A 285953-nucleotide genomic window follows, 5' to 3' on the forward strand; every position below is an offset into this window, starting at 1 on the left:
CTGAAGAGGGGAAAGGGGAGCGTGAGCAATAGGAGGGATGAGATACCAGGCCCTCGTGTATGCATGACAGCCTCCGTGAAGTGACCTTCAATCATGAGATGATGGAAATGACAAGTGGCCTGAACTTCCGTAAATGTTTCTGCTACTGAAGAAACTCTGGGACAGGCTTGGGTGTGGCCCAGGTGGATCTATCAGCCCTGCAAAACTTCCAGCCCCTGCAATTCAGTGTGAGAGTGAAACCGATTCTGTGGCCAGGATGTGGTTGGCACTGCAGTGTGACTCGGCAGCGCTGCTTAGACGGCTGCTTTTAGCTGCTCCCTCACGGCTTCCCTGCAGCTGCTTTTCCACCTTTCTCTTCAACTTTGGATTTTTCCACCTTGGAAAACTGTTCCAAAGCTTAGTCTCCTTTCCTCCCGGCTTCGTATCACTGTGAGTATTTTAAATCATTGGCTGCCAATTATTTGGCCCACTTTCTTTATTTTTTTAAAGACGGGGTTTCACCCTGTTGGTCAGGCTGGTCTTGAACTCCTGACCTCAGGTGATCCGCCCGACTTGACCTCCAAAGTGCTTGGATTACAGGCGTGAGCCACGACGCCCGGCCCATTTGGCCCACTTTCCCTGCCAAAAGTGGGCTCTGTTCTTTTTCTTGACCTTGGACAGGGGTGTGGCTGCTTCAACCTAAAGAGCATGGCAACGCTGACCTTCTGTGATTTCAGAGGCTGTCATAAAATGCTGTGTCACTCCGCCCTTGTTTTCTGGAGAGTCACTCTTCATCGAAGCCCTGAGCTGCCATTCAGTGGTTTCAAGAGTGAATCCAGGCTGCGCCCGGTGGCTCATGCCTGAAATCCCATCACTTTGGGAGGCCGAGACGGGCAAATCACCTGATGTCGGGAGTTTGAGACCAGCCTAGCCAGTATGTTGAAACCCCGTCTCCACTAAAAATACAAAAATTAGCTGGACGAGGTGGCAGGTGCCTGTAATGCCAGCTACTCGGGAGGCTGAGGCAGGAGAATCGCTTGAACCTGGGAGGCGGAAGTTGCTGTGAGTCGAGATCGCGTCACTGCACTCCAGCCTGGGTGACAGAGCAAAACCCTGTCTCAAAAAAAAAAAAAAAAAAAAAAGGTGACCACAACTTCCAGGAAAGCAGGCAGTCCAGGCAACAGCCCCAACCGAGCTGAGCCTTTGGGTGACTCCCGCCCAAGGGCCTAGGCTTGTGAGTGAAGAAGGCCCACGGGATTTCAGCTCGTAGCCCTCTCCTCCTTACGTGGAGGCCTCAGACATGGTGGAAGAGATTAAAGAAGTTCACGGACCTTCAGAACCTGGGCACGTAATAAAATGGCGATGGGTCAGTGCCACTGCATTTTGAGTGGTTTGTTACACAGCAACAGTAATGGAAACAACCACAAAATCCCGGACAATTGCTGCAGCGGGGCTAGGAAGGACAGAGAAACCAGGCAGCAAAGCCAGAATCCTCCTTAGCCGAGAACGACTGGGAATGCCTGTGTGCTGACAATCATACCCTTCACTGCTGCCGGGCCGGGGCAGGCAGACAGAGGAATGCCAGGCTGGCCGGGGCTTGCCTACAAACCAACTCAGCTAGTCACTGAAGACCAAGGGTGGGATCCATGGTGGGTCTAGGGGACATAGTGACCAAAAGGACCACTCTCTAGTGGGGAGGAGAGACAGGGAAACACATGAATAAAGCATGTCTAAGGTTCCACATTGCCCTGAAGGAGAGGGAGGAGGCTGGTTTTGCTAAGGTTAGGGATGGGAGCAGGAAAGAGGAGACTCAGGTTCTGATATTAGAAATTATCTCAGTGGGGCAGGTGTGGTAGCTTACGTCTGTAATTCCAGCACTTTGGGAGGCTGAAGTGAGAGGACTGTTTGAGCCCAGGAATTCAAGACCAGCCTGGGTAATATAATTAGCTGGGCATGGTGGCACACACCTGTAGTCCCAGCTACTCAGGAGGCTGAGGTGGGAGGATCATTTGAGCCCAGGAGGTCAAGTGAGCTGTGTTTGTGCCACTGCTCTCCAGCCTGGGCAACAGAGTGAGACGCTGTCCAAAAGGAAAGAAAAGATACGCAGTGGATTTGTGGGGGTGTGGGGTGCTTAGCTCTATGGTATTTATTTCCCTTCCTACTAGCATCCTGGGTTTCTTTCAAGGCACTACCCTTTCTCCATTGCGTACAGTCTGAAGGAGCTTTATTTCCCTTCAGTCTGAGGGATGAGCATGATCCAATCTAATCAAAAAAGCCAGCCCCTCCCTGGAGTACGCATCTGAGCAGAGGGATCAGGAGGAAGGCACTGGAGTCTCCTACAGCTGACCCCGTGGATGCCACTCCCAGGCTCTGTTCTCTGGGCCCCTGGGCACATATGTCCCTCAGATGCTACACGTTGGGGTCAGTGGTTTGCAGCTGGCCTTCCTCTGGACACCTGCCCTCAGCCAGTGGGAGCTACCTCACCATGAGAGACTTCCTGCCTACCGCCCCCTTGGTCAATGACTAATACACAAATATTAAAAATTTGACCCTCAGTTCAGGCACTGTAGCTCATGCCTGTTATCCCAGCACTTTGTGAGGCCAAGTGGGCAGGTCAGAAGTTTGAGACCAGCCTGGCCAACATGGTGAAACTCAGTCGCTACTAAAAATAAAAAAATTAACTGGGCGTGGTGTTGCACGCCTGTAATCCCAGCTACTCAGGAGGCTAAGGCAGGAGAATTACTTGAATTTGGGAGGCGGAGGTTGCAGTGAGTCGAGATTATGCCATTGTACTTCAGCCTGGCTGACAGAGCGACCTTGTCAAAAAAACAAAAAACAAAACAAAAAAAAAAAACACGAAGAAGAAGAAGGCATGACGGTCGTCTTCTGGTCTGGACCTTGGTGTCTGGTGGCAGGTGGGGATGCAGCCGCTGAGGTGTTGGAGCCATGTGCCCACCACTGATGGTGGGGTTCTGGCAGATTTTGCCCTGTTTCCATGGGATTTCAGGGTTTGAGGGTTTCAAGGACCAATAATACCTAAGACCCAGACAAGTGAGGCCCTGGCCCTGGCCCCATGTTTTGGGGAGCCTGCACTGGCTCTTCTTAGGGTGAGATCAGGGCACATCTGCACCTTGTGAGCTGTGGCCTGGAACGCCCTCCCCAACTTTCCCGTAACTGTTTCTAGTGCTGGAGAAATCCTCTTCCCTGGGTCTGCTCCCAAGGGTGAAGCACACCTCAGGTGTACCAACGACAGGACTGAGCAGTGGAAAGGGAGGTAGTTCGTGCGGTGTATGAGCAGAACTTGAACTTGCCGGCTGCTCACACCTGTGCATCTGAGGTCCCTTGGGCTGGAGGACAGAACAAGGCTGTGGGGAGAGCCAACTCTCCCAAGTCCTCCTGCAGAACTTCAAAGAGTCTGAGAATTCCAAGTCTGAACCTGGCCTTCCAGGTCTTCATGAACATATATTTGTCAATATATGTAGGAGGATAGAGCATGTTTCATTTTTCTCTTCTGGTTCTTTCAGAAAAGAAAAAAAAAAGAACATTTTTTTAAATTTAGCATTTTGTTAGCTTGATTTACAACTTTTTTGTTTATTTATTTATTTTGACATGGATTCTCTCTCAGTTGCCAAGGCTGGAGTGCAACTGCACAGTCTAGGCTCACTGTAACCTCCACCTCTCGGGTTCAGGTGATTCTCCTGCCTCAGCCTCCTGAGTAGATAGGACTATAGGTGTGAGAAACCATGCCAACCACATCCAGCTAATTTTTGTACTTTCAGTAGAGATGGGGTTTCACCATATTGACCAGGCTGGTCTCAAACTCTTGTCCTTGTGATCTGCCTGCCTCGGCCTCCCAAAGTGCTGGGATTACAGTTATGAGCCACTGTGCCTGGCTGAACAACTTTATTTTCTCTTACTTTATTTATTTTTTGCGACAGACTCTGGTTCTTCAGCCAGGCTGGAGTGCAGTGGTGTGATCTCAGCTCACTGCAACCTCTACCTCCCAGGTTCATGCGATTCTCATTCCTTAGACTCCTGAGTAGCTGGGACTAAAGGCACATGCTGCCACACGTGGCTAATTTTTTAATTTTTTCAGTAGAGACAGGGTTTCACCATGTTGGTCAGGTTGGTCTCAATTTCCTGGCCTCAAGTGATCCACCTGCCTTGGCCTCTCAAAGTGCTGGGATTACAGGTATGAGCCACTGTGCCAGCCATTTCCCCGCTCCCCCAAGACGGAGTCTTGCTCTGCTGCCCAGGCTGGAATGCAGTGGCACAATCTCGGCTCACTGCAACCTCCACCTCCTGGGTTCAAGTGATTCTCCTGCCTCAGCCTCCCAAGTAGCTGGGATTACAGGCATGTGCCACCACACCCAGCTAATTTTTGTATTTTTAGTGGCGACGGGGTTTCACTGTATTGGCCAGGCTGATTTCGAACTCCTGACCTCAGGTGATCCACCCACCTCATCCTCCCAAAGTGCCGAGATTACAGGTGTGAGCCACTGTGCCCAGCCATTTTTTTTTTTTTTTTTTTTTTAAGAGATAGGGTCTTGCTGTGTCACCCAGGTTGGAATGCAGAGACAAGATCATAGCTCACTATAACCTCAAACTCCTAGGCCCAAGGCATCCTCCTACCTCAGCCTCCCAAGTAGCTAGGGCCACAGATACACACCATCACGCCCAGCTAATTTAAAAATGATTTTAAAAAATTCTTTTGTAAAGATGGGAGTGTTATTGCGTTGCCCAGGTTGGTCTTGAACTCCTGGCCTCAAGAGGTCCTCCCACCTCAGCCTCACAAAGTGGTAGATTCTAGGTATGAGCCATTACACTCAGCCTCAAACTTTTTTAATGGACAATTTCACACAGATAAAAGATACAGATTAGTATAATAAATTCTCGTGTGCCCATCACTCAGTTTCAATAACTCTATGTTCATGGTCTTCTTTCTTCTATAGTACCCTTATTCAATTAGCCCCTCGCATATTTTGGAGCAAGTTAGGGTGGCACTAGATTAACACAGTTATTATTTTTTAAATTTCAATATTTATTTATTTTTTTGAGACAGAGCCTCACCATGTTGCCCAGGCTGGAGTGCAGTGGCACAATCTCAGCTCACTGCAACCTCCACATCCTGCGTTCAAGCAATTCTCCTGCCTCAGCCTCTGCAGTAGCTGGGAATACAGGCATGCGCCACCATACCTGGCTAATTCTTGTATTTTTAGTAGAGACGAGGTTTGACCGTATTGACCAGGCTGGTCTCGAACTCCTCACCTCAAGTGATCTGCCTGCCTCAGCCTCCCAAAGTGCTGGGATTACAGGTGTGAGCAATGGTGCCTGGCAAATTAACAAATTTAGACAGTGGAACTCCTGGTGTTTCCTCTTTCTATCAGAATGGCAAATCATGATCTGAGAGAACACATCAAAGACTCCGGTGACCCCCTCAGGGCTGCTCTGAAACCAGAACAGGTTTGAATCCTGATAATGCTCCTTGCTAGCTCTGGACCTTTAGGAAATTTGCTTAACCCCTTTGTGCCTTCTGAAAAACATGGCACAAACAAACTTCATGATAAACATATTTCATAGGCCAGGCTCAGTGGCTTAGCCTATAATCCCAGCATTTTGGGAGGCTGAGGCAGGTGGATTGCTTGAGCCCAGGAGTTCAAGACCAGCCTGGCAACATGGTGAGACTTTGTTATTACAAAAATTAAAAATTAGCTTCGTGTGGTGGCACACACCTGTGGTCCCAGCTACTTGGGAGGCTAAGATGGGAGGATCACTTGAGTTCAGGAGGTCGAGGCTGTGGTGAGCTCTGATTGTGCCACTGTGCTCAGGCTTGAGTGCAGTGGCACCATCTCAGCTCACTGCAATCTCTGCTTCCTGGGTTCAAGCAATTCTCCTGCCTCACCTCCCAAGTAGCTGGGACTATAGGCACATGCCGCCACGTCTGGCTAATTTTTTGTGTTTTAGTAGAGATGAGGTTTCGGCTGGGCACGGTGGCTCACGCCTGTAATCCAAGCACTTTGGAGGGAAAGGCGGGCGGATCACCTGAGGTCAGGAGTTCAAGACCAGCCTGACCAACATGGTGAAATCCCGTCTTAAAAAAAAAAAAAAAAAAAAAAAAAAAAAAGACGGGGTTTCACCTCGTTGACCAGGCTGGTCTCAAACTCCTTAGCTCAGGCAATCTACTCGCCTTGGCCTCCCAAAGTGCTAGATTACAAGAGTAAGCCACCATGCCCGCCTACAAAATTTTTTTTTTTTTTTTTTTTTTTGAGACGGAGTTTCATCCTTGTTACCCAGGCTGGAGTGCAATGGCGCGATCTCAGCTCACCGAAACCTCCGCCTCCTGGGTTCAGGCAATTCTCCTGCCTCAGCCTCCTGAGTAGCTGGGACTACAGGCACGTGCCACCATGCCCAGCTAGTTTTTTGTATTTTTAGTAGAGACGGGGTTTCACCATGTTGACCAGGATGGTCTTAATCTCTTGACCTCGTGATCCGCCCGCCTCGGCCTCCCAAAGTGCTGGAATTACAGGCGTGAGCCACCGCGCCTGGCGCCAAAAAGTGTTTTTAAAAATTAGTTGGCATGGTGGGTTGGGCCTGTAGTCCTAGCTACTTGGGAGGCTGAGGTAGGAGAATAGTTTGATAACTGTGCACCTCAATCCAGCCTGAGTGACAGAGCTAGACTCTGTCTCAACAACAGCAAAAAGAAAACAGAAGCTAAATGTTTGCAAATAAGTCCAAGTAGGTGGGTAACCACCGTCAGTGTTAACAGATTAAATTTACCTTGTTAAAACAGAAACTCTCAGACTAAATAGAAAATAAAATTCTTGCCGGGCGTGGTGGCTCACACCTGTAATTCTAGCACTTAGACCAATATGGGAGAATTCCTTGAGGCTAGGAGTCTGAGACCAGCCTAAGCAACATAATAAGATCTCATCTCTTCAAAAACATAAGACATAGAAACTAGCTGGTTGTGGTGGTGGTTACGTATAATCCCAGCTGCTTGGGAGGCTGAGGCATGAGGATCAGTTGAGCCCAGGAGTTTGAGGCTACAGACAGCTATGATTGCACCACTGCACTCTAGCATGAGCAACAGAGCAAGACCCTGTCTCTAAAAAACCACACTCACGACTGTAATCCAGGCACTTTAGGAGGCTGCCAAGGTGGATGGAGGTCAGGAGTTCCAGACCAGCCTGATCAACAGGGTGAAACACCTGTCTCTACTGAAAATACAAAAATTAGCTGGGTGAGCTGGCAGGCACCTGTAATCTCAGCTACTTGGGAGGCTAAGGCAAGAGAATTGCTTGAACCTGGAGGGCAGAAGTTGTAGTGAGCTGAAAACGCACCATTGTACTCCAGCCTGGGCAATAGAGCAAGACTTTAAAAAAAAAAAAGGTCTGGCACGGTGGCTCATGCCTGTAATCCCAGCTCTTTGGGAGGCTGAGGCAGGTGGATCATGAGGTCAGGAGTTCAAGACCAGCCTGGCCACAATGGTGAAACCCCGTCTTACTAAAATTACAAAAATCGGCCAGGCGTAGTGGCAGACACCTGTAATCCCAGCTAGTTGGGAGGCTGAGGCAGAGAGTTACTTGAGCCTGAAAGGTGGATGCTGCAGTGAGTGTGCTGAGATTATTCCATTGCACTCCAGCCTGGGAGACAGAGCAAGACTCTGTCTCAAAAAAAAAAAAGAAAAAAGAAAAGAAAGAAAGCAGGTACAATGTAATAAAGGTATAAATGAAACAAATACTATGGAGATTCAACACAACAAGAGGTCAGTTCTTTAAAAAGAAAAATCACACAAAAAGAGCCGGGCCCGGTGGCTCACGTCTATAATCCCAGCAATTTGAGAGGCCGAGACAGGTGGATCATTTGAGGTCAGGAGTTCAAGATCAGCCTGGCTAAAATAGTGAAACCCCCATCTCTACTAAAAATACAAAAATTAGCTGGGTGTGGTGGTGGTGTGTGTCTGTAATCCCAGCTACTCAGCAGACTGAGGCAGGAGAATGGCTTGAACCCAGGAAGTGGAGGTTGCAGTGAGCTGAGATCATGCCACTGCACTTCAGTTTGGGCAACAGAGTGAGACCCTGTCTCAAAAGAACAAAAAAGCACATAAAAGGCACCAACAAGAGAAGACCCAGCAGCCCTGTTTGGAGTTGGCATGCCCTTGGGGCCTGGGGACAAAAAAAAACGGTGTGGCATTCAGCGGGAGTGGACAAAGGTGAGAGTTAGCAGGGCCAGACCTGCAGGCCTGTTGAACACGTCTGGACATTGTCCAGAGGGCGGTGAGGAGCCAAGGGCAGTGAGCAACCAAGGACAGGTTTTGGGCAGGAAGTGACATGGTCAGTCAGGGAGGCTTACTGGGGTGGCTCTGAAGATAACCTGGGGCTCAGCCCAGGCATGTGAGGCAGGCCAAGACATTGGGAGGCCAGGGGCAGGCTGGGGCAGGGAACCTGGGAACTGGCTGATGGACTCCTTGCTCAATAGATTTGCCCAGCGTAGTTGTGTGGCCCTGGGCAAGCCATGGAGCCTTTCTGTGCCACAGGATCCTCACACATGAAGTGACCTGTACAAGTCTACAAATGCACTAGGCATGATGGCTCATGCCTGTAATCCCAGCACTTTGGGAGGCTGAGATAGGTGGATTACCTGAGGTCAGGAGTTCGAGACCAACCTGACCAACATGTAGAAACCCCGTCTCTACTTAGAAACAAAATTAGCAGGGTGTGGTGGTGCATCCCTGTAATCCCAGCTACTCAGGAGGCTGAGGCTGGAGAACCGCTTGAACCTGGGAGGCAGAGGTTGCAGTGAGCTGAGATTGCACCATTGCACTCTAGCCTAGGCAACAAGAGCAAAACTCTGTCTCAAAAAAAAAAAAAAAAAAAAAAGCCTACAAATGCCTTTCAGCCTCCAGCCTGGGGCCTGGGACAAATACCCCAGTTACTAACCCAGCAGCCAGTCCCTCCTCTTCCTCACCAACAGTAAGTACCCCATTTTGTCGGGGGCCTGGGAGCACACACACAAACAAGGCAGCGGGCAGGGGTGGGCTCCTGCAGTCAGGTGCTTGCACAGCTGGAGGAATTTGGGGGTGAGGGCGCTGGGCAGGTTTATCCTCCCTGAGAATGCAGAGCCTCAGAATAGGGAACTCATTTTGTGGCAGTCCGCTTGGTATGAGGAGGGACACTCAGACAGTGGAGGGTGCCCGACAGGAGCGAGAAAGCCCTGCATGCCATCCCTGAACCCCCAGCCAGGCCTGGGACCACCCACTTCCCAACTTGAATCATAGTAAATTACAAATGTCCTTGGGGTTTAGTCACTATTTTATTTTGTTATTTTATATTTTATTTCATTTTACAATACAGGGTCTCACTGTGTCGCCCAGGCTGAAGTGCAGTGGCACAATCATAGTTCATTGCAGCCTCCAGTTCTTGGGCTCAAGCGATCACCCTGCCTCTGCCTTGTGAGTAGCTGGGACCACAGGCATGCGCCCCCATGCCCAGTCTTTTTTTTTCCTCCTCAAAGATGGGTTCTAGCTATGTTGCCCAGCCTGGAGTGCAGTGGCTATTCACAGGTGGGGTCCCACTACGGATCAGTACAAAATTTTTCACCTGCTCCATTTCCGATCTGAGTTGGTTCACCCGTCCTTAGGCAACATGGTGGTCCCCTTGCACCCAGAGGTCACCATGCTGATGCTGAATTTGGTGTGGACACCAGCTAGGCATAGCCCAGGACAGCCCAGGCTGGAGTGCGGTGGCGTGATCACGGCTGGCTGCAGCCTCTACCTCCTAGGCCCAGACATTCTCCCGCCTCAGCCTCGGGAGTAACTGGGATTCCAGGCGTTCACTCAGCACCTGGCTCCAGGGTTTTGAGGCAGTAGCTGGTGAAGGGCACAGACCCTGGAGCCTGAGTTTGCATCCCAGGTCTGCTGTTTATTACCTGTGCATCCTAGGGCAAATTACTCAACCTCTCTGTCCTTCAGTTTCCCGTCTGAAAAGGAGATAAAAATACTTCCTCCTGGCCGGGCGCGGTGGCTCAAGCCTGTAATCCCAGCACTTTGGGAGGCCGAGGCGGGTGGATCACGAGGTCAAGAGATCGAGACCATCCTGGTCAACATGGTGAAACCCCCGTCTCTACTAAAAAAAAAAAAAAAAAAAATACAAAAAATTAGCTGGGCATAGTGGCGTGTGCCTGTAATCCCAGCTACTCAGGAGGCTGAGGCAGGAGAATTGCCTGAACCCAGGAGGCGGAGGTTGTGGTGAGCCGAGATCGCGCCATTGCACTCCAGCCTGGGTAACAAGAGTGAAACTCCGCCTCAAAAAAAAAAAAAAAAAAAAAAAAACAACAACAACCACAACAACAACAAAACTTCCTCCTTCATAGGGTTTTATGTGATTCAAGGAGGAAAATATATGTAAAAGGCTTCAAACAGGGCTGGCACACATTTCATTTTTTTTTCTTCTTCGAGATGGAGTTTTGCCCAGCCTGGCCAAGATGGTTAAACCCCCTCTCTACTAAGAATACAAAAATTAGCCAGGCGAGGTGGCGGGTGCCTGTAATCCCAGCTACTGGGGAGGCTGAGGCAAGGAATTGCTTGACCCAGGATTATGCCACTGCACTCCAGCCTGGGCGACAGAGCGAGACTCGGAGACTCCGTCTAAAAAACAAAAGAAAATAAAAGAAAGATGGAGTTTCGTTCTTGTTGCCCAGGCTGGAGTGCAGTGGTGCAATCTTGGCTCACTGCAACCTCCACCTCCTGTGCTCAAGCGAGTCTCCTACTTCAGCCGCCCGAGTTGCTGGGATTACAGGCGCGCACCACACGCTGGCAAATTTTTGTATTTTTAGTAGAGACGGGGTTTCACTATGTTGGCCAGACTGGTCTCGAACTCCTGACCTCAGGTGATCCACCCATCTCAGGCTCCCAAAGTGCTGAGATTAAAGGCGTGAGCCACCACGCCCGGCCCCACACTCCGTGTTTTATTGCCTGTGGTTTAGCGTGCTCATAGCCCGCGTCCTGTATGATGTCCCTACCACACAAACGCGCACACGCACATACAGTTGGGTTCTCTTCTTTCACATCTCTGCACAAGCTGTTTATCCCGCCCAGTGTGTCTTTCCCGTTTCCTCTTCTGGGGAATTTCAGCCCCCAGTCCACAGGCACTGAGTACACCTGGAGAAGCCTTCCCTGCGCGGCGGTCTGGCCTTCCCACTCGCCCCAGACCCCTCCCCTGGCCCGCGCGTCCCTGGTTGGAAGGGTGAGGCGGAAACTCTCCCCCTCCGCAGCCGCCTGGATCGGCCGCCTTCCCCGCCCGGGCGCCTGGCTGATGGCCCTAAGTGATTCCGGGCGCAACGCTCCCGGGTGGCACCGACCTGCGGGGCCCTGGGGGCCGCCCGAGCGGCACTCATGCCGCTCTTAGCAGTCTGCGCACAGCGCGCCTCATTAGGGGCCGCCGGGCCAAGCGGGGCGTGCGCCCAGCGCTGCGCCTCTCAATTTGTGCTCGACCTCGGCCCCCGAGCTTCCGCGCCCTCGGGTCCCCGAGGCCTGCGCTGTTTCCTGCCTCTCCTGGTGACTTCACTCATCTCAGCACCTGCGAATGTCTAGCTGCGTGGAGGCTGGGGATGTGGACAGGCCTGGCCCTTCCCTAAGTCCTGCAAACGGAACGTCTGTGGGACCCCAGGGCCGCAGTCTTTGTCCCTAGCAGGTGCGGAAGGCCGCATCACCTGGAACCGGGAGCTGGGTGGGCAGGGGGAGTTGAGCGTCTCTAGATGCGAATCCACACGTCTTGCTGCCGTACAGCTTTTCCGTATAGAAACGAGTTTGTCAAAAATATTTTTCCTCGCTTATTTTGCCTTTTATTTAGGTTATTTTTGCAAGTAAGAATTTTTTATTGCCTTTTCATTTCTGATTTCTTTTAAGAGCTTAATGTAACTCCCTCTAGAGATCTGATAAATACTCAGACTTGGCTTCCCGCTTCCCCTCCCTTCCCTCATCGGCTGATTTTATTCTGTTTGGCTCTTCAATCCAGCTGAGATGTGCCTGGGCGTTAGGTGCGGGTCTGCAAAGAACAGAAAGCTTCCCCGCCCTCCTTTTTCACTTCGTCCTGCGATGGATCCATTTTGGTTCCGTACCTGTCCACCTCAGACCCAGCATTTTTCTTTTTCTCTTCTTTTTTCTGGGGGGGGGGGGGAAGGAGTCTCGCTCTGTCACCCAGGCTGGAGTGCAGTGGCGCCATCTCGGCTCACTGCAACCTCCGTCTCCTGGGTTCAAGCGGCTCTTCTGCCCCAGCTTTCCGAGTAGCTGGGATTACTGGCATGCAGCGCCACACCCGGCTAATTTTTGTATTTTTAGTAGAGACAGGGTTTCACCGTTTTGGCCAGACTGGACTCGAACTCCTGACCTCGTGATCTGCCCTCCTCGGCCTCCCAAAGTGCTGGGATTACAGGTGTGAGCTACCAGGCCCAGCAGGCCCAGCCAGCATTTTTCTCAGCGGTTTCTCATCCCTGCTCAATGTAACTTCTCTGATTCAATTCAGTAAGCAGGTCTTGGACTCCTACAACTTCTTTTGTTCGCCTCTTCATTTTTTTTTTCATTTTTTTTTTTTTCTATGAGTCTACCTCTAGGGACTAGAATGTTCGCCTCTTCACAGTTTACAGAGCATTTGTGTGGGTCCTCAAAAAGACTACTGGAGGTGGGGCACAGTGGCTCACACCTGTAATCCCAGCGTTTTTGGAGGCCAAGGTGAGTGGATCACTTGAGGTCAGGAGTTCAAGACCAGCCTGGCCAACATGGTGCAACCCTGTCTCTACTAAAAATACAAAAATTAGTCAGGTGTGGTGGCAAGTGCCTGTAATCCCAGCTACTAGAGAGGCTGAGGCATGACCATCGCTTGAACCTGGGAAGTGGAGGTTGCAGTGAGCTGAGATGGTGCCACTGCACTCCAGCCTGGGTGACAGAGCAAGACGCTGTCTCAGTCTCAAAAAAAAAAAAAAAAAAAAAAAAAAAGACTACTGTGAGAAGTGAGAAAGCTGGACTTACAGCAGTGTCCATTTGAAAATGAGGCCATGGCCGGGCGCGGTGGCTCAAGCCTGTAATCCCAGCACGTTGGGAGGCCGAGGCGGGTGGATCACGAGGTCAAGAGATCGAGACCATCCCGGTCAACATAGTGAAACCCCGTCTCTACTAAAAATACAAAAAATTAGCTGGGCATGGTGGCACGTGCCTGTAATCCCAGCTACTCAGGAGGCTGAGACAGGAGAATTGCCTGAACCCAGGAGGCGGAGGTTGCGGTGAGCCGAGATTGCGCCATTGCACTCCAGCCTGGGTAACAAGAGTGAAACTCTGTCTCAAAAAAAAAAAAAAAAAAAGAAAATGAGGCCATGAGGCCAGCTGGGCACTGTGGCTCATGCAATGCATAATCCCAGCACTTTGGGAGGTCAAGGTGGGCATATCACTTTTGCCCATGAGTTTGAGACCAGCCTGGGCAAAATGGTAAAATCCTGTCTCCATAAAAACAAAAATTAGCTGGGCATGGTGGCATGTGCCTGTGGTCCCAGCTACTTGAGAGGCTGAGGTGGGAGGATCACTTAAGCCCAGGAGGTGGAGGCTACAATGAGCTGTGATTGCACCACTGCATTCCAGCCTGGGTGACAGAGTGAGACCCTGTCAAAAAAAAAAAAAAAAAGGAAAGAAAGAAAGTGAGAGAGAGAGAGAAAGAAAGAAAGAAGAAAGAAAGAGAGAAGGAAGGAAGTAAAGAAAGAGAAAGAAATAAAGAAATGAAGCCATTGGCTGGGCAGAGTGTCTCATGCCTGTAATCCCAGCACTTTGGGAGGCCGAGGTAGGAGGATTGCTTGGGGCCAGGAGTTTGAGACTAGCCTGGGCAACACAGTGAGACCCCCATCTCTACAAAAGAAATTTCAAAAGGAAAAAAGATAGAAAATGAGGCCATGCCCTCTCTGGCAGTAGTAGAGATGTTCTATGGTACATACAGCCGGGAATAAGACACAGAAGGTGTGGGCGGGGCAGATGCTCTGCTAAGATTAGTTGACTGTTACTTCTCAGAAAAGGTGGTCTAAGGGTAAGGAAGTACTTTATAGAACATTCTGACATTTGGGGTTTAATCTGGAGGCTTGCAACGTTTTATTATGTAAGGATTGCAGGAATCTTAACCCTTTATAGCACCCTCATCTGATTCCCTTAAGACCTTAGTTGGGCAGGATGTGGGGTTAGTACATCAAGTAAATAGCCTGGGGAACAGATGTGACTTGCCCTGGGTCACAGAGCAACTCCCTGGAGAGCTGAGGCTGGTACCTAGGGCTCCACTTCCTTCTTTCCATAATTTATTGAATTTATTATGGAAAGAATTCCATAATTCACTAAATTACGGAAAGAAGGAAGTAGAACCCTGGGTGGAGTTACTGTACTGAGCATGAAAGATAGAGTCCTTCCTTTCTGCCCTGGTGTTTCATTTTAAAGGGATTATAGCCATACACACACAAAAAGATAGACACACACACAAGATGAACTGCAAAGCGCAGTAGATACTATGAAGTTCATCAGTATAGACCCTGACAGGGGATCAGAGAGGTAGGGGATGCTCCAGAGAGAGCAGTCAGGGCAGCCTCCTCTTAAGAGATGCCATGTAAGCCAATGAAGTGAATCCTGGGGACAGTGCGGGTGGGGGAATCTTCCAGGACAAGGAAACAGCAGAATCTCAGATCCCAAGCAGCAGGTGGAGTTGAGCTTGATTTTAGAGGTAGGACTGAGCAAGGGTGAGGGAAAGAGAAGGTCCAGGGTGAGTCTCAGGTTCTGGGAGTAGCAGCTGGTTGGATGGTGGTGCGATCCCAGAGGTGGGAAACCCTGGAAGAGAGCCGGGAAACAGCTGAAAATCAGGAGTTGGGTGTTGCCCTTGTTAAGTTGGAGAAGCCTATCGGATATCCAAGGGGAGGTATCACTGGGCACTTGTAACTATAAGTCTGGCTCTTTGGGGAGAGGCCCAGGATGGAAATATCAATTTGGGAATTACTAGCTTGCAGTAAGTATATAAAATCGTGAGATCACCCAGGAAGAGAAGAGAAGGGACACAGGACTGATTACTGGGATGCTCCAACATTTAGAAGTCAAGGTCAAAGAGGAGCCAGAAAAGGAGAGTGCGAGAGAATATCTGGTGAGTGTGACAGAAGGAAAACCAAGAGAGTGTAGCAGCAGTGGATCCAAACAAAGAGTGCTTTAGAAGAGGGTAAGTGTTCTCTATGTCAAATGCTGCCAGGAGATCACGCAAAGTGAGCACATAGACACGACCTCCGCATTTTTCAATATGGAGGGACTTTAGAACCCTGACAACAGGAGTTTCAATGAGCTGATTTGGGCAGAAGCCTGGATGGAGGGAGTTGAAGAATAAATGTTGACTTCTGGATAAATGGCAGATGGAGTGAGACCCCATCTCAAAAAAAAAAAAAAAAAAAAAAAAAAAAAAAAAAAAAGCGGGGCTGGGGACAGGTGTAGCGGCTCACACCTGTAATCCCAGCACTTTGGGAGGCCGAGGCAGGTAGATCATGAGGAGTTCCAGACCACACTGGCCAACATGGTGAAACCCCGCGTCTACTAAAAATACAAAAATCAGCTGGGTGAGGTGTTGTGCGCCTGTAATCCCAGCTACTTTGGAGGCAGAAGCAGGATAATTGTTTAAATCCTGGAGGCGGACGTTGCAGTGAACCGAGATCGTGCCACTGCACTCCAGCCTGGGTGACAGAGCAAGACTCCATCTCGGGGGAAAAAAAAAGTCTTGGTTTTTCATTTGTGATGGACCACAAATGAAAACCAAGACGACCACTTACTCCCGGGAATACAAAAAGGTGTTCAGAGATAGAATCATCATAACATACTACATGGCTTAGCTCAGAGGCATAATCGCAATCTAGCATGACATCATCATGTCTAGAAAACGGTGGATGGACGGTATGTGTCGGTGATGGGGAGGAACTGGCGAAGGAGCTGACCCCTGTCTTTTGAAAGCCTGAATGAATCAGCATCATGAGCTGACATGTAGAAGATAAAAGGGCTGAGAAGATGTGAAAAGTAGGTTGGGAAAGGAAACCTGTAAGGGATGTGTAGAAGGGTCTGGGGTATCTGGGGGACCCATGTGACATATGGGGTGATGTGTTGGAAATGCTGCCAGTCAGCGTAGTATAGAGACTTTTCCCAGTCAGGGGAGGTTCTGAGAAGGTGGGTCCTGGGGGAAAGGGGTCTTGGTGTCAGAGGCCAGTCTTAGAATAGAAATTCAGGTAGACCAATCTGGTCAGCACAGGGGCCCTGGCCTGTCCCATGGCTTGGGCCCTTCAGTCAGTCTGGCTTCATCCATTTTCAGTTGTTGACTCAACTCCCTGCAGTGAAGAGTGGGTAAGGCTCTGGCCTCCCTCCTCACCTAGCCTCACAATGCACGGAGTCTCAGTGGGGCAATGGCCTCAGATCAAGCTCATTTCCAGGCCATGAGTGGAATGAAAATGTCCCTCTTGGACTTACCCAAGAAGCTGCCCACCCCCCAACCAAAAAAAAAGTATTTATTTAAAATTAAAGATGGCCCAGGCACAGTGGCTCACGCCTGTAATCTCAGCACTTTGGGAGTCTGAGGCGGATGTATCACTTGAAGCCAGAAGTTTGAGACCAGCCTGACCAACATGGTAAAACCCCATTTCTACTAAAATGCCCCCTGTGGGAAAATCTCCCAGCTCTTAACAGGAAAAATGGCATTGGCCAGCCCTGGTGGCTCAGCCTGTAATCCCAGCACTTTGGGAGGCTGAGGCAGGTAGATCACCTGAGGCCAGGAGTTTGAGACTAGCCTGTCCAACATAGTGAAACCCCATCTCTACTAAAAATACAAAAATTAGCTGGATGTGGTAATAGGCGCCTGTAATCCTAGTTACTTGGGAGGCTGAGGAGGAGAATCACTTGCACCTGGGAGGCGGGGTGGCAATGAGCCAAGATTGCCCCACTGCACTCCAGCCTGGGTAACAAGAGCAAAGCTCCATCTCAAACAAAACAAAACAAAAAAGAATAATGGCATTAATAATGCACAATACTGCATACTACTGTTAATCAACTTTACAGTGATGCAGGAACTTTTCTTTTCTTTTGTTTGAGACGGAGTTTCGCTCTTGTTACCCAGGCTAGAGTGCAATGGTGCGATCTCGGCTCACCGCAACCTCCGCCTCCTGGGTTCAGGCAATTCTCCTGCCTCAGCCTCCTGAGTAGCTGGGATTACAGGCATGCGCCACCATGCCCAGCTAATTTTTTTTTTGTATTTTTAGTAGAGACGGGGTTTCACCATGTTGACCAGTATGGTCTTGATCTCTTGACCTCGTGATCCACCCGCCTCGGCCTCCCAAAGTGCTGGGATTACAGGCTTGAGCCACCGCGCCCGGCCCCCTTTTTTTTTTTTTTTTTTTTTTTTTTTTGAGACAGAGTCTTGCTCTGTCGCCCAGGCTGGAGTGTGGTGGCATGATCTCAGCTCTCTGCAACCTCCACCTTACAGGTTCAAGGATTCTCCTGCCTCAGCCTTCCAAGTACCTGGGACTACAGGCTCGTGCCACCATGACCCGCTATTTTTTTTACATTTTTAGTAGAGATGGGGTTTCACCATGTCTCCTGATCTCATGATCTGCCTGCCTCCACCTCCCAAAGTGCTGGGATTACAGGCATGAGCCACCACACCCCACCTGATGCAGAAACTTTTCTAAAGCTACTTTTTTTTTTTTTTTTTTTTTTTTTTTTTTGTGACAGTATCTCACTCTCACCCAGGCTGGAGTGCAGTGTCTTGGTCATAGCTCACTGTAGCCTGGGCTCAAGCAATTCTCCCACCTCAGCCTCTGGAGTAGCTGGGACCACAGGCATGTGACACCATATCTGGCCAATTTTTAAATTATCTGTAGAGATGAAGTCTCTCTGTCTTGCCCAGGCTGGTCTCGAACTCCTGGGTTAAAGTGATCTTTCTGCCTTTGCCTCTTAAAAGTGTGAGCCACTGTGCCTGCTTTAAAGCTATTTTTTTTTTTTAATGTATTTATAGGCTGGGTGTGGTGGCCCACACCTGTAATCCCAGCACTTTGGGAGGCTGAGGAGGGCAGATCACAAGGTCAGGAGTTTGAGACCAGCCTGGCCAACATGGCAAAACCCATCTCTATGAAAAATACAAAAATATTAGCCAGGCATGGTAATGGGCACCTATAATCCAAGCTACTTGGGAGGCTGAGGCAAGAGAGTCACTTGAACACAGGAGTTGGAGGTTACAGTGAGCCAAGATCGTGCTACTGCACTCCAGTCTGGGTGACAGAATGGGACTCCATATATTAAAAAAAGTATTTATTTATATATTTAAAATTAGAAATGGCCCAGGCACAGTGTCTCACGCCTGTAATCTCTGCACTTTGGGAGGCTGAGGCAGGTGGATCACTTGAAGCCAGAAGTTCAAGACCAGCCTGGCCAACATGGTAAAACCCCATTTCTACTAAAAATACAAAAATTAACCCGGCATGGTGATGTTTGCCTGTAATTCCAGCTACTTGGGAGGCTGAGGCAGGGGAATTGCTTGAACCCAGGAGGTGGAGGTTGCGCTCTGTCTCAAAGAAAAAAAAAATTAGAGGTCTTACTATGTTGCAGAGACTGGTCTCGACCTATTTCGGTCTCCCAAGTAGCTGGGATTACAGTCATGAGCCTCCATGCCCAGCTCTAAAACTTTTGTATAATAAATTATTGATTTCCGTCCTCACAATGACCCTAGGAGGTGGGTACCATGATTTTCCTTACTTCACACTGGGAGAAAGTGAGGCATAGAGAAGTCCAGTGAGCTGCCCAAGCAATAGAGGCTAGACCCTAAGCCAGGCCACTGGGAGCCAGTGTCCCTGCAATCACAACTGCCCAATGCTGCCTCTCAGAGGGTCCTTGCAGTCCCTGAGGGGTCATTTCTGAAAAGGCCAATGTCACGGCCTGAGTGTAGGAGGCCCCTCCTGGGTGGCTGGCCCCCTCATTGCCCTTGGTGGGGACAGGGCTGCTGCGTCCCCTGGAGCTTCCTGGCAGCACCCAGGTGCACCCTGGAGAGGAGGCCAAGAGCCTGTGGGAACTGGGAGAGCTGTGGGCTGTACACAGCTTCAGAGCCAGGGGGTGCCCGGCCCGAGCCCCAGACCAGTGGGGCCCTCTGGTGGCCCAGGGAGAGAGGCCACGGCCTCTTCAGACCTGCCACCTTGGGATTAGGAACCAAAAGTGGCTTTCTCAGGCTGGGTCCATTTAGCTACGGCTCCTCCTGCACCCTCCCCCAGGCCCGGAGCCCCCTGAGCTCTACTCCCACCCCAGGCCTCAGATGCTACCTGCTCTGACTTCCACAGACTACGGTCCTGGTGAGCGTAGAAATGGGGGCAAGCATTGTCAGTTTTCCTGGGGGGTCTCCCCACCTTTGAACCTGACTTGGTGTTCTTGCTCCCCATGGTAGCTCCCCCGACTCATGTTCCTACCTGGGAGGGGGTGATGGGTTATGTGACGAATGTGCCCGCAAGGCCCCCAGTTTCAGGGCCTGAGTCCCCTTTCCCTGCTCTATGGGTGTACAGGGGTGTGATGTCCTGCACTTCCCCCAGCCGCCTGCCACCCCCCCAAACCCATGAGAACAAGCCCCTCTCATTCTGTGTCCCGTGACTCCATGCCTGCAGCTGCCTTGTCCACAAGGCAGGAATCCCCATTCCTGGAGCAGACAATACAAAGCCCCCATCGTCGCCACTCTGGGCTTGTGATGTTCTTGGTCCCTTATTCTGTTGTCACAGGGCTAACCCTCCCCACACACCTGGCTGTCCCCTGCCCCACCGCTCTTGAGCTGCGCCTGCCCCTGCCTCTAACAGACAGCTTCTCCGTTCATCTTATCTTCTTGGACCCCGAGCCCTTTCTGGGTAACCAGAACGCTCGGAGGCAGCGGCCAGGCGACCCCTAGTCTGCCCCTCTCCCTGAATCCAGAGCTCTGCAGTCCCAGTAGAGGCAGTTGCTGTCATTCCATGGCCCATGACAGCCCGGCGGCCCGCATCCCTCCCCCATGGTCCCCTGCACAGACAGGCCCACGTGTGTCCCCAGATGCCTGAATCACTGCTGACGGCTGGGGACCTGGCAGCTGTGGGCTCCTGGGGAGCCACTGGGGAGGGGGTGGTGGCCACGTCTTGCCTCTGAGCGAACACCTGCGGACATAAATAGGGAGCCAGCAGAGGCAGCAGCACAGAGCCACCAGGCCGAGCTGCATACTGGGCCCACCGCGTGCACCAAGATGCCTGACGCCACGCTGCCTGCCTGCTTCCTCGGCCTACTGGCCTTCTCCTCCGCGTGCTACTTCCAGAACTGCCCGAGGGGCGGCAAGAGGGCCATGTCTGATCTGGAGCTGAGACAGGTACCTCCCACTGTGGGCCATCTCGGGGCTGCCATAGTGGCAGTGCTGATACCTTGGGTCAGGGGCTAGGAAAGAGGGAAGTCATGGGTGATGGCAGTCTTTAGGGGAAGTGCGGGGGAGGAAGAGGGAGGCATGGCATGGCTGGGCAGAGGAGCCAATGGAGTGGGTCAGAGGAGACCAGGCTTTTCGGGAGGCTGGGAAAGGCTGAAGGGGCTCCTGGTCACTGTTGCCATCCAGACAGGGATGCAGGGAAGTGAGGGATGCTTCCCCTGTGACTAGGCTTGGGGCTGGATCAGGGACAATGTGGCATAATGGCCTCCCCTGTGCCCATGGCGTTCTTGCACCTGGACTGTCTGGGGCAGCAGAAGCTCTGTCCTAGCTGGCATTGGAGGCTTTCTTCATCTAGCCCCAGCCTCCCAGCCACAGGCACCCAGGCCCCTACAGAAGATGGCCACCGGTCTGAGTGCACTTGAGTGGGACAGCCTGTGGGGAAGTTCTACTGGGAACCTGGCCTAATTCTCCAGTCCTGGCCGTTTCCTCCATTTTCAGCAGAGCTGAGGGAAATCCAGCTATGATGTGCAATTCTGTCCAGGTGCAATGATGAGCCTTTGAGCAAATTAGACCACACCAGGCTGGGCTCAAAGTCTAACGTGCTATCCGTTGCACCACAGAGCCGGCTGTTGAAATTAGAGTGGCTGGGTGGGTAACCCCTGAAGCCTCCCGTCCTCCTGGTTGGCTCCTATGGGGTCCTGAGGCACCTGGGTGTCTGTGTCCTCCGTGCCCTCCTCCAGGGCTCAGGCCCCTGCCACTCACCTGGTAGGTCATAAGCTGCTGAGCAGGGGGTCAGAGCCCCAGCTGAGGCCCAGGAGCTTGGGGCAGGGGATGAGGAGGCGGGGAGGGGAGGGTAGAGGAAGGGCCAGGGATTTGGATGGGCAGGGCCTCTGTATGGTGGAGCGGGGAGGGGCTGGACCCCAGCTCAAGCCACAGCGGTGACAGGAGGAAGGAGGAAGGGTCTGGAGTGGGGGGGGGTTGAGTGGGGGGCAGCTGCAAGAGTGGCGCCCACCAGCGATGGCCCTGGGGCTAGAGGAAGGGCTCCACGGGAGACCCATCCCCAGCTGAGGGTGAGGACACTGAGGGCCATCACTGAGAGGTCATTCAAGAACCCAAGGTGCCGAGCGGATTTTGACGCCCCGCCCTTGACTGCGAAAGAGGCCCCAGCGCCCTGGCGGGTGCAGCGCTGGTGTCCCGCCCGCACTCCGCCCCAGACCCGGCATCCCCGCCAAGCGGGTTTCCTCTCCAACCCCGGACCCCCGGCTCGCCGCTCCTCCCGCTCATCCCGCCCGTCCCTGCAGTGCCTCCCCTGTGGCCCTGGGGGCAAAGGCCGCTGCTTCGGGCCCAGCATCTGCTGCGTGGACGAGCTGGGCTGCTTCGTGGGCACTGCTGAGGCGCTGCGCTGCCAGGAGGAGAACTCCCTGCCGTCGCCCTGCCAGTCCGGCCACAAGGCCTGCGGGAGCGGGGGCCGCTGCGCCGCCTTCGGCATCTGCTGCAACGACGGTGCGCGGCGGGGGCGCGCTGGGGCTGGGGCGGGTGCTGACCGTGTGGGTGGGGGGGATGCGGGCCGGGGCGGGGGAGGGCCCCCATCCCGAGCTGCGCCCACCCCAGGGTGCCTGCGCTCACGCGCTCACAAGCTCACACGATCACAGAGAGCTGCGTGATCGAGCCCGAGTGCCGCGAGGGCTTTCACCGCCGCGCCCGCGCCGGGGACCGGAGCAACGCCACGCAGCTGGACGGGCCGGCCGGGGCCTTGCTGCTGCGGCTGGTGCAGCTGGCAGGGGCGCCCGAGCCCTTCGAGCCCGCTCAGCCCGGTGTCTACTGAGCCCCCCGCCCGCCCCTACAGCACGGACAATAAACCTCTAGCAATGCACCGCCTCGAGTCTGTCTCCGTCTGTGGCGGGAAGAGGGAAGGGGAGGGAGGTGGGAGCGCGGACCCCCGCCACTGCGCCGCCTGGTCGGTCCCCGGACCTGAGATCGTGGCAGAGCCACCTCAGAGAAGCGACAGGTCCCGTAGAGGAAGCGATCTGGGACCCTCAGAGGTGTCGCTAGACTGAGGGACATGGGGAATTGGGAGGCAGGGGAAGGGGAGACCAGAGGCTGAAAGTGGTCTCGGAGAGGGTGGGTTGGGGATCCTCCGGCAGAGGGAAAGAAGTAAAAGCAGAAGCCGGGCGCGGTGGCTCAGGCCTGTAATCCCAGCACTTTGGGAGGCCGAGGAGGGTGGATCACGAGGTCAAGAGATCGAGACCATCCTGGTCAATATGGTGAAACCTCGTCTCTACTAAAAATACAAAAAATTAGCTGGGCATGGTGGTGAGTGCCTGTAATCCCAGCTACTCAGGAGGCTGAGGCAGGAGAATTGCCTGAACCCAGGAGGCGGAGGTTTCGGTGAGCCGAGATCGCGCCATTGCACTCCAGCCTGGGTAACAAGAGCAAAACTCCGTCTCAAAAAAAAAAAAAAAAAAAAAAAAGAAGTAAAAGCAGAGAGGGGCAAGCCCTGCAGGACGAGACAGCAGGAGAGCAAGAGACACAGAGACAACAGAATGATGGAGAGAGGGGCCGGGCACGGTGGCTCAAGCCTGTAATCCCAGCACTTTGGGAGGCCGAGGCGGGTGGATCACGAGATCGAGACCATCCTGGTCAACATGGTGAAACCCCGTTTCTACTAAAGATACAAAAAATTAGCTGGGCATGGTGGCACGTGCCTGTAATCCCAGCTACTCAGGAGGCTGAGGCAGGAGAATTGCTTGAACCCAGGAGGCGGAGGTTGCGGTGAGCCGAGATCGCGCCATTGCACTCCAGCCTGGGTAACAAGAGCGAAACTCCGTCTCAAAAAAAAAAAAAAAAAAAAAAAAAGAATAATGGAGAGAGGTAGAGACCTTGATAGTGACCAAGAGAAGAGTGAGAGAGAGCAGAGGGGACAGACAGGCCAAGGGGTGGCCATTCTGTCCTCATTTTCATCCCAGGAGACTGAAGCACAAGCCGTTCAGGGACCCACCCAGGTCCCGGGACTCCCAGTGCAATGTCAGTTTCACCCAAGACGGTGCTCCAGTGTGGTGGCGGAGGGGATGTCACCGCAGACCCGGCGGAGACAGCGCCACCTGCTGTCCGTACAGTGTACCCACCATTCGGGCCCATCAGCCAGAGTTGGGGGATCCCTAAGGATACAGCCCCACACCCCCACAGGCACACTTGGACAGAAACAGACAAGAAAATAACCGCCAGGGACATGTCCGCAACCACAAAGACCCTGAGCCCCACATTCAGAGCCACAGACACACCCAGAGAAACAGACACAGCTGACACAGGGATGGGCAGGAGCAAGTACCCACAGGCTCACGTGCGCAGGAGTGCACTCACATTAGCTCCGGGACATGAAGACCTTCTGCCCTTTGACACAAGCCTCTTTGACACAAAAATGTCCACCGGCACTCCGCCTCTTCCTCTACCCTCTTCCCTGGAGTCTCTCACCCACTTCTTCAACCTCGACCCTTTTTTGGTCCCATCTGCCCTTTCTCTCCTTTGTCTCTCTTTGCTCTCTCCTCCCTGTTCTGCAGCTCCAGGCCCCCTCTTGCCTCTCCTTGGTCCCTCCACCCCTCCCCATTTGTCCCCTTGGCCTCCATCCCTCCCCTTCTGTCTCCTCACCCCCTCTGCCACCTCCCATCCTTCTATCTAGGCCTCCTCTGTTCTCTGCATCTTCTCCTTGGGCTTCTTTGCTCCAGGTCTTGGAGCCACAAGAGGCTGTATCTCCTTCGGGATCCTCCAGAAACTCTCAGGCCAGATGGAGTGCAGGAGGAGGGAAGTCCCCAGGGAAGTCCTTCCCCTTCCTCAGGGAAGAACTGACCCCAACGCCCAGGCTTCTGGCCCAGCCTGGTGACTCAGGCAGCCCAGCCTCAGCAGCCCTGGGCAGAGTCCAGGCACATGCCAAGGTCAGACTGTCTTCCACTCTCCCATGGCTCCCCTTGTCTCTCACCCCTGATCTGGTTCTGGCCTCCTCTACCAGGCAGTACCTGACGTGACTGGGTCTAGCCAGCCGGAGCAGGGGCCATGCAGGCTTGGGTCACTGCCATGACCTCCTGCTCCTGTCTCATGTGGTCCATTCAGGGCCAGCCCTCATCTGATTGGGGCTGGAGCAGGACCAAACCTAATAGGAACTGATTAACTCTTCCAGACTGAGAGGTAGGAAAAGGCAGGTGGCTTGGCTGCACTGAATCCAATCCAAAGTGTTAGTGTCTGGACTTGGGGACAGTTTAGGAATGAGATGCAGGAACTTCCTCTTCCCAAATACAGACTTAGAGATGCCTTTCCTCCACTTGTCTTCAAAGCAATCAGGCGACTAATTCTGGGAAGGGATGAGGGATGTCTGCCCGCCCATACTTTGCCCAAACGCCCACCCCGCTGAACAGCCTTTCCCTCTTTCTCCCCCTCCTTGAGTCCCCTGACCCAGCTACAGAGCCATTTAGCAGGGAGAGCTCTGGACTTGTCTGCTCAGTCTCTCCAGGGCAAAGGGGCTGCGGCAAACCTATGACAAGTCAAAGCAGAGTGTCCATGCTGGTTCATAAAAATGGTAACATTGGCAGGGTCACTTTTTATTTTTATTTATTTTTCAGCATCTATATTAAGGACACAGCAGTGTCTCGTCTTAAATAACTTCTTGGCCCAGTGCAGTGGCTCACGCCTGTAATCCCAGCACTTTGGGAGGCTGAGGAGGGTAGATTGCCTGGGGTCTGGAGTTCAAAACCAGCCTGACCAATGTCGTGAAATCCCATCTCTACTAAAAATATAAAAATTAGTCAATCATGGTGGCATGAACCTGTTGTCCCAGCTACTTGGGAGGCTGAGGTGGGAGAATTGCTTGAACCCAGGAGGCATAGGTTGCAGTGAGCCAAGATCACATCATATATATGTGAGTCTATTTCTGGACTCTCCAATCTGTTGCATGGATCTATAGATCTATTTTATTTTATTTTATTTTTATTTTTTAGACAGAGTCTCACTCTGTCGCCCAGGCTGGAGATCTCACTCAACAGCCATGTTGTCCAGGCTGGTTTCGAACTCCTGACCTCAAGTGATCTGCCTGCCTCGGCCTCCCAAAGTGCTGGGATTACAGGCATGAGCCACAGCACCTGGCCTAAATCTATCCTTTCTAAAATACTACCCTGTTTTGAATATAAAAACTTTATCATGTTGTGTGTCTTTTCCAACTTTGTTCTTTTTCAAGATTGTTTTGGCTATTCTAGTTCCTTTGTCATTCTATATAAATTTTAGAATTAACTTAATGATTTCTACAAAAAAATCCTATTGGGAGTTTAATTAGAATTGTGTTGTATCTGGCCGGGCGTGGTGGCTCACGCCTGTAATCCCAGCACTTTGGGAGGCCAAGGAGGGTGGATCACCTCAGGTCGGGAGTTTGAGACCAGCCTGATTAATATGGTGAAACCTGGTCTCTACAAAAACAAACAAACAAAAAAAACAACAACAACAACAGCAACAACACAAAAGAATTGTGTTGGATCTTTCAATCAATTTGGGGAGCAGTGATATCTTTACTCTGATGAGTCTTTCAAATCAATAAACAAAATATATCTCTCCAGTGATTCAGGTCTTCTGTCTTCCATCAGCATTTTATAATTCTCAGCATATAGAATTTGTATATATTATGGAAGATTTCCATCCAAAAGATTTCATATTTTTCACACTATTTTATTTTATTTATTTATTCGGGACGAAGTCTCCCTGTCACCCAGACTGGAGTACAGTGGCATGATCTTGGCTCACTGCAACCTCTACCTCCTGGGTTCAAGTGATTCTCTTGTCTCAGCCTCCTGAGTAGCTGGGATTACAGGGTCCCACCACCGCACCTGGCTAATTTTTGTATTTTCAGTAGAGACGGGGTTTTGCCATGTTGACCAGGCTGGTTTCGAACTCCTGACCTCAGGTGTTCGAAATCTCAGCTCACCACAACCTCCACCTCCCAGATTCAAGCAATTCTTCTGCCTCAGCCTCCTGAGTAGCTGAGATTACAGGCATGCACCACCACGCCTGGCTAATTTTTAGTATTTTTAGTAGAGGGGTTTCTCCATCTTGGTCAGGCTGGTCTCAAACTCCCGACCTCAGGTGATCCACCCACCTCAACCTCTCAAAGTGCTGGGATTACAGGTGTGAGCCACCATGCCCAGCCTGTGTTTTAAAATTTAACTTTCAAGTAGTTATTGCTAGTATATGGAATTATGAATTATTGTTAATTTTATGTGTTGACTTTGTATCCTGTGATGTTGCTAAATGTACTTATTACATCTAATAATTTTTTTGAAGATTCTTTGGAGTTTTCTACATAGACAGTAATTTCTTTTTTCTTTTCTTTTCTTTCTTTTTTTTTTGCTGAGGATTTCTGCAACTTCTTTCCATGCCACCCCAGTCAGTGTGGCAGCCATGCTTTGATCAGACTCCGTTTCACTGCATCATGGTCAGGCCATTGTTCCCAGCAGAATCCTGGCGTAATCATGGGGTTCAGCTAGTAAATTTTGCTCAATCTATCAAGCTTGAAAACAGTCGCTTTATATATTTTATTCAGTTTTGCAACTGCTTATGGTAGGAGGTCTAGTCAGTTACCAGTTACTCTGTGGACAGAAGCAAAAGTTCCATCTTAATATTAAAAGAGAAATGATTGTCATTTCTGCTTTCATCTCACCTGGGTCACAGACATGATGCCCAAAGAACAAGTAATAGTTTTGTGACATGAGGACAAAGGTATCTACTAAGGCTGACACCGCAGGAAGGCAGGATGGGTAGGGTTGTGAAGGCACTGTGGAATGGCTATTCTAGTCCTAAAATGCTGCTCTCTGGCCTATGAGTTGCACGAATAAACTGCGCATTCAAGGTGTTATCTGCTGGGTTTTCTGTTACTTACTATAGGTGGGTGCAAAAGTAATGTCAAAAACCTATTAGGTTGCACCAACCTAATAATAAATTTGATCCTGACTGATATAAAATTATAGCACAGAAAAAAATGATGTCTAACAATCTAATTTATGATTCAAACATCCAAAAAAAATAGTAAATCGGCTGCAGAAGACTAAATTGAAGAGTACATCATAAGCAAATAGGATTTCTTTTTTTTTTTTTTTTTGAGACAGAGTCTTGCTCTGTCGCCAGGCTGGAGTGCAGTGGCACAATCTCGGCTTGCTGCAACCTCCGCCTCCCGGGTTCAAGCAATTCTCTTGCCTCAGCCTCCCGAGTAGCTGGGACTACAGACACGTGCCACCATGGCCCAACTAATTTTTATATTTTAGTAGAGACAGGGTTTCACTATGTTTGCCAGGATGATCTCGATCTCTTGACCTCATGATCCACCCACCTCAGCCTCCTAAAGTGCTGAGATTACAGGTGTGAGCCACCACACCCAGCTGCAAATAGGATTGCTTAATGAATGGAAAGATGGCTCAACAATGGGAAATTTGTTCATATAATTCTCAAAAGAAGATAAACACTGTCATTTCTAGGAGTTCAAGGAGTATCCAGTTACCTAATACTCTAGCTGTTCATCAAAATCTCTTCTCTCGCCATATCATATATCTATTGCCACAATAATGCTGGGTAACAAACTGCTCCCAAAATGAGGTAGCTTAGATACACCAATTATTTCCCATCACTCTGTGGGTTGTGTGAATGGTTCTGGGGAAGCTGGTAGAGTTTGGCTGATCTTGACTGAACGTAGTCATAGATCTGTTAGCAGCTGATAGCTCAGCTGGGGACAGACTCTGCTCCATGTGGTCTCTCATCCTCCAGTAGAGTAGCTAACCTGAGTGTGTTCTTGTGGTAAGACAGAAGAGCAAAAGAACCAACAAGGTGTACAAGGCTTCTTGGGGACTTCTGCCATATTCCACTGGCCACAATGAATTGCTTGTGACAAACCACCATGGAGACATTTCAAAGTAGGCAGATGAGAACTGATTCAAGGAGTAGAGAAATAGACTTCTCTTAATGGGAGAAATTGCAAAGTCATACTGTGGATGTGGCTACAGGAAGAGGTGGAGAACTGGGGCAATGTTTTTGCTATCCACCACAACTTCTTTCATAGTAATGAAATTGTTGCCAGGCGAGGCGGCTCACACCTGTAATCCCAGCACTTTGGGAGGCCGAGGTGGGTGGGTCACCTGAGGTCAGGAGTTTGAGAACAGCCTGGCCAATATGGTAAAACCTGTCTCTACTAAAAATACAAAAGAATCAGCCAGGTGTAGTGTTGTGTGACTGAAGTCCCAGCTACTCGGGAGGCTGAGACACCAGAATTGTTTGAACCTGGGAGGCAGAAGTTGCAGTGAGCTGAGATCGTGCCACTGCACTCCAGCCTGGGTGAAAAGTGAGACTCCCTTTAGGAAAAAAAAAAAAAAGAAATTGTAGCTATATTTCCCCACCTCGTTTGCAGTAAGGTATGGCCACACGACCATATTTTTGTCAGTAAAACCTGAGTAAAAGGAAGAGTGGCACTTGAAATCATTTTTTTTTTTTTTAGACAGAGTCTCACTCTTGTTGCCCAGGCTGGAATGCAATGGTGCGATCTTGGCTCACTGCAACCTCTGCTTCCCGGGTTCCAGTGATTCTCTTGCCTCAGGCTCCCAAGTAGCTAGGATTATGGACGTGACCCACTGAGCCAGGCTGGCACTTGAACTCATAAGACAGTGGGTGCACCTCTTCCCTTCCACATGCTTTCTCTTTCCACCAGGTGGCATCCACAGCACTCCGGCCTGAAGCATGCAGGCTGTGACAAGCTCTAGGGGATGATGTAACTATACAATGGAAGAAAATGGTCCTAAATGGCAGGGTGGAACAGAACCGGGAATGTTCTTGTCAGCTGATAGAAAAGAGAGGGAAATAAACATCTATATTCCTTAAGCCCACAATGTCTCTTTACCATTTGAGTGCTTTTATTATAGTAGCCTCTATAGTAGCCTATATAGTTAGGCTACCTCACCTTAACTGTAACCCTCAAATTCTGAAACAATTGAAAAATAAAAGAACATGACTTATGGAGGCCAGAATACTACCTTTATTATTATTATTTTAGAGATGGGGTCTTCCTCTGTTGCCCAGACTGGAGTGCAGTGGCATGATCTTGGCTCATTGCAATCTCTGCCTCCTGGGTTCAAGCAATTCTCCTGCCTCAGCCTCTGGAGTAGCTGGGATTACAGGCATGTGCTAGCAAGCCCAGCTAATTTGTGTGTGTGTGTGTGTGTGTGTGTGTGTGTGTGTGTGTGCGTGTGTATTATTAGTATAGACGGGGTTTTACCATGTTGGCCAGGTTGTTCTCAAACTCCTGACCTCAGGTGATCCGCCCCCCTCAGCCTCCCAAAGTGCTGGAATTCAGGTGTGAGCCACCGTGCCCGGTCAGCCCTCTGTGTTTTAAGGCTGCAAAAGAAAACACTGCAGGTCCAGATCCCAGGAAAAGAATGGGCCAGTGGGTGGGTGCCTGGGGCGGGTGAGGGATCCTGCAGTCTCTCCCAAGGTGGGAAAATCTGGGCTGACACCCCTCTGCTCTGTGTCAGTCACTGGGGTGGGAGGGAATCTGAGGCACTCAGAGGAGGGACTGGGGACCCAGGGGGAGGCCCAGACATCCCGTGAAAGCACAAATCCGCAGCCCTGTACCCCTGTGGGTGGAGGAGGCGGGTCCCTCAAGCCTCCCTAGGCTGGCACTCCCCCTCCCTGTGGTGGTCTCTGGGGCCACAGAACTTTGACTGCTTTCCTCAAATACTCGTTTCTGTGTATTAAATTGTTCTGAGCAATTTGAAAAGGATTCCACATTCTCTGCTTTGAGTCACTCCTTGTTCCCTTCCATGACAAATTTCCCCTTCTCCTCACCCCCAGATGTGAGGTCAGAAGAGGGACGTCCCCTCACGGCCCCAGCAAAAAGGGTTCCACTGTGCTGTAGGCAGAGGCTTTCAAAAACCTCACTGCTATTCTCTTTCACACCTCTTAGTAATATGAGTGTTATTCTATTAAAACAAACAAACAAACAGGAACACTTTCTTCAAGTATAGTTGACCCTCAGTGTCTGTGAGATACTGGTTCCAGTACCTGCCTTGGATACCAAAATCCAGATAAATTCAAGTCCTGTACATAAGAAAGCTTAATATTTTGCAGGCTGGGTGCAGTGGCGCATGCCTGTAATCCCAGCACTCTGGAAGACCAAGGCAGATAATCACTTGAGGCCAGGCATTCAAGACGAGCCTAGCCAACATGGTGAAACCCCATTGCTACTAAAAATAGAAAAATTAGCCTGGCATGGTGGCACGTACCTGTAGTCCCAGCTACTCAGGAAGCTTGGCTCACTGCAGCCTCCATCTCCCAGGTTCAAGCAATTTTCCTGCCTCAGCTTCCAGCCTGGGTGACCGAACAACACTTTGTCTAAAAAAAAAAAAAGGAAAAAAGAAAAGAGAGACTGGGTGTGGTGGCTCACATCTTTAACGCCAGCACTTTGAGAAGCTGCAGTGGACGGACTGCCTGAGGTCAGAAGTTCAAGACCAGCCTCGCCAACATGGTGAAATTCTACCTCTACTAAAAATACAAAAATTAGCAGGGCATGGCGGCACGCACCTGTAATTCCAGCTACTGAGGAGGCTGAGGGAGAAGAATTGCTTGAACCTGGGAGGCAGAAGTTGCAGTGAGCCGAGATTTCACCACCGCATTTAAGCCTAGGCCACAGAGTGAGACTCCATCTCAAAAGGAAAGAAAGAAAGAGAGAGAGAGGGAGGGAAGGAGAGAGGGAGGGAAGAAGGAAGGAAGGAAGGAGGAAAGGAAGAGAAAGAAAGAAAGAAAGAAAGAAAGAAGCTGGGCACAGTGGCTCACGCCTGTAATCCCAGCACTTTGGGAGGCCGAGGCGGGTGGATCACGAGGTCAAGAGATCGAGACCATCCTGGTCAACATGGTGAAACCCCGTCTCTACTAAAAATACAAAACATTAGCTGGGCATGGTGGCGCGTGCCTGTAATCCCAGCTACTCGGGAGGCTGAGGCAGGAGAATTGCCTGAACCCAGGAGGCGGAGGTTGCGGTGAGCCGAGATCGCGCCATCGCACTCCAGCCTGGGTAACAAGAGCGAAACTCCTACATTCTTTCTATACTTTAAGTCAACTCTAGAATGCTTATAATATTTAATACAAGGCCAGGTGCAGTGCCTCAGATCTATAATCCCAGCACTTTGGGAGGCCGAGGCAGGTGGATTACCTGAGGTCAGAAGTTTGAGACCAGCCTGACCAACATGGTAAAACCCCATCTCTACTAAAAATACAAAAAAATTAGCTGGTCGTACTGGTGGGCGCCTGTAATCCCAGCTACTGGGGAAGCTGAGGCAGGATAATCACTTGAACCCAGGAGGTGGAGGTTGTAGTGAGCCGAGATCGTACCATTACACTCCAGCATGGGCAACAGAACAAGACTCCATCTCAAAAACAAAAACAAAAACCGAAAAACAAATACAGTGTAAATGCTATGTCAGTTGTTGTTAGACTGTATTGTAGAGGGACTAATGAGAAGACAAAAATGTCTGCACATGCTCAGTACAGAGACTATTTTTTTCATATATTTACGATCCCAGATTGGTAGATTTCACTGGTGTACATCTCACAGGCAGGAAGTTTCATTACAAACAATGTGAACCAGTGCCCAGGCCAAGAAACAGAATCTGAGCACCACCCAGGAAGCCCTGACACCCTTTCCAGCCACTGCCCACCCAATCCTTGAGGCCCATACATCCTTTTGGCCTGTTTGACGCCACCTGTGAAGGAAGTCTAGTACTCTTCAGTATATTTTTTCAGTCTTGCACCTGTGGGTTCATTCTCCCTGCCCCGCCCTGGCTGCTCCTGAGTGTGGGGAAGCCACAGGATTGGGCTGTTCCTGTTTTCTTTGGAGTTGGAGTGTGGGCGTGGCCTTCTGAAGTGCACTGCCCCGTGACATGGGCCCTGGGGTGGGGTGTGGTGGGGGGGTGATGTTCTGGGGACCAGGCTTTTATCTGATTCCCAGGGTCTAGATGCAGGCATGGATGTGGGAAGGGAAAGTAAATACATTTCAAACCACAGGACCCCAAAATCACTAAGTCAAAGGGAAAAGTCAAAATGAGAACTGAGTCAGGCAAAGCTGCCTCCTATTTTATTCCTAAATAAGAAACTACAAAGACAAAATGCTACACGCTTCTTTCACAATTTGCCCACAGGGAAACTCCCTGTGAGCCTCATTTCACCCTGGCAATGTAAATTGATAGCTTACCTTCACAGATGCGGGACAAAGGCCAGGCAAAGTCATCCCTCTGCTCACCTGAGGCAAATGCATGTCTGATTGCTCCTTCTGCTCTATTGTTTATGTCAAAATGCAGATTCACTGAGCCAGACTAAGGCATAGGTGACTATTCCTCTACTCCCCTCTCTCATGTAAATTCTGTATTCAGTGAAAGGCTGAACAAAGACTCAAAAGAAGACAACTTTTTTTTAAGACAGGTCTTGCTCTGTCCCCCAGGCTGGAGTGCAATGGCAGGGTATTGGCTCACAGCAATCTCCACCTCCTGGGTTCAAGCAGTTCTCCCGTCTCAGTCTCCTGTGTAGCTGGGATTACAGGCACGTGCCACCACACCCAGCTAATTTTTGTGTTTTTAGTAGAGACGTGGTTTCACCATGTTGATCAGTCTGGTCTCGAACTCCTGACCTCGTGATCCACCCACCTCGACTCCCAAAATGCTGGGATTACAGACACGAGCCACTGCACCTGGCCAAGAAGGCAACCTTTTGTTTCTTATTTACCTAAGACCTGGGACCCCCACAGCTCCCCTTCTAATTGTCCTGCCTTTCCAGAGCAAACCAATGTTCATCTCGCATGGTGTGGTGAAGAGGGAGACCCAGGTATCTCAGCTCAACTTCCCCTTTGACTATCACACTGCATTTCAATAGAAGAAAAGGCTGACCGGCTGGCGCCTCCTGTTTCACCTTCCTGTAGGTGGCAGGCTGGGACTTGGGGAAACCCTCTGGAAGGCACTATTTTTGCTTAAAACAAGATCAAACTAGAAATCTTTTCACATGTGAGTCCTAAAACTGTAAACCGGAACCCTTTCATATGTGATTCCTGAAACTGTAAACAGGACCTCAGACCTGATCCTGACCAATCCCACAGCCGTGAAGGTAGAGGGAATCCCAGCCTAAATCCACCACAGCCGTGTAAAAACCAGCAGCAGCTGAGACTTGGGCCAAGGCAAGGACTGCAGAATCACCTTAAAAAGGACAAGCCTTGCTCCAGCCACATCCTGGAAGCTGGCTGGTCCCCACACGGCCGAAGCATGAGGAGATTCATCGTGGGACTTGTTCTTCTTAATATTTGGACTTGTACAGTGGAACATTAACTAATTTTAAAGAATGTCCTCAAGTACGTACACCAGGTAGGATGTAAAAGTTACTGCCATTCTTTTGTCCTACGGTTCTTATAAATATACAGGGACACAGAAGGGAACCTGTTTTATGTAATGGTACTCAATATAAGATGTGTAATCCGTGAGATGGACAGGTAGCTGTATCATAGGCATCATTAAGCCCTCTTTCTTCCTATTATCTGTTAAGACAGGTGAGCTGCTAAGGTATTAAGTCTACTCTGCTAGGGAGAAGAGAACCCTAAAAATAGGAGATTGGACAAATGATGAGTGGCCACCAGAGAGAACTATTGAGTATTATGGGCCGGCCACATGGGCGGAGGATGGCTCATGGGGATACGGGACCCCTATTTACATGTTCAACTGGATCATCCGGTTGCAGGCTGTTTTGGAAATACTCACTAATAAAATGGGCAAAGCTCTGTCCCTTTTAGCCCAACAAGAAACTCAAATAAAGAATGGGATTTATCAGAATCAGCTGGCCCTAGATTATTTGCTAGCAGCTGAAGGAGGAGTCTGGAAAATTCAAACTCACCAGCTGCTGCCAGCATATAACCGGCCAGGGTCATGCAGTTAAGAATATAACCAAACTGGCACACGTGCCTCTGCAGGTATCGCATAAATTCACCATAAGTCCTTGTTTGAAGATTGGTCCTCAGCCTTGGGAGGATTAAAAACCCTCCTCATTAGTGTAATAACAATAGTGGGTATTTGTTTACTATTCCCCTGCTTCTCCACCTTGTTTCTCTAAATGGCTAAGAAATCCTTTACTGCTGTAATAAGATCAGAAAAATAACATCACAAGTGTATTATATAAATCATTAATCACTTTCTTTAGAGGATCTGGAAAGTGAGAATAAGAGTGAGACCTCTCACTAATATTATAGAGTGGTGAGGGTCTCAAAGGGGAGGGAGGCTGAAGAGGGAGACCCAGGCATCTGAGATCAACTTCCCCTTTGACTATCACACTGCATTTCAATAGAAGAAAAGGCTGACTGGCTGGCGCCTCCTGTTTCACCTTCCTGTAGGTGGCAGGCTGGGTCTTGGGGAAGCGCTCCGGAAGGCACTATTTTTACTTAAAACAAGATCAAACCAGAAATCTTTTCACGGATGAGTCCTAAAACTGTAAACCAGAACCCTTTCATATGTGATTCCTGAAGCTGTAAACCGAGACCCTTTTTATATGTTATTTCTAAAGCTATAGACCCAAGATTCTTCCATGTGTAATATCTAATTCCGCTCCTGCTACATTGATCAATGTCTCCTGTCCCCCTAAATGTATAAGACCAGACCGAGTGAGGTGGCCCACCCGCCTGTAATCCCAGCACTTTGGGAAGCTGAAGTGGGAGGATCATGAGGTCAGGAGTTCGAGACCAGCCTGAAAAACATGGTGAAATCCTGTCTCTACTAAAAATACAAAAATTAGCTAAGCTTGGTGGTGTGCACCTGTAATCCCAGCTGCTTGGGAGGCTGAGGCAAGAGAATCCCTTGAACCTAGGATGCAGAGGTTGCAGTAAACTGAGGTCATACCATTGTACTCCAGTCTGGGTGACAGATCGAGACTCCGTCTAAAAACAAACAAAAAACAGGTTGTACCCTGACTGCCTTCCTTGGACACACGTCCTCAGGATCGCCTGAGGTGTGTCCTTAATCAGCTTTCTTTTTTTTTTTTTTTTTTGAGACAGAGTCTCCCTCTGTCTGTCTGTCTGTCTGTCTCTCTTTTTTTTTTTTTTAAAGCAGAGCCGTGTTGCCCTAAGAGTCTCTCTCTTTTGCCCAGGCTGCGGTGAAGTGGCACAATCTCACCTCACTGCAATCTACCCTCTCCACCTCCCGGGTTCAAATGATTCTTCTGCCTAAGCCTCCCAAGTAGCTGGGATTACAGGCGCCCACCGCCAGTCCTGCTAATTTTTGTATTTTCAGTAGAGACGGGGTTTCACCATGTTGGCTAGGCTGGTCTCAAACTCCTGAGCTCAGGTGACCCACCTGCCTAGGTCTCCCAAAGTGCTGGGATTACAGGCATGAGCCACAGTGCCCCGCCCTTAATCAGTTTTCTAAACTGATTGAGACCTTGGCTGTGCACAGTGGCTCACATTATGGCTCATGCCTGTCTCCCTAAATGTATAAAACCGGGCTGGTCGAGGTGGCTCATGCTAGTAATCTCAGCACTTTGCGAGGTGGAGGAAGGCAGATCACCTCAAGTCAGGAGTTTGAGACCACCTGGCCAACATGGTGAAACCCCATCTCTACTAAAAATACAAAAATTACCAGGATATGTGGGGGTGCCTGTAGTCCCAGCCACTCAGGAGGCTGAGGCAGGAGAATCATTTGAACCTGGGAGGCAGAGATTGCAGTGAGCCGAGATTGTGCCATTGTATTCCAGCCTGGGCGACAAGAATGAAACTCCCTCTCAAAATAATAATAATAATAAGTTGATTGACACCTGTCTCAGAAACTTTTGCTTCACAGATGGGAAATAGAGGTTAAGAGAGTCTCTCTGTTCATGCCATTTCTGTGGGGGCTCTCAAGATCCCCTGCTCTCTTTGGGGTCAACAGCTTCGACATATTTTATTGCATAGGCAGAAGTAAGGCTGCGGGTCAGACCCAGCCCTGGGGCACCAGAGAGTCATACTGGCATTCAAGCCCAGCCCCCCAGCTTGGGCTCCTCCTTCTGAGTGTGCCAGTGGCCTCCTGGGTGCCAGTTCCTTGGAAACATGGTGGCCCTTCAGCTGCTCCCCAGGGCTGCATCCCCACAGACCAGCTCTGCTCCAACTTCTCAGCGCGGCTCAAGCTTCCTCTCAAGGGTCAGGAAGCCATTCCGTGTGCACTGGGCTTCCTGTGGTCACCCCCGCTCAAACCCTTGTCTGAAATCGCTCCCTCATCCTGGCCTTTTCGATTCTGAAAGATCTTCTGAAGTGCAGCCTGCTGTGGGCCTCAGCCCAGGCTGGAAGCTGGAAGCTGGGGCTGTTTCCACGTCCCCAGAGCCTTTGTGCCCCTCCCTCTTCCAGTCCCTCAGGATGGTGGCAGCCAGAACAGCACCACTCTGTTCCCTCGAGCAGCCAGTACACTTCTCCCTGGGCCAGCTCTGAATTCCTGCTCTGAGTGCAACAAGCCGCAGGTCCACCGGGCGCGATCTTCCAGTCCCGAAACGCCCCCTCCCCGTCCCATTTCTGGCACTTAGACACGAGTCTGGTTGGAGGAGAATAATCTGCTTTATTTTATTTTCACGTGTCTGGGGTGGCTATGGGGGAGGCCAGTGGCGCGCTTCGAAGGTGTTGGGAGCCGTCAGGTTTCAGTGCTGGGAGAAGGTGGCTTCCATATCGCAGGCAGGGTCAGCGTGGCAGCCGTCTGGAGGGAGAGGTAGCGTCAGGGGACCCCCGGCTTCGACCCTGCCTGCCTCCCCCAGGCCCCGGCGCACCTCGCCCCGCTCACCCGGGCTGCAGCAGAGGCCGAACATCGCGCAGCGGCCCCCGATCCCGCAGGCCTTGTGGCCGGACTGGCAGGGCGATGGCAGGTAGTTCTCCTCCTGGCAGCGCAGCGCCTCGGCCGTGCCCACGAAGCAGCCTAGCTCTTCCGCGCAGCAGATATTCGGCCCGAAGCAGCGGCCTTTGCCCCCGGGGCCGCAGGGGAGGCACTGCCGGGACGGGAGGGGTGAGCGAAGGAGCGGGACCGGGGTTGGGGTGACTCGGAGGTCCCTGCGAGGCGGGGCGGGGTGCACGGGGAGGGGATGCCGGGGTCCTGGGATCGCAGTGCGGGCGGGACAACGGGGCTGCAGGCGCGCTGGGGCGCCGTCTGGGCTTCGACCGCGCTCACCGGCGGGGCGTCAAAATCGACTGGGGTCGTCAGGCGAGGCCGGAGCGGAGCCCGTCCCTGTGGCTGCGGGTCCCTCCTGCCCCGGAGCGCCGCGGGACCGGGCTAGGGACTCACCTTGCGCACATCGAGGTCCAGCGCGGCCCTCTTGCCTCCCGGGGGGCAGTTCTGGATGTAGCAGGCGGAGGTCAGCGCCAGGAGGCCGAGCAGACAGCAGGCGAGGCTGGGGCCGGCCATGGTGCGGGTGCGCTGGGTCCAGGGTGGGTGACTGCTGGCGGCCTCTCGGCCTGGCCTTTTTATGCCTGGGCATTGCGTCGGCGGAGCTCTGTTTAAGAGGTTGGTCGAATGATTGGTCACAGAGGGTCGCCGTGGGTCAGGCCGAGCGCTTACAGGCGCGCCTCTTCATTTGCAGGGCCTGGGCCGGGGTCAAGGTCACCTCGCTGGCTAATGGTCTGGGCACAGAAGGTGAGGTGCTTTGCGGAAGGGAGCAGGCCAGGGTGGCCTGGGTGACTAGCATGGGACAGGGAGAATTTGGGGTGGGGTGTGGCCCAGCCGAAACCTTTAGGGGCTGGGGCAGGGAAGGTGGACACTGGGACCCCTCCAGGTAGGAGGCGGCTCTGACAGGACTCCCCGCCCACCCTCCTGGCCCACCAAGGGTATGCATCCTTGTCCCCTCTTTTAGGAAAATTTCCTCTTTCTAAACCCAAATTTCCAGGAAGCCTCTTCACCCTTGCCACACAGTAACACCCACTTCCCCTGCACCCAGAACTTAGATAGGAAGAGATCACATCTGTCTCTAATCTGTAACTGAAATTCAACCTTTCCTTTCATTATACATTAGGCAACAAAACACAGTGGAATTAGCAATACCTGTGGCTTTGTCACAAATCAAAATAACAGATAACATCCTATCACAGCTGTCACAAATGCCTCTAAATACTGCTTAGATTCAGTATCTCTTCACAATGATTCCAGTTACTGGGCCAGTACCAGATCTTGCTATCTGATGGTTAAATAAAGAAGCGCGTTTATGACACTACCAAAATGTGTTTTGGCTGGGCGTGGTGGCTCATGCCTGCTATCCTAATACTCTGGGAAGGCAAGGTGGGTAGATCACTTGAGCCCAAGAGTTTGAGACCAGCCTAGCAACATAGTGAGAACCCTCAGCTCTACAAAAACACAAAAATTAGCTGGGTGTGGTGGAGTGCTCCTGTAGTCCCAGCTCCTCGGGAGGCTGAGGCAGGAGTACTGCTTAAGCCTGGGAATTCAGGACTGCAGTGAGCTGTGATCGTAACATTGCACTCCAGCAGGGTGACAGAGTGAGAACGAGAACCTGTCTCAAAAAAAAAAAAAAAAAGTGTTTTAACATTTTGATATCTGAATATATATGGCATGAGCCACATCACGTGGCCCTATAATTGGTTTCTTTTGTAATTCTATTGCTTTTATTTTCTACCTTAAAATTTTTTGACTGGGCGCAGTGGCTCATGCCTATAATCCCAGCACTTTGGGAGGCTGAGGCGAGCAGATCACTTAAGGTCAGGAGTTCCAGACCAACCTGGCCAACATGGTGAAATTCCATCTTTACTAAAAATACAAAAATTAGCTGGGCGTGATGGCAGACACCTGTAATCCCAGCTACTCAGGAGGCTGAGGCAAGAGAATCACTTGAATCGATTCTGCGGAGGTTGCAGTAAGCCAAGATCGCACCACTACACTCCAGCCTGGGCAACAGAGCGAGACTCTCTCTCAAAAAAACCTTTTTTTTTTTTCTTTTTAAATATATCTCAAAAGGAAAATAATTAGAAGAAAAGATGGACTACCCCAGTGGAAGAGGTATTGGTAGATATTGTGAACAAGGAAGGAAAGGCACTGCCCAATTCTCCCTTCGTGAAAGCACCTGATGCCCAGCTGCTGGGAGCGCCCTCTGCAGGTGCCCCTCAGGGGTAGCTCTTCTAGGGCCTGCTTCAGCAGTAGAGAGCCATCTGGCCCTGGGTCACACCCTTCCCAGGTGGCCCGCATCCAATGACTGGTCCATTTTGGCCCAAATGCAGGATAACTCTGAAGGAGCATTTTGGCTCCAGAGCTCCCTATGGGGTCAGCTGAGGTCTGCATAGCAGTTCTCCCTCTGCCCATTCCTATTTTTTCCCCTCCCTCCCAAAGGTGTGGGCCCCCAGGGCCTTCTGTAAAAACAAAACAAAACAAAACAAAAAACTCTCCGTCTGCTACTTAGGAAACCCAACCCAAGGTTAGAATAGAAGAAACGAGAAGCACTGTGAGAGACCAGCATCAGCGGTGGGCCAGTCCCCGACCCCTGGGAGAGGAGAATGGGACCGCTCCAGACTCTCCTGCCCTCTCGTTGAGGATAGTGTGGAGGCTAATGGTGCTAAGCAGGTCACAGAGCCCATCTGACCGTCGTCACTGGTATGAGTCACTGACATGAGCTGTCCAGCATCCAGGAGCCAGTCAGGCTGACCTGAATTACAAATCAGCAGCCAGTCCTCTCTCACTCAGATTAGCTTATTGGCATTCCGGGTCTAGAAGGCCAAGGGCCTGACCTAGCAGTGGCCCAGAGAGGCCTTGCACCTGCTCTGTGGGCACGATGACCTCACTTAAGCTACTGCATGTGCATAAATTACCATAGTACTATCTCCCCCAGATGGGCTGCATCCTTCACCTGTTCAACAACTCCTCTTCTGAAGATGCTCCACGTCCCATTACAAATGCCTGGAAGCAGCAGCAACAAAACACAAAATCCTCTGCCCTCATGGGGCTTATATTCTAATAGAGGAAGAGAGGTGTTCAACAGTGAGCACATTTCAGTAAGTTAGGAAGCAGGTGTAAACAATAAACATACTTCAGTAACCATGCACGTATTTCAGTAGATCAGTAAGTGCTATAGAGATTAAAGGGAGGCCTGTTGCAATTTCACCGAGGGTGCCCAGGGTAGACTTTCTTGTGAAGAAGAGAATATAAGCCATGCAGATATCTGAGGGGACATTAGTTTTCTGTTGCTGTGTAACATTACCACAGGCCAGGCATGGTGGCTTATACCTGTAATCCCAGCACTTTGGGAGGCTGAATCGGGAGGATCACTTAAGCACAGAATTAGAGACCAGCCTAGGCAACACAGGGAACCCAGTCTCTACAAATTTTTTTTTTTTAATTAGCTGGGTTTGTTGGCATGTACCTGCAGTCCCAGCTACTGGGGAAGCTGAGGCAGGAAGATCACTTGAGCCCCGAAGTTCAAGGCTGCAGTGAACTAGGATGGCACCACTGCACTCCAGCCTGGGTGATGGAGCGTGACTGTCTCAAAACCAAAACAAAAAAGCTACCACAAATTGGCAGCTTAAAACAACGTTTGCTTAATACATCAGGCCAGGCACGGCTTGACTGGGTCTTCTGCTCTGGGGCTGCGGTCGGGTGTCAGCAGCCTGCATTCCTTTCCAGAGCCCAGGTGAGTGTTAGCAGAATTCATTTCCTTACAGCTGTCAAACTCGTGGTGGCCTGCTTCTTCAAGGTCAGGGACAGAGAAAAGTCTTTGCTGCTTCAAGTCTAAGCGAACAGGGAGTTCTTTTCTAAGGGTCACCTGACCTGGGTAGGTCAGACCCACCCGGATCACTACCCTTTAACTCAAGTTGATTAGGTGTCTTCATTACATCTGCAAAATTCCCTCACCTTTGCCATATAACCTAGTATCATTATGGTCATCACTTTTGCCATATTTTTCTAATGTTTAGGAGAAAGTTGGCTGGTCACAGTGGCTCATGCCTGTTTTGTTTTTGTTTTGAGACTGAGTCACACTCTGTCACCTGGGCTGGAGTGCGGTTGGCTGGGCGAGGTAGGTCCCAGCACTTTGGGAGGCCAAGGTGGGCGGATCACTCGAGGTCAGGAGTTTGAGACCAGCCTGGCCAACAGGGCAAAACCCTATCTTTACTAAAAAAATACAAAAAAATTAGCCAGGTGCAGTGGTGGGAGCCTGTAGTCCCAGCTACTTGGGAGATGGAGGAACCCAGGAAGCAGAGGCTGCAGTGAGCTGAGATTGCACCACTGCACACTGGCTTGGGTGACAGAGCGAGACTCCATCTGTCTCAAAAAAAAAAAAAAAAAAGAAAAAGAAAGTTATGGATTCTACCCGTATGAAGAGGGAAAAGATCACACAAAGGTAATCTTTGTGTAATCCTCAGAAAGATACCAGGGGATGAGAATTGCAGGGATCCACTTTAACATTCTGACTACAACGGAGGGGTGGAGACGGCAAGTGCGAAGGTCCTGAGGCAGGAATGTGTCTGGCCTGTTCAGGAGTAAGGAGGTGAGCAGGGCCGGGGCAGGGTGACTGAACTCCTGAGATCAGAAAGGTAGCATGGGACTGCACCTCACAGGGTCTGGGCTTTTCCTCCAAATGAAATAGGGGAATGAAAGGGGGCTTTGAGCCGGCTTAGGGTGACTTTGGATATAGTGCTGTGAAAAGACTGTGGGGACATCAAGGAGGAGGCTGTATAGCAATCCCTGTGAGTAATGGGGGAGCAATGTACATGTCGAGAAGTGACCTGATTCCTGGTGCATTTTAAAGTAAGTACCAACTGCAGTTTGCTGATGGATTTGGATGGAAGACTCAAAGATGACTTCAAGATTTCTGGGGGCCGGGCGCGGTGGCTCAAGCCTGTAATCCCAGCACTTTGGGAGGCTGAGGCGGGTGGATCACAAGGTCAAGAGATCGAGACCATCCTGGTCAACATGGTGAAACCCCGTCTCTACTAAAAATAAAAAAAATTAGCTGGGCATGGTGGCGCGTGCCTGTAATCCCAGCTACTCAGGAGGCTGAGGCAGGAGAATTGCCTGAACCCAGGAGGCGGAGGTTGCGGTGAGCCGAGATCGCGCCATTGCACTCCAGCCTGGGCAACAAGAGTGAAACTCCGTCTCAAAAAAAAAAAAAAAAAAAAAAAGATTTCTGGGCCGGGCCAGGCGCAGTGGCTCATGCCTGTAATCCCAACACTTTGGGAGGCCGAGATGGGTGGATCATCTGAGGTCAGGAGTTTGAGACCAGCCTGGCCAACATGGCAAAACCTCATCTCTGCTTAAGAAAAGAAAAAAAAAAATAGCCAGGCATGGTGGCATGCATCTGTAGTCCTGGCTACTTGGGAGGCCAAGACAGGAGAATCACTTGAACCCTGGAGGCAGAGGTTGCAGTGAGCCAAGATTGTGCCACTGCACTCCAGCCTGGAGACAGAGTGAGACTGTCTCAAAAACAAAAAACAAAAGCAAAACAAGATATCTGGCCTGAGCAATGGGAAGGATGGAGGTACCATCAGCTGGCATGGGAATCTGAGGGTGGCACTGATTTGAGTTGGGAAGAACAGAAGCTCAGCACAGACCCGTTATGTTTGGGATGTCCATGACACATCCAAGGAGAAGCTGAGCAGGCATTTGGAGGTAAGAGTCTGGACTTCAGGAGAGAGGTCTCAGCTGAAGAAATGGTCAGTACCAATATTTATTTATTTATTTATTTATTTATTTATTTATTTATTTATTGAGATGGAGTTTTGCTCTTGTTGCCCAGGCTGGAGTGCAATGGCATGATCTCAGCTCACTGCAACCTCCGCCTCTTGGGTTCAAGTGATTCTCCTGCCTCAGCCTCCCGAGTAACTGGGATTACAAGCATGCACTGCTATGCCCAGCTAATTTTGTGTTTTTGATAGAGATGGGATTTCTTCATGGTGGTCAGGCTGGTTTCAAGCTCTTGACTGCAGGTGATCTGCCTGCCTCAGCCTCCCAAAGTGCTGGGATTACAGGCGTGAGCCCCTGTGCCCAGCTGGTACCAATATTTAAAGGCCCCACCAGAGTGACATCACCCTGGGGGAGGAAAGATAGAGAAGAGGACCAAGGATCCAACTCTAAGCAAGGTGGAGAAAACAAGGGTCTGAAGACAGGTTTTCACGGAGGAGGGAGTGTGCCAGATGCCAAAGGACATGTAAGGGAGAGACTGAAACTTGAACTTCTTTATTTAAAAAACTCCAGTGAAGTGTAATTTACAGATGATAATTTTCACCCACTGTAAGCATACTGTTTAGTGATTCTTTGTTAAATTTAAACAGTTGTTCAGCCATTCCCACAATCCAGTTTGAGAATACTCTGTCCCCACATAAAGTTCCCCCATGCCCATCTGCCTTACTGCTGGCTCCCACCCCAGCCCCAGGAAACCACTGATAGAGATTTGCCCTTTCTAGAAATGTCACCTAAATGGAACAATACAGTACTTGATCATTTCTGTCTGGTGTTTTGAGGTTCATCCAAGTTATTTTGTGAATCAGTAGTGAAACCACCATTCCAAAACGGAGACAGTGAAAGAGATCTGACCTAACCCACTCCATCTTGCCTCTAACCTCCAAGCTGTCCTTGCTCATTCCAGTGCGTAGGCCGAACTTACTTTGGGAGGAACTTAGTATATAGTTTATAGTTTAAAACAAGGCAATAACTGTCCTTTCCCAAACCAAACCTTCTTCTTGCTTGGGGACTAGATTGCCTTGGTAGAGCTAACAAATTACCCACGAGATTAGAAATTATGGTTTAGGGGTCATGCAGCTGGAGGCTACAAGATTCTGACCCTCCCTAAACTGCTCCTGGGGATAGCATCACTATTATAAAACCGAAGATCCGTGCCAGAGACATTTTGCAGACCCTGCACTCAGTGGATCAGTTGGTACCACCCAGATCAATAAACTGGCTCATCTGATATCGTGGCCCCCACCCAGGGACTGACTCAATGTAAGAGGATAGCTTCTTCTCTAACACAGCCAATCAACACTCCTGAGTCACTGGCTGCCTGCCACCCCCCATCCCCCAGCAAATTATTCTGAAAAACTCTGATTCCTGGCTGGGCGCAGTGGCTCATGCCTGTAATCCCAGCACTTTGGGAGGTTGAGGCAGGCTGATCAGGAGATCAGGAGTTTGAGACCAGCCTGGTCAGTATGGTGAAACCCTGCCTCTACTAAAAATACAAAAATTAGCCAGGCATGGTGGTGCACACTTGTAGTCCCAGCTACTCAGGAGATTGAGGCAGGAGAATTGCTTAAACCTGGGAGGCAGAGGTTTCAGTGAGCCAAAAGCGTGCCACTGAACTCTAGCCTGGGCGACAGTGAGACTCTGTCTCAAAAAAAAAAAAAAAAAAAGAGAAAGCTCTGATTCCTGAATGCTCAGGGAGACTGATTTGAGTACTAACTAAACTTCTGTGTCCTGCCCAGCTGGCTCTGTGTGAATTACTCTTTATTGCAATTCCACTGTCCTGATAAATTGGCTGTCTAGGCAGTGGGTAAGGTAAACCTGTTGGGTGGTTACAGTAGTTCATTCCTGTTTATAGTTTTTCTTTTTTTTTCTTTTCGCTGTGTCACCCAGGCTGGAGTGCTGTGGTGCAGTCTCAGCTCACTGCAGCCTCAACCACCCAGGCTCAAGTGATCATCCCCCTTCAGCCTCCAGAGTAGCTGGGACTACATGTGCGCACCACCAGGCCTGGCTAATTTTTGTATTATTATTATTATTATTTTCTAGACAGCGTTTCACTCTTGTTGCCCAGGCTGGAATGCAATGGCACGATCTTGGCTCACTGCAACCTCCACCTCTCAGGTTCAAGTGATTCTCCTGCCTCAGCTTTCTGAGTAGCTGGGATTACAGGCGTGCGCCAGCATGCCCGGCTAATTTTGCATTTTTAGTGGAGACGGGGTTTCTTCATGTTGATCAGGCTGGTCTTGAACTCCCGACCTCAGGTAATCCACCCACCTTGGCTTCTCAAAGTGCTGGGATTACCGGCGTGAGCCACTGTGCCTCGCCTTAATTTTTGTATTTTCTTTGTGGCAAGTCTCACTTTGTCACCCAGGTTGGAGTGCAGTGGCACGATATCAGCTCACTGCGACCTCTGCCTCCCGGGTTCAAGTGATTCTCATGCCTCAGCCCCCATAGTAGCTGTGACCACAGGTGTGAGCCACCATACCCAGCTAATTTTTGTATTTTTTTTGTAGAGATGGGGTTTCGCCATGTTGCCCAGGCTGGTCTTGAACTCCTGAGCTCAAGCAATTCACTCTTCTTGGCCTCCCAAAGTGCTAGGATGACAGGTGTGAGCCACCACTCCCGGTCTCATTGTCATTTTGATTTGCATTTTTTCGGATGATTAGTAATGTTGAGCATTTTTTTTTTCATATACCTGTTGGCCATTTGTATGTCTTTTTTTTTTATTATTTTATTTTTTGAGAGAGAGTCTCACTTTGTTGCCCAGGCTAGAGGACAGTGGCATGACCACAGCTCACTACAACCTCCAACTCCTATGCTCAAGCATGCTTGTCTTCTTTTGAGGTATCTATTCAGATCCTTGTGCCCACTCTTCACTGAGATTATGTTTTTCCTGTTGAGTTGTTCGAGTTCCTTGAATATTCTGGATATTAGCCCCTTGTCAGATGAATGGTTTGCAAAGCTTTCCTCCCATTGTACAGGTTGTCTCTGTTGATTGTTTCCTTTGCTGTGCAGAAGCTTTTTAGTTTAGTATCGTCCAATTATCTAGTTTTGTTTTTGTTGACTGTGTTTTGAAGTCTTAGCCGTAAGCTCTTTACTGGGACCAATGCCCTGAGGTGTTTTCCCTGTGTTTTCTTCTAGTAGATTTATAGTTGCAGGTCCTATGTTTGTCTTTAAGCCATTTTGAGTTGAGTTTTGTACATTGTGAGAGACAGGGGTCTAGTTTTATTCTTCTCCATATGGACATCCAGTTTTCCCAGCACCATTTATTGAAGGGATGTTCTTTTCTCAGTGTTTGTTCTTGACCCCTTTGTCAAAAATCAGTTGACTATATAAACACATGGATTTATTTCTGGATTCTCTAGTTTATTCTGTTGGTCTGTGTCTTTTTTTTTTTTTTTTTTTGAGGCAGAGTTTCACTCTTGTTGCTCAGGCTGGAGTACAATGGCACAATCTCAACTCACCACAATCTCCGCCTCCCAGGTTCAAGCGATTCTCCTGCCTCAGCATCCTAAGTAGCTGGGATTACAGACATGCGCCACCACACCCGGCTAATTTTTGTATTTTTTGTAGTGACAGGGTCTGCCTGTGTTGCCCAGGCTGGTCTCAAACTCCTGGACTCAAGTGATTCTCCCTCCTTGGCCTCCCAAAGTGCTGGGAGTACAGGCATGAGCCACTGCGCCCAGCTGATCTGTGTCTATTTTTATACCGATAACCTGCTGTTTTGGTTACTATACCTTTGTAATAAATTTTGAAGTCAGGGGGTGTGATGCCTCCAGCTTTGTTCTTTTTGCCCATTATTGCTTTGGCTATTAAGTATCTTTTTTGTTTCCATACAAATTTTAGGGTGGTTTTTTTTTTTTTCTATTTCTGTGAAGAATGTCATTGGTATTTTGATAGGGATTGCACTGAATCTGTAGATTGCTTTGGGTAGTACGGTCAGTTGAACAATATTAACTCTTCCAATCCATGAGCATGGGATGCCTTTCCATTTGTTTGTATCCTCCTCAATTTCTTTTATCAGTGTTTTATAGCTTTCATTGTAAAGGGCTTTCACGTGACTATTAGTAACTAAGTTTTGGGGCAGTCGAAAGTTACACGTAGATTCTCCAGTGTGGAGGATCTTGGCACCCATAGCCTCCACATTCTTCAAGGATCGACTGTATTTTGTTGAGAATTTTTGCGTCTCTGTTTATCAGGGATATTGGCCTGTAGTTTTCTTTTCGTGTATGTGTCCCAGTCTGATTTTGGTATCTGGGTAATGCTGGCCTCATAGAATGAGTTCGAAAAAAATTATCTTCAACTTTTGGGAATAGTTTGAGAAGAATTAGTGTTAATTCTTTATAAATATGGTAGAATTCCACAGTAAAGCCATTTGGTCCTGGGCTTTTCTCTGTTGAGAGGCTTTTTATTATTGAGTCAATGTGGTTACTCATTTTTGATCTCTTCAGGTTTTCTATTTTTTCTTGGTGTCCAGGAATTTACAGACATCCTCTAGAGCAGGCGTCCCCAAACTTTTTACACAGGGGGCCAGTTCACTGTCCCTCAGATCGTTGGAGGGCCGCCACATACTGTGCTCCTCTCACTGACCACCAATGAAAGAGGTGCCCCTTCCTGAAGTGTGGCGGGGGGGCCGGATAAATGGCCTCAGGGGGCTGCATGCGGCCCGCGGGCTGTAGTTTGGGTATGATGCTTTAGAGTTTCCAATTCGTTAGTGTATAGGTGTTCACAGTAGTCTCTAATGATCCTTGGATTTCTGTGATACCAGTTGCATGTCTCTTTTCTCATTTCTAATTTTATTTGGGTCTTCTCACTTTTGTGTTTGGTTAGTCCTCGTAGTAGCTTATTAATTTTTTTTTTCTCACACACCAAGCACAGGTTTATGGATTTTGTTTCTCTTTTCTTTTTATTTCATTGATCTTTTGTGTACCCTTTTTAGTCTATGCTATTTAGTTCTGCTCTGATCTTTACGTTTCTTTCCTTTGGGTTTATTCTTGTTTTTCCAGCTCCTTGAAGAGCAACACGAGGTTGTTTACTTGAAGTCTTTCTACTTTTTTTTGATGTAGGCATTTGTTGTTGTATAGTAGGCTATAAATGACTGTTCTAATCATTTTGGCTTCCAAATGATGGAAAACTAAAAGCATGCAAGGCCAGGTGGCTCATGTCTGTATTCCCAGCACATTGGGAGGCCAAGGCGGGGGAGTCACCTGAGGTCAGGAGTTCAAGACCAGCCTGGCCAACATGGTGAAACCCCGTCTCTACTAAAAATACAAAAATTAGCCAGGCATAGTGGTGGGTGCCTGTAATCTTGGGAGGCAGAGGTTGCAGTGAGCCAAGACCACACCATTGCACTCCAGCCTGGGCAATGAGAAGGAAACACCGTCTCAAAAAATAAATCAATAAAAGCATGCAGGAATATCAGTCACTTATAACAGTCACTTTTCCCCCAATTTTAAGGAATTGCATGGAATATTTTTTCCATCCATTCATTTTCTTTACAGGTGAAGTGAATTTCTGATAGGCAGCATACAGTTTCGTCTTTTTTTTTTTTTTTTTTTTTTTTTTGGACAGAGTGATGGTGACGGCAAGCTGTTTGGGCCGATCCCCAGGCTCCTGGGTGGCATGCTGGTACTGGTAGCAGCAGGCTGGGTGGGCTACTGCCTGGGCCCCTGGGAGATACTCACAGGAACCAGTGGTAGGCAGGGTGAACCTGACCTTGGGCTCATGGACAGTGTGCATGTGTGGCTTACTGGATCAATCCCTAGGTCTTGGAACAGAGCACAAGGACGGCAGCAGTGGATGGGGTGAGCTTGTCCCCAGGTCCCTGGAAGGAGTACATGGGTGCTAACAGGGTAGGTCAACCCCCATGCCCCTGGATGACATGCATGGGTATGAGCATTGACATCAGTAGGAAGGGTAGGTCTGATAGGCCCCTGGATGGTGCACGTGGGTGGTGATGGTGGTGGGCTGGGGAGATTGAATCTCAGGCCCCTGGATGATGTGCTGGCAGCAATGGTGGTGAAAAAGGGCAGGGCAGGCCTGTCTTCAGCCCCCCAGATGGTGTGCATGGGCACTGGCAGTGGCAGGAAGGATGGATGGACCCCAAGGCCCCTGGAAGGCATGATTTGGCACCAGTGGCAGTGGTGGTGGGTAGGGCAAGCCTGTTCTCAGATGTCCGCAGCACCTGCCACTGATGAGTGGGCTATCTCCACACAACCAGTGGAGTGGGAGAGAATGGTAGCCCCAACAAAGAGAAATAATTCATGAACAGTATTTTTTCAGTTTATTTTTCCCCAGCTTTATTGAGGTATAATTGACAAATAAAAATAGTATATATTCAGTTGGGCGCAGTGGCTCATGCTTGTAATCTGAGCAATTTGGGAGGCCAAGGTGGGAGTATCACTTGAGGTCAGGAGTTCGAGACTAGCCTGGCCAACGTGGTGAAACCCCATCTTCATGAAAAATACAAAAAGTAGCTGGCAGGTGGCAGGCACCTGTAATCCCATCTATTCGGGAGGCTGAGGCAGGAGAATTGCTTGAACCTAGGAGATGTAGGTTGCAGTGAGTCAAGATCATGTCACTGCACTCCAGCCTGTGCAACAAGAGCGAAACTCAGTCTCAAAAAAAAGTGTATATTCCCTCACACCTGTAATCCCAGCACTTTGGGATGCCAAGGTGGGTAGATCACCTGAGGTCAGGAGTTCAAGACCAGCCTGGCCAACATGGTGAAACCCCATCTCTGCTAAATATACAAAAATTAGCTGGGTGTAGTGGTGAACACCTGTGGTTCCAGCTACTCGGGAGGCTGAGGCAGAAATTGCAGTGAGCCGAGATCACCCCACTGGACTCCAGGCTGGGTAACAGAATGAGGGTCCATTTCAACAAAAAAAGGAACAAAACAAAACAAAACCAAAAACCCGAGGAACTTCTGATGTGAGTATACACTGAGGCTTACCAGGTCCACACAGCATTCTGAGTACCGATTTTACCAGATCTACTGGATCATAAGGCCCAATGTACGGAGCTGTCTGCTCTGCAGCGGGATCTTCTGAGCTGTCCTCTCTTGCCGTAAATGCCCCTCAAAGCTGGCAGCCCTTCTGGTCCTCATAACTAGGTCAAGAGCAGAACATTCCAATGTGGCCAATGTTGACTCCAAAATTCAGAGTTACACCATGCAACATGTCTTCTTTTTAAAAAGAGATAAAGAATGCAAGATAAGCCGGGTGCAGTGGTTCAAGCCTGTAATCCTAGCACTTTGGGAGGCTGAGGAGGGTGGATTGCCTGAGCTCAGGATTTTGTGACCAGCCTGGGCAACACAATGAAACCCCAACTCTACTAAAATACAAAAAAATTATTCGGGCATAGCGGAGTGCACCTGTAGTCCCAGCTACTTGGGAGGCTGAGGCAGGAGAATCACTTGAACCTCGGAGGCAGAGGTTGCGGTGAGCCGAGATCGAACCACTGCACTCCAGCCTGGGCGACAGAGTGAGACTTCATCTCTGAAAAAAAAAAAAAAAAAAAAAAGAGCGCAAGATACAGCAACTTGTCCATCGCTTTTTTTGGGTGAAAAGACAATCTGCCAGGTGCAGTGGCTCATTCCTATAATCCCAGCACTTTGAGAGGCCAAGGTGGGCAGTTCACTAGAGCCTAGGAGTTCAAGATCAGCATGGGTAAATGGTGAAACCGTTTCTCCAAAAAAATATATATATAAAATCAGGCAGATGTGGTGGCATGCATCTGTGGTCCTAGCTACTCAGGAGGCTGAGGTGGGAGGATTGCTTGAGCCTGGGATGTGGAGGCTGCAGCGACCTGAGATTGCACCACTGTACTCTAGCCTGGGTAACAGAGCAAGACTCAGTCTCAAGAAAAAAAGAAGAAAAGAGGCCGGGTGCAGTGGCTCAAGCCTGTAATCTCAGCACTTTGGGAGGCCAAGGCGGGTGGATCACGAGGTCAACAGATCGAGACCATCCTGGTCAACATGGTGAAACCCCGTCTCTACTAAAAATACAAAAAATTAGCTGGGCATGGTGGCACGTGCCTGTAATCCCAGCTACTCAGGAGGCTGAGGTAGGAGAATTGCCTGAACCCAGGAGGCGGAGGTTGTGGTGAGCCAAGATCACACCATTGCATTTCAGCCTGGGTAACAAGAGTGAAACTCCGTCTCGAAAAAAAAAAAAAAAAAGGAAAAGAAAGACCAACGGTTTTGTTGTTACTATAAGAACAACACACAGCCGGGAGCAGTGGCTCACACCTGTAATGCCAGCACTTTAGGAGGCTGAGGCAGGCAGATCATGAGGTCAGGAGTTTGAGACCAACCTGACTAACATGGTGAAACCCCATCAAAAATCAGCTGGGCATGGTTGCATACACCTGCAGTCCTAGCTACTCAGGAGGCTGAGGCAGGAGAATCGCTTGAACCCAGGAGGCAGATGTTGCAGTGAGCCAAGATTGTGCCATTGCACTCCAGTCTGGGCAACAGAGTGAGACTCTGTCTCAAAAAAAAAAAAAAAAAAAGAGGCTGGGCGTGGCAGCTCACACCTGTAATCTCAACGCTTTGGGAGGCCACAGTGGATCTTTTGAACCCAGTAGTTTGAGACCAGCCTAGGCAACAGAGCAAGACTCAACCCCCATTTCTAAAAAAAATTCAAAATAAAAATAAATTAGAAAATAGAAAGTAGAGTGGTAGCTGTCAAGGCTGGGGGAGGGGAAAACAGAGTTTTTGTTTGATTTTGTGGGTAGTTAATAGCACTATGCCTATGTTGAAAATGACCTTGTTCTGAAGAAATATATGCTTAAGTACTTAGAGATGAAGTGTCTTGATGTCTGCAACTTACTTTCAAATTAGAGACAGAGACTACAGATGCAGAGAGGAACAGATTTAAGAGACAGTGTGGCTTCAGAGGAGGCAGACTGAGAGAAATAACAGTTAACTAGGTTCCTGATGCTCTTGCTTTCTTAATATTTATTTTTTAAAAATTTTTTATTGTACTTTAAGTTCTGGAGTAAATGTGTAGAACATGCAGGTTTGTTACATATGTATACACGTGCCACGGTTGGTTGTCTGCATCCATCACTTCGTCATCTACGTTAGATATTTCTCCTAATGCTATCTCTCCCCACTTAATTTTTTATTTACTATTATTATTTTTGAGACAGAGTCTCGCTCTGTCACCCAGGCTGGAGTGCAGTAGTGTAATCTCGGCTCACTGTAACCTCCGTCTCCTGGGTTCAAGCAATTCTCCTGCCTTAGCCTCCCGAGTAACTGGGGTTACAGGTGTGTGCCCGCACACCCAGCTAATTTTTGTATTTTTATTTTATTTTATTATTTTTTGAGACTAAGTCCTGCACTGTGGCCCAGGCTGGAGCGCAATGGTGTGATCTCGGCTCACTGCAACCTCCACATCCTGAGTTCAAGTGATTCTCCTGCCTCAGCCTCCCGAGTAGCTGGAATTACATGTGCCCACCACCACACCCGGCTAATTTTTTGTATTTTTAGTAGAGACAAGGTTTCACTATGTTGGCCAGGCTGGTCTCAAACTCCTGACCTCCTGATCCACCTACCTCGGCCTCCCTCCCAGCAATTTTTTTTTTTTCAGACAGAGTTTCACTCTGTCGCTATGCTGGAGTGCAATGGTGCAATCTTGGCTCACTGCAACCTCTGTCTCCCAGGTTCAAGCGATTCACCTGTCTCAGCCTCCTGATTGGCTGGGATTATAGGTGCATGCCACCACACCCAGCTAATTTATTATTTATTTTATTTTATTTTATTTTATTTTATTTTTTGAGACAGAGTCTTGCTCTGTCGCCAGCCACCAGGCTGAAGTGCAGTGGTGAGATATTGGCTCACTGCAACCTCTGCCTCCCAGCTTCAAGCAGTTCTCCTGCCTCAGCCTCCCGTGTAGCTGGGACTACAGGTGCATGCCACCACGTCCAGCTAATTTTTGTATTTTTAGTAAAGACAGGGTTTCACCATGTTGGCCAGGATGGTCTTGATCTCTTGACCTTGTGATCCACACACCTTGGCCTCCCAAAGTGCTGGGAGTACAGGTGTGAGCCATCTCACCCAGCTGTTGTTATTTTTTAGTATAGATGGGGTTTCATCATGTTGGCTGGGATGGTCTCAATCTTCTGACTCCTGATCTGCCTGCCTCAGCCTCCCAAAGGGCTGGGATTTAAAAAAAAAAAAAATTGAGGCTGAGTGCGGTGGCTCATGCCTGTAATTCCTACACTTTGGGAGGCCAAGGCAGGCAGATCACTTGAGGTCAGGAATTTGTGACCAGCCCATCTTTCTCTCTCTCTCTCTCTCTTTTTTTTTTTGAGATGGAGTCTAGCTCTGTAGCCCAGTCTTGAGTACAGTGGTGTGATCTCAGCTCACTGAAACCTCTGCCTCCTGGGTTCAAGTGATTCTCCTGCCTCAGCCTTCTGAGTAGTAGCTGGGATTACAGGCACCTGCCACCATGCCTAGCTAATTTTTCTATTTTTAGTAGAGACGGGGTTTCACTGTGTTGGCCAGGCTGGCCTTGAACTGACCTTGGGATCCGCCTGCCTTGGCCTCCCAAAGTGCTGGGCTTACAGGCGTGAACTATAGTGCCCAGCCGTGAAACCCCATCTTTATTAAAAATACAAAAAATTAGCCAAGTGTGGTGGCAGGAGCCTGTAATTCCAGCTACTCAGGAGGCTGAGGCAGAAGAAATGCTTGAACCTGGGAGGCGGAGGTTGCAGTGAGCCAAGATCGCACCACTGCACTCCAGCCTGGTGTCAGAGGAAGACTCCATCTAAAAAAAAAAAAAGTATACATATATATACTTTTTGAGACTGAGGCTCGCTTTTGTACCTTAGGCTGGAGTGCAACGGCATGATCTTGACTCACTGCATCCTCCGCCTCCCAGGTTCAAGCAATTCTCCTGCCTCAGCCTCCCGAATGGCTGGGATTACAGGCATGCACCACCATGCCTGGCTAATTTTTGTATTTTTAGTAGAGATGGGTGGGTTTTTATCATGTTGGCCAGGCTGGTCTCAAACTCCTGAACTTTGAGACAGAGGTTGCAGTGAGCTAAGATTGCACCATTGCAATCCAGCCTAGCGACAGAGTGATCCACCTGCCTCGGCCTCCCAAATTGCTGGGATTACAGGTGTGAGCCACCGTGCCTGGCCTGGGGAAATAATTTTTTTTTTTTTTTTTGAGACAGAGTCTTGCTGTCGCCCAAGCTGGAGTGCAATGGCTTGATTTCAGCTCACTGCAACCTCTTTCTCCTGGGTTCCAGCAATTCTGCCACAGCCTCCCAAGTAGCTGGGACTACAGGCACCCACCATCATACCCAGCTAATTTTTGTAAAGATGGGGTTTCACCATGTTGGTCAGGTTGGTCTCGAACTCCTGACCTCAGGTGATCCACCTGCCTTGGCCTCCCAAAGTGCTGGAATTACAGGTGTGAGCCACTGTGCCCAAACTAGGGAAATATATATATATATATATATATATATATATATATATATATATATATAAAATTTTTGAGACGGAGTCTTGCTCTGTTGCCGAGGCTGGAGTACAGTGGCACAATCTCGGCTCACTGCAACCTCTGCCTCTCGGGTTCAAGCGATTCTTCTGCCTCAGAGTAGCTGGGATTACAGGCGCGTGCCACCACACCTGACTCTGGCAGTGTTCCCTTCATAAAAACTCATTATGCGTCGCATATATTGTTTATGCACTTACCTGCAACTAAGGAAATAGTCACTAAAGCACTGAACATGGGAAATGACAGCATCATGCCTCGGCCTGTCTCAGGTTTTTGGGATTGCAGTGTTACTGTCGACTTCCTATTTGGGAAGGAAAAAGAATTCCAAGCTTGACCGTTTTGCCAAAGTTGCCTTTATTTCAGCAGCCAACTTCCTTCCTAGGTGTCCATTTCAATTCTGTACTTGTCAGAGTCGGGGAAATAACCACAGGGTAAGTTCAGGAGGTAACATTTCCTGAAGATTTCAGGGAATACTGTGTAATTGTGACTGTTTCATGTGGAAAATTTGGAGTATACTGGACAAATATGAGGAATGACTTTCGGTTTAATGAGGTCTAGGGTAGTCTCCTTGATGGAACAGATTCATCGGGCAAATGCATTCTTCTCTTGTCCTACCCACCTGGACCACTACAAGCAGCTTGTCTTCACCCAGTAGTGGCAAACCTTCGTAATTCAGCCTAAGAGATGAACAACACTACAGTTTGGCACAACCAAATCCCCAAGACCTATACCATCCATCCCCCAGGCAGCATGGCCGGCCGCTCATTGACGTCACGCTTATTCTAGATAACTGGAAGGGGCAAGAATCCTGTTTTGGGCTGGGCGCTCACACCTGCAATCCCAGCACTTTGGGAGGCCGAGGCAGGTGGATCACGAGATCAAGAGATCAAGACCATCCTGGCCAACATGGTGAAACCCCGTCTCCACTCAAAACAGAAAAATTAGCTGGGTGTGGTGGTGCATGCTTGTAGTCTTAGCTACTGCTGGGAGGCTGAGGCAGGAGAATCACTTGAACCTGGGAGGCGGAGGTTTGCAGTGAGCCAAGATTGCACCACTGCATTCCAGCCTGGTGTCAGAGCAAGACTCCATCTCAAAAAAAAAAAAAAAAAAAAAAAAAAAAGAATCCCAAGTTTTGTGGTAAAACATCTATACTTGATTGGGTCCTTTGGGAAAAACTTGCCACTCACAAATTGCTGGTCCATCCCATCTATCCCACCAAGTATGGTGGGCCTCCTCCAATCTTGGTGAAAACATTTTGGGAACGTTCCCATGTGAGACCCCCAAAAGGCGTGAATCTCACTGTATGGTGAGCTTGATCCCAAACACAGTTTCCTGCTTGAGGCAGTCGAGCTACGGAAAAGAAGGAACTGAAAGATGGATGATCAGTTTCTACTATTAACCATGATGACGTTTGGGCCTAAACTAAGTGGTTCTGCTAGATTGAGTGGCTCCATACCAGCAAGCAGTTTCTGCTTTTAACTTTTATGACTCTTTAAGAATAGCTTTAACCTTTTCTTTACTTGCATGACTGCCTTGAACCCTAGATAATGGTTTAACAACTTAGCTTGTGACTTTCTGATATTGTTATCTGAACGGAGACCCCTTCTGGAAAAATAGATAAAACACACCACCTGGTCACTTTTATGAGCTGTGATCATAAACCCCCTGCACAACAAAATGTACTTGTGACTTTTTGATTTTGTAACTTTCTGTCCCCTTTTATTGTTCTTCGCATACTGTGAGGATGATGTCATTTACTTTGATCTTAAGATATATAATGAGACCCTGGACAAGAATAAACTTGCTGTTTAGGCACTGCCTATTCAGTCCTCCAGACCCTGTCTGTCTGTCTCTCTTTTCTTCCGTGTACTCTCTCTTCCAGTTATTGGGACCCTCTTGCAGGTCGGGAGATCCCCGGCAGACGTGCCATCCTGACTGTCCCCGACAAAACACTTATATTTGAGTGTTCCACTCCAAATGCATTTAGCAGGTAGATCCCAAATCTACCACCTATAAGTGGAGCCTTGAGCAAGCCATTCTCTGGATGGTCCACGCTGCAGCATGATTCTGGCAACTCTGCCCCTTGCAACCCTGCAGAGCTCACTGTCTGCGGCAGATCCAAGTCCTACTTGGAACTTGAGCCAAGGATCTAGAGACCCTGATGTTTTGAGCAAGGCCATGTCCATCAAGTTAACTATCAAGGGTTCTGCAGAGATCAGGCATTCTACTGTAGGACATTGCACGACTCTGCAACCTGGAATGGATGGGATCTGAGAGGCTACCTGTGCACCTCGCTGCGCTCTGTGTTTCACTAGAAGCAGGTACAGATGGCACTGGGTTTCAGTTAACCCTGAAGGTACCAGTAAGCTGCCTACTGGTGCCTACACCAAGACAGCTTTGAGTAGAGAACAAAAACGCTGAAACTTGCTTTCCAGGTGGCTCTGCATGACATAATGGCATCAGCAGACAGTGAATGCTGAGTTCCAGCCCCATGCAGGACAGCAGCGGAATCAGCCCAAAGACAGAGCTTCAAGGTGTTAACGTGTCCTCCGTCTGGACAGATGGCTTATGTCTGGATCCTGGTATAGGGGCCTTGGAAAGAATAAAACTGGAAGATGGAGACAAAGAGGTCCATGGAGGAGTATGTTACATAAAACCGAACTTCCTAACAGGCCTCTGTGCCACATCATCAAAGGCTTCAATTGCAGGCGGCCAGACAGCCCACTCGTCAAACCACTGCCCACACGTGCCCATCAGGTCTCACTCCAGATGCCATGCACCTGAAAGCAGGGATGCTACTGTGCTCTGGCCAGAGTTGGGGCCAGGGAGATGAGCTATTCCCAGCCTGAGGAGGGAGGCCAGGGCTCCGAGGAGGGTTGGGTGCCAGGCACCACCTCTGCTTGCACCTTAATACCTGCTTCCTCACCTGCAACAAGAGTTGCCCATACACCCTAAAAGGTTTTCATTTCTTAGATGTCCTCAGGCTTTCCCTGCAAGGTGGGAGTCATGGAGGGAAGCTGGAGTTCACATGCATGGCAGCAAAGGGAAGCTGCTCTCGTTAAGAAACATTTCCTCCAGCTCACCCCAGACACTGCTTGAGGACCTGTATCTGAACAAGGACTGCAGATCTATATACTCACTTCGTCATCACAGGTATTCCTGGTACCCACAGAGTTTGGTCCAAGTGCTTGCCAAGCCACACTAACCTCATAAAGTCTTGGTCCACCAGGTCTCCCCTGCCAGCAGCAATCTGCTGGGTGGCCGAAGGATGCTGGTGATGCCAGGGCACATGTAAGTCACTGAGGCCATGGGTGGAGAGAGCCACTCTTAAGTGATCTCCCTGCTTTTAAGTTGCACAACCTGCCAATCCTAGCTTTGAATATTTAACCTTCCATGACTTCATCACCTGTAAGGCAAAATACAACCTCTTTGTGGAACTCAGAAGAAACAGGGTCTCCCCTTTGCCTTCTGGGTCTTGAATATACCATACTCTGGCCCCCAAAGCCCAGGACAGAACAGAGGCAGGCCCCTGGCCAGTGGTTAGCTTGTGGCCCAGGTCCTGGGTGACCTCTGCTACAGGCTAGAGCCCTAAAGCTCCAGATGAGAGATCACTACTCTTTTCCTGTAAAAAGTTAAATATCTTAGGCTTTGCAATCCATATGGTCTCTGTGCAACTAGTCATCTTTGCCACCGTAGTGAAGAGAAGTCAATGAATGGGTGTGGCTGTGTTCCAACAAAACTTTATTTACAAAACCAGGAAGCAGGCATGTTTGCCCCTCAGATGTAATTTGCCCATCACTACCCTTAATGATATTCAGATGGCTTGGCTGCCTGAGGGGGTTGTGGCCCTGTCTGATCTTCTGTGAGATGGAAACCACTCCAGAGTCTCCTGCTGTGCTGACCCTCAACAGGCAGGGCACTGTGTTTGGGTTTCTGACAAATGATGACAGCAGAGGGCCGAATGTGAAGGCTGTGCTGGAAAAGGCTGAACCTTCCTCATAAGCAGCACGGACTGCTTTATTCCAGGTCAGGCCCAACTCTGCCACCGCGCCACACACATGGTCCCTGGGTGGGCACTGTCCTTACTGGGTCCCTAGGAACCCCTGGGTTGTGGCCTGACCACCATCCCCTCTCTGGTGATGGCCCAGTTGTAGCTCTTCGGGGAGTCCAATGCCGCTTCCACACGTGCCTCCAGGTTCTCTGGGGTGATGAAGTTTTTCGCCTCCTCCTATCAGGAGAGAAAAGCCCAGCTGAACAGGAGCTCCAGGCACGTGCCAGCCAGCCCACCCAGCCTGCTGGCCTCTCAGGGAACCACTGAGACAGCATTTCCTGCTCCCCCTGGGGAAGCACGCCTGGAGCAGCAGGTCCCCTTTGAGAGCCCCACTGGCCTGGCAGTGGAGTAACATCAGGTGGTTTTGCCACGTTCCTCTTTTCGCAGACACTTCAGCCGGAACCCGGAGCGCCAGCTATGGATCTCACGTCCCTCCACTGAGGCACGTGAGGTCCCCTCTAAATCACTCTAACTCATCCTTGCCCCTCTATTACTTTATTTGCTTATTTTTTTATCTTGAGCCGGAGTCTCACTGTCGCCCAGGCTGGAGTGCAGTGGTGCGATCTTGGCTCACTGCAACCTCCGCCTCCTGGGTTCAAGCGATTCTGGTCCCTCAGACTCCCAAGTAGCTGGGATTACGGGCATGCACCACCGCGCCTGGCTACTTTTTGTATTTTTAGTAGAGACAGGGTTTCACTATGTTGGCCAGGCTGGTCTCGAACTCCTGACCTCGAGTGATCCGCCTGCCTAGGCCTCCCATAGTACATGGTACTAGGATTGCAGGTGTTAGCCACCGCGCCCAGCTACCCCTCTGTTACTTTAAATCAAGCCTCATCCATTCTCACTGCATAACTGGTAGGTGGTCTCCCTGCTTTGAAGTCGCACACCTGCTAATCCTGGCCTGAAATATGTAACCCTTCATGGCTTCATCACGTTAGGCAAAATGCAACCTCTTTGTGGAACGCAGGGTCCCTCCCACAGACCTGCTAAGCACGTGAACAATGTCCAATTTCTCTGCTCACCTCCGGGTCTTTGCGGCTGACTGACATTCTCCTCTCCCAAATCCTGACATGCCAACTCTAAGTCTCCTCACATGGCCAGCGCCCGTGTCGCGGTGCCCAGAATTCCCAGTGCCCTGCAAGCCGCGTCCCCAGCTCGAGCCCCACTCCCCGGAGGCGTTGCCCACCTGCAGCTGCAGCACTTCCCGCTCCTTGAGCTGCGCCCAGGTCCGCGCCTCTTCGGCCTTGCGGGCCTGCTCCTCGGCCTGCCGCTGCTCCTGTTCCCGCGCCTCCTGCCGCAGCCTCGCTATCCTGCGAGGGGCAAGGGACCGAGGCTAAGCAGGGCCTGGACCTCTCCCAGGCCTGTCAGGCTGCCCCGCCCAGCTTCCCGCCCCACGCACCGTAGCTCATGCAGCCGCCGGTTTTCCGCCTGGTTCCAGGCCATCAGCTCGCGGTGCTCGGCGGCTTCCTCCATGGCCTTGCGCTCCGCCAGGACCCCGGCTCTGGCTTCGTGCGCCTTCCTCCGCACCTCGGACCCGAACTCCATCCTAGGTGCAGACGCGCCGGGAGTTGGCACCCTTTCCACACACCCCCCCCACCACCGTCCCCAGCGTGCGCGGACGGCCACCTCCCCCCGGCCGCACACCTGAGGGCGTGCACGGTCTGGCGGTAGTGCTGGTAACGCTCCATTAGCACGAAGAACTCCGCAGGATCCACCGCGGGCGGCATGTTCACGCGCCCGATCTTGGATTTGGCCGGTGGGTCGTGGCGGGTCTTGCGGCCGCGCGCGGGCAGCACCAGCGGGGCCCCGGGCCCGCACGGGGCCCGAGCGCCCAGGCGGCTCAGCGCGCTTAGCATGACCGAGTCCTCTCACCGCGGCCGCGCTGCGAGGACGCCGCCGTGCCCCGGAAGTGGCGCGGGGCACCTTGGGACCTGTAGTCCTCCGGCTGCCCCTCATGCCCCGCCCGGCCGTGTGGCCTCTGGAGCCCGCGTGGCGACCCTGCGGCCGTCCGCACCCCGCCCCCGGGCTCTGGCCCGGCTCTCCCGGCAGGGCCCTGGGCCATCCGGTCGTTCCTCCCACCCGCGGGGCCGGGCCCGCGTCTCTCCAACGCTCACGCGGGGAACGGTCTTAGCGGGGAGGAGAGGGAGGGGATGGACAGAACTCGAGGGAACAGCTTCAGAGACTTCACACTTTATTGGAGGACAGCGGGGCGGGGCGGGGCTCTCGGGCTGCTGTCTGCAGAGGAAGAGGTGGCGGTCATGCCTCGGGACACTGGTCTCGTGACCGCCGAGCTACCACCTTCCTGGTCCCCTTCCCTCTCCATACCCCAATTCCTATTTGGCTTCCCAGAGCAGACGCGCCCCTTGCCTCCTCTAGACGCCTGAGGATCCAGGGTTGGGATCTCCAGCGACCTTGTCCACCCTAAACGAGCGTGACGCATGGAAACCCGAGCCCATACACACAAATCAGGCAGTAAGACTGCCTCATGGGAACTTAACACTTATTCTTTAGTTATCGTGCTCTCCTGATGCACTTTAAATATGTTTGATTTACAAAATAGTAACCAACCGTTTCCCCACACGTGTCTTCTGCTATGGTCTTGGGGAGCTCTGCAGTCCCTGAGACATTCCTAGTGCACATGTTAGTGACCACCTTGTCCTCTTGGCCCTGTTGGCTATTTGCGTGAGGTTGCATCTCTCATTTCCTTCCACTGGCCCGGGGGCTGCCTGCCTCAAAACAGTCATTGGCTTGATTGTCAAGATGCCTGTGGGACTGCATGGCCACCACTGTCTTATTTATGGAGGTTTTTAGAGCAATTATCTGCGTCTACTCTACTAGTGACTTTGGTCTTTAACCTAAGTGTTTTTATAAATTGTCTAGAATCCTCCTGGGAAATAGGAAGGATAGCAGATAGCACCCTGCTGTGTGCAGTAGGGGCACTGAGAAGTGGCTGGGGGTGCTGTGGCAGGGGGCATCTCAGTGCTGTTTCATTCTCCCCCACTCTCCCAGCCCCCAACCCTAAGCCACAATGGCCACTGGTCTTGGTGCTACAGCGCTTTCACCCCACTCACCAGTAGTGTCTGTGCCAGGTGCTGCTTCTGGCGAAGGGCCCACCAGGCTGTGGTCCTGCCCTCCCAGGGCATGCTGTCTTCCAGGGGAGCCAGGGCATCACTTGAGAGGCCATGGGCAGACTGGGCTGGGCTGCCTGCTGCAATGCCCAGGACCCTTCCTTAGAAGGGAACTGAGCCTGTCCTCCCTACCCCGACCTCAGGCTCCAGGTAGGAGGGGGAGACCCTAGCCATCACTTTCTTCCTCCCAATCAGGCTGGGAGACCCATCACCCACCTGGGGGCCTAAGGGCATTCTGGGGATCCTGGGCTGAGCTGAGGGCTCGCTTTCCTCCAGGGTACCAGCCATGGGACCAGTGCTGAGCCTCTGAGGGTCCAGGATGCGCAGTCAGCAGCACCAGGAGCAGGAGGAGGCCTCGCCTGGAGCTGGCCATGGTAGGCTGCTCTAATGGACAGGGTACAGCATTCAAGGAACCTTACACCACCCCCACATTCCCGCCTTCTTCCAGGTCCACCTCGGAAAACTAGCATCTAAGGGGCAGCTTTGGTATCTCCTTATGCCCTTCTCTCTCTGCCACTGCTCCTCATGCCAAGCATACAGGGGTCCAGACCCTGGGGAATCCTGGCCCAGCAGGGGAGGATGCTCCAGGGGACAAGCTTTCTCCCTGAACCCAGGGTACAGAGGCTACCTTGCCAGCTCTGAGGACCCTCCCACTCATCCAAGACCATCCCTCTTCCTTCAAGGAGTGGAAGAAAGTTGGAGGGGAACAGACTTCAGGCCAATGGATGAGAGGATAGATGGATGGTCAGGGGAGTTCTCAGTGTGGGGGTGTTTGGAACACCGGTGCTAGGGAACCACAGTGGCAGGCCTTCTGCCCTTTTCTCTGTGGCCTGCTGTATCTCTTCCATAGTAGTTGGGGATGTGGAATGGATGTGTGGTGGTGATGGGGGCAAGTGCTTCTACCTCTTATCCCTCCCATGCCAGGGGCAGCAAGCACAAGAATAGATGGCAGAGTTGTTGGGGAGAGGAGAGGGAAAGGGGACTTTTCTGGGCATGGTTCAGGGGTGGAGGGGTTTGGGAAGGGGGAAGAGGAGCAGCATACCATGCACCCAGGATGGAGCTCGATCCAGGCGGGGAAGAGCTGAGGATGAGATGGCTCCTTCAGGCGGCTGCAGGATCCTAGCCAGACGGCCCCAATATTTATAGGCCAGGCAGCTCCACCCCCAGACTCCAGTGACGTCTTGAGAGGGGAGGGGGAACAGCTCACCACCCAACCTCCTTCCCAGACCACTCCACAAACATTCACCGGGCAGCTGCTGGACTGAGGCCACCAGCAGATGGCCCCTCCCCACCACCTTCCCAGGAGCCTCCAAGCCCGGGACTCCTGCTCCAGGCTGGCCCATGTCCTGGTCTCATCTTCCCACTTCCTAGGCTGCATCTTCAAGCTCCTGATCTTGAGGCCTAGAAAGCCCTCACAGCCCTCCCTGACCCCAAAAGAGAGCTGTGTCCTGGGTGGGGGAAATGCCTGGGGGTTCCCAGACTCCGAGCCCAGGGCTTTCCCTGGTGGACAGTGGAGGCCTAAGAGTAGGGAGTCTGGCAGGCTGTTGAGAGGTACAGGGGAGGCTTTGACCACTCTCCTCCAGAGCTTCTGTTTGCTTATTGTAGAATGTGTTGGGTGGGTGGGACAATTCACATCCACACACCTGGGCACCGGCGCTGGCTGGGTCACTCCAGATGGCTGGGTTTGGGTAGGGCAGTACCTACCCAGGAGTGGCTTCTCTCCCCCGCAAGAAGCAGGCTCAAGAGATGGGGCCCAGCTGTTGGGACAGTGCAGCATCCCTAGGACCATCAGCTGTGGGTAGAGTAATTTTGTCCCTCAAGGCTTTAACCCCTCCCCACTTGTGGATTTGGACATAGCTAGCCTGGGCCACTAAAAGTGGGCTCCTGCTTCCCAATCTGCGTCAGCAGCTCAGCTTTCCCTCACCAGCCCTCAGCCTCTGGGGGTCAGAGGCCTGTTTACAGGGTTAATAGCCAATCTCTGCACTTGGGCTGAACAGCAAATGGGAGGGCCAGGGTCAGGCTTGGCATCCTGGTGGCCAGAGTCATTAGGAGAGCAGGTGCGTCAAATCCTGTAACAAAGATGGGGGAGGGGAGGTATACTGGGCATCAGTCAGCTCTGGACACCTGGACTTCCGCTGCTGAGGCAGGATGGGCACACCTGTGAATTTCCAGACTGACTTAGCAGGGACCTGAAACGAATGTGTGGACCGTATGTTCAGTTAAATTGTTTTGGCTTAAATACATGGACTTTGTTAACCGGGTGATTTTTAGGAAAACATTTGCTTTGTGGTTTAGTGAAAATGTATCTAAGTACTAGTTTAGTTCTGGTTTGGGTTTATAGAATGCTTTTTTCAAAGCCACACCAAGGCTGGTGTTCATTTAAAAGGGGAATGGGTGCCTTTATCCTGTAATTCGATTCCAGTTTTTCCTGAAAAATCTAAACCAGAGCTAAGCTTCCTGGGGAAAGCAAGCTCTGCTCCCTTATTTTTCTGGCAACATACTTAGCTTTGTAGAAATGTCTGATGTCGTTTCCAGACTATCAACTCTGGAACTCTTGAATCCCTTTCATTAGAACATAGAAAGCCATCTGTTCACCATGGAGCTCCAGTCCTCAGGAGCTGCAGCCATGGGCTGCACGTACTCAGGTGGGAAAGCAGAGGTTCAGTGGTGAAGAAGCACTCAGGTGCTGCAGGAGCAGAGAGGGGCATCAACCCTGAGCAGGTGGCCTGGGTGAAGGACAAGGGGTGCGGCATAAGGAACAAAATGAAGGGCCAGCAGGAACCGCCGTAGATCCATGGGCCTGGAGAATGCTGGAGGGTCAGAGGAAAGGAGGGTGGGCCGCTAGGTGTGGGCAGTGGGAGGAAGGCATCTCTGGACAATCCTGACATGCGACTAGGATGCAAGGGACTTGGGATTGGAGGAGAGCTGAGGGTCCACAGAGACAGATCCAGAATCCCAACCTCTGAGAGAGGAGTTAGTGGAAGAGCAGCTGAAGGGTGAGAATAAGAGGCAGAGGGCAGCCTGTGACACAAAGGGGAAGAGACCTTAAACCCCTGGGGTTTAGTACTAGGGTGACCTTGGTGAGCAGGGATGAAAAAAGAAATGTGTGGTAATGAAGTGAAGAAAAGGGAAGAGTAAGAGTACAGGCTTTTTCAAGCAGTCTCTCATAAAGAGGGAAGAACTTAGGCCTGGGGTGGGGGACATGCTATTTATTTATTTATTTATTTATTTTTTGAGAGGGAGTCTCGCTCTGTCACCCAGGCTGGAGTGCAGTGGCGCAATCTCGGCTCACTGCAGCCTCCGCCTCCCAGGTTCCAGTGATTCTCCTGCCTCAGCCTCGCTGGTAGCTGGGATTACAGGCACTTACCACCACACCTGGCTAGTTTTTCTATTTTTAGTAGAGACAGTTTCACTAGGTTGGCCAGACTGGTCTTGAACTCTTGACCTCAGTTGATTGGCCCTGGCCTCCCAAAGTGCTAGGATTATAGGCATGAGCCACCACACTTGGCTTATTTAGTTTTCTGAGACAGGGTCTCACTCTTTTACCCAGGCTGGAGGGCAGATGAATGATCACGGCTCACTATAGCCTCTACCTCATGGGCTCAGGTGATCCTTCCACCTCAGCCTCCCAAGTAGCTGGGACTACAGGTGTGTGCCACCACGGCTGGCTGATTTTTGTATTTTTTGTAGAGACAGGGTCTTACCACATTGCCCAGGTTGGTCTTGAACTCCCAGGCTCAAGTGATCTACCCCTCTTGGCCTCCCAAAGTGTGAGATTACAGGTGTGACACTGCATCTGGCCTGCTCTTTTTTTTTGTTTGTTTGAGATAGTCTCATTCTGTCGCCCAGGCTGAAGTGCAGTGGCACAATCTTGGCTCACTGAAACCTCTGCCTCCCTGGTTCATGTAATTCTCCTGCTTCAGCTTCCCGAGTAGCTGGGACTACAGGTGCGTGCCACCACGCATGGCTAACTTTTTGTATTTTTAGTAGAGACAGGTTTAGTAGACACTGTGTTAGCCAGGATGGTCTCGATCTCCTGACCTCATGATCCACCTGCCTCGGCCTCTCAAAGTGCTGGGATTATAGGTGTGAGCCACCATGCCTGGCCTGTATTTTCAATGAAAGAGACTTGGGTATTTGGGACAGGGGAGCTTATGAAGGAAACTGCAACCCAGATGAACCCACACCCTTTAAGGACCTGCCCAGATGAAGTGAGGTCTGAGTGTGGCAGGAGATAGGGCTTTGGGTGTGTGGTGGGTGTTTCTCATTCTTCCCCTGTGAGAAACACTCACCCCTACCCTAAACCCCTTGGGTCACAACTGACTAGCTGTTGGGAGGGCATTGAAATGGTCACTCCTGCCCTTCCTACACAACTGTGCTGTGTGAGCCTCAGCACATTTTCCTTTTGGCTTATACTAGTTTCTGTTTGGTTCACCTCTCTTGCAAACATGCAAGCCCTGAGTAGAAACAGGTGTGAAGAAGGAGGCATAAAGGGATGAGAGACACATCTACAGCCTGAGGGAGATGGGGAGCAAACAGCTGTCATTCCTACTTGGAGACACTGGTTTTGCACCCAGGTGATGTTTAAAACAATGGCCCATCCATTGGCCAAATAAGCATGGACTCCAGCAGAAAACCACCCAGACCATGCTGGCACACCCTGCTCAAGGCCAGCCCTGGCAGTAGGAGGCAGCCTGCTGGGAGGCACACAGGCACCTGTGAATAGCCTCACCTGCACATTCACTGAGTGGCTTGCTGACCCAGTGCCTGTCCTCCTGTGTTGACTTGAACTTGGTCACACAGAGCATTGAAGGGTAGCTTGCAAGGAACCAGGAGCTGCTCCCCAGACTTGACACCCCTCATCAGAAATTCCTCAGATTCTGTGTTTGCCTAATTTATCCATGCTTCTCTCGAGACTAGTGAGTTTTGAGTTTACTGCCTCTTCGGACTTCCTTAGTTCCTACAGAACTGAATGTCTCTAATGACTCACGCTCATCTCCTGTAAACTTCCAGAGGGGGTCTGTTGCAGCCCTTGCCTGCTGCAGGCCTCCTGGGTCCTTTCTGCACATCGCCTTCCTTCCCACAAACATCCTGGATACGTGGTGCACAGACAGGCTTTCCTCTTGGAGCCACTCCGTGTTAAATGCTTTATCTGGACTCTGAGGCCCTCTGTAATGTGGCTCCACTGGCCTTTCTTCCTTTTTGCTCATCGAAATTCCCAGCATCCTGGGGGTCCAGTTCAAGTCCCACCTCCTCCAAGAGGCACAGCAGTGCTGACCTCTGAAAATGCCTCCATGGACCAGGCTGGGGTGCCACCTTTCACTCCAGAAGCCTCTGATGAGCCCAGGCCTGCACCAGCTCTTTAAGAAAGGCCCTGCCTGACAGCCACAGCCACCAGTTCACTCTACTGCTCTTGGTGAGCTGCTTATGTCGCTGGGAGGCAGTGGACACACCCACTCTCCCAGTGTGCCCCCAACAAAAGACCACCCTTCCCCAGCACCCCCTGTAGTTAGACATAGCTATGACCAGGTAAAAACCTACTTGCGGAGCTGATGAGTGGAATATGGGGTATGAGTGGAAATGAAAGGTGCAGATTTGGCTTCATGTCCTTAGAAATGAAGCTGCTGGCTCTCCATGCTCCTTCTTCAAGATGGAGTATAGACATGGCAGTGACCCAGCTTCAACCACGACAATGAGAACAATATTGTTAGGGATACTCGGTCTCTGGACAGGACAGACTGTTAATGAACATCCAGCTTCTTTAAGAAACAAAAGTTCAACTCTTTTGTCTAACAGGTCACTCAAAACCAAGTTGGGATCTAAGATTCCCACCATCCTGACTTCTAGATCTGAGATACAGTCACACTGTCAGGAAATGAGGACACGTATGAAAGAAAATGGAATCAATTCAACACAACACATGTGGCTATAAAGACTTATCCTGGATAGGGTAACACAATCCAGACAGCTCTGTAGCAAAGCACCACAGACTGGATAGGTCAGACTGACCTCAGCCCAAAGCTGAGCCAGTTCCACTCTCCCCTGTGCTCCCGTCTTTAAGGAGACTCAGTGAGGACCTGGGCACCTTCCATAGGGAGGGAGGCTGGCCAGGACCACTACACCAAAGATGTGCTGGGAATGAAAGGAGGGTCCTGGAGACCACCTAAGAGCTGGAGGGGCTGTGCTTGGTGGATAGGAGGGGTTGGGGGACTATGGCCTCTCTTAGACAGCTCAGAGAAAACAGCAACAGCAGGGCCAGAACAGCCAAGGAGAGCCCCAGCCAATATGGCTGCCCCACCCCAGAGAGAGGAAGAGACATTTCCTCAGGGAGTCAAAGCTTTTATTACCTGATAGTCCCTAGTGTGGTGCCAGAGATACCGCTCTGGTCCCATTACTCCCCATGATGTAGGTTCTGGGGGCAGGGGAGGGGGCCAGGGAGAGAGGGGAGGGATATTTACAGTGCATGGTGGCATGGGGACAACCACTTTTCTTGAGAGCTCTGAGAACTTTGTGCTTTTTTTTCTTAGTTGGTGCTGAGCTACCTGGAATGGATTTTGTTTATCTTCTTTAGGGAAAGATGTATTAACCAAAGAACAATCCAGCCCAATTTCCCGGCTGAGGATTTCACGATATCAATCCAAACATCACACTATTTAATTCCCCAATAAAACATTGGAAAAAGGACTATCAGTGCTAACACATTTACATATAAAATCTCCACCTAATAGGTAATAGAAGCCTATGTACCAATTTCTAAAACAGTTATAAGATATATACACAATTTGGGGTATATTAACAAAACAGAATATTACAAAATATTAAAGGCAATCCTTCTGGTCCACGGGCCCTTGTTGTTGCTTACTTGAAGTTGGCATAATCTGAGAACGCATCAATATATTCCTGCACCACCTTGTAGCAGAACTCATACTGTTCCTGGAGAGTGAAAGGCAAGGAAAAAGCCAGGGTTACTAAAGAACACACAGTACCTGTAATTCCTAATAGACTTTTTTTTTTTCCCAGATGGAAAAATGAAAGGAACTGAATGTTTCTTAACTTCCACCTGAGCTCTGATCTGTCTGCCAGAATTCTGACAGCATTTCCCTTCTGGGCTGAGTGCTGCAGACCTTCTACAAGCAGAGCTGACCAGAGCTGATCCAAGCCCTACAGAGGTCAGACATGTGTGTGCTCGGCTGGGAGACGGTATAGCTGAGCATGGCCACAATTACCGTGGTTGCCAGGCTAGCATGCACCCTGGCTCTCAGAACCTGTCTCCCAAACCTCCTAACATTCACTTTTCTTTCCCCCTCAAACATTTCTAGCTCCATGGGATTCAGGAATACCTCTGTGGATGTGCGGGTTGCTAAAAGTCAGACCTCTTAACAGGGAGCCCAAGCCCAAAGGCAGGAACTCCTCCTGGGTCTTCCTTACCCAAGACCCACAGAGGAGTGCAGATGAGCCCTGTGGGGCACCCAGACACCCTCTTCTAACCTGTCCCATCCTCTGGCAACAGGGGCTACGCACTCACTGCTGCCATCCTGCCTTCCAATGTGCTTCCTGTGTATTTGGGGCACCTCGGGAAGGGAAGGGCAGGTCTGTGTTTACATAGTCTTCTGACTACTGGGTAGGCTCCTCTGAAGACTCTCCTTCTTGAGCTGGCCCTGACAGAGAAGGGCTGCAGATGGTGTGGTGGCAGGGACAAATATGTGAGGAGCATACCAGTGTCTGGACCATGTGTGGCCTCTGTAGCCTCAGGCTCTTGACAGTCTGGAAGACATCCAAAATCCCCTCTGCTTTTACACGCTCCAGGACGGTGCTCAGCGCACAGAAGGTCCCCGTCCTTCCTGCCCCAGCGCTGCAACAGACCAGACACACTTACCACATCTGCAATGGCCCTCTGTTCGAGGGGGTGAGTGGCAGACAAACAGGTAGGGGCAGGCGGCCAGTGCTCGCCTTTCCCCTGTGGACCCCTCCCCTAACCTGGCCCCATGTGCCACAGAGGGACTAGCCTGTTGGACTGTGGGGATGACCTTTACTCATACCCCACCAGCACAGAGCCATTGCTGTCTACCTGCACATACTGGCCTGGGTCCTCCTAACCTGCTGTTTGCTCAGGTTAGAACTAGCTCTAGTCCTGTCTTTCCCTGACAAACTCTACTCCCTGCACTGGTGTGTAGCTGCTGATTCTTTTCCGTATCTCTCACTTTCTTCCTAAATCCAAGAAATCCAGACTCTGCCCTTGACACTGTCCCCTTGCTCAATGTCATCAGTTGACTCACTCACCAGACACTGAGTGCCTACTCTGAGGCAGGGACTGTAGTGCTTAGCAATGTCCCCAGACAAGAAGATGTGTGGTAAGGGAAGGGAAGAGGAGTGGGAGTTCTAGGCAGGGTACTCAGGCAAGGCTTGGGTGAAGCCCTGTGGCTGCCTGGGAAACTGGCATTTCAGGCCCACGGTAGAAGTGTGCCCAGGGTGCTGAAGGCCATGTAGCTCAGGAAGGAAGAAAGGAGAGTGGTGGGGGTGGGGCCAGAGCCAGCCCATGGTGTACATTATCTTCTGCCGGCCCTGGCCAAGGAGTCCTCAGAACATGTTGGGCCTTGTAAGCTGTTGTTAGGATTCTAAGTAAACGAGTGCATTTTTTTTTTTTCTAAAATGACCCAAACAAAATTAAACTTTTCCCCCCAAACAAGTCTCTTTACTATCTTTCTTCTACTGGTCACACCAACCCAGGTTCAAACCTGGGAGACACCCTTGACTCGTCCTTTCTTTCAACCTCTGTTCTTAGTCTTGTTCATTTTTCCTCAATGAACAGATAGGACAAGCCATACCTATAGTGCACTGTTTTCAAAATAACCGCCCTGTTCTCTTTTCCTGTGCTTCTTAAGGAGGCCGGGCCCTCACCTCACATAGCACAACTGGGGTCTCCACTGCCAGTCTCCCTTGCTGATGTCCTGCCCACTATCTGAACATTAGTCCCCCAGCACTTATTGTGCCAAGTTCAAGCTCCAGGGTCCTCTCTCAGCATCCAATCCTGTCTTGGCATCAGTGTTACTACCATGTGCTCACCAATAAGCTGCTCTTGTCTGGCTTTCCTCAGTCTGACCCAAGGTCACCAGCTTCCCCCGTTTGTCCCTCCTGGCTTTCTCTCTCTCCCTGCGGGCAAGAATGAACCATACCTGCAGTGCACAGTGATGGGGTGGTTCCCTGACTGCTGCTGCTGCTTCTGCACGGCGGCGATGATACTGATCATGCCCTTTCCATCACTGGGGATGCCCACTTCAGGCCAGCCATGGAAGTGGAACTGCCGGATCTGCCGGCTCTTATTCTCCTTTGGAAGAAAGGGGATCAGGGGGGCAGGGGTAACCCTGCTTTTCCTGTGGGCAGAGTGCACCCACCACCCATCTTACCCTGGTATTGGTGACCAGGAGGTCTCGGACGGTGTAGCTCTCACATTCCTCCTCCTTCTTCAGTTCCACTGTAATATCTCCATAGGACACCAGTCCATCAGATGGCCAATACTGGGCACACTTCTCCTGGAAGGACAAGTGGGAGAGGTAAGGGGCTCAGAGTACCACATGTGTAGAAGCAGCACTGCCCACAAGCAGCCTGATCCCTCTTATGCCAACACACTTTGTCCCCAAGGTATTAAAAACTTGCAGTATCATTATATCACACCATTCCAATTAATTTCCAATCCTCACCAGAGGCCATCTGAAACACTGACAAGGTCTGTAAAGAACTCTGACTACAGGCTCACAGGGTATCCAACACTTGGTGGCTGGATAGAGAAGAGGAGTGAAAATGTTCCAATTCCTTTCTTTTTCTCCCATGGGGTGTTTTCATAGTTAATGCTGCTTACATCCACCAGACTGCTAATTCAGAAAATTACTGATGGAACCCATCACATTCCCAGCCAGCCATGGGCTTCACCACCGCCCAGGCCACTGGATCCTTTCTCCCTTTTACCTTTATCTTTTTGATCTGCAATGGTAACTTCAAGTTGCTAGCACTCGCCTTTCTGTCCTTGCTAGTGAGCAGGAGATGGTCTACTGTCTGTCTTTGCTTGCACCTGGCTCACTTCCCTCTATAGCTCCTTGTGGGAGTGGTTGCGTCTCTTTTCATCTCTGTATTCCCCACACCTTGCACAATGCCTGGCACATGGTAGGCTCTCAGTATCTGGTAAATGAATTTGTTCAATGTCTGCAGAACAAGCCAAGGCATAAATATGTAAATATAACAACACACAGTTATGCTGCCCATTTCTTTAGAGCATTTTAGGGTAAGATTTGAGATTCTTCACTACTGGCAATTGAAAAATTCTCAACCATATGTATACTATAATGTCATTGAAAGATTTGGGAAAAAAATAAGTAGAAAAAGAAATTGTGTACATCTTGATGCAAAATCCGCTGTCAACTAAAAGAAAAAAAAAGAAATTGTGAATAGTCTCACAGTCAAAATAAAATCATGATTATTAAAGTGGTGAATCAAGGACATGCCCTGGACTACTGCTTTTCCACCCATGCTCTCCAGGAGCCCTGGGAATGCCTCAGGGATCAGTGCCCTGGGCCCCTCTTCAACCAGCTCAGCCAAAAAAAAAAAAAAAAAATTTCTCATTAAGGCTCACCTTAATCAGGCATTATATTGGTTTTTATGGCACTGGTGGGTGGAATGGTTTTTGCTACCACAGTTCTTTCTCAACACTGTTTTACACAGAGTCTCAGCTGGGATGAAGACTAGGCCTTTAAAACCATCAGAACCATGAGGTCCCACATGGGTGTGAGAGCCGCAGCATCTGTGTGCTGGAGGAACACAGCACAATCTCTATCTCTAAGAGAGAAATACATATCAAGTCTGAGGAATACATATCAACACCAAAAGTCTCTAAATTTTTTTTTTGAGAGTGAGTCTCACTTTGTCACCCAGGCTGGAGTGCACTGGCATGATATCGGCTCACTGCAACCTCAGTCTCCCGGTTTCAAGTGATTCTCCCACCTCAGCCTCCCAAGTAGCTGGGACTACACGTGTGCACCATTATGCCCAGCTAATTTTGTATTTTTAGTAGAGACAGCATTTTGCCATATTGGCCAGGCTGGTCTAAAATTCTTGACCTCAGGTGATCCACCTGCCTTGGCCTCCCAAAGTGGTAAGATGACAGGCGTGAGCCACTGTGCCTGACCAAAAGTTTCTAAATTTTATATACATGGGCAGATTTTTCTCTCAAGATCTCTGGCCCAAAGAGGATTTTTTTTTTTTTTTGAGACGGAGTTTCACTCTTGTTCCCCAGGCTGGAGTGCAATGGCATGATCTTGGCTCACAGCAACCTCTGCCTTCTGAGTTCAAATTATTCTCCTGCCTTATCCTCCCAAGTAGCCACACCTGGCTAATTCTGTATTTTTAGTAGAGATGGGGTTTTTCCATGTTGGTTAGGCGGGTCTCAAACTCCTGACCTCAGGTGATCTGCCTGCCTCGGCCTCCCAGTGCTCGGATTACAGGCGTGAGACACCATGCCCGGTCTCAGAGAGGATTTTTAAGACAAGGAGTGACAATGATTTATATTCTCAAAGGACCAGGGGCTGCCATGTAAAGAACTAAAAGTGGGTGAGGATGAGAGCAGGAGGACCAGTCGCCAGGCAGCCGAAGCTGTGCATATGAGTCAGCCCCACAGTCCACTGGGCAAACATCAAGAGATGAGAGCTTGTTTGAATGACTGCAGTTATGCTAGAGAGAAGCTGGGAGGCAGGGGTGGGTTCAACCTCTATCAGGACTCAGTGGCAGACTGGATGCGGGGGGTGAGGAGTGGGGAGTAAGGAAGGTAATTCCTGGATTTTAGACATGGTGGTATTATTTATTGAGATGAGTAAGAGTGGGGTGGTCTAGTGTGGGGGGAAGGAGGAAATCAGAAACCCACATTGGGACAGGTAACTGGGCTGGAGACGTAGACTGAAGATCCCTGGCATATGGATTATATTTAAAGCCACAGGACTGGCTGAAATCCTTAAGGGTTGGTGTGTCAAAAGAAAATGGAGTGGACTAGTGCCTGAGATTAGGATACTCCAATGTTTTAGAGGAGGAGGTCACAAAAGAAGTAACAAAGGAGCTGCCAGGTTAGTGAGTGGGGTGATGTTGTGGAAGTAAGTTGTTCTGAGGACGAAGGGAGGCACTGACTGTTTCAAATGCTGCTTGTAAGGACAAAAAAAATCAGAAAAGGGAAATGGCCTTTGGATTTGGCAAGAGGACAGTCACTGGTGATCTTGACTAAAGCAGTCCTAGTGGGGCTAACACTGGAAGGAACAGGGTAAAGAGAACTTGTGGAGAGAAAGCCAACTCTTTTTTTTTTTTTTTTTTTTGAGATGGAGTCTCGCTGTCGCCCAGGCTGGAGTGCAATGGCACGATCTTGGCTCACTGCAGCCTCTGCCTCCCGGGTTCAAGTGATTCTCCTGCCTCAGCCTCCCGAGCAGCTGGGATTACAGGCATGCGCCACCACGCCCAGCTAATTTTTCTATTTTTAGTTGAGATGGGTTTTCACCATGTTGGCCAGGATGTCTTGATCTTCTGACCTCATGATATGCCCACCTCAGCCTCCCAAAATGCTGGGATTACAGGTGTGAGCCACCTTGCCTGGCCAAAAGCCAACTTTTTGAAGGAGTTTTGCTGGGAAGGAGTGCAGAGAAATAGCATAGTAGGTGGAAAGGAAAGTGGGATAAGCAGATTTTTTGTTTTTAAAAGATAGGAAATGTAATAGTATAGGCTGACGAGAGTAGTGGTTAGAGGGGAAATGCTGATGGAGGCAGGAGAGAAGATGGTTACAGCAGCAACATCTCTGAGCAGGCAGGAGGGAATGGGGCCAAGAGCACAGTGGATGGCTGGATTGAGAGATGCAGAAACCCTTTTCCACTGTAACAAGAGAGAAGGTGAGAGATTTGGTACAAATTTGAAGAGGCTGGTTGTTTGGGGGTGGGAGAATGACAGTGTTCTTGTCTGATTTCTTGGACAAGAGTAAGGCCAGGTCACAAGCTAAGGTATGAGTGTGATGGGACAGGCAAGAGGGGATGCTGGATGTTTCAGGAAGAGAAGGAAGAGCAGTAGCATTGCTAGGTGGCACCAATTACCCCTATGAGATTTGTGGTCATGAGTTCAATGTGAGAGCTTTTGGCACTATTTTGTGTTTTTGCCCAGTGATGTTTGCTATATCAGATGGAGGCATATAACTGGGTTTTACTAGAAAGCTTGCCATGAAATTAAGAAAGCAGAAGGGAATAAGGAAAAATAATGATGACATACCACAAAAACTCAAACTAGGAAACTCAGATGCTCAAAAACAAAACTCAAAACACAAAAACAGAGTAAGGAGGAAGGTGAGGACATGTTCGGGATAACTGATGTTGAGAAAGTAGAAGCATCAATGGCTCTAAGGACTTGATGAAGACAAAAATGACTGGAGTAAAAGAATACTGAGGTGGGAGGAAGGAGGCAGTAAATACGGTGGATGCCTTGTTGAGATTCCAAAGACGGTGCAGGTACAGGGCAGATCATGACTTGACCACAGGATCAGGTGGCTGAGGAAGCTGAGAAATAGAAAGACTAGTGGTAGATGGATCATCCACTTGGTGACTGATGCCTCCAAAACCAGAGTCAGGAACAGGGGCTCAAAATGAGCAGTAAGCCACGTGTTAAAGTCATCAGTGGGTGAGGGACAGAAAACGGGGAATGGGTGTTCAAGACCAGTAGAAGAAAGCTGGGGACTGGAGTTTAATCTCAGATTTGTGTGTTCAGGTTATGACCTCTAGATAACAGCATCCTAAAGAAGTGAAACAGAGAAGCTTTTCTGTCTTTCCTCTTACTGTTTACTCTCTTTCCACCAGACAGCATGAAGTCTCTCATGTGGTCTAAGGCTGACAATGGTGATGGGGACACATAGCTTTGTGGAGACTAATGCTACAAGGTTTCACTAGAGAAGCAGGATGAGGCCTAGGGTTGGGCTGACCCAGCATGGGAGTTCCTGGCACTGCTCTGCCTGCCCAGGCTGATGATGGTCTAAGCTGCAGCTGCTGAGGGAATCCAGGCCTTACCAAACATCTGGGTGGACCCTTTTGGTTACAATAGAGCAGGAGGTCAGGTGCAATGGCTAATGCCTGTAATCCTAGAACTTTGGGAGGCCAAGGCACGCAGATATCTTGAGGCCAGGAGTTTGAGACCAGCCTGGTCAACATAATGAAACTCTGTCTCTACTAAAAATATGAAAATTAGCTGGGCATGGTAGCACATGCCTGTAATCCCAGCTACTTGGGAGGTTGAGGTGGGAGAATCACTTAAACCCTGGAGGCAGAGGTTGCAGTGAGTTGAGATTGTGCCACTGCACTCCAGCCTGGGCAACAGAGCAAGATACCACCTCAAATTGAAAAAACAAAACAAAACAAAACAAATCGATCAGAAGGAGATAATTTTTAGTTTTAATTCATTTGCAATTTTAATTTATGTAGATACAAAATTTATATTTTGAGATCAGATTTTTTTCTCTGAGAACTTAATACTGTAGATGAAGATGGTAGTGTCACTGTATAAATGTAGCCACCTTTCACTGTATCACTTAGGCTTATTGTGTTACTATCTCCAGGAGCTACACTTGACAACATGAATGAAACAGAAATTGAACTTGGGCGCCAGTGAGGCCTTATAAAGAACATCACTAATATCCTGTTCTGATCCACTCAGAAGCTTCTGAGGGCAAGCACTACTGTCTGCTTTACTGGCCCTAGGAAGACAGAGCATAAGGTACGGTGGAAGGTAGAGGGGAAGAGACCTCACTCAACAGGCAGGAGAATTTGTGTGCACATGACTCTCCTCCCCACTGCTACACACATGAAATGCTTCCTGTTTCCCCCCCTTTACTCTTACTAGGTCCTTTTCAAGGATGGAAGGGCCTGCATCTGACTGGACAGAGGAAGAAGTGTTCACTGGGCCCCATTTTATCACAGCGCAGTGGGCCGAGATGGTCCTTGCGCTTGCTGTTCCCTCTTTGGCCTGCTCTTTGGTCTTGCCCATCACAGATCTGGAGGGTGGGGGTGCAGGAGGAACCACATGTAGGGCCCTGGTCTCATCTACATGTTCCATCATGACTGATCAGAGGGCTGGCAGCAGAGCACCCTGAGAACAGGGTGGCTCATTTCCCAACTGGCCTTTGTTACTCAGGTGTGTGCTTCCTTGAGTGCAAAGCCAAGCACCTTAACCAAACCACCTACCTCATCAGTATTGTTATTAAAAAAAATTTTTTTTTCAGTATTGTTATTAATGATGATGAAGAGGCCAGGCGCAGTGGCTCATGCCTATAATCTCAGCTCTTTGGGAGGTCAAGGTGGGCACATCACCTGAGGTCAGAAGTTTGAGACTAGCCTGACCAACATAGTGAAACCCTGTCTCTACAAAAATACAAAAATTAGCCGGGCATGATGGTGGGTACCTGTAATCCCAGCTACTAGGGAGGCTGTGGTGGGAGAATTGTTGGAACCTGGGAGGTGAAGGTTGCAGTGAGCCCATACTGAGCCATTGTACTCCAGCCTGGGTGACAGAGTGAGACACCATCTCAAAAAAAAAGATGATAACCTTCAGAGTATGTCTTTTGATTAGGTACATGATACAAGTCTGGGAAGGATAGTTAATTTAAAAACCTGTAATCCTAGTACTTTGGGTCAACTAGGTGGATGGATCACTTGAGCCCAGGAGTTTGAGACCAGCCTGGGCAACATGGTGAAGCCCTGACTCTACAAAAAAATACAAAAACTAGCCAGGTGTGGTGGCACGTGCCTTTGGTTCTAGCTACTTTTGGAGGGCTATGTGGGAGGATCGCTAGAACCTGGGAGGTTGAGGCTGCAGTGAGCCACAATTGTGCTACCGTACTTCAGCCTGGGTGACAAAGAGAGACCCTGTCTCAAAAAAAAAAAAAAAAAAAAAAAAATCCTGATGTAATGAAACATAAGGTGAACAAATATGTATAAAGCCTTGTATCAACACAAGTACAGAATAGGGAACAACTAGTGACTTAGGACAACTAATGTAAAACATACTTTGTGTTTAAATGTTTGACTATAAATTCAATGAGTCATGAGTGGGTGTCACCCTTAATTCCACCCCACTTCACGCTCGCTGGGACTGCCCCCTCTCACCACCCAAGTCCAGGCCACCAGCATTACTGCCACAGCTTCCCCATTTCTCAAGCGTCCTCCTCACTGCTGCCAGAGGGATTAAAAAAAACCCACAAATCAGATATTGTCAAGGGGCTCTTCAATTGCTTTATGAAGTCCAAATTCTTCACTGTGGCTTAGAAGGAACTTTCTCACCAGGCTTTGCTAGCTTCTCTCCGGGCCTATTCTCTAGATTCTGATCCCTGCTAAGTGACACTCCAGGCATAATGAACCACTCATTTGCTGCAATGTGCAACCTTCGATAGAAATAATTTTTAAAAGAATAAGCACTGTCAGAACACAGACTGGGTCCCCCGTAATGTGGGGGATAAGGGAGATATCCCTGACATTGAATGTGCTTAGTACAGGCTGTGTGATTCTGACTCAGGAACGATGTTAGGAGGTTTCCTATACTGAGGGGAAGCTGACCTGGGGGGCTGCTAGGGTCCCTTTTTAGTATGAGTTTCCAGTCAACTCTGCTTTTTAATTGACCTGAGGGCTTTTTTCTTTAAAAGATTTCCTTATTACTGAATATTAAACTTAAGTTTCTTGTTTTTTTAATTTCTCAAATTCTACTGCTTTATTTTGTGTAGTCAGCAAAGAGGCACTCCCTTCTTAGGGCCACTCATACTGGGGTCCACCTCCGAACCTTGACCTAGCTGCCCTGCCTGGGGTGCTGCACAAAGGCTAGGCTAGGAGGGACTATATTCAGGAGAAAGTGAAGAGGTGTGAGCTATCTTAGGTATAACATGGAGGCTCAGATCATACAGCTTTTCTAGTCCTGAGAGAAGCTAATGACTGTTTAGACACCAAATAGCTGGGCAAGCCTGGGAATGCGTATGTACTTACACACATTTAAGTATATACATATACTGTGCAAATGTACTCTGGATCATGTAAGTCAAAGAAGGTCTTTGCCTCCCCAACATCCCAATTTATACACACACCTTTTCATGCTGTCTCTGTCTCTCACTGCCCAGGACCTTTTGAGCTCACCTGGCCTCTCTCCTCCAGTTCTGTTAGCATCACGATAGAGCAGGATTTCCACTCCCAGATCATTCGCCAGAAGTCCTCAATTGTGTGGAGAAGAGGGCCCTGGCTGGCGATATAGGAGTCCTTCTGCCGGTAGCCCTGCACAGGCCAGGTTAATTGCAAGGGTGAGATAGTTTAATCAGAAAGGGACTAGTGGAGAAGACAGGCCACTAGGAAGGAATGGGGACTGCTTAGAGGCAAACCCAGCCCATACAGAGCTGTCCTATGGTCAAGGACTAAACCCTGTCTGATAAGCTGGTCACTTTCTGTAAGAGATAGGGAAGTGGATGAAGAGAGCAGGAATGGGAAAGATCAGAGGGCAGCCAGGTTCCTTTTGGCTATGGTCTGCACTGTGAACTTTTTCCTCCAGGTATTATACTGGTGCATGCCGTCTGTTTCCCCCGACCTTCTGCTCTACGGAGCTGGACACACACAGTGTAGAGGGTGAGTGGGTGGGTGGGTATTAATTCACTGTTTGTTAATTGATTCAAACATGATCCTCCCCAGCAGGTATGGGAGGGAGGCACTGCAAGTCCCGGCTGACTCTCCATGGAGTGCTGGGGGCTCAGGGGTCACACCCACCACTTACATCAATGAAGGATGCATTCACATAGTCTGTATTCTCTTCACCCCGCTTAACTGGAATGATCACTCTGTTGAATTCATCTGTAAGAAGGACAGCGGCTCATGGCTAGCCAGTATCATTTGTCTTCTCCCTCTCCTTGCATTGCTCCCACCTCAAGCCCTGAGCAGATTAGAATTCCAGCTGGGCAAGGACACGTCTGTTCCTAGCCCATTAGGGAAAAAGCCTTTGGCCTTTACGTTCTTTGATTTTCAGAAGCCACTAACAACAAGAGGCAATGCCATGTTGTTAACTGGGTGCAACAAGAGGCAATGCCATGATTCTTGTCTACAAGCCAATCATTAACCAGTAGCTGAGAAGTAGAAGGGGTGGAGGGAATAGGGGGATGTGGCAATAAGGTTTTGGGGTGGAGGGAGGCCTCTTACATGGAATGATCTGTAAAACTCGGTTTTTCTTCATGTTGGCTGGAAGGTTTCCAGTCCGCATCTTGTCATTCTGGATTTTGATTGATGTTAACTTCTGAGTTGGGAAGGGGAGGGGAAACATTACTGATCCCAGTAACTGAACTTGACAAGATTATGCCTGTCACTCAGCCTGCACCTCCAGGCCACTCTGGCTGCATACTGCTCTTCTCACCAGGGCCCTGGTCTCCATTCCCATATGTTCTTGTTGGAACACTGAAGCCAAGAGACTGTTTGGGAAACACTCTTCCAGGCTCCTGTGGACTCTCCTGAGATTCTCCTGGCCTGAAATTTCTCCTAGAAAGGGATCTCCCAACATCATAGGAGGGAGTGTGTCCACTCTGCAGTTCCACTCTCAGAAGCTGCCTTAGACTCTTCAAAAAAACTTATTCAGAATTGCATCCTTCTTACCCTGATTCTGAGGCTCCTTCTTGACACTTGCTACTCAAAGTGCAGTCCATACACTGGCAGCGTTGGCCTCATCTTATTAGAAATGCAGAATCTCAGGCCAGGCGTGGTGGCTCATGCCTGTAATCCCAGCACTTTGGGAGGCTGAGGTGGGCGGATCAATTGAGGTCAGTAGTTTGAGACCAGCCTGGCCAACATGCTGAAACTCTGTCTCTACTAAAAAGTAGCCAGGCATGGGGGCACCTGCCTGTAGTCCAAGCTACTCAGGAGGCTGAGACAGAAGAATCACTTGAACCCGGGAGGTGGATGTTGCAGTGAGCCAAGATTGTGCCACTGTACTCCAGCCTGAGCAACAAGAGTGAAACTCCATCTCAAAAAAAAAAAAAAAAAAAAAAAAAAAGAAAGAAAGAAATGCAGAATCTCAAGCTCTAACTCATACTTGCTGAATCAGAACCCACATCTTTTTTTTTTTTTTTTTTTTTTTTTTTTGAGATGGAGTCTCGCTCTGTCACCCAGGCTGGAGTGCAGTGGCATGATCTCAGCTCACTGCAACCCTGCCTTCTGGGTTCAAGTAATTCTCTTGCCACACCCTCACAAGTAGCTGGGACTACAGGCATATGCCACCTTTTCTATTTTTAGTAGAGATGGGGTTTCAGCAGGTTGGCCAGGCTGGTTTTGAATTCCTGACCTCGGGTGATCTGCCCACCTCGACCTCCCAAAGTGCTGGAATTACAGGTGTGAGCCGCCGTGCCTGGCAGAACCCACATCTTGACAGAATCCCAAGGAAATCTGTGTACGTGCATTATTTGAGAAGTTCTCTAAGGAAAGTGGACCTCCCCATCCCAACCAGGATCTCTTGCTTCTGGGAGAGCACTTTTACCAATGACAGTGTGACATATGCCTTAGGTGTGTTGAGAACCATTGTTTAGTGGCATATAGGAGCTATCAGCAATCTAAGGTCCAGAGGCCAAATCTGGCCTGCTGCCTACAAATAAAGTTTTACAAAACAGCCACACTCATTTGTTTACCTATTGGTTATGGCTGCCCTTGTGTTACAAAGGCAGCACTAAGTAGCTGGACAGAAACCATGTGGCCTGCAAAGCCTAAAATATTTATTATCTGCCCTTTAGAGAAAAAACTGCTCTTGCTGTATATCATAATACCTGGGAGGTCTGGGGGCCTTAAAAAAAATACTGTTGCCTGCTTCTCCCCACTTAAACAGAACCTAAGTGATTCCAACGTGCAGGATGAATTACTAGAGTATGAGGAAAGTGCCACGTCTTTAACCACTGGCATGCCTCACAAGGGAATTCACTGTTGGTAACTGCACAGTCAAGTGTCCCATGTTCCCCAGATTACAAGGATCCTTCAATCTGAAGGAGATTATCTAGCTCCCAATTCACCTTAAACTCCTCCTCTAATCCATTGTTGCTGGTCCCTGGGATTTTGTTGTAAATTTTCTGCAGGTGGGTTTCTAGAGAGGTCACTTCCAATTCTGTATCTCCATAGAGATAATGTTCCAGAAGGGCTTGGTATATGAAGACGTACTGCATCTGAAACACGATTGACACCCAGGTTCTCAGTTACATACAACACAGTCCTCATGCCAGATTACCCGCTCCAGTCCCACTTCACTCTAGTCCTTTTCTCCTCTGATACTAGCAGGAATAAAAGGATTCCCTCTTATTATCCCAATACAGTGAAGCAGGACTTGAAATGCAGGAGTCCCTGTGGGGGTGCATAACTTGGGAAGAAGGGTCCAGGTCTATGTTAGGGGTGGTGGAAGACTGGCGAGAAGGACAAACTCAATTCCTGCTCATTCTGAGAGTGCAGATTTGACAGTCTGAAAGGGCTGTCAGAAACTGGAGACACACAAAGCCTGTGATAGTTTGGTCCCTGCCTCCCTCTTGGTGCTATGCCCCAACTGCAGAGCCAATCTCACTGCTGCTCCCAGATGTGGGCGAGCTGCATCATGTCTCTGGGCACTGGCTCTTTCAGCTGCCTGTTTCCTAATCCTTGAGCCCAGTGAACTTCCTGATTCTCTCAGGCACAAAGCCACAACCTCCTCTGTGCTGTTTCTTGGAATACATTATTTATAAGAGCCCCTCATCACACTGCACGACAATCATTTACAATAATCTGGGAGACTGAGTGAATCCTCAACATGGGCTGATGTTTTAGTCCTGGAACCCCCCACCCTCAACTGACCCACAGATCACTCACATCTGTTTGCACCATCTGGCAGCGCTGTGCCCGGATCCGGCTCACAAAGCCATATACGTCCACCTTCCGCTCTGTATGCATCATGTCCAGCATGGCATCAATGACGACAAAGGTACCTGTACGCCCTACACCTGCACTGTAGCCAGAGAGCAGGGGGTTATAGGGATGGCCTACCTGCCTTGTGGGAGCAGACAGGGAGAGGCAGCACAGGCTGGGGATCTTGCTTCAGGCTGTAAATCCTAATTCTGAATGGGGTAGAGCTGGGATTCTCCTGGAGCCAACAACTCCAGTATGTCCTGAATCCTGACCTCCAGCTATGGGGACCAAGCACTCTGATACTTAGAAGGGTCTGAAGGCTGCAAATATACATGGCAAGCACTTGACCCAGGCTTTTGGCTTCACGGCATGCATGGTCTCCCCACTCCCAATCTTGGAGGACTGGCCTACCCTCCTTCGAATCATATTCTCCACCCTGCACTAGAAATTGGGAGTCTCTGGCTGCTGCGCTGGTGCCCCAACAGGTCATCTATTCTACGCCAGCCTCATCAGCCAGGACCCTTGTGCTGTTCCCCTGCTCTGGCCATGGGGGCAAAATGTGGGGGTGGGAGGCAAGGGTCAGGTCACACTGACCTGCAGTGGACCACGATGGCCCCTGCATACTGAGGGTTACAGGCCTTCACCTTCTTGAGGAACTTGAGCATGCCGATCGGGGTAAAAGGCACCCCAAAGTCTGGCCAGCTGGTAAAGTGGAACTGAGTGATGAGGCGCTGTGGCTTTCTGTTGGTCATGTCGCCCACCTGTGAAGTGAGGAGATCCTGTGTGTTGGCCTTGATACCCAAGGGTGGGCAGTACTAGGGGAGGGAAGGTAACAGCTGTGGTTGCCAGTGACAATGGAAAAGTAAGTGTACCCAGGAGAATTAGTTAACCACAGAGACAAGGTCCCAGAACTAGTCAATGGCAGGGTCAGAACTAAAATTCAGTGCTCCCGACTAAGTCCTCTTTTTGCAGTACCGCCCTGCCCCTTGGCTGAAGGTGACTTTTGCTCAGGTCTCCAGGGTCGCCTGGAGGGCCAGGGGCAGGCCCATCACATCCTTGATGTTAGGAGTTTTAGGAGTAGGAAAGGAGAAGGTGAGCCAAGCACTTAGGAGACTATAATGCCTCCTCATGCTCCCTTTCCATAGTGCTTGGTCATTTCTAAAAGATCAGACTCCATCTCAGCTGGTAATTTTTCACCAGTTGTGAAAATGCTGCTCCTTCAGCTTTGATAGAGAAGTTTCCCGGGGCCCAGATCTCTAGTTTCAGAATTCAAACACAATGCATACTCAGCAATTCCTGACCACCCTGAGTAAGTGGGGATAACCCAGCCCGTTCCCTCTCTTACTAGTCAGCAGATCCTACATGAGAACTGAGAAAGGACAGAGAATACAGTACCTGCTGGATGCAGAACTTCCGTACTGTGTAGTCCACCAGGACGGTCACATCCTCTACAGATACCCGAATATTCCCATAGGTCCAGCAGCCCTGGTCTGGCCAGTACTGGGCGCACTTGCACTGGAAAGAAAAAGCCATGCATTCTCTGACCTTAGACTTCCTGCCCTTGGCAGGTGCAAAGGGCCAGGAAGGGAGTACCCACAAAGCCAAGATTAAAGTCCTCCAGAAGGCCCTTTGGCCTCTTCTCTACCTCAGTCAGCCACACATTTACTGCTTTTTTTTTTTTTTTTTTTTTTTTGAGACGGAGTCTCACTCTGTTGCCCAGGCTGGAGTGCAATGGCCCGATCTCGGCTCACTGCAACCTCCATCCCTGGGGTTCAAGCAATTCTAACGCAGCCTCCCGAGTTGCTAGGATTACAGGTGCCTGTCATCAAGCCCAGCTAATTTTTTTTTTTTTTTTTTTTGTATTTTTAGTAGAGAAGGGGTTTCACCATCTTGGCCAGGCTGGTCTTGAACTCCTGACCTCATGATCCACTCCACCTCCAAAAGTGCTGGGATTACAGGAGTAAGCCACCGCACTCGTCTTTTCCATCCTGTTGAGCACAATCTCCTAATTTACACACAGCCCTAAGCTCATACTACATAATCATGAACATACTCATATAATCGTTCCCACTGACACTCCCTTGGTTCAGGCAAGTATGAAGCCATTTTACCTTCAGATTTTACAAAATCTGCACTTCCAAACATCTCAGGTCATGCTCTAGGAGAAAGCCTGTTTGAACTCCTCGAACAAGCAGCCTGTTATGAGGGGCCACCAGGGTGGACAGATGTAGACTGTAAACCTGCCATGAGAGGCCTAGGGCTTTCTCTGTTGTCTGGGCTCTGGATAGCTTCCAAGAGCCAAAGGTTTGGTTGGAGGAAACTAACCTAAAGCCCAGTCCTAGTAACTGTCTTTCTACACCATTATGGAGCTGTTGATCACGACACCCAATACACTTGGATCAAGGTGACTCAAGGGCCATTCTTAAGAAGACTGTAACAAATAGGTAATCCTCTGGGGCTGTGGCCCAGTGATGGAGCTGGTTAGGCCAAGCATGCACTTGGCAGCCACAAAAGAAAATAAATGGACCAGTCAGGAGGCTGTGCCAGGATCAGGCCAAGGCCTCAAATTTCCTTTGGCTTATAGGGTCTCAGTTCATAAAGTTCCCTCTACTGACTCCAGGATATACCAAACGTCTCAGCAGGCAAGGCAGGAAACCAGGGAAATGAGGGACTAGAGAAGCCAGGGAAAAAAAGCCCCTCTGTGGCTTTTTTTAGCTGATGATCCAAGTCAGTTTCTTTCAGGTTGTTTTAGAACCAGGGTGAGTTGTTTGACTACCAAATATAGGGAATGTGCTCTAGGCATACACCTGAGGGTCATCTGAGGCTTCCAGGCCATAGCAAAGTCTGGTAGACGTCAGCCTGCGTTGTTCTGGATGAACTTCTGGCATAGCATCCATAACGGGTAGACTGCCAGGCTTAAACTCAGAGCTTGTATGCAGAATGATCCCTGTGCTATTCACAACCAATTTCTCCACTTACCTCCTTTCTCTCCTTCAGGTTGGTAACCATGACGATGGTGGCTGTGTTTTGTTCCCAGATCATCCTCCAGAAATCATTCACCGTTTCTTCCTTTGGTCCTAAAGTAGCCAACAGCAAAAATGAAGAGAACACACACCAAGAAGAAAGATCACATGAGGCTGGGAACATCCATTCCTGACTTTTGGAAGCTTGTGCCCAAACGTCCCCAGCTAAATATCAAACCCATGTATCCATCCCAGCTACTAACTAAGCATTTCTCATGTTTCACCAGGTCTGTGCCAGGCACTTCACTAGAATGAGGCTAGGGGGAAGACTGTCAAAATATAAACAGAACACAAATGATGTTTCCCAAGGACATTACAGTCGAGAACTGAAAATCATGACTGCTCACAGAACACCTATATTATGGGCCTGCCAGTGAGTTAAGTGCTTCATATGGCATTTATTCCTTCCTATTATGCTCTGTGGTGGGTGTCATCAACCCCAGAAAGGCTGGATGACTTGTTCAGGCTAGAATTTAAAATTTACCTCCCATAAGTTTTGCCCCTTTCAGAAAGTCACCAGAAAATTCTAAACAATAGAATCAAAGTCCTCGGCCAAAAAAAAAAAAAAAGCAGCACTTTGGGAGGCCGAGGCGGGTGGATCACGAGGTCAAGAGATCGAGACCATCCTGGTCAACAGGGTGAAACCCCGTCTCTACTAAAAATACAAAAAACTAGCTGGGCATGGTGGCGCGTGCCTGTAATCCCAGCTACTCAGGAGGCTGAGGCAGGAGAATTGCCTGAACCCAGGAGGCGGAGGTTGCAGTGAGCCGAGATCGCGCCATTGCACTCCAGCCTGGGTAACAAGAGCGAAACTCCGTCTCAAAAAAAAAAAGCAAATTCTAAACAAAAATGAGAGAGCAAACAAAGGAAAATAAATGAGATCCAACACAGCAGAGAGGCTAATGGAATTCCCGGAGTACTGGTGAAGGTTAAGTCTTAGACTAATTCTGCCAGAGGATAAGGAGCAACCAATCCACAGTGCAACTGAAGAAAGAAGGTTCTAGAAAGATTTCAAGATAAAAAAAATTAAACTTCATGTATCTAAAGATACTGAGAGAAGAGATACACTTCTGGTAAACAGTCTGAGAGGAAAATCAGCAGTAGGTATATAAAAAACACAATGACTGAAAAAAAGGGGGGCAGAAATAACATACAAAAAAATAACATAATACTGTATGTTTCGGCTGTGAATATTTGTAAACTCATAATAATAATAAATATTACCCTAACCCCAAATTGTGATTTGACTCTTCTGGGAAAATGGGGAAAAGAACATGTGGGTGCATGTCTGTCTGAGGGGTGGGTGCTCTGTAAGGGGATCAGATGATGTCATCTACCGTAAGAAGCCAACAGATAAAAAATGGTTGCCCCAGGGGCATTAGACTAGACATGTGAAAAGAAAAAAGGGAGAACTTTGTTTTTATAAATCTTGTAGTCCCTGATGACTCTGGGTTTTGGTTTTTGTTTTTAAAGATGGGGTTTCACAATGATGGCCAGGCTGGTCTTGAACTCCTGACCTCAGGTGATCCACCCACCTCAGCCTCCCAAAGTATTAGGATTACAGGCGTGAGCCATCAAGCCCAGCCTGTTTTTCTTTTTTTTGAAATGGAGTCTCATTCTGTCACCCAGGCTGGAGTGCAGTGGCACAATCTTGGCTCACTGCAACCTCCTTCTCCCCAGTTCAAGCTATTCTCCTGCCACAGCCTCCTGAGTAGCTGGGACTACAGGCACGTACCACCATGCCCAGCTAATTTTTTTTTTTTCTTTGTATTTTTAGTAGAGACGGAGTTTCACTATGTTGGCCAGGAGGTCTCGATCTCTTAATCTTGTGATCCGCCCACCTTGGCTTCCCAAAATGCTGGGATTACAGGCGTGAATCACTGTGCCCGGTCTTGATTTTTTTTTTTTTTTTTTGAGGTGACAGCCTCGCTCTGTCACTGAGGCCGGAGTACAGTGGTGTGATCTTGGCTCACTGTAACCTTCTCCTCCTAAGTTCAAGAGATTCTTGTGCCTCAGCCTCCCAAGTAGCTGGAATCACAGGTGCATGTCACCAGGCCTGGCTAATTTTTTGTATTTTTAGTAGAGATGGGGTTTTGCTATGTTGGCCAGGCTGATCTTTAACTCCTGGACTCAGATGATTCTCCTGTCTTGCCCTCTCAACCCAAAGTGTTAGGATTACAGGCGTGAGACACGGTGCCCAGCCTCAATTACTTTTTAATGCTGCAAATATCCAGATGTTTTCACTAGCGTTCCAAGAGTGAAGATACTTGTGAGAACAGCAGGCCTGGAGATGTGTATAGAACACATAAGGGACACAGTGCTGGGTCCCTGCTCTGAGGGTTCCTAGGCCACCTATCTGTGAATAATGGTGAGGCTCAGGCCCACGAGCTCGGGGAGAAGAACCAGCTTGGACCCCGTGAGGTGGCTAATCCTCTCTGGAAACTGATTCCTAATTTGAACTCTGAGCAACATGGCTGGAACCTAAGGTTAATTAGCCCCAAGGACATAGGGCCTCATTAGACTGTGTTTTGTGTATAGAGCCTTTTCCAGTCTTTTTAATATACATATACAAAAAGACTTAATGGATCCCTGGATACTAAGTCATCAAGATGAAGGCTGTTAGTTGCAAACCTGTATAATGGATTACAATTCTTTCAGGTGGTAAAAATTACAGAAAAGCTACGGCATTCTGGTTAATCCACTCAGCATTTGGAAGAAAAAACCCAAACCCATTATGGAATCGTGGCTAAATCTAAGAGTAAAAAGTTGTCATTACTTTACCTTGTGCGGCAATGAATTTGTTCTTTTCTTGGTAGCCCTGGGGTGCGGGGAAGGAAAGAAACAGAAAGAGAAAACCAAAAATGAATAGAAATGAAATTCTTCAATCTGACTCCAACCAGTTAACAAAACCTCCCCTTGTGAAAAGGTCCAGGTACTTAACAAGGATTTCCAGTCTAGATATTACCAAGTGGATTAGCTTTGGAGCTGGGAATTAAAGATTACAAAACTCAAATGGTCTAGATAGTCTTCTCAAATTGAATTATTAATAAATACTAGAATAACTAAAATGGTCTAGTCTTCTCAAATTGAATTATTAATAAATACTAGAATAAGACACCCAAATACCGAATCCTAGGTTAGATCGTGTTTCTGATACATTATCAGCAGCCGACAATGTACGTTTCAGAGTTAACAGGTAAGAACTTACCAGGGGAAAGCATATGTGGTGGTTCTAGGGATGAAGCTGGTTTACTCTGGGAAGGACAATGGGTTATTTCCTTGAGGATGCTTTACCCAGGTGCGGAACCTTTCTGGCAATAGCCTGTTGAGTATGGTGAAGCAGCTCCCAGTGTTTGATGAGCGGCTTCTCCATCACAGGCAGTGGGAGACAAGAAGCAAGGAAGCCTGGGGGTACCACTCAACAGATAAGGAGCCTCTGAAAAACTAAACTGGCTGCAGCTTTCTTTTTCAGTCTTTATTGTTCTAGTTACACATCTTTTCAATCCAATTGTTTAAATGTATGTTCACTTGAGAAGTCCTAGGTAGGTGAAAACCAGTTGATTTAAGGATTGTGAATCATCCACTTCCTCTCTCAGACAGCAATAAAATGAGTAACGAGGGAGGCAGCTTCAGGGATGGGGCACCAAGTCATATCAACACCAGGGTGGCAATATGAAGTACAAGGCTGCAAGGCAGTGACCAAATATAAGAAGGGGCCAAATCTGAGGAGATACTTAAAAAAAATTTTTTTTAATGATAAGTTCTAGGGTACAGGTGCAGATCGTGCAGGACTGTTACATAGGTATACATACACCATGGTGGTTTGCTGCATCCATCCCCCCGTCATCTGTATTAGGTACTTCTCCTAATGCTATCCTCCCCCAGGAGCCACTTTCTCTTTTTTTTGAGATGGAGTTTTGCTCTGCCATCTAGGCTGGAGTGCAGTAGTGCGATCTTGGCTCACTGCAACCTCCCCCTCCTGGGTTCAAGTGATTCTCCTGCGTCAGCTTCCCAAGTAGCTGGGATCACAAGTGTGTGCCACCACAGCCGGCTAACTTTTGTATTTTAGTAGAGATGGGGTTTCACCATGTTGGCCAGGCTGGTCTTGAACTCTGGACTGCAAGTGATCTGCCTGCCTTGGCCTCCCAAAGTGCTGGGATTACAGGTGTGCGTCACTGTGTCTGGTCTGAGCAGCCACTTTCAATTTCAGTTTAAGCAAGGGCAGGGCAGGGTTGCTGCCCAACACAGACTGAGAAAGCTTTAGGCACCAGAGATGGATATGTTTAGAGTCAGCAACAGAAGACTTAATAAACTTTTCACTAAGAACAATTTAAGTTTCAACAAATGTTTTAATAAGAGAATGGAAATGGAAATAGCCTTAATTCTGGATGGTAAACGCTGCTTATAGTACTAAATTAAACTTATAATTAAAACTGAGGAGTCCTTAAGGGTATGCTAAGCATGTCATATTCCTGCTCCACAAGGAGTCACTGCTAAATTCTCATTGCAGTATGTGGGCCTTGAACAGCTTGAAAGCATGGTTGAAAGGCCCAGCCCCAAAGTGCTTCCTGCCCCATCTTTTACCAGGTGTGGGCCATATGCCCTCCTGAAAACATGCCTGTACAGTAATGTGGCAGCACTGCTTAACTAATACAGAGTAATGAGAATGAGGCAAGGCCACTGATCTTGTGTTATGTTCAAGGGAAAGATGAAATGTGGCTTCCTGGCTCCCAAGATGTCTCTAGATTCTGAGAGCTGAATCTCAGCTGGCTCTAGGTGGTAGCTACATTCCTACCAGTAAAAAGAAACACGTCTAAAGATCCTATATATTCTTAGACATCTAAAAATGAGCAAGGAAACTGGTCTCTCCAAAGACTCTAGGCTCGAAGCCCACCTGCCAACTGTGCCACTGCCTCTGTTTCATCTCTTCCTGTGACCAGTGTTAGGTTAGCTGACGTATGCATTTCCCAAACTATAGACCCCACTTTCCTCTGCCTTTCACCACTACTCCATGGTGCCTGGTTCCCTTTAAGATCCATGTGTTTGTTGGTCTTAGTTCTCTTTGCAAAAAGTTAAGTGGTTGCTGGAGGGTGAGAATGGAGATTAATTGTATTTAGACAATGAGGTTCTTATTGGGGTGAGCAATGTGTGCTAAAACTAAAGGGGCAACAGCTAGAGTACAAGGTTCCTCTCTTGAGGGAATGATTATGTTCTAAAATTTACTGGTGATCGGCTGCATTTATCTGTGAATATACTAAACAACACTGAATTGTGAACTCTGGATGAAATGTATGGTATGTGAATCACATCTTTATATATAAAGTTGTCAGAAAATGTTCTAAAACATTTATGGTGATGGCAGCATAACTTGGTAAACTTATAAAAAAAATCACTAAATTCTCACTCAAAATGGGTGAATTTTATGTGATGCATACTGTACCTCAATAAAGTCAGGGGAAAAAAAGGGTTTGGTAAGTGTTAACTAGCAGCCCACCAGAAGCATGCAACAAACGGCCCCTGAATCTGCTTCAGCAAAGGATGCTACCCTACACACTAAGTCCAAAGAAAACCTGTTCCTCTTTCCCACTGGATCTGTAATCTGCACATAACCCTGTTGGCTGCCAAACCCTTCTTGAGCCATTCTTTACTCTTGGCCTTCTCAGATGCTCTCCTCTCTGTCTCCTTCCATCTCACCCATGGGTACCTGTTCAATGTGCCTGGCAGGGGCTGTGGGTCTCAGGCGCCTGTTTTTGGCCCACTACTCACTTTAATGATTCCAAATCCACTCTAGAGTAGTTCCTATGAGCTCCATTTAAATATGACCAACTGTATGCTGGATATATTCATGTGGGTATCACCCTCCACTCTCTCATATGTAAATCAACCACCAATTCCTGCTAAATTCTACCTCCAGGTAGTCTTTACTTTGTTGCTGCTTCCTTTTCAACCCTCAACATTTGTGACCTACCTGCTACTGCAATAGCCCCCAACTGGCCCCTCCTAAATCCATGTTGTACATGATAGCCCCAGTGATAAATATGTAAATATGGCCTCACTACTCCTTGCTTTGAACACTTTTCAATGACACCCCATGGCCTAGATAATTCATCAAAACCCCTTGGCTGTACTGAAAATTGGCAGACACTATGAGGTGGTTCACTTAGCACCCACTCCTGCTCCCTTCTAGCTTGACTATCTTACAGCTAAATTTCCCAGACTCCCTAGCAGCTCAGTTCTCCACGAGACCTAGCTTATTCCTAGCAGGTGCTCCCACACAAGACTCGGGGTAGAAGTGAGCAACATGAAATAATGACTGTGCTAAAAATCTGGTCTTTGGCCAAGTATGGTAGTAGAAACATCCAGTTCTTCTGCAGCACTGTGCAGATGTTTCACTATGATGGTCACATGTTACATACATCTATAGCTGCTCTGCTCTTTGCTAAGCAGCATCTGAAGTTGGTTCACTGGCTCTTCCACAGGTTTTGTAAGGTACTGGTATCTTATAATAAACCCTTTTCAGCTTAAAAGAGTGAATGAAAAGTACACTCTGTGGTCTGTAAGTAAGAACCTCAATGGACACACTTGACATCCACTACCTTTCAAGATCAAGTCTCAATTCCCACCAGTTCCCATCTTGTATCTTATAACCTAAGACTGCTGTTTCTAGTCTCCGTGACTTTGCACATGTTTCTCCTTTGCTTTGAAGTTTCTGCCCAACTTTCTTCTCCTGAACTCTGACTCACCCTTCAATAATAAGCTCTACTGGATTACCAGGTTGGGCTGAATGTTTTTTCTCTGAACTCCACAGAACCTGGCAATACCTCCTTAGCACACATAGCACATTACAGGAAACGATCTAACTACCTGTGTGGTATACAAGGGATCACATCTTACCCCTGTAACCTTTAAGCCTACCCACAGTACTTGGCACACAGCAGGTGCTCAAAAAAAGTTGACTGAATTTAATAAACTTTGAAATCCAAATCTTTAATCCCTGCTTCTTACTTATGTTTAACCACAGGTTTTTTCCTGCTTTTGTTCCTTCACTGAGTCCATAAGGTCCCCAATTTAACTCTCCTTCATCTAAACTCTCATTCTGCCTTCTAATAACTGTCTAATAACCATCAAGGCATTATGGGATGCCCTAAGCTCTAACTAAACATGGTCAAGGGAGAAGGCTGTTTCTTTCTACTGTGCTATTACCACAAAGAGATCCCCATCTCAGCTGCTCAACAGCCTTAACATGCAATTAATTCTTGTCAATTTTCACCTTCAATGTGGGAAGGGACCAAACTGGTTACAGTGAGACATGCTGCTGGTTACTAACTCAAAGTCATTCCTCCCTTTCTTCTTTGCCATTGGAACCAAAATTTTGTTTGGACATTAACCTTTCACTGGCTTGGAAAGTGTCAATTCTCCAGGCTCAGAGGGGTAAATCATGATCATTCTCAATGCCTAGCCAGTGATTAGAGAGGGATGTGAGCATGTGATCCAATCCTGGCCTGCTGGCCCTGAGGACAGAGTGGTAGGGAGGATTCTGTGAAAAGCCTTGTTCCCTAACAGAGAGAAAAGCATAGGCATACATGTTCCTCTTCTGTGTTAGATGCTGTGTTTACAAGGAATGCTTGGATGGCTGTAGCCATCTTGTGACCATGAGACTGTTGATAAGGCTAAGGATAACTGAGTAGAAAGATGGAAGCACCTGGGTTCTTAAGGATGTCACTGACCCATGGAATTGGCCAACTCAAGAACTGGCCTACATTTGTTTTCATACTATATGAGATAAATAAATGTTCCTGGCTAGGCACAGTGGCTCAAGCCTGTAACCCCAGCACATTGGGAGGCAGCAGCAGGTGGATCACTTGAGGCCAGGAGTTCGAGACCAGCCTGGCCAACATAGCAAAACCCTATCTCTACTAAAAATATAAAAAAGTGGCTGGGCGTGGTGGCAAGTGTCTATAATCCAAGCTATTCGAGAGGCTGAGGCATAAGAATCACCTGAGCCTGGGAGGCAGATGTCATAGTAAGCTGAGACTGTACCAATGCAATCCAGCCTGGGTGTCAGGGCAAGACTGTCTCAAAAAAAAAAAAAAAAAAGTTCCCATCTAGACAACTTTTAGTTTAGTATTAACTTACCTGCAGCTGGACACACTAACTGATTTTGCTCTACTCTTCTGCATAACACTAAAATCAACCTAATCCATCTAATCTCTTCACCATGATCTTTAATATTAAGTTCTAGGAATTCCTGCTGATTACTAGCCTTTCTCCCTTTTCCTTATCGACTGCAGCAATTATTTGTCTAGTCAGGGTCCCTTTTCTTAAAACTACAAACATGTAATCATTCATGTTAAATGTACATACAAGAAATTCAGCAAATTCACTCCAGTGAGAATGCCCAGACTGCCCCATTTTTGAAGTCCATCTAATAGCCTCATTTTTAGAAACAACCTCCTGCTTTTTCATCTTTCTCCTTTTCTTATGCTGTTCTTTCACTTTTTCAAGACTTCCAGTTCTTTGATCCTACCACCTTTTACTAGAATATTAGTTTATTCCTAACAACTTCCTAATGCTTTTCTTTTCTACTGAACCCTTGGCTGACTACTTGAAGCAGCAACTGACATTCCCTTTTGTCTGAGTACCACATGCTCTCTGCATTTACCACCAATCCCAGTGTGCAGATGAAAAAAATAAAAAAAAAAAAAATCATACAATGCAGCACCTCCCACCTGCATCAGTGACATCCCACTGTAGGTAGGCAGGCCCTCAGTGCAGCTAGACATGCCCTTAGCTTTCTCTCTTCAATATCCTTTTCTCATGGACCTCAGAAGCTGTTCTAAACTTCTGCTGTTCTCATGTCACAGTCCCATTCTATTTGTTTAGCAGACAACCATGAGAACACAGGTGAGTTGCCTCAACTTGCTTTAAACACACCTACGAGTCGTCTCTATCCATTCTGTCCTCTCCTTTACCCTCACTCTCAGAGGAAGAAACAGTCCTTCTTACGTTCACACTAATCTCTCCATCAGTGTTTTTTTTCTTGGGGTAAAATACAACATAAAATTTATGATTTTAGCCATTTTAAGCCTACAGTTCTGTAGTATTAAATACATTCACACTGTTGTGCAACCATCACCACCATCTGTCTCCAGAACTTTTTCATCTTCTCCAGCCAAAACTCTGTACCCACTCCTCATTCCTCCCTCCCCCCAGCAACCCCTATTCTATTTTCTGTCCCTATGAATTTGACTACTCTACATATGTATATATACTCTATATTCTATATGTAGAATCATACAATATGTGTCCTTTTGTGACTGGTTTATTTCACTTAGCGTGATGTCTTCCAGGTTCATTCATGTTGTAGCATGTATTAGAATTTCTTTCCTTTTAAAGGCTGAATAACATTCCACTGTACGCATGTACCACATTTAATGTATTCATTTATCCATCAATGGACATCTGAAGTGCTTCCACCTTCTGACTTTTATGACTGATGCTGCTACAAACATGCATGTGCAAATTTCATCCACAGTCTTCTCATGCATCTTGCACCAGGAGTCAGACTAGGTTTTGCCAGCTTTCCCTCTCTCTTTTTTTCTGTTCAAATTCTCTCTTCCTCACAATCTAAAAAACATAGTCTTAACTCTTTATGTGTTTTTTCAGGCTACTGGCAAAGATAAAACCAACCAACCCAAAACCTCAAATCTCTCATATAGAATGTTCTATAAACAATCTCTAAATCATCTTTAAAAGCCTCCTCTTAGTATCAACTCTTCCCTCAAGCCTTTGTTCATGTATGACTACCCAGATACTCATGTATCTAGTTATATAGCTGGTGTCGTGTCAGGTATTCTTGTCCTGTTCTCCCGTATTTTTACTGTTGAGGGCAAGGCCTGCTTTTGTTTGTAATCAGAATCAGCTCAATAAAGGATTCACTGACTCTTACCATAAAATACATATTCAGACTCAGATTTCTACATGGGAAACCATAGGGAATGATGACAGGGTAAATATAACGAAATGATTAAAACTATTTAACGTTAAAAAAAAAATTCAGGGGCCGGGCGCGGTGGCTCAAGCCTGTAATCCCAGCACTTTGGGAGGTCGAGGCGGGTGAATCACGAGGTCAAGAGATCGAGACCATCCTGGTCAACATGGTGAAACCCCGTCTCTACTAAAAATACAAAAAACTAGCTGGGCACGGTGGCACATGCCTGTAATCCCAGCTACTCAGGAGGCTGAGGCAGGAGAATTGCCTGAACCCAGGAGGTGGAGGTTGCGGTGAGCTGAGATCGCGCCATTGCACTCCAGCCTGGGTAACAAGAGCGAAACTCCGTCTCAAAAAAAAAAAAAAATTCAGTCACTTAAAAAAACCAGACTTGTTAGGGAAAACATGAAATGACAAATATTTCTCCTGACACAGTTGGGGAGGAGCCAAGAGATGGTGGAAATGGTCACGCAGGGGGGTGAGAGGGGAAGCACCCGCTCCTTACGTTGATGAATGAAGCATTGATGTAATCAGAATCTGGAACCCCTTCCACTGGTGTCAGGTGGACTCTAGAGTGGTCATCTAGGAAACAAACCAACAATGAATATTTCAGTAAAATCAAACTTTATTTCTCACAGAACCTGATGCAACCAGGACAGAGGAGACATCTGTGCCTAGGTGCACAGATACACACTTGTATAAAGATGCCACTCCGACACTATTCATAACAGCAGAAAATTGGGAATACGTTAACAATCATTAAGGGACTAGTTAAATAAATTAAGAGACATTCCCAATGTGGAATACTAAGTAGTTGAGAAAAAGAAAAGTTTCTTGACAGATGAACTGACAATATATACTGTTAAAAGAAAAAAGAGAAATGTATACAGTATACCAATCATATTCAAAAATGTTATATATTATATATACACACCCACCCACATACCCTCCCCGATCATATGCACATAAAGAAGACAAGGCTGAGCATGATGGCTCACACTTGTAATCCTAGCACTTTGGGAGGTGGAGGCAGGTGGATCACTTGAGATCAGGAGTTCCAGATCAGCCTGGCCAACATGGTGAAACACCGTCTCTACTAAAAATTCAAAACTAGCCAGTGTGGTGGCATGTGCCTGTAGGAAGTCTCAGCTATTTGGGAGGCTGAGACAGGAAAATGGCTTGAACCCAGGAGGTGAAGCCTGCAGTGAGCCAAGACTGTGCTACTGCCCTCCAGCTGGGGTGACAGAGAGAGAAAGAAAAAATAAAAATAGAAAAAGACAAAAGTATCTGTAAATGCATAGTGTCCTGATTTTTTTGGTTCCATACTTTACTTATAAAAATGTGAGCAGGGTACAACGGCTCACGCCTGTAATCCTAGCACTTTGGGAGGCCGAGGTGGGCGGATCACAAGGTCAAGAGATGGAGATCATCCTGGCCAACATGGTGAAACCCATCTCTACTAAAATAAAAAAAATTAGTTGGGCATGGTGGCGCACGCCTGTAGTCCCAGCTACTTGGGAGGCTGAGGCAGGAGAATTGCTTCAACTGGGAAGGCAGAGGTTACAGTCAGCTGAGATTGTGCCATTGCACTCCAGCCTGGCACCTGGCGACAGAGCAAAACTCTGTCCCAATAAAAATAAAAAAAAAAAATAAATAAAAATAAAAAAATGTGAGCAGGCACCGGGCCAGGTGGCTCACGTCTGTAATTCTAGCATTTTGGGAGGGCAAGGTGGGCTGATAACGAGATCAGGAGTTTGAGACCAGCCTGAGCAACATAGTGACACCCTATCTCTACTAAAAATACAAAAATCAGCTGGGCATGGTGGCACATGCCTGTAATCCCAGCTACTTGGGAGGCTGAGGCAGGAGAATCACTTGAACCCAGGAGGTGGCCGAGATTGCGCCACTGCACTCTAGCCTAGTCAACAGAGTGAGACTTGGTCTCAAAAAAAAAAAAAATTTGAGCAGGCATCTCTAATATATGTTCGTTTATTGATAAATTATGCACATATGCTAATGTATTATATACCCTGTAATATAAAATTTTAAGGGCCTAGGTGTGGTAGCTCATGCATGGAATTTCAATGCTTTGAGAGGTCAAGGTGGGAGGATTGCTTGAGACCAAGAGTTTGAGACCAGCCTGGGCAACATAGCAAGACTCTGTGCCTAAAAAAAATTAGCCAGGCATGGTGGCATGGACCTGTATCCTAGCTACTCAGCAGGCTGTGGCAGGAAGATTATTTGAGCCCAGGAATTTAAGGATACGGTGATCTATGATCACATCGTTGCATCCCAGCTTGGTTAGCCCTGTCTCTAAAACAATAAATACAACATTTGAAAGGAAGAATTTTTAGAAAGCAAATATACGGGCTGGGCTCACTGGCTCATGTTTGTAATCCCAGCACTTTAGGACACTGAAGCAGGAGGACTGTTTGAGGCCAGGAGTTAGAGACCAGCCTAGGCAACACAGCAAGACCATCTCTACAAAACATAAAAATTTGACAGGTTCTAAGGACTAGGAAAATTTTTTTTTGAAAAGCAAATATAAAAATCAAGTGAGGTGGATGGGTGCGGTGGCTCACATCTGTAATCCCAGCACTTTGAGAGGCCAAGATAGATGGATGCTTGAGGTTGAAGAGTTCGAGACCAGCCTAACCAACATGGTAAAAAACCATTTCTACTAAAAATACAAAAATCAGACAGATGTGGTGGCGCATGCCTGTAATCCCAGCTACTTGGGAGGCTGAGGCAAGAGAACTGCTTGAACCCAGAAGGCGGAGGTTGCAGTGAGCCGAGATCATGCCACTGCACTCAAGCCTGGGTAACAGAGTCCACATATCTCATTAAACTATGTGTATCACATTCTAAATACCACTGGCCTAGAAAAATGTCTGTTAGCTTATGGATCAACTGATTAGCAATAGCTAATTCTGGGAAGGGTTTATACAGAGAACTCTGTATTAGAATTTCTTTCAACAACTACCATAAAAACCATCCCCACCACCCCCACCACCCCCTGCTTCCTGTCTGATCCTAGTAAAGCTGCTTTCTAGGACCTCCTAGAAACTTGAGGGTCTGACAGAAAAATCCTCCTGAATCACCCTAATTGACTGAGCATGTGGGGTCACCATAGGATCCATAAAGCCTCTTTCACCCCAAAGTCTTCAACCTAGTCTTTTCTATTTATTTTTTTGAGACAGGATCTTGTTCTACCAGCCAGGCTAGAATGTAGTGACACAATCTTGGCTCACTGCAACCTCCGTCTCCCTGGGCTCAAGTGATCCTCCCACCTCAGCCTTCTGAGTAGCTGGGATCATAGACACACACCACCATGCCTGGTTAATTTTTTAAGGTTTTTATAGAGACAAGGTCTCACCATATTGCCCAGGCTAGTTTTAAACTCCTGGGCTCAAGCGATTATCTCACCTTGGCCTTCCAAAGTTCTGGGACTACATGTATAAGCGACTGAGTCCTGCCATGAACCCACTCTTGTTATCCACCCTGCTGTGCCCAATTGCAAGATTATTTCCATCCTCAGAAAATCTCTCTAGAAATGTAATTTCAGGTTACATCCCAAGAAGCACTAAAGACACTCACAAGGCAAGATGTTTACATATCGATTTTTTTCCTTGTTTTCCTCCTTGGAAGCAGCCTCACAGGTGGCCTGGATAGGACAAGCAGGGAGAGCCTGAAAGGTTAAGAGAAATTAGATGAATTATTAGTGGGGATAAGCATCAAACATGCAAATGGCTGTACCAAACCCTGACCTGGTAGCATGTTCTAACCTTTTCCTGGGGGGGAAAAACACAGGTCCAGGTGAACACCTGCAGCCTAACACAGAGGATGAACCTACACCCCTAAACAGCCACAAGCTCCTTAGAGTTCAATAACACAAGAATCCTCATGGGGGCAGAATGCCCTTTCTGGTACTTTAAGCACAGCATGCTCTTTACATGATTACTACGTGGTTAGGGGCCTGTTGTTACGATGCTGGGCCAAAATGGCCCACCGTTGTAAACTGGAATGGGGACAAAACCGAAGGAATGGGCATTTACCCTCATGCTAATTACCACACAAAGATGACATACATCTCAGAGTGAACCACAAAGGAGGGTTCTGGATGGCCAGCTGATTTAGGTTCTTTCTAGGGATCTAAGGGGCATGGCACCCCAGCCTGTAGCATCATGTGTCAAGGAAACAAGGACTGGTGGGTGGGTGGGAGGTCATTCACATGGATGCAGCAGTTAGGAACCAGAAGATTTGGGTGAGGTGACCTTAAATTCGCAGCAGTTTTGGAGCAAATGTAAACTATCTAGTGCAGGAAGGTTATCACACAATGGTTTGACATGAGATCGTCTGAGTTTGTATGAACTTGAGCATATCTGTTAAACTTTCTAAGCCCAGTTTCCTCATCTTTAAAATTGGGGCCAGGCGTGGTGGCTTCACACCTGTAATGCCAGCATGCTGCGAGGCCGCAGCAGGTGGATCATCTGAGGTCAGGAGTATGAGACCAGCCTGGCCAAAATGGCGAAACCCAGTCTCTACTAAAAATACAAAAATCAGCCAGGCAGGCATGGTGGTGCATGCCTGTAATCCCAGCTACTTGGGAGGCTGAGGCACAGGAGAATTGCTTTAACCCAGGCAGTGGAGGTCACAGTGAGCTGAGATCACACCATTGCACTCCAGCCTGTGTGACAGAACGAGACTGTCTCAAAATAATAATAATAATAATAATAAAAAACAAATAAAATTCGAACAACAACATCTGCCACCATAAGGAGTGAGAAAATCTCATGTGTGGCAGAGAATAAGTATTCAAATAAATGAGTTTTATGAGAGTGGGAAGCTAAATTTTATTATTTGATCTGTTCTTCTCCTGTATGTTTCATATATTCAAAATTAAGGATGAAAAAAGGAGCGGGGCATGGTGGCTCAAGCCTGTAATTCCAGAGCTTTGGGAGGCAGAGGTGGGAGGACTGCTTGAGGCCAGAATTTTAAGACCAGCCTGGGCAAGACCTCGTCTCTACATTAAAAAAAAAAAAAAAAAAAAAAAAATTAGTCAGGTGTGGTGGTGCATGCCTGTAGTCCCAGCTACTCAGGAGGCTGAGGTGGGAGGAACACTTCAGCCTAGGAGTTCAAGGCCCTGATCACACCACTGCACTCCAGCCTGAGTGACAGAGTAAGACTCTGACACTATAAAAACAAATAAAGCAAAAAGGTTATATATAGTTTAAAATTCCAACATTTATTCCAAGTAAGTGATTTGGAAATACATTTTATAAACCTTAAGAATACTTTTGAAAATACTTTATGGCTTTGCAATTTCACTTCTGAGAATGCACCCTAAGGAAATTTAAATCTTTATGTTCAAATTATTTACTTCATCATTATTTAGAATGACCCCAAACTGAGAACAACTGTAGTAGTCAGCAGTAGAGAAACAAGTAAATTATGGTTCATGCATTACTTTTCATTCATTCTTTCAACAAATATATATTTTGTACCTACCAGGCACTGGGCTAGGTACAGAGCAAAGAGTGAGGAATCAAATATAGGAACAGTTCTCACCCTCAACGACAATATAAACTTGTAGGTGAGAGGCAGAAACTAAACAAATAAATTGAATACATATATAATTGCATACACAATGAATGCAATCACAGAACAGAATGCTACTAGAGATGAAGTATCAGAAAGCGCCAAATTTGGATTAAGGGTAGGTCTCTCCAAGGAAGGATGAGTGTAGAAAATAGTATTCCAGGCACAGAGAACAGTATCTGTGATAACCCAGAGGTGGGAGAAGGCTTGGCTGTGTGAGGAACTGAAAATCAGTGCAGGTGTCACACAGAAGGTGAGGCTGATGGGAATGGCAGGACGTAGGAAAAGATGAGCTTGGCAAAGTCAGATCATTCATTTCCAGGTAGGTCCTTGAATAATAAGTTTGGATTTTATTTTAAGTGTATGAGGAAATCATGTAAGATTTTTAAAGTGTGATACATTTTCCATGTTAAAGAATTACTTGCGGTCGGGTGCTGTGGCCCAAGCCTGTAATCCCAGCACTTTGGGAGGCTGAGGTAGACAGATAACGAGGTCAGGAGTTCAAGACCAGCATGGCCCACACAGTGAAACCCTATCTCTACTAAAAATACAAAAATTAGCCAGGTGTGGGAGTACGTGCTGGTAGTACCAGCTACTCAGGAGGCGGAGGCAGGAGAATCACTTGAACCTGGGAGGCGGAGGTTGTGGCAGTGAGCCGAGACCGTGCCATTGTACTCCAGCCTGGGTGACAGAGCAAGGCTCTGTCTCAAAAAAAAAAAAGAATTACTTGTTATTATACGGAAAATGCACTGGAGAGAGGCAAGAACAGAAGCATGGGAAAATAATGGTATAAGGAAACAGATGCATTTAAGACATATTCTATAATTAGAATTACTACATTTGGAGATAGAATGAAGGCAAAATGGATTGAGACAAGAAAGAGACAGAAATGAAGAATGGCTCTCAGGTTTCTATCTTTGATTAAAAAAAAAAAAAAGATTGAATAAAGGAAATGCCAGTCCAAAGGGAACCAATTTTTGTCAGATAGAAGCAAGAGTTTTATTTGTTTTTTTGGAGACAGGGTCTCACTCTAGCCCAGGCTGGAGTGCTGTGGCACCATCATAGTTAATTGCAGCCTTCAACTCCTGGGCTGAAGGTATCCTACTGCCTCGGCCTCCTGAGTAACTAGGAATACAGGCACAGCACCACAATGCCTGGCTAATTTTTATTTTTCTAGAGGTGGATCTTGCTATGTTGCCCAGGTTGGGGAGCAAGAGCTTTAAGAAAGGAGCAAATATATTTATTGGAAACCAGCATGACAGTGGTAGGATAAATTAAAGTGAAAGACCCAAAGATAGGGGAATTAGTGCCTTATAATCCATCTGCCCTTACCTACTCAAGAGAGTTCCTTTCAGAATTAAAACCCTGAAGGTTCTGCATTTTATTTTACTAACAGGCAATTCCCCCTGACCCTATGCTGTGAATACATAAAAGGGAGAAGAGAGTTTCCTGGGCTGGACAATCTTACACATGCAGTGGAGACCATTATTTCAGATCAGAATTTCCCAATTCACCCACAGTTTGCATTCTCTTCCTTCACATAGATTTACACAGGTTTCCACCCATGTACAGGGCAGGATGAGATGTCAGTTTTTTAAGCCCTGATGACTAATCCAAAGGCACTACTTTTCCTACACATCCCTTCTCTAAAATGTAGAACAGAGGTAGTGACAGCAAGACTCCTGAAAACAGTCTTCAATACAGAAATGTCAGGAATGACAAAGACTACGTCTCACAGCCCTACCAGCATTCCTAGCTCCATAAGTCATGATAAACAAAAACTAGGTCTCCAGGTGGACTAACACTCCTAAAAAAGAGTCAGGAAGAAACAGAAGCCATTTAACAAGAGAGAAAAAAGGGATTGCCCTGGAGAACACAGTGCTAGATGCAAAGGTTCAGACTGAAGAGCCTATGTCAGGGATGAAAACAAGGTAAATCCTACTGCTTTTGGTTTCTACTCTGGAAAACCCAGCTCACAGAGGAGCAGCTAGAGCAGAAGCCTATAAAATGTTAAACTCTCTAGAGACACTAGGTGGCATCAAAGACAGTTTCATCTCTTGCTCATGCCTTAACTGGAAATCAAGACAAAGTACTCATTCATTTTTAAAAAACACGTCAGTTAAATGAAAATTTTTGTTTTTCAAATTTGTTTGTTATTTATTGTTTAAAAAGAATCCATCATATAATTTAGCTGAGAAGTTCTCTTTGGGCTCCTGTTCTTATAGCCTCTTCCTTCCCCTCTCAGGTAAAGTTGAACTTTTTTTTTATATTTATCATTACATTGCTTTATTTGTATCTCATATTTTTTTTGCATCCAAAACAATGTATTATTATTGCTAGTCTAGTTCTTAAGGAAAATGGAATTGTGACTAAGTGGTGAGTTGTTTTTTTTTGGGCTCAACATTACCTAAGATTCATCCTGGATGTTTGCTTACTTCAGCTACTTTGCAGTGTCCATTTGAGACTGTATCAAAATGTACTTGTCCATTCTACGACTGATGAGTATTTGGGTTGTTTACAGTTAATAGTCCTGCTCTGAGGCAAATTTTTATCTCTTTCTTGTGCAAATATGTATAAGAACTTCAGGTATAGCTATCTTTAACGTTACCATATAAAGCCAAATTGTTTTTCTAAGTAGTTGTACTAATTTTACTCCCACCAGCAATGTACAGTGTTCCAGTTCTGTATCCTCATCAACATTTGCTACTGTCAGACTTTGTATTGACTGTAGTTTTAATTTACGTATCTCTGATTATTAATGAGATTCATAATCTTTCCACAGCATACTGGTCAAAAGAACTTCCTCTTCCCGTGTTGGATTACTTCTTTTCTTTTCTTTTTTTTTTGAGATGGAGTCTTGCTCTGTCACCCAGGTTGGAGTGCAGTGGCATGATCCCGGCTCACTGCAACCTCCGCCTCCTGGGTTCAAACGATTCTCCTGCCTCAGCCTCATGAGTAGCTAGAATTACAGGCACCCGCCACCACAGCTGGCTAATTTCTTTTTGTAGAGATGGGGTTTCACCATGTTGGCCAGGCTGGTCTTGGAACTCTTGACCTCGTGATCCAACCGCTTCAGCCTCCCAAAGTGCTGAAATTACAGGCATGAGCCACTGCAACCAGCCTACTTACTTTCTTAACAATTTGTAGGAGTTTTAAAAAATATATTCTGGATACTCTTCCTTTATCAGTTTCTTGTGTTATCTTTTACCAAGGTTGTGGCCTTCCCTGTCATTTTTTAAAATGGTATCTTTATATGAACAGAGATTTGGCATTTTCATGTAAATTCATCAATCTTCCCTTTTATACACATTTTAAGTCTTAAGAAAGTCTTAGGCCCTTTCCTATTGTAAGATCAGAAGTATGTTTTACTATATTATGATCTCTACATTTTATCACTTTTGTCCTTTAAATTTCAGTGTTTACAGTAACTGGAATTGGTTTTAGTGTTTGGTATGTGACAAGCATTCATTTATTCCCACAGGGTTACCAATGGTCCCAGGCACTATTTATTGTGAAGACCATCTTTTCCCCACCCAACTACAACAGCATTTCTGTCATAAATAGGTTTCCACTTACACATGGATCTACTTCTGGACTTTTTATTTCATTCCATTGGTCAGTCTATCCCAGTGCCAATATAGAACTGATTTAATTACTAAAATTTTATAATCTCTTTATATCTGGTAAGACAGGTCTCCTCACCTTGTTCTTCTTCTTCAGGAATGTCTTGGCTATTCTTGAATCTTTTCTCCTCCATATAAATTTTAGAATCAGCTTGTCAAGTTCCACAAAAAACCTGTTGGGATTTTTATTGGAATTGCATTGAATCTACGTATCAGTTGGGGGAGAATTGACATCTTTACAGTATTGAGCCTCCTAATCCATTGATCCTATCTCTTCACTAATTTAAGCTATTTTCCTTTAATTTCTTAAAACATTTTTATAATTTTCTCTAAATTGTTAAATCCATTCCTAGGTACTTTACATTTGGATGCTATTGTAATCAGCATCTTTTAAAAGGTATTATTAGTTTTCTGTTTGTGGCCTATGTATAGAACTGCACTAAACTTCTACGCTGCTTTTTTTATCTAGCAACCTTGCTAAAATAACTTAATAATTCCGTATGTCTGATGAATCTGTGGGGTTGTCTGAAAATATTTGGTTTGTGAAAAATTTATATTTTGTGTCTTCTTTTGCAATCCTTATACCTTTCTTTTCTTGCATTGATCTCCAGTACAGGTCTGAATCTCATTCACTTTTAAGTCTGAATCTCCTTTCAATACTCTCATCCAATAGTCACCAGTGACTGAATACTGCAGTGATGGGAAACTTACTACCTTTCAAGGTAGGTATTGGAATAGTTCTGTTTAAAAGAACCCAACACCCAGATACACAATTTCTTTTGCATTTCCCTTGTACTAAGTAATATAAAACCCAGATGTCAGCTGGCACTTTCTCTATCCCTTTCAAAGCCCAAACTTCCAACTCTCTGGACAGTGGAATTCCAAAGCCCTTGTCACAGTTCCTACTAATTCCCATAGGACTTTGGCTGTGATTCACTTATTTTGGGACAACTTATGAATGCAGAGGCAATTTTGCCCATCTCAACTAAGATGCCACACTCAGTCCCATTACCAGATGACATACACATGCCTTCTTCACCTGGCAATCTAAGAATTAACTGTTACTAAAGACGTGGGGTCCTGAGGAAGGTCGCATCTTGCATTGCACAAATTCTGACTATCTCACTGGTTTCACCTCTTTTCCTCTTTTCTTTCTCTCCTATCACATTCTTATCAGGAGCTAACTTTTTTTTTTTTTTTTTTTTTTTTTTGAGACAGAGTCTCACTCTAGTAGCCAGGAGGCTGGAGTGAAGTGATGTGATCACTATGGCTCACTGTAGCTCCTGTAGCTCTATATAATGAGCACTGTAGCTCACACTCGCCTCCAAGTGCTGGGCTCCCAGTGGTTCTCCCAACTCACTCTCCTGAGCAGCTAGAACTACAGACATGTGCCATCGCGCCTGGCTAATTAAAAAAATTTTTTTTGTAGAGATAAGGTCTACATTGCCTAGCCTGGTCTTAAACCCCTGGCCTCAATCAATCTTCCCGCATTGGCTTCCCAAAGTGCCGGGAGATTAAAGGTGTGAACAATTGCATCAGGCCAGAAACTAACTCAATTTTATCCTTTTGTTTCTTTTTAAACCTTGATAATGCCTTACAGACCTCAATTTTCCCAGAAAATGGGGGCTTCTTAGTGGTTTTTCAAAGTGTTTCTTTTAAATAAATTCAATGATTCCTCCAAAGACAAATGCTGGCAAACAAAAAAGCTCCAGCTTGTAATTAGGATGAAAGCCATAGCCTAGAACTTCCAGTCAGGTGGGCATTCACAGAAATGCTACAGTTTCTTCTTAGCCTGTCAAATATGAGAAAACAGTTGTTATGTCCTATGCATGTTGTTCCTTTAGTTATTCACCCCCATGGTCCAGTCTTTCTCCAGCATAACATCCCATTTGGTGATACCACTTTTAACAGCGACCTGACCACAAGACTCCTGACACAGTTCAAACTCCGCATAGCAACTTCTTTATTCTAGATGTTATATATCCATCGAAGCAAACTAAATCCATTAGCTTTATCTCCTGTATTTTAAAAAGATCTGCTTTAAATATATTATAAAAAGAATATGCTTGTTGGGTCGGGTGTGGTGGCTTGCATCTGTAATCCCAGCACTTTGGGAGGCCAAGGCCAGTGGATCACAAGGTCAGGAGTTTGAGACCAGTCTGACCTACCCTGTCTCTACTTACTAAAAATATGATAATAAATTAGTCGAGTGTGGTGGTACATGCCTGTAATGCCAGCTACTCAGGAGGCTGAGGCAGGAGAATCTCTTAAACCTGGGAGGTGGAGGTTGCAGTGAGCCCAGATCACACCACTGCACTCCAGCCTGGCTGAAAGAATAAGACTCTGTCTACCCTCCCCCCCAAAAAAGCTCCTTTTAAGTCAAATAATTTAGTAGAAAACAAGGTTCCCTATTATGCCTCTCCTCTCTTCCAGCCCCCTTGTAGGCTGCCACTGTTGACAATTTATAGTCTTTCAGACTTAAAAAAAAAAAGCATTAACATACCCAAACACACACAGATATACATACTTTTGAAAACAAAAATGAAATTATGCCACATGTTTTCTCACATGACTTAGAGATCTATGTGAACACATTTATTTTAATGACAGTATGGAATATCACAATGGATATACGAAATCATCTAGCCATTCTATATGTCAGATATTTACTTTTTAATCTTCTTTGCTATTACAAATAATGCTGTCATAAACACCCTTGTAAAAATACATATTTGTACAATGAGGGTTTTTCTGTTAAGAGTCCCAGAAGCTTGGTCAGAGAACTCAAACATTTAAATATTGACTGGTACTGCCAAAATCATCCCTTCAGTACAATACAAATTTAAACTCCCCCACCTCTGTGTAAGTCTCTGCAGCCCCATACTTTTGCCCACATTTGATATACATCTTTTTAAATTTTCAAATCTGATAGGTCCAAAATAATGGTTAGTAATCTGTACTTCCTTGATTACTAGATATAGTTGATCTTCTTTTCATATCTTTATAGACCATTTGCATTTCTTTTTTTTTTTTTTGAGACTGAGTTTCGCTCTTGTTACCCAGGCTGGAGTGCAATGGCGCGATCTCGGCTCACCGCAACCTCCGCCTCCTGGGCTCAGGCAATTCTCCTGCCTCAGCCTCCTGAGTAGCTGGGATTACAGGCACGTGCCACCATGCCCAGCTAATTTTTTGTATTTTTAGTAGAGACGGGGTTTCACTATGTTGACCAGGATGGTCTCGATCTCTTAACCTCATGATCCACCCGCCTCGGCCTCCCAAAGTGCTGGGATTACAGGCTTGAGCCACCACGCCCGGCCGACCATTTGCATTTCTTATGTAAACTGCCCATTTCCTGACTGGGTTTATCTTTTTCTCACAGGTTTGTATATTATGGAAAATTCTTTACTTATGGCAAACAGATTGTCACAGTTGGCCACTTTTTTTTATGGCATCATTTGTCACAGAGATGTTTCACATTTTAATATATTTATTATCTTTCAAACTTTTCCATTCTGGCATCTAAATCTTAAAAGGAGCTTAGAAAGGCCTTCCTCATCTGATGGTTATTAAAAATATTGTAGACTCAAATTGGTTTACCGTATGTGCTATTTCCCCTCTTTCCTCCCAGGGCTGATTGATCCAAGCACAGTCATACCTGACTCATGTTGGGCCACTCAGATTCTCTCCCAGGCTTCTGAAAACTAGGGAGAAGCAGGGGCTTTCCTAGAAGGCCCCCAAAGCCACCAAGGTAAGGCCTGCTCTACCCGAGTTTTGGTACTCCAAGGCTCTTATCTTATGATCCTGCCAGCTCCTCCAGTGTCTCCCCAAATCAAAAGTTCTGTTTGTTTTTGGCTTAATTTAGTTGAGTTGACTTCTCTTGTTTTTAACTAAAGGACCTTAACTGATTTAGCAATTAGTATCAGAGTCAGTTGTAGTGGAGACTGCTGGGGGAAATGCAGGTGATGTTACTGGGTTCAGATGGAAGGACAGAAACTGTCAACCAATTTCCACGATTCCTCTTCACAGTTCATAGCTGCACAACTACTATTTTAGTTATTGCTTGCAATTACCTGTGATGTGTTCAAGCTGGTAGTAAAGGAGTGGGTGTGTCCCAATTAAAAGGAGAGGAGAAATGTTGAAACCAAGGAGTAGGATTACTTCTGACAACATCAGAGAACAAAACAGAAAAAATCTCAGCTCCCATATAAAATGCTGACCTCCAAATGAAAACCCAAGACTAAGGGCCTTTACATTACTATGTATATATTTTGATAAACAAATGTTAAAATTTCCGAATTTTGATAGTTGCTGAATTTTAATGCCAACAGAATTCACATCTTCTCTGGGTTGCTCATGAGAAAGATAAGGCTTTAAGTGAGACAACAGAAATGATGATAAAAGAAGAGAGGACTTGAAGAAAGCTAATTTCCAAAAATCTCTATTATGCTCTCTACTGCATCTTGCTTTCATGATGAAAACTGCCCTACAACCCAGCCTGCATTACTCACAGAATACAACCATAACATGATCTGAGGGTAAAATATATAAATAATGTAGAAAAGTAAAATGTTGGCCAGGCATGGTAGCTTGTGCCTATAATCCCAGCACTCTGGGAGACCAAGGTGGGAGGATTGCTTGAGATCAGGAGTTCAAGATCAGCTTGGACAACACAGCAATACCCCCATCTCTACATGGGGGGAAAAAAAGTAAAGAGCTAATAAAAAGCCAGAAGAAATGACAGGAATTCACTGAGCTGGATCGTTAAAAATGATAGGAGCAATTGTTGATACAGATTTTGGAGATGTTACAACAAAGAAGGGAGAGTATGACTTTTGGATGAAGCCACATTTCTTTTTTTCTTTTTGAGACGGAGTCTTGTTCTGTACCCCAGGCTGGAGTGCAGTGGCACAATCTTGGCTCACAGCAACCTCTGCCTCCTAGGTTCAAGTGATTTTCCTGCCTCAGCCTCCGGAGTAGCTGGGATGAGAGGCACTCGCCACCACACCCAGCTAATTTTTGTATTTTTAGTAGAGACAGGGTACATTAACACACATATACTATAAACCTCCCTTCTCATCTTTTCCTAACAATCTGCAAACATTTACCATGATAACTGTACTAGGTAAAGGAAAATGCATCTTTTGGGGTCTGCTGGGTTCTGGCCTTGAGGTGACTAATTCCTAACTCAAAATGTCACTAAGATATGCTAGTTAGAACAGAGGGTTTTGCAGGCCAGGTGATGGAAGGAGTTTTGGCCTGAGGTGGCTTCACATTAGGAGCTACCTATTTATCTAATCTATCTATCTAATCTATTTATCTTACCTTATCTGTCTGTCTGTCTGTCTGTCTGGGCCTCTCTGTCTGAGCCTATCTGTCTGTCTCTCCAAAAGGGAGGGGGAGAAACTAGTTGCCCCAGGCTCTATGAAGTTGGCCAGCCCTCCTCTGGGCCACCTCGATTTTCAGTAACATTGGCTGCGAGGTGATGCCCAGAGACACACTGATTCCCTAGCCCACTGTATAAGAACCATTACAGAAAGAGCAAATGTAAGCTCCCAGAGCATTGATCTCTTTACCAAAAGGCTAAGTCTCCATATGAACTGCAGGATCTTAAGTGCTACAACAGCAGTTGCGTTTCCAGACGTACTCTACTTCCTGCAGATTAACACATAACCTAGGGTACCCAGACTATCGCTAGGGGCAAGTGTATATTCCTTTTAACTTGTGTGGACTACTTAAAGCATTTTTCTTGCTCATGGCAGGAACAGCCTCAGTGATAAATTATCTTGATCTTTCTGTGTTGTGATCTGATTCATCAAGATATTGTCTATTTCACATGACATCACTCTGACAACTATGCTAATGACATTGATGTGAGACATGGAAGAGCAGGAAGTTATATATCTTAGATGTCTATGTTAGACATAAAAGTATAGTGACCTGCCACTTCAGCTAAATTTTCTGAAAGTCAAAGGCCTGCAGCTCATCAGGATATTTCCTCCAACATAAAGAACAACTTGCTGCTCCTTGCCCCATCACCCCTCTCCTGCTAACAAAGAGGATCAATGCTTGCTGGGCCATTTTAAGTTTTGGAGACAGCAAATATCTTATGCTTGCATCCAACTCTGATCTCTTGATCTATCTAATCAATCAATCTTCCTACCTACCTATCTATCTGGAGACAAGGTCTCGCTCTGTCATACAAGCTGCAGTGAAGTGGTGTAATCACAGCACACTGCAGCCTCAAACTCCTAGGCTCAAGTGACACTACCACCTCACCCTCTGGAGTAGCTGGAACTATTACTGGCTTGTGGTGTGTGGGTGCATACCACAAGCCCAACTAATTTTTTGTAGAGACAGAGTTTTGCCATGTTGCCCAGGCTGGTCTCGAGCTCCTGGGCTCAAAGCGATCTGCCTGCCTCATCTCCCAAAGTGCTGGGATTATAGGCATGAGCCACTGTGCCTAGCCTCTGACCAATTTATTGAGTGATCTGAAAAGAGAAGGTGCTCCTGCAACATAGGCCACAGAAAAATAAGCTCTGGTAGACTGTATAGAGCTCTAAAGTGTTTGTAGTAAGGTAAACAGAAGAATCGTAATGAAAAATCCTAAAATATGGGGATAAGACCATGCTCCTAGCCTCGTACTGGGCTCTAAGGAGGAGACCGTAAGCCTGATCACAGACACAGGTATCTAAATGACTTCAACTCCCCAGCATAAACTAGGTACTTTTTTTTTTTTTTGTGACTGAGTTTTGTTCTTGTTGCGCAGGCTGGAGTGCAATGGCATGGTCTTGGTGCGCTGTAACCTCTGCCTTCTGGGTTCAAATGATTCTGTTATCTCAGTCTCCTGAGTAGCTGGGATTACAGACATTCGCTACCATGCCCAACTAATTTTTATATTTTTAGTAGAGACGGGGGTTTCACATCTTGGCCAGGCTGGTCTCGAACTCCTGACCTCAATTGATCTGCCTGCCTTGGCCTCCCAAAGTGCTGGGATTACAGGTGTGAGCTACTGAACCCAGCCTCGTATACTAGGTATTATGTGATCCAATCAGCCATAGATTTGGACACGCCCTGCAGAATCCCACTATCAGCTGTAAGTGATCTCTATAAAATGCCTACCACACAACTCACTGCCTCAATAGATACTCTGACTTCCGATTGACATCAACAGTTAACTGAAGAAGAAAAAAGTCTGGCCTGGTATATAAACTGCTTGGTGAAACATGCTGGCCCATGCTGGAAGTAGATTGCTATGGGGTAACCTACTTAAGTGATGGCTTTGAATGCGTATAAAAGAGAAATCCTCCTAGTGAAGAGGACTTCAAGCAAATTTCCACACTATTTATCTTACTGGAGATCAGGATCTAAACCAATCACAGGGTAGTGAATAACCAAAACAAGGAAAGAAATATTTATGTTCCATGTGAATGCTCACCAGATGGCACTCATTGCTAGAAACCCAGGTGCTAATGGTCAGCCCTTTCCCTTGCTACCCTAGTGCTGGGCCAATGAGCTTGTGAATACAGTTACCATGGCGGCACAGCAAATGGCTCTCACCACAATATCTATCTGAATTTACCTGTCATGCCTCTAGAAATACCATCATCATCCAGGGATTTACTGAAATGCTTTATCGTGGGGTCTCAGGAAATATTACCTCAAACAAAGAACTTGTTTCATGCTTATGTAAATTTAATGTTATGGGAAAAAAAAAAGAATTTGACAGAAAAAGTATAGAAATGGGATCACATACCCTATCACCCAGAAGCAGTTGGTATTATAGATTATAAAACAGTAAAATGCCTAGCATAGATCCAGCTATGGTACTGAGACTGGGGTGCTGTATTGTGGGATGTGGTAAATTTTTTGATTTTTTTTTTTTTTTTTTTGAGATGGAGTTTTGCTCTTGTTACCAGGCTGGGATGCAATGGCGTGATCTCAGCTTACTGCAACCTCTGCTGCCCGGGTTCAAGCAATTCTCCCACCTCAGCCTCAGCCTCCTGAGTAGCTAGGATTACAGGCACCTGGCACCACACTCGGCTAATTTTTGTATTTTTAAAAGAGATGGGGGTTTCGCCATGTTAGCCAGGCTGGTCTTGACCTTCTGACTTCAGGTGATCCACCCACCTCAGCCTCCCAAAGTGCTGGGATTATAGGCATAAGCCACTACGCCTGGCGGGATTTGATAAATGTTATCAATCAATAATGAACATTAAATGGTGCTATTTTTCCAATTGCCTCAAAAAGGGGTCCAAGCTATTCTGTTAACTCTTGCCTGGTAAATGGTCTCCCACTAAAACTCCTGCCTCTCCCTTCTATCTATTCTCTATATTGTAGTTAGTGATTTTCTCAAAATGCAAACCTGACATCACTCACCACTCCCCCTAAGCCCTTCCATTGTGGAGCAGATATGAATGGTGACCCACCGACCTAATAACCATTCCTCCTTTACCAGAGCTCCTATTCTATGAGGTTGTCTGTTGATACCCACATGACCCAGGAATATTAAAAAAAAAATTTTTTTTTGAGGCAGGGTCTGGCTCTATTGTCCAGGCTGGGGTGCAGTGGTGTGATCCTGACTCCCTGCAACCTCCACCTGCTGGGCTCAAGCAATACTCCCACCTTAGCTCCCAAGTGGTGAGGCTATAGGCATGCACCACTATGATCAGCTAATTTTTGTATTTATATATATATATTTTTTAGTAGAGATGGGGTTTTACCATGTTGCCCAGGCTGGTTTCAAACTCATATGCTCAAGCAATCTGCCTGCCTCAGTCTCTCAATCTTGGGATTATAGGTGTGAACCAGCATGCCTAGTACCTTGACCCAGGAATAATTTGGACTGGTCTCAAGTTAGGATAGTAACCTTATTTCTCCCTTGCTCATGACTGGCTTAAGAAGGAGCATGTGACAAGAGAAGTTTCCACTAAGCCATGTGTCAGCTCTGCATCGTAGGCTGGCTCTTTTTTTCAATCAGTGGGGAAATAAAGAGCCAGCCTACAATGCAAAGCTGACACATGGCTTAGTGGAAAGATGTGAAGGACACGGATAGTTTAGCAAGGGCCCAGCTGATGTATTTATCAACTCTGGAACTGTTCCTCTATGTTCTTAAATCCATTCCCCACTCCCTAGTCATGATCACTTTAGCTCAATCTACCAGCACTTCTGATATTAACATCTGCAACCCCTAACTGTATTCCCCACAACTATTCTGGTCTGCCCATGGGCTATTCTACATAATAAAAGCCAGAGTCATTTTTTTCAAGATGTAAATCTGGCTGGCCTATGGCTTGCCAATTCTCTCATGACAATCTACAAGGTCTATGGTCTGGCCAGCCTTCTTTCAGTTTCACCTCTGATCCTCCTTTGAAGCTCTGCCCTTTAGCTGCACATAGCCCTTAAATGTTTTGGATGTGCAGTCCCTCAACACACTTACTCCTGACAATTTGCTCCTGCTATTTTCCAGTGCCTAAATTAGGTATCAATTAAAACATCATTTATTCAGCCGAGTACAGTGGCTCATGCCTGTAATCCCACCACTTTGGGAGGCTGCATGAGGTCAAGAGATTGAGACCATCCTGGCCAACATGGTGAAACCTGTCTCTAGTAAAAATATAAAAATCAGCTAGGGCATGGTGCCACATGCCTATAGCCCCACCTACTCGGGAGGCTGAGGCAGGAGAATCACTTAAACCCAGGAGGCAGAGGTTGCAGTGAGCTGAAATCACACCACTGCACTCCAGCCTGGTGACAGAGTGAGACTCCGTCTCAAAAAAAAAAAATCATTATTCAAGGAAGCTCTTCTGATCTGGGATCAGGACTGGTAGGCTAGGATCACCGACTGGTGGTTTACAAACATATTCTGCTTCCTTGTGGGAATTAAAAAAATATGAATCTAAATACTCAAGATAAGACCTGTGCTCTGTAGTCTCCCATGACCCTCATTTCTCACACTGATCTATCCTACTGTCTACTTTAAACATTCTAACAGCCCTGCTCTAGACTCAAAAAGGCAACCTCTTAATATGGGTGCCTACAAATATGCACCAGTCCTTTTGTGCTGTTTTGCTGTTTGAACTTACATAGCTATTTTTGTTCCTGTTTGTGAGGTTTCCCTCCTGAACAGTGAGTTCCTTGAGAATAGGGATTGGATTTGTTTTTGTTCCTCATCATATCCCTGGTAACTATACTACTACCTGATAAATACTAGATGCTTGCCAAGCATTTACTAAACAAAAGAAAAGATGTGATGATGAATGAATGAATGAATGAATGAATGGGTAGATTAGGGAGGTGAGGCAAATCTCACTTCCTATCCTATCCATGATTATACAGAAAGTCAGATAAGCTTCACTTCTCACCTCTTAAACATTAAAAGCTCACTTTTTACTTCACGACTCAAAAGGTCTGAAAGATCTGACCTTAGGTCTGCCTTCTTCCCTGATGATACACCAGCCTCAACAAAGTACTCACGTTGAATTCTTCCCTGAAGAGCTTATTGTCATCTGCCATTCTTCGATTAATTTCCTCTTCCAGCTTGTCCACAGGCAGGGGTGGGTACTTCCTGTTGGTGCTTGGGGATCTGGCCAGAAGTGGCACACTCTGGGGCTCTGAAATACACAAGGAAGAAGGTCAGTCAGGTTCCCTAAGGACCTAGCCCCTTTTCTGGAGGCCAAACTGGGGATTCTACCTCATGGACTAAGCCTGTAGGAACTAGGACTGTTCTCTTCAAAAGAAATTTTTTTCTCTTTTTATTGCTTATTCTTTTAAAAGGATGAAGAAACTCCTAATTTCTTGATTTCCTTCCTTGTGAAGGTTCTCATGACATTAAGGAATGCCTTACCCACATCCTCAGTGCGGCCGTTGGATAAGCGGAAAGAATTGGAATGGCTCCCAGCTTGCTTGTATTTCTTAAACCTAGTAAGAAAATGATCACAGTGAAGAACGAAGCACAGAGGTGGGAGAGGCAAATCACTGGCTCTACATTTCTTCTCATCAATTCAGCCTTTCTAAATCTCCTTTACAAATAATCGGGTTTTTTTTAGAGACAGGTCATGCATACCCTAAGGCAGCAGCATGCTGGGGTGACCGAGGACCTCAGGATACTCTCCTGCTTACCCTCAGGACACTGGGACCCAACCAGGGAACCCCAACAGTACATTCAGGCTCATGTGGCTCACTAGAGAGCACCAGGTGGAGAGAGGGTAAGTGAGTGGAATACAGTTGGGGAAGACAGAAAAAACATGTCAAACAAAAATCCTGGTATTTCTTCAGTGTAGCCTGGGAGTCCCAGTGAGAAGCCCAGACTTTTGGATTGGGTGGACACATTTCTGGCCACAAGTCTCCAGCAGAATGATGGAGACATATGACAAATTATAGAGGGCACACGATTCCCCTCTCTTTATCCCTGCAGAAGAACAGAGGGAGCAGAGAACAGGTTAAGCCAAAGATAAGGCAGGGCTAAACCTTAGGTTCCCCTTCCTTGCTTCTGCTTGAGTGGTAATGTCTAGAGGACCCTGAAAGAAGGTCAGAAAGTGAGATCCTGTAACTAACAACTTACATGGCTCAATTCAGCATGCCAGGGCCAGGGGTCCCAGGAAAGTTTGGGGACAAAGCCCCAACTAGAAATAAAGTAGGCTTTTGTTGAACATGTAATCTTACTGGGGCCCTTTTAGGGGTTGCTTCAACAGAACTAGACCTAAAGATCCTGAAACACCTGTCACTAATAACAGACTGTGGCTTCTGTTATTAGTGTTACCTCCAAACTACTATCCTGCGCTTTAGGGTGCACTAGAGTTGGGGGACTGGGCTTGGACACAGAAAGAAAAAGGGAGGGCTTAGGACTTAAAAAAGACTATGTAGAGCTTTTAAACTATTTTTAAGTAGAACTTCAATTTCACCACCATCATAGGTCATTCCCCCTCTATCCTATTCATTGTCTATTTACTACTGTCTTCTGGACTGTGTGGGTTCACTGAAACACTGGGGAATTAAAACAGAATCTAAAAGAATGTGAAGTGTTAGTAGGCTCACCTTAACATGTACAAAACTATGATAATAAACACGATCACTAGCAGAGAGGACAGGGCCACCATCACTGCAATAATTGGCGTCTCATCTGAAATCAAGAGAACAGAACACGTCATTACTGTGTTGTGCAATGGAGGGCTTAAGTCAGTCATTCAGGGGAACACCTTGAAGAGGAAGAGCTCATTCAGTCCTTCTATGGATGGCAGAACACGGAAACAGAGAAGAAAGTCTGACTGTGCACCTCCCACTGCCATACCAGGGCTATTGATGTGAGGTGGGAAGAGAGCATGGGGCCCAGGATGACATGCCCGCCCCATTTCTGACTATCATACGTTTATTTACTTTGTCTCCCTGCATTAGAATAAAAGCTCTTTAAAGGCAGATACTTTGTTTTACTCACTGCTATATCCTTTGAGCCTAAATCAGTACTTAGCACATAAAAAGTACTCCAATATTTGGAGGCGTGAACACATCCAATCCTAATGGCAAGCTAGGTATGCAGGGCCAACACTGTACTCTCTCTCAGCTCTCAATGGGCTCCAACTAGAGGAAGATGGGAGAGGAAGGTAAAAAGAGTTTTCCTATCATAAACCTAAATGGTTTCCTGGCACAGAGAACATTGTTCCTGATTAAAACAAAGAGACAGGTAGGGTGCAATGGTTCACGCCTGTAATCCTAGCATTTTAGGAGGACAAAGCAGGTGGACTGCTTAAGTTAAGGTATTCCAGTCAAGTCTGAGCAACATGGTAAAATCCTATCTCTACTAAGGGTGGGTGTGGTGGTATGTGCCTGTAGTCCCAGTTACTCAGGAGACTGAGGTAGGAGGATCACTTGAGCCCAGGAGTCGGAGATTGCAGTGAGCTGGGACTGTGACACTGCACTCCAGCCTGGACAACAGAGGACGACCTTGTCTCAAAACAAACAAGGAGTGTTGCAGGTGTGGTGGCTCATGCCTATCCTAGCACTTTGGGAGGCTGAGATGGAAGGATTGCTTGAAGCCAGGAATTCAAGATCAGACAAACAAAAATAAAATAAAACAAGGAGACATTATTAGATCCTCAGCCACCGTGTAACAAAAACTTCTGGATGCTTCTTTCTTCTTCTTTACACATCCTGCTCCCTTAGTCACCCTTTTGCTAGGACCCCAACCATGGCAGTATCTGGCTTGGAGACATGGCAGCCCCACCTCATTCCACAGGGTCTGGCTCCCTTTATCTAACCTTGTTTCTCATGCAGCTGGCCAGGCTCTGACTCCTCCTCTACGCTTACCCCTGACTCCACTCCATAAACTATACCATCAGAGTGGCTTGGAAACTATCTTCACCATTTTCCTACCTGCTAAAAGGGAAGAGAAGTCCCTCCCATGTCAAGGTCAATCCTGTCACGTGTGCTCTGGATTACATCCACTGCTGACGCCTCAAAGACTTGTCTCCTTGACCTCATTTACCCTCCCCCAGCCACCACCAGCCTCACATCTCCCTTCTCTTCCACACACTTGTCTAAGTTGTCTTCCCTTCCACACAGTTGTCTAATGTCTTGTCTAATTCCTTACCTCCAGGTTCTCCTTAATCTATTTGCTCTGATTCCCACCCACAGTGCTCTGTTTAAGCTGCTCAGCCAGAACACCAACAAATGGCATATTGCCAAATCCAACAGGAACATTCCCATTCTCATCTGATTCAACCTTTTAACAGCAGTTGTTAAAATATTTGTGGACCGGCAGGGCGCGGTGGCTCAAGCCTGTAATCCCAGCACTTTGGGAGGCCAAGGCGGGTGGATCACGAGGTCGAGAGATCGAGACCATCCTGGTCAACATGGTGAAACCCCGTCTCTACTAAAATATAAAAAATTAGCTGGGCATGGTGGCAGGTGCCTGTAATCCCAGCTACTCAGGAGGCTGAGGCAGGAGAATTGCTTGAACCCAGGAGGCGGAGGTTGCGGTGAGCCGAGATCGTGCCATTGCACTCCAGCCTGGGTAACAAGAGCGAAACTACGTCTCAAAAAAAAAAAAAAAAAAAAAAAAAAAAAAAAACGAAAAATCAAAAACATGATTACAAAGAGAAAAATCTAGACTGAAAGGCTGAACAGGGCTGGGGATGGTGGCTCATGCCTATAAGCCCAACACTTTGGGAGGCCAGGGTGGGAGGATTGCTTGAGGTCAGGAGTTTGAGACCAGCTTGGGCAACTCAGTGAGACTCTGGTAGAGTCTATCTCTACCAAACAAAACGCCCGATTAGTTGGGCATGGTGGTGTAACCTTATAGTTCCAGCTACTTGGGAGGCTGAGGCTGGAGGATCGCTCAAGTCCCAGAGGTCAAGGCTGCGGTGAGCTGTGATCAGGCCACTGTACTCCAGCCTGGGAAACAGAGCATGCATCTGCCCCACCCCAGACTCCAAAAACAGAAACGCTAAATAGGAGAACTGACATGATTGAAAACCAAATTAGTTGTGTGAACGAGCAACTTATGGAAGCTCCCAGAACACAGAGCAATAAGAGATAAAAAATATGACAGCATAGAAAAGAAAGGAGCTGGACAGGCCCATGAGCTCTAATACCTGTTCAACAAGAAGGCCCAAAGAAGAAACTAGTAAGAAGGGAGAGAAATAATACAAGAAAGTTCCTGAGTTATCAGGCCAAAATAAATAATCTAGTTTGTGGAGTAATATTGAAAAAAAATCTTTATACCTAGATGTATTCTGAAAAAATTCTTAAATTTTGGGTTGAAATCAACCAACAAACCAAAGGCCAGCCTTAAAAATGTTCAGTGGAAGGAAAAAGTCTCCCTACAGAGAAGATGCACTACAGAAAAATAGGAATCAGATTTACTTATGATTGCTCATCTAAAATATCGCTGCTAGAAACTGATGGTGCACTGTCTACAAAGGTCTTAGGATTCTGAACCTAGAGTTATTTAGCCAAATTTTCATATCAGCAAGAGGTCAAAACAATTTCTATAGCATGGGGTTTTAGGGTCTGACAGACCTGAAGTTCAAATTCCTACTACCCTAATTTACTAGTAGTGTGATAATCTCTTAAAATGGTGTATGAAATGAAAGTATAATAGCACTTTCCACCTTTTAGAGTTAATGAGAGATTTAAAAGAGGTAACATTTGCAAAGTGTCAGACATGAAGGGAAGAGATTGGTTTTGGCCACACACAAGTTCACACACTAGTATAGACCCTCAGGCCAGCTTCCTAAGGCTCAAGCAGTTCTTTGTCTAGAACAGGGGTCGGCAAACTATAGCCTAAATCTAGCCTACTGCCTGTTTTTATAAATAAAATGCTATTGGAACATGGCCATGTTCATTCATTTACATACTATCTATGGCTGCTTTTACATTACAAAGTCAGAGTTGAGTAGATGAGACAGAGACAGTATGGTTACAAATCCAAATTGATTCAGCCCCAACTTTCATTCTAGCGAAGTTTTACTTTCTAGACTCAGGGAAGGGGACAAGCATAAAAATGAAGAACACTAAAATGGTGTTCCAGGACAATAGATATCTACTTGCTATAATTTCTTTCCAAGAAAACAAAGGGCCGTATTAATTGAAGGGCTCACATGTAACAGTTGAGTGACTTAAGGGCTTCAGATTACATGCTGGTCAACTACAAACTAATCAGGGAAGGAATAGCCATAGTCTCAGTTCCTATGGCCCATTTACCTATCTCCACACTTTTTGGTACAAGTATTTATCAGATCTCAAAGGCAAGGTTGTAATGTTGTTTCAAATGCTTTCTATCAGCTCTAAAAACATCAAAATTCATCAGATCGCCTCTAGAATCTAACCACTGGGCTTAGCCCAATCACTGCTGTTTTCAGCCAAATTGTCATTCAGAAACCTACTTTTCTATTGTCCATCTATCTTCCCTAAATCCTCTGGAATATCTCTTTTTTTCCTCTCTTAAAAAAAAAAAATCTTTGTGGTAACTGGTAACAATCCTCTGGAATATCTTTCTAAAACCAAAATCTGGCCAGGTGCAGTGGCTCACGCCTGTTAATCCCAACACTTCGGGAGGCTGAGGCAAGCGGATCACAAGGTCAAGAGATCAAGACCATCCTGTAGTAGATATAGGTGAAACCCTCTCTCTACTACAATACAAATTTTAGCTGGGCGTGGTGGCATGCATCTGTAGCCCCAGCTACTCAGGAGGCTGAGGCAGGAGAATCGCTTGAACCCGAGAGGCGGAGGCTGCAGTGAGCCGAGATCGCGCAACTGCACTCCAGCCAGGCAACAGAGTGAGACTCTCTCTCAAAAAAAAAAAAAAAAAAAAAAAATCTGACTATGTTACTTCTTTACTCATCATAATCTTCAGGAGATGCTCTGACTCCTGAACTCAGTGGACTACCACACCCATTCTGTTAAGGCCACCTATGACCACTCCCTACACCTCGCACATGTCAACTGCATATGGATCCTCAAACATATGACTTACTCTTTCATGTCTCTTTGCTTGTGCTCTCTCTGGTGTGTTCTCATTTTTCCCATCTGCTATTTTAATTTAAACTTCCCAAAGCTCATCTCTGTGCCTCCTTCCTACTCCCCAGACATAATAAGTCTTCTGCGTTCTCTCAGCACTTTGTGTGATATATCCAATAGCACGTAACTGAGTAGACTTTGCTTCCTGATGTTCACATATTATCTCCCTGAGACAGGAAGTACATATATGTATGTATATATGTATGTATATATTTTTTCTGGAATCCTTGATGCCTAATAGGCACTGAATAAATGCTGAATGTAAAAGCTCCTGAGAGAAAGCCATCATAAACTCATAATAATGGCACTATGATAATCTCCAATCTTTTTTCTTTTTTTTTTTAAATAAACAGAGTCTCACTCTGTTCCCTAGGCTAGAGTACAGTCATGCAATCTTGGCTCAACGAAACAATGAAACCTTCATCTCCTGGGCTCAGGTGATCCTCCCATCTCAGCCTCCCCAGTGGCTGGGACTACAGGTGCGCACCACCACACCTGGTTAATTTTTGTATTTTTAGTAGAGACAAGGTTTCCCCATATTGCTCAGGCTGGTCTCAAATTCCTGGGCTCAAGTGATCCACCTGCCTCAGCCTCCCAAAGTGCCCTAATACTTTTAAAACAAACTCTTTTTAGACTTAAGTAGTAGCTCAAGGACTACATCTTTACAAATATTAAAATAATTTTTTTTTTTTTTTTTGAGATGGAGCCTTGCTCTGTCTCCCAGGCTGGAGTGCAGTGGCGCAATCTTGGCTCACTGCAACCTTCGCCGCCCGGGTTCAAGCGATTCTCCTGCCTTAGCCTCCCAAGTAGCTGTGACTACAGGTGGATGCCACCATGCCTGGCTAATTTTTGTACTTTTAGTAGGGATGGGGTTTTAACATACTGGTCAGGCTCAGGCTGGTTCTGAACTCCTGACCTCATGATCTGCCCGCCTTTGCCTCCCAAAGTGCTGGGATTACAAGCATGACCCACTGTGGCTGGCCGCTGAGTTTTTTAAAAAGCAGTTATATAAATGATTGTATCTAAAATAAAGTATGGTTACAACTAGCTTTAACCTGTATTCTTGCTATTTATACCAGTTATAAGGTCTTCATATGAAAATCCCATTACACACACACATACATACACACAAAAGAACCAATTATAATATTAAAATAAAAAGTAGAATGAGATGAGTTTATGCAAAATTTTGTTTAAAAGGTAAAAGGCAAAGAACTACCTACTGCCTACAGTTGTGGAGGTGTGTGAATGCCTTTGTTTCCTAGAGTTCTGACAGAATGGCTTAAATTCCAGGCCTCCCTGGTCTCATATGTAATAGTAAAAGTAAGAAAGAGATTGTGGCAGTGGAACAGTAATGGTGAGAGCCAAGAGTGCTGAGCAATTGCTGCATCCTGAGCCAAGCACTTCATGTGCCTTATTCCATTCCTCCATTCCTCACAGCAACCCAAGGAGGAGATTCTGTTCCTATACCATTTCGCAAATCATGAAATGAGGCACAGGAAAGTTAAATATCTGCCCACCCTGCTGGTAAGTGGTAGGGTTAGGATGCAAAGTGAGGTTATCTAGCTTTCAAGCCCACACTTTACTGCACTACACTGCCTCTCTTCAAATATTCTACTGCACCACTCATTCCTCAGCCTTAATACACATATCAAAATCATTCAATAGCATTTTCTTAGATGGAAAAAGTCTCTGTAAATGGTACCATGCTGGGAACTATAGTGGATATTATAGATCCCTCTTCAAGACCAAAAGAACCCATTCCCCCTGGCTGCTGGGAGAACCATGGAGTAATGCCTCTCAGCCAAGTCTTTCCCCTGGAGCTGCCCGTGGCCTGGCCCAGGGGAAAGCCTCAACCCCTACCTTGATTCCAACTCCAAAGCTTCCTGTGGGATTGGCCTTTGCTGCCTTTGCTCTGACCATGTGGCAACTCAAGTCTTCTTAGGAATCCCACAGGAAGCTTTGGAGTTGGAATCAAGGTGGGGGTTGAGGCTTTACCCTGGGCCAGGCCACGGGCAGCTACCCAATATGACTGCTTTCACTGTCTCATAGGTGCTGTAGGGAGCAAATGCTTCTCCAACAAACTTGCTGCATGCAAATCTCTGTCTCAGAGTATGTTTCCCCAGAACCAAACTAATAAACTGAGATGTAAAACTAGTGAACACTAAGTAACTGGAGAATACAGTCATCGTGACCACTGACTGATAGTGAAGAGGTATTTTTGGCAGATTAAAGTTAATGCATTACTAAATATTACACAAATAATCCAAATTGAAACCGGTAAAAATGCCTTAAAAAAAAAGTTAGCTACAAAAGGACAAATATGGTATGATTCCACTTAAATGGGATATTTAGAATAGACAAATTCAGAGAGACAGAAAGTAGAACAGTGGTTATCAGGGGCTAGGGGAAGCATAGGAAGCATGGAAGGAGTATGGGAAATTAGTGGGTAACAAGTTTCAGTTTGGGACGATAACCTTCTGGAGATAGCTGCACAATCATGTAAATTTACTTAATGCCACTATACACTTAAAAATGATTAAAATTATAAATTTTATGTTATACATAATTTAACATAATTTTTAAAAGCTAGCCCAAACGAGATTGAGCCTGCTTCCTAGGTTCAAACAATTCTCCTGCCTTAGCTTCCTGAGTAGCTGAGACTACAGGCATGCGCCATCAGCCTAGCTAATTTTGTTTATTTTTTTAGAGATGGGGTTTCACCATGTTGGCCAGGCTTGTCTCGAACTCCTGACCTCAAGTGATCCACCCACCTTGGCCTCCAAAAGTGCTGGAATTACAGGTGTAAGCCACTGCACCCAGCATATTTTTTGTATTTTTAGTAGAGATGAGGTTTCATCATGTTGGCCACGATGGTCTCAATGTCCTGACCTTGTGATCCACCTGCCTTGGCCTCCCAAAGTGCTAGGATGATAGGCATGAGCCACCGCACCTGGCCAGAATATATTTTAAAAATAATACACATGAGAAAATAACCAGTTTCTTGAACTTCAGAAGAGAAGGAAATGTGGCCCTCCCTCTCATTTATTCCTATCTGTTTTTTTTTTTGAGACGGAGTTTTGCTCTTGTTACCCAGGCTGCAGTGCAATGGTGCGATCTTGGCTCACCGCAACCTCCGCCTCCTGGGTTCAAGCAATTCTCCTGCCTCAGCCTCCTGAGTAGCTGGGATTACAGGCACCTGCCACCATGCCCAGCTAATTTTTTGTATTTTTAGTAGAGACGAGGTTTCACCATGTTGACCAGGATGGTCTCGATCTCTTGACCTTGTGATCCACCTGCCTTGGCCTCCCAAAGTGCTGGGATTACAGGCATGAGCCACTGCGCCTGGCCTTCCTTTCTGCTTTGACAATGAAAACATCAGACATTCAAAAGCACACAAAGACCAGTGCATAAAAACCTGTAGACCTTAATTCATCTGCATAAAATATAACTGCTTTTCAAACCTATTATAATACAAATATTTCCAAACAGCTGGCTTATTTCTCAAACAGCATTTGGCTTTAAAATTAGAATGCGATAGGCCAAGCCGGGCGCGGTGGCTCAAGCCTGTAATCCCAGCACTTTGGGAGGCCGAGGCGGGTGGATCACGAGGTCTAGAGATCGAGACCATCCTGGTCAACATGGTGAAACCCCGTCTCTACTAAAAATACAAAAAATCAGCTGGGCATGGTGGCTCGTGCCTGTAATCCCAGCTACTCAGGAGGCTGAGACAGGAGAATTGCCTGAACCCAGGAGGCGGAGGTTGCGGTGAGCCGAGATCGCACCATTGCACTCCAGCCTAGGTAACAAGAGCGAAACTCTGTCTCAAAAAAAAAAAAAAAAGAATGCGATAGGCCAGATGTGGTGGCTCATGCCTGTAATCCCAGCACTTTAGGAGGCTCAGGTGGGTGGATCACCTGAGGTCAGGGGTTCCAGACCAGCCTGATAAGCATGGAGAAATCCTGTCTCTACTAAAAATACAAAATTAGCCGGGCATGGTGGTGGAGGTTGTGGTAAGCCAAGAGCATGCCATTGTACTCCAGCCTTGGCAAAAGGAGCAAAACTCAGTCTCAAAAAAAAAAAAAAAAAAAAAAAAAAAAAAAAAGAATGTGATATCCAAATCTACAGCAATATTTCTAAAGATCTGCTCTGCTAAAAATGTCATTAGATTTTGGGACTTTAGAGACTGCTGGGAATACCTATGTCTCTTTGGTTTCCTGTTTGGAATTATACAAAATCAATTTTTTTGACTTAAAAAAGGAGATTACATTAATAGACTTTAGAAATGCCACAATTAGTATTAATCTAGGTAATTAAGGTAATTTTATTTTTTTTAATCACAACATGGAAACCAGTTAAATATTAGGTAGGTAAAATAGGTATATCTGGGGCAAGAAAAGGCTGAATATTATGAAAATGTATACTAAATAGAGGAAAGAGTCAAAAGATCTAATGTTCATCTTGAAGCCTACCACTTTGACTTTTGACTTTATAAGACTGGTTAAAAGAGCAGTTTTAGGGAGAAAATAAATATCACAATAAAACCTATTTAAGTCTACATTTGATAGTGAGAATCTGGCAAGTGAATCTGGATAGCAAAGACATCGCATTAATTCAACATTTAGTTCCCAAGTTTAAGAAAATGAGAGCTGGAAAAGTAAGGGAAATCTATACACAGTATGGTAACACCTCATTATTCCTTACCAAACACAATGGCAGATGGCTATCACATAAAGGATCAAAGTAACCATTTTTCTGTCTCAAATGCACCCGACTTTGTGAGACTTCATATGCCTGTAAGTGTTCATTGCTTAATTATGAAAGAAAAATTGTGTATGGTTAAAAAATGGAATCAGAAAAAAACTGAAGTCTGATTTGATAAACTAAAAAATTATGATAAAAACATTATTTCAAAGAGTAATATTTTTAAAACGCAGATGTAATAATGATTTCTTTCTCTCATGCCTTACTGTTGTTCTAGGCAAAATGTGCCACAATTCTGCAGATGAATACCCATGTCCTCCTGCTCTCAAGTGACCGGTGACTCATCAGTCCAGCTTAAACCACAGACACAACACATCTCAGGCCATAGGGACTTCACATTAAAGGGTTGGAAATCCATTAAATCCATATAAAGCCACAAAGGGTTGACATTTTATAGACTAGGGGAAAAATAACACAAAAAATGTTTAAAGGGAACTATAGCCTAGAAATCAGAAATAACCCATGGTATAGAAATTATGACCTAATATCACCAAAAAGTAAGGCTGATAAGGTGACATGACAATGTAAGCTCTGTCTTATTACTTGTTAAAATACATCATAGCTGTTAGAATCCATAGTCTATGTTAAAAAACATATTAAAAAACATAGTGTTTCTATTGCTCTTCTCTATGAGGTTAACATGGAAACAACTTAAGGAAAAGTAAACAAACACAGCTACAGATGCACACGGTTGCCAAGGACTGTGAGCAGAGGAAACAGATGAATACTGCACACTGTGTAAAAGAAACAACAGATATAAGGTGAGCAGCTCACCTCTTCTGTCCTTCGAGTCAGAATTACCTGTGTAATAAGTAAAAAAAAAATAGAAACATTCATTCAGGTTAAAGAAATACATTACAGTTCAATTTAGAGTACAACAAAACAAGGATTAGGAATGTTTTCCTCCATGAAGCATCCTCCAACTGGGAAACGAGACTGCCCAGATTCACTAAACTTTGGACAGTGGCCTGGCCTTCTCCCTCGGTACACAAATAGTGTAGCATCAATATTCACAAAAAGTAAAAGAATGCAAAGAGAACACATGTTATTAGAGGACTTTATGTCTTTTGCTCCATTAAAATTCAAGAGGATAAAATTAAGTAAGAATATAAAAGACCAAAATGATAAGAAGTAATAAAATCTCATCAGTAGATACCAATCTCTACACACTAACACAGAAAACCTTCTTTTCAAAGGCTAGTGAAATATTCACATCCCTTATAAATCCCAACAGTAGAACCAGTACAATATTCTTTTGTCCCAATGCAATAAAATTAGAAATTAACAAAGTAAGAAAACACTTGAAAATTAAAATCAAAACCAAAATGAGGCCTTGTGCGGCAGATCACCTGAGGTCAGGAGCTCTAGACCAGTGTGGCTAACGTGGTAAAATCCCGTCTCTACTAAAAATACAAAAAAATTAGCTGGGCATGGTGATGGGTGCCTATAATCCCAGCTACTCGGGAGGCTGAGGCATGAGAATCACTTAAACCCAGGAGGGGAAGGCTGCAGTGAGCAGAGATTATGCCATTGCACTCCAGCCTTGGCTACCGAGCAAGACACTATTTCTTGTTTTTTTTTTTTTTTTTTGAGACGGGAGTTTTGCTCTTGTTACCTAGGCTGGAATGCAATGGTGTGATCTCAGCTCATAGCACCTCTGCCTCCCAGGTTTAAGCAAGTCTCCTGCCTCAGCCTTCCAAGTAGCTGGGATTACAGGCATGTGCCACCACGCCCGACTAATTTTGCATTTTTAGTAGACACGGGGTTTCTCCATGTTGGTCAGGCTGGTCTCGAACTGACCTCAGGTTATCTGCCCATCTAGGCCTCCCAAAGTGCTGGTACTATAGACATGACCTACTGCATCTGGCTGCGAGACACTATTTCAAAAAAAAAAAAATCAAAAATGGGCCGGACACAGTGGCTCACATCTTTAATCCCAGCGCTTTGGGAGAGAATCCAAATCCCAGCACTACGGCATGAGAATTGCTTGAACCTGGGAGGGAGAGGTTGCAGTAACCTGAGATCCCACCACTGTACTCTGGCCTGGGTGACAGAGTGAGACTCTATCTCAGAAAACAAACAGGCAAATAAACCAAAAACCCAAAATGGAAAAATACCTTAAAAACAACAATGATGAGAAGTTTTGTGGCAGAACCTGCCAATGGAGATCTCCTCCTCTCAAATCAGTCTCTTCCTCTTCTTGCCTTGATATAGAACTTTTGTTTTTCAGCTGAGCACCAAGCTCTCCTGCCAGAGACTACATTTGAGACTCTTGTGCTAGGTATAGTCATGTGATGACTTCTACCAATGGGATGTGAGCTAAAGCAATGTGACTAACTTCCAGGTCACATCTTTTGGGGGGTGGGGGGAAGGCCCCTATTCCCTTTGTTCTTCATTCGCAATGGTTGGAACTAGAACCCAATGGTGGGAACTATCTATAACCAAATAGGTAAGGACAATATTAGGATGGCAGACCACAAGAGGAAAGGAATTTGGGCCCTACTGAAACAAAGGCCCTGCCTAACTCTGGAATGTGACTGGGGAAAGACACTTAAGTCTTATTTAAGTCATTGAATTTTGGTATCTTTGTCAGAGCAGCTCATAGTGCATACTAATACAACTACCTATGGGATGTGGCTAAAGCTGTGCTTGTGCAAAATTTACCATACTAAATGTATTAATTAACTAGAAAGAACAAAAATAAATAAAGCACTCAATTCAAGAAGATGGAAAAAGCATAAAATAAATCTAAGGAAGGTAGAAAATAAAAATCAATGAAATAGAAAACTTAAAAATGAAAGAACTAATAAATGCACAATAGCAAGTTATTTCAAAGAAAAAAGTCAACAAACCCATGAAATAAATGATTAGTCAACCTAAACAAAAATACAAGAGACATAAAATAAAATTTAAAAATAGCTCTGTAGGATATTACAATAAATAATCACAGGAGAGAACTTTTCCTCATTCAATACATTTGAAAACATGAATGAAATGGCCAGATGTGGTGGCTCACACCTGTAATCCTGGCACTCTGAGAGGCCAAGACAGGAGGATCGCTTGAGCCCAGGAGTTAGAGACCAGCCTGGGCAACATGGCAAAACCACGTCTCTACAAAACAAACAAACAAACAAACAAACAAACAAACAAACAAACACAAAATATTAGCTGGGCATGGTGAGACATTCCTATAATCCCAATTTCTTAGGAAGTTGAGTGAGAGGATCACCTGAGCCCAGGAGGTGGAGGTCACAATGAGCAGAGATTGTGCCACTGCATTCCAGCCTGGGCAACAGTGAGACCCTGTCTTAAAAAATAAATGATGAAGTGCATTTTTTTACAGTAAAATCCATAACATATACCTGTTAAGTTATATAAATTTAATAAATACATAAGAATGAACAAATGAGTGAAGAATTGGTTGATGGGTAACAGTGAACGGGGACATTGAGCACAAATAAAAAGTGTATATAGATTCATAGTATCCAATAATTTTATCAAAGGAATGGAAACCTTTCTAAGCCTGAATAAATGTTCAAGAAAATACATAAAAATAAATAAATGCATACTTTTCAGTGTAAACTTTCAAATTCTTTCATGTAGCAAAACAAAACACTAAAAACTAAAACTTATCTAAAAGAATACACAACACACACACAAAGGAAAAACACAGACCAATCTCATTTAGAGATATTTTGTGAATAGACAGAGAAAATTCTAAATGGAAAAAAAAAAAAAAAAAGAAAGAATATCAAACAGACTGCAACAGATTACAAGAATGATACAATATGGTTGGGTGGCCTTGGCTCATGCCTGTAATCCCAGTGCTTTTGGAGACTGAGGCTGAGGATTGCTTGAGGTCAGGAGTTCATGACCAGTTTGGGTAACACAGTGAGTCCTTGTCTCTGAACAAATTTAAAAATTAGCTGGGCATGATGACATGTGCCTATAGTCCTTAGCTACTCGGAAGTTTGAGGTGGGGTTTCCTTAAATCCAGGAGTTTGAGGTTATAGTGAGCCATGATCATGTCACTACACTCCAGCCTAGATGACTCAAAAGGAAAAGACTTAAAGCAAAGCAAAGGTCAACAGGAAAGAAAAATTAAGAAGTTTAAATAATTCAGAGCAAGATGCTGTCTCTAAAAAGAGAAATAAATAAAAACTATTAATAGAATCCATCATAGAAACAGACCAAGAGAAAAAAAATCATACAGATCTTGCTCACTGATCCTGAACAGGCAATTGGCAAAATTTAACACCCATTCCTGACATAAATGCTCATTAAAACAAAAATAAATTGTTATATCCTGAACACAATAAAATATGTTTATCTCAACTCAAGAGTCAGCACCATGTATAATGAAAAACCACTGAAAGTGTATTACTTAGCATCAGATAAAAGACAATGCTGTCTACATTTATCAGCTGTTTAACTTTCTTCTAGAGGTATTCATCAATGCAATTAAACAGAAGAAAAAGAAAGTTCTAAAAATTTGGAAGATAATGGCAGATGAGATGATTTGAAGCCACAATAATTGATGAAGAAAATTACTTCAAACACTAAGAAAGTTTAAGGTGGCCAGTACAAAATGTCTCTACAAAAACAGTAGATTTCATATCCTCAACAGCAACCAGTTAGAAAATATGACGGAAGAAAATACTCCGTTTATAATAACAAAAACAGAAGATTTTTTTAAAAAGACTTCAGAAAATAGAATATATTGCATTACTGGATAGTTAGAATCAACATCTTTAAGATGCTATTTTCTGTTAATCTACATATTTAATATGATCAATACAAACTTTTTCCTGCTAGACAAGTTGGTTCTAATGTTCATAATGATAAAAATTGTTAGCAAAATTCTGAAAAATAAAATTTAAAAGGAATGACTCATTTTACCAGACATTAAATACTTTACAAATCCTGTCTCTACCACAAACACAAAAGTAGCTGGGCGTGAGGCCGGGCGCGGTGGCTCACGCCAAGCGCTTTGGAGGCCAAGGCGGGCGTATTACCTGAGGTCGGGAGTTCAAGACCAGCCTGACCAACATGGTGAATCCCCATCTTTAAAAAAAAAAAAAAAAAAAAAAAAAAGGAGCTGGGCATGGTGGTGCATACTTGTAATCCCAGGTACTCGGGAGGCTGAGGCAGAAGAATTGCTTGAACCCGGGAGGCGGAGGTTGCGGTGAGCCAAGATCGCACCACTGCACTCTAGCTTGGGCAACAAGAGTGAAACTCTGTCTCAAAAAAACCAAAAAAACAAAAAAGACAGTGGGGCTTTCCACATGGACAAAGAAAAAGATTAATAGAAAATAAAATGAATGTTCCCAAATACTCAAATACATATGAAGAGTTAAATAAATATCTGAATTTAATATATAGGATAGGTGGCATTTCAAATCAATGAGGAATAATAAATTATTCATTAAGGGGTATTTGGACAAGATAGCTGCTTGGGGCAAAACAGATCCATAGCTCACACTCCACAGATAGACCTAAACACACACACACACACACACACACACACACACACACACACACAAAACCACAGAAGTCCAGAAGAAAACTATTTTTATAATCTTGGAGTAACGAAAGCCTTCCTAAATATAACCCAATTCCTAGAAAAGTTACAATAAACTGAGAAATATTTAAATTAAAAAAATTAAAAATAGCTAATAGTATCTTCTGCAATGCAGAAAATGTAAATGACCACCTAGGGAACAATATTTTCCATTTTACCATAGGCAAAGCGCTCACTTCCAAAATAAAGAGCTTCTACAAATGAGTCAGAAAAACCTTGACACCCTAATAAAAATTGTTAAAGAAAATCAAGAGAATGCTCAGAAAAATAAATTTAAATGATTTTTTTCCCCACTCTTACCTGAAGTTGTATTATAAAAGCACATGCTAGCTGTAAACACTTCCAACAATGCAGAAATAGGCAAGGGGAAAGTGGAACTTGCTGTGGACACAGCCACAGGACCACACTTTTGTTCCTGTTAGGATGCCTGGGTTGGTTCCACAGGTGGCCTCCCAGTCCTGCAGGCTGAACCTGTCTGTCTGGGCGCCCTGCATTGCCTGCCTCCTGGGTACTCTGGGGCGACACGGACAGTTGCATGCTCTTCTAAGGTTCGGTGCCTGCAGTCAGGAGTCTGTATCAAGAATGGTCCATCAATGAGGGAGAGGAGGGGCTTCCGTGCCTCCCATTTTGGGTACTTGTAGACTTTCTGTGGGAAGTGCTCTCCTTGAGTCATTCTGTTTTGTCCTGAGGCTACTGTGAGGAGGAGGACAGGTAAGCACATGCTGGAGGGTGGGGACATGTGGGACAGCTTCACTCCAGGCACAGCTGCAGGTCCCAGCTACCCGCTTTCCCTGGCCCAAGAAGAGCAGCCTCAAGCATGCTGCGGGCACAGTCCCGGCTCATGCACGGCCTAGAACGCACTGCAGGGCCCCAGCAACCCCCCTTAATTTTCACCTTTGTTCCCTCATGCTTTTCAGCTTTGGAGTCCTTGTTAAGAGGAACTCAAACCACAAGGTTATAAACACGACATCTGAATTCCCTTCCAATTCTTCATGGTTTTCTTTTTTACACACAAAGCTTACAACCTTTATCTTTTCTAACTGGAAAACCAGTTTTTCCAATACTTTTTGAAAAACAAATTATCTTTTTATCATATGCTGAAAGCCCTATCCATAACAAGCCCACTTCTGCATTTGACTCTGTTCACTGACCCTTCATTTACTTCCTAAACTGACCCTTTTGGTAACTTTCAGTGAAGAGGTGGCTTTTATAAATATATTTTCCAGAAGTCTCTAGAACCTTTGCATGTATCAGGGTGAGAGGTGCCACCACAATGTAAACAGAAAGCCGAGTCCTCCTGGTAGACACTAGGTACAATCTGCACAGACTGCATGTGTGGGAAGCAGGGAGTCAGAGGTGCTTCCTCAAAATGCAGTATATCCCATCTCCGGCAGAGCACACAGGCCCCAGGGCACCTTAGAGAGGGGCTGGTCCCAGAATACGCACACCACTTCCTGGGCTTGGGAGGGTGGTAGGCCAGAGGCTGCCCACAGCAGGAAGCCCCGACAGAGGCCAGGGCCTCTTGTTCCACTTGGCAGAGACCCCAAAAGGAGCCAGGGGCAGCATCAGAGCCTGGGGCCTGGGCAGGGGTGCCCAAGGGCACAACAGCTGCAGGCCATTGGCAAGGCCAGAAGACAGTGAGTGGAAAGCCAGGGGTGCGTGGAGATACCCCAAGAAAGGGGTGTTCAGCTGGGAGTCCTGCATTTGCTGTTTGTGTTTCATCTGGTGATTTTGAAACGAGGTTTTTTTATCTTGACCTCCGAGAGCTGTAACTCCCTGGCCAACCTCTTCCGCTCCAGAGAGCCCAGGTACTTGTGGTACCAGAAGATGCCCTCCAAGGCACAGACCTGCAGCATGGTGAAGGCTGTGCAGACAAGAGGGCCTGCCAGGAGTTTGGCTCCTTACTCTGCCCAGCTATGGTCCTCTCTGGGGCAGGCAGATTTGAGGACCTAGCCTCCTTGATGCTGATAGCCTGAGGGGGCTCCCGGGTGCAAGATGTCTGGTAGGGGCCAGGGAGGCTCCCCGGAGACGTCAGCAGTCCTGGGGGTGTGGGTCAGTCCTGAGCAGTTGCTCTGGGACAGACGTCCACAGAGCCAAAGCTGGAGGGATGCTGCCCTCCACAAGGTGGGGAGGAGGAGAGACACATGGCAGTTGGAGATGGGCCAGAAGGAAGCCCAGGCAGGGCTCACCAGGTGCAGGATCCATCTCCTAAATTATCTTTTAAATTACATAAAGTTGCTCAATCTCAGAGAAATGCAAATTAAAGTTACATAGAGATGTTATTTTTCACCTCTGAGATTGGCAGAGATCCAGAAGTTTAGTAATTCACTGCACTGAAGAGAGATTAGAAAAACAGGCACTTTGACATATTGTTAACAGGAATATACTTCCCATCAGATGGAAATGTGGCAATATCCATAAATTTATAAACGTGTACCTAAAATAATTTATCCTACTAATATTCTCATATGTGTCTGAAATGACAAACTGTACTATTTGTAAGACTACTCTGAAAACAATTTAATGTCCACTGATAGGGGAAACTGGATAAACACATTAAGGTATATCCTTTAATACAGCAGCTCTTTACTAAAACATAGAACAAGTGCCATAGGCTGACTGAAAAGGGAATATGCAGAAACGAATGTGGCAAATTTATTATTTACATTATAAATGGAAAAATGAATATATATACTGTGTTATTTTTTAAGTTGTTTATTTATTTATTTATTTTTGAAGCAGAGTCTCACTCTTGTCACCCAGGCTGGAGTGCAGTGGCTCCATCTTGGCTCACTACAAACTCTGCCTCTCGGGTTTAAGGAATTCTCGCCTCAGCCTCTTAAGTATCTGGAATTACAGGTGTGCCGTACCACGCCCAGCTAATTTTTGTATTTTTAGTAGAGATGGAGTTTTACCATGTTGGTCAGGCTGCTCTCGAACTCCTGACCTCATGATCCACCCGCCTTGGCCTCCCAAAGTGCTGGGATTACAGGCATCAGCCACTGTGCCCGGCCTTATTTATTTATTTTTAAAAGGTATTCTACTTTTTACTTGTCACTTTTTTGTTTTTGAGACAGAGTATTGCTCTGTTCCTCAGGCTGGAAGCCAGGGACTTGACTCACTGCAACCTCCACCTCCCAGGTTCAAGCAACTCTCATGTCTCAGCCTCCGAAGTAGCTGGGATTTACAAGTATGTGCCACTCAAAAATAAATAAATAAAATAAACGCCAGGTGCAATGGCTCACACCGTAATCCCAGCACTTTGGGAGGCTTTGGAGGGTGGACCATGAGGCCAGGAGATGGAGACCATCCTGGCCAACACGGTGAAATCTTGTCGACTAAAAATACAAAAATTAGCTGGGTGTGGTGGCACGTGCCTGTAATCCCAGCTACTTGGAAGGCTGAGGACGAGAATTGCTTGAACCCAGGAGTCAGAGGTTTTAGTAAGCCAAGATCACACCACTGCACTCCAGCATGGTGACAGAGTGAGACTCTGTCTCAAAAATATAAAAGTAAAAAATAAATACAAGTATGTGCCAACATGTTTGACTAATTTTTGTATTTTTAGTAGGTAGACACAGGGTTTTGCCACGTTGGCTAGCCTGGTCTCGAGCTCCTGGATTCAAGTGATCCATCTGCCTTGGTCTCCCAAAGTGCTGGGATTACAGGAGTGAGCCACCGCACCTGGGCTACTTATTTGTTTTTGAGATGAGGTCTTGTTCTGTTGTCCAGACTAGAATGCGGTGGTGCGATCACGGCTCACTGCAGCCTCAACTGTCAGGCCTCAAGTGATTCTCCTGCCTTAGCCCTGAGTAGCTGGGACCACAAGCATGAGTCACTAGGCCCTGCTAATTTCCAAATTATTTGTAGTGATGAAGTCTCACTATGTTGCTTAGGCTGGTCTCAAACTCCTGGGCTCAAGCGATTCTCCCACCTCAGCCTCCCAAAGTGCTGGAATTATAGGTGTAAGCCAATGTGCCTGGCCACCCTTTGTCTGTTTTGACAAAGTCTCACTCTGTCTCCCAGGCTGGAATGTAGTGGCACAATTTCGGCTCACTGTAACCTCCACCTCATGGGTTGGAGTAATTCTCTCCTTCAGCCTCCCAAGTAGCTGGGATTCAGGCACCCACCACCATGCCCAGCTAATTTTTGTAGTCATAGTATAGACAGGGTTTCATCATCTTGACCAGGATGGTCTTGAACTCCTGACTTCCTGATCAACCCGCCTCAGCCTCCCAAAGTTCTGGGATTACAGGCGTGAGCCACCACACCCAGCTATTTATTTTTATTTATTTATTTTTGAGACAGAGTCTCTCTTTGTCACCAGGCTGGAGTGTAGTGGCGTGATCTCAGCTCATTACAACCTCTGCCTTCTGGGTTCAAGTGATTCTCCTGCCTCAGCCTCCTGAGTGGCTGAGATTACAGGTGCACGCCACCATGCCCAGCTAATTTTTGTAATTTTAGTGGAGACAGTGTTTCATCATGTTGGTCATGCTAGTCTCCAACTCCTGATCTCGTGATCTGCCCACCTCAGCCTCCCAAAGTGCTGGGATTATAAGTGTGAGCCAAGATCCTTTGTTTATTTTTAAAAGGAAGAAGAGAGTCAAAGCAAAGATCAATAGGAAAGAAAAATTTTAAAGATTAAATAATTCAGGATACATCCAGTATCTAAATAACAAGAGTTTGAGAAGAGAACAAAGAAAATGGAAGAGGGAGAGAAGGTTTCAAAGAAATAGGAGAAAATCTTCAGAAATGCTAGATCAAGGCTCCAAAGGGCCTAAAAAGCATCCATAATAATGAAAGAAAAAAGACCCACACCAAGATACATCTCCGTTAAGTTTCAGAATACCAATGATAAAGAGAAGGTCCTAAAAGCACACAAATAATTAGGAATTAAGAGAGCAGCAAAATCTTCCAAGCCTGGTAAGTCCGTGTTAGTTAGGGCAATACTTTAAAAATTCTGGGGGAAAAATATTCCTCAAATTCTATACATAGCTCTCAAGATATTCTTGGACATGTAAAGTCTTATGCAATTTACCTCCCATGGACCCCTTTTCTCAGGAATCTACCAAATGATGAGAGAAGACAAGAAAGAAGACAATATGGAAGTCAGGAAGCAGCAGCAAGGGGAATTCCCAGAATGACAGAGAAGGGAAATCCCAGGCTGATATATCTGTATAGTAGCCCTAAAGATAAACAAGCCTAGACCAGAATAAGATAATGGAGGGCTCAGGAGGAATTTTTTGAGGTAAAAAAGAAATAGATTATCGAGTAATCTCACTTTATAGAAAGCTGTATTGAGAGGCTCTGGAAAGTGTGGTAAGAATGGACTAGCAGTAACTTTCTTGAGACATGGTCTTTCTTTGTCACTCAGGCTGGAGTGCAGTGGTATGAACACAGTTCACTGCAGCCTTGACCTCCTGGGCTTAAGCAATCCTCCCACCTCAGCCTCCTGAGTAGCTGGGACTACAGGCACATGCATCCATGCCCAGCTAACTTTTATATTTTTTGTAGAGATGTGGTTTCATCATGTTCCCCAGGCTGGTCTCAAACTCTTGAGCTCAAGTGATCTGTCTACCTTGGCCTCCCAAAGTGCTGCGATTACAGGTATGAGCCATTGTGCTGGGCCTGACTAAATAGAAAACTAAATAAACAAAAAATAAGGCAATTATTAAATCCAGAAAAAAAAATTGTACAAGAAAGAAAAACAATCCATTTATACTTATAGTTCAGCAATGAATATTTCATAATTACAATAATACACAACATCAAATACGGATTTAATAAAAAAATTGTTAACTGTTACAGGAGGACTGGTAAAATGGTGGTGATGAGCGGGATGTGGGGTTTAAGACTATGAAATTCCAATGTGCCATAATAGTTTCTTGTGTTTTACTCACCTTGAATAAATGCCACTAGAGAAATGTAGTCTCAGTCTTCTATGACATGAAATGTGTTAAATGTACAATAACTAGATTCTTAGCTGTGGAATAATCTGGGCCTAAGTCAGTTTGTGGAAAACTAAGTTCCCTACAAGGGAACTTGCAGAGTGGCAAGACAGCAAAAGTGAGAAATAGGCCTAACTTAACAGCCTTGAGATCTAAAGCAAATCATTTAACCTCTAAATACAGCCTGAAATTAAGTATCTGTTAAAAGGAGATGATTATCCATGGTCATGTCACAGAGTGTTAAATGAAAGACAGTACAGAATAGAACATGGACCGTCCCAGTCAGGCCTGTGTTACAGTCGCCACCTTTTCAATTTCCTCAGTCAATGTGTACAAGTTATTCTGCCTTTCTCCCTAAGCAATGGCCACAACCCAAGTTTTTATGTTGTTACTAAAATTTGTATATGTAACATTAAAAATTGTATATGTAACATTAAAAGAACAAAAATGGAACTAGATCATCCATTAAAACAAACAACTAGTGGTGGCCCACTAAAGTGATTTCATAAATTTTGTCATGACCTGTATTTTGCAAAACATTCCATAAATTACAGTTTTATCATTGTAAAATACTTTCACCTGTAAACACAAAATAGCCAGGTGCAGTGGTTCACACCTGTAATCTCAGCACTTTGGGAGGCTGAGATGGGCAGATCACCGGAGGTCAGGAGTTCGAGACAAGCCTGATCAACATGGTGAAATCCCATCTCTACTAAAAATACAAAAAATTAGCCAGGTGTGGTGGTGTACGCTTGTAATCCCAGCTACTCAGAAGGCTGAGGCAGGAGAATTACTTGAACCCGGAAGGCAGAGGTTTCAGTGAGCTGAGATCATGCCATTGCACTCCAGCCTGGGCAGCAGAGTGAGAGTCTGCCTTAAAACAAACAGACAACAACAACAAAAAAACATAAAATAGAACTTACCTCATAGGATTATTCTAGAAAACTCTTAGTACAATGCCTAGCACATAGTAATAACCATGATAAAAAAACAAACTATATTAACTTTAAAGCACAAAGCAAATATCAGACGTTATTTGTCTGCAGTCCCCTGTGTCATTAGGAATAGTGGGATGCCAACCATATTAAAGATATCATCATATATTTTACTGGCAAACTATCAGAGCAATAATCGAACCAATAACAACAGCTAACACTTAAAAATAGTGCTTACTATGTGCAGGCATCTTTATAAGTGCTTTACCCACATTAACTCATTTAATCCTTCTATCTCCTCTATGAGGTAACAACAATTACTATTACTCATTCTTGTTTCACAGACAAACAAACTGAGGTAGAGAGATGAAATAAGGTTGTTTTGCCATAAACATAGCTGGCTTATGGCAGAGCTGGGATTCAAACTCAGTAGTGTGGCAATGCAGACTGTGCTCTTAACTGCAAATGCTGTTTTGTCTTTATGGTAGAAAACATGGGGGCAGGCAGGTGAAGGGTCCAAGTTATAAGGCATAGTAAAAAATGTCATCTGTAGTAACAAATGAGAATCAACTGGGCAAACAGTTACTGAATGTTCCCCATGAGCAAGATGTGATTCTACTTAGGGCACTCACCATCTAACTGGGAAGAAATCTTGAGCCAAGGGGCTGGGGAACACAGAAGAGGAAAGAGCGGTTTTTGCTAGAAAAGGGATGACAGTTACATAACAATCAGGTAATGATTATTTCCTTTACTCCTCATAGAAGCCCTTTGAGGGACTCTCTAATCCCTTTTTATAGACAAGGTACCTAAGGTTCAAAGAGGTCAGAAACTTGTCCTACCTGCCCTGGTCTCAGATGCATGTCTCCCATTTTATCCTTGGGACTACTGCTTCAACTTGAGACCCTGAACAACTGGCACTGCAATGTAACCATTTCCCAGAGCCCCTCTCTCTAATGCCACCCCTGGCCACTAGCCTCCCACTCCGTATCTAATTGTCATGGACATCCATATCCATTCTCTTTTCCATGGTCTCCATGGATTCCTCCCTTTTCAAGCCTAATCTTATTACTCAGTCTCTGTATCTTATCTTTTCATCTTCAGTCTCTTGCATCATCAATGAGCTCCCCTCTTTCTTTTTTTAGCCTTCTTCTCTACCTTTAAACACATTAAGTCCTCTCAATCTAACCAGGATCCCACCTAGCACAATGATATTCTCCAGAATCTTTCTTCTTTCCTTTTCGCTCATGCTAACCAGATATTCCTAAAAATTCCACATCTAGGTTTCATGACTTCACTTGAGCAATTTTACTTATTTGAAGAAATTTTAAGGCTAGAAAACAAAAACAAGGTAATAAAAGGATGCATAAACTCAAAGAGCAAAAGAACAAACAGAATCATCTCTAGTACCTGAAGGAGGGAAGGTTTCTGGAGTGGTTGCTGCAGTGCTGGAATTCCCCTCCCAAGGTTCTGTTCTGGCATCCGTGAACTGGTTATCTGGAAGCCACGTTCCATTTGGTGAAACTGTAGTGCCTATAGAATTAGTGCTTGCTGTTCTTGTGGTCCCATTGTCAGAGTCTGAAGAATTGGCAGTGGTTAAATAGGTGGGTCCCAGAGTTATATTTGGGTTGAACGTTGGTGCCACAGAAAGAGAAGGTAGTAAAGAAGTTGGATTTGAAGTTTTGGCCTCTTCTTTAACTGGTTCTGCCGTTGATGTGTTAATTAATCTTGTAATTCCTACAGAAGGTGCAACTACAAACACCAAAAAACAAGGAAATATCACATGAAGAATGTGAGGCTAAAAAGTTGAGACACAAGCAGCAAGCCTTAATAAACTCTCAAACATATGGAGACCAAGTAAAGACCAATCCCCCCAACACCCAGCCACCCGCTATGTTTTTATCTAATGCTGAACCCTTTCTATCTTTTCCAAAGGACTACAGTTTAATGGAGAAAGACACAAGATTTTTTACTTAGTTCCTTAGAAACCATAGAGCTGTAAATGTCAACAGTTTATTTTACTTTTCAGAAAAGAACACATAATCTCTTTCATTTATTTAAAGCAGCTATATGTATGAAAAACAATGCTGGGCATTCAATACAATTCCAAGATTTCCGAACACACCTATTTCACTATCACTTTGAAGAAAATTTTTATATTCCTTTCTTCAAATACCATCTAGGTTTTCAAATTTGGCTCATTAAATGTGAAACCAAAATTTCATTTCAAATAGCAACTTGATCAAATGACAATTTACCTGTGGTAGCATTATTGGCACTGACACGTATCAGACCACTGCCAAGCAGAACAAGAATGAACCAGGAATCCATGCTTATCTGAAAATAGGGAACCATGTTAGATGAAGTCTTGTATTATCATGACCATGTCTGAGCTGATCACCAGAAGAGTATTCTAGATTTCCAAGCTATTAAAACGTGTGCCTAAACCAACGATCTTTTGGGAGCCTGATACGCATGTTTCTCCAGACATTCAATAACTAATTGAGTCTTTAGAAAGACTGACTCTCCCTTATCTGAAATGGTTGAGGACCAGAAGTGTTTCAGATTTTTAACCAAATTTTGGTTTTGGGTTACATTCACTGGGTTGAGCATCCCTAATTCAAATTTCCTTTTTTTTTTTTTTTTTTTTTAAAAGAGTCAGGGTCTTGCTCTGTTGCCCAGGATGGAGTACAGTGGTATGATCTTAGTTCAGTGCAGCTTCCACCTCCTGGACTCAAAGTGATTCTTCTGCCTCAGCCTCTTGAGTAACTGGGACTACAGCCATATACCAACACACTTGGCTAATTAAAAATTTTTTTTTGCAGTAACAAGAGTCTCACTGTGTTGCCCAGGCTGCTCTCAAACTCTTAGGTGCAATTGTTCTTCCTGCCTCAACCTCCCAAAGTGCTGTGATTACAGATGTGAGCCACCACACCCAGTGCCTAATCCAAATTTTGAAATCGAAAGTGTCCCAATGAGCATTTCTTTTGAGCATCATGTCTGTGCTCAAAAGGTTTCAAATTTTAGAGCATTTCAGATTTTGGGATTAGGGATATCCAATCTGTAAAAATAAAAATAAATCTGTGTTTTTAAAATTATTCTTTATTTTTTTAGAGATGAGGTTTCTCCCTGTTGGTCCAGCTGGTCTCAAACTCCCGACCTCAGATGATTCACCCACCTTGGCCTCCCAAAGTGCTGGGATTATAGGCATGAGCCACTGCTCCCAGCCTTGTTTTTTGTTTTGAGACAGAGTTTCACTCTTGTGGCCCAGGCTGGAGTGGTGCAATGGTGCGATCTCGGCTCACCGCAAACTCTGCCTCCTGAGTTCAAGTGATTCTCCTGCCTCGGCCTCCTGAGTAGCTGGGATTACAGGCATGCCCTACCATGCCCAGCTAGTTTTGTAATTTTTTAAAGGTAGAGACGGGGTTTCTGCATGTTTATCAGGCTGGTCTCAAAATCCTGACCTCAGGTGATCCACCAGCCTCGGCCTCCCAAAGTGCTGGGATTACAGGTGTAAGCCACCACATCCAGCCAAAAATAAGTCTTAATAGCACTCTTTTTTTTTTTTTTTTTTTTGAGATGGGGTCTCCCACTGCTGCCCAGGCTGGAGTGCAATGGCATGACTTTGGTTCACTGTAATCCCTGCCTCCTGGGTTCAAGCAGTTCTCCTGCCTCAGCCTCTTGAGTAGATGGGATTATAGTGCCCTCAACCATGCCCGGCTAATTTCTTGTGTTTTTAGCAGTGACAGGGTTTCACTAGGTTGGTCAGGCTGGTCTCACACTCCTGACCTCTGATCCGCCTGCCTCAGCCTCCCAAAGTCCTGGGATTACAGGTGTGAGCCACTGCGCCTGGCCAGGATTTATTTTTTAAAGCATTAAAAGATCTTTTTTGTTTTAGAGGCAGGGGTTTGCTCTGTCACCCAGGCTGGAGTACAGTGGCATGATCACAGATCACTGCAGCCTCAAACTCCTGGGCTCCTGTCTTGGCCTCCCAAAGTGCTGGCATTATAGGCATGAGCCACCATGCCATGCCAAAAATGCTTTTTAAAGCAGTGATTCTCAATCTTAGCTGTGCTTTGAAATTATCCAAAAAACGTTTTTTGAGATGGAGTTTCACTCTTGTTGCCCAGGCTGGAGTGCAATGGCGTGATCTCAGCTCACCACAACTTCTGCCTCCCAAGTAGCTGGGATTAACAGGCATGTGTCAACATGGCCAGCTAACTTTGTATTTGTAGTAGAGATGGGGTTTCTCCATGTTGGTCAAGCTGGTCTCAAACTCCTGAACTCAGGTGATCCGTCCACCTCAGCTTCCCAAAGTGCAGGGACTACAGGCGTGAGCCACCATGCTCAGTCCAAAAAACTTTTTAAAAACATCCCCTGTGCTAGACTGCAGCTTTGTGGGTGAGAGCTAGGTAGCAGTCCCTTTTAAAGCTCCCAAGTTGATTGCTTTACAGTTTTCAGAGTGAGAAGTATGGAGAAGGTAGGCTGACTGCACTGATGTAAAGTTGCTCTTCAAGGAACACATTATATAGCTGTTCTCAAACTTTATTCCACCTCAAACCGTGTAAGATAGTAGCGCATTCCCACCAGTATTAGTGGTTTGTTCATCCATTCAAATTTGTATGCCCTATACTGAGCTAGGTGCTAGAGAAACAACTGGGGAGCAATACACTCATAAGCCCCATTTTCACAGGACTCACAGTCTAAAGTGTTTAATATGGTAGTGACTCTCCAAGGGAAGTAGGACAAACATCCTCAAGAGACACATGAAAAATCTCAGGGGTAGTAGGGAAGAGAGGGAGATGTGGTTTGCCCCTGGTACCAGCAGCCATGCCTAGCAAGGAAACGGGTTCAGCAGGGACCTTCTTCAGGTGCATCCACGTAAGATTGTGACCATTTCCCCATTCTTCCTAGGCTGTGATCATTAAATCAGTGATATATTGTTAGATTTTCATAAAACTTAATAACTCTGTGGAAGATCTGGATAGTGAATTAACACTGATCTATGGTAGAACCCTGCTCAGTTACTACCTGAGCATAATCCAAAATTGGAAACTCATACAATTTTCACAAGGGTCAGAAAACAAGTGGAAGGCTGACTATTATATATGTATACATGTCTATTCTTGATAAATCAATAGAAAATGGTTTTGGGGAAAATAACTACATATTTCAGGGGAAGGAGTTAGACCACCACCTCATTCTATACACTAAAATTCCACATAGGTTTAAAAATTAAATGCTTGAAAAACACATTTTAAAAGAAAATAAATTAATATGTGAGCTCAGGAGAAGGAAAGACTTTCTAAGCATAAAAGGCAATGTAAGAAATCATAAAGGTAGAAGTGGAATATCTGACAGCAGAAAAAACAAAAGTTCCTAAACATAAAGAAACCCATCATAAACAATGTTTATGGACAGGAAGTCTCAATATTGTCAAGATGTCTGTTTTTCCCAAAGAAGCCTATAGATTCAGTGCAATCTCAGTTATAATCTTAGCAAGCTATTTCATGAATATAAAAAGGCTGATTCTAAAATTTACAAGGAGAGGCATTAAGACTCCAAAGGGCCAACTCAATATTAAAGAAGAGTCAGAGATTAATGCTATTGGACTTCAAAACTTACTTTAAAGCTATGGTAATTAAGACAGTGTGGTATCAACAAAAGAAAAGATGAATAGATCAATGGAACAGAACAGAGATCAGAAATAGACCCATGTAAATATAGACAACTGACAAAGGAGGAAAGGCAATAACATGGAGCAAGATAGACTTTTCAACAAATGATACTGGAACTGGACAGCTACATACAGAAAAATTAATCCATATCAGACCTTATACCTTTTATAAAAATTAACTAAAAATGGATAATAGACCTAAATATCAATCACAAGACTATAAAACGCCAAGAAGATAACAGGAAAAAACCTAGATGACTTTGGGTATGGCAAGAACTTTTTAGATATAAACATCAAAGACATAATCCATGAAAACATAATTGATAGTCTAGCCTTTATTAAAATATAAAATGTCTACTCCATGAAAGACAATGCCAGGAGAAAGAGAGGACAAGCCACAAACTAGGAGAAAATATTTGCAAAAGATACGTCTGACAAAGGACAAATAATTCTTAAACTCAACAAGAAAACTAACAACTAGATTAAAAATGGGCAAAGGACCTGAACAGACACCTCACTGAAGAAGATATACAGTAAGGCAAATAAGCATCTGAAAAGATATAGAACATCGCCGGGTGCGGTGGCTCAAGCCTGTAATCCCAGCACTTTGGGAGGCTGAGGCGGGTGGATCACGAGGTTGAGAGATCGAGACCATCCTGGTCAACATGGTGAAACCCCGTCTACTAAAAATACAAAAAGTTAGCTGGGCATGGTGGTGCGTGCCTGTAATCCCAGCTACTCAGGAGGCTGAGGCAGGAGAATTGCCTGAGCCCAGGAGGCGGAGGTTGCGGTGAGCCGAGATCGCGCCATTGCACTCCAGCCTGGGTAACAAGAGCGAAACTCCGTCTCAAAAAAAAAAAAAAGATATAGAACATCAAGTTATTAGGGAACTGCAAATTAAAACAGGATACCACTACACATCTACTAAAATGGATTTTGGTTTTAAAATCCAAAACATCTGACAACACTACATGTTTGTAAGAATATGGAGCAACAGAAACTCTCATTTATTGCTGGTGGGAATGCAAAATGGTACATCCACTTTGGAAGGCAGCTTGGTAGTTTCTTTAAAAAAAAAAAAAAAATATATATATATATATATATATATATATATATATATATATACACTCAGGCCGGGCACAGTGGCTCACAATTACAATCCCAGCACTTTGGGAGGCTGAGGCGGGCAGATCACCTGAGGTCAGGAGTTTGAGACCAGCTTGACCCACATGGTACAACACCATCTCTACTAAAAATACAAAATTATCTGGGCATGGTGGCACATGCCTGTAATCCCAGCTACTTGGGAGGCTGAGGCAGGAGAATTGCTTGAACCCAGGAGGAAGAAGTTGTGGTGAGTCGAGAATGCGCTATTGCATTCTGGCCTGCAACGGGTGAAACTGCATCTCAAAAATAAAACAATAATAAAAAAATAAACTTTCACCACATGATCCAGCAATTGTGCTCTCCTTGGTACTTACCCAAATGAGATGAAAACTTATGCCACTAAAAAAATTTATGCCTCTTATGCACACGGATGTTTATGGCAGCTTTATAATTGCCACAACTGGGAGCAATCAAGATGTCCTTCAGCAGGTGAATGGATAAATAAGTGATGGTACATCCAGGCAAGGAAATATTACTCATTGCAAAAAAGAAATAAGCTAAAAACATGAAAATACATAGGAGAAACTTAAACTCATATTACTGAATGAAAGAAGCCAATGTGAAAAACCATGGAGACAGCAAAAGATCACTGGTTTAAAAAAAAGAAAAAAAAAAAAAAAAAGCCAGGTGAGGTGACTCATGCCTGTAATCCCAACACATTCAGAGGCCAAGGCAGGTAAACTGCTTGAGCTCAGGATTTCAAGACTAGCCTGGGCAACACAGCAAGACCACATTTTTACAAAAAAAAATACAGAAATTAGCCAGACATGGTGGTATGTGCGTGTAGTCCCAGCAACTTAGGAAGCTGAGGTGGGAGGATCACTTGAGCTTGGGAGGCCAAGGCTGCAGTGAGCAGTGATTGCACCACTGCACTCCAGCCTGGGTGACAGAGCAAGACCTTGTTTCAAAAATAAATAAATAAATAAATAAATAATAAAAAATCAGCAGTTGTGGGGTTAGGAAAAGGTAGAGAGGAATAAGTAGGTGGAGCAGAGGATTATCAGGGCAGTCAAACTCTTCTGTATGATACTACAATGGTAGACATGTCATTATACATTTATCAAAATCCACAGAATACACAGCACCAAAGCTTGGGTGATAATGAGGAGTCAATGTTGGTTCATCAATTGCGATAAAGGTAGCATGAGGAAGCTGTGCAGGTGTGGGAGGCAGGGAGTATTTAGGAACTCTCTATTCATTCTCATTCTCTCTCTCTCTCTCTCTCTCTCTTTCTTTCTATGGGTCTCACTCTGTCACCTAGGCTGGAGTGCAGGGATGTGATCGCAGCTCACTGCAACTTCCACCTCCTGGGTTCCAGTGATTCTTCTGCCTCAGCCTCCTGAGTAGCTGCAATTACAGGTGTGTGCCACCATGCCCAGCTAATTTTTGTATTTTTAGTAGAGATGGAGTTTCACCATATCGGCCAGGCTGGTCTCAAACTCCTGACCTCAAGTGATCTGACTGCCTGGTCTCCCAAAGTGCTGGAATTACAGGTATAAGCCACTGTACCTGTTCCGAACTCTCTATACTTTCTGATCAATTTTGCCATGAACCTGAAACTCTCTAAAGTCTATTTTAATTTTAATTTTTTCTTACTTTTCCAAGAAAAAAATTAATCTATTTTAAAAAAGAAAACAAACTCTCTTAATATAAATAACTGAAACAAGAACTCATAACAATATTGAAAACACCAGAGCCCAATTTTGAAAAATCTGAAGCACTTAAACATAATTTACAGATGAGAAAAACAAACAGCTAAGAAAATACACTGTCCCCACTAATCACATAAATATAATGAGGTTACATTTTAGGGTTGAGGTCCTCACTCCTCAAGAATGCCATATGCAAAGCATTTCTCCTGGAGCCTGCACTAACAATCCCTGCTATTTTTTTTTTTTTTTTTTTTTTGAGACAGTGTCTCAGTCTGTTGCCCAGGCTGGAGTGCAGTGGTGTGATCTCAGTTCACTGCAACCTCTGCCTCCTGGGTTCAAGTAATTCTCCTGCCTCAGCCTCCCAAGTAGCTGGGATTAACAGGTGTGTGCCACCATGCCTGGCTAATTTTTGTATTTTGTTTTTTAGTAGAGATGGGTTTTAGCATGTTGGCCAGGCTAGTCTTGAACTCCTAATCTCAAGTGATCCACCTGCCTTGGCCTCCCAAAGTGCTAGGATTACAGGTGTGAGCCAAAGCACCCAGCCTAACAGTCCCTGTTCCTGAAAGTTTTTTGCCTCGTGCTTTCCTGTCACTGAAGACATTGTAATGTGGCTCAGTTTTCTTCCTGTCTCCAAAGCCTGCTATTCTCCTGGATGATTTCAATATTCTCATGGATGACAACCAAAATCCACATTTTGGGCCAGCCTCTCAGTTGACTTCCTTAACTCTAACGACCCTAGGTCTCCACTACACCTGGGCTACTCATAACAATGGCTGTACTCCAGATTCTGTCATCACCTGGAAAAGCCCCCATACTGAATAAATCTTGCCTTCCCACTTCCCAGCCACACTTTCTATCCTTGTAGTTCTTTCTGTTAAGTTTACTACACCTGCTCTCCGACCTCACCCAGGCCTTTAGTCTCTTGAACCCCTCTCTAATTCTTTCCAATATCTCTGCTCTATCTTTATTTCCTTCTCTACCAAATCAAGAAAAGTTGGTGTCAATTCAATCATTCTTTTGTCCTAACTTTCTTTGCTACACTGTTCTTCTGTTACACCAACATGGAAAGAAAAATTCTAAACTGTCAGTCCTATACTTGGATTGCCAAATGCTGCTTAAAAAAAAAAAAAAAAAAAATCAAACAATTCATAAGGGTTGTATCACTACAAATCACTATTTCTGCTTCAACAGAACCCTAAGCACTTTCTGCAGTCTTTCTGTCTTTCCTTACCTTCCTCCAATTCTCCATAGTGGTAATTTCAAACCTTCTCTCCCCTCTAACCATCTCCTCCCACACACTGGGCTGTTGGCCTTGCCTACACTTTCAAGAAAATAAAAGCCATTGGACTGGACACCCTTTAGTCCCCAGTCACTACATCCAGAAAATTTCCTCTTCTCTGAAATTCCACCCAAGAATCTCAGTACTTTAGGAATCCTGCATTTTTTTCTACCACCATCTCTAGCTTTAGCCCACCAGTTTTGTTTTGTATTTTTTTATTTTATTTTATTTTATTTTATTTTATTATTTTATTTTATTTTGAGACGGAGTTTCGCTCTTGTTGCCCAGGCTGGAGTGCAATGGCGCGATCTCGGCTCACCGCAACCTCCGCCTCCTGGGTTCAGGCAATTCTCCTTCCTCAGCCTCCTGAGTAGCTGGGATTACAGGCACACGCCACCATGCCCAGCTAATTTTTAGTATTTTTAGTAGAGATGGGGTTTCACCATGTTGACCAGGATGGTCTCAATCTCTTGACCTTGTGATCCACTCGCCTCAGCCTCCCAAAGTGCTGGGATTACAGGCTTGAGCCACCGCGCCCGGCCCAGCCCACCAGTTTTTAACACAATTAAATTTTCAAAGAAAAGATGAAAAACTACTTTGCATCTACATCAATCCTTTAGCTATCATTCTCTCTGCTCTGCTTCATAGCCAAATCTCTAGAAAGAGTTGTCTCCATGGCAATCTGGCTTCTTTTTCCACCATTCCACTAAAACAGCTGCTTCCTTATTAAAGAATGACCTTTTTAAACAGATTTGCAACTCATTCACAAAGACCAATTTCCCTAATACATAATTCTTACAGATTAGGGAAAAAAGGGCCAACAGCCTAAAAGAAAAATGGGTAAAGGATACGAAACATAACTAATAAAAAAGCATACAGTTTTCTTAAACGTATGAAAAGATGCTCAACCTCACTGATGATCAGAGAAAGCCAAACTAAAGCAATGCTGAGATACCATTTTTTACCTCTCACACTGGCAAACATAAAAAACTTTGACAGTGCTGCATTGGCAAGAGTTTGAGTAAACAGTTTATAAATATTCATCAGAATTACAAATGCACAACCCCCCTGACACAATTCCACTTCTGGAAACTTATTCCACAGATACACACCTATACTTTCAAAGTGACCCATGTACAAGGTTATCAATGTAGCATTGTTTTCAAGAGAGAAGAAAACTGGAAATGCCCTTAATATCTATCAATGGGGGAGAGAGATATGATCAAATAAATTATGGCTTGCTCTCTCTCTCTCTCTATTATATATATGTATATAAATTATGGTGTTGTGAGTCTGTGTGTGTCTATGTGTGTGTGTGTGTGTATATCTTTACTGAGACAGAGTCTCGCTTTGTCACTCCAGTTACAGTGTAGTAGGGCAATTATTGAACTTGGAAGGATAAAGGGTAACTGGCCAAGACAAGGGTCAGACATAGTCTTTCAAACAGAGATGACTTGGAAGCCTGAAAAAGCCTGTCCGGTCCTAGGAACAACAAAGACCTAGGTAAGGGCATCACATGGTGCTTTAATAAATATCTGTTAAATGAATGTAAAAATGGCAGACATAAAAGACTAGAGTGGGTAAGGATAGGGTGGGGAAATGCACACAATGAGGTTAGAGGAGGCAGCGATCAGATCATGAAGGGGCCTGCAGGTCACAATGAAAGTTTTAACTTACCACTGAACACACAGGGGAACTACCAAAGGTTTTATCACAGTGAGGTTAAATGGAACAATTTAGATTTTAGAAACAATGACTGACGGCAGAGTGAAAGATCAACTGGTGGGGTTTGAAGTAAGGAGGGTCACTGACTGAAGCCTTCAGAAGTAATCTAGCCAGTAAACCAGATGGATCTCAGAGCAGGGCAGGAATATCTAAAGGAGACTGAGAAGAGAATTTGTAGGGGTAGAATTGAAGGCTGAATGAGATATTGGAGGTAAGGAAGGCCCAGATGTCTAATTTCAGTGAACTGCAATGCTATAGGCAAGAGGATGACCAGTTTTGGGGAATGTGGTGGGGAAAGTGATGACATTAGTTTGAACATGGAGAATGTGCAGTATTGGAGTACATATTGTACTTGGGAGTGGGTGGAAGAAAGGATAGAATGGCAGACAGGCAATGACAGAGCAGTTGCCCTGGAAGTCAGGCAGAAAGCCAAAGAAGGGAAGAAGACAGCTCTAAGAGTGACAAAAGCAGCAATGAGCTAGCCAGGCAGCAGACATCTGACAAACACAGTAGGCAGGAGTAGGTGAGTACTGATGAGTAGAAAACTGATACATACCACCAGGTGAGGGTGGAGTAGGAACAGCACTCTGAAGAGCTACCAGTGAGAGAAATCAGCTTGAAAAACTGGAAAGCTTCTGAAGAAGTCCTAGAACACTAGAAATCAACTTTCATTATAGGTCTTCTCTTGAGAAAGGCAATGTGATAGTGAAGTTCAAAACAAAGAGAAGAGACCTTCCCCAACATTAGTAAAAGCTAAGGCACTGGAGAACAGCTCACTTCCACAGATGACATTATATAGAGAACGAAACTAGACTGCTAAGGCTGTGAAATAGATTCTTAAGTTCTACTGCTTCTTTTTTTTTTTTTTTTAAAGATGGAGTTTCACTCTTGTACCCAGGCTGGAGTGCAATGGCGCGATCTCGGCTCACCGCAACCTCCACCTCCTGGGTTCAGGCAATTCTCCTGCCTCAGCCTCCTGAGTAGCTGGGATTACAGGCACGCGCCACCATGCCCAGCTAAAAGTTCTACTGCTTCTAAGTTGCACCTAAAACAAGATTCAGTTGGGGACCTTGAGAGAGATGAGTCTGGAAATATGGGAGAAATCTAGCTATTCAGTGTTAAGGCTTACTATACAGCTACCATACTTAAGACAGTATTAGCAGAGGAATAGACACATAGATCAATGGAGTAAAATAATCAGTTACAGAATCACATAAATATGCCCAAATAAGTTGCAAAAGCAATTCAATGGACAGCCTTTTCATCAAACAGTACTTGGAAAACTGTTTATCTAAATGCAAAACAGTATGTTGGACTTTCCCTTATACACATGCAAAAATTAACTAAAAATGGGTCAAAAACCCAAATTTAAGTCCTAAAACTATAAAACTAAGAAGGAAACAGAGGGCAAAGCTTCATGATACTGGATTTGGCAACAATTTCTTGGATAAAACACCAAAAGCAAAAGCAACAAAACAAAATGCAGATTAAGTTGGACCTCATCAAAATTAAAAACTTCTATGAATCAAGGATACTATTACAGAATGAAAAGGCAATCCATGGATGAAAAAATATGTGTGCCAATCACATATCTGATAAGGAACCAAAATCCAGAATATATAAAGAGCTCCTACAACTCAATGACAACAAAAACAACCTAATTTTAAAAACGGGCAAAGGGGTTAGGTGTGCTGGGTCATGCCTGTAATCCCAGCACTTTGGAAGGCGGAGGAGGGAGGATGACTTGAGCTCAGGAGTTCAAGACAAGACTGACCAACACAGTGAGACCTCATCTCTACAAAATACATTTAAAAGTTAGCCAGGGGCCAGGCAAGGTGGCTCATGCCTGCAATCCCAGCACTTTAGGAGGCCAATACAGACGGATCATCTGAGGTCAGGAGTTCGAGACCAACATGGTGAAACCCCATCTCTGCTAAAAATACAAAAAATAAGCTGGGTATGGTGGTGGGGTGCTTATAATCCCAGCTACTTGGGAGGCTGAGGCAGGAGAATCACATGGAACACAGGAAGAGGAGGTTGCAGTGAGCCAAGATCATGCCATTGCATTCCAGCCTGGGCAACAAGAGCAAAACTCTGTCTCAAAAAAAAAAAGTTGGTGGAATGTGCCTGTAGACCTAGCTACGTGGGAGGCTGAGGAAGGAGAACTGCTTGGGTCCAGGAGTTTGTGGCCACAGCGAGCTATGATTGGCACTACTGCACTACAGCTTGGGTGAAAGAACAAGACCCTGTCTCTAAAAGAAAAAAGAAAAAATAACAAACCCCATTTCATACCCATTAAGATGGCTATTATTTTAAAAAATAATAAAACAGACAAACAAAAAACAAAACCCAGTAAATAACAAGGGTTGGTGAGAATGTGAAGAAATTGGAAACCTGAACACTGCCAGTGGGAATGTAAATGATACCACTACTATAGAAATCAGTATGGCAATTCCTCAAAAAACTAAATATAGCATTAACATATGATCTAGATTCTACTTTTGGGAATATACCCAGAAGAATTGAAAGCAGGAACTCAGACAAATATTTATGCACTAACATTCATAGCAGCATAATTCACAATAGCTAAAAGGTGGAAGCAATTCAAGTGTCCATCAACAGATAAATGGATAAATAAAATGTGGTATATACATACAATGAAATGTTAGCCTTAAAAAGGAAGGAAATTCTGACACATGGATGAACCTTGAAGATATTATACTAATAAACCAGTCACAAAATGAAAATACTATATGATTCCACTTATATGAACTACTTAGAGCAGTCAAACTCTCAGAGAAGGAAAGCAGAATGATGGTTGCCAGGGGCTGTGGTAAGGAAGAATGAGTTTAGCATTTAAATGGGGACAGAATTTTTGTTAGGAAGAATGAAAAAGTTTTGGAGATGGAAGGCAGTGATGGTTGCACAACAATGTGAATATGCTTAATACCACAAAACTATACTTAAAAATAGTTAAAATGGTAAATTTTGTATTATATGTATATTTAACTACATTTTTTAAAAAAGGAGAATAAAAAGGTAAATCATAGACTGTGAGAAAATTTTGCAAAAAAATATATATATCTGACAAAGGATTGGTATCCAGATATATAAAGACCTCTAAACACTCAATAGTAAGAAAATAAGTTAAGTCCAAAAAATAATGGGCAAAAGATTTGAACAGATATTTTTATCAAAGAAGATATACAGAAGGGAAATAAGCACATGAAAGATGCTGCAAACTTTTTTTTTTTTTTTTTTGAGATGAAGTTTTGCTCTTGTTGCCCAGGCTGGAGTGCAATGGCACAATCTCAGCTCACCGTAATCTCCGCCTCCTAGGTTCAAGCAATTCTCCTGTCTCAGCCTCCTGAGTAGCTGGGATTACAGGCACTCACCACTACGCTTGGGTACTTTTTGGTATTTTTAGTAGAGATGGGGTTTCACCATGTTGGCCAGGCTGGTCTTGAACTCCTTACCCTAGGTGATCCTCCTAACTTGGCCTCCTAAAGTGCTGGGGATTACAGGCATGAGACACTGTGCCCAGCCTATACTTGTTTTAAAACATAGATTTTATTATTATTCAAGTATGATGAGGCCAAGAGATCAGGAGATGATTACCACTGCAAAACAGTTATTCACAATTCCGAAGAGGAAGGTACGTACACACCATGCCACGCAGGGGCCACATGAAGAAGCACTAGGGTCAGTCAGGAGTTCAATGGAATGTGGTGAAAACATGGGCAAGAGTCTTTATCTGGTTTCATTGGAAGGAATGGGCAAGGAAGGGTAAGCACGTTTAGAACTGGCTAGTTTGAATAATTTCAGTGAGTTTTGCAGCATAGGGATGACCCTAGTTTCCTGGTATCTAATCTTGAATTGAATAGGGTGGTGGATAGCAGCAGAGAGGTGTAAAAGTCCTGTGAGAGCCACATAAAGGAGGCAGCTTGAGTATGAGTGAGTTATTCACTATGTCTAGGAATTGGCTAGCCCTTTCAAAGGATCAGAAACACATGGTTAATACAATACTACATTATTTCCATTGTATAAAACTCTACATAGTGACAGAAAATAGATCAACGGTTGTTTGAGGATGAAGGAGTGGGCAGGGTCCTAAGAGGCAGAGATTATAAAAGGCACAAAAAAATTTTCAGGAGAGATGACATGTTCAAACTCTTCTTGTGGTGATAGTTTCCTACTGTATACATGGTTCAAAACTTTAATAAATTTTACACGTTAAATGTGTACAGGTTATTGTTATGTCAATTATAAAGTTGTTTAAGAATTATAGGAATAATCAATGAAAAATACAATGAAAATGATTTCATTTTTAATGATTTCATTTTTATTGTATAATAAAAATGAAACAAAGACAAAGAAGTTACTTGATAAATTAACAAACAGGTAAAAAGAGAAGACAAGTTAATAATATAAATGAAAAGTAGAAATAATTACAAACACAGCAGATAAAAAGTTGAGATTATCTACTATATGCAAAAGAAATTCAGAAAAATGAACAAATCTCTAGAAAAAAAAATATAAACTAGCCCAGGAAGAACAAAAGACTTGAATATTCTTACAATTGAAGAGGTTGACCAAAGTTCAAATTCGTCCCACATAAAAACCACTGGACCCATACGGTATTACAGGTGAGAAAACAAGAGTGAATAGTTCCCAGCTCAGGATAAAGACAGAGCAAAACCAGGCACCAAAACTGGACAAAAACATTACAAGAAAGAAAGTCACAGGCTCACTTTTACACAATGATATATATTTTTAAAAATCCTAACAAAGTATGAACAAATTGAATCTAGCACATAAAAAAGATAAATCATGATCCAGTTGAGTTTATCCAAGATATACAAGGATATTTTAACACAAGATCTCTAAGTATAATTCACTCATATTGAAGAAGAAAGGTCATACAACCATTTCAATTGATGTAGAAAATACACTGGACAAAAACATATAATTCAAAATTTTAAAAAATCATCTTAAATATAAATAGAAGAAACCTTCCTTAACCTGATAAAAGTTATTATTTTAAAAAAACAACAACACTATGTAATTATTTTCAACAGACAGAAATGGAATGCATTCCTTTGACAATCAGGAATAAAGTAATGTTCTATCACTTCTACTCAATATTGTATGAAAAGTCTTTACCTTTGCAACAAGAAAATAAATTTGGCCAGGCAGTGACTCATGCCTGTATTCCTAGCACTTTGGGAGGCTGAGATGGGAGGACTGCTTGAGCCCCCCAGGAGTTTGAGACCAGCCTGGGTAATATAGCAAAACCTTGTCTCTACAAAAAAATTTTAAAAACAAAAAGAAATTAGAATTATAAAAATTAGAAGGTATTCAAATACTTGCAGAAAATCTGACTGTTTATATAGAAAACCTACAAGAATCTAGGCTGGGCATGGCAACAAAGCAAGACTCTGTCTCAAAAAAAAGAAAATCTTTAAGAATCCACAGGTAAGTTATTAGAAATAACAGGGTGACTTTGTCAAGATGACTAGATATAGAATTTTTATATCCTAGCAAAACTAGCCACTGATTTGCACTCAGGAAAGGGACTGTTAGATTAAGTAAGAAGTAGTCAGCTGGCCGGGCGCGGTGGCTCAAGCCTGTTATCCCAGCACTTTGGGAGGCCGAGGAGGGTGGATCACGAGGTCAAGAGATCGAGACCATCCTGGTCAACATGGCGAAACCCCATCTCTACTAAAAATCCAAAAAAAATTAGCTGGGCATGGTGGCGCGTGCCTGTAATCACAGCTACTCAGGAGGCTGAGGCAGGAGAATTGCCTGAACCCAGGAGGCGGAGGTTGCGTTGAGCCGAGATCGCGCCATTGCACTCCAGCCTGGGTAACGAGCAAAACTCCGTCTCAAAAAAAAAAAAAAAAAAAAAGAAGTAGTCATGTGTAAATGCTGATAAGGAATCAGATGGAAAGGAAGAAAAGGTATATAAGAAAGGCAGAAGTGGGAGAAATAGTAGAAAAGTGAGGGAACTGAAATCTGACATCTTAAAGATTTCCCCATGAAGTATGCAGCAAGATCAAAGGCTAAGAGAGAGGGGGAGATAGTGGGATATGGTTTTTTTCAAGTATTAAGACTAATACTGGGACTCCATGTTTGGGTCCCCTTCCACAAACACTCTCATGGAAGCCATCTTTCTCTTTCCTGGATTTCCTCTCTGGGGTCCCCTTCCACACTCTCTTGTGGAAGCCTGTCTTCCCCTCCTAAACTCCATCTCTCTCTATTCCTTTCCACTCAGTGTAGAAGCTGCTTTCCTCTCCTGGATTCCATCTTTCTGTATTCTCTCACTCAGCATGAGAGTTAGCTGTTTCTTTCTCTCTAAATAAATAAATAAATAAATAAACTTAAAAAAAAAAAAAAAAAAAAAAGACTAATACTGCTTCTGAAGAAAATGGCAGGAAGTGCTGACACAGGCAGCCCAGTAACCCTGAGGGCCCAGGTGAGTTAAGACCCATTTTTCCGGGATTCTTTTCTGAAATAATGCTCTAAGCACTAATGGTATGGAGAACATAGAGAATTAAGGTTTTGCTAGAGGAATGTAATGAAACTATAAGCATTGAGGTTGAGTACTGGGAAGACAATGGATGAACTGCTGAACCACAGAGTCTAGCACTGACAGGAAAGGAAGGCATAGATACTAGCGATGATTAGAGAAAGTAAAAAATTTAAGTGGCTAAAACCCCAGAAGTTTTATATTTTATACTGGGAACAACATAATAGGAAAACTGGAAGGCCCCAAGAAGCTAATTTCACCACAATTTTTTGAAACCTATTGTAGTTGATGGTCTATAGTTCTTGAAAAATCAATAAATATGACTAACTTTATATACAGTTCCCTTGAGATGTATGAATCTCAGTAAAATGCAAATCCTTTACTCTGCCCCCCCACACCAGATTATGCCATAAGCAGCTTGCTAAATAGCCCTTCAAAATTCCATGTTTCCTTTCCTCCTCTAGTCCTAAACAAAAAACTTAAAAAACAATTTCCGTACTTACTAGCTTCTTTTAAAAAGTTAATTATGTTCTTTGAACATGTGTCCTAGAAAAAAAGAAACAAAAACCAGTTAATTGTATCTAGGTTATGTGAAGCATTCATCAACCTCCTATTGATAGAATCATCTATAGACAGATTTTATATGTAAATAACTTTAACATGAACACTTCTTAAACTTTGGCCTAATAATTTCACAAAAATTAGGCTGCAAGTCACCATAGTTATCAGACACTGGCAAACACTAACTTCTGTGGCTATGACACTAATCAGTACTGAAATCTCTTATCTTTCCAGGAGGATTGTTCATGTATTCAGTGTTTGCAAAGAGTTCCTGCTGAGCTAAACACAGTCCAGTGTGCACTCTACGAAAGAGTCCATGAGACAAGTACGGGGGGAGGGTAGGAAGTTTAATACTTTCACAATGCCTGTGGACAGGCTGGCAGTGATGAAAGCCTAGAAAACTCATGAAAGGCCCTTTCATAACCAGGGTGAATGCAGAGCACAAAAGCAAAGTCAGATGACCCACTTAAAGCTTTGCCTTTACTGATGAGAATTCATTCTCATTCCAGATTAGTCTCTCTCTAGAAAAAGCAAATCTTATATAAGAGTTGAAAATTAAGATACAGGAAGTATAATTCTACTAAGTTCCAATCTTTCCTTCTCAAATATCAGCCTAAGTCCTAGGGTCTGTGGCCAAAGACAGAAAATATAAGGCTCTGAGAAATATGTTCCTATTTATCTTGGTGTAACAATCTTTGACTGTTGGGATTTGGGGAAATTTAAGCTCTACAATCTATAGATCAGACCAGAAGTTTAGGCTAGAAATATTCTGAGAGGAAACAGTTTCTTAATCTGTTTCTGGAACTTAAATAAAGCAAATAAATGGTAAACCTGATTTGTAAGGTAATGAGAGTCCAAGTTCCTCAAAGCAGAGAACTACCTATTTGCTCATTCATTCAACTACAAGTTCCTTGTCTTGTGCCAGGCTAGAGAGAGAAAGCAGTTCCTGTCCTCATGGAGCGCACATCTCAGGCAGGTTCTCACCTCCCTTTCTCATGTTAACCAAAACATTTCAGGTTCATCAGTAAAACTCTTCATCCAGGAGGCAGATAAAATGGCTTTTCTTCATTTTGATTCATTTACTCTTCCTTTTAAACAGAGAAATAAGATGGAATATTCTTATCCCATCTTTTCTTCTATATTTAAATAGGCAACGAAGAAACTTGACAGTCTCTCTCCTCATGTGCTCTTTCCCTTACTTCCCATCCCAATTCCATGTTTGTCCTCTTTTCCTTCCCTCCTATTTCGTTTTGAATGAAGAATTAGGTAACTAGTCCAAAACTACAGACCTAAACCTGGAGCCTAGATTCACTGGTACCGAAATCACTAATTTTTCTGAAGGGAAATGAGAGAAAAATGAGGACTGGGATTACAAAACGTAAAAAGTAAAAAGAGGGTTGGAATTACCAAAAGATTGCAAAGTGCTGGGATTACAGGTGTGAGCCACTGTGCCTGGCCTGGAAAAAGAGAGAGAGAGAGAGAGCGAGAGAGAGAGAGAGAGAGAGAGAGAGCGAGCGAGCGAGCGCACGCATGCGCGCACACGTGTCCGTGTATGTGTGTGTGTGTGTACTTACCTGTCAATTATAATCAAGCTCCGTGCTCCACACAGACCAAAGAGAGTTCTGCTCTCCTTACAAGACCTACCCAGCATCTAGCAAAGGACTCCACACATCACAGGCATATTAGGTAGTGAACTGAAGTTGACCACCCCTATAGGGACTACAGTTCTGCTTAAAAACAAATCAATCCCTGAAACTGAATTAAAATGACTGAAGACTCCTAAGCAAAGTTAGAAACAAATGTAAATCATCTCTTGGAAAATATATCGGCTGGGCATGGTGGCTCATACCTGTAATCCCAGCACTTTGAGAGGCCAAGGTGGGAGGATCACCTGAGGTCGGAGGTCAAGATCAGCCTGGCCAACATGGTGAAATCCCATCTCTACTAAAAGTATAAAAATTAGCTGGGTGTGATGGCAGGTGCCTCTAATCCCAGCTACTCAGGAGGCTAAGGGAAGAGAATTGCTTGAACCCGGGAGGCAGAGGTTGCAGTGAGCTGAGATTGCACCATTGCACTCCAGCCTGGGCAACAAAAGCAAAACTCCCATCTCAAAAAATAAAAAATAAAATAAAAAGAAAGAAAAGAAAAATGTATTATAGGTCTCAGATTACTTCTACAAGTAATTTAAGAACTACAGTGTCTAGTCCATGAAAAGGCAATATGAGAATCAGTTAAAAAAAAAAAAAACCCAAACAAACAGACAGTAAGAACAGTCCTGCAGCATTAAGAATTTTAGTCAAGAATTAATGGTACAAAAATGTAATAGCAAATCTGAAAAAAGATCTTAATGGATAAATTTAAGAACAGATAAAATATAGCTGAAGAGACAATTAGTGAACTTGAAGACAGGTCAAAAGGAAGTATCTAGAATGAAACAGAGAGAAGAAAAAAGATTTATCAAAAAATGCCAAAAAGAAGATAAGAGGTATAAATGATAAAATGAAATGATCTAACCTACATGTAATTTCAGTTTCAGATAAATGGAAACAGAGAAATGGAACAGAAGAAATATCTGAAGAAGGAGACAAAGGCTGAAGATTCTCCAAAACTAAAGAAAAACATCAAACCACAGATCCAAGAAGCCCTAAAACCCCTCAAGCAGATAAATAAAAAGGAAATCCTTATCTAGATACACCACAGTGAAACTTCTGAAAACCAAATAATTATTTAAAAACAATTTTTTTTAGAGACAGGGTCTAGCTCTGCCACCCAGACTGGAGTGCAGTAGCACAATCTTGGCTCATTGCAACCTCTGCCTCCCAGGTTCAAGCAATTTGCCTCCCTCAGCTTCCTGAGTAGCTGGGATTATTTATTTATTTATTTTTACATATTAAATTCACATTTTTTTTTAAAAAAAGGAAAGAAAATCTATTTGACCTATTTCATAACAACCTTCAACTTCCGAAAATAAAGTCACATTCAAGTAGACTTGTAAAACAATTGTAACTTTTACTCAAAATGTATGAGATGTCATGATACATTTTCTATGATGGCGCCCACCACCATGCCCAGCTAATTTTTATATTTTTAGTAGAAACAGGATATCACTGTGTTGGCCAGGCTGGTCTCCAACTCCTGACCTTGTGATCCACCCACTTCAGCCTCCCAAAGTGCTGGGATTACAAGCATGAGCCACCACGCCTGGCCTTAAAAACAATTTCTGAAGCACTCAGAAGGAAAAAAGACACTGCAGTGGACAGTTTGCAAAGATGGCAACCTTGTACACATGCCTTTTACAGTGAGACACTGACACTCCTATCAACAGGTGAAGTTTATTTCTCCATCCTTTAATTTGAGCTGGACCTGTGACTTGTTTAAACCAGTAAAATGCAGAAGCAACAGTGTGTCTTCCAAGTTGACACCTCAAGAGAACTTGCAGCTGTCATTTGTCTCTCTTGGAACACGGCTGTCATAATATGAGAAGCTTTGGCTCACTTCCTTACCTTAAGAGAGAGGCCCAATCAACAAGTGACACCAACTGCCAAACATGTGCTTGAGACAATCTCAGTCCCAGGTGAACCATTAGATGATTACAGATGCATGAATAACTCCAATCAAGACCAGCAAAGGGGCCGGGCATGGTGGCTCATGCCTGTAATCCCAGCGCTTTGGGAGGCTGAGGCAGGTGGATCATTTGAGGTCAGGAGCTGGAGACCAGCCTGGCCAATGTGGTGAAACACTGTCTCTACTAAAAATAAAAAAATTAGCTGGGTGGTGGTGGTGTGCACCTGCAATCCCAGCTACTCAGGAGGCTGAGACAGGAGAATTACTTGAGCCTGGGAGGCAAAGGTTGCAGTGAGTCGAGATTGTGCCACGACACTCCAGCCTGGATGACACCATGAGAGCCTGTCTAAAAAAAAAACCAGCAAAGGAACCAAAAGCTACCTAGTACTGATTGTTATTCACAAAATTGTGAGCCAATTTTACATGGTTGTTACCTTAAAATAATAAATTTGGGAATGTTTTGCTATGCAGCAATAGAAAATGGATGCAAAAATATTTTCAACAAAGGAAACAATTAGATCAACAGTTGATCATAATACTTAAGTATTATTAACTTTTTCTTAAACTTTAGAATTTTAGTTCTAGGCTATCAAGAAGAGTAAACATCAACCAAGTAATGTGCATCCTCTTCTAGAGAAAGGACTAGCATGTGTTTGGCTACATGCAAGATAGTTGTTTCATGTTAAGCATAAGTATGACTTTGTTACTGTCTTTATTTGGAGATTAATAATGGTTTAAGGAGATGTGTATGGGTGCCAAGTTGACAAAGGGTAGATTTGTGATTGTAAATTTCGTTGGGCCACAGTGTCCAGATAAAGGTTATTCTGGATATATCTGTGAGGGGTGTTTTGGATGAGATTTACATTTAAATCAATAGACTTTGAGTACAGCAGATTGCCCTCCATAATGTAGGTGGGCTTCATCCATACAACTGAAGATCTTAATAGCACAAAAGGCTGACCTTCCCCACATAAGAGGGAATTTTCCAGCAGACTACCCTTGAACTTGAACTGCAGTTCCTTCCTGAGTCTCCAGGCTGCTGGCCTACCCCACTGTGAGTCAATTCTAAAATAAATCTATATAATATGACTAATATTTAATGCAATTAGCATATATTTAATATAATTTCAGTAGTATCCCCTTATCTGGGGGGATATGTTCCAAGACCCGCAGTAGATGCCTGAAACCACAGATGGTACTGAACCCCATATAAACTATATTTCTTTCCTATACATACATACCTATGGTAAAATTTAATTTAGAAATTAGGCACAGTAAGAGATTAACAACAACAACTAACAATAAATTAGAACAATTGTAACAATATGCCACCACTACTCTTGCACTTTGGGCCATTATTAAGTAAAATAAGGGTTACTTGAACACAAGCATTGCAGTATTGCTACAGTTGATCTGATAACCTGGATGGCTAAGTGACCAATGGAGGGACAGTGTCTAGGAATAAGTCATGTCCTGGGCTAAACGGAGCAGGACAGGTACAAGGTTTCATCATGCTACTAAGAATGGTATGAGAAACTTATGAATTGTTTATTGCTAAATTTTCCATTTAATATTTTCAGACTATAGTTAGCTGTGGGTAGTTGAAACTGCAGATAAGGAAAGAATGAAACTATAGATAAGAATACCTAAATATATAATATAAAATATATATTTAAAATACTATAAAAAAATAAAAAATTTTAAAATAATATAAATATATATAAAATACAATACGGGCCAGGCTTGGTGGCTCACGCCTGTAATCCCAGCACTCTGGAAAGCCGAGGCGGGCAGATGATGAGGTCAGGAGATCAAGACCAGTGTGGTCAACATGATGAAACCCCGCCTCTACTAAAAATACAAAAAAAAAAAAAAATCCATGCGTGGTGGCATATGCCTGTAGTCCCAACTTCTCTGGAGGCTGAGGCAGGGGAATAGTTTGAACCTTGGAAGCGGAAGCTGCAGTGAGCCAAGATCGTGCCATTGCACTCCAGCCTGGGTGACACAGTGAAACTCCGTCTTAAAAAAACAAATAAATAAAAATAAATTTTAAAAATATATAATATAAAATATATAAAATAGTATATAAATATAAAAGTATATATATAAAATAAGCCAGGTGCAGTGGTACATGCCTGTAGTCTCAGCGACTTGGAAGGCTGAGACAGGAGTATTGCTTAAGCCCAAGTGTTTGAGGCTGCAGTGGGCTATGATCACACCACTATATTCCAGTGTGAATGACAAGGCAAGACCCTGTCTCTAAAAGATAAAACAAAAATTTTTTTTAAGTAAAATAAGTAACTTAAGCACATCCTAAGAGTGACAGAAACAAAAAAAAGGTAAAATAAAATAAAACACACCTAAAACCTATTGATGCTGTTTCTCTGGAGAACCCTAACTAATACTGACAGAAACCATAAGACAAAGAAATGAGTATTTTCAAAGGGCAAAAAAAAAAAAAAAAATTTGCCACCAAAAAATATTACCATATCCAGTAAAATTATCTTTTAAGAACCTAAAGGGTAAAAAAAAATTTTTTTTCTTTCTTTTTTTTTTTTTTGAGATGAATCTCACTCTGTTGCCCAGGCTGGAGTGCAGTGGCGTGATCTCATTTCACTGCAACCTCCATCTCCTGGGTTCAAGGAATTCTCTTGCTTCAGCCTCCCAGGTATCTGGGAATAAAGGCGCTCACAACCATGCCTGGCTAACTTGCGTGTATTTAGTAGAGACAGGGTTTCGCTATGCTGGCCAGACTGGTCTTGAACCCCTGACCTCAAGTGACCCACCAGCCTCTGCCTCCCAAAATGCTGGGATTACAGGCACAAGCCACCACACCCAGCCCCTAAAGGCAAGATTTAAAAACCTTCAGACCAAGAAAACTCAAGAGAATTCATTACCAGCAAAAACTATACTAAGAACTTATTAAAGTATGTTCTTCAAACAGAAAGTAAATCTCAAAAAGGTTAAAAAAGCAGTGATGAAAAATGGAAGTGGTAATATGTAGACAGATCTAAATGAATAGTTACCATATAAAACAATAATGTCTTATGGATTTTAAAACACATGATTAGAATACACGTATTATACATATAAGAACTGATACAAGAAGTTAAAAGTGTTCCAAGATCTTTGTATTGTCTAAGAAGAATAAATGTACTAATATATCAATTAATGTGATACATGTAAGCTATGTGTTGTAATCTGTAGGTTAACTACTAAAAGAACAGGGTCTACAACTTGACAAGAGAGGAAAAAGCTAGAATAGTAAAAAAGTCTATCAATCCAAAAAGCAAGAAAAAAGAGAAAGAGGAACATGCTGGTATATTATCACAATTATTGTACTTTATTATTAGTTATTATTGTTTTACTGTGCCTAATTTATAACTTTATCACAGCTATGTATGTATAGGGAAATATATATCTGGTTTTAGGCATCAACTGGGGGTCTTGAAACATAATCCCTCCCCCAGATATGGAGGTACTATTGCAATTATATGTCATATTAAGTACATATTAATTCTACTAGGTAGTAGCCATATTATATATTAATTATATTAAATACATAACATATAGATTTATTTTAAGGAACTGACTCGTAATAGAAGAGACTGGCAGCTGGAGATTCAGGAAGGGGTTGCAATTCAAGTCCAAAGGCAGACTGCCAGAGAATTTCTTCTTGCTTGGGAGAGGTTGGCCTTTTGTTTTATTCAAATCTTTGAGGAAAATAGAAGGCAAAGGTATACTAACTATATCAAACAAGCTAAATGCTCCAATTAAAATACAAAAATTATAAAACATAATAAAAAACCTAAATTATATGCTATTTAAAAGAGACATGTTTAAGCTTAAGGATACAGAAAAGTTGAAAACAAAAGAATGGAATAAAATAAGCCACGAAAATACTAGTGTAACACTGATGCCAAAACCTGACAAAGCATACACACGAAAGAAAATAACTTTAACTGCAAAATCTTAAAATCCTAGCAAAGAAAAAGCAGAATATGCTATATTATACCACAACATGATGAAGGCTTACTTCAAAAATTTAAACATGGTACATCATTAAGAAACATGAATAAAAATCCGCACAAAAAATAATTCAGAATATAAAAAGCCATATGATAAGCCTGATTAATGTTGGTTTACAGAACTGATTTTCTAGAAATCAGATTTATAAAACTCGTTTTCTTTAAAAAGGCAATCACTGGGGAAATAACCCATTAACTCAGTATTTACTATGTGGTAGGCCCTGTTCCTTCTACTAGAAATAGTGAACGAATTCTAACTGAATCCCTAGCTTCATGAAGTTTACAGTCTAGTAGCAGAAAACTGGCATTAAATACATCAACACATAGACAAATATGAGAAGCAATAGAAAAGAGAATTATAGGACTCTAAAAGCCTATGGAAGAAGAAAATTTGACCTAGCCAGGGAGTTCAGCCAAGGCCTCCTTGAGGCACTGACTCCTGAGCTGACAAGTGAAAGATGAACAGGAATCAGGAAGGCATTAAGGAAGGCAGGGAACTCCATGCTAGTCAGTAACCTCAGAAAGGGTGGGAACAGGGTCTAAAAAAAGCCACTGTGGCTGAAGCATAAAGAGCAAGGGGGAGCAGCTGCCAGGAAGCTGGAGATGTATACAGGGTAGGGCCACACAGGGTGACTTTCCTTTGTCCCATAAGCATTAAGAAGCCTTTGAAGAACAGAAGAATGACAGTGAACCTGCCCTACATTTTGGAATGAACATTTTATTTAGCTGGGTGTAGAGAACATAGCACTGGATATGCGCAGTTCAGTTAGAAGTTACTGGTGGAGATGCAAGAATATTACAAGTAAGGAGATATTCAGGAGGTAAACTGCACAGGGCTTAATAATAGATTTGTTCTTGGGGTGACAGGGAGTATTGAATGATACTCTTCTTTGGTTTCTGATTTACCTAACAGATGCCATCCGGTGAGTCACATAACAGAGGAAAAGAGGCCGAGCGCGGTGACTCATGCCTGTAATCCCAGCACTTTGGGAGGCCAAGGCGGATCACCTGAGGTCAGGAGTTCGAGACCAGCCTAGCCAACATGGTGAAACCCCATCTCTACTAAAAATACAAAAATTAGCTGGGCATGGTGACGGGCACCTATAATCCCAGCTAATTTGGAAGCTAAGGCAGGAGAAATGCTTGAACCCAGGAGGCAGAGGTTGCAGTGACCTGAGATCACGCCACTGTACTCCAGCCTGGGTGACAAAGCAAGACTCTGTCTCCAAACAAAAACAAAAAACAAACAAACCAGAAACAAAAGAATTTTTCACCACAGAAGATTATGTATCTTGAAATAATGGACAACCACATACAGAAAAGCCAAACATTAAAATCAGTATCATTAAAGCAGGTCAAGAAAGGGATACTGGCAATCACCTTTAAAATTTACTAATCATTTGGAACAAGGGCTGGCAATTAGTCTCTGCTCCACTACTCAATTCTGCTGTCGTACCATGAAGGCAGCCATAGACAATATATAAACAAATGAACATGGCATATTCTAATAATGCTGAAATTTGAATTTCATATAATTTTTTTCTTCCCTCTCTCTCTCTGAGGCAGGAGGATCCCTTAAGGCCAGGAGGTCCAGGCTGAAGTGAGCTGTGTTTACACCAATGAATGCACTCTGGCCTGGGTGACAAAGTGAGAACTGTCTCCAAAAAAGGAAAACTCATTCTGAGCTTGTCTGCCATACCAAAACAGGCAGTGAGCTGGATATGGGAGACAGATAAGAGTTCGCCAACCCTGTTGAAAAAGTAGATAATGGGATAAGAAAACAGTCAGGTATAGGTGTATGTGCCCGCAGTCCCAGTTACTTGGAATTCCGGCTGAGGGCAGTCCAGTTAGAAGTTACTGGTGGACATGCAAAAGTGTTACAAGTAAGGAGATATTCAGGAGGTATGAAAACATATTAGTATATGCCAAAGTACAGGAGTTCAAGTCCAGCCTAGGCAATACAGTGAGACCTCCTCTCTTTTTCTAAAAAAAAAAAAGAAAACAATATATAATTATTGGAGGAAAAACCCCCAAACTGTTATTTGTATTTGAAAGACTGTGTACATAGGTTTTTTTAAAAAAAACTATTGGAACTAAATATAAAGTTCATAATTTAAAACTGCAGCAGGATGCTGGGAGCAGTGGCTCATGCCTGTAATCCCAACACTTTGGGAGGCCGAGGCAGGTGGATCACAAGGTCAGGAGTTCAAGACCAGCCTGGCCAAGATGGTGAAACCCTGTCTTTACTAAAAACGCAAAAAATTAGCCAGGCATGGTGGCACACGCCTGTAATCGCAGCTACTTGGGAGGCTGAGGTGGGGAACTGCTTCAACTCAGGAGGCAGACATTGCAATGAGCTGAGATCAGGCCACTGCACTCCAGCCTGGGTGACGGAGTGAGACTCTGTCTCAAAAAAAACCCAAAACAAACAAACAAACAAAAAACTGCAGGGGCAATTGAGAGTTCAGGAAAAGATGGAGTAGGCATATTCCATCCTATTCCTCTCTGGGTTCAAATGATTTTCTTGTCTCAGCCTCTGGAGTAGCTGGGATTACAGGCACCCACCACCAGGCCCAGCTAATTTTTTTTTTTTTTTTTTTTTTTTTGAGATGGAGTCTTGCTCTGTTCCCCAGGCTGGAGTGCAATGACATAATCTCGGCTCACTGCAACCTCTGCCTCCCGGGTTCAAGCGATTCTCCTGCCTCAGCCTCCCGAGTAGCTGGGACTACAGCTATATGCTACCATGCCTGGCTAATTTTTGTATTTTTAGTAAAGATAGAGTTTCACCATATTGGCCAGGTTGGTTGGTCTCAAACTCCTGACCTCAGGTGATCTGCCCGCCTCGGCCTCCCAAAGTGCTGAGATTACAGGCATAAACCACCACATCTGACCTCTCCCACTGATTATAACCAAACATTCTCGATAAAATTCATGACTCAAGTGACAGAAATATTCTGAAAAGTAGAAAAAAGAAGGTAGACTGACTAGGGACCAGGGGACATGAGGACTGACACAAAAGGAAGCTCCCTATTTTTTTTATTTGGTTTAACTTCTAATATGTCCTAGCCCAGGCTCTGGAGTCACAGCCTATAAGGACCAATAAGCACAGACAAGAAATTGCCAAGAAAAGCCTGCCCTCTCTAGGTCAAGAACTGGGAAAGGGGCAGCTCAGCAGAACAAAAACATTTTGACCATGCCTATCCTAGTCCAGGCAAACTAAAAAAGGGGGGGTACCCCTTCTTTTCCTTACCAGACACTGTGGCCCAGAAACTGTGACTAGCATTCTGCCTTCCAATACAACTCTGCCATAATGAGGTGGCACACCTGTTCCCTCTTCTCCAGCTGCACAGAATGTGGGTGAAGTCATCTTTCTCTATCCTGGAATAACCAGATGGAGTCCTAACCCCAGCAAAACTATAGAACTGGAAAGGATTATGGTGAGGAGAGAGCTAGAGAAATGAATTCTCTAAATCTGTGTATGATATCCTAAACGTGCTTCTGAGTAACTCATATGTAAAAATGACCAGAAACAACACAGCAAAAGGTATAAGAACTAAACACTGCTCTGGAATAACACCTAAATTTCAGACTGGCCTCTCAGTAGCACAGACCAGAACAGCACAGCAAGACTGAAAACTGAACCACAGCCAACAAAAGTGGGCTAGGGTATGTGTTCTAAACCTAAACAGGTTAAATATAAAAATTTAGACAGGAACCAGAATCTCATAGCATAATATTCCAAGTGCCAGGATGCAATCCAAAATTACTCTTTATATCAGGAACATGACAATCTCAACTTGAATGAAAAAAGGCAATCAACAGATGACAATACCAAGACAATACAGATGTGTATCATGAAACTGCTCAAACAAGACATTATAAACACTCAGCATATATAAGATATAAGGAGTACCAAATGAAATTTTTAAAAATAAAAAATAAAATTTCCGAAATGAAAAAGACCCACTGGGTGGGCTCAACAGCAGAACAGAAACAACAAAGGAAACAATCAGTTAACTTAAAAACAAATGAATGGAAATCATCCAGTCTGTACAAGAGAGAAAGTAGACTGAAAAGAAATGAACACAGTTTCAAGGTCCTGTGGGATAATAACAAAAATCTAACATTCATGTTATCAATGTTCCGAGAGTAAGAGTAGAATGGAGAATTTTTTTTTTTTAATTGAAGAAATAATGGCTAAAAACTATCTATTGGCTGGGCACCATGGCTCACGCCTATAATCCTAGCACTTTGAGAGGCCAAGACAGGTGGATCACCTGAGGTCAGGAGTTCAAGACCAGCCTGGCCAATATGGTGAAACCCCCTCTCTACTAAAGATACAAAAAATGAGCCAGGCATGGTGGCGGGCACCTGTAATCCCAGCTACTAGGGAGGCTGAGGCAGGAGAATTGCTTGAACCTAGGGGGCAAAGGTTGTAATGAACCAAGATCGCACCACTGCACTCCAGCCTGGGTGATATGGCAAGGCTCTGTCTCAAACAAAACAAAACAAAACAAAACAAAACAAAACAATTCTGTCTGTCTGTCTGTCTGTCTGTCTTAGAGGTGGGTCTCATTATGTTGTCCAGGCTGGTCTCAAACTCCTGTGCTCATGCAATCCTCCTGCCTTGGCCTCTCAAAGTGCTGGGATTATGGGCATGAGCCACCACACCTGGCCTCAAATTTAGATATAAACTTACAGATTCAATCTTCTAAAAACTAAAGAAAAGTACTGAAAGCAGCTAGAGAGAAACAACATTACTTACAGGAGAATAACAATTTGAAAGACAATAGATTTTTCATCAGGAACCATGGAAACCACAAGGATGGATACAACATTTCTCAAATGCTGAAAGAAAATAACTATCAAGTCAAAATTCTATAGACAGTGAATATATCCTTCAGAAATAAAAATGAAATAAAAATACTGGCAGATGACTGAAACTAAAAATGTGTCATCAACAGATCAGCTTTGAAAAGAATGGCTAAAGAAACTCTGTCAGAAAGTAAATGATAACAAGAAAACCTCAAACAGAAGTAAAGAAAAAGCAATGCAAAGGGTATGTGTCTGTGTGTCTATATATGTACACATCTATATATGTTATTCATATATGTATGTTTATTCATATACATATACACATACATACACTAATTAAGCAATTCTTCTCTTCTTGAGTTTTAAAAATTATGGCCGGGCACAGTGGCTCACTCCTGTAATCTCAGCATTTTGGGAGGCTGAGGCAGGCAGATTACCTGAGGTTGGGAGTTCGAGACCAGCCTGACCAACATGGAGAAATCTTGTCTCTACTAAAAACAGAAAATTAGCTGGGCATGGTGGCTCATGCCTGTAATTCCAGCTACGTGGGAGGCTGAGGCAGGAGAATCGTTTGAACCTAGGAGGTGGAGGTTGCAGTGAGCTGGGATTGCACCACTGCACTCCAGCCTGGGCAACAGGATCTAAATTCCATCTCAAAAAAAAAAAAAAAAAAAAATTATGTTTGATGATTGAAAGTAAAAATTACAGCAGGGCCTGATGTGGTTCTCATTGTATGTAGAGGTAATATTTAAGACAACCGTACCATAAAGAAGGAAGGCAGAAGGAACTAAAAGGTGGTAAAATTTCTACATTCTACTTAAGGTGGTAAAGTTGATATTAACAGACTATAATAGAGCAATCACACAAAAAACTTTATAAAAAGATATACTCAAAATGAAGTACTAAAAAATGTTCAAGGAACCCACAGTAAAACAGGAAAAGAAAAACAGAAGAAGAAAATAACCAATGAAACAAAAATGGCAAATTTAAATCCAAAAGTATCAATAATTACATTCAGTGTAATGGTTTATACATGCCAACTAAAAGAAATAAATAGAATTGATTCTTTCAAAAAAGAACCTAACTAGGCCAGGTGTGATGGCTTATGCCTCTAATCCCAGCACTTTGGGAGGCCAAGGCAGGTGGATCACTTGAGCCCAGGAGTTCGAGACCAGCCTGGGCAACATGGCAAAATCCTGTCTCTACCAAAAAACCTCAAAACAAAACAAAAATTAGCCAGACGTGATGGCATGCATCTGTATTCCCAGCTACTCAGGAGGCTAAGGTGGAGGACTGATTGAACCTAGGAGGTTGGGTGACAAAAGTGAGACCCCGTCTCAAAAAAAAAAGACCCAGGCCAGGCATGGTGGCTCATGCCTATACTACCAACATTTTGGGAGGCTGAGGCAGGCATATTGGTTGAGCCCAGTAGTTCAAGATGAGCCTGGGCAACATAGCGAGACCCTGTCTCTATTTAAAAAAAAAAAAATTAAAAAGACCCAACTATATGCTACCTATAATAAACTTACTTCAAATACAGTTATGTGTCACCTAGTAAGGATACATTCTAAGAAATGCACCATTATACAATAAGGTGAGAAGGTACAGCCATTATGAAAAACATGTATGGAGGGTCCTCAAAAAATTAAAAATAAGGCTGGGTGCAGTGGATCATGCCTGTAATCCCAGCATTTTGGGAGGACAAGACAGGAAGACTGCTTGAAGCCAGGAGTTTGAGGCCAGCCCAGTTAATACTGTGTGTGAGATCCTGTATTTATGAACAATTTTTATTTTTTTTGAGACTGATTTTTATTCTTGTTGCCCAGGCTGTAGTATAATGCCGTGATCTTGGCTCACTGCAACCTCTGCCTCCCAGGTTCAAGTGATTCTCCTGCCTTAGCCTCCCAAGTAGCTGGGATTACAGGTATGCACCACCATGCCTGGCTATTTTTTTTTTTTTTTTGTATTTTTAGTAGAAACTGTGTTTCACCATGTCATTCAAGCTGGTCTTGAATTCCTGACTTTGGGTGATCCACCCACCTCAGCCTTCCAAAGTGTTGGGATTACATGTGTGAGCTGCCACACCTGGCCTCTACAAACAATTTTTTAAAATTAGCTGAGTGTAGAGGCACGTGCCTGTAATAGGGAAGCTGAAGGAGTTCGAGACCAGCCTGACTAGCATGGTGAAAACCTATCCCTACTAAAAATACAAAAATCAGCTGGGTGTGGTGGCACACACCTGTAATCCCAGCTACTCGGGAGGCTGAGGCAGAAGAATCATTTGAATCCGGGAGGCAGAGGTTGTAGTGAGCTGAGATTGAGCCTTGCACTCCAGCCTGGGCAACAAAAACTCAGTCTTAAAAAAGCCCAGATACAGGAAGACAAATATTGCACAATCCCACTTACATGTGGAGTGTAAAAAGTTGAACTCGGGCCAGGTGCGGTGGCTCACACCTGTAATCGCAGCACTTTGGAAGGCTGAGGCAGGTGGATCACGAGGTCAGCAGTTCAAGACCAGCCTGGCCAAGATGGTGAAATCCCGTCTCTACTAAAAATACAAAAATCAGCTGGGTGTGCTGGCAGGCGCCTGCAACCCAGCTACTCAGGAGGCTGGGGCAGAGAATTAATTGCTTGATCCCAGGAGGCTGAGGTTGCACTGAGCCCAAATCATGCCACTGCACTCCAGCCTGGCGACAGAGAGAGAATCTGTCTCAAAAAAAAAAAATTTAAAAAAAAAGTTGAACTCATAGAAATAGGGGGTAAAATGGTGGTTACCAGAGGTTGGTGGGTAGGGGAATTGGGGAAATACTGGACAAAGAATACAAAATTCAGTTAGGAGAAATAAGTTCAAGAGATCAATTGTACATCATGGTGACTACAGTTAATAACAATATATTGCATGTATTTTTAAAAAGGATATTAATATGTCATTTTTATTGAACAAAGGTAGCATTACAAAAAAGGTGATTTCAAAGGCACACAGCTCTTTCACTGCAGCCTTAAGGGGTGACGTCTGATCACTGAAAACAGGCTGCTGTGTTCCAATTTTCTCTGATATTTGGCATTACCCTGAATACATATGCTCTGATCTGGAAACAATCAGTCTGTAAAAATTTAATAGATTTGAGATTTGCATATTTAAAATATATGTCTTGTAACTAAAATGAAATGAAACGTACTTATTTACTTTGGAGACGGAGTCTCCCTCAGCTGCCCAGGCTGGAGTGCAGTGGCGTGACCTTGGCTCATTGTAACTGCTGTCTACCAGGTTCAAGTGATTCACCCGTCTCAGTCTCCTGAGTAGCTGGGATTACAGGCACCTACCATCATGCCTGGCTAATTTTTGTATTTTAGTAGAGTCAGGGTTTCACCATGTTGGCCAGGCTGGTCTTCAACTCCCAACCTCAGGTGATCCTCCTGCCTCAGCCTCCCAAAGTGCTAGGATTACAGGCGTGAGCCATGGTGCCCGGACTGTTTGTTTTGTTTTGTTTTGTTTTTGTTTTTGAGACAGGGTCTCATTCTGTCATCTATGCTGGAGTGCAGTAGAGCAATCTTGGCTGACTGCAACCTCCACCTCCTGGACTCAAATGATCCTCCCAACGATCCTCCCACCTCAGCCTCTCCAGTAACTGGGACTACAGGCATGCACTATGCCTGGCTAATTTTTTCTTTTCTTTTCTTTTTTTGAGAAGGAGTTTCACTCCTGTAGTCCAGGCTGGAGTGTAATGGCACTATCTTGGCTCAGTGTAACCTCCAACTCCTAGGTTCAAGCAATTTGCCTTCTCAGCCTCCCAAGTATCTGGAACCACAGGTGATTGCCACTATGCCCAGCTAATTTTTTGTATTTTTTAGTAGAGATGGAGTTTCACCCTGTTGGCCAGGCTGGTCCTGAACTCCTGACCTTAGATGATCTGCCCACCTTGGTCTACCAAAGTGCTAGGATTACAGGTGTGAGCCATCACGCTCACCTAAAAACCATTTTAATATGTATATGTCTATATATACACAGATATTTCAGGCACATCTCAGCATATTTTTGATTTTTTTATTATGGGTACATAATGGGTATATACTATTTATAAGCTATATGTGATGTTTTGATACAAGCTTACAATGTATAATAACAACATCAGTGTAATTAGGGTATCCATCACTTCAAGCATTTATCATTTGTTAGGGGCATTCCAATTCCACTCTTTTACTTGTTTTGATACAAGCTTACAATGTATAATAACAACATCAGTGTAATTAGGGTATCCATCACTTCAAGCATTTATCATTTGTTGGGGGCATTCCAATTCCACTCTTTTACTTATTTTAAGACATACAATGAGTTATTGCTGACTATATAATATGATAGCACTGTTGTGCTATCAAATACTAGATCATATTCATTTTATCTAACTATATTTTGTACCCATTAAACATCCCATTTCCCCTGCTCCACTTCCCAGACTCTGGTAACCATCATTTTACTTTCTATCTCCATGAGTTCAGTTGTTTTAACTTTTAGCTCCCACATGTAAGAAATAAATACAGTTCATTTGAAAATTGCTGAGAGTAGATTATGTGTTCTCACCACGAAAATATAATATGTAACGTAATGCATATGTTAATTAGTTTGATGTAGCCATTCCACAATATACACATATATAAAAACATCACACTATATATTATATACATATATAACTTTCACTTGTCAATTAAAATAAATTTTAAAATAATTTTAAAAGAAAGTATATTTAACTCTGTAAATGTAATAGTAATAAAGCAATGAAATCCCATTAAAAATGAACAAAAGAGGAGAGGTAGGTGGGTGTTCAAAAAATTTAAAAAATAAAAATAAAAATAAATTAAAAAAAAAAAAAGAACAAAAGATGGCAGGGTGCCATGGCTCATGCCTGTAATCCCAGCACTTTGGGAGGCCAAGGCAGGTGGATCACGAGGTCAGGAGTTTGAGACCAGGCTGACTAACATGGTGAAATCCTATTTCTACTAAAAATACAAAAATTAGCCAGGCATGGTGGTATGTGCCTGTAATCCCAGCTACTTGGGAGGCTGAGGCAGGAGAATTGCTTGAACCCCGGGAAGCAGAGGTTACAGTGAGCCAAGATCATGCCACTGCACCCTAGCCTAGGCAACAGAGCAAGAATCCATCTCAAACAAACAAACATGAACAAAAGACACAAAGAAACATTTCACTGAAGAGCTTACATATATGGCAAATAAGCACACGAAAAAGTGTTTTAACTCCAGCCTGGCCAACATGACCAAACCCTGTCTCTACCAAAAATACAAAAAAAAAAAAAAAAAAAAAAAAAAAAATTTATTGGATGTGGTGGCACATGCCTGCAGTGAGCTGAGATTGCACCACGCACTCCAGCCTCGGCGACACAGCGAGACTGTCTCAAACAAAAAAAAAAAAAAGAAAAGAAAAAGAAAAAGATTTAACATCTTTAGAAATCAGGAGATGCAAATTAAAGCTATGATGACATACTACTATACAAGTATCAGAATGACTAAAATTGTAAAATGGTGACAATACCAAATTGTCATGAGGATCCAGAGAAACAGCATCTCTCATACAATGTTAGTGGTAATAGCAAATACTACAGCCACTTTGGAAAACAGTTTTGGCATTTTCTTTTAAAAATTAAATGACACTTAATCAATAACAAAAACAAATGGCACTTCTGGGCATTTATCTTAGAGAAATAAAAATGTATGTCCATACAATAAATGTGTACATGTTCATAGTAGTCTTTTTGTAATAGCTCCAAACTAGAAACAACACAAATATCCTTCCCAATTGGATGGATAAACTGGTACATCAACACAATAAAATATTACTGAGTCATAAAAAAGAACAAACTACACAACTTACAAACAAAAACTTGGATGGTTCTGATATACGTAAAAACTCGGATGGTTCTGATATACACAAAAACTCAGATGGTTCTCAAAGGCATTAATGCCGAGTAACAAAGCTAATCTCAAAAGGGCATATACTGAATGATTCCATTTCTATAACACTCTTTTTTTGCTGTTGTTGTTTGAGATGGAGTCTCGCTCTGTCGCCCAGGCTGGAGTACAGTGGCATGATCTTAGCTCCCTGCAACCTCTGCCTCTCAGGTTAAAGTATTTCTCCTGCCTTAGCCTCCCGAACAGCTGGGATTACAGGCACCCGCCACCACGTCTGGCTAATTTTTCTCTTTAGTAGATGTGGGGTTTCACCATGTTGGCCAGGCTGGTCTCAAAGTCCTGACCTCAAATGATCCACCCACCTCTGCCTCCCAAAGTGCTGGGATTACAGGCGTGAGGCACTGCATCCAGACTCAAAAACATTCCTGAAATGACAAAATTACAGTGATGAGAATAGATCCCAGAAGTTTGGGAGGCCGAGGCAGGTGGATCACGAGGTCAGGAGTTCAAGACCAACTGGCCAACATGGTGAAACCCCGTCTCTACTAAAAATACAAAAATTAGCTAGGCATAATGGCAGGCACCTGTAATTCCAGCTACTTGGGAGGCTGAGGCAGGAGAATCACTTGAAACCGGTAGGCGGAGGTTGCAGTGAGCCGAGATTGTGCCACTGCACTCCAGCCTGGGTGAAAGAGCGAAACTCCGTCTCAAAACAAACAAACAAAAAGCTCACATGTACAAACAGGTGACTGTAGTCTACGCATTATTTAAAACAAATAATGAACAAGTATTTGCACTGTAAGATTATATTAATATATTATAATTAAAATAATATTCATTAAACTTTGTGGCACTGGTACAGATACAGACTTATAAACAAGAAGTCTATATACATAGTATTGAGAATATGATAAAAATACTTGGTAGCCTTGTAATCCCAGTACTTTGGGAAGATGAGGTGGGCAGATCGTTTGAGCCCAGGAGTTTGAGACCAGCCTGAGCCACATGGTAAAAGCTCATCTCTACAAAAAAATGCAAAAATTAGCTTGGTGTGGTGGCGAGTCTGTAGTCCCAGCTACTTGACAGACTGAGGTGGGAGAATGACCTGAGCCTGGGGAGGTAGAGGTGGCAGTGAGCTGGGATTATGCCACCGCACTCCAGCCTGGACAAAATCATTTAGGAGTCAGTTGAAAATTTTAATAGATTATTTAGTAAACAGTACTAGAAACTGCTGAACTATCCAGCAAAAAGTAAACTAGCTCTTTATTTCATGCAATATTCCAAAAGCGAATTCCAAATGGTTTAAAGTTTTAAGTATATAAATAACAATAAATAATACAATAGCATGTAAATATGTACAAATAAACTATAAAACAGTTTGAAGAAAACGTCTGAAAATATTTGTCTATTGTCAGGGTGAGGTAGCCTTCCTAACTATTAAAAAGGATTATTCATAGTTTCTGATACATAAGATATTTCAACTCCTTTGTGTCAACAAAACATCATAAACTGAAAATAAATCAAACTAAGAAAGAAATGTTTAAATGAAAAAAACTACAAAAGGCTGGCCGTGGTGGCTGTGTCTGTAATCTCAGCACTTTGGGAGGCCAAGATAGGCAATCACTTGAGGTAGGTTTCTAGACCACCCTAGCTAACATGGTGAAACCCCACCTCCACTAAAATTATAAAAATTAGCTGGGCATGGTGGTGTCCGCCTGTAATCCCAGCTACTCAGGAGGCTGAGATGCAAGAATCACTTGAACCCAGGAGGCAGAGGTTGCAGTGGGCAGAGACGATGCCACTGCATTCCAGCCTGGGTGACAGAGTGATGCTATGTCTCAAAACAAACAAACAAACAAACAAACAAACAAACAAACAAACAAACTAGAAAAAAACATTTGCAAAATGTTACAGACAAAAGGTTAAATAACCTTATTAAATGAGGTATAAATTAGTAAGTACATACACAGCCATGGAAGGATGGATAAAAGCTATGAATAGGCAATTCATAATGATAAACAAATGAAAATATTCATCTTTACTAACAATCAAGAAAAGCAAATTAAAGCAACTTGGTACTTTTCTTACCTCTAAAATAGACATATGTTTATAAAAGTGATAAAATTTAAACGTTCATAAGCTATGGGGAAAGAAACCTCAAAGTGTACTGCTATAATTGTAATCTCTCTGACATTTATCTAATCTGCTCATTTGGGACTTAGTCTATGATGCTATGTGCCTATGCTAAATTTGCTTTTTACATACATGATCTATCTCCCCAATAAAACCAGAAACCTCGGGGTAGCAGTTTTCTTACTTTTTTGTTTTTCCAACATTAAAATAAAAACCAACATGTAATAGGCATCCAATATTGTTGTTAATGATGTTAGTGAAAATTATAAAACCTCTGAACCAGAGAAGAGTGAATAGAAGTACACCTCCAACTTACAACTCCCTAATCTACAGAAAGTGCCATCCTGATTCCTGGATTATCCTCACCATCTGGTTCCACCATTCCTATCTCAGGCTGCCAACTACTGCTTAGGAGTGTCACACTCCTCAGTGCTGTGCAGAAAACATCCTTCCTTTGTCAGTTTCCTGTATCAGTTTCTAGCACAGTAGCCGAAGCTCCCTTTGAGCAGATGGCTTTAGTGACAAAAGGACATGACCTCTCTCTCCTCTATAAATTCTCTACTTTCCCTTTTTAGACTAGAGGAAAAGATTCCTTCATCGTTTTTTTTTGTTGTTTTTCGTTTTTTGTTTTTTTTTTGAGACGGAGTTTTGCTCTTGTTACCCAGGCTGGAGTGCAATGGAGATCTCGGCTCACTGCAACCTCCACCTCCCGGGTTCAGGCAATTCTCCTGCCTCAGCCTCCTAAGTAGCTGGGATTACAGGCACGTGCTACCATGCCCAGCTAATTTTTTTGTATTTTTAGTAGAGACGGGGTTTCACCATGTTGACCAGGATGGTCTTGATCTCTTGACCTCGTGATCCACCCGCTTCCGCCTCCCAAAGTGCTGGGATTACAGGCTTGAGCCACCACGCCCGGCCCCCCTCATCGTTTTTTTTTTTTTTTTTTTTTTTGAGACGGAGTTTCGCTCTTGTTACCCAGGCTGTAGTGCAATGGCGTGATCTTGGCTCACCGCAACCTCCATCTCCTGGGTTCAAGCAATTCTCCTGCCTCAGCCTCCTGAGTAGCTGGGACTACAGGCGTGCGCCACCATGCCCAGCTAATTTTTGTATTTTTAGTAAAGACGGGGTTTCACCATATTGACCAGGATGGTCTTGATCTCTTGACCTCGTGATTCACCCATCTCGGCCTCCCAAAGTGCTGGGATTACAGGCTTGAGCCACCGCGCCCGGCCTCCCCTCATCGTTTTTAAGGCTACTGCCCCTGTTCTTGATGCCATTTGAGATCTTTCCCCTAAAATTATGCATTTCCTTCTGGTACTTTCAATTTTTCCCTCTCTAGCCCTCATATCCCTTTGTTTACAAATAGACACCAATGTTCTAAACAGGTTTCTTAAAATATAAACAAAAATCACCTTCCTATTTAGCCCTACCAGCTTCTCTTTTCCCTTTCCTCATTACCACTAAACCTGTGTAAGATGTACTTGGCTTTCACTTCCTCACTTTCTACCTCTCCTTAACAACCTCATTATGTTCTTAATTCCTTCATTCTCAAATCTACAAATAACCTCCTGATTAAATCTAATTCTTGCCCTCGGTTTTCATTCTCCTTGACTTGCATTTGACATGTTATGGTTAACTTATTTCTCAAAAGCTGCTCTGTTTCCTGGTTCTCTTGATAACAATGACTACTCAATTTTAGCTCTAAAAAAGCTTTTCTTCTTCTACCATTCACACATCAAAATTTTATTTGGGTCCTATTAAGGATCTGCATTAAGTTAAATGTTAGGGGATGCAAGGAGAAAAAGACAAAGTTCTTATTCTCAAGTTGATGTGTTCATTCTCCAGGTCAGTCAGCTGGGCAGTCAGTCAGTCAGTCAGTCAGATGACTACATGATGGCCTTTAAAAAGCAACGACTATTAGCTGCATATGGTGGCGCATGCCTGTAGTCCCAGCAACTCAGTAGGCCTGAGGCAGGAGGTTCATTTGAGCCCAGGAGTTTGAGGCTGCTGTGAGCTATGATTATGCCATGGTCCTGGCATACATGATCCTGCCTAGGTAACAGAGGGAGACCCTGTCTCTTAAAAATAAAAAATAAAAAACCAAGACTAGTCCCTGCCTTCACTGAGTTAATAGCAAAAGCAATAGGTAAGCCATGCTACTTTTGTTCCAGGTGCCATGACAAAGCAGTCAAATCCATTTGTTTCAGGGGCTAGGGAAGAAATATCTACAGTACTGGCTTCCTGATCCTTTCTCCCACACAAAGGCTCATCCATACTCAGGATGGGTTTTGATTATCACCTCCATTATCTCACTTCTGAACATACATCACCATTCTCCAAGTGTTGGGTGAGATGTCTATCACCTTACACTGTAAACCAAATTAATCACCTCCCCTTTTAAACCCAATTTATTCTCTAGATATCCTTATTTCTCTTACGGATTCCACCACTGTCTCAGACTCTGCAGTGCCAATTTACATACTATTTTTTTCAACAATAGTATGAAAAAAAAAGAGAACCTCTTTTCCCAGGTTCTCTCTGGTCTTTCTACTTGCATAACCACCAACCCATTTCATGCCTTTATCACCTCACACCCAGTGTTATATCCAAACTAGGCTAAATCATCTGAATCACAGGGAGAAAGAGGGAGCTTTTAAAAATCAGTCCTGGGTCTCCAGTCTGAAGATTTGGGTTTGGAATTTCTTGAGTGGGAGCCCCAGAATCCTGGTTTTCCATAACACTGATCTGGTCCAGGCCTACTGACTCCCAGTGAAGCTAACATCACTCAAACGCTATCCTCCCAAGAGTCTTCCTAAAGTGTTACGTTCATCCTGCTCAAAGTTTTCAATGGTTTCCCACTGAATAAACCATAGATTTGAAAATAACTGAGTTGACATATAAGAAATGCTTCACAGTTTGGTCTCTGTTATGGGTTGAACTATGTCTCCCCCAAAAAAGATATGTTGAGGTCCTAATCCCCAGTACCACAGGATGTGACCTTATTTGGAAATAGGGTTGTTGAAGATGTGATTAGTTAAATAAAGGTGAGGTCATTCCAGAGTATTGTGGACCCCTAATCCAGTATGACTGGTGTCCTTATAAGATGACGAACATGTGAAAACAGACCCAGGGGAAATGCCATTTGAAGACACAGGATTTGAGTGATCACCTACAATCAAATAACACATGGGGCTCTTGGAAGCTAGAAGAGATCCATGGAACAGATTCTCCCACAGAAGGAACCAACACTGCCAACACCTTGACCCTGGGCCTCCAGAACTTTGAGACAATACACTTCTGCTGCCTTTAGCCACCAGTTTATGGTACTTTGTTAGGGCAGCACTAGGAAATTAATATGGGTTCCCAAACTATACTTGCAACCTCATCTTTCACTGTTGAACTCACTCTCTGTTAAAGTCAAACTGGTGTAAAATTCTTACACTGTTGAGCTTTTCTTTCATAAGCACTCTACTTCTGAAATCCTTTCTTCACCTACCACAAAATCATACATACATTAGTAGCCAGCTCATATTGTACTTTGTCTCGATGCTTCCCATCCATCCTGCTCTTCTCAATAATGGCATCATGTGCACAACACAACTACATGCACAATAATTACCAAATGCTACAATGTACCAAGCCTTCTTAAACGTCTGTATTCATTTGGTAGGGCTGCCATAAAAGTGTCACAGACTGGCTGGGCGAGGTGGCTCACACCTGTAATCCCAGCACTTTGGGAGGCAAAGGTGAGTGGATCACCTGAGGTCAGGAGTTCAAGACCAGCCTGGCCAACATGGCAAAACCCTGTCTCTACTAAAAATACAAAAATTAGTCGGGCATGGTGGTATGTACCTGTAATCCTAGCTACTAGCGGGGCTGAGGCAGGAGGATAGCTTGAACCTGGGAGGCGGAGGATGCAGTGAACCGAGATCATCCCACTGCACTCAAGCCTGGACAACAGAACAAGACTCTGTCTCAAAAAAAAAAAAAAAAAAAAAAAAAAAAGCACAGACTGGGTGGGTTCAACAACAGAAATTTATTTTCTCACAGTTCTACAGGCTAGAATTCCAAGATGAAAGTGTTGGCAAGTTTGGCTTCCTATGAGAGCTCTCTCCTTGGCTTGCAGATGGCCTCCAACTTACAGTGTCCTCATGTGGTCGTTCCTCTGTGTATTTGTTTCTGATGTCTGTGTGTACAAATTTCCTTTCATTATAAAAACACCAGTCATATCAAATTAGGGCCCACCCTATAGACATCATTTTAACTTAATCAACTGCTTAAAGTTGTTTTTTCCTTTTCCTTTCTTTGAGACAGGGTCTTGTTCTGTTACCCAGGTTAGAGTGCAGTGGTGCAAACATGGCTTACTGTAGCCTCGAGCTCCTGGGCTCAAGCAATCCTCCCACTTCAGGCTCTGGAATAGCTGGGACTATCTAATTTTTAAATTTTTTGTAGAGATGGGATCGCCCCATGTTTCCCAGGCTGTCTCAAACTCCTGAGCTCAAGCAATCTTCCTGTCTTGGCCTCCCAAAGTGCTAGGATTACAGATATGAGCTACCATGCCCGGTCTTTAAAGATCATCTCTAAAAACACTTTATGGTCGTCTTCTTAAATATCCATACACAAAATCCTACCACATTCTCATTAATGACTACACAGTGTTGACAAGAAAAGATGGGATACACATCAACTAAATAGAAAAGTGCGTGAATACACAGTAGAAGCTAAATAAAACTGAAGAAATAAGAACAAAAGAGTATACAGGGCCAATGCTGTGGTCAACTATTCAACATTCATACAGGTAGCCGGGCGCGGTGGCTCAAGCCTGTAATCCCAGCACTTTGGGAGGCTGAGGCGGGTGGATCACAAGGTCGAGAGATCGAGACCAACCTGGTCAACATGGTGAAACCCCGTCTCTACTAAAAATACAAAAAATTAGCTGAGCATGGTGGCACGTGCCTGTAATCCCAGCTACTCAGGAGGCTGAGGCAGGAGAATTGCTTGAACCCAGGAGGCGGAGGTTGCAGTGAGCCGAGATCGCGCCATTGCACTCCAGCCTGGGTAACAAGAGTGAAACTCCGTCTCAAAAAAAAAAAAAAAAAAAAAAAAAAAAAAAAACATTCATACAGGATAAGAAAGTGGGGAGAAGACTAGCTTATGAAAACAATAAAAGAAAAAACAGCAGGCTAGGTATGCTGGCTCATACCTGTAATCCCAGCACTTTGGGAGGCTGAGGCAGGTGGACTGCCTGAGCCCAGGAGTTCAAGACCAGCCTGGGCAACATGGAGAAACCCTGTCACTACTAAAAATTATAAAAATTAGCTAGGCGTGGCATACTCTAGTAGTCCCCAGAGGCAGAAGGATCACTTAAGCTCAGGAGTTTGAGACCAGCCAGGGCAACACAGTGAGACCTTGTCACTACTAAAAAAAAAAAAAAAAAAAAAAAAATTAGCTGGGTGTAGTAGCGCATGCCTGTAGTTCCAGCTACTTGGGAAGCTGAGGTGGGAGGATTGCTCGAGCCTGGGAGCTCAAGGCTGCAGTGGGCTCTGATGGAGCCACTACACTCCAGTTTGGGCCACAGGGTGAGACCCTGTCTCAAAAAAAAAAAAAAAGAAAAAAAGAAAAGAAAAGACAAAAAAAATCAGGAGATAAAGTTATGACAATCTCAAAGAAAACAACCAAAAGCAAAGAGTTTTTTAAAAAGAACAGAATAGATAAGAACATTATATGAACAACTCAGGAAGCTCAATATCAGAAAGTTGCTGACAGAAATAACTAAAATATGGAGAGCTATGAGTCCGCAGATCTAATAAGGGGCCCACCAAGTACACTGCTATAGAATTCCAGACTACGTAGAACATAGAAGAAAAATTTCCTATATGAAACTAACTTTCTATTTCTCATGAACAACAAAAGAAGACATGGAGAAATTACTTTAAAGTTTTGAGGAAACATAATATGCAACCTAGAATTCTATATTCAACCAAACCACCACTCGAACATAAAGGTCTTAAAAACAGACACCAGAGTCAAAATTTATCGGCCATGTACATTTTCTCTCAGTAAATGACTTGAGAATGAACTCTAGTAAGATTGACTGATTGATTGAGACAGTCTTGCTTTGTCACCCAGGCTGAAGTGCAGTGGCATGATCTGGGCTCACTGTAACCTCCACTGCCCAGGTTCAAGCAATTCTCCTGCCTTAGCCTCCCAAGTAGCTGAAATAACAGGCACCCACCACCATACCTGGCTAATTTTTGTATTTTTAGTAAAGAGAGGGTTTTGTCATGTTGGCCAGGCTGGTTTTGAACTACTGGCCTCAATCCGCCTGCCTGATCCACCTGCCTCAGCCTCCCAAAGTACTGGAGTTGCAGGCATGAGCCACTGCACCCGGGCCCTAGTAAGATTTAAAAAACAAATAAAAAGAAAGACTGATATCCAAGATCAGCGGACCGAACCTCCCCTGCCCTGCCTCAAAGAAAAACCAGTAAGGAAAATACCAAGAATATGATTGTGTAGATAGCCTAAAAAACAATTAGTCCAAACTGGTCTTGGACTGCAGTGTGTGACTAGACTAAATTTGGGACACAGTGTATGGTATGAACCAGCCTTGACAGGCTAGAAGGTATGACTGAGATCTTGGGGGAAAAGTGAAATTATAATAACAGGCAAATAAATAAGAAAACTAGAAACTCCAGAGGGAAAATTTTATAAGAAAGTTACGGTTCTAATATAAAATATAAAGACATGATTGGAAGCAACTGATAATTTCAAAAAGAGAATTCACTTTTTCTTCATTTTCTCGTTTGAATAGTCCAGGGTCCATGACGTTGAACCTACAGAGAAAGAAATAAAAATCCAGAAAATGCTGCTTGGCCTGACAGCGAACAATATTTACTTAGCTATAATAATGTAAATACTGTTTACCAGCTTTCAATTTTTAAAGATAAATTATGGACAGACCATGAAAGGCTTGGTTGTGTTCAGAAGACAGAATGCACTGGTTAAAAGGAAAAATGTACCTAACAGAAAGGTAGGGGTGATAATATCCTCACCCGACAATGTGAGTCAAGAAACAGTGCTGGGGGAGAAAAAAAAAAAAAAAAATGAACAGGTTAAAAAAAAAAGAAGAAGGAAATAAAGGAAAAGAAAGAAGGCTGGGCGCAGTAGTGTATGCCTGTAATCCCAGCAATTTGGGAGGCTGAGGTGGGTGGATTACTTGAGACCAGAAGTTCAAGACCAGCCTGGCCAACATAGCAAAACTCCCGTTTCTACTAAAAATACAAAAATTAGCCAGGCATGGTGGCAAACACCTGTAATCCCAGCTACTTGGGAGGTTCAGGCAGGAGACTCACTTGAGCCTGGGAGGTGGAGGCTGCAGTGAGCCAAGATTGCTACACTCCAGCCTGAGTGACAGAGCAAGACTGTCTCAAAAAAAACAAAAATTAAAAAGGAAAGGAAAAATGAAAGGAAAGAAAGAAAGAAGGAAAGAGTGCTGAAAATTAACCTAAAAAACAGGTTCAAGAGTGCTTCTGAAAGTTAGAAATGTAACCAACACTTTATGGGTTTAATTGGGTTTTTTGTTTTTGTTTTGTTTTGTTGAGACAGAGTATTGCTCTGTTGCCCAGGCTGAATTGTGTCCCCCAAAAGATGTTAAAATCATAACCCCTACTCAGTTCTTGTGAATGTGACTTTATTTAGAAAGAGGGTCTTTGCAGATGATCAAGTTGAGATGACCTCATTAGGGTGGTCCCTAATCCAATGACTGTCGTACTTATTTTGAAAAAGGAAATTTGAACACAAGAGACAGATATGCATAGAGCGAAGACAATTTGAAGATACAGAGAAAATGCCATCTACAAGGTAAGGGATGCCTAAGGCTACCAGAAGCTAAAAGAAAATCATGGAATAGATTCTCCCTCACAGACTCCCTCCAAAAGTCTGAGACAATAAATTTCTATTGTTTAAGCCACCCAGTTTATGAAGTTTTGTTACAAAAGTCTGAGGAAACTAACAAACAGCAGAAGAACAGGAAATATTACAAATATTAAATGGGGGGATAGTGTGAGGTAAGTTCCTATTTTTCACATTGGAGAGGCAAAAAAAAAAATATGTTGTCCTTTTTACTAATTAAAAAAATTAAGAAGAGCATATACATATAATTCAGAATTATGGAGGTTACCAAAAAGGAGAATGTAAAGAAAGTGAAGCCCTTGTGCATTGCTGTTGGGAATATAAAATCATGCAGTACTATGAAAAACAGCATGGTGATGCCTCAAAAAATTAAACATGGAATTACCATATAATCCAGTAATTTTACTTTTAAGAATAAAAAAGAACTAAAACAGGGACTTGAAAAGATGTTTGTATACCCATGTCTTTTTTTTTTTTGAATTGAGACAGAGTCTCGCCCTGTTGCCCAGGCTGGAGTGCAGTGGCACAATCTCGGCTCACTGCAATCTCCACCCACCAGGTTTGAGAGATTCTCCTGCCTTGCCTCCAGAGTAGCTGGAAATTACAGACACATGCCACCACACCTGGCTAATTTTTGTATTTTTAGTAGAGATGGGGTTTCATCATGTTGTCCAAGCTGGCCTTGAACTCCTGACCTCAGGTGATCCGCCTGCCTCGGTCTCCCAAAGTACTGGGATTATAGGTGTGAGGCACCATACTCGGCTTACACCCATGTTCATAGCACTATTAGTCACAACAACCAAAAGATGGAAGCAGCCCGAGTGTCCATCAATGAATGAATGGATATAAATGAATGTAGTATAAACATACAACGGAATATGATTCAGCCATAAAATAGAAATTCTGAGACATGCTACAACATAGATGACTTGAAAACAAGGTCATCCTATGTGAAATAAACAAGATACCTTTGTGAAATAAACTTATATGAAATAAACCAGATACCAAATGACAAATATTATATGATTCCACTTACATGAGGTAACTATTATAGTCAAACTCATAGTGACAGAAAGTAGAATAGTGGTTGTCAGCAGCTGGGGGAGAAGGAAATGGGGACAGTGTTTAATGGATATGGAGTTTCAGTTGGAGAAGATGAAAAGTTCTGGAGATGGATGGTGGTGATGGCTGCACAACAGGAAAGTACATAATGTCAATGAATTGCATACTTTAAAAGTAGTTAAAATGATAAATTTAATGTTATATCTATTTTACCACAAGAAAAGTATGTATATAAACACATTAACATGTAAAACTTTTTCAGTGCTGCAGAGGGTCTCTCATATCTCTTTCCAGTCACAACCTCCCACCTCCCGCCAGAGGAAGCATGGGTTCGACCTCTATCATCACAGTTTAGTTTTACTTGGTAACTGTGCTACATCTACTTTTTCTTATCCATCTGGTTTATTTCACTCAACCTTTTATCTACGAGATTCATCCATGTTGTTGTGTGTACTGGTAGTTTGTTCCTTTTTATTACTGAATAAAATTCCATTTTATCCATAGTGTTTATCAATTTTTTTCATAGTCTTGCCCTGTTGCTCAGGCTGGATGGAGTGTAGTGGCGTGATCTCGGCTCACTGCAACCTCTGTCTCCTGGGTTCAAGCCATTGTCCTGTCTCAGCCTCCTGAGTAGCTAGAATTGCAGGCGTGTACCACCAGCACACTCAGTTAATTTTTGTAATTTTAGTAGAGATAGGGTTTTACCATGTTGGTGAGGCTGAACTCAAGTGATCTGCCTGTCTTAGCCTCCCAAAGTGTTCAGATTAGAGATGTGAGCCACCACGGCCAGCTGTATATCACAATTTATTTAACTATTCACCTGTTTTTGAATTCATTTTTTCTCGCTATAATACCTAAAGTTGCAGTGAACATTTCTATGTGTACTTTTGTGTAGACATGTATTTTTCATTTTTCAAAGGTGAATACCTTAGAATTGAAATACCTGGGTTATCAGATACATGTATGTTTCTCAGATATTGCCAAAGAGTTTTCTAAAACTGTGGAGTTGGTTTACATTCCCACTTAAAACTTGGAGATCATCTGTGCTCTACCAACAGAAGCTTTAATTCAGCAAGGGCAGGCTGACAAGGCAATGACATTGGTCTTTTTTTTTGAGGAGTTTCATGCTTTGGTGCCCAGGCTGGAATGTAGTGGGGTGTGATCTTGGCTCACTGCAACCTCTGTTTCCCGGGTTCAAGGGATCCACCTGCCTCAGCCTCCTGAGTGGCTGGGATTACAGGCACATGCCACCACACCTGGCTGATTTTTCCATTTTTGGTAGAGATGGGGTTTCATTATGTTGGCCAGCCTGGTCCTGAACTCTTGACCTCAAATGATCCACCCACCTCAGCCTCCTAAAGTGCTGGGATTACAGGTATGAGCTACCACACCCAGCCTGACTTTGGTCTTCTTTTCTTTTTAAAAAGCTCCTTAAGTGTTTCTGATTCACAATCAGGTTAAGAAGTTTCGTAAAGGATAATTAAAATGTTTGTAATCGTAAAAAATAAGCTACTCTTATAGCTTAGAATCAAAATGAAGCAGGAAAGAATCTGAATGTTAGCTTTATTTAAGGACACTACTTGACTGGCAAAAGCCTCCTCACAGTTCTGGTTTTATTTCTCTTACCTTAGTTATTTGAACTGCATCATCCATTACCACTCATTGGAATTCCATAAATACTGTGTTTTTTGTTTTTTTAGTTGTGTCACCTGCAACCAAAGGAAAAATACCTTTAGAAACATACAACGTTCCTGGGTAAACTGTTTTAGCTTGGGAATTCAAGACCAGCCTAGGTAACATGCAAAATCTCATCTCCACAAAAAGTAGACAGGCATGGGTGGCACGTGCATGTAGTCCCAGCTACTCAGGAGTCTGAGGTAGGAAAATTGGTTGAGCCCACAAGGTGGAGGTTGCAATGAGCTGAGATTGTGCCACTAAACTCCAGCCTGGGAAAAAGTGAGACCCAGTCTCAAAAGAAAACAGCTGGCCGGGCGCGGTGGCTCAAGCCTGTAATCCCAGCACTTTGGGAGGCCGAGGCGGGTGGATCACGAGGTGGAGAGATCGAGACCATCCTGGTCAACATGGTGAAACCCCGTCTCTACTAAAAATACAAAAAAAAAATTAGCTGGGCATGGTGGCACGTGCCTGTAATCCCAGCTACTCAGGAGGCTGAGGCAGGAGAATTGTCTGAACCCAGGAGGCGGAGGTTGCGGTGAGCCGAGATCGCGCCATCGCACTCCAGCCTGGGTAACAAGAGCGAAACTCCGTCTAAAAAAAAAAAAAGAAAAGAAAAAAAGAAAACAGCCAGGCACAGTAGCTCACACCTGTTATCCCAGCACTTGGGGAAGTCAACTGGATCACGTGAGTTCAGGAGTTTGAGACCAGCCTGGCCAACATAATGCCGAAACCCCATCTCTATTAAAAATACAAAAATTAGCCGGGCATGGTGGTGCACGCCTGTAACCCCAGCTGCCTGGGAGGCTGAGGCAGGAGAATCAATTGAACCCAGGAGGCAGAGGTTGCAGTGAGACCAGATTGTGCCACTGCACTCCGGTCTGGGTGACAGAGTGAGACTCTGCCTAAAAAAAAAAATAAAAAGAAAAGATAAAGAAATAAATGGATAAAAATTAAAAAGAGCCCTATTTTATTTATTTTATTTTTTGAGACAGGGTTTCAATCTTGTTGCCTAGGCTGGAGTGCAATCGCACGATCTCAGCTCACAGCAACCTCTGCCTCCCGGGTTCAAGTGATTCTCCTGCCTCAGCCTCCCGAGTAGCTGGGATTACAGGCATGTGTCACCACACCCGGCTAATTTTTTATTTTTAGTGGAGACGAGATTTCTCCACTTTGGTCAGGCTGATCTCAAACTCCCAACTTCAGGTGACCCGCTTGCCTCAGCCTGCCTGCCAAAGTGCTAGAATTATAGGCGTGAGCCACCGCGCCCAGCCTGAAAAAACAACTCTATTTAAACACTATGGATTGTTTTGGATAATGGAGTATACCCTAACACAGAGGTGTGCTTAAAATTCTAGGAGCCACAGAACAAAGCTCCATCTTAAATAAATAGTTCAGATCACTGAATAGCTCATAGATCTTTCCAGTAAGGGTAGTATGGAACACTCCTCTCTGTTCCACAACTTGGACTATGCCACTACAGGGTCGTTTATATATACCATTAGAACCTTCCCTAGGGAACATAAGGCAGTGTCTAAAGATAGTTTTCACTGTCACAACTAATAGCAGGGAGGCTGTGCTAGCAGCATCTAGGTGATGGAGGCCTAGGATGCTGCTAAGCATCTTACAAATCACAGGACAGCCCCCTATAACGAAGAAGTATTTGGTCCCAAATGTCAACAGTGCCAAAGCTGAAAACCTCTACACTGGTCAAAGACCTAACTTTAGCCAATGACTGCGCAAAGTTAGTACAAGAGCCTAGCCATTTCTACCCCTTGTGGCATTCCTCTATTAGGCAATCTGAGTGGGCAGAGACTTTTGACAGGTGTGCATTGCAGTCTGATGGCTCCCCATACTCAAACATGTTCCCTTCTCTATTTCGTCACAGGCATTACTCCCCTAATAAGCCCTTTGCCCTCCAACCCCACCTCTGTCTGCTTCCTGTAGAATCCAGCTAGTACATAAATTAACATTCACATCGATACTGGAGTGTGCATTCACACTGATGGAGAAGCAAGAACCACTGGGGGAAGAGACTTCCAATAAACAAACCAAAATGGTAAAAATCCTAGACTTCTGTACTATCCAGGTATTCCATAACAACCGTCTATTATTTATATATAATAAAAAAGCACATTCCCAGGTACTAAGAAACTAAAAGATCAGACAATGGACTTCACAGACATTTCATAAACTCAGCTTCCTCGTTTGTTAAATAAAAGTTGTACTAGGCCAGGTACAGTGGCTCACGCCTGTAATCCCAGCACTTTGGGAGGCTGAGGCAGGTGGATGAGGAGGTCAGGAGTTCAAGACCAGCCTGACCAACATGGTGAAACCCCGTCCCTACTAAAAATACAAAAATTAGCTGGGCGTGGTGGTGGGCACCTGTAATCCTAGCTACTGGGGAGACTGAGGCAGGAGAATGCCTTGAATCCGGGAAGTGGAGGTTTTGGTTAGCCGTGATCGCACCATTGCACTCCAGCCTGGGCAACAAGAGTAAAACTCTGTCTCGTAAAGAAAAAGAAAAAGAAAAGTTATATTATTAATAGTTTAAAAACTTTTAGAAGAGACAGACTACAGAGCCCATTCAGTTTGCCCTCCTGCTTTCAGAGATGAGACTAATGTCCCAGACAGAATGACAAAAACTGGGCAAGCAAAGCACTGTTGTTGGCCTTGATTCTCAATGCCTGGGTCCATTTCTCTTTCCAAGTACAATGTAAATGCACCTAAATGCAGAAAGCATATTAAGCAAACAGTTCCAAAAAGGCTATAATATTAAGATTATTCCAGTAACTATTCAAAATCTAGCCCTTCAAACCTTTGACATATACCCTCACCTGGACTCTATAGAAACTGCTCTTGATTTATCAGTCAACGATGATCACAAATTGCAGGATCTGACCACCCCCAAAATTCCCATCATCACTCCATCAGCATTTCTTCTCCTCAGTAAAAGTACCTAGAACTATCCCTTTAATGCTGGTGTTCCTGGTGCCCCATCATCCAATCTTCTCACTCTGTACCAGTGGATACACATTAGAATTTCTGGGGGAGCTTTCGAAAAATCCTGGTGCCCAAGTCCAGCTCAGGTGCATCATAATCTTGGGAAAGAAGGAGTGGGGATTGGGGTCCTGGAAATGTCTGTCTGGTTTTGTTTGGTTTTAAGCACTCCAGCTGATTCCAATGTGCAGGCAGGGCTAAAAAAACATTCCTCCATCCAGTCTTCTTGATCTCCTCCTTTCTTCCCACATCCATTTCCAGCCTCAGGCTCTTTCCAAACTCCAAACCTATATATTCTCTTGCCTTCTAGACCTGCATATTCACAAGCACCTCTGATTCAAATAATCAACATTCACAGAAGTGTTATCTTCTCCTATATCTGTTCTTTAATTGCTTGTTTCAATGGATAAAAAATATCACCTACTCATTGAATGAGCAAACTTTCTCTGTAAAGAGCCACACAGTAAATATTTGGCTCTGCAGGCCAAAGAGCCTTTGTTTACTATTACTCATCTCTGTTGTTGTGGCACAAAAGCAGTCACAGATATGTAGTTGCAGCATAGCTGTATTCTTATAAAACTTTACTTATGAACATTAAAATGTTAATTTTATATAATTTCCACATGTCACAAAATGGTATTCTTCTTTTGATTTTTTTCCCCAACCATTCAGAGATGTAAGAAACATTCTTAGTTTGTGGGCTATGCAAAAACTGGCAGTGGGTTGTAGTTTGCCAACCAGGTCTACCCCCTTGCCAAGCTAGAAATCCTAGTTGTCCCAATTACTTTCTTTCCCTTAGCCACCAGAGTCAACCGTTAACTCTGTCACAAAATACTTTAACAGTTTATGGCCTCCCCCAAGTTGACATTAAGATCCTTGAGGATGAGTGGAGGTTTCAGTGAGCTATGATTTTGCTGCTGCACTCCAGCTTGGGTGGTAGAGCGAGACCTTGTCTCTAAAAAATAAAAAGATCCTTGAGGGTAAGGATTGTGTCTTAATATTATCCACAGAAGCCTAGCAGAGTACCTAGAACACTGTAAGCAATTTTCCTTTAAGTCTTTCCCCTAGTTCAAACCACACAGAAAGTCCACCACCATGAAAGGCCCTTATATATCCTACTAATTTGAATCTTTATTTTTTAGTTTAACTTTTTATTGAACTTTGTAGCAAGGTTTAAAGGAAGAAAAAAACAGTAAATTTTAAAATGCATTAAATAAAGGCTCAGGCAGACATGGTCCATATTTCTTATTAAGCACAAATAATAATAATCACTGCTATTCAATTCTTTAACAACTGCTTAATTTCTGTTTTCTGGGTATTTTTTCTGCTTAGAAATTTGTGACAGTCAGCCGGGCGTGGTGGCTGACGCCTATAATCCAAGCACTTTGGAGGCCAAGGCAGGTGGATTACCTGAGGTTGGGAGTTCAAGACCAGCCTGACCAACATGGTGAAACCGTGTCTCTACTAAAAATACAAAATTTAGCTGGTGAAACCTCATCTTTAAAAAAAAAAAAAAAAAAAAAATTTGAGACAATCGACTTGGTCAAATCTTGGATGATGTCAATACATGGCTGATTACCAATTACAGATAATCAGAACACATCGAAAAGCGGCAGCTCAACAAGGATCAGAATAAAAATAGGTATTATATATTAAAGTACTTACTATGTGTCAGACACTGTATCAAACTGTACAATGTACATTATTTAAGGTTATCTTCAAAACAGTACAGGAAATAGATACTTCACCTTGAAGATACTACCAATGAAGAAACTATGGCACAGAGTAGTTATTAACAAATAACTTGTCCACAAATGACTAGTACACGGCAAAACTGAGACTCAAACCCAGGTGTATATGACTCCAAAATCTACTCTCACCTACTGACTACATAAAGCCTGTATTTCTTGTATGTCAATGACCACAAGAGGAAAAAAGCTTTTTCCAAAAAGGGCTGAATGAAAAGTTTTAAAGCCCTGTTTGAAATGTATCATAACTGTCATATACTCCTATGTATGGTGCAATGTACACAGCCAGTGAGGCTTTCCAATCATGGTCTAATTAAATAAATAAAACAAATGGGAAGAGTCAATTTGTGGATATGGCAGACCCTCCTAACCCAAAGATGGGAAATAAAACCCTGTCCACAAATCAAAGAGAATCCACAAATAAAACAGTAGTACCAACCCCTACTGTTAACAGAGCCATTAATAGTAAGTCCCATGTTTACTACGGCAACCACTAGTCTTGTTACTCACTATGTTTCTGTCTTTTTGCTTCCTCAGGAAGCAAGACAGGAAAATTGCTCTCCTGATCTATTTCATGAAGAAGAGCTTTCATTTAAAAATAAGAGTGTTATAACTGAATACATAGCCAGGCACAGTGGCGTGTGCCTGTAGTCCCCAGCTACTCCAGAGGCTAAGGCAGGATCAGCTGAGCCCAAGAGTCAGAGTTTAGCCTGGGCACCCTTTCTCTAGGCTTTCTCCAGACAGGTAACAAAAAACATTATTTTAAATTTAATATAATTTAAAAAGAAAAAAAAAGAGTATTAGCCTTCCGACAAAACCATTTGTTTAAAAGTTAAAAATATTAATAAGATCAATAATCTGCTTAAAAAAAAACAAGGTAACTGAGGTTAAGTAGATTTCCATCTCTTTTGATAGATGTCAATACTGTTCAGATGTTGTTTATTCAAGGAGTTAGTGCCAAGTTTAAAATGATTGAAGAATTAGCTTCTATGAACAGTCTGTGTTGAATAACTACAGGCAAGAAGCTGAAAAAATACTAATACCTAAAGCGGAATCTCGGATATGTTATCACTGATAATGGTAAAAATATGTGTGAAGTAGAAAAAAGCTTAGTTAGGTAATTTACAAAACTTGTGAAGATGTAAGGTGGTTATTAATGTTTTTTCATCAACAGGTATTCTATGAAAAATATCTGAATTTATCATGAATTATTAAACCAACCACGTTAATGGTGAACTTCATTCACTGTCACGGGCTTAATCACTGTCAGAAATAGAAGCTGAAAAACCTGACTTACCCGGGCACACAGCAGTTTGATGGCTGAGCTGTAGTAAAGTTTTATCATGCTCTTTTTTTCTTTTCAGCTTGGAGCTGAGATTGAAATTTTTCATAACAATAAGACTGCTTTCAGACATTATGACCAAATAATAAATGGCTTTGAGAATTAGCTTTTGCTGCAGATTTTATAATATTTAGTAAATTCAACTTAAAACTATTGGACACATAGCACTTATATATGAAACAAACTATTCATTTACACAACTAATTTTTGAATCATAAACGTTTAGCTGCTTTACATACTTTGCATGCTATCAAAAGTTAAAACAAGAAGTGAGATCTCCATTTCCAAACAAATTTGCAAGTAGATATAGTTTCTTAGTTCAAACTACAGTTCCAGAATAATTTTTAGGACCTTAATGCAGCAAAGAAATTTCTATATTTAAAAATCTATTTAACAGTGCAACTGTGGAGCTTCTGTCTAACCTTCCATCGGAATTAATTAAGCAGCAATGTAATGATATACTAAAAGGCAAATGTTATAAGAAAAATCTAATTCTATGAATGCTTCCTGAGTGATTAATATGCTAAATTAAAATAATATGGTTATGGGCTGGTATCAATTATTTGACATGTCTGTGTGAAGAGATGTCAAAGATGAAATATGCAAAATCTTATTACAGATCTGCATTAATAGATGAATACTTACAATCAATTTTGATGATTATTTACTGAATAGGAAGCACTATTCAATAGTTCAGCACTCTGAACACCAATTAAGCAAAATGTTATCACTCCAGAAATATCTCCAGTCTTCTCATTAGTATACCTATATTTCAAAAAATTGTGTTTACTATTTTAAATTTAATCAATAAGAAATTTTTCAAAATTTGTTTTCTCTCTTGTTATATGAGAACCTACATACTACCCTTGATTCTACTTCAGCCTACAAAATCTAAAATATTTACTAACTGGCCCTTTATAGAAGGGTCAGATAATTGCTTTTTTGGAGAAAGATTTTCTTCAGGCTAAGCATAGAAAAGTTTGTCCTCTATCTCCTTCTGGGATTGGACTCACAACACAAATAGGACTCAGGGCTGACTGGTTACATGAAAAAGTATAGTAAATCAGAACTTTTTTTTTTCTTTTCTTCCCCCCCCCCCGCTAAGACAGGAGTTTCACCATGTCGGTCAGGCTGGTCTTGAACTCCTGACCTCAGGTGATCCGCCTGCCTTGGCCTCCAAAGTGCTTGGATTACAGGTGTGAGCCACCACGCCCGGCCATAAATCAGGTAATTTTAAAAATGTAACTGAAATATTTGATTTTTACTTAAAACAAATACATATCGCCGGGCGCGGTGGCTCAAGCCTGTAATCCCAGCACTTTGGGAGGCCGAGGCGGGTGGATCACAAGGTCAAGAGATCGAGACCATCCTGGTCAATATGGTGAAACCCCGTCTCTACTAAAAATACAAAAAAGTAGCTGGGCATGGTGGCACATGCCTGTAATCCGAGTGACTCAGGAGGTTGAGGCAGGAGAATTGCCTGAACCCAGGAGGCGGAGGTTGCAGTGAGCCGAGATCGCGCCATTGCACTCCAGCCTGGGTAACAAGAGTGAAACTCCGTCTCAAAAAAAAACAAACAAACAAAAAAAAAAAACAAAAAAACACAAATACGTATCATCTGCCAATATTAAGGTAGAAAACCAGCGCCTCTTCTTTAAGTAGATTTCTGCTAATTAATGTTTCAGATATTCTCTCCTGCATATCCATTACAGATATATCATATCTATAATACACACTAGTGATACCAAATTTCAGTTTCTTTAAATGGAACAAGAATCTAGGCAACTGTGAGACAAATGAGTACAGAACATTTAAAAAGAGTTTTATAATTTCCACCCCTAATCTTTCAAAATATTCATGCTCACAATTAATAAGACAGTATGGCTGGACATGGTGGCTCACACTTGTAATCACAGCACTTTGGGAGGCAGAGGCGGGCAGGAGTTCAAGATCAGCCTGTCCAATATGGTGCAACCCTGTTTCTACTAAAAAAATACAAAAATTAGCTGGGTGTGGTGACACACACCTGCAGTCCCAGCTACTCGGGAGGCTGAGGCAGGAGAATCGTTGGAACCTGAAAGGCAGAGGTTGCAGTGAGCCAAGATCGTGCCACCGCACTCCAGCTCGGGCAACAGAGTGAGACTCCATCTCAGAAAAAAAAAAAAAAAGACAGGAATTTGGGGGAAAGGGGGATCTGTATTTATCCAACTTGCTCAATTCGTTCAAGATGTACAACTTAATTTTCCTAAAAACTACTTTTTGCAGTCATATTTCATTAGTTTATATAATGTTTAATTATAAAATCACAGTAATAAATGTAACTGGCATGAACAGCTTTGGAACAAACATACTGACTCCTGGAAATTTAAAATTCAACTAGTGAAAGCGGAAAGCAAGATGTACTAGAGAACAGCCAACCAGCTATAAGTGTTCAGCTTTTCTTAGGAAACATTCAGTATATTCTAAAGGAGTAATAAAGAGTATAGTTATTTCTGTAATTTTATTATATATACTCTAAATCAGCAATCCCCAACCTTTTAGGCACCCAGGGACCAATTTCGTGGAAGACAATTTTCCATAAAACCGTGGGGTGGGGGATACGCTCTCAGGTTTCGGGATGAAGTAGCAACATCTCAGATCATCAGGCATTAGTTGAATTCTCATAAGGAGAGCACAACCTAGATCCCTGGAGTGCAGTTTGCAATGGAGTTTGCAGTCCTATGAAAATCTAACGCTGATGCTGATCTGACAGGAGGTGGAGCTCAGGTGTTATGCTCCCTGGTCTAATGCCCAACTGCTGTGTGGCCCAGTTCCTAACAGGCCAGTCTGTGGCCTGGGGGTTGGAGACCCCTGCTCTATATAGTTTGGTGATTATTTGAGTATAGTCTAAATTAGAAATATTTATGTATTTTTTACCAAACAGCCCACTGTTACAGGAATTGATCATTTTCTCTCTGATTTTTAAATGCCACTTTCAGCTGGGCGCAGTGGCTCACGTCTGTAATCTCAGCACTTTGGGAGACTGAGGCAGGTGAATCAAGAGGTAAGGGGTTTCAGACCAGCCTGACTAATATGGTGAAACCCCATCTCTACTGGAAAACAAAAAACAACAAAAAAAAAAAACAAAAAACTGGGTGTGGTGGCGCACCTCTGTAATTCCAGCTACTCAGGAAGCTGAGGCAGGAGAATTGTTTGAACATGGGAGGCAGAGGTTGCAGTGAGCTGAGATTTCGCCACTGCACTCCAGCTTGGGCAACAGAGTGAGACTTTGTCTCAAAAAAAAAAAAAAATTTTTTTTTAAATGCCACTTTCAACATATTCCTTTTGTCTTTTTTCATTTTACTCCTTTCTTTTTTATTTTTTAGACAGACTTTCACTCTTGTCACCCAGGCTGGAATGCAGTGGCACCATCTTCACTCAGTGCAACCTCTGCCTCCCATGTTGAAGCAATTCTCCTGCCTCAGCCTCCCAAAGTTGCTGGGATCAAAGGCACCTGCCAGCCAGGATGCCCCGCTCATTTTTTTTTTCTTTTTATATTTTTAGTTGAGACGGGGTTTTACCATATTGACCAGGCTGGTCTTTAACTCCTGACCTCAGGTGATCCACTCACCTCAGCCTCCCAAAATGCTGGGATTACTGGCATGAACCACTGCACCTGGCCTTTCATTTCACTCCTTCCTACATACTAACACTTTCATATTTGAAATTCCCGTACATATTCAGGTATGTTTCTGGACTTTCTATTTTTCTCTAATTACTTGTCTATTCTAACACAGATGCCAAACTGTCTTAAATATCTTTAACTTTATGATATAATTTACTGTCTGCAGGGTCAAGTGTCACACACCCTTCCCCCCTCTACTGCCCACCAATTATTACATTTTAAAATTTTCTAAACCATTGAATGTACTCTTCTAAACGAACTCTATAGGCAATTTGTCAAGTTCTCAAAAAGGTTCACCCCACTGGACTTACAAATCAGTTTGTATTAAATCTGCAAAATAATTTGGGAAGCAATGATATCTGTCCAATATCTTGGTAATATTTTATATCTGTTAAAAAAAATCCTAGAGTAACGCTCTATAGTTTTCTTCAAATTAGTCTTGCCTACTTCTTATTAATTTGCATTCTCTCTTCTCTGTTTTTGTATCATTTAAAAATTTTAAAAATTCTGCTGGTGTGGCATTTAACATGAATTTAATTTTCTAAGCATACACAGACTGGGCGCCCGGGCTCATGTCTATAATCACAGCACTTCATAAGGCCAAAGCAGGAGGATCAGTTGAGCCCAGGAGTTCAAGACCAGCCAGGGAATCATAGCAAGACCCTATCTCTATAAAATAAAAATTAGCTGGGTATGGTGGCACATATCTGTGGTCCTAGCTACTCAAGGGAAGCTGAGGTGGGAGGATGGCTGGAGCCCAGGAGGTTGAAGCTCCAATGGGCCATGATTGCGCCACCACATGCCAGCTTGGGTGGGTAAAAGAGCAAGATCCAGTCTCAAAACAAACAAACAAACAAAAAACAAAAAACAAACAGAACAGGTCACCCTCACTTCATCACCCTCTTCCACCCGTATCCATCCAAAACAGGAAGCTGTTGAGGGAAGAAGAAGATGTGTTTTATTCACCTTTGTAATCTTAACACCAAGCATGTAGTAATCAATCAATGTTTACCAAATTGACAAATATCTTGCTAAGTTATGAAAACCCACCAGGCAAATCCCTAAAAGGGATAGAAAAACAGATGGCTTATTCTTTTGGGGTAGGGCTAAATCTGTCATCTCTTATAAACCTAAAACAAACATGCCTTCCTTCCTTTAAATGTCTTTCACAAATAAGTTCTGTACAAACCTCCTCTGAATTTATTTTCCAGCCTTTACAATCCCATCAGTAAATTTTTTTTTTTTTTTTTTTTTTTTTTTTTTTTTTTTTTTTTTGAGACAGAGTTTCGCTCTTGTTACCCAGGCTGGAGTGCAATGGCGCGATCTCGGCTCACCGCAACCTCCGCCTCCTGGGTTCAGGCAATTCTCCTGCCTCAGCCTCCTGAGTAGCTGGGATTACAGGCACGAGCCACCATGCCCAGCTGATTTTTTGTATTTTTAGTAGAGACGGGGTTTCACCATGTTGACCAGGATGGTCTCGATCTCTCGACCTCGTGATCCACCCGCCTCGGCCTCCCAAAGTGCTGGGATTACAGGCTTGAGCCACCGCGCCCGGCTAAATTTTTTTTTCTTTTTTTTAAGTTAGGGTCTCACTCTATTGCCCAAGCTGGAGTGTAGTGGCATTATCATGGCTCACTGCAGCCTCAAATTCCTGGGCTCAATTGATCCTCCTGCTTCAGCTTCCTGAGTAGCAAGAGCTACAGGGATGTAACCACCGTGCCCAACTAATCTGTGTTTTTGCAGAGTCAGAGTCTTGCTATGTTGCCCAGAGCAGTCTTGAACTCCTGGCCTCAAGCAATCCCCCCATCTTAGCCTCTCAAAGCACTAGGATTACAGGCATCAGCCACTATGCCCAGCCAATAATTTTATTTCTTATATATAAATGGAACAGCCAAAATTTGCTGAGTGTTCCCTATAAGCCAGGCACTTTACACAATTTTGCTCATTTACTCCACATGAAGTGGACATTATTTACAGGTTGTGTATCCCTTATCCAAAATGCTTGGAACCAGAAGTGTTTTAGATTTCAGGTTTTTTAAGATTTAGGAATATTTGCATTACACTTACCAATTGAGCATGCTTAACCCAAAAATCCAAAATCCAAAATGCTCCATGGAATGGGCATTTCCTTTGAGCAGTCATGTAGGCATTCAAAACGTTTTGGATTTTGGAGCATTTCAGATTTCAGATTAGCAACATTCAAACTGTACTATTTCCCATTTTGCAGATGAGAAAACTGAGGCACAGAGAGGTTATGTAACTGGCACAAGGTCACATACCCAAGAAATAGCAGAGATGCGATTTCAACCCAGGCAGTCCAGCTTTAAAATCCACAAAATATTAAGAATTCATATTATTTCATATTTTTTCATTAGTGATTTGGTTTTAATGGGCCAGGTGAAAAGCTTCATTGTGCTCATTAGAAAGCTCAGCACATCTACAACTCAACATTTTGAACTCTTAAAAACAAAAAATAAAACACTTAAATTAGAATTAGTAAAATTCTCAAATTAAAAGCAAATCTTCAATATTCTAAAAAAGAAACAAACCAATTGTTCTAAATTTTATAGGCCCTTCTGTTTAAATTAGACATAAACCTTGTCTAATTTAAATCACTTGAGTTAAATCACTGCAGTTTTGTTTGGTAAGCTGTTAATACTTAACGGAATCATTTAAATCGATTCAACAATGTTCCCAAGCCTCCTCTAAGATGACCTGGAATCATTTGGCATCAATCTGCCCAAAATGTATTATTAAAGAATCTCATGCTTTTAAAAGAAAGAATCAGACCAGTGCTGGCAGCTGCCAAGAATGAGTTTACTGCCTGGTTTCCATGACTGCATCAATCTGGGACCAGCATAAGAGAGAAGACATATCCTTGGAAACCAACTCGTTGCTCCTCTCAATTAAGAAAGGGAGTAGGAAAAAAACAGAGAAATAAAGCTTCAGAATAATTTGTGTTGAAAGTGCCCGTTGCACATGATAACCATGGGTGAAGGTCGTTCTAATCTAAATTGTGGGAAAGTTATGAGGTGCTTAGTGTTTACCAAGAATATCTTATGCTCTGTATACAATATTTTGGTTTCAATCTTTAAAAAAAAAAAATCACAGTAAGCTCGGCATGGTGTCTCAGGCCTGTAATCCCTGCACTTTGGGAGGCCGAGGCAGGTGGACCACCTGAGGTCAGGAGTTTGAGACCAGCCTGGCAAATATGTGAAAACCCATCTCTAGTGAAAATACAAAAATTAGCTGGGCATAGTAGTGTGCACCTGTAGTCCCAACTACTCAGAAGGCAGAGGTTGTAGCGAGGCAATGAGGCAGGCCACTACACTCTAGCCTGGGCAACAGAGAACGAGACTCTGTATCAAAAAAAAAAAAAAAAAAAAAATCGCAATGGAAGTTGTACCAATAAGATTGGGAACAATATTTACTGCTACTCAGTATCTTCACTGTTTAATTGCATGCTAACACCTGAATTCTCCACATACATCCTGTATACTCTTGAAGTACTCTTTGTTTTAGGTATTATATACTGTAAAATTTCAAAACAGAAGATTTTTCCAAATTAGGGAGCAGAGTCAATATACTTACAATAATACCTACACTTTATAACATAAGTAATAGTTTCATTCATCTCAACTACATTTCTAAGGCAAGAACTTACAATAAAGTGCAAATGAGTTGTAACAACATATATTAAATATAATCTCCCAGGTTTCCTTAAACCAGGAGTCATACTACCCCTCCTTCCCTGGAGCTATAAATATACTTCCTGCCATCAATAGCAACGGCTGGAGCAACCTCTCTGTTCAAAAGAACTAAAAATACATTATTGTATATATCCGCCCTTCAGCTACCCACCCACCATTACAAGAGGAACTGGCAGAGGGAAATGTAAAAGCTGTGTAAAGTTCAGCTGAGAGCAGTACAGACTGTAATTTTCCTCAAGAAAAAGAAAAAAAAAAAAAAAAAAAAAAAAACAGAAAAAAAAGGAAAAACAAAACAAAAACAAAAACAAAAAAACAAGGCCATGGGTGGTGGCTCACGCCTTGTAATCCCAACACTTTGGGAAGCCAAGGTGGGTGGCTCACGAGGTCAGGAGTTCAAGACCGGCCTGGTCAACATGGTGAAACCCCATCCCTACTGAAAATACAAAAATCAGCCAGGTGCAGTGGCAGGAGCCTATAATCCCAGCTACTTGTGAGGCTGATGCAGGAGAATCCCTTGACCCAGGAGGAAGAGGTTGCAGTGAGCCAAGATCGTGACACTGCACTCTAGCCTGGGCTACAGAGCAAGACTCCATCACAAAAAACCCAAAACAACAACACAAAATTAGGCTAGCTCCAAATGAATGATGTCTAGGGAGGTAACAATCTACTATTTCAGGGTCAGAATAAAGTTTTCAAATTTTGGAGAAGCCTGCTATTAATTTTTTTTTTTTTTTTTGAGAGACAGGGGTCTCTATATCACTCAGGCTGGTCTCAGACTCCTGGGCTCAAATGATCTTACTGCTTCAGTCTCCCAAGTAGGAAAAGCTTTTTTTTTTTTTTTTTGAGATGGAGTTTTACTCTTGTTGCTCAGGCTGGAGTGCAATGGCACAATCTGGGGTCACTGCAATCTTCACCTCCTGGGTTCAAGCAATTCTCCTGCTTCAGTTCCTGAGTAGCTGAGATTACAGGCACCCACCACCACACCCAGCTAATTTTTTGTATTTTTAGCAGAGACAGGGTTTCACCATGTTGGTCAGGCTGATCTCGAACTCCTGACCTCAGGTAATCTACCCACCTTGTCCAGCTGAGCAGCTTTTCTTGATCACAGTTATATTTTGTATTTCATTAAATGTTACTTGAGGACTGGTATTATTTAATTAAACCACAGTAATGGAAATTTATGAATATCAAAACCATGCAAACTGAGTACTACTTTTGTGTAACAATGGCTCGTGGAACTTGAATGGGTAATCGGCCAGCTCATTCAGTGGGGCTGAAGCCAAGAAAATGGCCTGCATGGTCAGGAGATTGTTACCAACAGAAAGATGAGCAAAAAGGACAACAAGAGAGAGAAGCACAGTGGCACAAGCCTGTGGTCCCAGATGCTCGGGAGTCTGTGGCTAGAGAATGGCTTGAGGCCAGAGTTTAACGCAACACTGAGCTGTAATCCTGCTACTGTGCTACAGCCTTAGTGACAGGGCAAGACACCATTTAAAGAATGAATGAAGTAAAAAAAAAAAAAAAAAAAAGCCAGATTTTTCTTTTTCTTTCTTTCTTTTTTTTTTTTTTTTTTTGAGATGGAGTCTCACTCTGTTGCCCAGCTGGAGTGCAGCAGTGCTATCTTAGCTCAGTGAAGCTCCCACCTCCTGGGTTCAAGTGATTCTCCTGCCTCAGCTTCCTGAGTACCTGGAATTATGGGCACCCACCACTACAATGCCTGGCTAATTTTGGAACTTTTAATAGAGATGGGGTTTCATTATGTTGGCTAGGCTGGTCTCAAGTTCCTGACCTTAAGTGATCCACCTGTGTTGGCCTCCCAAAGTGTTGGGATTATAGGCATGAGCCACCATGACATTTTTTAATGTCAGAAAAGGTAAACGCTGGAAAAAATCCTATTGCATTGGATTATAATTAAAAGTATTGGAATGAAATCATGGCTTTAAATATTTATAGGCAGATACAGATGTATTTATGTATGTATAGACATGCATGTGTATCTGTATATTCATTCTTGATATTCTGTAATTGATGATTTGGCATCTTGAAACTATGGGCCAAATTAACAACCAAAGTTATTTACATTCATACCATCCTGTGTTTTTGAGGCTGCACAAAAATCATACTACAAACCCTCCAACCACAAATGTCAACATTTGTGTTTCTCTTTCTGCTCAATAGGGGATGTCCCACCTAACAACTTTCTAGCACTTTAAACAAACAAACAAACAAAAATCTCACCCATGTTTTCCTCTGATTCATTCTGCCTCCTGACCCACCCTGGTGCTTCCCCATGTGGTCCTGCATAGTATGGTGTGCCTCCTAATTCAGAACTGTGAGTAATACATTTTCAATGGTATTGGCCTCTCTATGTCATTCATACCTATGAATTAAATTCTGGTACATTTTATTTATTTTTTGAGTCAGAGTCTCACTCTGTCTCACTGTAACTAGGATTCCAGGTGCGTGCCACCATACCCAACTACTTTTTGTGTTTTTTGGTAGAGGTGGGGTTTCACCACATTGGCCAGGCTGGTCTTGAACCCCTGATCTCAAGTGATCTGCCAGCAGAACATACCTAGTAGTGCACAAATTTTATTCTCTAAGTACATTCACTAATAAAAGGAACCAGGGTTCCCTGACAGAATTACTGATTCCAGGACTGAAACAACCAAAGTACAGATGAGCATAGAAAAAAAAAAATTTTTTTTTTTTTGAAACTGGGTCTCACTGTCATCCAGGCTGGAGTGAGGTGGTGCAATCTCAGCTCACTGAAACCTCCACCTCCTATGTTCAAGTGATTCCCCTGCCTCAGCCTCCCTAGTAGCTGGGACCACAGGTATATACCACCATGCCTGGCTAATTTTCATATTTTTAGTAGAGATGAGGTTTCACTATGTTGGCCAGGCTGGTCTCTAACAGGCCTGACCTCAGATGATCTACCAGCCTAGGCCTCCCAGAGTGCTAGAATTACAGGCATGAGCCACTGCGCCCAGCCCACAGAAAATCTTATTGTTCAAAAAAGTAAGAAAAAAGTGATCAAAGAATGATGGGGACATGGCCAGGTGTGTTGGCTCATGCCTGTAATTTCAGCACTTTGAGAGGCCAAAGCAGGCAGATCACCTGAGGTCAGAAGTTTGGGGCCAGCCTGGCCAACAAAGATGGGTGAAACCCCATCTCTACTAAAAATACAAAAATTAGCTGGGCGTGGTGGCAGATGCCTGTAATCCCAGCTACTTAGGAGACTGAGGCAGGAGAATCACTTGAACCCAGGAGGTGGAGGTTGCGGTGAGCTGAAACCGCACCATTGCAGTCCAGCCTAGGTAATAAGAGGGAAACTCCATCTCAAAAAAAAAAGAATGAAGAGGACATGTTAAAAAGGACACACAAACTAGCTTGAAAGGGTTCCCACTAGCCAAATGTGAGACAAGTGGAATATCACAACAAATGAAAAATAAACAAAATCAGAATTATTGAGGCCAGGCGTCCCCAAACTACGGTCCGTGGGCCGCATGCAGCCCCCTGAGGCCATTTATCCGGCCCCCCACCGCACTTCAGGAAGGGGCACCTCTTTCATTGGTGGTCAGTGAGAGAAGCACAGTATGTGGTGGCCCTCCAGCGGTCTGAGGGACAGTGAACTGGCCCCCTGTGTAAAAAGTTTGGGAATGCCTGATTGAAGCTATGCTCATATGTTTAAAAGATTTTTAAAAAGAGAGAGAGAAAGCTTTTCCTTAGAGTGAAATGCCAACTGATTGGCTGGGTGCAGTGGCTCACACCTGTAATCCCAGCACTTTGGGAGGCCGAGGTGGGTGGATCACCTGTCAGGAGTCCGACACCAACCTGGCCAACATGGTGAAACCCTGTCTGAACTAAAAAATACAAAAATTAGCAGGGCATGATGGCAGGTGCTTGTAATCCCAGCTTCTTGGGAGACTAGCTACTGAGGTAGGAGAATCACCTGAACCTGGGAGGCAGAGGCTGCAGTGAGCTGAGATCGAGCCATTGCACTCCAGCCTGGGTGACAAAGCAGGACTCTTGTCTCAAAAAAAAAAAAAAAAAAGAAAAAGAAAAAGAAAAGAAATGCCAACTGATAAATTCAGAAGAAAGGATGAAATATTTTTAATTTACCATCTGGCAACCACTATAATAATTGATTCAGGCACAAATCACCAATGGATGCTAAAACTAAAAAGCAAAAAATTTGATGAGAAGTAAGCTATTTATATAGTCTCAAAGTATCACCTCACAAAATGCATTCTTTTTTTTTTTTTTTTTTTTTTTAAAGACGGGGTCTCACCATGTTGGTCAGGCTGGTCTTGAACTTCTGACCTCAGGTAATCCTCCCGCCTTGGCCTCCAAAGTGCTTGGATTACAGGCATGAGCCACCATGCCTGGCCCACAAAATGCGTTCTTAATAACCAGTATGAAATACTTCTGAACTAATTTTACAGAAACTTGTCAGAAAACATCTCAACCCAGTGATAAAATTGAGCATAACCAGTAATGAGACAAACTGACATGACCCTCCTGATATGATGCAGTGAGAAGAACACAACAATCATGTCTGTGGTATTCCCACCAAAAATGCATAACCTAAATCTGTTCATAAGGAAACATCAGACTAACCCAAGTGGTGGAACATGCTACAAAGTAATTGGTCTACTCTTAAAAAATGTCAAGATCACTGAAAGTAAGGAAAGACTAAGGAACTATTCCAGATTAAAAGAGACTGAAGAGACATGACAACTAAATGCAAGGCATAATCTTGAATGGTCCCTGAATCAAAAATAAATGAAGCAGAACAGGAAATTTTTCGGTTGTTTTCTTGAGGGCGTTTTGCTGGTTTCTGTTGTTTTGTTTTTGCTACAAAGGACGTAATTGGAAGATCAGTGAAATTTGAGTAGGGCCTGGGCTCAGTGGCTCACGCTTGTAGTTCCAGCACTTTGGGAGGCCAAGGTGGGCAGATCATGAGGTCAGGAGTTTGAGACCAGTCTGGCCAACATGGTGAAACCCCATCTCTAATAAAAATACAGAAAATTAGCCAGGTGTGGTGGCAAGCACCTGTAATCCCAGCTACTCAGGAGGCAGAGGTTGCAGTGAGCTGAGATCCTGCCATTGCACTCCAGCCTGGGCAACAAAGCGAGACTCCATCTCAAAATAAATAAATAAATAAATAAATAAAAATAATAAAACAAAAAAAATCTAAAAAAGAAAAAAAGAAATTTGAGTAGGGTCTGTGAATTAGGTGGCAGTACTATATCAATATTATTTCCTGATTTTAATGTATGTGCTACGAAGAGTTAGGAGAGTATCCTTGTTTTCAGGAAACACGTCCTGATTTACAGGTAATACAGCATTATGTTTGCAACTTATTTCTCTCTCTCTTTTTTTTAAAGACGGGGTTTCACCATGTTGGTCTGGCTGGTCTTGAACTCCCGACCTCAGGTGATCTGCCCGCCTTGGCCTCCAAAGTGCTTGGATTACAGGCGTGAGCCACCATGCCTGGCCACAACTTATTTCTCTATGATTCAGAAAAATTATACAGATAGATAGGTAAAGTGAGAAAGAGGAGGCAACTGTAAAACATTAACAACCATGGAATCTGGGTAAAGGATATACTAGGCCAAACAGCAAATAAATACCAACAATTTCCAAGGACTGAAAGTGTACACAGGCCACATTTTTTGTGTGTGTTTTGTTCATTTTGTTTTGTTTTGTTGGTTATTTTTGAGATGGCATCTCCCTTTGTCGCCCAGGCTGGATTGCAGTGGTGTGATCTCAGCTCACGGCAATCTTGGCCTCCCAGGTTCAAGCCATTCTCCTGCCTCAGCCCCCTGAGTATCTGTGATTACAGGCACCCGCCACCAAGCCCGGCTAATTTTTTTTTTTCGTATTTTTAGTAGAGACAGGGTTTCACCATGTTGGCCAGGCTGATCTTGAACTCCTGACCTCAAGTGATCCCCTTGCCTTGGTCTCCCAAAGTAGTGGGATTACTGGCATAAGGCACCACGCCCAGCCTATATTCTTTAACTACAATGTAATTAATCTATAAACCCATTAAAAAAAGATAACTAGAGAAAAACCTATTTGAAAATAAAAGAGACACTTGTAAAAAATATACATGGATCAAAGGAAAAAAAAAAACAGAATGAAAATCAGAAAACAGTCTGACCTGTTATTGAAAAAACCAAACCAAAATATCAGTGATTTGCATCAACATGTAACATAAAAAAGAGAATGTGTATCATGATCAAGTTGTACTGAACATTAAAAATTGGTTAATAAGTTGGGTGTGGTGGCTCAAACCTGTAATCCCAGCACTTTGGGAGGCTGAGGCAGATGGATCACTTAACCAGCAGGGCCAACGTAGTACAACCCTGTCTCCACAAAAATTTGCCAGGCTAGTTACAGGTGTTTGGTGGTGTATACCTGTAATCCCAGCAACTTGGGAGACTGAGGCACGAGAATTGCTTGAACCTGGGAAGCAAAGGTTGCAGTGAGCCAAGATCTTGCCACTGCACTCCAGTCTGGGTTACAGACCAAGACTCTGTCTCAAAATAAATAAAATACACAGTCATCAATACTATAGTTATCATGACAATCTTAAAATGAGGAAAAACAATCCCTGGTCTGGAAGAGATCAGGAGCCTTCAGCAATTAGGTAATATTTCAGCTGGGTCTAAAATAATGTGTAGTAGACCAGGTGCGGTGGCTCACACCTGTAATCCCAGTACTTACGCACTTTGGGAGGCTGAAGTGGGAGGATTACTTGAGGTCAGGGGTCCAAGACCAGACTGGCCAACATGGTGAAACTCATCTCTACCAAAAATACAAAAATTAGTTGGGCGTTGTGGCACATGCCTGTAGCCCCAGCTACTCAGAAAGCTGAGGCATGAGAATCACTTGAACCTGGGAGGCAGAGGTTGCAGTGAGCTGAGACTGTACTACTGCTCTCTAGCCTAGGCGACAGACTGACGCTCTGTCTTAAAAAAAAAAAAAAAAAAAAAAAGTAACAGTGTATTTATTCTAGCTTTTGTTTAATGAATTCATTTTCAGAGAGAAAGACAAACTAAATCTTACACGTACAATCTTTAGCAGTCCTTTTACAGTTAAAGTGAAGACCACAAACTGATGGCACAGTGTGTTTAAAAAAAAAAAAAAAAAAATGGCTGGGTACGGTGGCTCATACCTATAATCCTAGCACCTTGGGAGGCCAAGGCTTGGAAGATGACTCGAGTCCGAGAGTTCAAGACCAGCTTAAGCAACATAGCAAGACTCCATCCCTAAAAAAGTACAAAAATCTTGAAGTTGAACTCATTTAGACTGGTCTTGGAACCTCCAATGCAGCACGGGACCCAACAGATTTACTTCTCTCATTCACACTGCCTACGTAGCCTCAAAAAACATATTTGAATTTGGAACCCCTGACTCACTTAAGGCCAAAAATAAGGAGGATTATGGAGAGAAGAGAAGGAAGAGGCATTTTAAAAACCTGCTGAGTTTTGAGGGCATTATAGAGGCTGAAAGTTTCTGGTTTTAATGTATTTTCCAGTTTTAAAATCACGAAAGAAAATCTACAAAACTGGAAGATAAACACTGAACCAAACATTTCTGTATCAATAAACCTCATATAAAAGTATTCTGCTGTTTGATTATATAACCATTATAACCTATGGCAACCTACTGGTGAAATATGGGAATACCAAAAATAATTAACTACTTTTCACCATGCCATTATCTCCACCATATTAAAAAAAATTTCTTGGAAAAGATACTATCATTATTTTAATTACTCACACGACACTATTTCAAATCCTTGTTAATTTTAGTTCTAGTAGAATACTTACATATTTAATATATGTTATAAATATTAACTACATACTATAGCCTATATACATATGTATCAAAACAATCTTTTGTAGGCAATATATCTGCAAGAAATAAGACACATCTATAATAGACACAAATAATCTTCAAAAACAGTGTACTATGCTTTTGCATACTCTTTGGTCATTGGGTTAGAAGGTCATGTGCCAAGAAGGAAACAGTTCTGGGCTGTCCTTCAAAAGGCAGAATGAAAGATTTCCCAACATGAAGATTTTCGTGAGCCATGGATAAGCAACAATAAACAGCCATCCCTCAATAAAAATAGATCCATATACCATTTGGGGGATGAAAATATAGCTAAGGATTAAATATAATTAAACATATGATATATATGATATGCCATATAAATATACTTGATATATAGATACATAATACATTAAATACAGCTAAGATTAAATATTTCTAATCTAAACTATCATCAAAATGTAAGAACTCTCCAGCTCTCTAAAATGTCCAGTTACTGTGCATAACTCTGTCAGCCACGCTATCTGGCTGCCCTGAGGGATACATGTTGTTCTTGCTGGAGTTATGCAGTTGATTATGCTTTATACTCAGGTCATGTTGTCCTATTTGAAGAGAATACCAGTTCATTCTACAAAGCTATCAATTTGGAATCCACAAGTGTGAAATCTTTAGTATGGTTCTATTGGAGTAAATCCCTCATTCCTACCACAAACCAGGCACTGTATTAGCAGCTAGAGATAATATAACTGCAAAACAAACAAGTCCCATAAATCCCACCCCTCAAAGAGTACCCTGTTTGGTTGAGAAACAAACTAATAAAACTTTGATATTCAAAGAAATGTTCACGAAAACCAAACTTTTCAAGTACCACTGGATACGACTATGATTTATTATATAGGATATAATTAAGACAGAATTGACAATGAGATTCCTTCAAATCTTCATGAATGTATAAAAACAGAATTAATCCTAGCTTCCTTCTGAATACTGAATACCATTTTCACACAGAAAGTATTAATCTCTTCAGGGAGCTGTGGCCTACCTAAAGAAGAAAATAAAGACAGAGTTAGAGGCTGCATGAGGCTTGGCTCACTGAACAGCTAAACCGAACTTAGTCCTAATGTTGCTGAACCCAACCGGGTAAATACAGATGTTCTTTGGCCTACAATGGGGCTATATTCTAATACATTCATCATAAACTGAAAATAACATATAAGTAGAAAATGCATTTAATACCGTGCACCTACCGAATGCCATGGTTAGCCTAGCCTACCTTCAGTATGTTCAGAACACTTACATTAGCATACAGTTGAGCAGAATCACCTGACAACACAGTATACTGTAGAGTATAGTCATTTACCCTCCTGATCACCTGGCTGATTGGGAGGTGCCGTTCACTGCTTCTGCCCAGCACCACGAGAAATTGTCATACTGTATATCATTAGCGCTCTCGCTCGCTCTCTCTCTCTCTCTCTCTCTCTCTCTCTCTCTCTCTCTCTCTCTCTTGAGATGGAGTCTCATTCTGTTGCCCAGGCTGGAGTGCAGTGGCAAGATCTTGGCTCACTGCAACCTTCACTGAGTTCAAGCAATTCTCCTGCCTTAGCCTCTGGAGTAGCTGGGATTACAGGCACCTGCCACCATGCCTCACTAATATTTTTTTTGAGACAGAGTCTCACTCTGTCACCCAGGCTGGAGTAGAGTGGCACGATCTCGGCTCACTGCAACCTTCACCTCCCAAGTTCAAGCGATTTTCCGGCCTCAGCCTCCCAAGTAGCTGGGATTACAGGTGTGAGCCACTACGTCCACCCACCACTAAGCCCAGGTAATTTTTTGTATTTTTAGTATAGATGGGGTTTCACCATGTTGGCCAGGCTGATCTCGAACTCCTGACCTCGTGATTCACCAACCTTGGCCTCGCAAAGTGCTGGGATTACAGGCATGAGCCACCGTGCCTGGCCTAATTTTTATATTTTTAGTAGATACAGGGTTTTACCATATTGGCCAGGCTGGTCTCAAACTCCTGACTCCTGCCTCAGCCTCCCAAAGTGCTGGGATTACAGGTGTGAGCCACCTTGCCTGGCCCAGTTGACTCTCTCTTTTTTTAATTTTGTTTTTTATCTTTTAAACATGGAATTTTGCAGACCCTCTCTATCTGTGGGTTGCACATTCACAGATCAAAAAAATAAATAAAACCATACAATAAATAAAAAATTTTAAATGCAGTATAACAGCTATTTACATAGTATTTGCTTTGTTTTAGCTGTTATAAGTAATCTAGAGATGATTTAGAACCTATAAAATATACAGGAGGATTTGCATAGGTTACATGCAAATATGCCATTTTACATAAGGCACCTGAGCATCCTGGATTTTGATCTCCAAGGGGGTCCTGCAATCAATCACCTGAAGATACGAAGAGACAACTATATTACTATACCTTTTAGACTATCAGGACCCTTCTGAGACTATAAATGTTTAATCTACACATGCCAATGTGTGAATTATCATGTAAGTATATGAATTATCATACAGTAAGAGACTTGATAGAAGCAAAGAATCTATACTGGATCAGACTTGGAGTTGTCAGTAAGGAAATGCTGACTGGAGGAGCTGATCTCTATCTGATAAATTCTATTGCTAAGTAAGAAAGCGGGAAGTGGGCAGTCCAACCAAAGATAGAGAGCAAGAAAGAGCACAGCACCACCAAGGATCAAGGGACAGTGGGCTCAGGGAAAAGATAAGGCTAACAACATTAAGAGGAGTTGGATCATGAACGTTTGCTCTGTTAAGGAGTTTGGATTTTATTCATAGAATCTTAAGTTGGGGAGTGCTATGATTAGATCAGGAAGTTAAAGAGATCACTCTCAGCAGCTATGTATTCATTAACTTGGAACAAGAAAGTAATAAGTAGACAACAAGGGAATCTGCAGCAGTCATCTAGGTCAGAAGAAGCCTGAACTAAGGGAAAGGAGAAATGGTGGAAAGCAGGCAAATCTGAAAAATGCTACAGATGTAAAACAGATAAGAACAGATCACCTACCAGATGAACAACATCCAAGTTTCCAGTTTGGGTCACTGTCTTGTGCCATTCATCAAGACAGAGATTACAAAAATAACATACTGGAAGATGAGTCAGTTCTGAGCCTGTTATAGGTATCTGGGAGATGGCCTAATAGAGACCAGTGGGCTGCTGGCTTTCATCCAGATAGGTTCTGAGGACAAATTTTCTCCTAATTAGCACAGAAGCTGAAACCATGGACATGTGCTTCCAGGAAGAATGTGTAGAATCAACACAAGAGGGCCAGAGATGGAATCGTTGGTAACTTAAACAAGGAGTGGTCAAAGAAGAGGGGCCTAGGGAACTGAGGAGTGAGTGGCCACAAAGACAGAAAGAGGAAAACCAGGAGAATGTGTCACATAACTCGGGGAAAGACAGTTCAGGGAGTAAAGGCTGTACAGTTGATCACATTTACTCAGTTTTTCTTTCTCTTCCCTCTCCCATCCTTTTCAAACTCTCCCTTGTTAAAATCAGAAAGGTAAAAAGTTACTCTGTGATAATTGAGATAATGCTACACTGTGTCCCAAATCAACTGCTAGGGAGGGAGGACAAAGAATCAAGATCATTATATTTTCTAACATTTATTAAAGATTTACTATGTGCTAAGAACTGTGCTGAGCATTTACCACACATTATCTAATGCTTAAAACAAATACAAAGATTACTATTGTTGAACCCATTTACTAGGTGACAAAACTGAGTCTCAGAAAAGTTAAGTGTTTTGCCCAAGTTCACAAAAAGCATGGCAGGCATGGAATATGAACCCTAGTCTGTCCAACTCCCAAAATTAAAATAACATGGGGCCTGACAAGCAATATATAAAAGAAACACAAAATCCAATTTGACCAAGGAAAAAAAATTGATTGAAGGGTTATTTTTGAAGAAAAGGCCAGGCATGGTGGTTCATGCCTACAATCCCAGCACTTTGGGAGGCTAAGGTGGGAGGACTGTTTGAGGCCAGAAATTTGAGATTATCCTGGGCTTGTAGTGAAACCTCATCTCTACAAAAAATCAAAAAATTAGCTGGGCATGATGGCATGCATCTGTAGCCCTAGCTACTTGCTCAGGAGGCTGAGGTGGGAGGATTGCTTGAGCCCAGGAGGTCAAAGTTGCAGTCAACAGTGTTCACACCACTTCACTGCAGCATGGGCAACTGACCAAGACCCTATCTCAAAAAAAAGTACAGGGGGGTTGCAAAGCAAACTCTGAACGTGGATTCCCCCCTTTGATGCCACATTCCGGACTCTTAACATAAGGAAGGGTACAGCATCTCTTGAGTGGAATTATCCTGGAAATACACAGCCCATAGTTCCCTTTCCCAGTCTCGAACCTCTGACCAATAACTTTATCATGATTCTGTATTTTCAATATTATAACCTTGGCTTTCTGAGATGATAACACTGTTCTCCTTAATTAGGTAAGTGGCATCACAATCCCAGAAAGAAAAGACATGAGTAATAAAATGAGGTATGGTATATCAAACTCATAGTACTACTAGTACTTCTGTGTAAAGTTTAGGATATGTGTTTTTTAAATGTTGGTAATTCAGATTTAGCTAATGAAAAGCACTGTAAGTCTTAACAGAAACCTGCTTTACTACATTTACAAGTTTAATTTCTTAGCATCACAGATTGCCCAAGAGCTTAAGAAGATTCTGTTTAAGGTAGTAACTCTGACCTGTAAAGGATTGACTGTGCTTGACAGACTGACTGTATAAATGTATTTTAAACATCTAAGGAAATTTAATTTGCTAAGTAGGGGGTCTGGAGGAATTAAATCTGTTAAACTTCATTTACTTAATTAATGAGCAGGTGAAAATTACTGCTCTTATTTCTATATAAAATTCCCAGACTTACAAGTACAGTAGCAAACTAAAAGAAAACTAGGTTTTAAATTTACCACTTTAAAAAATATTAAAGTCCAAGTAATTTAAAAATAGTCCTTTACACAAAAGCACTTTCCCCACATCAAAAAACTTACACATATAACTGAGCTGCTCTATTCACAACCACTACTTGCTCTACAAAAGCCTTCTTCAAAGTAGAACCTTTGAAAACTTACCAAGTAAAACTGGGTAAGTACGGATGGTTTAAGTAATTTCTCCAACTAACATTGGAGAAACTAAATTGAGCTCCACTGAAGACCCCATCCAAAGGTAAGAACATATCATCTCAATCTGCTGTAACATTCACCTCTTTTGATAAACATAAAACTCTCCTATCTTCCCTTATTGCTACTTGAAATACAAAACGTAAGTAACTTATATTTGATGGACATGTAGTATTTCAGGATGGTTTTACAAGTATTGGTCATAGTACTTGTGGATGCCTGTGGAAAGAAGAAGCTGGAAGGCAGGGGAAGAGAGAACTACCTTTTACTATATGTACTTTTAGAACTATTAACACGTATAGATATTATTCAAACACATACATAATTTTAAATTAAGCAAAATTTTAAGAGGCAAACACTAACAAACAAATCAGAGCCATTTTTTGAAAATGCCTTTTTTTTTTTTTTTTTTTTGATACGGTCTCACTCTGTTGCCCAGACTGGAGTGCAGCGGTGTGCTCACTGCAGCCTTGACCTGTTAGGCTTAAGCAATCCTTCCATCTCAGCCTCCCAAGTAGGTAGGACTACAGGTGCATGCCATTACACCTGGCTAACTTTTATTTTTTTGTAGAGACAGAGTCTCACTATGTTGCCCAGGCTAGTCTCGAACTCCTGGGCTCAAGTGATCCTCCTGTGTTGGCTTCCCAAAGTGCTAGGATTACAGGCGTGAGCCACCACGACTAGCCTGAAAATGCTTTTTCAAACTGACGTCTTCCCCACCATGTCAGTTATATTGAGAATCACTGCCTTAGAGGTTCAAAACTGCTGCTGATGGAACTGCTGCTAATGGCACTATTACTCACTGGGCATGAAATACAGGAAGAAAAGGGGTTTTGTCTTCCACCAGCTGGTAGCAAGAACTTAGGCCAGGTATAGTCTCCCTGGGTTTCTTCCATTTCTCATTTGTGCTTGAGGGCTTTGAAGGACCATTCTACCTACCATCCCAAACTGGGAAAAGAGAAATGCTGGCTGGAAATCACTGTGAAATCTGTCCCTGTTACAAAGTGGGCAGACCCAAGAGGTAAGGGGCATGGAAGGCAGCGGTTTCACAGACATCGTGGGCAGAGGCACTGAGTCAGGGACATTCACATCACTGAGGACATGGGGACCAGGAGAGCAGAAATATCCCCATAAAAGCTTGAGCCATTAAAAAAATTTAAAAAATAAAAATTTAAAAAAAAAAAGCTTGGGCCCCAGTTCAAGAAGGACAGTGAAAGTCCTCGAACTATTCCACACTGCTCTGGTAAGAGTGCTGCTAATATATAAATGGAACACATTCTCTTTATTAATGGTAGTATCAATGCATTTACAATATTGTACTAAGCAATTGTCAACCAATGTTTGAAAACTAATTGCTGGTTAAGCTATTTGTCAGTCAATATTTGAGAACTACTTGCATAATTCATAGCAGCTAGGTTTCAACTTCCCACACACAAAAGCTCAGTTCATTAACTAGCAATCATCTCCTCCAAAAAGCCAGAAATCTAGAACCCTGATACCTCTACTGTATTTAAATCATACTTGTCCATGTATCTTCATCACTATCACCACTCCTCCCACCCTCATCACTGACTACATTTACTCTGATAAACACCAAAAAAGTCTCTGTACCCTGCCCAGTCCGTTCTCCACAGTAGTGACAAACAAACCTTTTGACTGCATGTCCACCAATAGATAACAGTATACATCCCCAACATACGTTCACTTATAAACAGAACACAGGTACTAATATCTATTAATACTACAAAACATTTCAAATGAAATAAAAGAATAATCACAATAATGGCATTCCTATCAATTAAAATAGTAGTATAAAATCCATCTTAAAAATATTTTACTGTGATTCCTATGGTTAAATATTTCTCACTGTGTTTGAAAAATCTCATTTTAATATTTTATGATAGAGCAATTTAAAAGTCTAATTCCACGTCAATCTTTAGTTTTAATGGCTATCATAACCAAAAAGAAATATGAATTCGAAAGGAAGAAACACTATGGCTATGTTTACTAAATTATGATAATCATTTTTCCACCCCCATTACACAAACATTTCCTTTTAAATATAGGTATCAAATATCAATCTTCTGTGATATACTCTTGAAAATTAATCAGAAGATATTTCATTTTTCTATTTCTAACAAATTTGAAATCCACTAAAACTCTTCCCTTACAGTGCTTTCTCTTTTGATTTTTACTACAGAATTTCTCAAACATATACAACAGTAGGGAAAATACTATATTAAACCCTTATATACCTATTACTTAGCTTCAATAATTATCAACATATGGCAATTCTTGTCTCATCTGTAATCCTCCAAACATGCTGAATTATTCTAAAGCAAATTCCAGTTATCAATGTCATTTCATCCAAAATACTTCAGTACTTATCTGCAAAAGAAAGGAGTCCATCTTTTTTTTCTTAAGACAGTCTCACTTTGTCACCAGGCTGGAGTGCAGTGGCACGATTTCGGCTCACTAAAACCTCTGCCTCCTGGGTTCAAGCAATCCTGCCTCAGCCTCCCGAGTATCTGGGACTACAGGCACGTGCCACAACACCCAGCTAGGAGTCTTTCTTTTTAACGTAACCATACTATTATAATACCTTTATAAAATTAAAATTGTTTAAATATCATCTAAAATACAAGTCATTTTCAAATTACTCCTCATGGGCTCATAAATAACTTTTTACAGTTGGTCTGCATGAAACAGGGTCTAAACAACATCTACACTTACACTCAATTGACATGTTTCAATTTTTTTTAATCTATTTTTATTTTTTCCAAGATGGAGTCTTGCTCTGTCACCAACGCTGGAGTGCAGTGGTGCAATCTTGGCTCACTGCAACCCTCCACCTCCTGGGTTCAAGCAATTTTCCTGCCTCAGCCTCCTGAGTAGCTGGGGTTATAGGTGCGCACCAGGCCCAGCTAATTTTTGTATTTTAGTAGAAATGGGGTTTTCCCATGTTGGCCAGGCTGGTCTTGAACTCCTAACCTCATGATCTGCCCACCTCGGCCTCCCATAGTGCTGGGATTACAGGTATGAGGCACCCACCCAGCCTCAAGTCTTTTGACTTAATCTGTAGCAGTTCCTCTTTTTTTTTTTTCTTGCCATTTATTTGAAGTAAATGAGTTCATTTGTCCCATAATATTTTTCACAGGACCCCCAAAGTTCTAGAGTTAACACATTAACTGTTTGACCTATAGACCCAAGAGGATGCCAGTGACAATTCCTAAATTAAATGTTTTATCTTATCTTTTAGATAAAAACAATAAAAGTTCTCAGCTGGTAATGGTGGCTCACATCTGTAATCCCAGCATTTTGGGAGGCTGAGGCGGGTAGATCACAAGGTCAGAAGTTCAAGACCAGCCTGACCAAGACAGTGAAACCCCATCTCTACTAAAAATACAAAATGAGCCAGGCGCAGTGGCAGACACCTGTAATCCCAACTACTTGGGAGGCTGAGGCAGAAAAATTGCTTGAACCCGGGTGGCAGAGGTTGCAGTGAACCAAGATCGCACCACTGAACTCTGGCCTGGGCAATAGATTGAGACTCCATATCCAAAAATAAATAAATAATAAAAGTTCTAAATTTTCTTCCAGTACCCCTGGATCGTCTTATCTACCTCACTTTGAAAACTACTGCTTTAGACGGCAGCCACAGCGAACTTTTAACAACTGCAAATCAGATCAGTTCACTCTCCTGCTTAAAAATCCTTCAAAGATTTAGCTGTCTTCAGGATAAAATCCAAAATACTTGCATAATATATAGGACCCTTAAAACTGGCCCCTGCCTTTCTCTAGTCTAGTGGTTCTCAACCCTGGCTACACATTAGAATCACCCGGGGAGTTGAACTATATATACCAGGCGTCCCCAAACTACGGCCTGTGGGCCACATGCGGCCCCCTGAGGCCATTTATCCTGCCCCCCGCCGCACTTCAGGAAGGGGCACCTCCTTCATCGGTGGTCAGTGAGGGGAGCACAGTATGTGGCAGCCCTCCAATGGTCTGAGGGACAGTAAACTGGCCCCCTGTGTAAAATGTTTGGGGACGCCTGATATATACAGTTATCAATGGGGATACATTCTGAGGATGAGTTGTGATGTGATTTTGCAATTGTGCAAACATTATAAAGTGTACTTACACAAAATGAGATGGCACAGCTTGCTATATATCTGGCCCATATTGTATAGCCTGCTGCTCCTAGGCTACAAACTTACACAGCATGTTAACCGAATACTGTAGGTAAGTAACCGTAACACAATAAGTATTTATGTATTTAAATATATCTAAAAATAGAAAAGGTATAGTAAAAATATAGATTATAATCTTATGGGACCACTGTTGTATATGCAGTCCCTCTGTGATGGAAATATTATTATACTATGCATGACTGTATACATATTCTCGGCCCCACGTGAGACCAATTAAATTAAAATGCCTGCGGGTGAGGCATTTGCAACCCTGATTTGTTAAGTTCCCCAGGTGAAACTAAAGTGCAACCTAGGCAGAAAAATATTACTGTCACTGCAAGCCACCTGCCCCTTCCTGCTCACCATGGTCAGCCAGTTTTAGGTGCTCACCAAGTTCTCAATTAGGCCTTGCTATGCCAAGTGTGATCCACCCACCAGCAGCATCTGCCTCACCCAGGGGCTGGTTAGTAATACAGAATCCCAAGTCCCACCCCAGACCTACTGATTCAGGACTTGGCATTTTAACAACATTTCCAGATGGTTCATGAACACATTCAAGTTAGAGAAGCGCTGCCCTGAGCTACCAAATCCCTTCTCAGCTCAGGGTCTTTACAAATGTTGTTTAACTGCAAATGTTGTTTAGCTGCTGAACTCTGGCACTCCCAAGACAACTTATTCTTCCCCTTTCATCACGTCTGTTATTACCACAAGGTGATTAATGTCTGTCTACTGCACCAACCCAAAAGCATCATGAGGACAGACGTCATATCCATGTTACTCTGGGGTGTCCCCAGCTTCTGGCACAATGCCTGGTATTTTCAACTGAACAGCATCTAGTCTTTCATACTGATAGGATCCTATTCTAAACTTCCACAATATTTCAATCCCAACAACCAAATCTTTCTTCAATCACAAGTTGGCTTTAGTTACATAAATCTTGGAGATAATCTATATCACAGCACTGTACTTATTTCAAAAAAATCTAAGTTAGCTACTGGTCTGTTTTTCCAAAGCAATGTAAATTGAACCTAATTCAAGGTATCATTACATTTCTTTGTAATAGCACTAGGTGAGCTGTCAGGAAATGGCCCCACAAATTGCTAATAGTGTTGGAAACTAGCTCAACCTTTCCAGATTGCAATTGGGCACTGAAACTATCCTTTGACTCAGAGAGTCCACAGTGGGAGTAAGAGTCCAAGGAAATAATCCAAAAGAAAGAAGCATTTGAACAAGAGGTGCTCAGGTTTATATAAATAGTAAAAAGGCAGAAAAAAAATAAAAGAATAAAAAGGATTGCACCAACTACAGCTGTTGGCCGAGCATGGTGGCTTATACCTGTAATCCCTGCACTTTGGAAGGCCAAGGTGGGCAGATCACTTGAGTCCAGGAGTTCAAGACCAGCCTAGGCAACATGAGAAGAATGTCTCTAAAAAAAATACAAAAATTAGCTGGTTGTGGAGGCACATACCTGTGCAGTCTCAGCTATTCGGGTGGCTGAAGTGGGAGGATCACTTGAGCCCAGGAGGTCAAGGCTGTAGAGAGCTGTGATCATGCCACTGAACTCCAAACTGGGTGGCAGAGCAAGACCCTGTCTCAAAAACAAAACAAAATAACCCCCCCCCCCAAAAAAAAAAAAACTACAGCTGTTGATGCATGGAACACTATATTGTGATTTTAAAAAGAACAAATACTTAAATGAGTAAATGTAAAATTTGTATGCTATTCAAGAATTCAAAAATCATATTCTATATGTATTATTACTATAAAATTATGTCTATACACTGACACAAATGGATGTGAGTTTAGAGTAAAATAAATATAGTCTTACATTTAATACATTCTCTTTTCCACAGAGAATACATTAAAATAAATTTTAATGCTGGGCTATTTTTGGGCTTGCTGTTCAGTTTTATTAAGTTATTGTTATATTATTGCTATTTTTGTTGTACTCAGACTCCCACTAAAAGACCATTTATTCACCGGATGTGTTGGCTCACTCCTGTTAATCCCAGCACTTTGCAGGGCTGAGGAGGGCAGATCACCTGAGGTCAAGAGTTCGACACCAGCCTGAACAATATGGAGAAACCCTGTCTCTACTAAAAATACAAAATTAGCCAGGTGTGGTGGTACATGCCTGTAATCCCAGCTACTCGGGACACTGAGGCAGGAGAATTGCTTGAACCCAGGAGGCGGAGGTTGCGGTGAGCCAAGACTGCACCATTGCACTCCAGCCTGGGCAGTAAGAGCGAAACTCCACCTCAAAACACACACACACATATACACATACTTCTTCAGCTTTGGCATTTGGAAACATTAGTTATTGCACTGGAAGTAAAATGACAAGATTCTATATCTGACCAGCTTCCCTCTCATAACTCAAACTTCACCTGCATCTCATTTTTGCCATGTGAAAATGGAGAAAAATAATGCAATAATGTTTACAAACTGACACTGAGCACTTCCAATGAAAGGTGCCAGCAAATACAAACAACAAAGGTGAAAAAACACAAAACAAAAATACCCACCACCACCTGCACCAATCAGCTTGCACAAGTTACTTTCATCCTTCTGAGCCTCAACACATCCCTCTGTAAATTCAAAGAAACAGGCTAGAATCACATGGGATAAGGGGAGGATTCGTGAAGGAAAAGTAGCCATACAATAGCTGAAAAAGCATCCTCGTTGATCCTCCTGAATCCTCTGATCAATTCAGCCATACATTTCTTTTGGGGGGGCAGGATAAACTGGAGGATAAACTGTCACCCCAAAAAGGGGTAGCAGTTTGGCTACATGTCTGCAAATAAAAAATGCAGACATATCCCTTGACCTAGTAATTCCACTTCTAAAAGTATATTGTTCAGATAACTTTATAAATGAGCACATAACACAGTATGTACAAGGACATTCATTGTATTGCTGTAATAGAAGAACCTGGAAACAAATATTTAACACAAAAATATTACAGTACAGCCATACAATAATTAAAAGAATGTCAACAGAAAGAACAAATAACTCTCTATAATATTAATAGAATGATTTCCTAAATACGTAAAGTTAAAAAAAAACAGTAAGGTATGAGTGGTACGTCCCATGGTGGGAGGAGTATGAATAAACAGGCACATATTTATAAAGGAACAGTGTCTATGGAAGGCCACATAAACTGGAAACTTCAGCTATCTCTGGGGAGGAGGTTAGGGAGACAGGAGACTTGGGGCCAGGGTAGGAGGGAGACATTTTTCTCTATATACCTTATTGTATTGCTAGAATTTTTGAATTTTTCTCTCATCTGCATTAATTATTTTTTCAAAAAATTGAGCAGGACTCTCTCTACACCTTCCTCTGGGTCTAAGAGGCTGTGATTCTACCTTTGTCAGACCTGACCAGTGCCTCCTAACTTGCACCAGCATCTGCATCTGGCCCCATACTGCCCCCAAATGACCTTTCCGAAACTCATTCAGCCCAAGTCCCTGACGGCCTTTAAATCCTCTAGTAGCTCTCCATTGTCCAACACCAATACAGCACATACAGCCGTTAGAGCTGATCCTGATGATCTCCTCTCTCACCCCTCCTCCCTTTATCTAATCCAGCTATAATTAACCTGTTCCCTCCTCCCCAAGGACAGTGGATTCCATCCACTGCCAAGTCTGCCTGTGCTGCTCCTCTTGCCTATGTGTGCAATCCACCAAACACAAACTCCTATGCATCCTTCATGATCCAAAGGCCCCCCTTCCAGGAAAGCTTTTCCAAATCACCCAGGCAGGGGATGCTCCCTGCACAGCCTGGCAGAGGCTCTGGAAATACACTGCCAAGATTCAAATCTTGAGTATTTCCTCATTTGCCTACTGTTTGGCTTCAGTTTCCAACCCCATAGAGTAGGAATAAGCCCTTTTATGACTGTTGAAAAGACTGGGGAATTCATGGAAAACATTTATAACACAGCTTGCCACAAGGCAAATACAAAATTGCTATTATATTACAATCTTACAGCACCTGTGATGTATTTATATCCACCTGTCCAACATTAGACTCTGAGCTCCTTAAAGGTAAGGACTGACTTCTTCACTTTTATTTTGTATGCCAAACAATTCACCTGGCAAAGAGAAGGCACATGAATGTATTTAAGTCAGAGGGTTGGCTTTTCTGGTTCTGTATTTCCCCCAGATGTTAACTGGCTAAACAGTACCCAGAGAACAGCCCCCATATTTACAAAACCCACCATGCCTTACTATGCATGTTATCAGCCAGGCCACTTACAGCAAGAAGAGGTGAAGAGACTGAAGGGCTTTTAAAGTCTTTCCGGGACAGTTTTTTCGAGGCCAGGGGAATATGAGACCTACCAGTTCCCACCTGCTAATTGCTTATAAGGGCTGGGTGTGATGGACATGGGGAAGTGGGAAATCAGAAATACTCAAAGTCCTGGGCATGTACTCCAAGCAGGCCTTCAAAACATGAAAAAAATCTCTTGAGAAGTGGATACCTGGAAAGAAAGAGAGCCGAGGCATAAGGGAGAAGAGAAGGGAATCTACAAGACAACTGGAAGGAAGAATTCTCCCAGCATGGGAGATAGAAAGGTGAGCAAGACACAGCTCCTGGCCGCAGGAAGCTTCTCAAATGAGAAGAGCTTTAAAAGAAGTGGAGCTTGGCAGGTAAGGGTGGGGAAGAGGATCACATAAAACAAAAATATCCCAACAAATGAAGGGGAAGTCAAGCAGCTCCGAGTAAGAGCCAGCAAAGGGGATGAAGGCAAGGAGAACTGAAGGATCAGATTAGGGTGAACGTAAAGGAGTAAACTGAGGCAAGATTGTCAAGGGCTTTGTATGACCTGATAAGGGCATTTTGAGTTTCATTCACCCCACGGGAAAAAGAAAAACGAGGGAGTTTTTAAGTAAACAAGTGACAGCATCGGATCTGTGTTTTTGAAAGGAGTGGCCAGACAGGAAGATGTTCGCCCTTAGTCAGTCCTCCTCTCGCCCACCATCTTCTGTTCCTCCAGCTGCCAGCACAGCTAGCAGGTGACAAACAAAGCCATCTCCGGGGTGATGTGACTGGTTCAAGAGTCGGAATCCCTCTCCTGGGCAAAGGCTTCTGATGGCGTTCACCCTGCAGAGGGTGGATTTGCACATTCCTCTTTTCCTGTCTTACAAATACCATCAGTGATCTCAAAATAAAAACAAAACCCTCAAGACAGGACTCAGCTCTGCTTTTCAAAATTTATTTTTTAATCTTCAGGAGATATAATTAGGAACAAATTCTTTTAAAAAAAAAAATTCTTAATTTACCGAAAGTAAAAAGGGAGGGGACCTGCGTTCTCAATTGGCCTATTCTGAATTCTGGGCAGCTCTCAGCCCCTATTTCCCGTCTTAAATAGCCTCAACAGTTGGGAAAGGGCGGCAAGGAGAGGGGCTGGGAGATGCGCCGGGGGGTCGGGAGAGGTGGACTTGAAGGCAAAGAAAAGTTGGCTACTGCAAGAGCAAATTTTCTCATGCCAGGAGTTTTCCTCTTTCCTCCCATTTAATGGACCTGAGCAAATTCTGTTCTCGCCGTTCTAAGTTTTTTCTCTAAGAATGAACTCTGGCAGCGCCCTGGCCTGGTCCCAGGAGGACGCACGCAAAGTTCCCGGGCAGTCGCGAGGGGTCGGCGCCCAGGCCAGCACGTTTCCGGGGACCCCTCCCCACGAAGGACCCCACAAGGATGCACAACCCAACCGCAGGAGCCCGCAGGCTTCTACCCGGAAAAGAGGGCTTCGGGCTCCGGCCCGGGACCCCTCCCACAGCAGCCAGGAGCCACCTCCCCTTCCGGAGCCCACCCGGGCGCGGCGGCAGCGAACACTTACAGAGTCTGGCGTTGGGCGGGACCGCTGGGGACGAGGACAGCGGCTCCGCCTCGGCTCCGCGGTGGCGTTTCGGCCCGCCACTCGCCCTCAGGGCCGCCGCCCGGCCCGCGGCTCCGAGCCCCGCGGCGGCGGCGGCGGCCTCGCCTCCATGGCGAGGGGAAGCGGCTGAGGGGCGACTGGGTGGACAGCAGTGATGGCGGCAGCGGCCCGGGTCCGAGGGCGATCGCGCGCGCGCGCCTCTGTCAGCGCCGCACTCGCCGAAGCCTCGCTCCCGACCGGCCTCGGGTGTAAGGCGTGTGATCATTGGCTGTTCAGAGACAGGCGCTGGTTGGCCGACAGCGAACGGGCCGGCCCGCGGGAACCCCGCCCTTGCGCGCCGCCTGGAGCTCATTTGTAGGTCTGGGGCGCCGAACCTGGTCGCACCGTCTACGGTTAGCTCGGGAGGGGTTCGGCCTGGGGCCGCCCAGCCCTTCAGGAAGCCGGACCCCGGAAGGATCGACCGCGGGTGCCCCAGTGCCTTCCGCCACTCTACAGTCACGGGCCCCAGGACTTGGGCCTTCTTCCCAGTTTACAGATGAGGAAACTAAGGCCAAGCACAAACTACACCAATGATTAGCCACCAGGGCGGCCTGGAACTGAAGAGCCATCTTCCTAACCCTCTGCAAACGTGATAGTCTGGGTCTTTTTTTCCTCCCCTAATTGCTGCAGGTATTTAAAGGACAACGGATCTCACTGGGGAGGGAGAGGAACTTGCCAAGTCCCTAGAACGGGTCTGGCTCCATGGGTGTCGTCTTACATCAAGTCGGCCCACGCCGTCCCCACCCGAGCTCCACAGGGTAATCTGCCCCACTTCCCAGATGCGCAGGCTGGGGCCAGCCTCGCCACCGCGCTGAGTAGAAGCACAACACGTGGTGCTCTGCGGTGGGGGTGCCTTTTGCGATCGGCCTGGCCGGGGAGGGGAGGCTCAAAACGCAGAGAGCAGCCAGAGTGCGCCCTCTCCCGGTCGGGGTTGGGGCGCCGACCCCCTTCCCGGCGCTCCCGGGCACTGCGTCTGGCGCGTGGCACCCCCGAAGCAATCGTTCAGTGCATCCGGTGGCAGCAGGTTCCTATGTGGATCCCCGCGGGTTCTGCGGGACGTGAGCGTCTGCGGCCGAAAGCCGATTACGCAGTCGTGATAGGTGGCGAAAGCGACATTTCGCCGGGTTGTGATCCCCAGTAGGGTCCCCTGGACACTGCGGGACCCGCGCAGGGAGAGCCGCTTAGCATCTGCAGGCAAGAGACAGATTGCACAGCAGCACGTAAACCGAGCTTGCGGGTAGGGGACGCTTTGTCCCAGACCCAGAATCCCAGAGAACGCTTTATCCCAGACCCGGGGTAGGTGGCGGTGTCTCTACTCCAGACCGGGCAGCCCCTGAATCCCCCCTCACCCATCCCAGGCCACGAAGAGTCCCACGTTCAGGACGCCCCAGGGGAAGGGTTTGTAACCGGCGGCAACTCTTCGTGGAAAGGAACATTTCGTCGCAAAAGGGGCCCACATCAGCAACCCCTGCCATCTCCAGTCCTCTCACTATCCCCGATCTCCACCACTGCCTGCTGTTGGGGCGCCAGTTTAGGACTCTGCCCCTACGCCTCCATATCGTGGAGTAAGTTAGTCCATGCTAACCCGAGGCATGGCCTGGGAATATAGGTGGGGTGGGCCTCAGGCCGTCCCCTCCCCGGCAGGGAAGCCTCTCCTTGAGTGGGAGTTATGACTGTCTCTCCCTTTCAGCAGGGCCGGCCCAGAGGTGTGGGTGAAATGGCCGAACCTAAGGCACCTCTGACCCATAGACACTCCAGCCCAAAGGTCCGAAGTACGCCTAGTCTCCTAACGGTCAGACCCCAGTAAGGGTGGATCCTTCCCCACGCGGAAGATTCACATTTCCCGGGAAGTCCAAACTCAATCTATCCCCCGACCGAATGGAAAAGTGAAAAGCTAGAAGTCAAAGTGTGAAAATCCCTAATAAGTAATGACTGCAAGTGCAGGAGGTACCCGAGTAGCTAGGATGGCAGCCCTGTGCTCTAGAACCAAACTCACCAGCTTGCTTTTTCCTTTATTTCTTAATATGTTTCTTTTTGTTGATTAGTTTTTAGTTTATTTGTATTACCCTAAAAGGGGCGACATGCTACTTTGTTTTTTAATATAATTAAAATAAATAGCTATTACAGTAATTGTTTATTTTTGAGACTATCTGAAGGACCCCTTTTGGATATGACCACACTTGGGAAAATTGCTGTTGGGTGTGGTAGTCACAGAGCCCGGGTTTCCAGCTCCACCATGTGCTGGGTGACCTGATCCTCCCTCTGCAACTCTTCCTGGAACCTCCCAGGGCTGTACTGAGAATTAGGCATGTTCAGCTTGGCAAGTAACCTATTCTCAGGAAACAAAAGTTCTCTCTCCCCATGAGACAGCTGCACGATGGCCAGAGCATTTGTGGTGTGTGCACAGGGGTGACAGAACTACAGACCTTGGAGACCTTGGGAAGGAGGGTTCGGCTCAGCAACCACACAGATGCTGTTTCTATTGGAAGAAGGCAGAGGCCCCTCCTCAGCTGCCTGCCTATAGGTACCTGCCCAGCCCCCATCCTACTTGGCTCCCAGAGTGTCCTGACGGCCCTCGCTCATCATCTTCACAGAGTAAAGGGTTATCTTAGAAGAGAACTGAGGAAGGGAGGGGAGGCAGTTTCCTGTGCCAGAGCCCTCCTACTCCTACTCCTGCATTAGTCCCAGCCCAGAGGAGTACATACCTACAGGTAGCCGTTTCTCAGCCACCCCACAAGTGCCCCAACAGTTACAGGGTTTATGAGCAAAGGAGTGGACCAGGAGAGCTGGAGGAGCTGGAGGATGGAGGTAAAGGACTCCTATTTCTGTTTTCTGTTTTTTTTTTTTTTTTTTTTTTTTTTTTTTTTTCCTGAGATGTAGTTTTGCTCTTGTTGCCCAGGCTGGAGTGCAATGGGTGACCACTCACTGCAGCCTCTGCCTCTCGGGTTCAAGCGATTTTCCTGCCACAATCCCACGAATAGCTGGGATTACAGGCAGCTGCCACCATGCCCAGCTAATTTTTTTTTTTTTTTTGTATAGTAGAGATGGGGTTTCACCATGTTGGCCAGGCAGGTCTAGAACTCCTGACCTCAGGTGATCGGCCCACCTCAGCCTCCCAGAGTGCTGGGATTACAGGTATGAACCATCACGCCCGGCCTAGGACTCCTATTTCTTTAGGCAAGTCACTTACCCCTTGGAGCCTCCTTTCCCTTTCGGGTAAATGGAACAATGAGTCATTCTTGCAACAAATACTTATTGAGTGCAGACCATGTGCTGGACACAGCAGGGAGTAAGACAGAAGAGGCCTCTACTCTCAGGAGCTTACCTTCTGGATAGGAACACAGACAACAAACAAATGAACAAGAAAATTTCCTAAATGCTTAAGTGAAAAAGCAAGGCAATAAGATAGAAAGGTGAAGTAAATGAGAGCCAAGTGCCTTTGCAGGCCACTGTTCAACCCCAAGAGTCTTTTACTGGAGCTTTGTATCTAAAAGAGACTGGACTTACAGCCCCCTTACCCTAAGAAGGTGAGTTGCCCAGGCTGGAGTGCAATGGCACCATCTTGGGTCACTGCAACCTCTGCCTCCTGGGTTCAAGCAATTCTCCTACCTCAGCTTCCCAAGTAGCAGGGATTACAGGTGCCCACCGCCCTGCCTGGATATTTTTTTGTATTTTAACTAGAGACAGGGTTTCACCATGTTGGCCAGGCTGGTCTCAAACTCCTGACCCCAGGTGATCCACCCACCTCAGCCTCCCAAAGTGCTAGAATTACAGGCATGAGCCACTGCACCCAGCCTTTGCCCTGATACCAGAAGAATGTTTCCAGATTCTTTGCCCCAGCTACACAGTCCTAGTCCTAGCCCCATTCCTAGCCCCATACATTACACAAAACACGGCCCCACCCACCACTGTAGGCATAGGCCTGCTGTACAAACTGCTCAGGGCAGAAACCATCTTACACTAATTTTAATTGAGTAGGCAAGGATTTGAAAAAAGAAAGTCCCAGTTCTGGTTTTTAAATGTCACAATTTATAGGTTTATACATCTGTCAAAGTCCAGAAAATTACATTTAAGATCTGTGGATTGCACTGTATGTGGATTTTGCCTGAAAAGAAAAAGATAATTACAAATAAAATATGAACTCTAGTTATTGAAATGCATTCTGAAGTACTTAGGGGGAGGTATACTGATGATGTCTGCAACTTACTTTGAAATATATGAAAAACATGGATTGACATAGAAAAATAGATAGATGAACAGATGTGTGATAGTAAGATGCTAATGGTACAATCCAGGTGGTAGTTATACAAATGTTCACTGTAAAACTATTTCTACTTGGCTGTGTTTGAAAGTTTTTATAATAAAATGGGGGAGGCAAATAATTGATTAACTTTACATAAAAGTATTAAAAACTGCCTTTAATTTCCAAACAACTCTCTCCATGAACAATTCCAATGCTTCTCTACATGCACACACACCTTTTATAAAGTTGCAATCACTGTTTATATAAATTTTTCGTCAAAAGTTATTTCTTTTTTTTTTAAGATGGAGTTTCGCTCGTTACCCAGGCTGGAGTGCAGTGGCGCAATCTCGGCTCACCACAACCTCCGCCTCCTGGGTTCAGGCAATTCTCCTGCCTCAGACTCCTGAGTAGCTGGGATTACAGGCACGCGCCACCATGCCCAGCTAATTTTACATATTTCTAAGACTCCATGTGTATAGCGTTTAATGTTTGCATAGACTATGAGTAAATACACTGTATGATACTTTGGAGATGTGGGTTTTATATATATATATATATATATATATATATATATATATATATATTTTTTTTTTTTTTTTTTTTTTTAGATGGAGTCTCGCTGTGTCACCCAGGCTGGAGTGCAGTGGCACAATCTTGGCTCACTGCAACCTCTGCCTCCCGGGTTCAAGCAGTTCCCTGCCTCAGCCTCCCGAGTAGCTGGGATTACAGGTGCCTGCCACCATACCTGGCTAATTTTTGTATTTTTAATAGATTGGGGTTTCAGCATCTTGGCCAGGCTGGTCTTGAATTCCTGGCCTCTTGATCCACCTGCCTCAGCCTCCCAGAGTGGTAGGATTACAGGCGTGAGCCACCTCGCCCAACCTGTACTGTGTACATTCTTAAAGCACTAGCCAAGCCTCCCTTTCCAGAGGAAAACTGGGTTGTTTGGTAGCAATCTTTTTTGAGAATGCCAAAAGCTGGGAAAACATTTTTTAAAGGCATCAAAGAGCTACCAGGGCTGTGAGAAATTGTGGGGCCAAGAGTGGGAACAAAAAAGCCCAGAATGATGAGCCCAGTATTAGGGAGTATTTCCTTTCCTCTTGTCTGATTCCAAAAGGGAAAGCTGATGGGCTTTGCCAGATTGTGATTACAAAAACTAGCCACAGTATTTCCAGAAGCTTGCTACTGCCTATCAGGAGGTGGAGTCCAGGCCAGGTTCAGTGGCTCATGCTGTAATCCCAGCACTTTGAGAGGCTGAAGCAGGAGGATTCCTTGAGCTCAGGAGTTTAAAACCAGCCTGGGCAACATAAGGAGACTCCTGAGACCCCATCTCTACCAACACCACCACCACCACCACCACCACCACCAACAACAACAACAAAAGAGGTGGAATCTATTTCCCCTTTGAAATTGGTGGGGTGGGCCTATATTACTGCTGTGACAGACACTGTGGCAGATGTGACACCATGTAACTTCCAAACCTAGATTAGGAAGGCAGTCCAGATTCTACCTGGCTCCCTGTTGAGATGCTTGCCCTTGGGACTCAGCCACCATGATGCGGGTGTTCTAGTAGACTACCCCACCTAAAGTCCCAGTTAAGAACCAGCGACACCTGCCAGGCGTGTGAGTTAGCAAGCTTTCAGATGATTTCAGCCCCTAGCTGTCAACCTCTGAATCTTCCAGCTGATGCCTCAGACACTACGAAGCAGACACAAACCATCGCTGTTATAACCTGACCAAATTCTTGACCCACATGATAAATGGTGAGCATAGGAAATAGTTATTTTACCATTTGACTTATATCTCCTTGAAGGACTTTCACAAACTTTCATTTACAAGCCAGATAGGAGGTTCACATCTGAGTCATGGCACCAAAAAACTAAAAAAAAAAAAAAAGTCAGGTAGAAAAGGAAAAAAAGAGCCGGGCGCGGTGGCTCAAGCCTGTAATCCCAGCACTTTGGGAGGCCAAGGCGGGTGGATCACGAGGTCAAGAGATCGAGACCATCCTGGTCAACATGTTGAAACCCCGTCTCTACTAAAAATACAAAAAAATTAGCTGGGCATGGTGGCACGTGCCTGTAATCCCAGCTACTCAGGAGGCTGAGGTAGGAGAATTGCCTGAACCCAGGAGGCGGAGGTTGCGGTGAGCCGAGATGGCGCCATTGCACTCCAGCCTGGGTAAGAAGAGCGAAACTCCGTCTCAAAAAAGAAAAGAAAAGAAAAGGAAAAAAAGAAATGCCTTCTTAGGCCCTGAGTCTCTCACTTTCTTTCTAAAAGCATGGTCAGCCATGGGAGTGTTAAAGAGGGAGAGGCCTGAAGCTCCAGTGAGGCTTGCGCTCCCTTTGGCTGTGGTTTCCTCTTTGTAGACAAAGTGGGGCAACAGAGGAAAAGGCAATGCCTTCAGTGTTAGGTGGGGGCCCAGGGCATGAAGCCAAGGTGCACTGGAGTGCAGATGGAAGGCTAGATTGGGAGAGCAGAGGGCCCAGTGGGTGCTTCTACGATTGTGGGTCTGGTGTTCATAGCTCTTTTTTGGCAGAACTGAATTCTTCCATCCTCCTTTTCTATTTGGCCCAGAGACAACTTAGAATTGCTCACCACAGTTCTGTGGGCAAAAGTTCCAAAGGCCACCCCCCTCCCCCGACCCCTTTGTCTCACAGGCCACGCACCTCTCATTAGTTCTCCAATACCCACTGCAGTGCAAACTGGGGCCTTCCCTCAGGCTCCCTTCTCCCAGAGGGCCTGATTCCAGTTCCAGTTTGCAGTTGGCCCAGGGTTTCAAATCCCTGTTTTGCCACATATTTGCTTTTTTTTTTTTTTTTTTTTTGAGATGGAGTCTCACTCTGTCACCCAGGCTAGAGTGCAGTGGCCTGATCTCAGCTCACTGCAACCTTCGCCTCCCAGGATCAAGCAAAGCTCCTACCTCAGTCTCCCGAATAGCTGGGATTACAGGTGCCGCCACCACACTCAGCTAATTTTTATGTTTTTAGTAGAGACGAGGTTTCACCACCTTGGCCAGGCTGGTCTTGAACTCTTGACCTCAGGTGATCTGCCTGCCTCAGCTTCCCAAAGTGCTGGGATTACAGGTGTGAGCCACTGTGCCCGGCTCATGTATTTGCTATTATCAACCTCCCTGGTCCTCAATCTCCTGTAAAGTGGGGTGACGTTACCTCAAAGGGCAGTCATAAGGAATAAATGAAGTACAAACGTTAAAGTGTTTAGTATGGTTGTGTGTTTATATGTACATATAATGCCTTACACTGTGTTCTTGGTGAGCTGGTGCTTAAGTTTTATGCCATCTCTCCCCCTAATCTTCCTAGGGGCTGTGAGCTAGAGAAAAGTTTCCTTGGTAACCATGGAGAGGACAGGTTTCTTCTAAGTATGGCTGGAGAAGCCCCCACCTCCAGTCCCAACACAATGGAACACATGGAGTTTTGTCGTAGTATCTGGAGGGTCCTGATTTGAGCTTGCCTTTGCTTAGGCTGGACTGTGTAAGACAAGTACTCTAAAGTGTTCCAACTTTATTTACAACCAGACAGCCCTGCTACCACCCCCACCCACCGCTGCCTCCTCAGCATTGCTCTGGGGGAGGAGCTGGATGAACTATGAACCTTCTGTCAAGACCAGGTGCTAGGAGGAACCCCTTGCTTGAAATGTGCAGGGTAGACTCATCACTTCTTCTGGGCTTGTGCCCTGGCCCGTTGAATCTTATCAGCCGTGGCCCCATCTGTGGCTCCTGTGCAGTGGGACAATACGAGGCTCAGCTCAGCCTCGTTCCGGTGTTCAATGGCCACGTCTGCAGCCTGAGCCACATCACTATGGTTTGAGCAAGAGAGAAGGTGGTGTCAGGACTGCTCAAGGACACAAACCCGGCCTCTCAGCAGCCCACAGCTCAGCCACCCAGCACCCACAGGCCCTCAGTCAACGTACCCAACAAGAAGCAAAGCCTTGACCTTCTGCTCAGGACCCACACGGGAAGCATACTTCTTGGCTTCATATTTGTTATGTTGTTTGATGCAGATCTCCACAAAAGGCTTAGGAGGAGAGAGAGTGGGTGGAGGGAGAAGGCATAGCCTCCTGTCCTCTCTTATGAGCAGAGCCCCAATGGATACATCGTCCATATATATTTTATATGCATACGCCTGTTAATATATATAATCTCCCAGCCCCCATGCAGATATTTATGATCTCAACATTCTTAGGTCAGAAACCACCTAAACCAAAGCTCTGTCAGAGCCTTGAGGAGACCAATTATTTCCAAGCTTCTGCTCTACCACCCACCACTACTCATTGTAACATGCATTCCTGCCACCTCCCCTTGCAGGTCCTATGTGTTCTCTCATGATTGGCATTCTCAAATCTGCCCTCTACACCTCTGAACCACCCACCACAGAAAACAGCCCTCAGTATCTCCACTGCCTCCCATATGCACCCTCCCTGTCCCCCTCCACCCTCCTCAAACAGGACTTTCCCTATGGCGCATGGTGCCCCCTGTGGCCCTCCCTGAGGAAAGCAGCTCATTCTCCCTCTCCCTAACATCTGCAGGCAAACTTGGATCCATCCTCCAGTGCACCCAACACAATGAATGGTGCCTGCCCACTAATGCGTATACAGGAAGGACTCACTAAATAGGTGGGCAGCTGAACAGGCCATGAATGGGCCATCCTGTCTGTCCCCCTGCCTATCCCTCTTCCCCAAAGACTACGCTCATTGGAAGTGGGCTGGAGGGAGGACCCTGCCTCACCAGGTAGCCAATGGGTGATTTCTTGCTCTTGGAAAACTTCTCTAGCTCTTCCCAGTCTTCCAAATCTGCTAGGGCAGTCAGCTTCAGCCACCAGAGCCTGCAGGAAAGCTGGGCTTGGAGGTGCTGCAGGAGAGGCTGGTGGTACTGGACCCACCTACAGCCTGGGACTCACCTACCTCTTGTCAGGGATGCGGAAGTCACGTGCCAGCTGCTCTGCACGCTTGTTGTGACCGCCAAGAATGAGGGTGGTAACAGTGTCATGTAGAGAGAGGTCTAGGAACTGGCCACCCAGCTCATCTTCTAGGCGTCGCTGCAGCCGAAGGAGCCGCATTTGATCCTCTGTAGCCTGGGGACCCGGATAATGAGGCAAAATGGGGATGAGGGATCAGGAGGGGAGACTAGTAGAGGAGGAAGAGCCTCTTAGAAAAGGGTGCACCAAACCTTGGCTGCAAACTCATTCTTGGCCTTGTAGAAGGCATCGGCGGCTGTCTGAAGAGCTGCTACTCGGCCCTCAATCCGCTATAAAGACAAGAAGGCAGGCCTGAACTCATAGCATGCAGGACCCTGGCCCTCCCCACCCAGGCTACAGTCTTCTCCTCAATCCCTGTACCCAGGGTCACCCTTCCCTGCTAGGGGCACCACTCTGATGTCCTAGATAAACAGCTAGCTCCTCTGACACCAACTCCCATCCTGGCCTCACGTCAGACTCTCCCTTACAGTAAGGACTAGACGGGGTGTACACCCGGCACGAAGGCCTAGATTCCTGAAGGAACCAGACCAACAGCCCCAGCCCACAGGTCCCACATGCCCCATGGGCCTCAGACCTCTTCTGCAGCATAGCTGGCTCGGATGTGGAAGCTGCCCAATTCCTGGTGATTGTCATCCTGATTGTAAAGGTCCTTCAGCGTCTCTAGCTCCTGATGCTTACAGAACTGGGGCCATAGGCAGGCGATCAGTCAGCAAGGCCAACTCAAGTGCTCAGCAGGCTCCGCCCCCAACCCTGCCCACTACACACACCTGTCGGTACAAACTCAGGGCCATGGGCTGATTCCGAAGAGTCATGAAAAAATCTCCTCGGTTCAGCTCATTCTTCAGGTGCAGCAACACCGTGAACACTGTAGGAGAATAAGGTGGAGTGGAACTCCAGCCAGGCTCCCACTCACCCTAGGGGCCCTCCAGCCTTGCCCTCACCCAGGTCAGTGTCCCCGCTCTCGATGGCCTTGCTTAGTGCCAGTTTGCTCCTCTTCATCTTTAGGAGAAGGGGTACCTGCTCCCCTGAGCGTGGCTCATACTCCAGCAGCTGTGAGGTGAGAAGGAAGACAGAGAGGAGGAGCTGGTATGGGGACCCTGAACACCCACATCAGAGTGTCTGTGGAAGGCTGGGCACCCACACCTTGATGGCCAGCTCCGTGCGGCCACAGCCATAGGCTCGTGCAGCAATGTCAGAGTAAGAGACACCAGGCGTGTCCCCCAGCTTCTGGTTAATAGCTCGAGCCACATCCTCATCTGAGACATCCTTCTGTTGTACCTGCAAGGGATGTGGGGTGTCACACACATCTGGATGCCATTCCTCACTCTCCACTCCTGCAAGCCCTTAGGACCCACCCCTTCAGTTCGACACTTTTTCTTCTTTTGAGATAGTCTTGCTCTGTTGCCCAGGCTGGTGTACAGTGGTGTGATTTCGGCTCAGTGCAACCTCTGCCTCCCAGGTTCAAGCGATTCTCATGCCTCAGCCTCCTGAGTAGCTGGGATTACAGGCGTGCGCAACGATGCCTGGCTAATTTTTGTATTTTTAGTAGAGACAAGGTGTCACCATGTTGGCCAGGCTCATCTCAAACTCCCAACCTCAGGTGATCCACCCGTCTCGGCCTCCCAAAGTGCTGGGACTATAGGCTGAGTCACCGTGCCTGGCCCAGTTCTACACTTTCTGTTTCCTCCAACTCACCAGGGCCTGGAATCCCCTAAGTGCCCTTGGACCCCATCCCACATCCTTGCCTTGTAGCAGGCCCAATGGGCCAGGATCCTGCTGACACCCTGTACTTCAGGAAGGCGCAAGTACTCGCATATCTGGATGGCCAGGGGGTAAAGTCTCCGCAACACAAGCCTGGTAGACCGGTGGGTAAAGGATACAAGGAGTGAGGTGGAGGAGAAAGAGGGGGCAGAGTGGTCTCAGCCTGCACATCAGGCCTCCCACATCCAAGAGAGATGTGTCAGAAGCAGTGACCATAAGACCCCACCAAAGGCTATAATTCCTCCCCCCGACAGCCCTCTCATTGCACCCTTGGGCTTACCCTACCTGTCCAGCAGCACCTGGATGGTGAGCTGCTTGTATCTGTATTTTCCTTGGTTAAGGATTCAGCTGGGGAATAAGCCCTGCCTGCCAAGTACCTGCAGACTGCATCTCCAGCCCCTTCCCCTGCCACCCCTGGCTGTAAGCACCCTTCCAGAGTGCACAGGGATACTGGCTATAGGTGAGTGGGATCCCAATGTGATAGTCCCGAACGGCATTGAGCACACGCAGGTCTTGACACATGCGCACGAAGCTGTCTGGTGGAAATCTGTCCAGGAAGCACTTTCCAAAGGAGGCGGCCTGAGAAGAGCCAGAGGGTAATAGGAGAGAGCTTCCCTGCTGCCCATTCCACCTCCTCCCAGCCCCACCCTCCCCAACCCTCCATCCAGGCCAACCCTGAGCAGACTCTTCTGCATGTCTGGCTGGTGCTCATGTCCTGCAGCCTCAATGCACTGCTGCACGGCCTGGGTCAGCTGGCCCAGCTCCTGGATCTCCCTCAGGTACTCATCCGCCTTCTGGCTCTCTTTCTGGTGGGGAGGAGTCCAGAGCCAGAGCGTCATGACAGAGAACACTCCCGTACCTGGCCCCTAACCATTCTGGGCTGTGGTTCAAATAAGCTGCACAGGCTGGAGGCCCAACTCCCACAGCCCACTCAATCCACCTGAGGTGCCCACAGACATCATCCCATATCAGCCCATAACTGCCTTTGGGGGCCCTTGAGAACTCCCAGTAGTAACTAACCCAGACCTGTGCCTGACTGGGTGGGGACAGTGGAGATGCCCTGCCCATCCCTATCACACCACATGGAGGACACAGTGTCTCTTCTGTCTACCTGAGCCAGCCCTCCCCAACCAAGACCAGTGTCCTCCCTGGACCTCTCTCGACAGGTGGTACCTGGCTATGCCCACACATGCCAGGGCAGGGGCAGGAGGAACACATCCTGGGACCCGGGGAGAAGCTCAGGGCTTTACCTCATACTCCTTCTGAGCCTCTAGGAGCAGTGCCCCAGGGGCCATTGAGGCAATTTTGAAGATCTCCTCGCTGGCCGCTGTGGAAGGGAGTTGGTGAGTGAGGGAGAAAGGCAAGGAAACTCTGAGCCCTACCTCAACACCCCGTTCCTGCTCTGCGGCACTGGCCCAGGGCAGCTGCGGTGCCGAGGAGCCCATGCCTTGGGTTACGTGGTGCCCTAGTGAAGGCCTCACCTGGAACCTCGTGCAGGAACTCGTGGGTGCTGCGGGAGAAGATGCGGACACCATCGAGCTCAGGCACCAGGTAGGAGTCCTCGTCCAGCACAAACCTGAGCTTGGTTAAGGCTCTTAAGAGCACCCACATATGGGGTGGGGCAGGTGAACCCTCCCTTCCTCTCCCTCCACACACAGGCAGCCCTCCAAGGATACTGGATGCTCTCGGGTGCATCGCCCACCACCATCAGCCGCCTCTCCCAGGCCACCACTACAGCCTTCTCCTTGCTACGAGGACGGCTACACCTGTGAGAGCACCACACATACCCAGCTAGATACCAGCCCACAGCCATGTCTCCCACATTGCTGCTCACATCCCTTTGTCTCAGGACAGCCTGTACACACTTGCATCCCTGACTATATGCTGACCTCTCCACTTCCCTCTTACCCCTGCGCCCTCAGCTTGAGGCAGCTGTGGTCCACAGAGGACAATGGCTTCCTTCAAGTGCACTGGCAGAGAAGGTAAGATCCAAGCTCCACTAGGCTCGGCCAGTAGACATGATGAATCAAGGAACTGATTGTCCCAGGAAGCAAGCTATGTCTCACCGCACCCACAGCAATAACGCCCCCATCCTCACCAGACCATCTGCTTTGGAGCTGCCCGGATGTTGCAGTTGAACTCACACAGCTTCTCCTGAAATGGTGTGGGCAATGTTATGGCCCTGTCCCAGCAGTCACCATTCTAGTTGAAAAGCTCCCCCACATCCCCAAAAGATCTTGTACCCTAGACAAGGCACAGTACCCCTGTGTTGCCTCAGGATCATACCTTGAGTGATGCTGTCCCCATCCAGATGTAGCCTGTGTCTGTAAAGAGTGCCAGGTGTCGGTAGGTGAAGGAGACAGCCATCTGTAGGAAGCTGCTTACTCCTGGGGCCAGGCCAGGGGGTGTCTGAGGTAGAGCCAGGGTAGGGGTAGGGCAGATATATACTGACTTTTCAGAGCCTTCCCACTGCTTTCGCCAGCCCCTCCACTTCATTCCCACTCAGGGCCCTCACCACTGCAGAGCAGGCTGCATGGTCCAGGAGGTATAGATCAGGCCCCACAGCGAGAAGAATGTGTGCCACTCGGTCCTGGCATAGCACAGTCCAGCAGGAAGGTGCACTTTGCAGACCTATGGCAAGGGAAAAGGACAGCGTTAGGATTGCCAGGGCTCATAGTTTCTGCTTCTATGGGTCTCACAGGCTGGAGGCACATCTGTGGGTAATGAATGGCCATCTCAGCGGTGTCAGGGCTTACCTGGCACCTCTGGCATCCGGCGGAGTTTGAGGTCACCCACATTGGCACTGAGGGTGAAGCGGTGGGCCCCTGTGAGGATGGCCACTCCAGAACCAAATTCAGTGTGAAAGATCCGGGCATCCAGAACCCGGTTCTGGAGTACTTCCTGAGGAGAGGGGTCATGGGTTGAGGGAGCCACAGGGTCATACACTCTACCCCGCTTCCCCAGCCCTCTCTGACCCCTACATTGCCCATGCTGAAGTGTCTCCGGAAGTCACCATGAAGCCCATAAACCAGTACAGCACCATCTTCCTGCACACAGAGCAGCTCCTCCTCAGCAGACCAGCCCAGGGACACCACGGGTCCACTCTTCCACTGCAGGGGAGAGAGAGGTTCCTGAGGCTGTCCTCAGGTGAGGAAACCCTGTCCAGCCTCCAGCCACAGGGACCGTCAGAAATGCTCACCAGCAGGCTGGCCAGAGGCATGCCAGAAGCAGAGTATATATCGAGCACTGGCCTTACACTGGCAGCTTTCTCCTTCCGCCAGGGGTTCCTCAGCAGTGCTGCAGTTTGAGAAGAGACCTTCTGTCCTAGCTCCCCACGCCTACACCATGTGAAGTAGGCCTCAGGTCCTGACTCCCCAAACCTACCACATGTAAAGCAGGCCTCATGTCCTGGCTCCCCAGGCCCACCCCATGTGAAGCAGGCCTACAAAAACCAGAAGTAAAAGCATCTCAGCAGGGTGAGTCGGGGTGTCAACATGAACAATCTGACAGCAAGGCCCCAGGAATCAAGGACCTTAAGTTCATCCCAGGGTCCCAGAGCAGGTGGTGGTGGAGGGGCAACATACCAACGGGGCCCCCATAGGGTGCAGCAGCCACCAGGCAATCCCTGAGTTCTTCCTTCAGGTCCCAGTCCATGCTGTACAGCTCATATTTCCTGCCCACACAGAGATGAGCAGAGATTAGCCTCATTACCCTGCATCCGGAGGGAGTAAGCCCCAGGGGAATTTCTAAAGCCTCCATTTGTCTTCCACAAGGCTGTAGAGGAAGTCTCCACCCTCACCCCCAGAGGCAGGGAGGAGGGTGATGACCAGAAAGTTAGGCCAACTGACCACATGCATGCCTAGGGACAGCAAGAGAGGCAGCAGAGGGTTTTGGCAGGGAAGGATGTGGTTCTTGGGGCAAGTGTCCAAGGATGGCAGGAGCTCTTGAGCCAGGCAAGCTGTGTGGCCAACACCCAAGGCACAAACTGAGATAGAACTAAGGTGAAGTGGCTGGCTCAGGCCAGCCTTAACAGGAAATGAGACTCTCAGAAAGGGTCTCTCAGGGAAGAAAGCCTTTCTTCTATTTCTAGTTCTTTTTTGAGAGAGGGTCTTGTTGTGTTGTCCAGGCTGGGGTGCACTGTCACAATCACGGCTCTCTGCAGCTTCAACCTCCCAAGCTCAAGTGATCCTCCCATCTCAGCCTCCTGGGTAGCTGGGACTACAGGGTGCACTATTATACCTGGCTATTTTGTTTTATTTTTTGTAGAGATGGAGTCTCCCCATGTTGCCCAGGCTGGTCTCAAACTCCTGGGCTCAAATAATCCTCCCACCCTGGCCTCCAAAGTGCTGGTATTACAGGTGTGAGCTGCAGTGCCTGGCCTATTTCTGGTTCTTTGTGAATCAGGGTGTAGGCTTTATATCCAGGGGTTCAGCTCTATGCTTATTGACGATGAACTTAGTTTTAGAGGTACTGAGTTAGCAGTGCCTGAAGGAAATCCAAGAGCTTTTCAGTGAGATGGTGCTGGGAGAAGTCCTGGATTGGGGATGTCAATCTGCGAACACTTGGCTTATGGGAGTTAACCAAATCACAAATCACATGAGGCATGAGACGATTACAATCTGAAATGCTCATGGACCACCGAGTGTGTGCTGCATGGGAAGTCAGGGTAGGGAGCTTGAGGTATGTCAGCATACCTCAAGATGAGGGAAAAAGGAGTACCAAAAGAGACAAAGAAGGAGTGGGCACTACTCCAGGACACCAAGAGAAGACAGTGTTCAAGAAGGGCACTTCAGCCAGTATCATTTCAGGAATCTTCTCATTCGTGATCAGGAATATACCCATCATTACCTACTATTTGACATCCTTGTTGTGGTTCTAGTCAACATAATTTAAGAAAAAAAATAAAGATATGTTTATATTTTGATGAAGAAGCAGAGTTCATTATTTGCAAATAATATGATTACCTACTTAGAAAATCCAAAGCTGTGATCCTAGCACTTTATGGGGCTGAAGCAGGCAGCTCACTTCAGCTTAGGAGACCAAGACCAGCCTGGGCAACATGGCGAAACCCCATCTTTACAAAAAATACAAAAATTAGCTGGGTGTGGTGGTACATGCCTATAGTTCAAGTAGCATGCCAGCTACTTGGAGGGCTGAGGCAGAAGGATCACTTGAACCTGGGAGGTCGAGGCTGCAGTGAGCCAAGATAGCATCACTGCACTTCAGCCTGGGTGACAAAGTGAGACCCTGTCTCAAAAGAAAAACAAACACACAACGACGACGACAAAAAACCCAAAGCAGTCTAGGAAACAATGAATATCAGACTCTCACAGAGGGTGTAGGATGATCAACAAAAATCAGTTTATTTTCTATACCAAGAAATTTTCATACCATACCAAGAATCAATTAGAAATACAACTTTTTGGCCAGGCGCGGTACTTTGGGAGGCCGAGGTGGGTGGATCACGAGGTCAAGAGATCGAGACCATCCTGGTCAACATGGTGAAACCCCGTCTCTACTAAAAATACAAAAAATTAGCTGGGCATGGTGGCACGTGCCTGTAATCCCAGTTACTCAGGAGGCTGAGGCAGGAGAATTGCCTGAACCCAGGAGGCGGAGGTTGCGGTGAGCCGAGATTGCGCCATTGCACTTCAGCCTGGGTAACAAGAGAGAAACTCTGTCTAAAAAAAAAAAAAATACAACTTTTCAAGGTGAGGTAGGTGGATTACTTGAGATCAGGAGTATGAGACCAGCCTAGCCAACATGGTGAAACACTGTCTCTACTAAAAGCACAAAAATTAGCCAGGCATGGTGGACATCTGTAATCTCAGCTACTTGGGAGGGTGAGGAATGAGAATCACTTGAGCCCAGGAGGCAGAGGTTGCAGTGAGCCAAGATCATGCTACTGCACTTCAGCCTGGGTGACAGAGTAAGACTCTGTCTCAAAAAAATAAATAAAATTAAAGTAAAAATATAAAGATTATCCGGGCTCAGGAGGGAGTGCCTGTAATTCCAGCTGCTCAGGAGGCTGAGGCAGGAGAATCACTTGAACCCAGGAGGCAGAGGTTGCAGTGAGTTGAGATCATGGCACTGCACTCTAGCTACCTGGGCAACAAAGTGAGACTCCATCTGAGAAAAAAAAGAAAAGAAAGAAATACAACTTTTAAGAGATCCTAATAATGATGGGAATAAAACTGTAAGATGTCAAATAATAAATTTAACGAAAAATTTTACAAAATCAAATATTTTCCAAAGCTATAAAAGACATGGGGAAATATCCAAAATAACGTATAAATGCACAGGAATTCCAATAAATACCTTCTGCCAATTATCTGGCCAGTGGAGTATTAATGTACAAACTGATTCTAAAGTTCATATAGTGGGGCCAGGTGTGGTATGGCTCACGTCTGTATTCCCAACACTTTCGGAGGCCAAGGTGGGCAGATTACCTGAGGTCAGTAGTTTGAGGCTAGCCTGACCAACGTGGTGAAACCCTGTCTCTACTAAAAATATAAAAATTACCTGGGCATGGAGGTGGGCACCTGTACTCCCAGCTTGCAGGAGGCTGAGGCATGAGAATCACTTAAACTTGAGAGGCAGGGGTTGCAGTGAGCTGAGATTGTGCCACTACACTCCAGCCTGGGCGACAGTGGGAGACTCGGTCTCAAAAAAAAAAAAAAAGAGAGAGAGGAAAAAAATCATCTGAAAGAGTATACAAATATCAAAAAATCTTAAATATTTTGTGGTATTTATATTTAAATATAAATTTATATTTATTTAAATTTAAATTTAGATAAATATAAATTTATATTTAAATTTAAATTTAGATATAAATTTTTATATAATTAAATATAAATTTATATATAAATTCAAATTTAATTATATAAAAATATTTATAAATATAAATACCACAAAATATTTAATATAAATTTATATTTAATATTTAAGAACATTTGAAAATATGAGAACAGATGTATACCAGATATCACACACTATAAAAAGTTAACTTAAAAACTATTATTTTGGTGCAGGAATGTGCAAATAGATCAATGGAGAAGAATGGAGTCCAGGAAAAGAGCTCAGAATTGAGTATATAATAAAGATGACATTTCAAATTAGTGCAAATTGATACTTGAAATGAGACAATGGGCCATATAGAAACACAATAAATGCTATTTCATTATTTTACTTTCTGTGTTAATATATAGAAAAATGCTCAAGAGACTTCCATACTAAGCCAGAGACAGTGATTACTTTTGGGGAGGGTGGTAGATGGGGACACACCTGGGGAGCTGTCCATTTTTATACTACAAGCATACATCATTTTGTTATACTTTGCTTTACTGCACTTGGCAGTTACTGCATTTTTACAAATTGAAGGTTTGTGGCAATGCTGAGTCAAGCAAATCTATCAGTGTCATTTTTCCAACAGCATGTGCTCACTTCATGTCCCTGTGTTACAGTTTGGTAATTCTCACAATATTCCAAAGTTTTTCATTATTATAAATCGAATCTAGTGATCTGCGATCAATGTTGTTACCATTGTAATTGTTTTGGGGTGCCACAAACTGAGCCCGTACATGATGGTGAGCTTAACGAACACGTGTTGTATGTGTTCTGATTTATCCACCAACCAGCCGTTTCCCGATCATCTCTCCCTCTCTTCAGGCCTCCTATTCCCTGAGACACACAGTGTCGAAATTAGGCCAATTAAAAACTCTCTATCTGTTCAAGTGAAAGAAGAGTGATAAATCTCTCACTTTAAGTCAAAAGCTAGAAACTACTAAGCTTAGTGAGGAAGGCATGTTGAAAGCCAAGACAGGCCAAAAGCCAGGCCTTTAGTGCCAGTTAGCCAAGTTGTATATGCAAAGGAAAAGTTCTTGAAGGAAATTAAAAGTGCTACTCCAGTGAATGTAGGAATGATAAGAAAGCAAAGTAGCCTTATTGCTGATAAGGAGAAACTTTTAGTGAACTCTGTATAAGATCACACCAGCCACAACATTCCCTTAAGCCAAAGCCTAATGCAGAGCAAGGTCCTAACTCTTAAATTCTATAAAGGCTGAGAGAGGTGAGGAAGCTGCAGAAGTCTGAAGCTAGCAGAGGTTGGTTCATGAAGTTTAAGGGAAGAAACCATCTCTGTAATATAAAAGCACAAGGTAAAGGAGCAAGTGCTGACATAGAAGCTGCAGCAAGTTATCCAGAAGGTCTAGAAAAGATCATTGACAAAGGTGGCTGGCTAAACAACAGATTTTCAATGTAGATAAAACAGTCTTATGTTTGAAGAAGATGCCATCTAGACCTTTCATAGCTACAAAGAAGTAAACACCTGGCTTCAAAGCGTATAACAACAGGACTGACTCTCTTGTTGGGGCCTAATGCAGCTAGTGACTTTAAGTTGAAGCTAATGCTCATTTACCATCATGAAAATCCTAGGACCCTTTATGCTAAATCTACTCTATCTGTGCTCCAGAAATGGGATAACAAAGCCCAGATGGCATGGCATGGTTTGCTAAATGTTTAAAGCCCACTATTGAGATCCACTGCTCAGAAAAAAAGATTGCTTTAAAAACATAGCTGCTCATTGACAACGTACCTGGTCCCCCAAATACTCTGATGGAGATTAATGTTGTCTTTATGTCTTCTAACACAACATTCACTATGCAGTTCATGGATCAAGGAAGGAGTGATTTTGAACTTCTTTTTTTTTTTTTTTTTTTTTTTTTGAGATGGAGTCTTACTCTGTTGCCCAGGCTGGAGTCCAGTGGTGCAACCTAGGCTCACCACAACTTTTGCCTCCCAGGTTCAAGCAACTATCCTGCCTCAGCCTCCTGAATGGCTGAGACTGTATACACACACCACCATGCCTGACTAATTTTTATATGCTTTTTTTAGTAGAGACAGGGTTTCACCATGTTGGCCAGGCTGGTCTCGAACTCCTGACCTCAAGTGATTCATCAGCCTCGGCCTCCCAAAAGTGTTGGGATTCAACGTGTGAGCCACCGCGCCTGGCCTCAATTTTCAAGTCTTATATAAGGCTTTTTTTTCTCTCTTTTTTTTTTTTGAGACGGAGTTTCGCCCTTGTTACCCAGGCTGGAGTGCAATGGCGCGATCTCGGCTCACCGCAACCTCCGCCTCCTGGGCTCAGGCAATTCTCCTGCCTCAGCCTCCTGAGTAGCTGGGATTACAGGCACGTGCCACCATGCCCAGCTAATTTTTTGCACTTTTAGTAGAGACGGGGTTTCACCATGTTGACCAGGATGGTCTCGATCTCTCGACCTCGTGATCCACCCGCCTCGGCCTCCCAAAGTGCTGGGATTACAGGCTTGAGCCACCGCGCCCGGCTCTCTCTTTTTTTTAATTAAAGAAAGGGCCGGGCGTGGTGGCTCAAGCCTGTAATCCCAGCACTTTGGCAGGCCAAGGTGGGTGGATCACGAGGTCAAGAGATCGAGACCATCCTGGTCAACATGGTGAAACCCCGTCTCTACTAAAAATACAAAAAATTAGCTGGGCATGGTGGCACGTGCCTGTAATCCCAGCTACTCAGGAGGCTGAGGCAGGAGAATTGCCTGACCCCAGGAGGCGGAGGTTGCGGTGAGCCGAGATCGCGCCATTACACTCCAGCCTGGGTAACAAGAGCGAAACTCCGTCTCAAAAAAAAAAGAAAGAAAGACAGTGTCTTGCTCTGTTGCCCAGGATAGAGTGCAGTGATGTGATCATGGCTCACTGTAGCCTTGCAGCCTCAAACTCCTGGGCTCAAGTGATTCTCCAGCCTCAGCCTCCCAAGTAGCTCGGACTATCAGCGCATGCTAGTGTGCCTGACTGAAAAATTTTGTGTGTGTGTGTAGAGATGGGGACTCACTCTGTTGCCAGGCTGGTCTTGAACTCCTGGCCTCAAGTGATTCCTACACCTTGGCCTCCCAAAGTGCTGGGATTACAGGTGTGCACCACTGTGCTCAGTCTAGAAATACATTTTAAGGCTATAGCTGCCATAAATAGAAGTTCCTCTGATGGATCTCAACAAAGTAAATTGAAAATCTGGAAAGGAGTCATGATTCTAGATGCCATTAAGAGCACTTACGATTGATGAAAGATCAAAATATCAACATTAATAGGAGTTTGGAGGAAGTTGATTCCAATCCTCATGGATGACTTTGAGGGGTTTAAGACTTTAGTAGAAGTCTCTGCAGAGGTGGTAGAAATAGCAAGACAATCAGAATTAGGAGTAGAGCCTGAAGATGTGACTGAATTGCTTCAATCTCAGCACATGAACAAATAAGGATTTGCTTCTTACGGATGAGCAAAGAAAGTGGGTTTTTGTTGTTGTTGTTTGCTTGCTTGTTTGTTTTGAGACAGAGTCTCACTCTGTCACCCAGGCTGAAGTGCAGTGGCTTGATCTCGGCTCACTGCAATCTCTCTCTCCCAAGTTCTAGGCCTCCTGCCTAGGCCTCCTGTAACTGGGAATATAGGCACCCACCACCACACCTGGCTAATTTTTGTATGTTCAGTAGAGATGGGGTTTCACCATGTAGGCCAGGCTGGTTTTGAACTCCTGGCCTCAAGTGCTCCGCCCTCCTCAGCCTCCCAAAGTGCTAGGACTACAGGTGTGAGCCACCGTTTCTAGCTGAAAGTGGTTTCTTGAGATGGCATCTACTACTGGTGATGGTATCTACTACTGTGAACACTGTTGAAATGACAACAAAAGAATTAAAGTATTATATACACTTAGTTAATAAAGCAGCGGTGTGGTTTGAAAGGATTGACTAAATTGTGGAAGTTCTACTGTGGATAAAATGCTATCAGAGAGCAATGCATGCTACTGAGAAACCTTTCATGAAAGGAAGAGCCCACTGATAGGGCAACTTCATTGTTGTTTTAAGAAATTGTGGTAGCTATCCTAACCTTCAGCAACCACAACTCGGATTAGTTAGCAGCCATCACCATTAAGGTAAGACCCTCCACCAGAAAAAATACGACAAGTTGCTTAAGGCTCTGATAATCACTAGCACATTTTAGCAATAAAGTATTTTTAAATTAAGGCATGTACATTTGTTTAGACATAATGCTATTGCACACTTAATATACTATATTATAGTGTAAACATAAAACTTTTACATGCACTGGGAAACCAAAAAAATCATGTGTGTTTTGCAATATATCCTTTGGCATTATTTGAATTCTTTACAACCCATATGGATTTCTTTTGACATTCTATAACTAAAATCATAGGGTGAAAAAACATCTGATAGGAACATAGATATTCATACAGACCTAGCAGGTCAGTTATCACCGTATTGCCTCTCAGCTCCAAATTCACCCTTTAACACATGTTCTATGGTAATGGTCAGCGTTCCTTTAAGCATTTCTTCTTTATAGCGAGCATGTTAAGCTTTCTCAGCAGAGGGCGCTGGAAGGACACTGCATTAGGAAAGGGCCCTCCTGTGCTTCCAGTGGTGGCCGCCAGCCAGCAGCCAGGGTGGAGAACATCTGGAACTGCTCGGCCCCAGCCACACATCCACAAAGCACAGTCCCTCAGCAACACTGCAGCCCTCCCTGTATCGCTTTTCTCAGGTTCTCTCGACAGACGCTATACTCCAGGCTTCCTGCCCATATCAGGTCCCCACTTCCTCTCCATACCAACTTGCCTGGCCACTGGCTGCATCCTGCCTGTGTCCTAGGGTTTCCACAAACTTCCTCTGTACACCTGTACACTGAGCCGCTGGCTGTGACTTGCCATGTATATATATATATATTTTTTTTTGAGATAGAGTTTCCCTCTTGTTGCCCAGGCTGGAGGGCAATGGCGTAATCTCCACCTCCTGGGTTCCAGTGATTCTCCTGCCTCAGCCTACTAAGTAGCTGAGATTACAGGTGCCCACCACCACGCCCAGCTACTTTTTTGTATATTTAGTAGAGACAAGGTTTCGCCATGTTGGCCAGGGTGGTCTCAAACTCCTAATCTCAGGTAATCCACCCACTTGGTCTTCCAAAGTGCTAAAATTGCAGGCGTGAGGACCTGGCCCACAATTGTTTATATTAAACTTTCCAGGTTAAGTCTTCTGACTGGACCTGGACCCAGACTGATACAGACTTGGAATAGAGGGAATAGTCCCAGAAGACAGATCCCCTAAAAATGGGATTTGGGAATTGGCTTGGTGTTGAGCTCTTTGTCAATGGAAAACAGATGCTATAACCCATTGTATGTACTTGCACCACAATTTATCAAGCCTGCAGTTTACTGTGATGAAATGGTAACTGAAACATGTATTATGGGAGTGACTTCTGTATTTGCCACTATGGGAGTAACGATGACTTTATACATGGTGGTATGGAATGGATTATTTTGAGCTCACTTGAACATTTACAAAGAGAAAGTGATCTCAGGTCCATTAACATTCAACTTGAGTCATGTTCAGAGAAGCAGAAGGCTTCTCTAACAGCCCTAAAATAATTTTGTTTTGGCCAGGTGTGATGACTCACACCTGTTAATCCTAGCACTTTGGGAGGCTGAGGCAAGTGGATCACCTGAGGTCAGAAGTTTGAGACCAGCCTGGCCAAGATGCTGAAATCCTGTCTCTACTAAAATTACAAAAAATTAGCCAGGCGTGATGGTGCATGCCTATAATCCCAGCTACTGAGGAGGCTGAGGCAGGAGAATCACTTGAACCCCAGGGAGGCAGAGGATGCAGTGAGCTGAGATTGTGCCATTGCACTCCAGCCTGGGCAACAAGAACAAAACCCCGTCTCAAAACAAAACAAAACAAAACAAAACAAAACAAAACAAAACAAAACAAACCAACCCTTATTTCTTGTAGCCACACAGCTGCTATTACTGAAAATCAAACACAAAATTGTGTGAGTTGTTGAGTTACAACAGTTGAATTTGCCAACATACCATTTCTGTGCAAATTAGGGTACTGATAGGAAACAATGAGATCCTGAATCCTGGAAGAGGGACATCTGGTTAGATCTACGTGAAAACGACAATTTTGGACTCCTAGGTCATTCTGAACTTCCCTTGCCAGAGGAAAGCCTTCCTGTCTCCAAGGAGACTAGCTTTTGCTTGAAAACCCTGATAACCTAACTTGGGGTAGATGTCTTAGAAGCCTCCCAATCCAACTAACACTGTCAATAGCAAAGGCAATACATGACTCCAGTATTGCACCATTCCTGGAGGTACCAGCCTGCAAGTTGATTATATTGGGTCTTTTCTATTTCAGAGAGGGCAACGATTTATCCCCACTGGAACAGATACATATTCTGAATATGGATTTGCCTTTCCTGCCTGCAATGTGTTTTCCAGCACCCACCATCTGTGGATTTACAGTATTCTTTAACCAGCATTGTGGCATTCTGCAAAGCACTGCATCTAATAAAGGACCTCATTTCATAGCAAAGAAAGGTAGCAGTGGGCTCACGGCTATGGGATCAATTGGCTTTACCCTAAGCCCCATCTCTCAGAAGTGGCTGACCTAAATTTACTGACAACTTGGTTATAGCACCAATTGCAAGACAATATCCTTAAAAGGATAGGGCTTGTATTACAGGATGTGGCCAATGCTTTTAATCAGAGATGATCATATCAAGATTCAAGAGGTGGAAGTGGGAGTGGCTCCGCTCACTATTACACCTATTACACGTGATAACAACCTTGCAAAAATGTTGCTTCAGTCAGGCATGGTGACTCACACTTGTAATCCCGGCACTTTGAGAGCCTGAGGTGGGCAAATCACCTGAGCCCAAGAGTTTGAAGCTGCAGTTAGCCAAGACTGCACCACTGCACTCCAGCCTGAATGATAGAGTGAGATCTCATCTCTAAAAAAATTAAAGTTAAAAATAAAAAATAAATAAAAGTAGAGCCCTTATAGTGAGTGAATGCAGGCTGACTCCATATAATAGGATGGTGAGAGCCCAGTTGGGGTTGGTGCCTGTTGGTGTCCCAACCTGCCTGTTGTGTGAACCTCATGGCAGTGCTCATCAGCCTGGGTACATGTACAGAGGTGGTGAGAGACAGGTGCACTGGGAGGTGGCTCTGCACCGGGCAGCTGTAACCAAAGGACAAAGAATCAAGGTTAGGGAAAGGGCAAGAAAAAAACCGAAGCAACTGACTGTGGCTGTACTCTAAGGTGGGTAGAGAAAGAAACATCTACAGAAGGGGGTTCTGCAGGTAGACACCAAGAGAACAAGGGGCTCCATGAATGGCGATCCTAAGGAAGTCGAAAGATGGGTATATTATCCGGAGGTATTAGAGTATCAGTGCAGACAGGAGCTTGTGGTCAGAGAGAGGGCAGTTTGAATTCAGCATTTCAGAGGTAGAGCAGTTCTGGATAAGCACAAGGGTGGGGTGGCTGTGATGGATAAAATCACCTGAGTAGAGGTCACAGAACCATGAAGCCAGGTGGCCACTGAAGTCACCCTGGAAGTTGGCAAGAGCTGGGATGCCTAGGAGACTGGGCCAAAACAACAATCAGGGAGCAATGTAGTTGGTCCAGGATGTCAGCAGCAACACAGACCAGGTGAGAAGGAAGCACAAGAGACCCCCAAAGTGGGCATAAAAGTAAGGGTCAGGGAGTGAAGAGCACTCATGTATGGACCACCTCCTGAAGCTTTAAAGTGGGCTTCTCGAGGACAGTGATGTGACTCAAGCTGTGCCTGGAGGGTACCACAGGGTATGGATGGGCAGAGTGAAGGGCAACTTCTCCAAAAAGCCTCACCCTCGGAAAAAGCCTAAGGGTGAGGACTCTGTGAGGACAAGCCACACCCTTAGTGAGGAAGGCCAGCTCCATCTTTCTTCTCCACTCCTAGGTCCCAGAAGTGGAAATCTCAGCAGCAGTAAATGGACCTTGGAATCTAATACAAGGAAATCGTTAAACCTAATGGCACTGGTAGCTTCAATTCCAGTCCCCTGCTGGAAATAGGAAATTCCTGTGGCAGGGCAGCTGAACCACTGGAGAAGCACAGTCTACTGGGGTGTGAGAAGACCCTTGTGTGAAAATAGATGATCTCTGCCTGTCCAAGTTAAGATATCAGACCATATGGGAGGAAGATGCATTGTTAGGTATAATCTGGTTGCCTTGGGGTATAATTCAGTAATTTCCAAATCCCAGGCCCTAAAGAGAGTTCACTGTCACTCCTGTAATTCCTTGTTTCCAGCCTGTCTCAAAAACATATACTATTAAAGTACTCGTGGGCATTGTTGCTAGGAATGTAAAATGGTGTATCAGCTACTATGGAAAACAGTACGTATAGCAGTTCCTCAAACAAGTAAACATAGATTTACCACACGATCCAGAAATTCCACTTCTGGGTATATACCCAAAATAATTAAAAGCGGAGTACAGAGGCTGGGCGGGCGACTCACGCCTGTAATCCCAGCACTTTGGGAGACTAAGGCGGGCAGATCACCTGAGGTGAGGAGTTCGAAACTAGCCTGGCCAACATGGTGAAACCCCATCCCTACTAAAAATACAAAAATTAGCCGGGCAAGGGATGGGTGCCTATAATCCCAGCTACTTGGGAGGCTGAGGCAGGAGAATCGCTTGAAGCCGGGAGGTGAAAGTTGCAGCGAGCTGAGATCTCGCCACTGCACTCCAGCCTGAGCAACAGAGAGACTCTGTCTCAAGAGAAAAAAAAGAAAAGCCGAGTACAGAAAATATTGAAGAGATATTTGTAGACCCACATTCAGAGCAGATTATTCACAATAGCCAAGGGCTGACAGCAACCCAAGTGTCCTTGGACAGATGAAAGGGATAAGCAAAATGTGGTAAATGCATACAATGGAATATTATTCAGCCTCAAAAAGGAAGAAAATTCTGACATATGCTACAACATGAATAAACCTTGAAGAGAAGATACTATACTAAGTGAAATAAGCCAGTCACAGGAAGATAAGTGGTGTAGGACTCCACTTACATAAGGAGTCTAGAGTAGTCAAATTCAGAGACAGAACATAGAATAGCGGTTGCCATGGGCTGAGGGGAGGAAGAAATGGGTATAGAATTTCTGTTGAAGGGTATAGAATTCAGTTTTGCAAGATGAAGAAGTTCTGGATACTGGTTACACAACAACGTGAATATACTTAACACTACTAAAGAGTACACTAAAAAATGGTTAAGAAAACTTTTTATCATTTAACCACAATTTTTTTACATGTTCTTTTTTTTTTTTTTTTTTTTTGTAGCTGGGATTACATGTGCGCACCACTATACATGGCTGATTTTTTTGGAAAAAAAAAAAAAAAAAGATGTTTATATATAAAAAAAACCAAAATGAAACAAAAATATAACTACTTAAATAGTTGCCCACCCTTCTAAAAATAATTTCAGGAGTTGATAACGCATCTTAACTCTCCTTTCTTTCACCATAATATGCTTCTTAAGTACGTGAAATTCAATGTATTTAAAACTAAGCTCACCTTCTTCCCTACCAAACTCACTCTTTCTTTCTCATGATTTTTTTTTTTTTTTTTTTTTTTGAGAAGGAGTTTCACTCTTGTTACCCAGGCTGGAGTGCAATGGCGCGATCTTGGCTCACCGCAACCTCCGCCTCCTGGGTTCAGGCAATTCTCCTGCCTCAGCCTCCTGAGTAGCTGGAATTACAGGCACGCGCCACCATGCCCAGCTAATTTTTTGTATTTTTAGTAGAGACGGGGTTTCACCATGTTGACCAGGATGGTCTCAATCTCTCGACCTCGTGATCCACCTGCCTCAGCCTCCCAAAGTGCTGGGATTACAAGCTTGAGCCACTGTGCCCGGCCCTTTTCTCATGATTTTAAGTCCCAAATCCAAGTCATCCTTGATTTCTTGCTCTCCTTCCTCCCTACCACGTGCAATCATTACAAATTGCTTCCATTTTACCTTTTAAATTTCTCTCAGATTGGCCCCTTCTCTCCACCTCCACCATCACCACCCATAGTACTGGCCATCTTCAACTTATTCCTGATCTGTTCTGTCAGGCTCCTAACCATCTTCCTTGCTTCCATTTTTGTTTGTTCCTGCCAACTTTCCCCACTATTGGCTACAAAAGGAACTTAAAACAAATACACACACACACACACCCTCTTGCAAATCCAGTCACATCAATCTCTTGTTAAGGCCCTTTAATTGAGGCTTCCTGTTGGTCTACAAGTCCCTGCAGGGTGTGATCCCTAAAAGAAGAGCATTTCCTTTCAAATGCATTTCCTGTTTCTGGTGCCTATAGCACTCCAGCCACTTTGGCTCTCTAGGTCACTGTGCATGCCCCAGTCCTTCCTGCAGCAAGACTTTTGTGTATATGCTCTTCTCCACCTCCATCCTACTTCCTGCACCTAAATCTACTCACTCCCTAGATACAGTATTATTACTTCTTTCGGAATGCCTTCTCTGCCTTTGACTCCCCCAGTCTGTGACATGTTCTCTGCTGAGAAATGCTGAGTGTATGATAAATTATATTGTTTGCTAAGAACGATGCCAAGGAAAACCTAGCTGCCTCCAGCCCCAAGGAGAAAACTGCTTGGGGCATTCTAATGTATCAAAACAGTATATGTATATCATACACCAGTTAAAATAATTCTTTAAGCACGGGATATGTGACCCTGCCCCCGCGGTTCCCTCGTGGAGAATACTTTCTAGTATCAATGGTAAGCAGGCACCAGCTGCCTACTTAGTTCATCTTGGGTCTATGAGAAAACACAGAACACCTGCCTGTTGATAATAATCACCTGTTCAGAGAGAATAACTACATGGGTTCAAATCTGCTCGGGGGCCCGCAGCCCGGAATGCTGTCAGCCTCTGAGGCTCTCAGCTCAGAAGGTTGACCGCCAGACAGTTCCACTTTGCTGTTCTATCTGGGTGTCTGCTTCTGAATGCTTTCAGCACCACCTAGGTAGGGGGTCTCTACAGCCGAGCTGGTCTCAGTAGTTCTCTTAGGTTATTTGCTCCTATACCTCTCCTTATTCTGATTATGATCAAACAAACACTGAGTGATTATCAACTGTCTCACCTGCTGCCTGTAAGCTCTATGAGGGCAGGTAGAACCCTTCCGAATCTGTTTTATTACACAGGCTCAGCCTACAAAAGGAATGGTACAAATTAATTAATTAGATTAGCCCAAGCTGCATTCTTAAGATAAAAAAATGGCCGGACTTCTGGAGTTCCATAAGAACTGGTCACCATTTCTCTTCCTTGCCTTCCCAAATTGCTTGAGTTCTCCAGAATACTACTTCCAATGCAAAAGAATCCTGTCAGGCAGATAGGTCTTGAAATGCAATGTCTGCCACCTGTTTATCATTCATTCACTTACTCAGACATGTATCAAGGCCTGCCTATGCATAAAGCTATGCACACATATGAACAAAAATAAGTACTTGCTCTTAAAGCATTTCCACTCTCATGGAAAAGGTGAAATACGCTCTTACATTTTCCTGTTAACGCCCCCCTACCTGCAACCCTATGTTTTAACAGGGGTCTAGAACCTGTTTGGGTTCAAAGTCTGATTCCACTACTCAATAGCTGTGTAACCTGGTCACTAGCTGTATAACCTGGCCTCTCTGTGCCTCGGCTTCCTCATCAGTAAGATGGTATCCACCTCATGAGATTGTAAGGTGTAAGCAAGTTAAGACACATAAAGTACTTAGCATAATGTTTAGTGCATAAGAAAGGCTCAATAGCTGTTAGCAACTTAAAACATAAATATTCTCCCCAGCAAGGCTTAGACCCCTAATCCTTTCTGGCTGTACAGCACAGGTAAGGGTAGGTTAGCCATTTAGGTTGTGTCTGTGGCATGCACCCAACACATACATTCTTTTAAAACTTTATTAACATGTCAACAAAGTAAAGACTACATCTGATAAATAAGAGCTCTGCAGTAATGAGGTCATTGTCTGCAGTACTCTTTGATTTAATAAGCCTGGGTAGGCAACAGGTATCTTCAAAATAATACAAGTTGATATTTTAAAAGTGAATGTTGTGTCAACTAGCTGGTGTGTAAATACTAGATGATGTGGCTACCTTTGTCAACTGATATCCCCGCTCCACAGAAACAAGTTGAAGTAATTATTTCCTACTGATTTTATGGATTTTTTTTTTTTTTTTTTTGAGATGGAGTCTCATACTGTCGTCCAGACTGGAGTGCAGTGACATCATCTTGGCTCACTGCAACTTCCACCTCCCAGGTTCAAGCAATTCTTCTGCCTCAGCCTCTTGAGTAGCTAGGACTACAGGTACACGCCACCACGCCCCACTAATTTTTGTATTATTAGTAGAGACGGGGTTTCACCATATTGGCCAGGCTGGTCTCAAACTCCTGACCTTGTGATACACCAGCCTTGACCTCCCAGTGCTGGGATTACAGGCATGAGCCACCGCGCCCAGCAATTTTATGGATTTTAATGAAGTTTTTGCAATTTTATCATATTGCACAGGCATATCTGCCCCCCACCCTGCCCTGTCCCAGACAGATTCTTGCTCTGTTGCCCAGACTGGAGTGAAAAATTAGTCAGGCATGGTGGTGAGGGTCTGTAGTCTCAGCCACTCGGGAGGCTGAGGCAAGAGAATTGCTTGAACCCAGGAGGCGGAGGTTGCAGTGAGCCAAGTGCCAATGCATTGCAGCCTGGGCAACAGAGCAAGCCTCTGTCTTTAAAAAAAAAAAAAAAAAGAAAGAAAGAAAAAAGAAAGAAAGAAAATGAAAATTTAAAAAAACACGCTTTCTGCCCTCAAGGAGCTTTGTTTAGCAGAAGAAACCTATACAAACATCGCCTAAATATACAAACAGACCATACCTAATAGACCCTAGCTCCCGACCCAGCGAGGCCCACAGGATTCTCTATTGGAGAAGAATCAAGCACAGTTCCAAAAAGAACTCTTGAACTAAGCCCTGAAGGATGCACAAAATTCTTCAATGAGATAGAGAAGCGGCAGTGTCCACAAAAGGAACTGCAGACTGGTTGGGGCCCTGTAATTCTGCGTGGCTGGAACGCAAGATTTGGGTAGGAGAGCGGTAGATGAGGTTGGAGAGACAAATAGGGCTGCCTTGTAGATAGATGTTCCATGAGAAGTTCATACTTTTTCCAGTAGGGAAGCTATGGGAAAATCCTAATCTGGGTAACGATGTGATGGGTTTACACTTTAGAAAGATCCGTGTTTTAGGACTCTACAACTCCCATGGGAGGGCTGCCCTAAGCCAGGGGTTCTCACTCCTGCTGTTCTGGGATTCACCGACGGCTCGCCGCCTTTTCCCAGCCTTGGTCAGCACTGTTACCCCGCCCGCCGTGCGATCCCGCCCCCCTCGGAGCGCCCCTGTGGTCTGACTTCAGCAGCATTTTCCGGCAGGAGACTGGGCACTCGCTGTCACCCGCGAGCGGCCTCCCTCAACGCGATTTGAGCATCCTTCCGGAGGCTAACAGACCTGGGCTTCGGCGTGACCACTGTGCTTGCCTCAGTTTCCTTTTCTGGAGCAGGGAAGGCCCGGCTCCCTGCTCATAGGCCGCTGTGCGCTAAGTGGCAGACGCTCTGGGAGAGCCGGCGCCGGGCGGACCCCAGCGCCAGTGGTGACGGGGGCTAGGGCCGCCAGAGCCGCCGGGTGACTCCAGCCGGCGAGCGAGCGGGGTAAGCCGGGCCGTGGGCGGGAAGGCGGGGCGGCTCACCGGTAAAAGGCAGAGTCCCCGAGCGGGTTCCAGTTCGCCGTGTAACAGTCCATGCTGGTGCAGACAGCAGCAGGGAAGCGCCGAGGGGACACCCACCCCGAACAGGCTCTAGGCCGGCACTTCCGCTTCCGCCCGTGCGGGTCACGTGGCGAGGCCGCTGCCGCGGCCATCACCACTGTGGGCAGCCGCACTTGGCCGAAACTGCCGCGACCCCCGCCCGCACTTGGGCTTCGCGCCTGCTAGGTGGGCCCAGCCCTGGCTCCTGCCCCCTGTGGCGGCCACCTCCATCGCCTTGCTGTCCCTTCGGGCATTGGGGGTCGCTCAGGGCACGACATGGGTGAACGGAAGTGGAAGCTGTGAGCGTCGCAGCCCCAGGCGCCGAGGCCTGAGGCGCCGTCAGGGCCACTGCGACGCTCGCATGGAGAACGCTAGGCGCTGCGCTGCGCACCGACGGCTAACCCGGACCACGGTCTCTGCGGGGCGGGACCTTTGCAGAACCGACCGGGCCGCGGGAACATGAGACTTGGCCAGGAGCCCGCTCAGGGCCTGGTGCGCGGCGCGCAGGCCTGTCCGGGTCGCGGGTGAACGGCGCGGAACCCCGGGACTTGGTAATTGGCGCGAGCGGGCGCGCGCATGCGCGGGACGGCAGCGGGCACGTGGTGAGGCGCAGGGCGCGTCGCGCGGGAAGCTCCCCAGTGCCCTGGAGACCTGCTGTCTTGGCACCCTGCATCCGGTGCCAAGTGTGACCAAGGCTGGTGCCACCGTGGCTCTGCCGCCGTCACCTCTTCCTTTTAGCGCTGAGCAGCCCCAGAGGGGCTGGCGCAGGCGTCCGTTGTCCCGGGGCTGGCCCTGAGGCCGACCCGCCCTGACTCCCCGCCGTCGCGCGTCTCAGTGGCCTCTCCCTGCAGCCTGTCGTTGTCGGTGGCGCCATGGTCTTCTGTCTGTCGAGCGAAGAGTCGCGCCGCCCGCTGCGAAGCAACATGGTCCACTTCCAGGCCTCAGAAGTCCAGCAGCTGCTACACAACAAATTCGTGGTCATCTTGGGGGACTCCAGTGAGTGCCTCTCCTAGGATGACGCTTCCAGTCCCACACCTTGCAGCCTGTTCAGTGTGTCTGGACCATTTGTCTCCATCTTACATCTTCTGTCTGTCCTCTAGTCTGTTCTCAACCAGTAGGTATTCTCTCTCTTTTTTTTTTTTTTTTTTTGAGACAGAGTCTTGCTTTGTCACCCAGGCTGGAACGCAGTGGCCGAATCTCAGCTCACTGCAACCTCCGCCTCCCAGGTTCAAGCGGTTCTCCTGCCTGCCTCAGCCTCCCGAGTGGCTGGGACCACAGGTGCCCTCTACCATGCCCAGCTAATTTTTTATATTTTTAGAAGAGACGAGGTTTCACTGTGTTAGCCAGGATGGTTTTGCTCTCCTGACGTCGTGATCCGCCCGCGTTGGCCTCCCAGTGTTGGGATTACAGGCGTGAGCCACCGCGCCCAGCCATGTTTTCTCTTTTTATACCCCACGCATCTAACACAGGTGTCCTGACAGGTATAATAACCTGCACACTTGTTGGCCCATCCTTGCTCAGCGTTTCTCGCCAGGACACCCCCTCTCCCCCATAATTTCCATCATGAAACTGTTGCATTGTCTAGTGTGTCTCCCTGGTGACTTGAGCAGCTTAATTTCTGCCAGGTTATCTTGGGTCATTGTATACTGCTGGCCAGAAGGCACACAGAACAGAGGCAATGCCAGGACTTTTTAACCTCATCTTTTCTCCTGCCTCTAAGTAAACATTCCATGGAGCTGGTGTTGGGCAGCTCAGCCCTGGGAAGATGGGGTCCTGGACTTGGAAGGAGCTGGGGCAGGATAAGGTCTGCCTCAGCGTTGGGATCTCTGTCTCCCCGCAGTTCAGCGGGCTGTGTACAAGGACCTGGTGCTCTTGCTCCAGAGAGACTCACTGCTCACAGCCGCCCAGCTGAAAGCCAAGGTGAGGGAAGCTTGGTGGCCATGTCAGTGGTGGGTGGGCACAGACCCTGGCCTGGCAGGGTTCTCCTCCCTGGCATGGATCTGACCAGTAGGGTTGGGGGGCGGGTAGGGGGAGCTGAGCTTTGAACAGGACCAGCTGGTGGCTGGGGGCCAGCTGGGCGAGCTACACAATGGGACGCAGTACCGTGAGGTCCGCCAGTTCTGCTCGGGCTCTGGCCACCACCTTGTGCGCTTCTACTTCCTCACTCGTGTTTACTCTGAGTACCTTGAGGATGTTCTGGAAGAGCTGACGTATGGACCTGCCCCGGACCTGGTGATCATCAACTCCTGCCTCTGGGATCTCTCCAGGTTGGGGCGAGGGAAAGGGAAATACCGGTTGGGGCTGGAAGTATGGCTCAGAGGCAATCCACCCCTGTGCTCTTGCCCACCCTGTGTGTCACCCAACAGATATGGTCGCTATTCAATGGCAAGCTACCGGGAGAACCTGCAGCGGGTGTTTGTGCGCATGGACCAAGTGTTGCCAGACTCCTGCCTGCTGGTGTGGAACATGGCGATGCCCCTGGGGGAGCGTATCACTGGAGGTTTTCTCCTGCCAGAGGCAAGTGACTGAGGCCCATCAAGACAAGAGATGGGACAACAGGCTGGTAGATAGGACACCTTGATTTCCAACCCTGCTTCATTCTCTGGCTCTTAGAGGCTGCACTTTCTCACTCAGCTCCAGCCCCTGGCAGGCTCCCTGCGGCGGGATGTGGTTGAAGGGAACTTCTACAGTGCTACGCTGGCTGGGGACCACTGCTTCGATGTCCTAGACCTCCACTTTCATTTCCGGCACGCAGTACAACACCGTCATCGGGATGGTGTCCACTGGGACCAGCATGCGCACCGCCACCTCTCACACCTGCTTCTGACCCACGTGGCTGATGCCTGGGGCGTGGAGGTGCCCAAGCGTGACTACGCCCCTGGTGAGCCCTACCGTAAGTGGGGGGTAGTGATGGACTGGGGCCCTCAGAGCACAGGGCTCAGAAACAGAATGGGACAGAGCCACTCAAGGGAAGTAGGGGTCCCTTCAAGGACTGCTGTGGCTCCGGTATGCTCTCCTTCCTCAGCCCCTTAGGAGGGTTAGATTGTTGGAGCAATATTCTTATCCAAGTTCCAGTCTCCTACAGTCTGGCTGTGTAGTCCCTTCTGTGTGCATAAAGGAGCTTATACAAGTATTGATCACATAAGACAGCATGTTCTAAGAGTCCTACCCAGCAGATGAACAGAAAAGAAATGGGGCACGGATGTGAGGGCTGAAAAGACAGGGAGGAAGGGCCATCCTCCTCAGGATGACTGGCAGTGTGGCAGAAGCAAGGAAGACAGGACAGGAAGACAGTGTGATAGAAGCAAGGAAGCCCATCAGCTGAGGGTCAGGGGTGCAGCCAACTGGCAGGGTGTGGAATAGGGATGTTGCATCGAGAAGGCCAGCCTTATGGAATTGGGCTCAATGGACAGTATTCCATAGGCTTCTTAGTTCAGTCTCAGTCCCAGTGTGATTGGTGCAGCTTGGTGTAGCTCTCCTCTGGCCCCGTCTCAGGGTCATTGGTGGAGGCTTCTGAGGACCCCATTCCTCCTGCTTGTTTTGAGGGACTGTTCCCCATCACATCTCAACTGTAACACTCTGCTGCAGAACCTCTGCTTCCATGTCAACATCCCAGTCCCTGCATGCACACAAAGGGGGCACAATGGCTGATTGTTTCCATGGCTGCTTCTCTGCATCATGTCCTTAAAAGAGCGAGCTTTCTGCCGCACTAGTTGACGACTCACACCTTTCAGCCCCGGTGTCTAGTACAATTGCCCTGTACACGGTATCAACAGAATAGTATTTGTTGAATGGGAGGCACGAGTCACATTAGAAGGCTGTACAAGAGGATGTGGGGACACAGAGAGTCTAGGAATATCATAGAGATAAATCTGTAGCACTTGATAGCCAGGAGTTGGAGCATTAGGGAGGTAAATTCGGATTTTGGTTAAACATCCCAATTTTCTTGTTTTGATGTGAGGATTGATCCCCAGCAAATGAAGGGATATTCTAAAGCTTGTAAGGCTAGTTGTGATGGCTTAGGCCTTTGAAATCCAATTTGGAGTTATAAAAGTTAGGGCCATCAAAAGGGAGAGTTGATTTGGGGTAGGAGGATGAGTCATTGAGTTTGGTCAGGGCAGATTTATTTAGGTCCTGTGGAAATACAGAGTAGCTTTGCAGTTAGTGGTCCCCAGCAGAGAGATGAAAACTGAGGGCACAACAGGAACGGTGTTCATGCTTTGGATTGGCAAGAAGGCGGCCGTGGTGGAAACAAAAGGAGATGAGGGCAGGGACACTTGTTGGAAGGACTGAGGCTTTTGGCAATGTTGAGAAGGGGGGAACTTGTTAGTAAGTGGTTATATTTAATAGGAGAAGTGTTGAGAGCGTGGGTTTGGATTAAAAGAGGCAGTGAGCAATTGAGGAAGAAATGGAAATTGGGCAAAATATTCCTTTTGGAAGTTTGGATGGTAAAGGGTAGTAGTTGGGGAAGGAAGTAACAGGATCTTTATGTTTGGCTTATTTATTGGTCTACGGGGAGGAGGTGGGAGAGGAAAAAGCTAGATATAGGACCTGGGCAAACAAAGAAGGGTCTGGAGGGAAGTGAGGTTAGAACAGAAGTAGGTCTGAGAGGTAAGAAATAAGGAACACACATTGGGCTTGGCCTGAAATGAGAGGGAATTAGGAAAACTGGGTAGAGGGCAAGGGTGCTCCAGCCTGGTGGCTCTGCTCTCCAAGAGGAAGGAATAGAGCTTTAGAAGCGTGGACAGCCAGAGTTCAGGCCAGCATGGCTCCCAAGCCTACCTAAAACAACCATCCCATTCCTAGACCCGTGGATTGAGGACTGGGCAGAGATGAATCATCCATTCCAGGGAAGCCATAGACAGACCCCAGACTTCGGGAAGCATCGGGCCTTGTTCCCACCCCCACCTTCTCCTTTACCCCCTCCCATGTCTTTTCCCTACCCACTTCCTCAGCCCTCGCCACCTCCCCTCTTCCCACCTCTGCCCCAGGATACCCCTTTTTTCCCAGGCCAGCCCTTCCCACCCCATGAATTCTTCAACCATAATCCAATGGAAGACTTCTCGATGCCACCCCATTTAGGTAGGTGCCTCTGAAGCTCCACTACCTCCTGTACCTTCCCTTACCCAGCCTCCTATGCCTAGATGAGCTGAGAAGAATTGGGTAGCTCCTTGTGCCCCCAACACTTGGGTTTGGTCACAGCACCCCCTGAGTCTGAAACATCATCTGTAGGCTCATTAATTAGCTCACAGGTTATCACTATTTCACTGTCTGAAGGTAGGGGAAGGGCTATTCCTGTTTTGCAGATGGGGAAACAGAGGAGCTCACCTGGAGGACAAGAGTTACCTGAAGGCAAAGCTGTACTCATTCTGGCCAGAAGCCTGTTCTGATAATGACTGGTTCTTTTGTAGGATGTGGCCCTGGAGTGAAGTTTGTACCTGGCCCCATGCCACCTTCAATCCCTGGCCCTAATCCCCATGGTCAGCACTGGGGCCCAGTGGTCCACCGGGGGATGCCACGCTGTGTTCCTAACCGCCCCTACCATGTGCCAAGAATGGGGGGGCCCTGCAGGCAGCGGCTCAAACACTCAGAGAGACTGATCCACACATACAAACTGGACAGATGGCCTACTGCCCATTCGGGGACATGGCCTGGGTAGACTGAATCTTGGACTGGGACTGGATGTGCCAATGGCCCAACAGGGCCTGCCTGGCACCTCAGGTACTGGGCTAGGGTGTCTGCTATGCCTGGTATTATTCTTGTCCATTGCTGTCACCAATAAAGGCATGGAAGAACAGAGTGACAGATTCCTGTGTGAAGTGGGTATCCCAAGCTATGATCTTTAGAACTGAGAAGGTTGCCTCTGGGCTCTGTCCGACATTGGGCATTTGACCTCACACTATTTCGAAACTGAATGTGTACTCCTGTCTCATACTTATTTCCAACCTTACCAGAACATGTGTATTTAACAAAGATCTGGAGGGGGTGCCCTACTGTCAGCACCTCTTTGGGGTTGGGGAAAAATCAAGGACTGAGTGGAAACTGTCAATATTTTGTAAAGAATTTTGGATCTGGCTACTTCTTACCCATACCCCCCAGTCTCATGCATTCATGTGTATATTCAGTATTCATCTACCCCTGGAGGTAGGAAGACTCATTACATTACCTTGCATAATTATTGACACATAGTGGACACACAATAAGTGGTTGGAATTAAACCAGATGCTCCCAAGCCCAAGTGGGAGACCTATTCAAAACTTATAATGTGATTGATGAGGGTGGAGGGAAAGAGAACACAGACCAACCTCTTTAGTGGTGGTGGTGAGACAGAAAAGGAGCTGAGGTAGACAAAATCCAAGGTGGGTGCTGGGAGAGGGATGGTGGTAGAGAGGCTATTTTAAGCTCCGTTGCAGAAGTTAAATGCAGGGAAGTACGGGATTTCAGTTTTAACAGGTAGTCTTGATCTAAGGTTCATGACCCTACAAAGAACATCAGTAGTGGAGTGTGAGCTAAAATATGAGGGATGGAGCATAGCAGTGGACTGATAAATGATGTGAGGGCAGAAATAAAAGGTAACATGAAGACCCCGTAAATAATTTTGAAGTAGAATGGTTGGAAGAGAAGGATGAAGAATTCTTGGTGTTAACTTTCGTTACTTATTAATGAAATTTTACCTTGTTAAAGGACATAACATCTCACGCAAAAGGAGATAGAAATAGACCAGAAAAGTGTTGATCCTTGCTAGACTAAATGCAAATGAAGGGAAGCTAATAAATCAACACAGGCTGGTGCTGGAAACTGACCAGACCTTTATTAAGTCACAGACAAGGTGACTTAATAAAACCCTTTCGAGAAACCAAATGAGACAGTGTGCAAAAGCATCAGCACAGTCCCTGAAACTTTTAAGTTCACCTTTCTCTGGTATAAACAAAAAGGAAAAGGGACATAGATAAGTTTTTTTTTTATTTATTTATTTTGAGATGGAATCTCCCTCTGTCGCCCAGGCTAGAGTGCAGTGGCATGATGTTGGTTCACTGCAACCACTGCCTCCTGGGTTCAAGCAATTCTCCTATCTGCCTCTTGAGTAACTGAAGTTAACAGACACACACCACCACGTCCGGCTAATTTTTGTATTTTTAGTAGAGACAAGGTTTCACGATGTTGGCCAGGCTGGTCTTGGATTCCTGACCCCAGGCGATTCACCTGCCTTGGCCTCCCAAAGTGCTGGGATTACAGACGTGAGCCACTGTGCCAGGCCTAGATACGATTTTTAATCATTTTCTGCAACATTCGATTTTAAAAGTTTTTTTACTTTTCTTTTTTTATTGTAAAGACAAGGTCTTGATATGTTGCCTAGACTGGTCTTGAACTCCTAACCTCAAGCAATCCTCCCTCTGGCTTCCCAAAGTGCTGGGACAATAGATGTGAGCCACTGTGCCCAGCCCCCAAATTTATTTTTTTCTTTTCTTTCACAAAAAAACTCATCCTTGGAGCAGCCCTCTTCAGCTGTATCCAGTTTGTCCAATTCCTTGTCACTCTGCCTTTTCTTCTCAAAACCCTTTTCTCTCTTCAGACGCCTTTGTACCTGTGATTCTGGGGCTTTCTGGTGTTGTTGGAGAAAACTACACCTGGATTGATTTGCAGGAAAAAGTAATGAGTTACGCAGCCTCAGTGAGATCTCTGTGGTTTGCCATCCTGTTCTCCAGCAATCCTGCCACCTTCCCTACTGAGCCTCACCAAGGCCTTTTCACTTGCTTCAAACCCCATCTCAGTTCTGGATCTTTCACTCTATGAGAAACCTGGAGACTCTTCAAATGAGCTCAATATCCCCTTCATTCTACTGCTATATATATATTTTATAAATATACATACATATGTACATATATATGTATGTCTCCCTCTGTGTGTGTATATATATGTGTGTGTATATATATACACATATATGCAAATAAATATATATATATATATATATATATATATATATATATATATATAAAGAGAGAGAGAGTCAGAGTCTCTGTTTTCCAGGCTGGTACCATCACAGCTCACTGCAACCTTCACCTCCTGAGCTCAAGTGATCCTCACACCTCAGCCTCCCAAACAGCTGGGACTACAGGCACATGCCACCATGCCCAACTTATTGATTGACTGATTGATTGGTAGAGATGGGGTTTCATTGTGTTGCCCAGGCTGTTCACGAACTCCTGGGCTCAAGTGATCACGCCTCAGCCTCCCAAAGTGCTAGGATTATAGGCGTGAGCAACCATGCCTAGCCCTACCTCCATATTATAAATTTCTACCTCATTTTACTATGCGGCTGGCATGGCCCACAGTGAGGTTTCATAACCTTTACTACAATGTCCCAACACCTTTGTCCTGAAAAATGTAACATTCCTTCAAAGTTTGTGGAAATAAGACAATATTAGTGGTCGTGGTGGCGCATGTCTATAATCCCAGCTACTCAGGAGGCTGAGTCAGGAAAATCGCTTGAACCCAGGAGGTAGAGGTTGCAGTGAGCTAAGATCATGCCATTGCACTCCAGCCTGGGCAACAGGAGTGAAGTTCCATCTCAACAAAACAAAACAAAACTGTGGAAATAGCTTAATCGCTTTAAACTTGAAATTTATCATAATAATTGAATAAAGGAGGTAACTTTCTCAGTTGTTGTTATATAAGCATATGGTACAAGACACTTAAAAATTTGACTCCTATTGTAGATTTTATTCATTCATGACTGGGAAGCAGGAAACTTACAAATAGCTTTATATGAGTCGTCACTTACATTTAAATTGTTTCCTGTTTTTTTTTTTGTTTTTTTTTTAAGATGTGGAAATAATGGAAATCTTAAGTTGCCCTGGTATGTAAGCCCACTCTTTGCTAGTTAAGCAAGAGAGAACTCAAAACTTCATTGTCTCAAAAACCATTCATATTTGACCATTGACAAACCATGTAATAAGACAGTCTTATATTGACTTCCTCTCATTCATGGAATCAGTTTTAACATGTGGACTCTGTATCCATTCCTTTGCAATACCAAGATATTCCTGAAAGGAGTAAAAGATGCATGAGTACTTCAGTTGTGATGTCAGCACTTATTTTCCAGGAAGAAAAAATTATCTTTAAGAAAAGTAAAACTTTGGCCAGGCATGGTGGCTCATGCCTATAATCCCAGCACTTTGGGAGGCCAAGGCAGGTGGATCATCTGAGGTCAGGTGTTCGAGACAGCCTGACCAGCATGGTGAAACCTCATCTCTGCTAAAAATATAAAAATTGGCCAGGTGAGGTGGTACCTGTAATCTCAGCTATTTGGGAGGCTGAGGTAGAAGAACTGCTTGAACCCAAGAGGCGGAGGTTGCAGTGAGCCAAGATCATGCCACTGTACTGCAGCCTGGGCAACAAGATCAAAACTCAGTCTCAATAAAAATAAATAAATAAATAAAAATTAAAAGGTAAAAAGTAAAAATATAGCCAGGCATGGTGGCGCATGCCTGTAATCCCAGCCACTCCAGAGGCTGAGGCAGGAGCACTGCTTGAACCTCAGAGGCAGAGGTTGCAGTGAGCTGAGATCGCACCACTGCACTTCAGCCTAGAGAACAGAGCAAGACTCTGTCTGAAAAAAAAAGAAGAGTAAAACTTGGCCAGGTGCAGTGGCTCACATCTGTAATCCCAACACTTTTGGAAGCCAAGGCAGGCCGATCACTTAAGGTCAGGAGTTCGAGACCAGCCTGGTGGTGCACACCTGTAATCCCAGCTACTCAGGAGGCTGAGACAGGAGAATCACTTGAACCCAGGAGGTGGAGGTTGCAGTGAGCCAAGATCACAGTCCTGCACTCCAGCCTGGGCAACAGAGCAAGATTCTGTCTCAGAAAAGTAAAACTCAAAAATTTTTTTCTCCAAAATATTTTATCTAAATGGAAGTTTTGGCCAGGTTCGGCTGCTAACACCCAGCACTTTGGGAGGTTGACGCGGGTGGATTCCTTGAGGTAAGGAGTTCAAGACCATCCTGGCCAACATGGTGAAATCCTATCTCTACTAAAAATACAAAAATTAGCCAGGTGTAGTGGCAGGTACCTGTAATCCCACCTACCTGGGAGGCTGAGGCAGGAGAAATCGCTTGAACCTGGGAGGCAGAGGTTGCAGTGAACCAGGATCACAACCCTGCACTCCAGTATGGGCAACAAGAGTGAAACTCCATCTCGAATGAATAAATAAATAAATAAATAAATAAATAAATAAATAATTTTAAAACCTGGAAGTTTCTCAGCAAAAGTAGGTAACTTGCCTTCTGTTGCATTACCCAGTTTCCTGCATAGGTTCTGTGTTCAATATAGTATTTAAGTACCTCTAAACAGGTACATCAGTGAAAGAGAAACTAATTGCAAGGAAATGAGCCTATTTTTTAAAAAACCAAGAACCCTGCTCGGCCAGGTGTGGTGGCTGACACCTGTAAACTCAGTGCTTTGGAAGGCTGAGGTCGGGGGATCACTTGAAGGCAGAAGTTTGAGACCAGTCTGGGCTATAAAGTGACACCCTCTATCCGCCCCCAACTCTACAAAAAATAAAAAAATAAATTCGCTGGGTGTAGTGGGGAATGCCTATAGTCCCAGCTACAGGGGAGGCTGAGGCAGTAGGATCACTTGAGCCCAGAAGTCTGAGGCTACAGTGAGCCATGATTTGCACCACTGCACTCCAGCCTGGGTGACAAAATGAGACCCTGTCTCTAAAAAACAAAAACCTGCTTTATTGAAGTGGGATTGACATGCAATAAACTTCACATACAAGTTGATATGTATACATCTATGAAATCATCACAATCAAGATAATGAAATTTATTATTCTACCTCTTTATAATTCCTCCCTCTCATTCCTTCCCACAGCTTCCTCACATCCCCCTGCTCCTGTCCCCAAGCAATCATGGGTATTTATTTGCTTTCTGTTACTATAGATCAGTTTGTATTTTCTAGAATTTTATAATGGATGGTACCTTTATAAAATTCAATAGGTGCCTTTTTATCTTCCTTTTTTAAAATTTTACTTTAAGTTCCAGGATACAAGTGCAGAACATGTATGTTTGTTACATAAGTATACGTGTGCCATCGTGGTTTGCTGCACCTGTCAAGCCGTCATCTAGGTTTTAAGCCCTGCATGCATTAGCTATTTGTCCTAATGCTCTCCCTCCCCTCGCCCCACTACCCCCTGACTGGCCCTGGTGTGTGTGGTTCCCCTCCCTGTGTCCATGTGTTCTCATTGTTCAGCTCCCACTTATGGGTACTCTTTTTTTCATCTGGCATCTTTTCACTCATCTTAATGAATGGAATTAATGGAATAACTGAAAATTCGTCTATGTTATATCAACAATTTATTCCTTTTTATAACTGAGTAGTATTCAGTTGTATGGATATGTCAATATTTATCGATTCACCTATTGATGGACCTTTGAGTTATTTTCAGCTTTTGACTACTGTAAGTAAAGCTGCTATGAACATTTATATACAAGTCTTTGTATGGAGATATGTTTTCATTTTAGGGGGGTAAATACCTAAGAATGAAATGGCTAAAGTATATGGTAGGTATATTTTTAACATTTTAAGAAACTGTCAAACCATTTTTCAAAGTGGCTCTACAATTTTACATTCCCACCAACAAGGTATAAGAGTTGCAGTTCCCCCACATCTTTGCCAGCACTTGGTCTGATTAGTTTTTTAATATTACCCATTCCAACAGGTGGGTAGTGGTATCTCCCTTATGGTTTTAATTCACATTTTTCCAATAACTAATGATGTTGAACATCTTTTCATGTGCTTATTTTTCATCTATATATCTTCTTCTGTTAAGTGTTTTTTCACATTTTACACCCTCTTTCCTCTGTCCCCCTTTTTATGTATTGGACTTTGAGAGTTCTTTATTCTGGATACAGGTCTTTTATCAGATATGATCTGAAAATACTTTCTTCCAGTCTGTGGCATGTCTTCTTTTTTTCTTAACAGTGTATTTTCAGTAACAAGTTTTAAATTTTGATACAGTACAGTTAACCAAATTTTTATTTTATGGATTGTGCTTTTGGTGTCATATATAAGAAATCTTTGCCTAATCCAAGGTTACAACTATTTTTTTTCTATGTTTCCTCTTCGAAGGTTTATAGTTTTTGGTTTCACATTTAGGTCTATGATCAAGTTTGAGTTAATTTTTGTTTATGGTGTAAGGTATAATTTGAAATTCATTTTATATGAGTATACACTGGTTCAGCACCATTGGTTGAAGACGGTTCTTTCTCCACTAAATTACCTTTGCACCTGCATTGAGACTCACTTGTTCATATACATGTGGCTCTAATTCTGGACTCTACTCTGTTCCACTAGTCTATTTGTCTGTCTTTCATTTATTTATTTATTTATTTTGAGATGGAGTTTCACTCGTTGCCCAGGCTAGAGTGCAATGGCATGATCTCTGCCTCCCAGGTTCAAGCGATTCTCCTGCCTCAGCCTCCCGAGTAGCTGGGATTACAGGCATGTGCCATCATGCCTGGCTGATTTTGTATTTTTAGTAGAGATGGGGTTTCACAATGTTAGTCAGGCTGAGGGTCTTGAACTCCCGATCTCAGATGATCTATCCGCCTTGGCCTCCCAAAGTGCTGGGATTACAGGTGTGAGCCACCGAGCCCGGCCCTATTGGTCTGTCTGTATACCAACACCACACTCTCTTGACTGTAGCTTTATGAAATCTTGAAAAGTGTTAGTCCTTCAACTTTGTTTTTTTTTGTTTGTTTGTTTGTTTTTTGTTTTGTTTTGTTTTGTTTTGTTTTTTTGAGATGGAGTTTCCCTCTTGTCGCCTAGGCTGGAGAGCAATGGCTTGATCTCTACTCACTATAACCTCTGCCTCCCGGATTCAAGCGATTCTCTTGCCTTAGCCTCTCGAGTAGCTGAGAGTACAGGCACGAGACACTATACCCGGGTAATTTTTGTATTTTTAGTAAAGACGGGATTTCATCATGTTGGCCAGGCTGATTTTGAACTCCTGACCTCCTCCGAGGTGATCTACCTGCCTCGGTCTCCCAAAGTGCTGGGATTACAGGCATGAGCCACTGTGCCCGGCCTCAACTTTGTTCTTTATCACGGTTATTTTGGCTATTCTAAGTCCTTTACATTTCCATATGAGTTTTAAAATGAGTTTGTTAGAGAAAAAAAAGAAAAAAAAAAGAATAAAATGAGTTTGTTAATTCCTATAAAAATGCTGGGATTATGATTGGGATTGTATTGAATATATGGATAAATTGGGGTAAATTGACATCTTAATAATATGTCTGACTCATAACTGACCCCACACACAAAGTATTGCCTCCTGGGTTCAAGCGATTCTTCTGCTTCAGCTTCCCGAGTAGCTAGGACTACAGTCACGCACCATCATGCCCAGCTAATTTTTGTATTTTTAGTAAAGACAGGGTTGCACCATATAGGCCAGGCTGGTCTCAAACTCCTGACCTTGTGATCCGCCCACCTTGGCCTCCCAAAGTGTTGGGATTACAGGCATGAGCCACTGTGCCCGACCTTATTTAGGTCTTATTATTTTCTCAGCAGTATTTTATAGTTATCAGTGTATACAGGTCTTTCACATCTTTTGTCAGATTTACCCCTAAGTGCTTCATATTTTTCTGTTCTTGGAAGTCGTATTTTTAAATTTTTTTCTCTTCTGATAGTTCATTGCAAGTGCAATTGATTTTTGTATATTGACCTTATATCAAAATCATAACCATGTACATGTATTAACTACCTTGTTAAATTCACTTCATTCTAGTAACTTTTTAAATAGGGTTCTTTGGATTTTCTACATAGATGATCCTTTTATCTGCCAATAAAGAGAGTTTTACTTACTGCTTTCCAATCGGCATGCCTTTTATTTATATTTCTTGTGTTAATGCAGTGGCTAGGACATTTACTATGACACTGAATAGAAGTAGTTAGAATGGACATTTTTGTTTCTGACCTTAGGTGGAGAGTATTCAGTTTTTCCACCATGAGGTAGCTGATACTACTACCATGATACTAGCTGCAAGTTTTTCATGGATGCCTTCTATCAAGTTGAGAATATTTCCATTTATTCCTAGTTTGCTGAGAGCTTTTACCAGGAATAGATGTTGTATTTTGTCAAATGCCTTTTCTCTATTTATTGAAATGATCATATGGGTTTTTTTTTTTTAAGTTTGATAATTTGGTGAATTACATCTATTGTTTTTTGGATTTTAAACCAAACTTGCACTCCTGGTTTTCTTGTGAGATTGCATAGTATTTCCTCTTCCTCTAAGGAATCACCCAAGCAAAAGTGAAAATGAGAAACAGAAATGCAAATAACATGTTTGATGAAATTTTAGAGAGCAGAAACTCCAAACAAATTAGGTGGACAGGTTGTAAAACAGCAGTGAAAATTGATATGAATTGATATAAATACTTTGGAGATTATTGGGCAACATTTAATATAGTTGAACATTTGCATACTTTATGACCCAATAATTCCAGTGCAAAAGAAATGAGTGATTCTATCCATTAAAAGACTTAAAATTATTCATAGATGTTTTATTGATAGCTAAAACCTGAAAATAACCCAAATGTTCATCAACAAGAGAATGGATAAGTTATTGTCCTTTTGTACAATGGGATAGTACACACTAATAAAAAAAGAACAAACTGGCCAGCTACCATGGCTCACACCTATAATCCCAGCACTTCGGGAAGCCGAGGCAGGTGGATTGCTTGAATTCCGGGGTTTGAAACCAGCCTGGGCAACATGGCAAAACCCCATCTCTACAACCACCACCACCACCACCACAACAACAACAACAAAATACAAAAAATTAGCTGGGCGTGGTGATGGGTGCCTGTATTCAGCTTCTTGGGAGGCTGAGGCAGGAGAACCGCTTGAAATCAGGAGGCAGAGGTTGCAGTGAGCTGAGATCACATCACTGTACTCTAGCCTGGGTGACAGAGAGAAACTCCATCTCAAACAAATAAAACAGCCGTAAAAGCAGTTTAGTAAAAGAAACAAAAATGTAATTCACTGAATAAACAGAATACAGTAGATTAGTCCTCATAATAGATATAGAAAAAGCGATTTTATAATTCAACATCCATTCTTGACCAAAATTGTTAGTAAACTAGGTCTTGAAAGGAATTTCTTTAACTGGATAAAAGTTAGCTACCAGAAATCTACAACAATCTACATAATTCTTAATGGTGGAAACTCAGAAGCAAGCAGTTCCTTTTAAATCAATATCAAGTCAAAGATATCTGCCAACAGCAGTTCCATCTGCCGTTGTCTGGGAATCCCAGTTTGCACCGTAAGATGAGGAGCACACAGGAAGAGGCCCTAGCTTGATAACATCTGTCTTTTAGACTGATGTGGTCTCTCAGTTTAGAGAGGTTCATACCTTTCATACATGTTACAAATATTTTACCACGATACGATATCGTATATTAATTTTAAAACCTGGTATTTTGGGGGTAAGACATTCGAAGACACAACCTGGAAAATATGATAGAACCAACAGATATTAAATCAAGTTCTTTTAAGATGGAAAATATTCAAGGTAGGGAAGTGTCACCTCAGAGTGACCCAAGTCTTTCAGCAAGCCCCAAAACCTGTGAAATTAACATGTGTCCACAGCTGTGCTTGCTTCCAAAAATGGAGGCTGGAAGCCAGTAACCACAAAGGAGCCACAAAATGAGAAGAGAGCTAGGCAGTGCTACCCTGAATTCTTGCCTCATTACCATATTGAAATCTCCATGCAGGGTTGGGGTTAGAGGTGCACCTTGCCAGGGCACATATAGGGCTGGGGTGAAGGAGAGATTGAACACAATTCAGTTCTCCTTGGAAAGCCCTACCTTTCCAGGAATCCCTGCCCTCAGTCTCTACCTACCTGCCCTAAGACATCTTACAAACCCCTTTCACCCTACCCCCAACTCCCCCAGAAGGTGCTTTGAGTACAAGCTCCCCTTCTCCATTCCTTGATCAACGATAAAGTTTCTGCTCTGCTTAACTGAACCTGGTCTCATTATATTGGCATGAACAGCATCGAGCAAGCAAACAAACAAACAAACAAACAAACAAACAAACACGCACTGGGATCAAAGACTCCCTTGAGTTGAGGGTCGATAACAAAATCAGTACAAAGAATGCAAATGTGAGCTCCAAAATAGAGATGAAAATGCTCAGCAGAAAAAAAAAAACAAAAACAAACCAAAAAACTTGTCCAAAGGTGGCTGCAATCAGACCCTGTTGGATTCTCACAAACGCCAGCTCTTTACCTCAGGGTCATTGGATAATATCAGACTGGAGCTGTGCCAGGAGCCGGAGTCCCAGCTCAGTCGGCTGTATCGGGCTGTTCCTTCTCCAGGGTTCTCGGGAACTCTGCCGTCGTTGCCTCTGGGTCTCTGGTGAGGGGGAGTAGGGACAAGCCGGAGATTTGGGGCAAGGGGTGAGAGTCAACGAAGCTGCCACAGTGATGACAGTGGGCCTGAGATTCCTCTTCTTACCCTCCGGACCCGCCCCGAGTGCTGTTGTCCAGCCTGTGGGACACTCCTCCCCCATGTCCCTTCCTACCTCCCACCCCCGCCAAGCCCTTCCCCTCGTTGCCAGAGCCAGAGGGCTTGGCCTGGGCCGTCGGTCCCCAGCGCGTGTGGCGTATCCCGGGACATCGACGCTTCAGGGCCGCCAGTACATTCCCGGTGTGGATGCTCGCGGCCCTCTCACCCCGGCCAGGCTTGGGGCTTCTCTCCCAGCCTCAGACCCTCGTCTGTCCGCCTCTGCCTGAAGGTCATCGCTCCGGCCTCGGCCCCCTCCAGCCGTCCCCCTCGCCCCTCTCCAGGCGCCTGGGCCTGGGGGAGAGCAGTGCCCTCGGTGCTGTGCACCCCGCGGCCGGCCTCCAGTGTCCTCGCGCGGTCCCCACCGCGCCTTCCCCCCACTGCTATCTGACCAACTACTGGTCTTCTCAATGCGCCCTGCCCGAAGTGGCCCCTTCCCTCCCGGCTCGTCCTTGACCGCGGCCTCAGTGCCCCTGTCCCTGCCCCCGGGCCTTGGGCGTCTAGCGCACTGCTGCACAGGCGTCCTCCCCCCTCCCTGACGACCCAGTCTCCCTCCTTCCTTCCCCGTGGCCGGCTGCCGCTCCCCCGACCCCCAGTTTCGCTCAGGCTCTCCTAGCTTCTCCCTTTCTCTGCACCCGTCAGTCTGAAGGCGAGCACCTCCCTCGCGGTTTCCCGCAGATGGCCCTTGGAGGTTCCTGGGCGTCGCAAGGCTTCCTTCTTTCGGGGACCCCTCTCCTTCCGTGAGTGGCCACTGACGCTCCATCTCTTGAAGGGGTCCCTCAGCAGCTTGTGCCCCCTGATGTCGCCTTCCCTGTTCCTTGGGGAAGAGGGAAACCGTACTGCGCACCCCCACCCATCCTCCAGCACAAGTGTGCACCAGTGTGGATCCCCTGTCTTCTTAGACGCAAGGCCCCTCTCGCTGTCACCCCCTCCGCTCCGGTTCCTTATGCTCTCCTTGACCTTATTTTTCCGGCCAGGCCGAAGTGGTTGCTGGATTCCCGGCCCACAGTCCAGTCCCAGGAGAGCGGGCTGCGGGGTGTGGTGGGGGAGGGCAGGCAAAGACGTCCACCCAGCAGCCCAGGTCACACACAGGCCAATAGGAAGGCTCGCCCTTCCTGGCTCAAACCAGAATGTCTTAGAACTCCATCATTTCAACATGCTCATTCTCCCCAGACTTGCATTTTTAAGGCTTTTAACTCTAAATGGACGAGTTTTTCTCCTTTTAAAGGAATTTCAGGAATGATGTTGATGGTATCACATTTTGCCTCTGCAAAGTCTCTAGCTTTATTGCCTGCTATCCCTATACCCCACCCCCATTTGCCTGCCCCTAGAGTTGTCCATTCCATTCTGTTTATCTTTCATTTTTACGTCTTCTCGCCAAAAAGTGTCTTGTTTTGCTGAAATGCCTTTTAAATTTGTGTAAAAGGAATTCTCATTCCATTTCTTATTCAATGCTAAGATTTTAGGATTGGTCTGCGTACCTTCTGCCCTTTCTAACTGCTGCCTCCTTTCCAGAGGGCCCATCTGCCTTGTTCTCTCCTTCCCTTTACCTACCCAGCTCCCACCAGTAACAGTGCAATAGGCATTCTCATAATACCCTCTTACGCTTCGCTTCTCAAGCAGGGTGCAATTTATCACCTGGGAATCTTGTTAAAATGTAGGCTCTTGGCTTGGCACTGGCACAGTGGCTAATACCTGTAATCTCAGCACTTTGGGAGGCTGAGGTGGGCAGATCACCTGAGGTCAGAAATTCAAGACCAGCCTGGCCAACATGGTGAAACCCTATCTCTACGAAAAATACACAAATTAGCCAGACATGTTGGCGGTGCTTGTAATCCCAGCTACTCACAAGGCTGAAGCAGGAGAATCAATTTGAACCTGAGAGCCAGAGTACAGTGAACCAAGATTGCGCCACTGCAATCCTGTCTGGACAACAGAGAGAGACTCTGTCTCAAAAAGAAAAGAAAAGAAAAGAAAAAAGAAAAGAAAAGAAAAGAAAAGAAAAGAAAAGAAAAGAAAAAAGAAAAGAAAAGAAAAGAAAAGAAAAAAAGAAGCAGGCTCTGATTCAGCCGGTCTGGAGCAGGGCCTGAGACTGCATTTCCAACTAGCTTCCAGGTGATGCCTGTGTTGCTGATTCTGGGACCACATTTTGAGGAGCAAGACTTTTATAGACCTCTGTGAAAATTCATTCTGGGGTTCTGGGTCCTAGGGTATATGTTGATCTAATTTGTTGAGTATTGCCCATCTGCTCTCCAGTCTGGCTGCACCTCCTTACCCCAGCTGGGCAGGAGGGTAAAATGCATATATTCTGTGGGGAAAGGAAGAAGGTCTTCTCCTTGCTCCTGCCCATATCCCATCCACCAGTGCATATGATCAGGGCCCAAACTCCTCTCTCCCTTCATTGGAATGGACCCAAGGCTCCAGAGCAATGTCCCTGGCTAGCAATGCATGACCAAGTCAATAACGGATCCAGGCCAGGCAACCTGGTCTCTGTCCTCACTATGTGGGACCCTGAATCCTCAGTCCAACAGATGTCTAGATTGATTTGGCTCATGATCTTTCTAGACCTGGGCTTTAGTTCTGATAGGAGCACTTGAGAAGTCATGGGGTCTTCAGTTAAGTTGTTTGTATTTCCTTTGCCCCGTTCACCTTCCCTTGAGTAGCCTGGTAGGAGTCAGATGGCCTTGCCTTGCCACTGGTGAATGACTGTCCTGGGCCTGACTTCTCATCTCTAAAATGGGATGTTCACAGCATAGCTATAATTTGTGGTGTTAGGAGCAGTTCCAGGTCCTTCACTTGCATGCCAGAAGCCCTAAGACAGGGGTTCTTGCCTTAGTTTTACCCACAAGGAAAGTGAGGTTGAGCAAGGTTTAGCAATTTCTGCTAAGGCAGTGGAGGTAGTAAGTGAGAGTTCTGGGATTCAAGCCCAGCCTCAGCTCATACACCAAAACCATCTAACCATGAGGCACATCAGCTCCATGTCCCACCTCGCCCTCACTACCAGGCCATAATTCAGAGAGAACCACGAAGAAACAGGAAGGAAAGACTGGACCTTGGGTTTTGGGCGCTGATGCTGAAGTCACTAACCAGTGGCATGGAGGGTTGAAAAACTCTAAAGGCAAAAAGGAACCAGGGTTCTAGGGGCTGGCCCCAAGGGCCTGAGTATTTATGGGGCAAGAGAGGGGGACCTTGGGTCTGGGGCTTCAAGAGCAAGGATTTTAGCGTTATATATAAAGCAGGGATGAGAAGTGGACGGGAGTTGGGGATGGCCAGGGATTGGGTGGGGGTCAGGTGTGGATAAAGTTGTCTATCATGTACCTTACTTGGTGATAACCGATCACTCGATGTCTTGTTGGAGGGGCCAGCAGGCAAACAAATGGACAGCATTCAGGGCATCAAAGGGTTTCCCCTTCCAAGGCCCTTCTGTTGCCTGAGTGGCTTGCTGGGTCAGTTTTGGAAATGCTGAGGCAATGCTCCCCCCACTCACAAAGCTGTGCAAGCATCTTCTGGCACCCAGCCCCAGGCCCAAGCATTTCACAATCAAAATAGTTCCACATCTGCACATTTTGAGATTTCATGGCACATGACCTTTTACATCTTGTCCACACTTATCCAACCTCTTGTTAACCATTCTAGGGCCAAAATTCTATCTAGGACAGAGAATTGATCTGAAAGCCAGAGAAGCTTCCTATTTCTTCAGCAGTCTTTGGGGTCAAAAGATCTTTTGAGCCTACAGAATGTTCTTAGAGCTCAAAGCAGCATCTTATAGTTTTTTGGTTTTTACAAAACGCTTCACAAACAGATATGCCTTTGACTCACAACAACCCCATGACAAGGGTGGCCCACCTGGCACTGAGGCTCAAATGAATTAATTGGCCAAGGCCACACATTGTGTAAGTGGGTGAAATGGGACTTCTTGATCATTTTTCCATAACGGACCTTGGGACTTTTAGAGAGTGAGTACGTACTATCTGACCCCGGCTGGTCCATTTCTCAGACTTGGGAATGTGGACTGAGGCAGGAAGAAGGAATCTAGGGAGGACGATGCATGGGCTGCAAGGTCTGGAAGGCGAGTGAGTTGAGGTTTCCTGGGGCTTCTGGTCAGCCTTCTCCCTGATAGGTTTTCTGTCACTGGGACCCTCTCTAGAGTCTGTGGTTCTCCTGGAAATGGAAAGAGGGGATTGGTGGGAGGAATGGCAAGGCCAGGGGTACCCAGGTAGAAGTTCTCAGTGAGTCTGAAGCTGAGACAGCTGAGTGGCTGTGAGAAAATGATGCTGTCCATTGCCAAGGGGGCTTCATGGGTATCACCACATCCATATGGGCACTCTTGGTGGCTTGGCCAAGCTCTGCCCCTGGCTAAGCCATTTCTACCAATGACTAAGCCATCTGTCCTGGCCCGTCTTCTCAAAGCCCCCAGCCCCTCACACCAGGAAGCTGCAGCAATGGCTTGAGGAAGGTGCCCAGGGGTCAGGCCAGTCTACCTGTTAGGGACTGGAGGTCTGGGGGCTGTCAAGCCAGAGGGTCCTGGTCCCGTTGCCCTTCCTCCCCCAGCAGGGTCTCAGGCCCTAGGCCAGGGCTCAATAGACGTAGGCAGCAGGATGGGGTTGCCCTTCTATTGATCTAAGTCCTGAGCGTAGGCTGGGTGAGTCATGGAGGTGAGGAGGCCCACAAGGCTCAGCAGTGTGGAGAAGAGCAGCAGGAAGGAGGCGGTGAAGAGGAGGGCGGGCAGGGCACTGAGCACCAGCAGCAGCAGAGCCGGCAGCAGGTGGCGCCACACCGCGGCCACGACGGGCCACAAGGAGCTCAGCAGGTAGGAGCCAGTGATGAAGAGTGCATGGCACAGCATCAGTGCCAGCAGCAGGTAGAGTATCCCCTCCAGACCCCACAGCAGGCGCTGCAGCGGTTGCCGCCAGCTCGAGGTGTTCCACCACTGGATCCAGCTCCGGGGCACATGGGACGCCAACCAGCGCACCCAGCCTTGCCGTGTGAACCAGGCCGACCAGGGCGCTGCCTGCTGTGGCCCCTCGCCGGCCCCGAAGGTATCTGTCTCCACTCGCAGCTGCTGCATCACGGCTGGTGCACCTGGGGAGAGGGCCAGGGCCTTGGAGATGCCTGGGACCTCAGGAGGGCAGAAAGGGGGTGCAGGGGTCAGGAGGGCACCAACATGGGTGGGTAGGGCAACAGAGTTGGGGCCTGAGACTTACCTCTGGGCAGAATTACCTAAGTCATGTTGCTTCTTGCAGTGCCCAGGATGGCTTGGCAGGCAGATCCAAGTCTTCACTCTCATCTACCCCCACCCTCCCCAGAGGAGCCCCTTTGTGACCCGGGCTGGGGTGGGGTCCCACCAAGAGAGGAGCCACTGCAGGGTGTGAGGCCCGCCCAAGTCCCTCTGCATGGACCCTCCAGGCTAGCAGGGGAGCCTCGGAGCCCTGCAGGTGTAGTTCCTCATGCTTTCTCATGGAAAGCCCTCCCTGGATCCCTGACCCTTCCTTGCTTTCCCTGCTGGCTGATATCCACCCGCTTCCACCCTGTTCTCTTCTGTCTGGACCTTCATTCTCTAGAACCACAAAAGAGGCCAGAGTGGCTGCCCCAAACCCACAGGCTCTGAGATAGTTGCCACATCCTTCCCCAGGCTCCCTGGCTTGTATCCTGCCTTCTCTTGCTGCCCCAAGACTCAGACCCAGGTATCCAATACCTATGTCAGGTGTCCCCAAACTACGGCCCACGGGCCGCATGCAGCCCCCTGAGACCATTTATCCGGCCCCCCGCCGCACTTCAGGAAGGGGCACCTCTTTCATTGGTGGTCAGTGAGAGGAGCACAGTATGTGGCAGCCCTCCAGCGGTCTGAGGGACAGTGAACTGGCCCCCTGTGTAAAAAGTCTGGGGACGTATGACCTATGTTATGGGACTGGAGGTTCTGTGAGGTTCAGGCTGGGAGGAAAGGGGTATCATCCCACCTGCCCAGCCAGGAAGGAGAAAAGGGGGCCTGAGGAAGGAGGATGGTCATTGTATATTTGAAGGACACTGAATTTTTGGGAGGGGCTCTCAGGCCCAAGGATGGAGGCAGAAAGCCAGGCCAAGCAGGGTCAAGGGCATGCCGCAGGCTCTCAGGAGCAGGCCAAGTCCCATGAGCAGCAGCAGCAGTGCATCCTGGAGGCGAAGTTGTCCTGACACTGCCCCCATTTGCAGGAGTAGAGCCTCCTGCTGTCCTGGACCCTCACCGGCCCCCTGACTCTGGCCCCTGGTGAGAAGTTTGCGCTGTGGCCGTGTGCCACCTGCGGGCCTGCAGAGAGAGAGAGGGTGGCAGCTGGGCTTAGGGAAGTTGTCCACTGGACTGCCCGCCTACAATGCCCACCTGCCAGGCTGCTGTCTACTTACCTATGGAGCAGGTCGAAGGTGAGGAAGCTGACCACCAGCAGCAGCAGCAGTAGGGCTGGGCCAGTCGTGGCAAAGACTGCCTGAATCGTCATCCCTAGTGCCCCCAGCCCTAGGACACTGTCCAGGAGCTGGGCCCAGCTACAGCCCCAGGGGGACATACGTGCATGCACTGGACGACCCGACCCCTCCCCAGCATCCAGACCCCTGGGAGGAACTGGGATCGGATCTGCAAGGGCTTTGGGTCTAGGTAAACAGAGCTGGGTCATGGAGAGAGGTGGCGGTGACAGGAAGAGCTAGTGCTAAAAGGGATCATGGGGTGGGAATCGGGCAAGGGGTAGGGCCCTGGCAGACACAAGTGTGGGCTCAGAGTGGGGAATTAGGCTCCTGTGGAGTCTCTCCCTGCACCATACTCACCCCCCAAACCCTCCTCACCTGCTCCCACTTTGGTCAGCATTCTAGGAGGGCACCTGGGGCATTGTGAGCTGTTGCCAGGTGGGGCCCTGGGGTAGGGAGGGGGCTGCTGCTGCTACTCTGGCCTCATAAGCAGCTGGTGGCCTAGGTGGGGCTTAGCTGGGAATTCAGAGATTTCTGAGAACTAAGACTCATCCTCTTGCCATTGCTGGTTCTCTGCCCTAGGGCCTTCCCTTGGGGATCTGAGCCGTCAGGAAGGCACTCTAACCCCATTACTACTTGGGCATCTGTCCAAGGGAGCGAGATCTGCTTACTTCTTCCTGTAAGTTTTCAGAGCTACATGTTCAGGGGCAGGTCATTCAATATCTCTGTCCCCAGCTGTCTTCTCCGTGGGCCCTTCTGGGGATTTTTCAGGCCTGCAGTTCCACCAGGCTCCCGTATAACCTGATAAATAAGGGTGGGAGAGGAGGGGGCTGTTCAGGTGTTCTAAGCCCTAGTTTATAGGCGGTATTATGCATACTGGGGTTCCAGAAATGAGGCAGGGGACATGAACCTAAGTGGACTGTGACCTAGTAGCCCCAGATTAGAGGTTAAGGTTATACTCTGAGAATGGATGTAAGGAAAATAAGCATCTAGTGAAGAGGTTGGTCACCTGGATTATCAGTAGATCACAATACACTGGTAATTTGTAAATGAGTGGTGGCCACAGGGGTTCCAGCACATCTCAGTTTAGTGACTTGAGAGGCAAGAGTAAAAATGTGTCATAATTAAAAGAACTTAATCTTTGCCAACATATCACACATTGAAGGAAAACTGGTAGGGGTGGAAAAGAGGGTGGCCATACAGCCCCTAGGAGAGGAGGAGACAGAACGAGAATCAGACTGTACATCCGCCTCCAGAAGGCCTTGCCCAAAGACTCAGGCCTTGTGGCCCTGATCTCTGTGGTGGAAGTGGGCTTGGCAGCCCACAGAACCAATGTCACCAGCCCTAGGGACCATTGACTGATTGTCCTTGCTCTGGCTCTTTTTGCTTATCCAGCAACTGGGCTTTAGGGGTAGATTTGTCCATAATGGGAAAGGGTATAACAGAAGATCCCAGAATTTTGTGTGTGTGTGTGTGTGTGTGTGTGTGTGTGTGTGTGTGTCTGTGTATTAGGTTCCAATCGTATTTGTAAAGGAGCATTAAGGTTTAAGATTGCCAATACCCTGAGCCTGATTAACCCTGGATGCATCCACACCTTTGCATTCCTGGACATACAGACCTGAGAAGCATGTCGGGATCCAACCCATGACCCAAACACCTACCATCAGGACCTACCTCCAACATTGGGGATTATATTTCAGAATAAGATTTGGACAAGAGGGGCTGAAGCTGAGGGAGTCGAGGCAGCGTCGTCGCGATGGTGTTGTTGGAGAGCGAGCAGTTCCTGACGGAGCTGACCAGACTCTTCCAGAAGTGCCGGACGTCGGGCAGCGTCTATATCACCTTGAAGAAGTATGATGGTCGAACCAAACCCATTCCGAAGAAGGGTACTGTGGAGGGCTTCGAGCCCGCAGACAATAAGTGTCTGTTAAGAGCTACCGATGGGAAAAAGAAGATCAGCACTGTGGTGAGCTCCAAGGAAGTGAATAAGTTTCAGATGGCTTATTCAAACCTACTGAGAGCTAACATGGATGGGCTGAAGAAGAGGGACAAAAAGAACAAAACTAAGAAGACCAAAGCAGCAGCAGCAGCTCCAGCAGCACCAGCACCAGCTCCAGCACCAGCAGCGCCAGCACCAGCAGCGCCAGCAGTACCACCACCAGCAGCAGCACCACCGCCAGCAGCAGCAGCAGCAGCAGCAGCAACAGCAACAGCAGCAGCAGCAGCAGCACAGTAAAGGACACAAATTTCTTGCTTTCACCAATTAACCACTGAGTTGCTATTTTTTCCTTTGGTTTTTACTTTGGCCACGTAGCTAGGCTTCTGGTTCCCCCACAGTAGGTGTTTTAACATAAGATGAGGGTCCTTTTGGAAAGAATAGTTGCAATGTTTATAGGGTAGTTGTATTAAGAACCTAGTTTATTTTACATTTGGTTAATTGGTCTGTGCTGCATGGTTGTATACTCCTGGATTATAGATTAAAAGTCTCTGTAGTCATCTCTGAAGAGCAAGCTATCATTAAACATGTCTGTTTATCAAAAAAAAAAAAAAAAGATTTGGACAAATATTCAAACTATATCAGTGGGTCATAATTACTAAAAGCAGAGTCTGAGATGGGGATTCTTACACATAGATTTTATTGAGGGAGTGCTCTCAGGAGAAAAAAATTTTTTTTTTTTTTTTTTTTTTTTTTTTTAGGCAGAGTTTTGTTCTTGTTGCCCAGGCTGGAATGCAATGACACAGTCTTGGCTCACTGCAACATCCACTTCCAGCTTCAAGCAATTCTCCTCCCTCAGCTTTCTATGTAGCTGGGATTACAGGCTCCCACCACCATGCCTGGCTAATTTTTGTGTTTTTAGTAGAGATGGGGTTTTACCATGTCAGCCAGGCTGGTCTTGAACTCCTCACCTCAGGTGATCTACCTATCTCAGCCTCCCAAAGTGCTAGGATTACAGGTGTGAGCCATCATGCCTGGCCAGAAGGTGAAAGTTTTTTTTTTTTTAAATCGAGAGACTCTTCAGAATTGAAGGACATGATTTTCTAGACCGTAAGTTTCCACCAATTCACAGCACAATAACGGAAATTGGGCTAGCTAACACCAAGGCATATGATGAAATTCAAATTACCGGTGATAAAAAGACACTCCTAAGAGCTTCCACCAAATAAAAAGATCACATACATTGGATCTGAAGCCAGAATGATACCACACTTTTAAACACCAATACTGGGTAGCTAGAAGACAATTAATGCCCTCAAAATGATTTCCAATATAGAAATGTAAATGTCAAGATCATTATTAATTGGGAGGGTAGAATAATGACATTTCAACAACAAAAGGTCTCAAAACTTTGACCTTATATACACCCTTTCTTAGAAAGCTTACCGGAGGATGTGCTTAAGCAAAACAAAGAATTAAACTAAAAAAGAGAGCAATATGGCATTCAGTAAATGAGATTAAATACAGAAAAGGTTTAATAATGAGAAAGGCCTGGGATGTCAACTCTACCCCTAAGTAGAGAAAGTAACCAACGTGGCCTGAACCAGAAGATGTGCTCCAGGAGTGATGTCTCCAGAGAAAAAGGAAATCGACTGATTATTAGCTATGTTTAGATATATTGAATAAATATTCAGTTATATTGGAAACTTTGGGACTGAATTAGTGATTGGTGCCTAAAAAACTAGGCAAATAATAAGAACAAAGTAATTATTAACTCCAGGTAGCACAAAGAGTTAAATGTAATATTTACATGGTCATCACAAAAGCACTGAATATTTATTCCAAATGGTGGTTTATCTTTACTGAAGTTGGAAGGATGGAGTATAGGTTTGTGTATCTAGATGTGTGTATTGAGGGGAGGGTGGCAGAAAAGCTAATTCTTTAATTCTATAGCAGAAAATCCACAGATAGCAACTACATATAGAAAAATCAAGAAATAGCCAGGCACTGTGGCTCACACCTGTAATTCCAGCACTTTGGGAGGCTGAGGGAGGCGGATCACTTAAGGCCAGGAGTTCAAGACCAACCTGGCCAACATGGTGAAACCCCATCTCTACCAAAAATACAAAAATTAATTGAGCATAGTGGCAGGCACCTGTAATCCCAGCTACTAGCGTAATTGAGGTACAAGAATCACTTGAGCTGGGAGGTAAAGGTTGTAGTGAGCTGAGGTCTTGCCACTGCACTCCAGAATAGACAACAGAGAAAGAATTTTTATTTATTTATTTATTTATTTATTTATTTATTTATTTATTTATTTATTTTTTAAAGGCCAGGCACAGTGGCTTACGCCATAATCCCAGCACTTTGGGAAGCCGAGGCGGGTGGATCATCTGAGATCAGGAGTTTGAGACCAGCCTGGCCAACATGGTGAAGGCCCTCTCTCTACTAAAAATACAAAAATTAGCCAGGTGTGGTGGCAGGTGCCTATAATTCTCAGCTACTCAGGAGGCTGAGTCAAGAGAATTGCTTGAACTCAGGTGGTGGAGGTTGCCATGAGCCGAGATTGCGCCACTGCACTCCAGCCTGGGTGACAGAGTGAGACTTTGTCTAAAAAAAAAAAAAAAAAAAAAAAAAAAAGAAAGAAAGAAAGAAAGAAAAAACGGAAATAGCAAGAAATCTCAGCATAGAGATAAATATAGGAGAAATAACAAAAAAGAATTACAAGTGCCTGGCTTGGGAAAGGCATTACAGCAGACTCTTCCATTGCAAAGCTAACTGTGATTTACCTTTAAAACTATATTGCAGCCTGGACCTCTATGGAAAACTGTATGGAGATTTCTCAAAGAACTAAACGTAGATCTACATTCAATTCAGCAATCTCACTACTGGATATTTACCCAAAGGAAAAGAAGTTATTATATCAAAAAGACACCTGCATGCATATATTTATTGCAGCACAATTCACAATTGCAAAGATATGGAACACATCTAAGTGCCCATCAACTGATGAGTGCATAAAGTGTAGTATGTGTGTACACACACACACACACACACACACACACACACTGTGGAATACTACTCAGCCATAAAAAAAATGAAATAATGTCTTTTGGATGGAACTGGAGGTCATTATTCTAAGTGAAGTAACTAAGGAATGGAAAGCCAAATACCTTATGTTCTCACTTATAAATGGAAGTTAAAGTGTGAGTATGCGAAGGCATACAGAATAGTATAATGGACAACAGAGACTCAGAAGGGGGAGGGTAAATGGGAGCGTGATGGATAAAAAACTAGGTATTGCATACAATGTATGCTTTTGGGTGATGGGTGCTCTAAAGTTTTAGACTTTATCACTACGCAATTCTCCCTTGTAACCAAAAACCCCTTGCACCCCTAAAGCTATTGAAATAAAAATTAAAACTATGTTGTAGCTTGGATGACATAGCGAAACCTTGTCTCTACAAAAAAAAAAAAAAAAAAAAAAAAAGAAGTAAAAATTAGCTGAGTGTGAGACATGCCCCAGGTACTTGGGAGGCTGAGGTGGGAGGATTGCTTGAACCCAGGAGTTTGAGGCTGCAGTGAACTGTGATTATACCACTGCACTCTAGCCTAGGCAACAGAGCAGGACAGTGTCTCAAAAAAAAAAAAAAAAAAAAAAAAACCCACAAAACCAAACCAAAATATTTTGTACTGTTTTGATAAAAATGAGTTAGTTACAAAGAACAAATTAACAGACAGTCATGCCGTAGGGATCAGGAATATACCTTCCCAGGATGAATGAGAGACCACCTCCCTAACCTTATGTGGATATACTCTTTTGGTTTAAGATAAAATGACCAATGACAGCATCAAATATCAGGGATAAAACTCAGAAAGTTGTGAATCTCCTGCATTTTATGTGGAGATGCTCTCAACCTCCAACCTCCACCTAGTGCTTCTCAGCCTTTAATATGCATATGTATCTCCTGGGATTGAATCCTCTGAGGGTCTTGTTTAAATGCAGATTTGTTTTGTTATGTTTTGAGTTGGAGTCTTGCTCTGTCTCCCAAGCTGGAGTGCAGTGGTGCCATCCCAGCTCACTGCAATCTCCGCTTCCCAGGTTCAAGCGATTCTCCTGCCTCAGCCTCCTGAGTAGCTGGGATTACAGGCACCCACCACCATGCCTGGCTAATTTTTGTAGTTTTCATAGAGATGGGGTTTTACCATGTTGGCCAGGCTGGTCTTGAACTCCTGACCTCAGGTGATCCACCCATCTCGGCTTCCCAAAGTGCTGGGATTACAGACATGGGCCACTGCACCTAGCTGGTTCTGCATTTCTAACAAGTCCCCAGGGGATCCCACTGC

At 45.0% G+C, this 285953-nt stretch overlaps 10 protein-coding genes and 1 pseudogene across 33 annotated transcripts; 3 read left to right on the top strand and 8 right to left on the bottom strand.

Moving 5' to 3' along the window:
- Positions 1-20211: 20211 nt before the first annotated feature.
- AVP (arginine vasopressin) lies at positions 20212-22285 on the top strand. The gene is made up of 3 exons (XM_039479651.2): positions 20212-20375; positions 21728-21929; positions 22079-22285. Exons 1-3 carry the CDS (start codon positions 20256-20258, stop codon positions 22249-22251), a joined length of 495 nt encoding a protein of 164 aa, XP_039335585.1. The 5' UTR covers positions 20212-20255; the 3' UTR covers positions 22252-22285.
- A 14734-nt stretch (positions 22286-37019) lies between these two features.
- On the bottom strand, positions 37020-37904 carry OXT (oxytocin/neurophysin I prepropeptide). Its single transcript, XM_003941063.2, has 3 exons — positions 37751-37904; positions 37256-37457; positions 37020-37171 (listed from the first exon to the last, which is right to left on the bottom strand). Exons 1-3 carry the CDS (start codon positions 37868-37870, stop codon positions 37116-37118), a joined length of 378 nt encoding a protein of 125 aa, XP_003941112.1. The 5' UTR covers positions 37871-37904; the 3' UTR covers positions 37020-37115.
- A 20467-nt stretch (positions 37905-58371) lies between these two features.
- Positions 58372-60623, bottom strand: MRPS26 (mitochondrial ribosomal protein S26). The gene is made up of 4 exons (XM_039479559.2): positions 60343-60623; positions 60098-60244; positions 59885-60008; positions 58372-58875 (listed from the first exon to the last, which is right to left on the bottom strand). Exons 1-4 carry the CDS (start codon positions 60552-60554, stop codon positions 58741-58743), a joined length of 618 nt encoding a protein of 205 aa, XP_039335493.1. The 5' UTR covers positions 60555-60623; the 3' UTR covers positions 58372-58740.
- Positions 60624-60693: 70 nt separating this feature from the next.
- Positions 60694-68038, bottom strand: LOC101028145 (progonadoliberin-2). Its single transcript, XM_010351794.3, has 4 exons — positions 62869-68038; positions 62043-62210; positions 61770-61906; positions 60694-60933 (listed from the first exon to the last, which is right to left on the bottom strand). The coding sequence occupies exons 1-4, from the start codon at positions 63167-63169 to the stop codon at positions 60883-60885; spliced, it is 657 nt and encodes a 218-aa protein (XP_010350096.3). The 5' UTR covers positions 63170-68038; the 3' UTR covers positions 60694-60882.
- Positions 68039-68144: 106 nt separating this feature from the next.
- Positions 68145-225007, bottom strand: PTPRA (protein tyrosine phosphatase receptor type A). 9 transcript variants are annotated; one of them, XM_074406322.1, is made up of 24 exons: positions 224921-225007; positions 188371-188453; positions 157252-157294; positions 140978-141056; positions 140130-140471; positions 127033-127059; positions 117016-117100; positions 115826-115899; positions 115456-115592; positions 99359-99449; positions 96267-96343; positions 88552-88588; positions 85727-85824; positions 84143-84262; positions 83342-83508; positions 82712-82847; positions 81892-82041; positions 80045-80138; positions 79626-79702; positions 79001-79135; positions 71231-71356; positions 71000-71151; positions 69543-69678; positions 68145-68759 (listed from the first exon to the last, which is right to left on the bottom strand). In XM_074406322.1, the coding sequence occupies exons 4-24, from the start codon at positions 141048-141050 to the stop codon at positions 68685-68687; spliced, it is 2409 nt and encodes an 802-aa protein (XP_074262423.1). In that variant the 5' UTR covers positions 141051-141056; positions 157252-157294; positions 188371-188453; positions 224921-225007; the 3' UTR covers positions 68145-68684. The 9 variants fall into 9 exon arrangements, with proteins under 9 accessions (XP_074262423.1, XP_039335578.1, XP_074262425.1 ...); XM_039479644.2 differs by lacking the exon at positions 157252-157294; XM_074406324.1 differs by lacking the exon at positions 127033-127059.
- LOC141585686 (homeobox protein VENTX pseudogene) lies at positions 127067-139335 on the bottom strand (annotated as a pseudogene).
- A 3997-nt stretch (positions 225008-229004) lies between the features above and the next one.
- On the bottom strand, positions 229005-256747 carry VPS16 (VPS16 core subunit of CORVET and HOPS complexes). Of its 5 annotated transcripts, none has more exons than XM_074406327.1 (25): positions 256611-256747; positions 242516-242656; positions 239578-239666; positions 239193-239290; positions 238975-239103; positions 238750-238894; positions 238509-238624; positions 238280-238402; positions 238092-238147; positions 237670-237759; positions 237475-237569; positions 237244-237320; positions 236668-236799; positions 236445-236572; positions 236279-236314; positions 235978-236086; positions 235376-235510; positions 235174-235282; positions 235000-235097; positions 234807-234914; positions 234424-234501; positions 234159-234328; positions 233983-234079; positions 233169-233272; positions 229005-233054 (listed from the first exon to the last, which is right to left on the bottom strand). In XM_074406327.1, exons 1-25 carry the CDS (start codon positions 256661-256663, stop codon positions 232910-232912), a joined length of 2661 nt encoding a protein of 886 aa, XP_074262428.1. In that variant the 5' UTR covers positions 256664-256747; the 3' UTR covers positions 229005-232909. The 5 variants fall into 5 exon arrangements, with proteins under 5 accessions (XP_074262428.1, XP_074262429.1, XP_074262430.1 ...); XM_074406328.1 differs by lacking the exon at positions 242516-242656 and adding an exon at positions 239378-239435 and having other exon boundaries at positions 256611-256709; XM_074406329.1 differs by lacking the exon at positions 256611-256747 and adding an exon at positions 239378-239435 and having other exon boundaries at positions 242516-242585.
- On the top strand, positions 256509-262466 carry PCED1A (PC-esterase domain containing 1A). 11 transcript variants are annotated; one of them, XM_074406332.1, is made up of 8 exons: positions 256509-256572; positions 257519-257663; positions 258508-258587; positions 258696-258934; positions 259034-259184; positions 259281-259560; positions 261474-261749; positions 262079-262466. In XM_074406332.1, exons 2-8 carry the CDS (start codon positions 257540-257542, stop codon positions 262324-262326), a joined length of 1398 nt encoding a protein of 465 aa, XP_074262433.1. In that variant the 5' UTR covers positions 256509-256572; positions 257519-257539; the 3' UTR covers positions 262327-262466. The 11 variants fall into 11 exon arrangements, with proteins under 11 accessions (XP_074262433.1, XP_010350085.1, XP_010350084.1 ...); XM_010351783.3 differs by lacking the exon at positions 256509-256572 and adding an exon at positions 256730-257218 and having other exon boundaries at positions 257503-257663; XM_010351782.3 differs by lacking the exon at positions 256509-256572 and adding an exon at positions 256730-257218.
- A 14336-nt stretch (positions 262467-276802) lies between these two features.
- TMEM239 (transmembrane protein 239) lies at positions 276803-278525 on the bottom strand. Of its 2 annotated transcripts, none has more exons than XM_010351780.3 (2): positions 278443-278494; positions 276803-278320 (listed from the first exon to the last, which is right to left on the bottom strand). In XM_010351780.3, exon 2 carries the CDS (start codon positions 278304-278306, stop codon positions 277851-277853), a length of 456 nt encoding a protein of 151 aa, XP_010350082.1. In that variant the 5' UTR covers positions 278307-278320; positions 278443-278494; the 3' UTR covers positions 276803-277850. The 2 variants fall into 2 exon arrangements, with proteins under 2 accessions (XP_010350082.1, XP_010350081.1); XM_010351779.1 differs by having other exon boundaries at positions 277851-278365; positions 278453-278525.
- A 704-nt stretch (positions 278526-279229) lies between these two features.
- Positions 279230-280055, bottom strand: C9H20orf141 (chromosome 9 C20orf141 homolog). The gene is made up of 2 exons (XM_010351778.1): positions 279617-280055; positions 279230-279521 (listed from the first exon to the last, which is right to left on the bottom strand). Exons 1-2 carry the CDS (start codon positions 279880-279882, stop codon positions 279284-279286), a joined length of 504 nt encoding a protein of 167 aa, XP_010350080.1. The 5' UTR covers positions 279883-280055; the 3' UTR covers positions 279230-279283.
- Positions 280056-281393: 1338 nt separating this feature from the next.
- On the top strand, positions 281394-282174 carry LOC101054239 (signal recognition particle 14 kDa protein-like). Its single transcript, XM_039479649.2, has one exon. The coding sequence runs from the start codon at positions 281427-281429 to the stop codon at positions 281904-281906; it is 480 nt and encodes a 159-aa protein (XP_039335583.1). The 5' UTR covers positions 281394-281426; the 3' UTR covers positions 281907-282174.
- Positions 282175-285953: the final 3779 nt, after the last annotated feature.

Source organism: Saimiri boliviensis, chromosome 9, assembly GCF_048565385.1.
Source record: "Saimiri boliviensis isolate mSaiBol1 chromosome 9, mSaiBol1.pri, whole genome shotgun sequence".
Taxonomy (NCBI): domain Eukaryota; kingdom Metazoa; phylum Chordata; class Mammalia; order Primates; family Cebidae; genus Saimiri; species Saimiri boliviensis.

Excerpts from the sequence above, each read along its gene's own strand:
- AVP (XM_039479651.2), top strand. The coding sequence starts at position 20,256 with ATGCCTGACGCCACGCTGCCTGCCTGCTTCCTCGGCCTACTGGCCTTC. Across the intron at positions 20,376-21,727 it reads CTGATCTGGAGCTGAGACAG|TGCCTCCCCTGTGGCCCTGG; the intron begins GTACCTCCCACT and ends CCGTCCCTGCAG. Across the intron at positions 21,930-22,078 it reads CGGCATCTGCTGCAACGACG|AGAGCTGCGTGATCGAGCCC; the intron begins GTGCGCGGCGGG and ends ACACGATCACAG.
- OXT (XM_003941063.2), bottom strand. The coding sequence starts at position 37,870 with ATGGCCGGCCCCAGCCTCGCCTGCTGTCTGCTCGGCCTCCTGGCGCTG. Across the intron at positions 37,458-37,750 it reads TGGACCTCGATGTGCGCAAG|TGCCTCCCCTGCGGCCCCGG; the intron begins GTGAGTCCCTAG and ends CCGTCCCGGCAG. Across the intron at positions 37,172-37,255 it reads CGGCCTCTGCTGCAGCCCGG|ACGGCTGCCACGCTGACCCT; the intron begins GTGAGCGGGGCG and ends CTCTCCCTCCAG.
- MRPS26 (XM_039479559.2), bottom strand. The coding sequence starts at position 60,554 with ATGCTAAGCGCGCTGAGCCGCCTGGGCGCTCGGGCCCCGTGCGGGCCC. Across the intron at positions 60,009-60,097 it reads CGGCGGCTGCATGAGCTACG|GATAGCGAGGCTGCGGCAGG; the intron begins GTGCGTGGGGCG and ends TGCCCCTCGCAG. Across the intron at positions 58,876-59,884 it reads GGGAAGTGCTGCAGCTGCAG|GAGGAGGCGAAAAACTTCAT; the intron begins GTGGGCAACGCC and ends CTCTCCTGATAG.
- LOC101028145 (XM_010351794.3), bottom strand. The coding sequence starts at position 63,169 with ATGGGCCAGCCTGGAGCAGGAGTCCCGGGCTTGGAGGCTCCTGGGAAG. Across the intron at positions 61,907-62,042 it reads GAATGCCCTTAGGCCCCCAG|CAGGCAGCCCAGCCCAGTCT; the intron begins GTGGGTGATGGG and ends TGGGCATTGCAG. Across the intron at positions 60,934-61,769 it reads ACCTGGCACAGACACTACTG|ACAGCAGCCCGAGAGCCCCG; the intron begins GTGAGTGGGGTG and ends CTTCCTCTGCAG.
- PTPRA (XM_039479644.2), bottom strand. The coding sequence starts at position 188,397 with ATGGATGATGCAGTTCAAATAACTAAG. Across the intron at positions 96,344-99,358 it reads ATATGTAAACATCTTGCCTT|ATGACCACTCTAGAGTCCAC; the intron begins GTGAGTGTCTTT and ends TTTGTTTCCTAG. Across the intron at positions 85,825-88,551 it reads CAAATTCATTGCCGCACAAG|GACCAAAGGAAGAAACGGTG; the intron begins GTAAAGTAATGA and ends TGGCTACTTTAG.
- VPS16 (XM_074406327.1), bottom strand. The coding sequence starts at position 256,663 with ATGGACTGTTACACGGCGAACTGGAACCCGCTCGGGGACTCTGCCTTT. Across the intron at positions 237,760-238,091 it reads GCTCCAAAGCAGATGGTCTG|GTGTAGCCGTCCTCGTAGCA; the intron begins GTGAGGATGGGG and ends GTGCTCTCACAG. Across the intron at positions 236,087-236,278 it reads ATCCAGGTGCTGCTGGACAG|GCTTGTGTTGCGGAGACTTT; the intron begins GTAGGGTAAGCC and ends CCGGTCTACCAG.
- PCED1A (XM_074406332.1), top strand. The coding sequence starts at position 257,540 with ATGGTCTTCTGTCTGTCGAGCGAAGAGTCGCGCCGCCCGCTGCGAAGC. Across the intron at positions 257,664-258,507 it reads GGTCATCTTGGGGGACTCCA|TTCAGCGGGCTGTGTACAAG; the intron begins GTGAGTGCCTCT and ends GTCTCCCCGCAG. Across the intron at positions 259,561-261,473 it reads CGCCCCTGGTGAGCCCTACC|ACCCGTGGATTGAGGACTGG; the intron begins GTAAGTGGGGGG and ends TCCCATTCCTAG.
- TMEM239 (XM_010351779.1), bottom strand. The coding sequence starts at position 278,525 with ATGAGAGTGAAGACTTGGATCTGCCTGCCAAGCCATCCTGGGCACTGC. Across the intron at positions 278,366-278,452 it reads GCAACATGACTTAGGTAATT|CTCCTGAGGTCCCAGGCATC; the intron begins CTGCCCAGAGGT and ends CCCCTTTCTGCC.
- C9H20orf141 (XM_010351778.1), bottom strand. The coding sequence starts at position 279,882 with ATGACCCAGCTCTGTTTACCTAGACCCAAAGCCCTTGCAGATCCGATC. Across the intron at positions 279,522-279,616 it reads ACCTTCGACCTGCTCCATAG|GCCCGCAGGTGGCACACGGC; the intron begins GTAAGTAGACAG and ends CTCTCTCTGCAG.
- LOC101054239 (XM_039479649.2), top strand. The coding sequence starts at position 281,427 with ATGGTGTTGTTGGAGAGCGAGCAGTTCCTGACGGAGCTGACCAGACTC.